The 261,342-nt window shown below is 47.7% G+C and overlaps 5 protein-coding genes, 1 long non-coding RNA gene and 2 other non-coding genes across 11 annotated transcripts; 1 reads left to right on the top strand and 7 right to left on the bottom strand.

Moving 5' to 3' along the window:
- Positions 1–375: 375 nt before the first annotated feature.
- On the bottom strand, positions 376–649 carry SPTSSA (serine palmitoyltransferase small subunit A). Its single transcript, XM_061419196.1, is given in 1 exon segment — positions 376–649. A coding segment is annotated over 1 exon segment (207 nt). The 5' UTR covers positions 647–649; the 3' UTR covers positions 376–439.
- A 7,557-nt stretch (positions 650–8,206) lies between these two features.
- On the bottom strand, positions 8,207–8,310 carry LOC133248969 (U6 spliceosomal RNA). Its single transcript, XR_009736794.1, has one exon. It is a non-coding gene; the product is annotated as a U6 spliceosomal RNA (small nuclear RNA).
- Positions 8,311–13,576: 5,266 nt separating this feature from the next.
- TXN2 (thioredoxin 2) lies at positions 13,577–23,825 on the bottom strand. The gene is made up of 4 exons (XM_061417358.1): positions 23,725–23,825; positions 22,650–22,909; positions 20,549–20,672; positions 13,577–14,401 (listed from the first exon to the last, which is right to left on the bottom strand). Exons 2-4 carry the CDS (start codon positions 22,907–22,909, stop codon positions 14,288–14,290), a joined length of 498 nt encoding a protein of 165 aa, XP_061273342.1. The 5' UTR covers positions 23,725–23,825; the 3' UTR covers positions 13,577–14,287.
- An 84-nt stretch (positions 23,826–23,909) lies between these two features.
- On the top strand, positions 23,910–27,190 carry LOC133247916 (uncharacterized). The gene is made up of 2 exons (XR_009736564.1): positions 23,910–24,058; positions 25,503–27,190. It is a non-coding gene; the product is annotated as an uncharacterized LOC133247916 (long non-coding RNA).
- A 1,800-nt stretch (positions 27,191–28,990) lies between these two features.
- On the bottom strand, positions 28,991–49,241 carry FOXRED2 (FAD dependent oxidoreductase domain containing 2). 3 transcript variants are annotated; one of them, XM_061417355.1, is made up of 9 exons: positions 49,144–49,241; positions 47,964–48,512; positions 45,757–46,008; positions 45,355–45,621; positions 44,855–45,021; positions 41,405–41,570; positions 39,783–40,024; positions 38,480–38,650; positions 28,991–31,142 (listed from the first exon to the last, which is right to left on the bottom strand). In XM_061417355.1, the coding sequence occupies exons 2-9, from the start codon at positions 48,509–48,511 to the stop codon at positions 31,105–31,107; spliced, it is 1,851 nt and encodes a 616-aa protein (XP_061273339.1). In that variant the 5' UTR covers position 48,512; positions 49,144–49,241; the 3' UTR covers positions 28,991–31,104. The 3 variants fall into 3 exon arrangements, with proteins under 3 accessions (XP_061273339.1, XP_061273337.1, XP_061273338.1); XM_061417353.1 differs by lacking the exon at positions 28,991–31,142 and adding an exon at positions 32,607–35,438; XM_061417354.1 differs by lacking the exons at positions 28,991–31,142; positions 49,144–49,241 and adding exons at positions 32,607–35,438; positions 49,008–49,074.
- Positions 49,242–55,335: 6,094 nt separating this feature from the next.
- Positions 55,336–69,580, bottom strand: EIF3D (eukaryotic translation initiation factor 3 subunit D). 2 transcript variants are annotated; one of them, XM_061417357.1, is made up of 15 exons: positions 69,457–69,580; positions 66,943–67,075; positions 66,626–66,671; positions 65,339–65,475; positions 64,014–64,099; positions 63,380–63,452; positions 62,475–62,587; positions 61,593–61,725; positions 61,044–61,191; positions 60,291–60,421; positions 59,058–59,143; positions 58,836–58,965; positions 56,468–56,610; positions 55,922–56,205; positions 55,336–55,481 (listed from the first exon to the last, which is right to left on the bottom strand). In XM_061417357.1, exons 2-15 carry the CDS (start codon positions 67,063–67,065, stop codon positions 55,468–55,470), a joined length of 1,647 nt encoding a protein of 548 aa, XP_061273341.1. In that variant the 5' UTR covers positions 67,066–67,075; positions 69,457–69,580; the 3' UTR covers positions 55,336–55,467. The 2 variants fall into 2 exon arrangements, with proteins under 2 accessions (XP_061273341.1, XP_061273340.1); XM_061417356.1 differs by having other exon boundaries at positions 62,475–62,584; positions 69,457–69,570.
- Positions 69,581–72,730: 3,150 nt separating this feature from the next.
- On the bottom strand, positions 72,731–72,802 carry TRNAE-UUC (transfer RNA glutamic acid (anticodon UUC)). The gene has a single exon. It is a non-coding gene; the product is annotated as a tRNA-Glu (tRNA).
- A 23,433-nt stretch (positions 72,803–96,235) lies between these two features.
- On the bottom strand, positions 96,236–221,170 carry CACNG2 (calcium voltage-gated channel auxiliary subunit gamma 2). The gene is made up of 4 exons (XM_061417360.1): positions 219,577–221,170; positions 119,988–120,071; positions 101,592–101,732; positions 96,236–100,259 (listed from the first exon to the last, which is right to left on the bottom strand). The coding sequence occupies exons 1-4, from the start codon at positions 219,785–219,787 to the stop codon at positions 99,724–99,726; spliced, it is 972 nt and encodes a 323-aa protein (XP_061273344.1). The 5' UTR covers positions 219,788–221,170; the 3' UTR covers positions 96,236–99,723.
- Positions 221,171–261,342: the final 40,172 nt, after the last annotated feature.

Raw genomic sequence — 261,342 nt, forward strand, 5'->3', positions numbered from 1 at the left:
TTTTTCTTACAAAAATTTGGTTAAGAGTAGAAATATCTCCAGGCAGATGTATATGCCACATCATAGCAAGAATGATGAAGCCCAGCTAATGACTTCGGTATTAGAAATAGAAGGTAATTAAAATGTAATCAAAGTTACATTAAGAAAAGCTTTCACTGAGTAATACTGAAACAGTCACAAAGGTTAAGAAAATACTGATATCAAAGTACAAATGACTACAATATTAAAATAGGCAAAAGCTACAAGAGCTTGCTTTAAAAATAAAAGACACAATGCATAAGTAAGAATTGTTTTCTTGTTCTACTCATGAATTTTGGTCTTTATATTCATAGGATTAGCTACATCTAGTAGAGTTTCTTATAACATCTGATGAAGTCTCATTCCAACTTCAGATGGTGACTCTTCCCTAAGGAACCTTTTGATTTCGGTTACATCCTGGTCACTGAACAGTTTTTAAGCAGTGCAGCATCGCTGTGATTTGCTGAGGCATGACTACATATCCTGTATGCAGTGCCATCCCCACAATGGGAACCAGCATGGAATTGAACACAGTCCGCTCCCAGGGCTCCAGCATGTAGAGAGCTGTGACCAGCAGCTACTGGTAGTAGAACCAGGACATTTGCTTCCAGGCCTGTGCCTCTGGCATTGCAGACAAATGTCAGTCTGTCCGGCCAGCCTCTCCCACAATATCTTCTTTTGCCTGAGCTGAAGATGATATTTAAGGTGATGCTTTTTGGCTATTTCAGGGAGTTAGTTTCGTGGGAATCTCCCATGTACACAGAAGATATATATTACTAAACGTTTGTTTTTCTCCTGTTAAGCTATCTTTTGTCAATATACTAGCCAAACAAACTAGGAAGAAAGAAATGAAAAATATTTCATCCCTACAGTGTCAACTCTCTCAAGCTTAGCACACAGGGCTGTTCCTTAGAAGCATCAACTATGTCCCACGGTTTCTTCCTAGAAAGTCTTTCCCTCGCACACATTCAGACATATGCTCATCCTGAAAAAAGTTACCTCTTAGTGTCCTTCCTGTGACTTCTCTGCTGATTACTTAATCTTTCTGAGCTGCAATTTCTTCATCTGCAAAATGCAGATAAAATAATGCCCACCTCACTATGTTATCATGTGTGAGTTAATGTCCGTACCACACTCAAGGCAGTGTGATGAACCAGGTTCACCTGACTGTGTTCTAAATATCCATACATGCACCCTGAGTTCCCTGAGGGCTGGGCTTTTCCTTCTCTGCCCATGGGTACCCTGTGTCTGGCACAGAGTAGCTGCTGATTTTTTGTACTTGGTGGTGAGTGAGTGAATTTCAGGTAGTGGAGAGAGGGGAGCAGGTGGTCCCTCACCAGAATGGCCACCACTCACAATGAGAAAATAGACTTCACTTATGCTGGGAGAGGGCTTCCCGGGTGGTGCTAGTGGTAAAGCCTGCAATGCGGGAGACATAAGAGATGCAGGTTCAATCCCTGGGTCAGGAAGATCCCCTGGAGGAGGGCATGCAACACACTCCAGTATTCTTGCCTGGAGAATCCCATGAACAGAGGAGCCTGACAGGCCAGAGTCCATAGGGTTGCAAAGAGTCGGACACATCTGAAGTGACTTTGCATGCATGTAGTTGCTGGGAGATAGTATATTCTAACTTTCCCTCCACAACCCATACCCTAAGATTCAGGGCACCCCAGGAAGGGCATAGGATAGTTATTGATCCCATGGTCCAGGTGAACCTCTGAGGCATGCGGAAGTGAAATGACACAGTGAGTGGCAGAGTTAAGACTGCTCCCCTTTCAGCACTCAAAATCCTGTGTCCCAGGGACACCCTTAAGTCTCAGGCAAACTAGAATGGTTGGTCACCCCAGATCAAGTTCCAAACCCTAGTCTCTGAGGACCCTCACCACTGCCCTCCCCTGGGCCCATGTCATTGTTCCCAAGTTTTTTAGTGAGTTTCCTGAACAGGAGACAATGCCCTCCTGTCCAGAGGGTCTGGGCAGGTTAAAAAAAAAAAAAATCATTATCCCTCTTACTCTTCCTTTCTTTTAAATAATTTTATTTATTTTTGGCTGTGCTGGGTCTTCATTCCTGCACGGGCTTTTCTCCAGTTTTGAGAGGGGGCTACTCTCTAGTGTGTGGGCTTCTCATCACAGTGGTTTTTCTCGTTGTGGAGCATGGGCTGTAGGGACCACAGGCTTCAGCAGTTGCCGCTCTCAGGCTCTAAAGTGCAGTATCGATAGTTGTGGTGCACAGGCTTAGTTGCTCTGTGGCATGTGGGATCCATCTGGATCAGGGATCGAATCTGTGTCTCCTGTGTTGGCAGGTGGCATCTTTACCACTGAGCCACCTGGGTAGGCCTCTTACTCTTTCTTACCCCAAAATCAGACTCAGAACACAATGCTGGGGCATGTACAGACTTGTATGTGCCTTCAACTTACTTTGACAGACTCATGGCCACTCTGGGGACTGGAAAAGGCAGCCAGCCCCGCCCTCTGCGCTCTCAGGCTGCTGGGGGTGATGGACGCATGCACACGTGGCATCGGTCTGGTGGCTGGCCAGCTGGGAAAGGGTTTCTGAAGAGCCACCTCCTGACCTGGCCCCTCCCCAGCTGCCCTTCGGCTCCCACCCCGTCTTCCTCCCCTCCCCCCACCCTCCCCCTCACTCGGCCTGGTTTCCTCCATTAACCAGGGAGTGAGAGCTGGTCTCTCTGAGGGCCTTTCTGCCCCAACCAAGGTCAATGACTCAGGGCCAGTGAGGTTCTGGGAAATGCAGCCTCCAGAGAAGAGGCATCAGAGGCCAAGTCCTCCCGAACACAGTGAGGGCATGGCCCCGGCCTCACGTGCAGACAGGCTCATCTTCCCAGGCCGCCCCAGCCCCTGCTGGCCTCATCCTCTGGGGCCACTGTCCTGGAGAGCTGTTCTCTGCTGGTTCCCCAGAGGCTCTGGGGCCAGCGCCAGGACAGGGAGAGCCTGGGCTGGCCCCACACAGCCTGTGTGCCTCCCCCTTGCTGAGGAGACACTCACTCTTGTGGGCCTGAGAGCTGCAGCCCTGACGTTGGCCTGGCTATGGCTGGGTGGTCAGAGCTAAGGGCTGAATGAACACCTACTCAGGTCCGCTAGGCAGCCAGTCCCTCACTTGCAGCCACCGTGAAGCCCCCCTCCTTCCCCCAGCCATGTAGTACTCAGCAATTCAAGCAAATGTGGGCATGGAAGGCAAAGCCTTTTGGAGGGGGAGATTGGACATGGAGAAGGCACCCCCCGGGGCACTAGTTCATGCTCCCCTCCCCTCTTATAGAAATACTCTCTCCCCATCAACCTCCCTATCAACGTCAGTCAAGAGCAGCCTCAAAACAGGGAGTGTGGGTTGGTTGGGGGATTTCCCTGGTGGCGCAGTGGTTAAGACTCTGCACTTCCAATGCAGGGGCTTGGGTTGGATCCCTGCTCGGAGAACTAAGATCCCACATGCTGCAACTAAGAGCCCAGCATAGTCAGATAAATAAATAAAACTTTTTTTGAAACACTGACAGTGAGAACCCAGAGCCAGCTCAGGACTCTCTTCTCTTGCTTGTTCACCCCAGGCAAGGCCCATACCCTCTCTGGTTTCTATCTCCCTCTCCTGGCCCAGCCTTGGTAGCTTCCTTCCTTTATTTCAGCGTCACAGGTTTGATAGGGACAGAATGAAAGAACAAAGAGGGTGGTTAAATAGTTAATCCCACTAGAGAATTATAAATAGAAAAATATGACAGACCCCTGTAAGTTAATGATTACTCAAGAAAGCAGGTTTGCTTAACCACAAAATCAAGCAGGCTTGCTTAACAACAAAAGCATGCAACAGAAGCACAGGACATGCCCCAGAACAATAAAACAGCGGTGACATGAGACCCACACCCTGCCCAGTGAGCTCAGGAAGTTAATGATTCCTAGGACATGCTCTCTACATGCATAAAAAACAACAATTTATGGATCTAGCTTGATCACACAGGGACCAAAAACTCCCCTGCTCAATCTGGAGGAGGAACTGATGATGGAAACATGATGTCTAGATTTTCTCCTCCGCCCCACTTTTTCTTTGATTATATAACTGTAGCCCACTAAGTTCTCTGGGTGTGGCATTTCTCACCTGCCCATTTGTAAATCTCACAAGCATCCTATTCTAATAACATCACTTCTTATTTACCACTTTTAAAGAACCTGCCTGCCAATGTGGGAGACATAAGAGACGTGGGTTTGATCCCTGAGTAGAGAAGATTCCCTGGAGGAGGAAATGGCAACCTACTCCAGTATTCTTGCCTAGAGAATTCCATGGACAGAGAAGCCTGGCGGGCTACAGTCCACAGGGATGCCGAGTCAGACACGACTGAAGTGACTTAGCATGCTTTTCTACCACTTTGTTCTCGCTGAATTCTCCTCCATGCTGACATAAAGGAGCTCTTTGTCCCCCTACCCCCAAAATGACACCAATAGGTTTTAGGTTCCCTGTGAGATGGAAATGATTAATGCAGGAAATAACATGAGAGTACTTAATACATCCATCTCAAAAGGGGGAGTACTCGAAAGGCCCAGGAACAGAGAGAGGTGCCCAAAGTCATAGGGGAAGTGGCAGAGGTGTTGAGGTTCAGCCAAGCCCCCTATGTGAGGAGAGAGCATGCATGCATGCTAAGTCGCTTCAGTCATGTCTGACTCATGCAACCCTATGGACTATAGCCCACCAGGCTCTTCTGTCCATGGAATTCTCCAAGCAAGAATACTGGAATGGGTTGCCATGCCCTTCTCCAGGAGATTTTCCTGACCCAGGGATTGAACCGGCATATCTCATGTATCTTGCATTGGCAGGTGGGTTCTTTACCCCTGAAAGTGAAAGTTGCTCAGTCATGTCTGACTCTTTGCGACCCAATGGACTATACAGTCCATGGAATTCTCCAGGCCTGAATACTGGAGTGGGTAGCCTTTCCCTTCTCCAAGGGATCTTCCCAATCCAAGGATCGAACCCAGGCCTCCCTCATTACAGGCAGATTCTTTACCAGCTGAGCCATAAGGTGTAATGAGGTCTGGGAGGTGGGATAAGGATGAGGACAAGACCAGGCATGAGGCGAGGCGTGGAACAAACCCCTGGTAGGTTACATGCTCCAGTCATTCCTTTGCTCATTCATCTTGGCAGAGTCCTCGTCTGTTCTTGGCCCCATGGAAGTCAGTTCAGGAAGAGCTGAGCTAGGAGCAGCTAGGAGCTAGGAGTGGCTTAAAGAGGGCTTTGATCTTCAGAACTGTTTTCTCAAAGCCTAGACCAGGATCTTCTGCATCTGAATTACGAGAGCTTTAAAAACGCACATCCCAGGTCCCATCCCAGACCCATGACCATCAGCAGATCTTTATAAAAATGGTTAAAAATAAATAAATAAAAAATGGTTAAGACTCTGTGATCCCAAAGCAGGGGGCAAGCGTTCGATCCCTAAGATCTTATATGCAGCACAGCTCAGCCAAAAAAAAAGAACAAACAACTTTGTTACTTTGGACTTGGGAAGTGTCAGAAATGCCAGAATTTGGGGGGCCTGGAGCTTTCTAAGACAAAAGTGGCAGGGACTACATGGTGGCTGAGGTGGGGCAGGTCTGATGGCATTCCTGCATCTCAGTCTCCCCTCCCCCAAAGTAGGTGGGTGGTGCAGGTGCTTGGCTTCAGCTCAAGTTTCAGGCCCAGGAACACTTCTCTGAGGCGCTCAATCATCATAAAATACTCCCTTTGACCTGGGAGTCACACGTCTATAAAATCCTGAAGAAGAAATAAGCTCTGTGTCTGAACTTGTTCATTCCGGCCTTGTAATAATGGATAAAAAAAGTTAAGTAAAAAGTACCTAAATGTTGGACAGTGAGGGAAAAGTTAAGGGTATGATCCTAGCTGAGCCGACCCCCAGTCCAGGACATCCTGAAGGGTGGTCATGGGGATGCAGAGAGCCACTGCTGTGGGGTGGTGGGAAGACTAGAAGCAGGGAGACCGGGACCCTGGGGGGTCAGACTATCTGGTTCATATCCTGTCTCTGCCCCTTCCCAGCTGTGTGACTTGAGGCTTTCACTAAAGTGCTCTGAGCTTCGGTTTTCTCATCCATAAACTAGATGTCACAATAGGACCTACCTGCTAGGGTTATGTGTGTATTGAAGGAGTTAATATACAGAGTATCTAAACAAGCAGTGCCTGGAACCCCTGTGTTAGCCACTATTGTTACACTCGGTAACAGGCTGTTATGGCCTAATCTGTGTCTCCTCAAATTCATCTGTTGAAGCCCTAATCCCCCAGCACCCCAGAATGTGGTAAAAATGTAGCATAGAAAAAAAAAAGAATGTCACTGTATTTGGAGATGTGGCCTTTACAGAGGTTGTTGTTCATTTGCTCAGTTGTGTTTAATTCTTTGTGACTGCATGGTCTGCAGCATGCCAGGCTTCCCTGTCCATCACCAACTCCCGGAGCTTGCTTAAATTCATGTCCATCGAGTCAGTGATGCCATCCAACTGTCAGGCGAGTGTATGCTCCTCGGTTCTGTCTCATCACAACAAAGATTTGGAGTGATGGACATTAAAGCCCTCAGCACATCACAGCTCTCAGCTCTCGAACAGACCGTGTTATAGCTCTTAGACAAATCAGTGTTACAGCTCTGTGTTACAGCTCTATTTTATTTAGAAAATAGCAGGAAAATCCATCCTCGAGGCGTGAGGGCGTGCTGACCCAAAGACGTGAAGACAAGGGAGTGGGGGAGCGCCCCAGCACGTGGGTTTCAGGGCAAGGAGAGAGAAAGAGCTCATGCATGGGGGTGTGAGAGAGAGAGAGAGACCCCGGCCCTTTGGCTCCTCTTTTTATATGTCTTTTCCTTCCCCTGGGCCTGCCCTATGTAAATTGGGCTATCCAGGAGTGTTGTTTGTTCTACCTGAGGTCCTCACTCCGGTCCTCGGACCTATCTTTGTTCTATTTTCGGTGGCTTTTCCCTTCCTTATCTTTTAGCCACCATCATTCTGGACTCCTGTTTCCTATTTTAACTACCTAACACAACCATCTCATTCTCTGTCATCCCCTTCTCCTCCTGCCCTCAATCTTTCCTAGTATCAGGGTCTTTTCCAATGAGTCTGCTCTTCACTCCAGGTGGCCAAAAGGCAAAAAGAGATGCTGCTGCTGCTAAGTCGCTTCAGTCGTGTCCAACTCTGCGACCCCGTAGACGGCAGCCCACCAGGCTGTGCCATCCCTGGGATTCTCCAGGCGAGAACACTGGAATGGGTTGCCATTTCCTTCTCCGATGTGTGAAACTGAAGTTGCTCAGTCGTGTCTGACTCTTTGCAGCCCCATGGACTGCAGCCTACCAAGCTCCTCCATCCATGGGATTTTCCAGGCAAGAGTACTGGAGTGGGTTGCCATTGCCTTCTCCGAAAAAGAGATAACAGAGGTAATTAAGTTAAAATGAACTTTATTCGATCATTTTTGATGATCATTTAAATGTTCCACTTTAATCATTTAAGAATGATCATTTAAATGACCCAATATGACTGGTAACCTCGTATGAATATAAAATTTGGGAGACTTCCCTGGAGGTCCAGTGCAATGCAAGGGCCGTGGTTTCAATCCCTGGTTTGAGGGACTGAGCTTACTTCAACAGCACAAATATTTTTTAATTTGGCTGCACTAGGTCTTTGTTGCTAGGCATGGCCTTGCTCTAGCTGTGGCACGTGGGGGCTTCTCTTCCTTGTGGCTTCTCGTTGCGCTGGCTTCTCTCGTGGAGCAAGAAACAGGCACGCGGCTTCAGTAGTTGTGGTGCATGTGGGCATGGCTACTCCCAGGCGTGTGGGTTCTTCTTGGACCAGGGATCAAACCCGTGTCCCCTGCATTGGCAGGAATATTCTTTTTTTTTTTTAATTCATTCATTTTTTAATCGAAGGATAATTGCTTTACAGAATTTTGTGGGTTTTTGTCAGGCTGCAACATGAATCAGCCATAGGTATACATATATCACCTCCCTTTTGAACTTCCCTCCATCTCCCTCCCCATTCCACCCCTCCAGGTTGACACAGAGCCCCTGTGTGGGTTTCCTGAGCCATACAGCAAATTATTTTACATATGGTTATGTACGTTTCCATGTTATTCTTTTCATACATCTCACCCTCTCCTCCCCTCTCCTCAGGCAGGAATATTCTTAATTACTGGACCACCAGGGAAGTCCTAGAAACTTTTTTCTTTCCAAAATGTGGAACACTTTACAAATTTGCATGTCTTGCTTGCACAGGGGCTATGCTAATCCCTGTATCATTCCAGTTTTAGTATATGTGCTGCTGAAGTGAGCACCCTACACACTTTTAACACGGTGCTTACCACGTAATGGCGCTGTGCTCCAACATTACATATATTATCTCATGTCAATCTCTCAACCATAAGGAAGTTATATACTATCTTCCCATTTCAGAGATGAGGAAAAATGAGGATTGACTAGTGAGGGGGATGGCTTTCACTGGAACCAGGTCTTTCTGACTGTGAGGGCCTATTCAAAGCCTAGCTCCATCCCCCTTGGTGGTGCCCCACTCAGCCTCTGGCATCCCCGCCTTCCTCCTGGGACAGAGAAGTCATGTTATTTTTCCATATTTTGCACATGCTGCTCCTTCTGCCTGAAATGCTCTTCCCAGTACCTGCCTCTGACTCTTATCCAATTCTCCCAAACAAAACCCCTCTATGTATTACCCAGCCCTGCAGACTTGCTCCTTATCAGGGCTTCCACTCTTTCTGTGCTTTATCATTATGATGGTGTTTGTTACTTGTTGCTACTCCGGCATTTATACTTTACATTGTATCCATGTGCTTGCTGTAGGATTCTTGAGGGCCAAGGTTCTATCTTTCTCTGCTTTGACTCCTAATTCCTAGCATCAGGCAGCCCAGAGAGGCATCCAGATACACCAGCTGGCTGAGGTTAGGGGGTGAAGCCACTGTGTTGGGACTAGAGAGAATACTGCAGCTTCAGGAGTAGTTCCTAAGCAAAGGACTCCTCTGCCTCCTGCCTGGGGCCAGGGTTGTAAAGGCAGATGAAGGAGAGAGGCCCCAAATCCCCACTCTTGACATGAGAACAGGGATGCTGTGACTCCCCTGGGGATCGGAGAGTGGCCAAGGGGGAGGCTGAGGGGTTGGGGTCCGGCCCCCCACACTCTCATTTCATTCCCTCGTTCCTGGGCACACCACACATCTCTTTGGGCCTCAGTTTCCTCGTATGTGATACGGGAACAATGGTTGCTACCTCAGGTGGGTGTTGGGAGGGTTAGATGTGGGTGGTGCACCTGGCAACGTGGGACACAAAGGGATCCATGCCAAACTGCCTGCCGGCGGGTGGTTGAGGCAGGCAGCCGGCCAGAGACAGACAGCTACACGCCTGTGGTCAGCCAGGAAGCCGGCCAAAGGTGGGGACCCAACTAGCAGCTGTGTAGCAACGGCGTCCTGGCTCACACCCATTGGTGGCTGTGTGGATGGCTGGCTTAGAGGCTGAGCGAGAGGCTGGGTCAGAAGTGGCTCGGAGGCATGGAGACCAGGGGACCAGACTCAGGGTGAATTCCAGTGGGCATTCTCCAAGGGTGAGGTCACCACCAGGAAGGGGGTGGTGGCTGGGGTTAGAGCCAGGACACAGAGCCAAAGGTAAGGCCCACTGCCTGGCACAGTAACAGGCCCCTCCCATGGTGAGGTGCTGGGGTCCTTATTTCTATCTCGGGAAGCCTGGTGTTTCCTGTTTAACATGTAGCTTAGAGTTGGGGGAAGCTGGGGGAGGGGAAGAAGCAAAGCAAAGGACACTTCTTGAGCACCCGCAAGCGGGTCCAGCATGTTTAATCCACATTTCGTGGTGATTAGTTTTAAGCCCAGTTTGAAGATGGTGCAATCAAGGCTCAGAATGGTGGAAAACTTCCCCCAAAGTGAAAGCGGTATAACTAATGGGTGAGAACCCAGAGACTTTGGAATCAAGCATATCTGAGTTCAGACTTGAGCTCCAACACCTGTTCATGCAGAGTTACTAAAGCTCCCTGAGCCTGTTTCCTCATCCGTGAAATGGCAATAATGATAGTCAGTACCTCACTGTGAGGGCTCAGTGAGATGACGCATGTGACATCTAGCCTTCAGGGAGGGCTAGCCACCATTGTCCCTGTTTTGCTGCTGTGACAACTGAGCCTGAGGCTGGTGAGGCCATGTGTGCCCCATTAGTGGAAGGCGAATTCAGGACCTGAACCCAGATCTGATTCTTTCTTCCCGACTTACACCATGGTGCAGTGGCTGGTGGCGGCTTCCAAAAAGCTGGGGAGGGAAGGCTCCCAGATTTCCGGCTGAGCCATGTAAGCCAGGCTGGGGACCGGGGTTTGGGGTCACGCCTGCACCCGGTGTTCCAGGCAGCAGAGAGGAACTGCGACAGCGTGCCTGGAAGCCCTGCTCATTCACGGCATCCTGCCCCTCTGCTGATATTGTTCTCTGGACCCTTCCAACCCATGGCTTGCACATTAGGGTTTCCGGTAGCCTGGCCAAATTACCTTCACTTACCGGAGAAGCCCTCCCCAGGCGGCTGGGGCAGGGGCTCAGCTGCCCTTGGCCCTTCCCCCAGGCGGAGCGTGCTCAGGCAGGCACAGGGAAAGCCCCAACAACATCACCTTGACCAGCAGGTTCTGACCCTGCAGACTGCCTTTCTCAGAGACACTGCCGACCTGCTTGCTCCCTGCTCCTGGAGCCCAGTGAAGAAAAGGCCGTGATTCATTTCTATTTTAGGGTTGGCTAAAGTCAAGGCACTTGGCTTCGGACCCCAACCATCACAAACACTCTGTAACCTGGGCAAGCCTTCCCCCTCGCTGTGCCCTTCTGAGGGTCTGGATGATACTCTAGGACTCCTCACACTCTGACATTGTAACACTTTTACACTTAGGGTGGATTTTCTAGCTCCAAGTCACCCTTTGAGGAACTGCTTCATTTTGTACTGCTTTCGGTAAAAATAAAGATTTTGCTTAAGACAAAAATAAACAATCTGCTTGCCAATGCAGGAGAAGTGGGTTTGATTCTTGGGTCAGGAAGATGCCTTGGAGGAGGAAATGGCAACCCACTCCAGTATTCTCACGTAGAGAATCCCATGGACAGAGGAGCCTGGTGGGTTACAGTCCACGGGTTGCAAAGAGTTGGATACGATTTAGTGACTTAACAACAAACTGGGACTTCCCTGGTAGTCCAGTGGCTAAAACTCTGTGTGCCCAGTGAAGGGGGCCTCGGGTTTGATCCCTGGTCAGGGAACTAGATGCCACATGCCACAAGTAAAGATCCCATGTGCCACAACTAAAGTCAAGAAAATAAATATTAAAGAACAAACAAACAAACAAAAACAACAACAAACTTAAAGTGTAAGCTTCTTGAGGCTGTGGTCACTTTCCCTCCCATGTTTAGAAGGCACCCACCATAGTGGCCACCCTTCATTCATCCAGGTGCTTCTAAGACCTGCTAAGGCTCTTTGGTGCTTAGCAATCCTGTTGGAAACAGGGTCTTGGCCTTTCCACTGATGTCACTTGGCACTCCGTCTCCTCATCTGTGTAATGGGAAGAAGTGGCTGGCAGGGGAGTGGTGGGGTCACAGCAGAGAACATAAGCTCTACAAACTCAAACTTCCATCTCCGCCTCCAGATCAACTGGGTAAACTTGGTATTAGGAGTAGAGGTGCAGAAGCCACATCCCAGGACGTCTCAGGGCTGAGAGGGTTTTGCAGGTGTCTGTGCTGCAGAGGGGTCAGGGGTGTCCCTGTGGCTGCCAGGCCCCGCAGCTGCATTCTCATAACCCCTCTTTCACCGGCCCAGGAACACAAGGCACCCAGAAGGCAACAACAGTGGGGCAGGGGATGCAGAGCCAGCAGCGTCCCGGTGAGATCAGCACCGTGAAATTAGTCAGACGGGATCACCCTGAGATCTTGTGTGCACAGCCAGTGACTCACACCACCAACAGCCTCACAGGCAGAGATGCCAACCTGGGAGGCAGCTGCTCCAGCTCACCTCACCCCGCAGCACACCTTTTAAGGACAGGGAGCTCCGGGCAGCGCAGGGGCCCTGCCTCCGCCCTGAGGCCTTTGCCAGCCCAGCTCCACACCTACTCGGGTTGGGCAGAGGGGCCAGCCCCCTACCTGGGTTCAAATCTGCCGTTGTCACTTTTTAGATATGACCTTGGGCAAGTCAATTTCCCCAAACCGGTTCCTTCACTTGTAATATGGAAATACTTGCCTCACAAGAGAGGAATTAAATGAGGTCATGCACAGAGAAAGTGCTTGGCGAAGGGCACCTTTTAAGGAGTGGCAGTGGAGGCCAGTGGCAAGGGAAGGGCTCAGGCTCAGGCATCAGGGTGCTCAGCTCTGAACTTGAGCCCCAGCCCTTACTTGCTGGGCATTTTTGAGTTACTCAGCTCTGCATCAGTGCCTCTCGTATAAAGATTGCTGATGCTACCAGCTTTGTCAGCCTCTTGTGGGGTTAGGATCACGTACTCCATTTTATAAGGTGAGGGGGGCACTGCAGGAGCAGAGCCAGCCCAGGTGTCTGGGGGTTGTGTCCTGGACAAGTTCCCAAGCTCCCTCCATGGGTCTGGTATGTGAATGGGAGCAGTGATGAGAATGCCCGACTTGCGGGGCTGCTGTGGGGGAGGTACTGAGAACAGTGCCTGGCACCCAAGAAGCATCCCTCAACACCGCCTGTTCTCATTCATCTTACACACAGCTCTTGGCCTTTCTCCACAAATGCCAGTTGCTGGTTTACTTCCTTTTTACATGCCTGTGACAGATTCCAGGCCGGCGGCCTTCCCAAGGCCACAGGCCTTGCTGCTGAGCTAGCCCTGCCCTCTGGTGCCCATCACAGACTTCTCAAGGCAGCCCTGGGGCTGACCGCTCAAAGACGCTGCAGTAAGTCAGGCAGTTCCAACAGGGACACTAAGAACACCGAGTGCACGCAGCACCCTAGGGCCAAGGGGAAGGACACCCTGCAGCCTGGTATCCATAGCGTGGGTCTCTCAGCTGGCAAGTGAGCCAAAGGGTGGCTTGGCCACAGGAGAAAAAGCGATGGGCTTTGCTGGCTGGAAACCTGGTTTGCCTGGCACCCTCCTCCGTGGGCCAAGGGAAGCCTGGGAACAAGAATGGGCGGAGAGCCTGGTCTCAAAGCCTCTTGAGTTCCTGCCTACACACAGGAAGGACAGCCCGCCTCCTGATGGGCTGGGATGGGCATGGGGCCGGCCAGGTTTCCCAGAGTGTGTACACAGGAGTGAGTACCCGGTTAGCAGAGGTGGCCCCTGGGGATCAGTGACAAGAGCCCAGGCTTCAGAGGCAACCAGCTCTGGGCAGAAGCGTGGGCTCTGCACCCTGAGAGCCTCCATGTCCTCACCTGCATAATGGGGACCACAAACTCCCTTCTGCCTGACGTGTGTGTAAAGCCGTCCCCGAAAGAGTGGCCACCACTGACAACAGCAGTCACAGGAATGGCTGGTCAAGGGCAAGAGGGTGGTGGGGGTCGGAGGGGGAAAACAGCAGCAGCCTGGGAAGGGGTCACAAGTGCTCCCAGAGCCCAGACAGAGTGGAAGCTGGCGACAGTGCAAACCCTAGCTTTATTGGTCCGGTTTTTTCACAGTGAAGCCTCAGAGAACCAAAGGGCCAGCTAATGGTGAGGGAGTAGTGTCTTGAGCTTTCCAGAGTCAAGGGTCTACAGGACGCCCATAGCCCAACACATGTCCGCTGCCCTGGCGCCTGGGAGCAAAGAGGGAGGGGTGTCTCTGGGGGGATGGGTGTGGGCCCAGGGCCTGTTCTTCACCATGGGAGGTGGAAGGGATCACATAAAGTTCTTTATTACAGACCTACAAAAAATGAGAGAATTACATGTATTACTCTCACTTGTCTGGGTTTCTTTTTTCCTTGTCTTTTCACAAAACAGCAGCAAGAAAGAAAAATGCAGGAGGCAGGTGAGCCAGGCCCCGGGATTCAGATCAGAAGGGAGCAGGGAGGCAGGACGAAGCTGCTACTGCAGGTTGGCCCTGGGCTCTGTCCCAGCATCCCGGGAGCAGGGCCTCAAGCCCGTTTTTCAGTAGCCCTGTTCCTCGGTGGCCACCCTGGAGGGCAGCAGGTCAGGAGCACTTGGGGCTCCTATGTTTGGAGGCCTGGTCTCCAAAGCACAGGCCCACAGGGGCCAGACAGAGGAAGGCGGCGGGAGGGGCCAGCACAGAAGGGTGGTGAGTTCTACTGGGGTCACCCCGGGACCTCGGGGCCCCGGCAGGCAGGGGCAGTCAGGATGCTTCCCTGCTTGTCAGCCAATCAGTTTCTTCAGGAAAGCCTCTAGCTGGTCTTCATCCTTGATCCCCACAAACTTGTCCACCACATCCCCATTCTTCATAGCCAGTACGGTGGGCACAGCTGACACCTGGGTGGAGAGGACAAAGGAGGTCAAGTCACTCACAAGTGAGCTCTTCTCCACATTAGCTCCAAGCTCTGGGGAGCGGGCTGCTGGCTCAGGCCTTGAAGTGACTGCCCAGAGCCACAGGCGGGGCCCCCTCCCTTTGCGCAGGGGGACTTCAGGGCCTGGAGGTCCACCCGCTGGAGCAGCTTTTCCACTGTAGGCTCCCAGCTGTACCCTTCCTCCACCAACCACATGACTGACTCACTGTCCCAGTGGTTTGGCTGGAATGACAGGAGAGATTAAAATAACCCATGCAGCTGCAGGCCCAGGCTGGGGGTGGGGAGGAGCTGAGGGGCAGCCTGGCACTCTTTAGCTGGGGGCCTTGGCCAGGTCACACCACCTTTGGAACCTTGGTGCCCTCTCCTGTGAAATGAGGATGAGTCTCGTTGGTGAAGCTTTAGGACAGAAATTAGAGGTTTGTATATAAGGCTGAGTGGTCAGGAGCTCAGGCTCTGGGGCTGGTTGATCGAATCTTGACCCATTTGGGGCGAGCCACTCCATCACTCTGAGTCTCGTGCTTTCACCAGGAAATGGAGATACTACCGGGACTTCAATTAGCGGGTACGAGGGCTGCATGGGGTAATCTAGGCAAAATCTCAGCACAGTGCCCTGCCCTGAGCACACAGGGAGCACCCCACAAATGAAGGCTACAGTGGGCACATCACAAAAGTCGAACCTAGGGCCGCGAGCAAGCTCCTCTGGCTCCCTGTAATGATGGTTAACGGGGTCCAGAAATTCACTGACTCACACTGGGAGTGTGGGAGGTGGGGCTCAGCCTTGAGAGCTGATGTTTATTTATTAGAGGGCTGGACATTCCTGGCCTGTGAAGCGTTTTCTGAAGCTCCCCCAGGGGACCTGTACAGATTACATGGTACATAAATGAGGCTGAAGACCTGCTCTGGCATGGCGCATTTTCTGCTGCCTGGGCGCCCCGCCTGGTATCTGTGGGCATTTGATGAAAAAAAACCATATAAACAGAACAAGATAAACACAGACTTTTCTTACATACAAGTTAACTACAAAGTAACAACAGTGATTTCTAAAACATACCATGTTTTCACATATTCCAAGTGCGGTCCTGCTGGTGAGTCACTTGGGAGGCCAGACTTAAGATTCAGAATGTTCTAACTGCGCACACGGCAGTTACACAACAGAAGTGCAGGCCCGACCAGTCACATCTCGGGTGCCCCACGCACTGACTGTGGCAGGCTGTGCATCCCTCTCCTAAGAGGCTTTGCATGACCTAGCCTTCAGGCCCCTTCAAGGACTGTCCTGGGGCTGCTGTGGGCAGCAACTGACACACTTCCCAGAGGCAGTGTGCAGACAGACCCACTGGCGGTGCTGGGCTGGCCATGTGTGCCCTGTCATGGTCCCACCACCGGCTCCTGTCCTTGTCACTCCTGCCCCTGGCGTGGGTGACAGCAGGAAGCACAAGGATCCACCACGTGGCTGCTGGCTTCTGGGTCCAGAAGGCGCCCTCAGGATGCAGTCCCTGGAAGTGCCCCCGAGCCTGCACGTGGTCTCTTGCGCCCTCTAGTGGTCTGTGGAGGCAGTGGCCTCACACCTGGCAACTCTCCACTGAGCCCCAGAGGCTCAGGCACTAACTGCTCCACTTTACTTGCTGGACCTCACCTATCCTGTGCTTCTTTAACTAAGATGAAACTGTATCTCAATGTCTGAGGAGAGGTCTGATTGTTTTTACAGGTCTTCCCTCTAAGCAGGACCCTATGCTCACTGAGGTGGCTTGGAGTAGACTGTTTTCCTCCTGAATTCTAGATGATCCCCTGTATAATAATCGCATTAGTGTAAACTCATGTACATGGTTACACATGCAGACAGTGCTGTAGCTGGGTGTACAGCAGACATGCTGCGGCTGCATTTTCATGACAACCAAGGTCTAGTCATTACTTATCAAGGGAGTTCTTTGAGGTCTGAGCCTAGACACACAGACAGACACACACAGAGCCAAGCTCCTGCCAGAGCAGGATCTCCCAGGACACTGCAGGGATACCTGAGCTATGACTGGACTCTCCTCATCCCCGAGGAGGAGGAGGTGGCTTTGCTGACCCTGAGTTCGGCTCACAAATCTGGAGGGGCTGGTGCTTGTAAAGACTGCCTTAAATGGAAGTGCACAGGGCCTTGGCACATTCTTCTGGAATGGTGATGTGAGTTTCAGGGGATTGTGGTAGAGCAAGAATTCAACTTCCCTCTCCATTCTGGCGCCACTGAGGCAGGCGAGGGGCCAGAGAAGGAATGAAAGGATGCACTAAAATGTGCTGCCTTCCTCCTGACCAGGAAGCCACGTGGAGGTGGCCCAGGCTTGGCTAAAGACCCCAGGAACCCAGGAGAGGTAACGCCTGTGTGTGTCTCCACCCCGCCCACACCGCCACTGTGCTTGGCGCCCTGCCTTGTCCTCTCCTGTCTCAGCCCAGTTTCCTCTATTTGTGAACTGCTAAGGACCTCCTGGCGGAGAAGGCAATGGCACCCTACTCCAGTACTCTTGCCTGGAAAACCCCATGGGCGGAGAAGCCTGATAGGCTGCAGTCCACGGGGTCTCACAGAGTCGGACACAACTGAAGCGACTTAGCAGCAGCAGCAGCAGCAAGGACCTCCTGCAGACAGCCGCAGCACTTGCTATTGATAAGTCGCTAAGTTACTATGTATTACTTCAGAAGTACTATGTATTACTTCAGTAATGCTGAAATACTATGATTCAATGAACTGTCTGTGAGGTTATGGTGGCAGTGGTGGTTTAGTTGCTAAGTTGTGTCCAACTCTTGTGACCCCGTGGACTGTAGCCTGCCAGGCTCCTCTGCCCATGGGATTCTCCAGGCAAGAATACTGGAGTGGGCTGCCATTTCCTTCTCCACTGTGAGGTTATATGGACCATTAAAAAAATTTCAAACAAAAAACCCAAACAATGTACCCCAAATGTTGGCAGTGATTTGTTTGGATAGTAAGATTACTGCTATTTGGTTGTTCTGAAAATGCTGTTTAAAGGGCATTCTCTGTAAGATGAGATAAATAATGAAACTCCACGTGTGAGGTGAATATCAGAAGCCCCAGAGAACAGCATTAAGGGTCAAGGTCCACACCCCGAGCCACTCTTTCTCTGCAGAGTCTGAACAATCGGGGGAATGCCCAGCCAGAGAACCTGAGGAGCTGGGGAAGAAGAGGGCCCTTCACTTGGCCAACTCAGGGCAGTGTGTGTGTGTGGCGGGGGGAGGCACACCCCAAGGCCCTGGGCGACTTTCCCTCCTCTCTCCTTTGGGAGATGGTGAAATTTTAGGGTGGATAGTTAATGGAAACATAGAGTGTGGTGGCAGGGGAGAGGAATTTGTGCAAGAAGGAGACACACCCTGGGAGTGTGTGCTGGGCTCGAGAGTGGCAGAAGAGTTTGGGGAGAAGCCCCTAATTCCCTGAATATGACTTAAAGCAGCTTCTCCAAGTTCATTCACCATTTGGAAAAGGCCTTCAGGCCTTGGAGGAAGCTGTCCCAGGAGGAACTATGGATCCCTTAGCTGAGACGTCCTCAGACTCTCTTCCAAAACACCAGGTGTGAAGGAAGGAAGGACGGGGGTAGGGGAGGGGTCAGGAAGAATCACTGAGGGAGCTTCCTAAGCCAACAATGACCTGGCAACTGGTCAGCTCAGGACCTGGCAAGACCAAAATGCTGTGTCCAGGTGACAGGGCCCAGCAGCCTTGAGGTCCCTCTGTATGACCCATGTACTCTCTGGACGGTGGACAGAGAAGACCCTACAAGAGGACCCCTCCCCTGCCACACACTTTCCAGGCTTAACCACAGGATTTCAGGGCCAGGCTTAACCACAGGATTACCAGGAACGCAGACTCCCAGCAATGCTGGCAAGGTGGTCCTGGGAATTCTCATCACCTGTGTGACCACAGCTGGAGGAACTGGGTTATCCCTTGTAACTTTATAGTTACCACAGCTCCTGGGGCACTGGATGTCAGTGCTTGGGATGTGTCAGCCTAAGTTCTATTGGCTGAGACCAAAGCTGTGGTATCAGGAGGGAGGGAGCCTAAGACACGTGAAGTCTGTCTGTCCTCCTGGGGTGGCCAGAAGCTCCAGCCCTGAACTCACACTGGAAGGCCACACCCACTCCCACAGCTCCCGTGGGTCTCTGGGGAAGGATGGACAAGCAATGAAAGCTGGGGGCCCCTAAATGGCCAGACCAGTGCCTCCCTGACTGAACGATCAGTGGGAAAGCTGAGCCCTGTAAGCCGTTCTGGTCACCCAGTGCTGTGGGCAGTCTTACTGGGGTATCATCCCCCCAACCACCTGCAGTCATCATCCGTGGCTTTGCCTGCCCAGCATCTCTTGCCCTTGCCTCTGGTCAGGGCAGCCCGGCTTTCCTTGAGGGACCACTCCCAGCCCCAGGTCCAGGTCTGGGGCAGCCAGCCTATTCTCACCCTGCCCCCACCCATTCCTGCCACAGGGACTGTGGAGGACAGGCACCTCTACTTCATCTGGTCTCAAGGCAATCAAACATGGACTTCTAAAGTCTGAGAAAGGGAGAGGCCACCTCTTTCATCACTACTACCAAGAAAGAGTGAAGGTTCACTATGGCCAGATCCAGATATTTCAAGAGAACCAGAAATATGGATTTTCACATGAAATCTTCTTTGTTTTAAATACTAGCATCCAGCCCATTACTAAAAAAAAACCAAACAAACCACTTTGAGGGCCAGACCAGCCAGCCCAATCAAGTCGCTGAGCCAGATGTGACCCACAGGCCACCAGGTATGTGACCTTGGCTCTGTAATGACTGTCTTCAGCATGGCTATTCAGGCTCCTCCCAATGTGGCCGAAGTCAGCCTTCCCAGCCTCCTGTTTGCTCACTCCTTGCTCAGCCCTTCACCCTGGCCAACCAGCCACAATGGACCACTCCCTGTTCTCCAAAGACAGGTCTCCATGGCCCAGAGGATGCCTTACATCCACATATTTCCTGCTCCTCTTCCTCTGGCCCACTCTGCACCAGGCATGCAGGCCCTGATGTTCTCTGAGCAAATGTGTGAGACCCTGACCTTATGGTCTTTGTAAAAGATATCTGCTCTGCCAGAATCCACCTCCAAAGAGCTGCATTGCTCATTCTTTACTCCTTCCAGGTCTCTGCTCAGATGATGCTTTTCAGTGAGGCCTTCCCTACCCAACCCTTTAAAAAAAGGAAACCCTCCCTGCCCTAGGCCCAGCACTCCCACCTGCTCTTCTTGATTTCTTTTTTCCCAGGACACTTATTATCTGAAACAAGGAACAGTGACCTGTGGCCCACAAGTCTAACCCGCCACCTGGAATTTTGTAAATGAAGTTTTCTGGCACATGGCCGTGCCCATTCATTTAGATTCTATGGTTACCCTTGAGCTACCAGACAGGTCAGCATTTGCAACAGAGACCAGTGTCCTACAAAGCCTCAAACAGGTACCATCTTGTCCTTTAGAGAACAAGTTTGTGGATGCCCAATCTAAAACACTAGCACTCAGGCTCCACGAAGGCAGGGACTCTGTCAGTTCTGTTCACTGCTGCATCCTCAGCCCCGAGTCACAGCCCTGGCATTGAAGGCACTCTGGATACATGTCTGCTGAAGAAATGGACAAGTCAATCAAACACGGGAGAGCAGCTTATGTCTTCGTGTCTGTGTGCTCTTGGCCCTGCCTTCTTCTCTGTGCATTCTTCACGGCTCCGCTCAGAGGGTCCCTCTAATGTGACATGTTCCTTGTCCCCTCTACCTCCCTCCCTGTTCCCCTTGGAACAAGGAGCTCATCTTGTTTGTGCCAGAATCATGTACGCCTGGCACACTGCAGGGACAGATGGATGAATCCATGAATGAGGGTGGGCCATCAACTTCCTGAGACTCAGAGAAAAACCCAGTGTTTGGGGTCATACATCCCAGTTCCTAAAGGTATTGAAGAGACAGGAGGCTCAGAGGGTTAATGGAGTCACAGCTGCAAAGTGCTCTAAACCCCCGAGAGCTCTAGAAAGAATCAGGACAGCCCCTTACTGACTCCCTGCTGGTCCCTAAGACATTTCCAGCTACCCCGTGACCCCAAGCACCCTCACCAGTTGCCCTGTAGCAATCCCCTGCCGATCCATACCTCATACTCTAGGGCGAGGTCTGTGTGGTCATCGATATCCACTTTGGCCATCACCACCTTTCCATGCTGCTTGGCCACCACCTTCTCTAACCGGGGCCCCAGGATCTTGCAGGGACCACACCATCTTGGAAGGGGAGAAAGAAGCATCCCATCACAGAAGTGCTCGCCCAACGATCTATAGTCCTCTAGGACCTTCCCTCATCCTGTGTCTTTCTGCTGGACCCTCTCCCCTTGTCACCTCTCCCTACAGTGTGTGAATATTAACCTGCGATGCTGACAGGCTGGTTAATTACAGGAGACTCTGCAACTAGGGAATTTTCACAGGTCCTGGATTTCTAATAACACGGGCCTCATCCTAAGACTCTTAGAAAGGGTATTTCTTAGAAATGGGATTTGAAGTTAAAACATTTAGGTTCAAAGACACGCTTCCTCACCAATCAGCCGATTATTCTGAAGCCTCAGTCTCCTCATGTGAAAGAGACTGTGGCTGTCAAAGCTCTGATGATAAATTAACTAAGATGACGTGGATAAATGTGTTTTGTAAGCTGTGGAGTTACTTCAAACACCTCACAGCCTCAGAACTAAGGGAGCAGAAACCAGTGGCTATGGAGTTTCATGACATGCCAGTCACGGCACCAGGACCTCCTCAGTTTTTACTACTCAAAACCCTCAACCCAGCAAAGAAAAAAAAAAAATCTTCCTAAGAAACTGAGGCCCATACAAGTTCCCAGAACTGTGCAAGGTCTGGGACTGCATCCAAGACTGTGTTCCAAGGGTCCTCTTTGAGGCCTGGGTTACTCTGTGATACCTGAGGCCCTGGGTCAACTGCCATGACTGCACTGGACACAGATGTTGCCCTCCAAGTGGTAAGCCTAGGCTGTTATCCCTAAGTATGTGGCACTAAGGACAGTGGCTGGCACTCAGTGAACAAACTCACCCCTTGCTTTCTTGGTGGGGAAGAAGATGAGGCATCAGCCAACTCTTTATGCATCTTGGAAGCCCTCTCTGGTGTGCTCACCAGACCAGGATGGCAGGATAGCTCTGCCTTCCATGAATCCTTGGTTGGTGACTCCCATTTTATTCTTAGCCTTTAAAACCCTTCGCATTCAGAGATTCCAACAAATGAACTCACAACACCTAAAAACGCAGTCTGCAAGACTTTATCTCCTACCACAAATGAAGACAAGAAGCAACAAGGCCATCACATGGTCTGCCCAAGGTAACATGGTGAGTCAGAGAAAGAATAGGAACGAAAGCAAAAGAATCTGTCAGTGGTTTGCCCAGAAGGCCTTCCAACTTTTAACTCAGGCTACACTGGTTCCTTTCAGGCTGCCCTACTCTGAGGGGTTTGTCCAGTAGTTTTGGAGTCAGGCATCAAGCCAGGTCTCAAAGGTCTAGAAATGAAGAAGGCTAGGCCAACCACCAGAAGACCATAGGCACTTAAATATCCCTAAAACAAACTCATACAGCATTGGAAAGAAACTCTCTGCCCATGGCCTGCAAGTGTGGGCACCACTGCAATGGCACTGAAAACTTTTTGCCAGCCCTTTCCAGTCTGGATGGCAAGAGTTAGTTAAAATAAAACTAACCCTCTGCAGGGATCTGTATACGTTTGGTATACACCAAAGGTCAGATGATGCTAGAGGCATGTTTTTCCTGATTTGGTTCAAGCTGAAAATGACCTGAGCCTTTTGGGTAGTGAGATACAGAATATAAGTGCTTCCAAGCACTAATCATAGTGAGTTGTTGTTTTTTTTAAGTTATTTTTAATTGAAAGATAACTGTTTAACAATATTGCATTGATTTGTGTCATACATCAATATGAATCAGCCATAGACATACAGAGTTTACAAGACTGTTTACTAGTCTGTCTCCTATCAAACTGCATGTAATCTTTGAGAGAAGGGACTGGGTCTCCTCAACCTTTGCAATGAGTCTACGTATGTTGTTGTTGTTCATTCACTTAGTTGTATCTGACTTTTTGTGACCTCGAGTCAATGTATGAGAAGTATCAAATGGAGTACTGAGACACAGAAGCCTCTCAATAAACAAATACCTGAATAAGTGATACCCCAGTCTTCCGCGAACCCCCAGGACTCACTGTGCATGGAAATCCACAACCACTGGTGTCTCACTATTGACAACTCGGTCTTGAAAATCAGGTCCATCCTGGATGTTAAAGGTTGTTGAACAGACTCTGGTGGTGTATATAGACCGGGCTTGGCTGGGTGTTACTGTCAGGTAACCAGGACTGTACTGTGGGGTCTGCAGGGCCCTGGAGGCGACGGGTGCCCACCGACTCTGAGAGGGCTTCCCGGAGATTATGGAGGTCAGGAACCTCCTCAGAAGTCGCTGAGCCATCTGTGAGGGGAAGAGGCAGGGACAGTGGGGGCAGTCAACACATCAAGAAATAATAATAATAAAAAGGTATGTGGGAGTACCGTGGTGGTGGTGGTGGGGGTGGGGTTCAAGATGCAGGACCAGAAGTAAAACGCCGGAAAATAATACATAAGATTTCTGGAGTAGAGGTGAGTAAAGAATGAGAATCAAAGGGAAGGAATCAATAACCATCATAGGTTAAAAAAAAAAAAAAACAAAACAGTACAAGAAAACTGGGTCGACAACCAACGAATCAAGATATTATGGAATTACAATAGAAGAGGAGGAACCAATATTTACAGAGCATCCGCTAACAGTCAGGTATCTTACATACATTAGTAACATATACATATCAACCTTGCAAAGGTTTCAATAACGCTATCACTCAAAAGGATTCCGAGGCTCAGGTAAATTGTGACATGCCCAAAATACATTATTAAATAAGAGTCAACAACAGAACCCAAGGCGGTCTGAGAAATTCTTACTCTATCGATTACTCTTCTTAAAAGTGTTTAATGGAAAATTAAAGACAAAGAGAGCGTTGTCAAAGGATCAGGAAAGAGGAACCACAACAATTCAGGGAGCAACGAAGAGGCATGGGGGCAGGAGTGTGGGGGAACTAAAAAGGAGGGACATGTGTGTAGAAGGAACTGGGGAACTGGACGCCAGCAGGGACCCCGGCTCCTCGGAAAGCAGGTTCCCCCCTCCAGGGTCTCCGCCCGCCGGCCCGCACAGGAAAACGCCCGCAGTGTGCCTCAGCCGCAACACCACCTCGAGCCACCCCAAGGGCCTCCTACCTCCCTGCAGCGAGAGCAGAGGGATGCACAGCGGGTCCCTCCGCACCGGTCAAGGGCACTTCTGTTGTCACTTCCTGAGGGGGCGAGCCTTTACTGTCACTTCCGGGGACAGGCAACCTAGAGCACGTCTTTCCGCAACGCGAGGGAAGACGGGGGCGGAGCCTCAGTTGAAAACCGGAAGAAAAGGACTCCTGGAGGAAGAAACCGGAAGTGGGGCCGTTATTTAGGGGAGAGACCGGAAGGGGCGTGTCTTCAGAGGAGGAACCGGAAGAGGCAGGCAGGCCGAAGAGGAGGAGCCGGAAGAGGAAGGGAAGGAGGAGCGGGCGTCCGCAAGGTACTGGCTGTAGAGAAGGGCGGGAGGTGTGGTTCCGGAGTTTGCAAACTCTTGCCCTATCGGCCGTACAACATCGACCACTCCTTTGTCTCATTGCCTCGGTGCTTCTTTGGAGCCAAAGAGGGCGGTTTGTGGCTCTTGTCTGTCACAAGCGATTGTATAACCTCAGGGTTTGGGGCAAGTCACCCTGCCCCTGGGGGCTTCAGTTTCCCAATATGTGACATGAAAGGCTATACTTATTCTCCCCCCAGGACCCTCAAGCTCGTCTCTTTGGAGTGCTGGGGAACTGGGCCCAGACTAGATACCAGATGGCGATGTTACTTGGAGGGCTTGCCTTTGAGGCCCCACGTAAAGTGTGATGACCTGTGAACCTGCTTGGGCCTGGGTCTTGCTTGCACATCTGTTGTCACTGTCATGGACAACAGGGGTTTAGGCACGTGTGTCCCAGGCTGGTGTCACAGTCACCCCATGTCTCTCCTGTACCCTGTACCTTACCTTATAACCTGTTCTGTGAATACATCAGTGCCTTTTCCTTCCTCCTTGCCTTTGCTTAATTTGAATTTTTTTTTCCTCTGTCCATTTGGTAGAATACCTACTCATCACCTCTTATTTGAGCAACATTTCTTGCCTCCGTCTCCCTGGTGCTTTGTCCAGAACTTTGACACGTTGCACAGTGTCTGTCTTCCACGAGATCATGTGCTTCCTGAGAGTAGGGATTTGTAGCTTTTACACATTTCCATAGGCCCAGCACCAACCTGATATAGTGCCTGACTCACAGAGAATGTGCCATAGATGCTTATTAAAGTGCATATCTTTTGATATCCCAGAGAATGGTTCACAGTCTGAGTGGTTATATGACTTGCCCAAGGTCGTGAAGCAGGTAAATTGGCAGAGCCCCATCTCTCACACCTCCATTTCAATCTACACTCCAGCCAGTGGGAATTATTATTTCATAGTTTGCTTAAATCTCTCTTGTATGCTTGTGCTCTGTAGTTGCTACTCCCAATGACTGGAAGGCTTTTCTCTCTACTGTCCATCTGAGGAAATGCTGCCAGCTACCAGATTAGGCATCATCTCTGGGGACACATACCTGATGCTCTTCGAGTGGGGTTAAATTGCCTCCACTGGGCTTCCACAGCCCCTGTGCATCTATCAATCAGTCACACACTCAGTGCTCGAGTTCGCTACTGTTTACTCCTCACTCACTATGCTGTCAACACCTGGTGGTCTCTGTCTCTCCGTTGCTTACTTTGGAATACAGCTGTGTGTTGTTGTGCACGTGTGCTCAGTCGTGTCCGACTTTTGCGACCCCGTGGACTAGAACCCGCCAGTCATCTCCATCTATGGAATTTTCCCGGCAAGAATACTGGAGTGGGTTGCCATTATATCCTCTAGGGGAATCTTCCTGACCCAGGGATTGAACCTGCCTTTCCTGCCTTGGCAGGTGGATTCTTTACCACTGAGCCACTTGGGAATCCCTGGAAGGCAACTGTGCTCACCGCTATACCACCAACATGCTGATTTTGGGGCTTGGATCATCATAGTGGGTGCTCAGTGAGTATGTGTTCCAAGAACAAAGAACAGGGACCCAAATCATACCTTTGACTCCAGATCCTATTTTCCCTACCACATTGCATGGGCTAGTTGTGCCTTTCCAAAGTCATTGCCATGTTTTCCTCCAGTTCATTTTGGCCACATCATGCTGTTATTTGTTCTCTGTCCAACTGGCAGGTTCACTGGCTCACTCCCCAGGCAGGCAGGGCCACAGCCACAGCTGTTCAGGGACCTTCCTCTGGGATAGGGTGATGACCTCCTTGGAACAGGTCTACATTCCCTGGTCAGCCTTCCACTAAATAGAGTCTCTTGTCTGTTGTGGGCAGAAGACCAGGGACGGGCATGGGCAGGCATGGTCTCCTCCACCTTGTCTGAGCTCTTGTTTTTGCCTCTGCCTCCACCTAGGACTGGAGCCAACAGTGATGATCTGTAGCGGGACCCCAGACCCCCTGCCTCGCCTGAGGTCAGCGTCCGTTGGTGCAGCTGTTGCTGTTAATGCCAGATGCCATCTGGCAGGGGCGCTCCCATCCTGACTGTTTTCATTTCTGTTTTTCTGTATCTTCAGTGCTTTATCTTCCAGGGCCTCTTTGTTCAGTCGCTAAGTCACGTCCAACTCTTTGTGACGCCGTGGATTGCAGCTCACCAGGCTTCCCTCTCCTTCTAATTAACCCTGTTTAGCATTTCCACAGCATTTTCTAGAAGGTCAATTTCCCTGATTAATCCACATCCTGAATTCCAAAGGAGGACCAATCCTGTTTATCCTCACTCCATAGTCACTGCACCTCCATTGACCTCAGGCTTCTCTGCTGAGAAATGGGAAGAAGGAGGCCTTCCTCCTAGAGGGCTGTGAGGTTGCAAGAAGGATGGAGCGCAGGGTCTGGCACGTTGTTAGTGCCTGATGATGAAGGTGTCTTCTTCCACCTGCAGGGTGAGAACCTGGGAGAGGGTGGCACTCACAGTGGGCTGCAGAGGGGCTGGAGAGGGGCTTCCCAGCCCTGTGGGGGGTCCACCTGCTCAGCCAGAGCTGACCTGTCCTGGCTCTGGTTCAGTTACGAGGCAGGCTCAGGGCTCAGATGTGAGGGGAGGAGAAGGAAGCTAGGACTGGCAGTCTGAGCTAGAGTACAGCTTCTGCCCTCTTACTTACGTACTGCAGGGTTTTTCAACCTGTGGTATGTGAGCCACCTGTGGGTTTGAGAATTCAATTTAGTGGGTTGTGAAAGTCGCTCAATCGTGTCCGACTCTTTGCGACCCCATGGACTATACAGTCCACGGAATTCTCCAGGCCAGAATACTGGAGTGGGTAGCTGTTCCCTTCTCCAGGGGATCTTCCCAGCCCAGGGATAGAACCCAGTCTCCCATATTGCACATGGATTCTTTACCATCTGAGCCACCAGGGAAGTGGGTTGTGATCAGCTTTTAAAAAAACAATCGTGGGACTTCGCTGGAGGTCCAGTGGTTAAGACTCCTCACTTCCACTGCAGGGGGTGCAGGTTCAGCCCCTGGTCTGGGAACTAAGATCTCATATGCTATGTGGCACAGCCAAAAAATAATAAAAGAAAATCAGACTTTTTCAGAGTACATTGCATATTTTAAGTATTATTTTGTGAAATATTTCTTGGTGTTATGTCGACATATCTTTGTGTCCTAGGTTGTGATAAAGAATGTATTTCTTACTGTGGATCATGGTCAAAGGGTTTGAAAGCTACCGATCTATTGAAGAGTTACCAAACATCTGACACTGTTCTGAACACCCTTTATGTATTAATTCATTTACCCTACAACCCTGTAAGGTTGTTACTGTTACAGCCCTTGTCTTAGAGATAGAGAAAATGAGTCACATAGAGGTTAGGTATCTTGTCCAGAATCATCCATATAGTAGGAGGTGGAAGCTTAAAGGTGATGTACTTCCCCTAGCAAGGATTTAATTTAACCTGAGACATTTAATTTAACCTCTTCCCCACCCACCCCTAGGACCAGCCAGCCAATCTAGGGCACCAGAGGGCAGTGTCAGGCTCAAACCCTTGCAGCTGGTGGTGAGGCAGGTGGGCAGCAGCAGTTTTCAGCTGTGGCTCTAAGGAGAGGCGCCCACACGGTGGCAGTATGGTCTCGCAGCCTCCCCTAGGGCTGGCCACCATCGCGGGATCACAGCTACCTCAAGTCTTCAGGGGACAAGGCCGTGGTACAGGTGCCTCTCGGAGACCATGTGTTTGGGGATTTCATGGCTGGAGGGAGGTACCTTAAAATAAAACACAAAGACAGAGATGGTGGGTCACAGTCTAAATTGATAGTGAGTTTCTCTTCAGGAGGTGTTGCTCCTGGAGTATCTTTGCTTTTTGTCTTTTGTGTGTTTTTTAAAGCACTGTTGCAGAACAATTAGAATTGTGACTTATGTTTTGCAATTCAGGAAGCTGGTTTCATGTGATTCATGTTCTGTCACGTTTCCAACAATTACACAATGTCCCCTCACCCCTTTCTGAATATGAAGACGAGCCTGAAACAGTGACAGTACCCTTAACTCCTAGACTGGCAGGAGCGCCCTCCTGGGACGGTAGGTCTGGAGTGTCATGGCTGTGATGTGGTGGTGGGGGTGGTATGTGTTATTACCTCCCTTGCCCACCCCGTGTCCTCAGGAGACACATACAGGCTGGGCACCAGGGCTCATTCTAGATTCCACTCGCTGTTGAGGTGAGGCTCCTCACGTGTTCCTGTCTGGTCAGGTCTGGTGGCTCAGATTCTGTCCGGCAGGGCAAAACCTGCAGCTGTGAGATGCTGTGGAAGGGTCGCAAATGAGGACCTTTCTTGGCCAAATGCTTCCTTCACCCTGTGGCGCATTCCTCTTCCCGGTCTTCAAACAGGAGCAGCCATAGGGTAGAAAAATAAGCCCGAGGCCCCAATTTGAACGACATCCTTCTTCACCAGCTCTGCCCATGACCGACTGCCTGACCTTGAGCACTTTGGTCAACCCTTCTGGCATCGTTCCTTATCTGTATGAAGTTCTAACAATGCTTACTCCACAGAAAGGTTAAGAACTTTCATAATAAGGAAATAATGGCCAGCACATCTGTGTCCTTAACAGATGACTTCCAAATGTTCTAGCACTTTTCATATTTCAACTCATTTTATCCTCACAGTAAGCAGAATACTGTTATTAGTCTCCTTTTACAGCAAAATACTGTTACAGTTGCATTTTGTATTTTATAGGAGAGAAACTGAGGTCCTGAAAGGATAAATAACTTACCCTAGATCATGAATCAAGCAAAGGGTAGGGCTGGGACTCACCCAGGCAGACTGGCCCCAGGAGGTGTGTGCGTAGCCCTCTAGTTCTACTATGTATTTCATATTATCTTTAAATAAAACATAGTCTGTAAATACTCTTTGAAGAGGTAGGCTTTATTGTAAATAGTCTTTTTTTTTTTTTTTTTTTGTAGCACTGTGTAGCTTGTGGGAAATTAGTTCCCCCACCAGGGATCAAACCGGGGCCCCTGGCAATAAAAGCACTGAGTCCTAACCTCTGGATTGCCAGGGAAGACCCCCAGACCTCACATCTTGATAGGAGTTGTATAAGTTTTATTATTATTGTTAATTTTATTTTTTGCTGTACCACATGGCATGTGGGAACTTAGTTCCCAACTAGGAATTGAACCCCCACCCCTGCAGTGGAAACTTGGAACCTTAACCACTGGACTGCTAGGGAAGTCCTGTTGTAGAATTTTTGGCCATCTTTATTCTACCGCAGCGTCTCACAGCAGAGGCTTCAGGGTGCCTCTTCTCCTGGTAGACTGAGTTATTTTACACTTAAACATGGCTAGGGTTAAGGGGCTCATCTCATACATTTTTGTAGTTGCTCTATTTCTAACCTACTGCTGTCACTACAGTCGTGTCCGACTCTGTGCGACCCCATAGACGGCAGCCCACCAGGCTCCCCTGTCCTTGGGATTCTCCAGGCAAGAACACTGGAATGGGTTGCCATATCCTTCTCCAATGCGTGAAAGTGAAAAGTGAAAGGGAAGTTGCTCAGTTGTGTCCAACTCTTAGTGACCCCATGGACTGCAGCCTACCAGGCTCCTCTGTCCGTGGGATTTTCCAGGCAAGAGTACTGGAGTGGGGTGCCATTGCCTTCTCCGTTCTAACCTACAATGATGGCTTATAACACACTGAACGTTTTGATACTACGTTGCCATTTTTTTCTGTTGGTGGCACTCTTCTGTATTTAATTAATTTATATGATTTGGAATTTGAGAGACTGGTCTGAGATGGAATATTTCAAAGAGATTGAAAAAACCGGTGACAGACTTTTGAAGGATTTTGCAGTTGGCACTAAACTTGGGACTTTCTCCAGAAGAGCAGGCAAATCAGTCTTATTCATGTAGATGTAGGAGTGAGACAGTCTGTTGGTCCTTTCTTCCCTGCTTAAATACATCTGTTGCATGCCATTTTTTATTTTGGGGTTGATGGATCAGTCGTGTGATGTCCTTGGATTAAATACTTGGGCTAAAGCATCTCATATATCTGCCCATCGACTTACTTTGTAGCAGATTTACGTTCCGTCTGGGATGCCAGACTGAAGTCAATGCTTTTTTTAAAGCCCACAGCCTGACAAAAAGCTTTCCCCAGTCAGCATTTTTACCATATTTAAAAAATATAAGCATCTGTAGGGAAATGATGCAGACTTTGGTTGCTTTTCTAGGGAAGAATCCAACATGGCTTTTGGGGCTGATGTTGTAACTGATGAGAGAACCGAGGATCCTGAGGCTGAAGCCTCATCAGGGCTGATGCTCTGGACTCCAGAGCCGTCCTCTTCTCTTGAGTCATCCCACCCTACTTGCATCGCAAGATGTCTGGTTTGGTGGAGTGGATTCATACTCTACTTGAGGATACTTTTGTAGAATCAACATTTCGACACTTCTCTTCATCCTATGGGCACACTTTCCTAGGTTTGGTAACTGTTTGGTCTCTTGACTTCTTATAACCCAGTGTCCATATGAAGGAATCTCATAGGGACAGTAATAAGGAGATGGTTGCTTTAATGGTTTAATATTTAGAGGATGGCTCAGAGGAGGTGGATTTTTGAAACACCACATCACTGACTTGCTATGTAATGGGTTTCTGCCTCAGGTTCCTCATCTGTAAAATGGGAAGAGTGATATCTAGTACCTCTTAGGGTTGTGGTGATAATTAATATAGCAAGCTATTTCATGCATGTGTTACTTGTCTATTGCTGTATAACAAATAACCCCCCAAATTCAGCATCTCAAAACAAACATTATCTTGAAGTTTCTGTGGATCAGCAAACAGGAAGCAGCTGCCTGATTCTGGCTGGGTGGTTCTGGCTCAGGGTCTCTCATGAGGCTGTGTGTGAGTTGCTGGCCAGAGCTGCAGTCATCCAAAGGTAGGACTGGGATACAGTGTGCTTCCAGGCTCACTCATATGGCTGTGGGCAGAGCTTGGTTCCTTGCCACATGGGCTGCTCCACATTGGATGTCCCTTCACATTCAGTATGACAGGTGGCCTCTCTCAGAGCGAGGGACTCCTAGAGAGAGACAGAAAGCACAGTTTTTGGTAGATGAAGGCCATAGTCTTTTTTATACCCTAATCTTGAAAATGACATCTTGTCACTTCTGCTGTATTTTATTTGCTAGAAATGAATCACTAAGTCCACCCACACCCAACAGGAGGGGGTGAGGCTCCACCTCTCTGGGGGATAAGTATCTAATAATTTGTGGACATACCTTTAAAATCACCACACCAGTTCTGGGCATATAGTAAATACTCAGTGAATGATTAGGTGTTATGCTGAGCTTAGCAGACAAATTCATTTCTTGGTGAGTTGATTTCCAGGAAGGCTTTAGGGACACCCCACTTTTATCATGCAAAAGGAATTTGGGGCTCATATTAACCTTGAGATTACATTCATTTTCTTGTCATTTGGGGGGGAAGATTCTTCCAGAGGCTGGTGGTGTCCAGCTGGGTCTATCAGTCCAAAGAGTCTAGGAGAGGCGCACACGTCACTTAAAGTCCCCTTCTCTAGACCGAGCACATTTTCTCCCCCGACACCTGATGCAGTGTCTTCTCAACTGGGGCCAGCAGATGGCACCAGTGGCACCACCTGGACGGGGGGGCAGAGCCCATGCCCTGCGGAGGGCTCCCAGCCCCTCCTGCCCCCAGCAACTCTACAGTCCAAAAACAGAGATGGTTTTTTAAAATAAATGAGTTTATTTCACCATGGAGTATAAACCCAAATTTGGGCAAAAGAGGAAAAAGGAAAAAAAAATCTCTGCAAACCTAAAACCTCCTCAGTTTCCCTTGTATATGGTTTTCTATTTTTATATCGTTACAAGCAGTTGGAACTACACTTTTGTATCCTGATCCTTTTCACTTGACTTTGTCACACATGTACTTGTATCGATATTATGTAGTCTTTTACCACTTTTTAGAGTTTTTGAGGGCTGTTCAATATTCATGGGCTGAATGTACCATAGTTTATGTAACTATTCTCCATTTTTCTCATTTCATTCTGTTCTTAATGTAAAAGATAATTTGCTTATTATTTATTTTATGTATGTTGTTTTCTGCCATAATTATTTTTGCCCATGCTTTTTGCCTTTTAATATTTATCATTTTCTTTAAAAATAGGTATATTAGCAGGATGGTTGTACCTAGAAATGTTAAACCTTTTCCCCTGGGGAATTACTCTGTTGCTTCTAAACTTGGAAAGTCCTTTCTTTTATTATAGTACCTCCTCTTCACCTCTAGTTTCTATATGGCTTTGAAAAATTAATCTGAAATTAATGTTGAAGTATAATATGAAATAGGGGTCTAAATGAGATTGATTTTCTTCCCCAAGTTAGTAACCCATTGGTCCAACATCATTTTTATTTACTTATTTAATTTTGGCCATGCCCAGGGCATGCGGGATCTTAGTTCCCTGAGCAGGGATTTAACCTGTACCCCCTGCATTGGGAACTTAGTCTTAACCACCAGACCACCAGGAAAGTTCCAGTCCAACATCATTTATTGCACAATCCTGTACAATCTTTTCCACTGATTTGTGATTCCCTTTAAAAAACATCTCCATCTTAGAACAGGCTCTGCTTCTGGCCTATTGTTTCATTGATTTGTCTGTTTTGCATGTGTAACTTTATAATATTTTCAAAAAGAATGAATGGATGAAGTCAGGCCTTAGCTAGGAGAGGGGCTTGATCTGGCTGGAAACAACAAGATCTGCTAGAGGGCTGTCTAAACTTGACAAGGAAAGAAACTGAGGCAATGAAGGACACATGAGTCCATACAACACAATAGGAAGATAGCAGACAGCAAAGATGCCATGCCTAAGGCAGTGGGCGCTCAGGGGCCAGGATTTACAAAACACGTCCCGGGGGCCGGGGAGGGTAGGTTGCTAGAAGCAAGCAAGATGTAGACAGGACTCCAGCCAATGCAGCAGTGATCTTCACAGGAAAAAGTAGTTCTCTGAAGCCAACTATTAATTTACAGGAAAAATACCAGGGAATGTGTGTCTCATTGGCTGAGTAAGAGCTGAACCACGTCTTATTAAACACAAATAAGGCTGGTGATATTTTGATGGAATTAAGAACTTGGCACATGACGGGAAGAGCAACAGATGTCACGTACTTAGGTGTCAGTCAACTATTCGTTACAGCACCTCGAACCAGGGGCTCAGCCAGCCTTTAGTAACTGGGTAGGTGAGATGTGTGTAACAGGATTTGATAATATGGGTACGGCTGCTAAGTCGCTTCAGTCGTGTCCGACTCTTGTGTGACCCCATAGACGGCAGCCCACCAGGCTCCCCTGTCCCTGGGATTTTCCAGGCAAGAACACTGGAGTGGGTTGCCATTTCCTTCTCCAATGCAGGAAAGTGAAAAGTAAAAGTAAAGTTGCTCAGTCGTGTCCAACTCTTAGCGACCCCATCGACTGCAGCCTACCAGGCTCCTCCGTCCATGGGATTTGCCAGGCAAGAGTACTGGAGTGGGGTGCCATTGCCTTCTCCAAATATGGGTACAGTCCTAATTAAATAATTTATTTTCATACTAGTCTTAACCACTGGACCACTAGGGAAATCCCAAAAGATTTATTTTTTAAAAAAAGTTTAGGAAAAGGAAGGGTGGACTAATGGGACCCAATTTTGGTTACCTGTAAACAGTGTGAAATACAGCAAATTCCACAGCCTGGGATTAGGGAGAGACCCTTCACTGAGAAGTTTCAGCTCTCTGCAAACTATGCCAAGTCTTGCCACGGGGTAAACACATCCTCCCTGACAGGCTCAGGCTTTTGGAGTCTCACTGTTGTGACTGCAAATACCTGGAGCACAGACAGCAGTGCCAGGGGTAAGGGATTTTGGACCTGGCCGTCATGAAGAAGCTGTTCCAAGTAAAGGGCAGCGGATCCGGAAAGCTTGTGTCCCTACCATTCTAAGTGGACACATGAAGGACTTACTGGTAAGAACCAGTGAGAAAGCTATCACCTGTGATCCCGGGCTTTTGAGGAAACCACCATGATTATTTTCTGTACAAATGCTTTCCCATGGCTTACTCATCAATGGGACTCAAATACCTGATGAGAGGGTAAGAAGGGACAGGTTCCTGGTGAGGAGGGACAATAAAAAAGCCAGAACAGCTCAGGGAATCAGAAACTACATTCATCATAGTTATCTTACAAACTCATTTATAAATGATTTCTTGCCCATGCTAAGCTGGGTTCTGTATGGAACAGTGGGGTGAATCACCTCCAAGAGAATCCCCACTGATAGCCAGCATGGCGACCATTTCACAAAACCTGATCTGGCAGGGCAGAGGCGAGGAGGCGCTGTTTGGAATGCCAAAGGGCAGGGGAGTGGGATGAGAGAGAGAACAGAGGGGGAAGGCAAGTCAGGGAGGGTGGTCCTGGGGAGAGAGCAGCTTGGCAGAGACCCGCCTAAATAATACAGCCTGCAGGGAGCTGTCCTCTCTCTGCCCTCATTGGGATTTTGAAAGCAGAGATGGGGGCGGAGAGGCAGTATGGTGAAGGAGGGCCGGCCTTAGGGCTTCCCAGACTCCTGGCTGGGACCCCGGAGATCACCTGACCTTTCTCAGCTGGTGTTTTCATCAGGGGGTAATGGCCCCACCTGCCCTACTTGGTGGAGGACCTTAGAGCCTTTGTCTTAAAGTGCCTGCTACAACCCGTATGAAGATGAGGGTGGATTGCACTTGTGAAACGCTCCACGGGTGGGTGGAATCCAGGGGCCTCAGAAGAGGAACACTGGGCACTTGACGGGGACAGAGCTGAGGCCAGCCTGGTGTTCGTGATATCTGGCTTGCAGACAAGTCTGGCGTGGAAGGCGGCTCCCTTCCATTTGGCAGATGATGCTGTCCCTGGACCCCTCTTCCCAGAAATCCCTGAACCAAACAGGAGGGGAGACCACCGTGTGGCCGCCCTCAGCCCATCTGTGTCCTCTGTGTGGCTTTGGTGCGGTCACCGCGATGATCTGAGGGGGGTCTTTGGCAATCACGTGGGAGCACGAAACTGCGGGGAAGAGGAAGGCTGACTGTGAGCCTAGTGGGAGCAGCCGCCCATCAGAGCTCCTCCTTGTTGCTGTTGAAAGGTGAGACCGGAGGCCCTGGAGCCAGAGGGTGCCCTCCTGGCCCGTGGTCGCCAGGCCGCTGGTCACTGGCCCCCTGGTGCTGGCCCATGGTGGCAGAGTCCCACAGGAGCCCGCTCTCCACGCCGTGCTGACGGAGGCTCTCAGTTCCCACAAGCCCCTGCGTTCTCAGGTAGCCCTGCTGGCAAAAGGGCGGGAGCTTCTGGTGTGTTAGGGCGAACAGGAAACAGGACTCTGCACAGAAGTAAAAGGAGATGGGCTGAGAGCTGTGGAGACAGGTGCAAGGGGAGGGGCTGCTGATGCCCTCGTGGCCTCACTGCTTCCCTCCAGCCTCTGAGCCCAAGGGCCGACTGTTCTGGGTATCTCATGTCTGACCTGGGTAGCCGTGGACCCCATCCCTCCCTGAAGTTGTAAGACTAGGAGCCGCCTTGACATTATGGGGAAAAAAAAGTTCCAAAGGAAAGCAAACCAAAGAGATGGCCCAGCTCCCAGAGATGGGGGCCTGCATGCTGCTGTGGGTGGCGCCACTGGCAGGGGCGGGGGGATCTCACCCACTCAGGAGCAGCTCCTCGGCCTTCTCTTCCGGGAGCCACCCTGGGGGGCTGGGATCTACTGAAACCCGAGTGCCTAGAGCGTGTGCTCTGTGACAGGCGAAGCTCCCACAATGAGAAGCCCACGCACAGCAAAGAAGACCCAGTGCAGCCAAAAATAAAATAAAAAAAATTTTTTTAATTAAAAAAAAAGCAAAGGATTAAGCAGATGTGGGCTCAGGCTTCTGAGGGCTTTAGAGACAGGATGGGAAGATGGCGTGTCAGAGAACCATCCTGACCTCCTGTCTCAGTAAACAGGCACATTATAAAGGGTGCTATAAGGCTCACATGAGTGATCAGGCTGGGAGTGCTACAGGAAAATATTTCCCACCTTATCTCTGACTTCCAGTACAGAGGGCCCTTGGCAGAATGGGCCACAACCACCCTCTCTGAGTAGGGAAGACAGCAGATGTGGGAGAGGATGGAGGGGTTGCAGTGAGGCAGCCTTTTGGCAAGCACCCCCTACTATGACATACGTCACCCCTTCTGCAGGGCCAAGGCGCAGAGAAGCCCAGCAGATCTGGGGCCAGAACTAGCAGCTGCACATCTGCTAAAGGGAGGGAGGGGAAGCCCACCTCTGCCAGCTAGCCCTTTGGGGGAGGAGTCTTGCATGTTCAAGGCAGTGATACTTGGTGGCTTGTACTGTTGAGTATATCTAGGAGGTAGGAGCCAGGAGGCTCAAAGGGCCTGTGGTGATGGACTGGTGGGAGCCATGACTCAGGGCTGGAATACACCCCCTAAAAGGTTCCAGCATCTCTATGCTCCTGAAACCTCAGGAAATAAGTAGGCATTTGGCACCTTCAATGCACAATTTCCTATGGAAGCATACAGTCAGAGCTGATGTCTGCAGGATACTGGTACTTCAAAGCTGCTTTAGCTCTGCTCTCTGAAGTACCCCTGCTGGAGCGTCTACATACATTTAGACTGTTGACTTCAAGTACTGTTTTCAGCCATCTCCCTTGGTACATACATTTTTTATTTCAAGGTGAGCTGAAGGATTCTTGCTCTCTGACCTGTAGGCCAAGGACTGACTATCTCTAACCTGGTCTGATACGAATAGTGCCTGATATGCAGCCACTGTTTCAACAGATATTTGCTGAACAGAAAAAAGAAATGGCTATCCTAGTAATTCGGAGAGTTAAAAAGTAAAAAATTAACTTTTTAAAGTTAAAAAAATTCTGGCTTGTTTCAGTCAGTTCTGCCTCTGAATCATGAGACTTCTCTTCCCAAGTCCCTCTTTGGGTTCGGCTATCAGAGCTGTCTTCCAATTCACCAATTTTCCCTTCATCTATGTCTAATGTGCTACTAACCCTGACACTGAGTTCTAATTACAAGTTGATACTTTTATTTCCAGAGGTTCTACTTGGACCTTTCTCAAAATTGCCCATTCAATATCCTTCCATTCTGTTTTTAGTAACCCCTTTTTTACTTATTCACAGAATCTATACATACTTTACATCTTCTCTCTGACCACTCCAATTCATACAGTCCCTGTAGGTTTGATCCAACAGTGTTGTTTCTGTTGACACTCCCGCATGGTCATTTGAGTTCTTACGTGTTAGTGATTTCTGCTTGGGAGTTCATCTTCCAGAGAACTTTATCTGTGGGAATTCTTTGAGGTCTGGCTTTAAAGTCTATTTCCTCACAGAAGACTTGCAATGATGCCTGTGATTTCTGCATCAAGATGACAGTGTGAACTTTGGCCCCAAACTCATATGAATGAGGCTTAGTGGATGGAAATTCTCAAAGGAGGTTTTTCCCCCTGCACTCTACACAGAGCGAAAAATCCTGCATCTCCTGTCTCTCCTGGGAGTGCTTTCTGGCTCCTAGCTTACCCACTGAGACCCTGGCTTTATTTGAGGTTTTCTGTACCGACCTCTTAGGGCTTCCCAGGTGGTATTAGTGGTAAAGAACCTGCCTGCCAATGCAGGAGACACAGGAGACGCGGGTTTGATACCTGGGTTGGGAAGATCCCCTGGAGAAGGAAATGGCAGCTCACTCCAGTATTCCTGCCTGGAAAATCCCATGGACAGAGGAGCCTGGCGGGCTATAGTTCATGGGTCGTAGAAGAATCAGACACAAGTGAGCAACTAAGTACACACATACGGACCTCCTACCCTGCTCCAGCCTCGCCTTGCCATCCCCAAGTGCTGGTCAGTTACGCAGGCTCTAGACCCCTGATGACCAGCAGACATCACCACCTCCGGTGTGTGTGCATGCTTTTCTTAGTGTCTGGCTTCTGGGGGGTTCCCTTATTTTCCTGTAAGTTCTTTAAAGAAGACGTTTTACTCAGTGTCTGCATGCATGCATGCTAAGTTGCTTCAGCCCTGTCCAATTCTTTGCGACCCCATGGATTACAACCCGCCAGGCTCTTCTGTCCATGGAGTTTTCCAGGCAAGAATATGGGAGTGGGTTGCCATTTCCTCCTCCAGGAGCTCTTCCAGACCCAGGGACCGAACCTGCGTCTCTTATGTCTCCTGCGTAGGCAGGTGGGCTCTTTACCACTAGTGCTACCTGGGAAGCGCTAGTGTCTGCAGGTGTGCTGTACTGGGAGGGGTCATAGGAGACAGACGTCTCAGGTGCGGGTTTCCAGACGTGCGTCCTAAAGTTCCACAGGGCGCTGGTCTACCTGGTCTTCTTCACCTTCCAGCTCAGTCTCTCTGTCCTCCTGGGAACCTAACTTACCTGCATAGAAGCTTCGCAGGTCGGTATCCAAACAGTTCTCCAGGAAGCGCCTCAGGGGCAGAATGTGTCCCACCGGGGCCGTCCAGTCCGTCAGGAAATCTTCCACGACGTGGTGGAGGGCTGAGGGCCTCGGAAGCGGCCAGCCTGCCGGGCGGAACCTCACCTCCTGCTCTGTGGGGAGGAGAGGGCACCACTTCAGAGCGAGTGCACGGCTTCCCAGAGCTGCAGCCCGGTGCTGCCCCCCCCATCCTCTTCTGCTTGACCTTCCTGACACCCCTCTGGTCAGCTGGTTCAAGCTGTCCTTCCAAATGTCTGAAAGGCTGATGTGAAGGAGAGGGACTAGGCCAGACTCACTCCTGTGGTGTCAGGGGGAGGAACTAAGACCAGTCACTTGAACTTGGTTTGCTTCTAAGACTTCCACGGACTGAGATCTGTTGCGGCTGCTTTGAAACTGGTCTTTCTGTGAGTAGGCTCTGGGTCCTGTCTCCAAGGGGTCTTAGGGCCCCTCTAGTCCAGTTTCCTATCTGGTGGGGTGCCCCTCTGTGTGTCCCCATCACAGGCACCAAGCCATGACCATTCCTGTACCAGGAAACTGTGAGGGGCCTGTCCCAGCCTCGGCAGCTTTCAGGATGAGCTGCTGCTTATGAGTGTGAACCTGGGTTCCTGTCACTTCTACCCGCTAACACTTCCTCTGCCCTCTGGTACAACCCCTAATTTTAGATCATCCTCTTCCAGGTGATATCCCTTCAAGTTTGGAGGCAGGATTTGTGTTCCCCAGGTAGGCCATCTGTCCATAACTACTCTGTACAGGGCACCATGCTGGCATTCTGTGTTATCTCATCCATTCTCCTCTTACATGGAGGGTATCGCTGCCACCCCATTTCACACACGAGCAAGCTGAGGCTCAGAGGGGTCAAGTAATGGTGCAAGGTCACACAGCGAGGGAAGGACGACCCTGGGAACACTGCCCAGCCCTCCTGCTCCCTTCCTGTGCTAATCTGCTCCTGTCCCTTTGCTGTTCCCCCTAGAGTCAGTCTCCAGACCACCTTCCATCCCCCGTCTCACTCCAAGGTCAGCCTTCTCTGGACACAGTGACAACACTGTCCCTCTTACTACTGGAGGCAATCACGGCACTCCATGTGTGGCCTGCTGTGGGTCAGAATCTGGGGACGGCATTGATCATTCATAGACCGCTTGCTCCACTGAGACTCTGGGCAGGGCCCCTGGTGTTCCCCCTTTCATCAGCTGAGGGTACCGCATGAAGGCGTAATGGTGTTGGCGTCTGAGGGGGGCCCCGGCTCACCGGTGGGGAGGTGCCTGTAGTAGTAGATGACAGGATGGAGGAAGTTGGACAGCCAGGCGTCTTCCATGTGCCCCACAGAGCGGTCAGAAAAGAAGACGTCCTTGTCGGGCCCAGAGTAGTTCCGGCCATACTCCATGTTGATGACGAAGAGGCCGTGCCTCGCCCTCTTTCCTGTGATTGTCTCCAGCTGTGCCAGCATCTGCATGGGGAACTCCTCCAGATACTCAAAGGTGGTGGCATTCCTGGGGACAGGGGCACACAACTGGGGTGAGACCCTGGGTGCTTCAGCAGAGGTGACAGGAGCGTGTGTGCTGTGCACGCACCACCTCTCCTTCCTAGAAGCGGCCATCAAACAGCATACAGACTGATGAGATCCGAGCATCTCACCTGAATACTACTAGAGCCTAGACTTACAGGTGTCAGAAAGCCGGGAGGAACCTGAATGGGTGTCCAGGGAAAGGGTGAGACAGGCTGAGACCAGTGACAGAGAAGCCCTACGAGGGAGTGAAGGCCTCTGAGTGCTCCAGAGACAGGAAGGAGGCTGGTGGGGCCCCAGTGGAGCCGACAGTGAGGGGCAGGAGAGGTCAGCAGGGGCAGGTCAAGGAGGGCCATGTGTGCCACGATGGGAAAGTCTCCTGGCCCAGGAAGTGGGGTTGAGGGCCTTCAGAGGGTACTGAAAAGGGTGAATTCCAAGTGACTCAAGTTTTAAAAGAATCATTCCAGCCACCGTGTTGAGAGCAGACCATGGGGGCCAAGGCGAGAGGCTGCTGTATCAGTGCAGGAGGGGGATGCTTTTGGTGTCCAGACCAAGGTGGCAGTGGTGGGGCTACTGAGAGGCAGGCAGGTTCTAAACACAGTTTGAAGGTAGAGTGGACAGGATCTAAGAATGGTGTGAGTGGTGAATGGGTGTGAGAGAGACAGGAGTCAAGCGTGATGAGGGAGGTTCTGCTCTAAGCACCTCTGAGTTTCCTGCATGTCCCTCAACCTGGTGTGCTGCTGCACCCACTGGCTCTGGACCAGGCTGTTCCTTCTGTGGCTTCTCACCTGCCACCTGTCCTTTCAGACCACACACTCCCCCGCCCCCACCCCCAGCTCTGCTCCCTTCCCTGCTCCTGAAGGTTTCCTTCTAAGGGAGTGACCTCTGTGATCTGTTGCTTATCACTTCTTTGATAAGGAGCTGGCTGGCCCAGGGAGCTCTTAAATCCCCACAGGTGGTCATCTGTCATCGCTGCAGGCCACTGCTTATGTGTTTAGTGCCAGATGCTTTCCATCAGTTATCTTTACTCCTTCCTACAGCCCTGCAAGGTCAATGTTATTAGCTCTATTTTGCAGATGAAAGAAAGGCTCAGAGAGGATAACCTGTCCCAGATCACACTGGTAGAAAGTGGCAAAGCTGTCGTCATACCCATGTCTGTCAATCCGTCTGTCAGCAGAGCTCATGATGTTGATTTTCCCCAGAAGAGCCCAGTCCCCTCCCTCTCTGCCACCCCAGTCCCCAGCCTTCTCCATCTTAGGAAGGAACCACTGGGCTGTTCCACACATGCAACAGGAAAAGAAGAGCAAGACAGAGTAGGGGGGTAAGCTGGTGGGGATGGGGGCAGGAGACGGGGAGGACGACTCACTCCTTCAGCAGGACCACGTCGGCCAGAACACTGAACATCTGGTAGAGCCCAGAGGCCTCGTTGATGCGCCGGATGATGGCACTGGCCAGGTGTGTGATGGGGTGCTCGGTGGAGGGCCAGGCCACGCCGTGGTGGCGCTGCTCCAGCAGCCGGTGGACGGCACGCACTGAAACGGCCAGAGGGAGAATGGCAAGCTGCCTTTAAAATGTTACCTTTCACCTCTGGGAGGACGCAGAGTCCCCATCAGCTCTGATTCGGGACACACTCGTGTGCATGGCTCTGAGAAGATGTGTGTTCAGAGCTTTAGAGGAGGGTTGTACAGGTTTTCTGAGAAGGGCTGGAGGGGAAGTGTTTCTGGCTTAACGGTGTCTGTCGGGTGACTCAGTTCTCCTCTGGTGGGACAGCAACCAGAGAGGACCGTGAAATGAATGGGTGTGGCTAGATTTGGTCCCCAGGCCTGAGACTGCCTGTTTCTGCTTTAGGCCACCTGCATGTAAAAGTCCTGCCACTGCACATGAGACACGTCCACACCAGACCCAGAGCCTTTCTCTGCAACCTCTCGTCTCCCCATAGCCCCCATGTCTGTCAGAGACTCCCAGATGGAGAACCTCTGATGGCTTCCTCTCCTTCACAGCCAAAACCCAATCTCAGTTCTACTTTGAGATACTTTGTATATTTCTGGAAGGATAGAGAAGAAACAGTTATCTCCAACAACAGGGAACATTTTCTGTGGACCTGGGGCTGCCCTTACACAGCTGTGACACTGAGCCACCCCACACAGCTGCCTGCCTCCTCGAAATGAATCAGCACAACACCCAAGTCTAATAATGGCAAAGACACAGACAATTCACGTGACAAGAGACTCGGTCTGCCAACGGTCCCAGGAAAGGATGTTCAGGCTCATGAGACAGACAGACAGAAACCTGGTTCTCTGGAGGAAACAAGGTTAGGCTGAGTTTTGTGAAAGGCTGAGGAATTACATGGCTAGGGGAGTGGGGCAGGTGGCCAGACAAAAGGAGCACAGGTGCAAAGACATAAAACCTTGAGAGAAATGGGCGCATTCTGAAAAGGAGGCAAGGGCAGGCTGGGCAGCCGAGCTGGTGCTCTCCTGTATGAAGCTCTGGACACCATACCGAGGAACTGGCTGGGGAGCCCCTGTTTTTTGTTCGGACATGTTGTTCAAACAACAGTGTTTTGGTGGGTATCAGAGTGGCTGGATGGGAAGCCAGAGAGACCAGTGGCAGGAAGACCAGTCAGGAGAGACAAAGAGGCCCTGAGTCAGGCAAGCGAGGCTGGGATGGAGTGACGGGGGAAGGGAGGGGCAGGGCTCCCAGCAGGCCCTACCTTCCGCAGCTACCATCTCTCGTCTTCTGTGGCTTTCCTCTGCTTTGCTGTTTTCTACTTGCCTCCCTTGGGACCTGTTTCTCAGCTGAATGATGAGCAAGGTCGGGCAGGATATACCGTGTACAGCTGCACTGCCCCTCCCCCTAGGCGGGTCCTCAGCCAGGAATAGTGACCACAGGTCTCAGTGGCCTGTCCACCCAGAACTGTTTCGCATTTGCCTGAAACTCAGTGGTGAGCTGGGAGCCTTTGAGTCAGACAGGTGTGGATTCAGATGCCACCGCTGCTTTCTGTTGGCTGGGCGACTTTGGATAAGTGACTTACGTTCTCTGTGCCCCCATTTCCTTCTATGAAAAAGGGAACTGAAATAACAAGATCTGTCTTATGGGGTTGTTGGAAGGATTGAGAATGTGAGATAGGTGGGGTTTCCCAGATGGGTCAGTGATAAAGCATCCACCTGCCAATGTAGGAGGCGTGGGTTTGATCCCTGGTCTGGGAAGATCCCACATGCCTCGGAACAACTAATCACATGTGCCATAACTATTGAGCCTGTGCTCTAGAGCCCAGGAGCCACAACTACTAAAGCCCAGGCACCCTAGAGTCCATGCTCTGCAACAAGACAAGCCACCACAATGAGAAGACACACACGGCAACTAGAGGAGTAGTCCGTGCTTGCTGCACCTAGAGAAAAGCCCACGCAGCAACGAAGACCCAGCACGGTCAAAAAAAAAAAAAGAAGAAAGTGATCTGGAGAAAGATCAAGGGACGGGGGAGGCAAGAGAGAAGGGGCAGGACCTGCCAGGACAGCGGGTACAGGGAGGGTGGCGTGTATAGGAATGTGAGGAGGGTTTCCTGCTGGGGACACAGCTGGAGAGGGAGACTCTTCCTATTCCGTGTGAGTGTGTCTGTGTGTGTGCAGTCTGCAAATATTTTGGTAAACAGACAGCGAACACTCTCTCCTTGGTTTTCTTCCCTGACAGCACACATGGGGTATAAAATATATCATCTGGAAATCAACAGCAAAACATGATTATCTTTCCATGCCAAACTGGAAGGAGAGTGAAATGCAGAAACTAGCATCAAGGCAAGTGAGGCATCAAATTAGATGCAGAAACATCAGGAAGAAGGACCCTTATGGTGTTTTTATGGTCAAATTAACTGGCCTGTGTAACACTAGTCATGCAATAAAGCACCCATCCAATGGGCTACCCAGAGTGTAGAAAACTGGCACCGTTGGTACCGAGAGTTTTAAAAAAAGAGCTGAGATAATCTAAGTGCCATTTTTAATGAAATTTGTTGGTATCCAAAGAGTTTATGTGTACACAACGCTTTTCAGGTGCACTGCCTCCAGGAATTACCTTATTTAGTCCTTACTATGGCCCCACGGAGAAGAGAGTTCACCTCATTTACCTCTCTGATGTCAGGGGAGGGCCGACAGGCTTAGGGAGCCTCACAGTCTGAGACCACCCAGCCGTTCCCCGAGGTGAGCTGTCCCCAGGCTCAGCATTACTGCCAGTGTAGGTACGTCACCCACACAGGGCTGACGCATGGAGCATGCACCCCCAGGTTACACCTTATCTGGGACTTCTCTAGACCAGCGGGCCCCAACCTTTTTGGCACCAGGGACTGGTTTCATGGAAGACAACTTTTCTACAGACTGGAGGGGGGAAGGGGATGGTTTGGGGACGATTCTTATAAGGAGCACACAACCTAGATCCCTCGCACTCACAGTTCACAGTAGGGTTTGCACTCCTATGAGAATCTAATGCCGCCACTGATCCCACAGAAGGAGGAGCTCAGGCAGCACTGTGAGTGATGGAGAGCTCCTATAAATATACATGAAGTTTTGCTCGCTCACCTCCTGCTGTGCGGCCTGGTTCCTAATAGGCCACAGAATGGTACTGGGCCATAGCTCAGGGGTTGGGAACCCCTGCTCTAGACATATCCTCAGACCATGAAAACCCACTGCTGTCTGCCCCAGATGGGAATTTATGACAATCACTGCTGATAAGCAATCCCTTTAAGAGTGCTCTAAGGGAATAAGGCATGTGTTTGCAGACCCTAGGGATGGTTCTTTCTGGGGACAGCGGCCCTCTCTGCCAGGCTCACCTGTGTATCGGAATCCATGGATGAAACCCCCAGCAGATTTCCGGTAATCCACTGAGTGGCTGGCAGTCCCCAGGATGAAGAGGCCCCGGCTCCCTTTGGATTCATAGCTGGCTCTGACCAGGGGGTATTTCTCGCTGAGTTCACTCCCTGAAGAGAGTCGGAGTGACCTGTGAGTGGAGAGGGTTGTGAATTAAAATCACTGCTGTGTATGAAACACTTTTTACAGGCCTGGCACTGAGCTAATTTAAACCACACCCCAACCCTAGAAGGCAGGTATGATCATGTCCATTGAACAGACAGAATAACTGACCTTCAGGGTCAAGATGTGGTGGGGCAGGGACACAGCCAGGACTCAAGCCTGACTGGAGCCTGGGCTCTGGGTCCCCGTGTGACCTGACAGGAAGATCCGTTCAGGCCCTTCGGTGTCTCCTTGTCCACCCGGGGCCTGAACCCGAGGGCTTTGCTGAGAGATCTAGTTCCTCCCCTCCATCTGGACTCACTTGCTGAAAATGGAGAAGTCAAACTTCCAGCCCAGGCAGCGGATGACCCGGTCATAGGCCACGCGCATGGCAAAGTTGTCATTGTTGTCCTGGGGGAGGGGGATGGCGTCGGAACTCTGGTTGAAGAACTCCTCCATGAAGAGCTTCAGAGTGATGTGAAACTTGCCCTTGTGGTCTTTCACGATGGCCAAGTCTGTCAGGTCGGACTCGAGCAACCCGTCCAGGGACTTAAGCTGATAGGTGTCCAGCAGGCCATTGTTGATGGCCCTGGGGGCCCAAGTGAATGTCAGGAGAGACAGAGAAGTGTCTGTGCTAGGTGAAGGAGACTCAGGGGCAGGGGTGCTTAGTCGGGGTGGGGGGGGGAGGGGTGGGGCAGGGCAGCACACACACCTCCCAGCATACCTGAGGTCTCCGACGTAGTGGGTGGCCCAGGAGAGCCGGACCCGGGAGCGGCTCAGCATATGGATAAAGTTGGTGACACTGAAGATGTTCTCTGCTGTCTCAAAGGCCGAGTTCCCCCGGCCTAGGATCAGCACATTCTGACCCTCGAAGTCCTTGGGATCCACAGACACGGACTCATACCCATCCACATATTCGGAGCCAGGGAAGTCCACCTGGTTGGGGACCGACAAGCCGGTGGCCACAAGAAGGACGCTGCAGGTGGGGGACAGAGGGAGGATGGCTTATCCTCTCAGCTATGAGACCACTAAGTAAAAAAATCCCTCTTTGGGCCTGCCGCCTGGCTCGCCGGCCCCACCCAGACTGCTAGGTCCTAAAGGAAAGCAGGTCATTCATTCCTTTACCTACTTCCTGACCTGGCCCAGTGTATCTGACACTTTACCTCAGCCCCCTCACTGAAATGATCCTTTGGGTATAGTTTGTTTTCACCTTTCTGGGATTATACCAAACGTGAGAATCAGTTTTAATTTCTGACTCTAGAGAGGGTGACACCATGAGAAACTGAATAATTCACTTAATTTTGAACACAGCAGCCATAGCCATACCAAGTACCACCTTCATCATGAAAATGAAACCAGACACTCTGCTTTCCCCTTTCTTACTTCCCTGATAGATGCAGAATCTGCTGAGCAGAGATTCTGTACGAGTCCCTATACTAAGTACTTTCTGACTCATCTCACTGCTCAGAGCAGGTCTGCGTCGGTGTTATTTGGCCTGTGTTACAGGTGAAGACTGCTGGCTCCAAGTGAGCCCATGGACTCCATAGCTCCTCAGATAGCAGAGCTAGAATCTGACCAAAGCCCAGCCTAATTTCAGAGTCCTGCTCTTTCTGCTGATGGGGATTATAATCTTGTGGTGGGCAAGCCAGGAGCTGGACCCTGCGGCCTGCAGAGGAAAGAGTGGATAACAAGATAGTTTCAAAGACAGGAACAGGTGGTCTGGAGAAAAGGCTTGGGCAGCCCCCATCCCCCCTTGTTTTCTGAGCTGTCCACTGGCTTACATCTGACTCCCCTATACTGTAGCACTTCTAAGTCCTAAGATGCGAGGGTCCAAACTGACCCCGCTCCCTAGGCTGTAACAAGCAAGGAATAAGGCTGGGCCTCAGGCAAAAGGCTTGAGAAGATGAACTGTGATGGAGCACCTGCCTGGGGCCAGGTGCTAGGCTGACAACCAGGAAGGGGGAGTCAGTCTGGTGGGGCGTTAAGAACACAGGCTTCAGAGTCAGAAAGACAAGTGCAGTCAAGTGGCAGCTGCTACTTATTAGCCGTGTGACAGAATACCAGTTACTTAGCTTCTCTGAGCCTCAGTTTGTCATTCATAAAATGGGGATCAGTGAACCTCCTTCATAGGGTCCTTGTGAGGATTAAACAAACACAGTAGAATGTGTAACTCTGAGTTGGAGTTGTCTACACAATATTAAGCTTTCTCCCAAGCCAAAGCAAGCTAAAGCTGAATGCTAGCAGCCCTGCCTGTTGTGCCTGGCTCTCATTCAGTTCTGAAATCCTACCGAGCCCAGCTAACACTTACTGGACACTTGCCAGCATTTCTCAGAATGAATTTTGGGGAATGCAAGTTCTAGGAGATGCGCTACAAAAAGGGGTTGTAGGTGCATAAGCTCAGATAATGCTGAATATTTTACCCAATGTTGGAGCCCTTCAGTGAATGTGAAAATATTTAAGACTGAAAAATCCTGGAGGAAAGAAATGGTCAGAATTTTCAAATATCTTTGGGCACACACATTTCTAGGAAACACCTGGGAAATGATGGATGAACTGAACCTCTGTGTACTGGATTTCAGTGGGAACAAAGATGGGGAGGGGGCTTTCCAGTTGGCTCAGTCCATAAAGAATGTGCCTGCAATGCAGAAGACCCAGGTTTGATCCCTGGGTTCGGAATATCCCCTGGAGAAGGAAATGGCAACCCAGTACAGTATTCTTGCCTGGAGAATCCCATGGACAGAGGAGCCTGGTGGGCTACAGTCCATGGGTTCCCAAGAGTTGGACATGACTTAGCGACTAAATCACCACCAAAGATGGGCTGAAATGCCCTTTTCCTCCCATTTCTCCCACACCTATGGGCCAACCAATGGGTTTTCTTCCTCCCAGAAAGCCCCAGCTTCAGCAGGTGAGCTCTGCAGCCAGGTTCCTTACCTACACTGGTATGCCTGGCCCCGGTGGTCGGTCAGGATGAAGTAATGGCCATTCCAGGCCCCGCGATCCTTGTTCACAGTGACGTGGGCAATGGTTGTGTTATACAGCACGTGAAGCCCCAGCCGCTCTGCAAAGTCGCTCAGGTAGCGCACCATGTCGTTGGCGTCGGGATAGTAAGCGTCCGAGTAGTGTCTGAAGAGCAGCCGGGGGTCGTGGCTGAGCAGAGAGTTCCAGTCGTGACGCAGGTTGAACTCGGCATTGGTCTTGCCGGTGTACCGCTTGTTGATGCTGATGAGCTTGCGGTGCCGGGGGTAGCGCGTGAAGAAGCTGCCCGGCACTGGGGCGCGTTCGAATACCATGTAGTCTCTGCCTGCCCTTTGCAGGAAGTAGGCCATCTGCAAGCCCGCGGGCCCGGCGCCCAGGACGCAGTAGTCCCGATGCACGGGCGCCCAGGCCTGGGCAGGGCGCAGGTAGAGAGCCAGGTGCAGGGCGATGGTCAGGAGCAGCCCCGGGGCGCCCCACAGCGGGGCGGCGGTGGAGAGGCCCATCCTACGGCAGACCAAAGGGGTGAGGCCTCGGACCAAGCTAGGCCCCTCGAGGCTGGGGGACGGGAGCCAGGAACTGGGGGCCTAGAGAGAGGCAAGGGCTTCCCCGAGCGCTCACTGCGATTTAGGGCGCAGCCAGAACCCAAAGACCTCTGACCTCAACTGCCCAGACTGCATCGTTTCTAGCTCGGATCTGGGCTCCCTCCAGGAGTCCCGAACCCCTCCATCTTCCTCACGACCTTACTTCCCAGGGGCGCCGGACTCCTTATTGCCATGGTAATAAAAGGGTGGGTATCTTCCCTAATTTCCCCTAATTTCTGGGGTGCCCAACACCCTCCTAGGGCTTCCCGAGGCCAGACGCTTGAGAGTCACGTCTTTTGGCCTCGCCCCCGCGCTCCCGGCTCCAGCCTGGAGGAGGACTGGGCTGCACGGTCCTGTCCCCCTCCCGCGCCCGGCGCCCTGGCCTCTTCGGTCACGTGACAGGGATGCCCCGGCACACCTGCCGCGGAGCCGCGCGAGGCCACTCTCCTGCAGACGCGCGGCATCCGGGAGCCGCTCCCCACGCGTGCGCTGTGCCCACGCCCGCAGCTCCCGCCTCCCCGCCCGCCGGCCCACCGCGCGCACAGAGCTCGAACCTCCCAGCCGCTCCGGAGACAGCCCGCAGCCGAGTCAGGCCGCAATCGGCCGGCCCGCGCCTCCGCGGCGGCCCCGCCTCTCCCGCCCGGCCAATGGCAGGGGGCAGGGTCACGTGGCGAGGCGCGACACGGCGGGCGGGGCTGGCCAGGGCTGGGCGCCAGGGTGCCAGCGAGCGAAGCGCACGTGCTGTGCCGCCGGCCCGCACCCGCAGGGAGGGTGGTGGCAGGGTTGAAGATCGAATCTGGCAAGGGCGCGGAGCTCTTTAAAACTGTATATTTATGCTTGTAAGGCAGGCACGGGAGCAGATGACTTTGGGAGATAAGCCCCCGTGACACTTCATTAATGTGGGAAAGGAGTAGTTGGCTACCCAGTACTTTGAAACTGGAAACCAAGTTGGTGAAACCAGGACCAGTAAGGCAACTAAGGAGTTTTCGCTACAATGATTCAGTCTATCCTTCACTAAGTAACAAACAGGACTGACTTGATCTTCCATCAGAAGAGGGGGGCTCCACTCTAGTACTCTTGCCTGGAAAATCCCATGGACAGAGGAGCCTGGTAGGCTGCAGTCCATGGGGTCGCTAAGAGTCGGACACGACTAAGCGTCTTCACTTTCACTTTTCACTTTCATGCATTGGAGAAGGAAATGACAACCCACTCCATTGTTCTTGCCTGGAGAATCCCAGGGACCGCGGAGCCTGGTGGGCTGCCCTCTATGGGGTCGCGCAGAGTTGGACACGACTGAAGCGACTTAGCAGCAGCAGCAGCAGCAGCAGCAGGGGCTGTTTCCTATATAATGTAGCTGACTAGCCAAATGGCACTCAGAGGGGGTTTGCTTAATTAAGATCATAGAGTTGAGAACTGGAGTGTGGAATTAACACCCCCCCCCCCCACCATTTATACTCCAAATCATGAGCTCTTTCCAAACTTTTTATTAATTTATGAAGCCCGTTTTATGTGCTTGATATCAATTAACAATTAATTGCCTATCTAAGGAAGAAATGGAGAACTTTAATTGAGCCAACCTAAAGCTGGGAGAAATATCAATAACCTCAGATATGCAGATGACACCACCCTTATGGCAGACAGTGAAGAGGAACTAAAAAGCCTCTTGATGAAAGTGAAAGAGGAGAATGAAAAAGTTGGCTTAAAGCTCAACATCCAGAAAACGAAGATCATGGCATCTGGTCCCATCACTTCATGGGAAATAGATGGGGAAACAATGGAAACTGTGTTAGACTTTATCTTTTTGGGCTTCAAATCACTGCAGATGGTGACTGCAGCCATGAAATTAAAAGACGCTTACTCCTTGGAAGAAAAGTTATGACCAACCTAGATAGCATATTGAAAAGCAGAGACATTACTTTGCCAACAAAGGTCTGTCTAGTCAAGGCTATGGTTTTTCCAGTGGTCATGTATGGATGTGAGAGTAGGACTGTGAAGAAGGCTGAGTGCCAAAGAATTGATGCTTTTGAACTGTGGTGTTGGAGAAGACTCTTGAGAGTCCCTTGGACTGCAAGGAGATCCAACTAGTCCATTCTAAAGGAGATCAGCCCTGGGTGTTCTTTGGAAGGAATGATGCTAAAGCTGAAACTCCAGTACTTTGGCTACCTCATTCGAAGAGTTGACTCATTGGAAAAGACTCTGATGCTGGGAGGGATTGGGGGTAGGAGGAGAAGGGGACGACAGAGGATGAGATGGCTGGGTGGCATCACTGACTCGATGAACGTGAGTTTGAGTGAACTCCGGGAGTTGACGATGGACAGGGAGGCCTGGCGTGCTGTGATTCATGGGGTCACAAAGAGTTGGACATGACTGAGTGACTGAACTGAACTGAAAGCTGGCTTAAAACTTAACATTCAAAAAACTAAGATCATGGCATCTGGTCCCATCACTTCATGGTAAATAGATGGGGAAACAATGGAAACAGTGACAGACTTTATTTTCTTGGGCTCCAAAGTTACCACAGACGGTGACTGCAGCCATGAAATTAAAAGACGCTTGCTCCTTGGAAGAAAAGCTATGACAAATGTAGACAGCATGTTAAAAAACAGAGACATCACTTTGCTGACAAAGGTCCATACAGTCAAACTATGGTTTTTCATGTATGGATGAGAGTTAGACCATAAAGAAGGCTGAGTGCCTTTTGAATTGTGGTGCTGGAGAAGACTCTTGAGAGTCCCCTGAACAGCAAGGAGATCGAACCAGTCCATCCTATGGGAAATCAACCCTGAATACTCATTGCAAGGACTGAAGCTGAAGCTACACTACTTTGGCCACCTGATGGGAAGAGCTGACTCATTGGAAAAGACCCTGGTGCTGGGAAGGATTGAGAGCAGGAGGAGAAGGGGGAGATAGAGGATCAGATGGTTAGGTGGCATCATCGACTCAATGGACATGAGTTTGAGCAAACTCAGGGAGACCATGAAGGACAGGGAAACCTGGTGTGCTGCACTCCATGGGATTGCAGAGAGTCGGACAAGACTGGGTGACTGAACAGCAACAAAGGACTGTAATCTAGGAGACAGTCTTTCAGACAGCTCTGGGGACTGTAACGAAGGGGTGGGGGAGGGAGGCCAGTTTTATCTGTGATTTTGATGAAGAGACATATGCAATCAAGCCCACGGCTTGGTAGAAGGTTGTTGCTCTTTAGGAGGAATTAAGCGACTTAGCAGCAACAGCTTAATGGTTTTAGTTCTTAAGTATGGGGAGATGCAAGAAACTGGGTTCAGGAATTTTTCTCTTGTAAATATCTGTCTGAAGGCCAGTCCTACCAGTTTTCCTAGAGCACAAAAGTGCCTTGTCGAAATTCTCATCCAGAATTCCTCTCATGGTATATGTAGGTCATCAAGTGGCTAATGACTTGATTCTTGTAGAACTGGGTGGGAGGCTATATTCCTTATTTTACAGTCCCTTCCCTTTCAGTCTTAATTTTGACCAAGGTTTAATAGGTATTCTGTGACTGATATAGCCCATGGTGATAGGAATGCTCATTCCCAGACCAGGCAAGGAATCATTGATAGGCCATTCAGTGTGTTATTACTGGACTGGGCTGTTAGTAGTAGCCAAAAGCCTCTGGAACTCCTGTCTTACTGGCCTGTTATGGTTCAGGTAATGATTCCCTCTAGTTTCTTCCCATTATCTAGAGTCAGACTGTTACTATCATTGACCTTGTAGAACTGTGTATTTGTTGTGGTCACCTAGTCATTATTTTTATTGGAGGCTCTGTCACACATCTGGTTGTGCAAGAAACAATAGTCTTAAAGACTTCTTTGGTAGTCCACTGGTTAAGAATCTGCCTTCCAATGCAGGGGACATGGGTTCCATCTCTGGTCGGGGAACTAAGATCCCATATACCTTGGGGCAACCAAGCCTGTGAGCCACAACTACTGAGCCTGTGTGCTCAGGAGCCCAAGCACCACAACTCGGGAGAAGCCCACAGGCTGCAACAAACAGCTTGCGTGCCACAACTAAGACCACCAGCAACTCAAAAAAAAAAAAAAAAAAAGTCTTGTAAAATAGGCAGAACATGTGAAATATAGCTGCTGCTGCTGCTGCTAAGTCGCTTCAGTCGTGTCCGACTCTGTGCGACCCCATAGACAGCAGCCCACCAGGCTCCCCCGTCCCTGGGATTCTCCAGGCAAGAACACTGGAATGGGTTGCCATTGCCTTCTCCAATGCATGAAAGTGAAAAGTGAAAGTGGAGTCGCTCAGTCGTGTCCGACTCTGTGCGACCCCATAGACAGCAGCCCACCAGGCTCCTCCGTCCATGGGAGTTTCCAGGCAAGAGTACTGGAGTGGGGTGCCATCGCCTTCTCCAAAATATAGCTAGCAACATTCTTTCCTAAGGAAGTATTTAAGCCGAGAGCTTTCATTAGGTGCAGCCCAGTAACTCCCCAGGTCATCTGACCAGTCCTTTCTGCCCCCATTACTGTCTTTAAGGGAAATGGCACATTGGCATTGTACATAAAGTTCAACAAAGATGTCTGCATGAACAAAGCAAGTGGTGGGTCATTGTGACCCCTTACAGGACTGAGAAATGAATGTTATCTCCTAAGGAGTTCCATGACTGGCACCAGAAGAAAAATTGAACTTTAGGGTTGAACAGGTTATTTCTGCCATTGAGGACTTGTGGTTAATGCATAACATGGAAACACAATGCACACTAAAGGGGAGGGAGGAGGTTTTAACCTTCCTTGTCTTGCCTTAAAATGGAAATTTTTATCTTATCATTGGTAATATTGTAAACAAAGGGGCCTATGACAGAGCAGTGTAGACACTTAAGCCCAAATCCACTGCTCATGCTCAGCAACTGTGGCTGAAGTGGAGGCAATATAGAGGATGACTGGGTGACCCTGCACCCCATTCAAGTGAACTGGATGACCGGGGCTGGCTTTCCCGAGGTGAAATGTGAATCCTGAATGAGATTTACCTGCACAGAACACAGTGCATCTATGAATAAAGTAAGAAATTCAAGAGCTGTTAAGCAGTCCTGTGAGATGGGGCTGAGGGTTCCAGTGGGAAGGCAGCCATGGTGAGTTTGGAAAAACACTGGTTTTCCAGCTTTTCATCACTGAAACTTCTCTAGAAAGTCTTTCTTGAGCTCTCAGACCTAAGTACACCCTTAGGAATGCCATTTATCTATTTTTTTCTAGGCTGTTATTAGCATCAGAGAAAAGCTCCTGTTAGAGCAGAGATGAATCTTAATCATTATAGTGACCTCAGGGCTTCCATCAGTATCTGACATAGAGGAGGCCCTTAGTAATTTGATGAATAAACACTGAAAGCAGACAAAAGTACCTAACCAAAAATGAAGCTAGGGAGGTCAACTTCTTAGTAGTTACGATGATCATGAGAATGGGTGTGGACAAATAATTACTTAAAACTGCTGGTCTTATCTTGTACTGGGAAATTAGGCCTGATAAGGTATGGCAGGGCCTTCAGACTAGGCTGAGCCTGCACTGTAGAATGCTTCCGTTTTGAGGCAGGGCTATTTACAGCCATCAAGTTGGTGGAAGTAGAGGACAGATGAAAGACATGAAACAGGTGGAGGTTGCTGTTAAGATGTTTTTGGGCCACTTGTTCCAGATAATTCTGCTGGGTTCAGCTTGGGGAGTACCAGCCTGACCTTGAAACCCCACACTTGTCACACTATAATGTGAATTTTCTAAGACTCCACCTACACCGAACTCCCCAAGAAGCAGACGTTAATACGGTTTTCCTAGTAACTTGGACAATGAAGTCCAATACATTTTTGCTTGCTTTCTGAGGCTCAATCATTTTGATCAAAATTGTTAAATTTAGGACGGCTACCCAAAAGTGGAGCCAGTTTTCTCATCTGTATAATGGCATCACTTCCACCAGCATCACAGTTCTGTGTCAGGATGAGATATTTGTTTATGACACCATGCTTTGAGGGTGCCGGCTTGAGATCACATCACTAGCCCATGCCAAGTGAGAGTGAAAGTTGCTCAGTTGTGTCTGACTCTTTGCGAACCCATGGACTATACAGTCTGTGGAATTCTTTAGGCCAGAATACTGGAGTGGGTAACCTTTCCCTTCTCCAGATCTTCCCAACCCAGGGATCAAATCCAGGTCTCCCGTACCGCAGGTGGATTCTTTACCAGCTGAGGCACAAGGGAAGCCCAAGAATACTGGAGTGGGTAGCCAATCTCTTCTCTAGGGGATCTTCCCGACCCAGGAATCGAACTGGGGTCTCCTGCATTGCAGGTGGATTCTTTACGAACTGGGCTATCAGGGAAGTTTATACAAACCATTACAATCAACACCCTGTGGAACATCCACCAGGATGTTCTGAAGCGGTCTCCTTCACAGCAGCGACCTCACCTCAAGCTTCAAAGACTGCCCTGCTTCATCTTTACAGTGATGTGTGTCTCAGGGCGGCAGCTGGGTCTGGCATGTAGCCAGCTTGTGCTTGTGAAACGGACTTCCTATGGGGACCTCACAATGGACCTCACTCCCTGGGAAAGGATAATTTCAAGGGGTTCCAAGAACAAAAAACCCAAGGGCATTCACCTTCTAGCAGGAATGTAAAACCACTAATGCTGAGAACAAAGGAGGGAACCCAGATTATGAACTCTAGAGAGACTCTGCTGCGTCTCACCCTCCCTCTCTGAAGGGCTACTCGGAGAAGGAAGAAGGGCTGTCGGTCATAACGTAGGCACAGATGAAGGTAAGGGACTAAACAGAATTTATTTCAATGGCCTAGCTTCAGAGAGCAAGAATCAGACACACATCCCACTAGGTATTCAGGGTCCTCCAGGCTCGAAGCAATCACAGATGCCAGTTCCACATCACCGTCTGGTTTAGGCTTCTTCCTCTGAAAGATACAAAGGTTACATCAAACTGGTGAACTGCTTATGATTTTCAACACTTTCACTCAGATGTGAAACCATTCAGAACCTCAGAGGACTACCAGGTATTTCCTTCAGTCACCAACCGGTGAAGCAGGTGAGAGAACGATTTAAGGCCTAGCATGAACCTGGAGCATCATTCCTCCCTGGGACCGCTGGCTAGTATCAGGGACTTCTAGACCTTCCTCTAGACATTTCTTTCCTGCCCTAACTCTCCTCGCCAACCCTATCATGTGCTCTAAAGGCTCTGGAAATGGCTCCTGGAACTAGACTGAATGCCATACCAAGTGAAGCCTCAGGGAATTCCTGGAGTTTTCCACTGAGGTTAGAGGACTGAGGCTGCAGCGCTTGAGCCCCAACCAGCCCACAGCTCACGCCAGACTTCTGAGGGAAGCTTGCTACACACCTTCTTCTTCCTCTTCCTCCTCCTCCTCCTCCTCGTCGTCCTCATCGGAGCTGAAGGTGCCGTCGGGCAGGCTGTAGACACGGATGACCTGCTTGTTGGGGTCCTTGAGGATGAGGTACTTGCCCTCCTCCAGCTTCATGCAGATGTCGATGACGCAGCGCAGGATGCCCCAGGCATTCTCCACGCTCAGGTTGATCTGACTGGCGAACTCATTGGGTTTGAACTGCTGGGTACCCAGGATGACATGGCGCGAGGAGTCTTTCACGTGGTACCGGGACACGTAACTACCAGGGGAAGGAGTGTTAGGGTGGGGCACGCCGGCACAGACCATGTGGCACGGGACACGCAACTGGGGGGTGTCGGGTGGCAGTGTTAGGGTGGAGACCGCTGGCACAGAGGCACAGCTGTGCCTGGGGTTGAGTTATCAGTTAAATGGCAGCCTCGTGCTTGTCCCAAGAAAAGGGAGAAAAGGGCAGCCTTGTTCTCCTAACCCGAAGACCCCTCCTTTCCGAAGATGAGCTCCCGGCTCCTGGGCAGGAATCTCACCCAAGCTTGAGGTACTCGGATCCGGCCAGTAAAGCACAGCAGGTCCAGCGGGCCAACTTGTAGCTGTTGTTTTTCAGCTCGGTGGCAATGACAGCCCCTCGCTGAGAATCAAGCTTCTGTCGCCAGTCAACGCCGTTACAGTGCTGTGGGAGGAGGGCCCCAGTTACAGGTGCCAAGGCACCATGCTGCCTGTGGACTACTGGCCCCTCTGGTAGAGAAGAAGGTCCCTAGTGGGCTTAACCAGGGAGGGGAAAGCCCACAGGTGGAGCAGAAGGAAGACATCATCCATCCCTCTCTTGCACAGCCTGCCACACAGCTGGTGCTTAACAAACTGTAACTCCTCTCTTTACAAGGTCTCAACCAGACCAGGACACATACGCACACATGTTAGAAACAAGTGCCATACAAATGTTTATCACATGTGGTGTGGAGAGAAAGAGTTTCACAAGGGAGTGTGACAGCTCACCCGTGGAGAATACTGGCAGAAGCTGGAGTTAGGGGGATCTGAGAGGGACAGGGAAGAGACAGACTGGTTTAGTGTGGAAGCCCGCAGAGGGAGGGGAGGTCAGGTAGGTCTGACCTGATGGAGAGGGAGTTAGGGAGGTCAGTTAAGAGACAAATGCAAAATAACAGGCGTTATGAGTAGGGTCCTGAACTAGGGTGATGTCAGTGAAACCCAGGGCTGGGCAAGTAGACAGCCTGAGCCTGACAGCAGAATTCAAGGGTGCAGAGGAGGAGGAGGAGGAGGAGATGTTTGAGGCTCTGAGCCTAAGAGAGCAGGAGAAATGACACTGATGGACAGTCAAGCCAGAGGGAATGACAAATGAAGACACTGGAATGACAAAGTGTTTTAGAAAAAACAACCACCAAAAAATTCCAAAACAAAAACAACGATAGACCAGGAGTCAGAAGAGATTTCAGGAATCATTTCTGGAGTTCAAGGAAGAGGCCTGGGGTTAGGCTTAAATCTAAGATGGTCCCTGGTGGCCCTGCTCTTGCTGCATCTGCTATCCCAGAGTCTGGGGGAACCCTGAGCATAACTACCCAGGATCATGCTGCTACTGCTGCTGCTGCTGCTAAGTCACTTCAGTCGTGTCTGACTGTGCGACCCCATAGAGGGCAGCCCACCAGGCTCCCCCGTCCCTGGGATTCTCCAGGCAAGAACACTGGAGTGGGTTGCCATTGCCTTCTCCAATGCAGGAAAGTGAAAAGTAAAAGTGAAGTCGCTCAGTCGTGTCTGACTCTTAGCGACCTCATGGACTGCAGCCCACCAGGCTCCTCCGTCCATGGGATTTTCCAGGCCAGAGTACTGGAGTGGGGTGCCATTGCCTTCTCCATGCTACCTTGTGTCTAAAGAGATTCTGCAGATGGAATCAAGGTCCCTTAAGATAGGCAGACCATCTGAGTGGACCACACACAGTATACAGAAGTGAATGTGGCAAAAGAGTTGCATAAGGGACTGACCCTAAGAGAAGGTGCCACTGGGGGTTAAAAAGGAGGGAAACAGCAAAGGAAATGTGAAGGCAGCTGAGAAGCGTGCAGGACCAGATTATGGCAGCAGCAGAGGGCGCCGTCACACAGGACGATGTTCCTGGGGGGCTGTGGTCAGAGGCTAAGAGCAGGCCACTGGTTCAGAGCTGAGTTTGCAGCAAACCTTCTAGGGTGCTTTCAGCAGGTGACAGAAGCTAAAGAACACCTGAGGAGTGAAACCTGGTGCCCGGAATGCTAATCCTTAGGCTCTAACGCAGGCAGAGCACAATGGCCCCTGACCTCCATCTCACTGGACCCTCATTAACACAGGCCTGGCCTTGCTGTCCTCCTACCAAGACTCTTTTATTCTACACACCAGTGACCAGGAGCATGGCCACACATTTTACATTCAGGTGTGTAGGCCAGGTACTTTCAGAAAGGATGACAGCCCCATCCTGGCACACTAGCCTGGGAGAACGGAAAGAGAAGGAAAAACGAAGGATGCATATTTCTTTCAAGATGCCCCTCCTGAAAAGCCAAACCTGGGATGATCTGAGTTCAGTAAGAGACAAAGTTGAAAAAAGGGTGCCAAAAGGTTGAAAACCAGGTAGGGGCTGCCGTAAGTGAAACAACAGGTCCAAAAGGAGAGCTGCCAGCCCAGCTCACAAGGAGAGACTGAAATCACACTTGCAGAGGGCAGAAGCCAACGGGAGGCCGGAACGGACAGAGACAGAAAACACAAAGGCAAGGTAGTCACCCGCACACACGATCTCTTCCTCAAAGTGGAACTAAGTAGGGGGAAAATTCAGAAGACAGAAAACCTCTGTAAGCAAGGCAAGGGGAAGAGAGACACAGGCTGCAGGCGCCAGCCCGGGACACGGTGTCCCGCGTGCCTCACCCTGGAGTCCCACTCGTTGAGGGTCTTGATGTTGATGAAGGACACCTCCCCGTTGGCTCCAGTCATGACGCCATCGTGCTCACAGCGGACGATGAGGTCGATGTCGTCCCCGAGCTTCCACCGGCGGTAACTGCAAGGAAGAAGGAGCGCCTCTGGTCACCTGAGGCCCTGGGTCCAGATGCACCACCCACATAGGGCGGGGGCACTAGGGAGGAGGCATACCGGTATGCCACAGAGGCAATCTCGTTCTTATCCATGTCGTCCTCCACAAATGGGTTGGGGTTGGGGAAGTTGTATCTTTCCTTCCCCTGTAAAAATGACACAGGTGTCATGAGACAGCGCCAACCCGTTGCCAAGGCAATCAGCCATACCCGGCACCTCTCCTTTGTCACAGCCCTGCCTGGGTCCCTAGAGCTCGATGGGGCTCTGGGCACACTTCCGAGCCCAAGCGAGCACCCCGTGGGTCACAACAGAGGTAACAGCTCACGTTCACCCTATGCTCATGTTTGTGAAACACGAGCTTCTAGTCTCTTATTTAACTAGCAACAGCGCCCCCTCCTGTTATGTCTTCCTCCAAGGTACACACAGTCATTTGTCACAACATGTACGTATCCTGAGCTTACCATCTTTCCTCCTCCTTTGTGTGTTAGTCGCTCAGTCGTGTCCGACTCTTTGCGACCTCACGAACTGCAGCCTGTCAGGCTCTTCTATCCATGGGATTCTTCAGGCAAGAATATTGGAGTGGATTGTTGTTCCCTTCTCCAGAGGATGTTCCCGACCCGGGGATCCAACCCAGGTCTCCTGCATTGCAGGCAGATTCTTTACCATCTGAGCTACAGGGAAGATCTTTCCCCCTCCATTATAAAGTTTTCTAAGGGCAGGCACTTAGGCTGGCCGGTTGTTGTATCTCCAGCTCCTAAGAAATGCAGCTGTATCTGTGCACAAGGGTGTCTTGGTCATATATTTCAAGGAATCTTCACAATGTATCTATATGAGACAAATATTATTCAAGTATTCTAATTTTACAGAGGAGATTCCTTGGTGGCTAGGGGGTAAAGAATCTGTCTGTAGTGCAGGAGATGTGGGTTCCATCCCTGGGTCGGGAAGATCCCTGGGAGAAGGAAATGGCAACCCACTCCAGTATTCTTGCCTGGGAAATCCCAAGGACAGATGAGCCTGGTAGGCTATAGTCCATGTGGTCTTAAAGAGTCAGACATAACTTAGCAACTAAACAGTTTCAGAGAAGAAACATGACTGGCACCACAAAGCTAAAAGTGGTGAATCTAGGGCTCAAAGTCAGGCCTTCTGACCTCTAACCTCAAGCTGAGATCTCCTCTGTGACAAGCAGGGACCCCCGTCTGTCCTGTCTAATCCCACAACCCAGAGCTGACGACCCAGTACATGCTCAGTAGGCAGCAACTGGGGTTGATGAACTGAGTGCTCCCAGGACCTTACCATCCTCAAGCACTGCTGGGAGAAGTTGTGGTTGATGTAGGTTGCTTCCATGGCCAGGTTGCGGGGTGAGTTGAAGGAGTTACCTTCATCTTGAGGGGGTTCGTTGGCTGTCTCACTCACTGTCAGAAGGTCTGCAAAATCGGCAGCATGGTCACCCACCCATGAAACAGTCACCAAAGAGGCGTAGGGCCCCTTAGGGAGATGTGGTGATTCAAACGACATAGGCCCTTCCTCTAGAGGACCGCCATCTGCTAACCTGGGTCTTCTGAGGGCGGCTGGGTGGGGCGGGTTTCTGGATAACCTGAGATACTAACATTACATTCTGTCACAACCACACCTATTTTTGAGTGACCTGGTTTTCATTCAACGTGTGTGTGTACATACACATGTGTATGGTACATGTGCATTTTTTCCTTCATAAATATGCTGAAGTAAAAAGGGCATCAGTCCAAAGAAAAAGGTCAAGTACATACTAAAGGGGGTATGGACAGATGACAGAGGTCAGGAAGATGCTACTCAAATGGGTGGAAACACGGTGTTGGGGTGCCGCGAGGACTCAGATGCTGCTGCCTGACAGGGGTACTGCAGTGACAGCCCCTTCCTCTATCTCTGAGGAGGCTGAGGGGGATTCTGACATGGCTGTTGGTGTTCGTGGGGAGACAGAACACCTTCTACCCATTCTCTGTACCTGGGAATGGCTTTGGACCAACAAGGACACTCAGAGCCTGTGTTGTTCCTAGACAGGCTTCTCACCAAAGTCAGAGTTGTCCCTCTTGTCAAAGAAGAGCTTGGATCCGACCCTCTGGACAACGATGTCCCAGGAATACACAGAGCGGGTGCAGCTCATCAGTGTGGCCAGAATGGCGTCGGTGGCAAACACATTGCCCTGAGTCTTCGCCAGCTGCAAGGAGGACAGCAGAGAGATGGGGCTACTTTGGGGCTCACCTGCCCATTCACAGGAGGTGAAGGACTTGTCTGCAAGGAGCCCTCACACCTATACCTACACCTCTGCTTGTCTGAGCCAGGCTGCAGCAAGCCAGCCAGCAAATTTGTATCCTGGGTCCAAGGAACTGCAGTTTCCTGACCACCTGTTACACCCCAACACTTACGGTCCGGTCAGCAGAGTGCCTTCATTTTCACCTAATCCTAAATTGATTCACATGAGTCTTATCTACAGGGGCATCTGAGGCCTGGTTGGTTCATACACCCCCCCACCCCCTCGCCACATCTCTGCTCTCTCTGAGGCCTCAGCGGTGGTATTGCAGTGCTCCCCTCAGGTGGGCACGGGGCAGGGGTGCCCACCTTCCGGATGACGGGGTCGTCCGTGGTGGTGACGGTGTGGAAGATACGCTTGATGCTCCGAAGCGGCTTCTCGCTCCGCGTGGTGATGCGGTCAAAGGCCTTGTCGTAATACTCCAGGGCCCCACAGCACTCGCTGAGGGGAGAGCACACAACACACGCTAAGTCAAGGGGAGCAAGACTACCTACTTCTTCTCTGTTACACCATGGAATCCAAAATCTTATCCAAGTCTAACACGAGAGATGAAAACAGTCTCTGACTGGACTCTCAGAGCTCATGCAGGGCCTGCCCCCTCAGGTCCTGAAGTGGCTCCACCCAACAGTGACCACAAGTGATTTGGCTCAGGACACCACTCCCCGCCCCACTTTAGAGACAGGGAGAGGAGCAGTGACAGAGCCCTCAGCAGGAGGCTGCCTCCTGGCTGATGCTCCAGCTCCCGCTAAGTTACGTCCACCCACTGGCCTTCTGAGATAAGGAGTTCTTTGAAACATCAGGAAAAGCGTCACTTCTCTTGAAGAACTGCAATCTTTCTCTTTCTGCCCAAAAAGCTAAAGAACCCAACCTTCTCTTTTGCTTAGGATTTCAGGAAGCTGAAAGAAATCTAGAGTTTTAATAATAGGAAATTTCTTTCTGCTTTCTCCCAACAAGAATCCTATAATTTAATTTTTCTTTTGCTCACAATGCCAGGAAGTTGAAAGAGAACTGAAGTTTTAGCTTCAGTAAACTTCTTTCTGCTTTTCCTGCCACAGGCATTTTTTTTTTTTTAAGCTCGTCCGCTAATCTTAGGCAATGTTTTTGGAAATGCTAGGGCTCAGGCCAACAGTCATCACCAACATTCACACACATTAAGAGCATGATGGAGAGTAGGAAAAGATGCCACCTACATGTCCTGGGGCTCTGACACTTCCAAGTACCGCATCTTCATCAGCTGAGGGAAGTCCATCTCCTCCTTCACCTCCCAGTCACTGCGGACTTCCACCGAAGAGTCTCGGGGCTTCTGTCAGGAAAAACCGTTGGAGGGGGAAAATGACAGCCAGCGCGAAACATAAGCAAAAGGCAGGTAACAGTATGAAGGGCTTGTATTCAATAAATGTATCCAGAACAGTCATACGACAGGCTGGCTGTTTTCTAACAGCTCCTCTGCATTTCTCCCATGTCATTACCTGGTTATTCTTGCTGCTACAGCAAGCACTGAGTCCAGCAAATGTAACTCCCACAACTGCACCTTTACTCTGGCTTACACATGTCTTCTACTTGCACAACGTCCACATAAACACTTTTAGAGGAATGTCCACGGTGGCACCATGCACAATACCCTCAAGTAAAAACCCTGATGTCTATCAATGGTGAACAGACAGACAAAACGTGGTCTATCCATGTAATGGAACATGGCAATAGAGAGGGATGAAGTGCTGACATGGGCCACCACATGGATGAACCTTGCAAACATGATGCTTGGTGACAGGAGTCAGTCACAAAAGATCATTCTGCTCTGGTTCCATTTATATGAAATGTCCAGGAGAGATTAATCCAGAGACAGAACACAGAGAAGGGGCGGTCTAGGGCCGAGGAAAACGGCTGACCGGAACAGGGCTTTTTGTAGTGATGAAAACATTCTGACACAGACCACAGTAATGGCTGCAGGACTCCGTGCATAAACTATGAACCACTGAGTTCATCTTAAATGGGTGAATTGTATAGTACGAGAAGTAAAAACCTCAATAATGCTGTTATAAAACCAACCAAAAAAATCAAATTCCTGGACAGAATTCTGATACAGATATACTACCTGTGATTTTTGGTCCCATTTCTGCCTCACTCCAAATTGTTTCTGGAATTTTTTCTGCAGTCGTATGCGTTCTCTGGAAAGATAGGAAAACTGCTTTCAGTACAGATTTTTAAGGAAAGTAGAGGCTTAAGAAAAAACAAAAACCAAGACGAAAACAGCACACACTAGACATGCTAGGAGAGGCATATTGCCCCCAATATGCCAGTGTATACCAGTATATGACCAGTATATACCACTCCACCTCTAGAGGCTGTCCTCTGGCAGCCTCAGTTCGGGCAGGCTACTGTCCTACACAGCTCCAGGGACTCACAGGACCCGGTGTGAATGGGCCCCGGGAGCTGCACCACAGAAGCCCTGCGTCTAGGTGAAGCTCTGGGGTCACTTCCTGTCTGCCTTTGTTTCTGTGTCAGTCAGTGCTCACAACCAGTGCAAGCAGTTTCCTGTCCATGGTCTCTGCCATGACCAGCTCTTGGAAGACGACACCAGGGCTGAAATAGTGGCTTAACTGGCTTTGGGGAGGCTTTTTGGTTTTTCGTAATACTGGGGAAGAAGATGACTATTCTGCTCTGGCTTCCTGACAGCAGTGTGGTCAGTCCTGGAAAAATAACTTATTCCAACAGGATGGGCAACTCACCTCTCCTTCTGCTTGGCACTCTTGGGCAGGGTCTGCAGGTTGAACTGCAACATGTTCCGTCGATCTTTGTCTCTGCGGAGATTTCGCTAGGAATCAGGAAAAAACATCATGTTAAAATCTTGGGACATTCAGCTGATAATTGGTGGTGCCTAATGGGATGCTGTTAGAGTGAGTTTAGGATGCAGCAGCCCAGTTGCACATTTCACTCTGTGCTTTTACAGGATCAACACCTGGGGTTTTTAGGTTGAGTAAGCACAGGCCTACCTCCCAGATACCTTGGGTCTGGTCCCAGACCACCACAATAGAGTCAGTATTGTAATGAGGCAGGTCACACAATGTTTTGCTTTCCCAGTGCCTATAATTTATGCTACAAATACTATACACTATACTGTAGTCTACTAATGTGCAACACTGTTATGTCTTAAACAATGTATATATCTTCATTAGAAAGAAACTTTATTGCTAAAAATGTTAACCACCTTCAGCGATTAGTAACACCACTGATCACAAATATGATAATAATAAAAAAGTCTGAAATATTGCTATGACAGAGACATGAAGTGCACAAATGCTGTTGAAAAAATAGAACTGAAAGACTCGCTCGATGCAGGGCTGTCACAAACCTTCAATTTGTTTAAAAAAAAAAAAAAAAAGCAGTTATCTGGTTTTTTGTACTGAAGCACAATAAAAATGTTTGTACCTTGAATTAGCTTAGACTCATATCCATGCTTTTACTGAGGCAGGTTCACTGGCTCTTATTAGAGTTGCTGAGTTTGCCTCTTTATGTGAGAAGATGCAGCCCAACTGGATCATCTACTCAGTAAATCCTGGACACAGCAATTATTCGAGGCAACAGACACTGACGCACATGGTTATCCAGCACAGCCATCCTTAGCACAGATGTCCTAGCTACTGGTCAACAGACAGCTGAACTGTTTAAAGGCATTCCTGGACATGGTACCCGTTTACTTTAGCACAGTTTGTCACTAAAGAGCTACTTGGATTCACTCAGCTGTGCTGAGTCGTATCTACCTCCTTGTGACTCTATGGACTGCAGCCTGCCAGGCTCCCGTGATACTAGAGCGGGTTCCATTTCCCACTCCAGGGGATCTTCCTGACCCAGGGATTGAACCTGTGTTTCTTGCATCTCCTGCTTGGCAGGTGAATTCTTTACTACTGGGAGACCTGGGAAGCCCATTAATATATTATGGGATTCATTAGGATACCCATAGTAACATGCTTTCCCCTCATCAGTACTCACATGGTACCATTTTTAGCACCAGGTGACAGCCCCAAGATGGTCAGACTGCTGGCTCTTGACTTACCTGTGCGAATCGCATTCGATTCCGCTGGTAGGCGGTCTTCTGTGTGCGCGCTGTGTCCACCAGCTGGAAACTAGTTTCATCCTCCTCGTGGAAGTAAGCATACTGACTTCCACCTCCAAACTGAGAGGAGTACTTATCTGCAGGCAAAGGTGACAGTATGTAACACTACCCACAAACTTTTTAAGTACATAGTAATCTAAAGCCTGATATTTACAGTGTGGTCTCAGGAGCCACCCCATCGACTGGCAGCATTTTAGATGTACAGACTCACAGCTCCACCCTAGATCCACTGAGTAAGAACCATCCTTTTAATAAGATCCCCAGCAGATTATGGAGAAGGCAATGGCAACCCACTCCAGTACTCTTGCCTGGAAAATCCCATGGACGGAGGAGCCTGGTAGGCTGCAGTCCATGGGGTCGCTAAGAGTCGGACACAACTGAGCGACTTCACTTTCACTTTTCACGTTCATGCACTGGAGAAAGAAATGGCAACCCACTCCAGTGTTCTTGCCTGGAGAATCCCAGGGACGGCAGAGCCTGGTGGGCTGCTGTCTGTGGGGTCGCACGGAGTTGGACACGACTGAAGTGATTTAGCAGTAGCAGCAGCCAGCAGATTAATACGCACATTCAAGTTTAAAAAGCTCTGATCCAAAGAACTTTCTAAGTCAAGACAGAGTCTGAGGAATTCAAGACAAGCCCATTTTGCACTCTGCCTTCTTCTGTAAGAACAGGAGTTACAGTTTACTCTCTCAGGAGAGGCAAGCAGGCGGTTACACACGTCATCACTGTCACCAGCTGGCGCCCAAGGCAGACGTGGCTAATGGGCTAGGACTGGCTTTCTGGCTGACCTCAGACTTCAGATCGTCTTTGACTCAGTATTCCAGAGAGCCATTCCTAGCTCTCTTGACTAGTACAGAGGAAAAAACTAACTTCTATTAGGATCCTAAAACCAGGAGTTTTAAAACTGGGATCCACTCACTGGCCTTACAGGCTCAGTAAATCCCAAGTAATGAAATACAAAATGGGAATATGTTCACCAGATTTGTAAAAGGGGCCATGGCTCCCCAAAGTAGGGGGAAAAACCTACTATAATATGCTGAACAGTCTAACTTTTGAGGCTATTTACAAAAAATGGATTGTCTCCACAGTCCATAATAGGCCCCTAAAAATTATGAATTATCACCATTTCGTTCCCATCCTAGAATGCTTTCAGGTGGAGGTTACTAGAAACACGAACAATCCACCGAGGGCCTGACCTGGGTAGGCAGGCAGGCGGAGAACACTTACTCGTGTATCTCTTGTCTTGGTATGTGGCCCCCGTCCAGTCTGCAACCTAGTGAGCACAACAAGGGAAGGCAGAGAGCACACGTCAACCAGGCAAGTTTCTGTTGACCCAGAAACCCCCTCCTCCCAAGTGAGGACACGGTGTCACAAAGTGTTAGAAAGACTGGCTCAGGATAGCTTTGTAAGAGCCCAGCTCTCCTATGACTACTGGAAGTAGCCAGAGCTTATAACCATTATCCTTTTGAGAGAATAAAATTAAAATGAACTTGGAGCATCAGCTGCAGCTTTAAGAGATTCAGACCCTGCTGACAGGCAAGCACCTTTCCGAGCCGATCTCCTTTGCTGAACGGCTGGTAGGGCATATCCCGAAACTGCTCCGGAACTGCACAGGGACCCCAGCCTGAGGGGTTGTCCTGGATCACAGGCGTCATGAACTTTGCCATCTTTTAAAACCTTAAAAATACAAATAACAAAGTAACTCCATGAAGAAAAGCCTCAAAAAAACAACAACAACAAAAAAAAAACCAAAAAAACACAAGTCTTCCATTTGAGGTAAGCTAATACATGAATGATAAAGGTAAAAAAGCAAAACACAAAACAGAAGCCTCAACTGTTGAGCTGCTCTCCACTTAACATCTTCCTGTAAATAATACTGTGAATACTTAAAACTCAGACGACTGCTAACCAGATTTATGTATCATATCTCACTGTTTTTTTTTTTTTACTGTACTATCTCTGAAATGAACCTGCACCTTCTAATTGATGAGGTGTCATGTCGTATCTGGCAACTTTTCTTTCTTAGTGTTACATGAAGAAATTGTGCTTCTTGAATTCAGTGATGTCTTACAGATTTGATGAAATGTAATTAACTTTTTTTTGAGTTTAATAACCAAGTTCCAGTTCTCATTCACACCTTCAACAGACATAGGATATTTAATTCCCCTAAACCTCAGTCTCTTTACCTGAAAAAATAATAAGATCCTTGTTTTATTCCCCTCAGAGGATCACTGTGAAAACCGTATATATTAGTTAACATATGTGGAAATAGTTCCATTGTAAAATGCAAGACACTTACTACTCAGTCTTACAAAAATACATTTACACACAGTGCCGAGAAAAAACAAGGGTCCATGAATATATCCTGAAATGCAACCTTCCTTTGTTGTTCTTCCAATTTTCTGTTGTCAGTGCAAATTCTTATGCAGGGCATAAGAGTCAGGCAGAAAGTCCAGCAGAAGGTTGAGGAGGCCACCTGAATGAAGCCTTATGTCATGAAAGTGGCTGAACACAGCCAATGTTCATAAACATTATGAGTACCAGGCGTGTCGTTAGTGCTTTCCACACATTAATTCATTAACTCCTCTCAACAATCTCCTCCCAAGTTAGGGCCAGTATTAGCCCCATTTTCCAGATAAGAAAACTGAGGCACAGAGATATCAAGAAATCGCCTAAAATCACAACACTAATGGATGAAAATCTGAACCCTGGGAAACTGGCTTCAGAGTACACACTTTGTGTAACAAAGTGTGTACACACTTTGTGTAACACCAGTACTCCTCTCAGGAAGAGTAAAAACCAGGGGCTCCAGACAGGTATCTGCCAAACAATTCCTACCCAAAACTCATGCATTTATCATCCATTCTAATCCCCTGAAAATGCCCAGAAGCTGAGTTCCCAGGGTAAAATTCACCACACAAATATTTCCAGAGTCTGGGGAGCAAAGAGCAAAGGATACTAAATTTATGAAACTCTCTTCATTTTCCCATGATGGGGAGAGTTCCTAGAGGTGACACTTGCGTGATCCAAAAGGGCATGAACCTGGAAGCCCCATCCTCCCACCTGAACTTAAATTACAGTACAGGAAGCAGACTGAGGGAGAGTGTGGTGGCCTCAAAACAATACACCCTTATATATTACCAGGGTCCTACAACATGTCAGATGCAACACCACTAAACCCCTAGGCCCCCATTTCAGATATAAAACTACACAGTTCAGCCAAATCAAGCAGCTGATCTCATCATTTCAAGATAGACTTGGTTTCTAGGGTCCTCTGTCTTAAATGTAACACTCTTCCCATTATTTTACAGCTGGACAGCAGCCTGAAAAGATCCTGGGTTTCAGATCATATCAATAACACAATAAGATATCTCCAAACACACTTTAAAAGCGGTGGAAGGGTTTCAACGCGTAAAATAAAATGTAGGCAGAGCACAATGTAACCAATAGGGGAAACTAAATCTTTCAGTTGAAACGGAGTGACAGCTGTACTGGCTACACATACAGGATGAGGCGGCACCAACAGGACAGTCATAGGGAGAGCCTTGTGGCTGGCAGGCCATGTACTGGGCACGTTGTCGCAGCCACTGCAGATCGTTTGCCAATTCCTGGGGGGTTAGTATCAAATCAGAGATCAACCAACTACATCCCAGCCTTCCAATTCATAAGCAAGGAAAAGAAACATTTAGACCGAACTCCTCAGAGCAGGGCCGAACATCGCTCAGGTTGGCACACCCAATAGCCCTCTCTAGAAGCTCAGGGAACCGTGGGGCACTTTAAAAGACCCTGAGACTCAGCGGGGTTAATGGCACGTTCACATCAGAACAGACCGTCGGTGGCCGCTAAGCGGACTCCAGGGAAAGAGACCTCAACCACAGGTTCTGCCCCGCACTGGGTCGGACCTGGGGGGGCCGAAGGCGGATTCCTGCCCCGCCCAACGCAGGAACAGAAAGGCAGGAGTGGGCGTACGGAAGTCTCTTCCGGTAGGCCCCCGAAGGCCAGGCGCAGCCCAACTCTGCTCTGGAGGTCCGCGGAAGCGTATGGAATACGCTGCTTACCTGTAACGGCCGTAACCGGCCCCGATGGTGAGAGATAGTCTAGGCCGGATACCGCGCCACTGCCTGAGCTCCGGGGAACCGGGAAAGGAAGAAAGATGCGCGCGCAGCGGCCGGTACCGTAAACACGACCGACGGTGTCGTAAACTGCTTCTTGGCTTCCTTCCGGTTCGACGGCGGAGCGCAGGAGTCGTAAAGCGAAGGCATATCCGGAAGTTCGTCACTGTTCTTTTCGCGGTGTTCTTATTTAGCCTTCGAGGCTGATAGACACCGGAGGATGTTTACAGTTACGTCATGGGGCATCCGGCGACACTCCGAGAGTTTCAAGTTCCATGAAACGTGGCGGCCTTGGAGTTGGAGTTGGAAGCGGAGACTGGCTGATGTCCCACAATGCCGTGCGGGCCGCTCTGGCCACTCTGTATCCCGCAATGACCCGCGGTTCCTGCCTTCTTTAAAAGAGCGTGTGTTTCGAGTTTCACCGTTAGGGGGAGTTCGAGTCTTTCAGGCAGGTTTTTGTGGCTACTCACTGAGCCTTCAGCGGTTTCGGAAACAGACCAGGAGGTGCAAAGTCACCTGAGTAGATCAGACTACTAGTTTTGGGGGTCGCTGCCAGTGTTCAAACCATAGCTCCGCAGTTCTCAGACTTTCTTGTTTGACAAAGATTCCTGGAGTGCTAATTTGAAAAATGAAGATTCCGGGTCCTCTTCCATAGACTGTTATACCAGCGTGGCTTAGCTGGAGCCCAGAAACCTGCATTTTAATTGGTTGTGATTCTGAAGTGGCGACTCAGGAACCACCTTCCTACGATGGCAACTGTGCTGTCTTTTTGGAAACAGCCTACGGAGTTTGTCCTGCAGCACGCCAGGCCTCCCTGTCCATCACCAACTCCCGGAGTTCACTCAAACTCATGTCCATCTAGTCGGTGATGCCATCCAGCAATCTCATCCTCTGTCGTCCCCTTCTCCTCCTGCCCCCAATTCCTCCCAGGATCAGAGTTTTTTCCAATGAGTCAACTCTTCACATGAGGTGGCCAAAGTACTGGAGTTTCAGCTTTAGCATCATTTCTTCCAAAGAACACCCAGGACTGATCTCCTTTAGAATGGACTAGTTGGATCTCCTTGCAGTCCAAGGGATTCTCAAGAGTCTTCTCCAACACCACAGTTCACAAGCATCAATTCTTCGGCACTCAGCTTTCTTCAGAGTCCAACTCGCACATCCATACATGACCACAGGAAAAACCATAGCCTTGACTAGACAGACCTTTGTTGGCAAAGTAATGTCTCTGCTTTTGAATATGCTGTCTAGGTTGGTCATAACTTTACTTCCAAGGAGTAAGCGTCTTTTAATTTCATGGCTGTAATCACCATCTGCAGTGATTTTGGAGCCCCCCCCCCCCCCCAAATAAAGTCTGACACTGTTTCCACTGTTTGCCCATCTATTTGCCATGAAGTGATGGCACCAGATACCATGATCTTCGTTTTCTGAATGTTGAGCTTTAAGCCAACTTTTTCACTCTCCACTTTCACTTTCATAAGAGGCTTTTTAGTTCCTCTTCACTTTCTGCCATAAGGGTGGTGCCATCTGCATATCTGAGGTTATTGATATTTCTCGCGGCAATCTTGATTCCAGTTTGTGCTTCTTCCAGCCCAGCGTTTCTCATGATGTACTCTGCATAGAAGTTAAATAAGCAGGGTGGCAATATACAGCCTTGACGTCCTCCTTTTCCTATTTGGAACCAGTCTGTTGTTCCATGTCCAGTTCTAACTGTTGCTTCCTGACCTGCATATAGGTTTCTCAAGAGGCAGATCAGGTGGTCTGGTATTCCCATCTCTTTCAGAATTTTCCACAGTTTATTGTGATCCACACAGTCAAAGGCTTTGGCATAGTCAATAAAGCAGAAATAGATATTTTTCTGGAACTCTTGCTTTTTCTATGATCCAGCGAATGTTGGCAATTTGATCTCTGGTTCTTCTGCCTTTTCTAAAACCAGCTTGAACATCTGGAAGTTCACGGTTCACGTATTGGGGAATTTCAAAACATCTGAAAGAATCTGAGCACGAGATTTGTGTTCAAACCTCAAGATTCTTTACTACCTGGTCTCCTAGGCTTCCTTTTCAGTCTCTTGGCCTGTCTCCTTTATTGGAAAATGTACTTGCTGTTAGAGCTGATATTTATTCTTGGCTCTGCCACTTTGGCAGTGTAGCCTTCACATCTCTGGGCCTCAGTTTCTTTATTTGTAAATTGAAGATGAGAAAAGGAGGTGCTGTGAGGGTAAAATATATGTATGTGAAAATAGGAATTCCACTTACCAGTTGGACAAACTCGGGCTTGTTAATTGATCTCTTTGAAATCTTATTCATGTATAAAATGAAAATGTTAACAGCAGCATCTGTTTCTATAAATTCTCTTCTAATCCACTCATCCAGTTTCCCTAATTTTTGTTCACGGTACCCAGTGGATGATGCTTATTGAAAAACCTTGTAGTCATCATTGGTAGTTCCTTTTCCCACCGCATTCAATCCTTCAGCAAGTCCTCTTTATTCTTTTAGAATACATTTTGAGGGAATCTGCAGGTAGCCCTGTGGTTAGGACTCTGCACTTCCATTGCAGGGGGCGTGGGTTTGATCCCTGGTCAGAGAACTAAGATCCTGCAACCTCACAGCATGGCCAGAAACGAAACAAAAAATGAACCATGGTAAATGCCACCACTTGCCCTCACCATCTTCAGCCTCATGCTTGGGCCCCCAGCGTCCACTTGTGTTCCTCTAGGGTTCTTTCTTTGTGTGGTGATCAAAGCAATCTATTCACAACCTTCTAGTAGCTTCCCATTATATACTTGGAATAAAATATGAAAGTCTTCCTATGACCTATCTGGTCCTAGCTTTCTATCATCTTTATATCCTGCCATTTTATATTCACTCTTCTCTAGCTCCAGAGAAGGCACTGGCGACCCACTCCAGTACTCTTGCCTGGAAAATCCCTTGGATGGAGGAGCCTGGTAGGCTACAGTCCATGGGGTCGCTAAGAGTCGGACACAACTGAGCGACTTCTCTTTCACTTTTCACTTGCATGCATTGGAGAAGGAAATAGCAACCCACTCCAGTGTTCTTGCTTGGAGAATCCCAGGGATGGGGGAGCCTGGTGGGCTGCTGTCTATGTGGTTGCACAGAGTCGGACACGACTGATGTGACTTAGCAGTAGCAGCAGCAGTAGCTGCTCTTGCTCACATGCTGTTTTTTTTTTTTTTTTCAATCATGCTGCATGACTTGCAGGATAGTTCCTTGACCAGGGATCGAACCTGGGCCCCAGCAGTGAAAGTGCTGAGTCTTAACCACTGGACCACCAGGGAGCCCCAATCATGCTTTCTTTTTTTTTTTTTTTTAATGCCACAGGGCTGTGGAAAGAATTAAATGAGTTAATTTAAGTGCTTGGAATAGTACCAGGCACGTGGCAAGCGAGAGAGTGAATGAGGACAGGGCAAGGCTACCCAGAGGGGTGGTTGGTTGTGGACACAGGCAGTGAAGATGTAGGGGAGATGTATTCCCGGCACCAGAGAACAGCAGGCAGCAAGGTCTCAAGCAGGAAGAAGCCTGGGTGTGACCCAGAAAAAGGAAGTTTCCATTTAGAAATGTGCAGGCCATGGAACAGAGTATGGGATTTTATCCTCAGGATAAAAGTAAGCTACTGAGGGATTTTAAAATGGGGAGGGAAGGAGGGAGGTCATGACCTGATTTAATGTAAAGGAGGGTCATCCCTACTGCCTGTGGAGACTCAAGAGTTGGGTAGGCAGAAAGAGGCAGCAAAGGTGTCCACTGGGGGAGGAATTTAGATAGGATCTCCCACCTAAGCCCAGGGACCCAGTATTGAGAATAAGACAGACTCTCCAAATTCTTCTCCATCTGGGGTGGGCAGGGACATCACGGCCAAAATGGAAAAGATGATTAAACTCTGACACAAAAGCGAGATTGCAGCAGATGGCCTGTGGGCCCACAGGAAAAAAAAAAAAAAGAAGAGGAAAACAAAAGACATGATCCAAGCAATCCAGCAAAAGTTAGATCTCCCCTTATAGTGTAGCACATATTACAACTTACTATTGATATTCAGTACACTGACATTAATTGAATCCTTATTTATGTGCCCGGGGTAATGTGCTGAATTCATTTTCTCATTTAATTTTCACAAAACCCCTATCCACTCATTCAACAATTCCCCAAATATGGATCACCAGTCACTGTTCTAGGTAGGACAGCAAAGCCTCTGCTTCCCAGAGCTGACACTCTAGAAGCAGAGACAGAGCTTAGACAAGGAAGCAAAAATATTTCAGCACATGATGACAATTATGAAGAAATGAAGCAGAGGAAGAGGTGAGGAGGGACGGAGGAAGATGCAGCCGTTTTAGAAGTGATGATTAGAGATGATCTCACTGGGGAGATAACTCTTGAGCAGACACAAGGATGCTGGGACCAGGCCAGCTGTGGGTCAATATGGACTCATGTGTGGAGCACCTGAGGGGGTGAGGGAAGGGCCTGTGTTCTCAGTTGCTAGAACAGTGTCTGACATACAGCAGGTGACCAGTAAGCATTTGTTGACTAATCAGTGTATAAAAAGATCAAAATTAGTATGAGATCATTTATTCAGCTTGCATTGTAAGAGCCACCACTTTGCAGCAGGACCCTGTATTTATAACAATCCATTGTAAGATTCTTCAAAGAATGTCTCTTCTAGATGAGTGAGTGACTGCAAAAGTATTTTCTAAACTAAAAAGTGGAGATCCATAGTAGGCCTGCTGGCCTCTCCATATTCATACCCTGATGTCATGTCTAGAAGCAGGAGGCACCATTATTACTCTTTTCTCCTTGGCCTTTTGTGCTGTTCTGTCCCTTTCAGATAAGACAAATGCCTTGTCTAATAGGAACCTCCAATGTTTTAAAAAGGGAACTAGCATCTATTGAGTACTTATTATATGCCAGGCAATGTGCTAGTGTTTAAAACAATCATCTCTTATGCTTTCTAAGTGTTCTTTGAGACATTCATGCAGGTGGGGAGAAACAGGCTCTGGGCAATTGGGTGTTTGGCTCCGTGAGCAAATGACTGCCCCAAAATTTGAGAGCAATTTTGTGTCCTTATGAACTCCCATCCCGGGAGGGAGGTTCAAGAGGGAGTGGACATATGTACATCTCCGGCTGATTCATGTTGATGTTTGGCAGAAACCATCAAAATTCTGTAAAGCAATTTCCTTTAGTTAAAAAATTGATTAAAAGAAAACCCTTCCATCCTTTACAGGATGGTGCAGAAAGCCTTCCCTGAGGTTTGGGTTTTCTTTTTCTCCTTCCTCCCATGTCTCTTGCCTCTGGTCTCTCTGATTGATTCAGACACTTCCTGTCCTGGATACCAGCAGCAGTTCCAGGATTTCTCCATGGGAAGGTAATAGAGACAGCAATATGGTGGAAAGGAGGGGGAACCCTGGGCTTGTCTTAAAGCTGTGTTTGTGGAGTAGATACCCTGCTTTCATTGGGGTTGTATGTTTATTGGGTGAAAGGAACATCTGTAGTATACTCTGAGAACTTGGCCAAATGTGGGTGACCATATCATTTACCATCTAACTTAGGGCCCTTTGGGGAGAGAAAGGGGTTGTTATCAATACTTATGCCAGGCAAAAGCCGTAAACTGGAACTGTTCCTTGCAAATTAGAAGGTAGGATCACCGTAGGGGAAAGGGAAATAAAATTGGCCTCTGTTCTGGTTACCTGCTGCTGTGGAACACATCTATCCAAAATTTGGTGGTTTATGGCAACAATCCTTTTATATTCTCTATTCGCTTCTGTGGGTCAGGAGTTGAGGAAGGGCTTGGCTGGGTGGTTCTGGTCTTGGGTGTCTCAGACAGGTGGTTAGAGGTGCGGGGAGCTGGCTAGACAATTCCCTTTTTCTTTCTCTCCATTTAGTCTCAGGGTCTCTCTGTGTGGTGAGTTCACATGGAGAGTTTGGGTTTCCTCAGGACATGGTGGCTTCAGGCCAGTCAGACTAGTCACAGGGGGCTTAAGACTGCCAGAGCACGCATTCTGACTAATAAGCTGGGAGCTGCATGGCCTTCTATGATCCAGCCTCAGAAGTTGTGTGTGTGTGTGTGTGTGTGTGTGTGTGTGTGTGTATGTTTGCTCAGTTGTGTCCGATTCTGCAACCTCATGGACTGTAGCCCTCCGTATCCTCAGGAGGAGAAATTCTCCAGGCAAGAATATTGGAGTGGGTTACCGTTTCCTTCTCCAGATGATCCTTTCTGACCCAGGGATTGAACCCAGGTCTCCTGCATTGTAGGCAGATGCTTTACCCTCTGAGCTACTAGGGAAGCCCCTAAGTTACGTAAGTAACTTCTGAAGCCTCAGAAGTTACGTAGCACCAGTTCCATCCCTCCCTTGGTTCCCAGTGAGTCCCAAGCCTGTCCAGAGTCAAGGCACAAGATTCTAGAAGAGCATGTGGAGATGCTATTGTGATCATCATGGGAGCAGAAAATCTGCCGCAGATGTCAGCTGACCTTTTCTAAGAGTCACTAGTTGGTTGTCTGCAAACATGTGGCTGATGAATTGGGGACACATCAAATTCCAGACAGTGTCTGAACAAGTCTGGCTGAGGGGAGGCCTGGAATGTGGCCATGGTTTATCATGGGAAACTGATCACAGGGAATGGAGATGTAGAAGGGGAAGGGTCTAGGAGCCAGAGCTGGTGGTGTCCAGGGGGCTAAAGTGTCACCCCCATTTCCTGGGCCAGAATGCCCCCTCAAGTTGCCTCTGCTGATAGATGCTTCTTCAGAAAAATGCTGTCTCTTGTTCTGACTCTCTCCCATCATGATCGTAAATCCTCACAGAGCTTTTACTGCAGGAAAGTAAGTGCTGGTCAGGCCAACAAAAGCACCGGGTCCTGCCGGCGGCTGTATTTCTTGTGCTTTCTATTAAATAGACAGATCATCTGTTTATGCATCAGCCCTGCTTTGTTAGCACACTTACCCTGAACTGCGATGGGCTCACCAAGGCCTCCTTTGGGGACCTGCCAGTGTGGCCAGCCCCATTCCAGTGCAGCAACCTTGTGTGCCTTCCAGGAACCAACACAGGAATTACCATCCCGTTTTACAGATGGGAAAACAGAAATATAGTCAAGAGGAATGTCTTGCCCAAGGTCAGCCAGCTGGGAAAGGTGCAATTGGAATGCACTCAGGATTGCCTGAAACCAGGCTGGCATCTCATACAGTTCCCAGGTCCAGATAAGCTCTGAAAACCACAAGCTTTCTCATGAAGTTGAGGATAGCATCTGATGGCAAACCTGATACGAATTGGATATGTTGTTATTTACTTTTTAAAGAGTTTTTGTTTTTGATGTGGACCATTTAAAAAGTCTTTTATTGAATCTGCTGCAATATTGTTTCTGTTTTTTATGTTTTGGTTTTTTGGCCTCCAGGCATATGGGATCTCAGCTCCTGGACCAAGGATAAAACCCACATCCCCTGCATTGGAAGGTGAGGTTTTAACCACTGGACCACCAGGGAAGTCCCTGGACGTGAAGTTATTTATAGGCATTCATATCCCACTTAGTATGAATATGTAAACATTTTGCTGTATAGGAATAATGAGTTTATGAAGGGTTTATGGGATTCTGCCCCAGAACTTGCTGGGCATATTGTGTAACATATGGTAGTCTCACCATATAAACCTTTCTGAAGTCCACAGAATTCTGTTAACAAGCACATTGAGCCCCAGGTGTTTCAGGTCAGGAACTATGAACTTGTACCACACTTTTTGGTCTCAGAGATACAGAAGGCACTACCCCCAATTTACAGATGAGAAAGACTGAGGGTGGGGGAAGTGGTACCCAAGGCAGATTCCGTGAAATTGCAGCATTTTTATCATCCTGTAGGGGTGTGCTGGGGGGAAGGGAAGCCTTTGAATCACCAGCCCACCTCAGCCTCCTAAGAGCCTTGTCGCCCCAGCAAAATTTTAAAAATAGAAAACCTGGAAGGATTAAAGCATCCCAAAGGATGTTTCAGGTCCACTGGAAGAAAGGGAGGTTCGCTATAGGTTCTGTTGGCTGGCATTCAAATTTATTTATTTTTTAAAAATCTCAGCTGGATGTACACTCACCCATCACAGGATCAGTTCTCAGAATAGAGAGGTGCCTGTTGACTCGCCCACCCCACTTCCTGCCAGTGCGGGCATATCTCCAAGTGCTGAGCCATCCACTTCTCTGCTGTGGCCTGAGATATATCAGGATTTGCAGCCCTGGTGACGGGAGACAAAATAGACTCCCATTTCCTTTGGAACCATTTAGCTACTTGAGAGAGTGCTTGACTGTTTCAATGAGATGATCAAGAACCAGGCTTCTCCTGGCTCCTCTCTGCCCTATACATTTTCCCTTGTTGGGAACTGGGATTTGGTGTTCTGGGAAAAGAGATAAACACCAGTTCTGGCTTGATCTACCTGTGTAGTGTTGGATAGCATCCCTCTGCGAAGCTAAGGTTTGGTTTCTGCAGTGCTTGCGTTGTTTTCTGTGCCACTTGTTGTGGTTCCCACTGTCCTTAAAACTGGAAACCATGCCTGGCAGCTTCCCAGAGAGCATTATCAGGGCTATGTAACTGCAAGAGATATTTAATGAAGGTGGGGGGTCTCATGGGGCAAGAGGGTATCACAGCAACACAGGCATTGGTGGAGATAGACTGCCTGAATTTGAATCCTAGGTTATTGCTAGCCACATGACCTTGGGCAAGTCATGGGATTATCTGAGCCTCAGCGTCCTCATCTGTAGAAAGGACAGAATCATAGTAAGTAGGTCATGAGAATTAAGTCAGATAACATGGAAAGTGCTTAAACAGTGCCCAGCATGCAGTAAACACTTAATCTATGTTGGCTGGACTGGCATAGTCACCAGAAACCAGCAGGGGTTTGACTGGGCAAGTACTTTCAACATTTCAAAAGCAATAGCTTGTCACTGGTAGCGATCCAGGTCCTGAGCTGGTCACTCAGAGTTCAGTGACCTAGCCTTCCTCTCAAGTGGCCCAAAGTCTAGTGAGGAAGTAAGTGGGACTGCTTCAGGGGCTACATTGCCTATGAAATGCTTAACAAAATGGGTTTTGAACCAACATTTATAAAGCAGATTTCAGCTAAGAAGCTGGTGCTGAGTAGGGGCTGCCCCCAGACCAGGGATTCTCTGCTTTGCCACACTCCTTACTATTCTCCATTGCATCATATCTGACCTACTTCCTGTTCATGTGTGTTTGTTGCCTGCCCCCCGTGGGAATTTGCAGATAAATTACAGTGCAAGGCTGTGAGTGTTGTGGGAGTAGGATGAGCAATAACTCAGCCTTGGGCAGTCAGGAAGAGTTTCCCAGGGGAGGCAAAGTCACAGCTGCTTTTCTCTGAAAGCTGCGGAAGCTGCCAAACACCCTCATCTTTATGGTTCAAGGACAGGCATAGCAGACACAGGCAGAGCCGGCAGGGATCTCTGACATAAAGCCACCAAAGCTAAGTGGCCTGTTTGAGGTCATTCAGCCAGCAGATGGCACAACTAGGGCTAGAATCAGGACTGCCAACCAAAAATAGTTGTGGGCCTTGACAGTCAGGTGAATTTGTACTCTGGCGTCTTGAACTGGAGGCCTATCTCTGCCACTTACTTGCAATATGACCTTGACTAAGTTGTTTCATCTCCTTAAACCTCGGTTTCTTCATCTGTAAAAAGGGCTAAGGATTCTGACCTCAAAGGAGCATCCTGAGGGCCAAATAATGAGAAACTGAATAGGGAGACAGTTGTAAAGTCAAGAGGACTCTTGACATGTGAGGGTCATCACGATTATTGCAAATTAGCCACCATCCCCCCTACAGGTCTGCCACCATCTGTTCGGCAGAGACCTTGAAGGGGACCCATCCCCTATCTGCCTTGTCCAGTTCCTTGTGGCAGCATGCATGGCCTTCTTCCAGCTGTAGACCTAGGATGGGAGTCTTTTGGAATTCTCGGACCTTGAATGTGAGCAGGACTCTGGGTGCAGAGCTCCAGGGCTCCCCTCTTCCAGGAGCTGCCAAAGTCTTAGGAGGTACTGAGCTAGAGATGGGAATGAAGCAGAATTTCGTGGGGAAAAGAGGAGAAATGTCAATAATTCCTTAATTTTCTTTAAGACTGCTAGCTGGGGGAACCTTGAAATTGCTGGTCAGTGGCTGAAACTATTAGGAGAGAACAGCACTAACGACCTCGATTTGGGGGTCACCTTGTGCTGAGTTCAAATCTTGGCTTTTCTCCATACTAGTTGAGTGTGTCTTTTGGCAAAACTGCAAGCTTTCCCAAACCTCAGTGTTCTCACCTGCAAAATGGGATTCTTTTTATTTATTTTCATTGAAGTATGGTTGATATAGTGTGTTAATTACTGCTGTACAGCAAAGTGATTCAGTTATAGACACACAAATATATACATATACATTCTTTTAAAAATATCATAAGACATTGAATATAGTTCTCTATACAAGAAAGACAAGTAGGGCCTTATTGTCTATCCATTCCATATATAAAAGCTGGCATCTGCTAATCCCGGCCTCCAACTCCGTCCCTCCTCCAGCCCCCTCCTCCTTGGCAACCACTCATCTGTTCTCTACGTTGGGGAGTCTGCTGCTGCTGCTGCTTCATAGATAGGTTCATCTGTGTCATTTTAATGTCTTGGATTCCACATGTAAGTGATATCATATGGTATTGTCTTTCTCTTTCTGAGTCACTTCACTTAGTATGATCATCTCTAGTTGCATCCCCAAATGGGATTCTTAGAAGTAGCTATTTTATAGAGTTATGTGGAAGTTAAATGAGATTGTATGGTAAAGGGTTAAGCACAGTGAGAAGTTCAATAAACTGCCAGTTGTTAGATCATTAGCAATAGTCATAACCATCTATCATACTTGTACAGGATTTTACCACTTATGAACTAGTTGTGCTTTTCTTTCTTATCCCATCTGACCTTCCCAAGAACTCTTTGAGCTGGCCTGCGCAAGGATTATGATCTCACTGTACAGATGAGAAAACTGGAACCCAGAGACGGCAGCAGTCTGCTGAAGGTCACACAGCTTGTGAGTGGCAGAGCCAAATTCAAGTCTTCTCAGATGGAAGATGGTTAGTGTTCACTGGGCCAGGCCAGCCCGCCTGCAAATGTGACTAGGCTTGTCCCAACGACCTCTTCATAGAGAAATAGTCCAGTGTTGCTTCAGACTCTCGTCGCCCCTGTTTATTGTACTCTGAGCCTATACCACTTCCGGGGATGAAGAAATTTCTCTTTGTTCTGTGGCGTCAGACTGACTTTTCCTTGTATTTGTCCTAACTCAACCTCCAGGGGTCCCGTTTCAGCCTGATCCCCGCGGACCACCAGGAAGTCCATGTGTTCTGAATTCTGGCCACAGGATGGCGCTCCTCCCCAAGGCATGAAAAGTCCTGCCCAGCTCTTGGATTGCATTTCAATGCATCAGCTATTAATTAAACACCTACTGTGTGCAAGTCACTGTGGCTGCTAAGGAGAGAGCTTCAGTTTGGTACTGGAGACGCGGGTTCGCTCCCTGGGCTGGGAAGATCCTCTGAAGGAAGAAATGGCAACCTACTCCAGTATTCTTCTCTGGGAAATGCCAGGAACAGAGGAACCTGGCAGGCCATAATCCACGGAGTTGCAAAGAATCAGACACAGATGAACGACTGAGCATGAGTACAGATTTTCAGAGTTCACCGAGCAGTTGACATACGTTGCATTTGCCGAATAATCCTGTTGTATTGGATGAGGTGGCCTCTCCACCCCTCAGTTTGGGGAGGAAACTGAGGCACAGAGAGGTGGCAGGGCTGGCATAAAGGCACAGGGTAGCACATGGCAGGCACTTGATGAATCATAGGTGGCAGGTTGAATGGGGTGGACCAGGCATTCTTCTCTTCCTTGCCATCATTTGTCTGGGAAGGCAGGGACTATCTTATCTGCCTTTCTTTCCCCTCTCCTAGGACTTTGCCTGGTCAAGGGCTTCAGCACACCTCTGGGGCAGGGAGAGGAGAGGCAGGGGGCTCCTGCAGGCCACTCAGCCTCCTTGAAGCTGCAGTGCCGAACAGCCGGCCAACTGCAGCTCCCAGGCCAGGCCTGGAAGGCTCTCTGGATGCTCTCAGGCTGAGAGATGCAGCCTCTAGGCTGGAGCTGGTAGAAGAGACTGCAAAGAGAGGTCACTGCATCCACCACGAGCCATGGGCAGGATGTGAGTGACTCACCATAATTGGGTCCCTGAAGCTGCCAGGTGGCCGAGGGGACAGGAATGGCTCATTCATTCATTCATTCATTTATCCATTCAACAAACATTTCCTAAGATCCTGCTAAACATTAGGGATACAGAAAATTTATCATACATTTAAAAAGAAAAACACGGCCCCTGTCCTCTTGGAACTTTAAGGGCAGCAGCCTAGACAGAGGGTAGAAAATGAACAATACAAATTGATAGGTGCTGCTCAGAGGTCCAAGTGCCATGGGTGGGGGGTGGTGACTGAGTCCACCAGGGGCAGGGGGACAAGCTACATAGAGCGGGGATTCTTTTGCAGGATCTGGAAGGATGAGATGAGTCTGTAGATTATCAGGCAGAGGGAGTGCGGAGGTGGAGGGAAGGCAAGAATCAGGGGTGATAGCGCATGGGAGCAAGAACTGTCAAAGACCAGTGAGCATTTTTTAACTTATCATTTTAATTATTTTTGATCTATTTCTAGAAATTGGAGTATAGTTGCTTTACAATGTTGTGCTGGCTTCTGCTGTATAATGTGAATCAGCTATTTGTATACATAGATCCCCTCCCTCTTGAACCTCCCTTCCACCCCCCTCATCTCACGCCTCTAGGTCATCACAGAGCTGAGCTGAGCTCCCTGTGCTGTACAGCAGGCTCCCTCTAGGCATCTATTTTACATCGACCACTGCATTTGAGGATGGGTAAGAGGTGCGCCCAGAGAGAGACCATGAAACCCATCCTGAGGACAGTGAACTGTGTCTCGTCGCTGTCAGGGAACATTTCAAGGCTTTTAACCATCATGCCAAGAGCTGTGCTGAACTCTGGGATCCAAAATGCAGCATTGTGGTTCCCAACTTTGAGGAGCTCAGAGTTTCAGGGAATTCCCTGGCGATCCAGCTGGGGGCCTTGGTTTGATTCCTGGTTGGTAAACGAGGATCCTGAGGGTCCTGTGGCAAAGTCAAAAAAAATAAAGAGTTTCATGGAGAAGGTGGACAAAAAGAAGACCTTCACTCATGTTTCCTGAGTCCTGCCTGCTTGCTGTGCATGGTGCTAGGTGCTTCCTGAGCACTGGTTTATCACCTACCTTGCAAGACAGATATTATCATCTCTCCCATTTAATAGGTGAGTAAACCGAGGCTTGGAGTGCTTAAGTACAGTTGTCCAAGGTCAGGGGGCTAGTCATGGTGGAGTCATGGTTTGTCTTTTTGGCCTTTGAATGGTTACCTTTACTAAAGTTAATTCATTCGTGTTATATGGTTTATGCATATGGTTCAAAACTCAAAAGATGCTCAGTGAAGTTGGTCTCACTTACATCCTTGCTTCCGGTTCTCCCTCCCCAGAGATGACCACTCTTACTAGTTTCTGATGTTTTCTTCTAGAGATGTTCTATCCAGACTCAAGCATGAAAGGTAAGAAAAGACAAGTGCAGGTGAATCACCAGCGTGGGCTTGGGAATAGCCTGCAGGGGATTGAATCCTTTTTCGTCTGAGCTTGAAGAGCATTCCCAATAATTATAGTTTGAGCAGGGGGCAGGAGGGCGGGCAGGGATGGCAGTGTGTGTGTGTGTGTGATGGTGCAGGGCTGGAATTGAGGGGAGGATGTGGTGATGGCACAGAGATGAGGGAGGGAGGACCCGCTGGGGCTGAAGAGAGACTGAATAGGGGTCAAGGAGGGGAAGAGAGGCTGTGGAGGGGTGGTCACAAGGGCTGGATGTGCACTGAGAGGGACAGAGGTGGCCCTGGGGCCAGGACGGTCCCCATGTGAGGCCTCGGGTGGACTCCTGAACAGTTCCAGCCCATCAAGTCACACACCAGAGTTGAGACGCTGGCAATGGGCTGCCTGGGAGGCCCTGGGCTCTGGAGCCTGGGAGGCCTGGCCTGAGTGGCCCACAGGGGACTCTGGGCAAATCCTTTCTCTCCCCAGGAGTCAGTGCCAGTCAGCACTTCACAGAAGTTTGTTGCCCCCGCTGTTCTCCACCATGGAGGGAAAGGCGGGGTCAGGGATGGGGAATGGAAAGGTTTGGGAGAAGCTCAGCCTGGGATGGGGCTTCCCTCATAGCTCGGTTGGTAAAGAATCCGCCTGCAATGTGGGAGACCCTGGCTCGATTCCTGGGTCAGGAAGATCCACTGGAGAAGGGATAGGCTACCTCTCCAGTATTCTTGGGCTTCCCTTGTGGCTCAGCTGGTAAAGAATCCACCTGCAGTGTGCGAGACCTGGGTTCGATCCCTGGGTTGGGAAGATCCCCTGGAGAAGGGAAAGGCTACCCACTCCAGTATTCTGGCCTGGAGAATTCCATGGAAGTCCATGGGGTCCCAAAGAGTTGGACACGACTGAGCAACCTTCACTTTTACTTTCAGGCTGGGATGTGCTGGAGGCTCAGGACCCTTTCCTGGAGGTTTCCAGGCTGCACCTGAATGAGTGTCCCCCATGCCCAGAGCAGGGGATAGGGTAGGGTAGGAAGCCAGCATATAGAGAGAATGTTACATGTTATACGAATATGCATGTAATATGTTAATAACATATAGCACATGTGGACACTAATCCTGTTTGATCGTCACCTCTCCTGTTTGGGAGCCCCATCTAGTCGGGCATGGAGCCTTGTGACCCAGCGCTTGGAATCTCTGGTAACTTCCTGGCTTTCTGTTAGAACAAGATGTTCCAGACTCATCTTGTGCTGTCCCTTCCCCAGTCCTGGCATCAGCCTTTTCTCCAAGGAGCCTGGTTCCCTCTTTGAGAAGGGCTGTTTGGAGGTTTTGGTCCTGGGTGGTGGCCAGATAGAGGGAAGTGATGATCTCGGGGAGAGTCCTTGATCTGGGCAGAGCCCCTTAGCTCTTATGACTCTGGACGAGTCCCTCTCCTTCCCTCGTGCAGGGAGAGTAGTTTAGAGGACCAGTTCAATCCTTTCCAGACTCAACTGAGGCCGAGAACGAGATGTGGGAAACGTTCACACTGTGTGCCCCTGGGCTGCTGCAGTACACAGCGGAAGCCCACGGACCTGGATTCAGGCCGCAGCTCTGCTGCCAGGTGTCTGGGTGACTCTGGGTGTGTTACTTAACCTCTTTGAACCTCAGGGTCCTCGTCTGTGACATGGGGATAAGAGCACTTACCTGGCACGGCATCCACAGGGATTATGAGAGACGACATGTGTAGGTTCTGACATCTCTCACCTACAGCAGGTGCTCGGTGCGTGTAGATTCCTTTTTTCCTCCCTCTTTAATCATGTGGCTTCAGCACCCCAGGAAGTGGATGGTTTGGGAGAGGGGAAGAGAGGAAACTAGGGAGGAAGAAGAGGTGGGAAATAGCAGTTCAGGGACAAATAAAGAGGAGGGAAGGTTAACTCAAGATGGGGAAGATGATTCATTGTCAAATTTGACCCACACAGAAGGCTCTCGTTGCTTGGGGGAGATGGAGAACCTCCTGTTGCTGGAGGTAAGCAAATAGAAGCTGAGAGGCCGTGGGTCACAGAAAGGATCCTGTGAGGGCTCCTGCACTGGCCAGGAGGCTGGCTCATCCACTCAGCAAACTTTTGGAGAGGGCTGAGCTTGTCTGGCCCTATGATGGGATGGGGAGTCCCCAGGTGAATGGGACAGCACCCCTGGCCCAGTCCAGGGAATGAGCCAGTCTCGAAGGTCCCTTCGACTCTGCGGTTCAGTCCTTTAGAGTGTCTAGGCCTTGTAGGGAGCTGGCTGTGGATTTCCAGCGTGTGCCTTTTGGTATTGATCCACTGGAGCTAGGCTGTTGGGGCGGGGAGAGGACGCTGCAGTGTTGGTGCGGAGGACACGCTGTAATCTGTCAGTGTCACCCTGGCCGCAGCTGGCCGGGGAGCCGTCCTGCTGTTAACTCCTCACTGTCCTGCCGCCGCGGAGCACACAGCTCGCACAGCCACCTCCCAGGTGCCTCCTTCTCGTCCTGGAGGAGGGCAATGTGGGTGTGTGTTCTTCTTCTGTTTCTCCCTGGCATGATCCCTCTGCCCCAGTCACAAAGATTCATTCAGTGTTTCCAAGACATTCCTGGGACATTCCTACCTCAGTTACCAGCTGTCCCTACCAGCTATGGTCACTGAATTTTCTTTCACCCACCCATCCATTCATCTATCTATCTATCATTTTAGTATCTAAAAATCTGACAATTTTTCCATTTCTTGAAACAACTCTCCATCTATCAACCCATTCAATCATCCATCTGTCCACCTATCCATTAATCTATCTATCTATCCATCCTTCTAGCTACCACCCACCCTCCATCCACTCACCTTTGCAATTCACTTCAGTCCAGTTCAGCTCGACTCAGTTCAATTCATTCTGCCTTTATTCGATTTATAAGATTCCTAGGTTTCGCCATGTGCCAAGCAAGTGAAATGTGAGTCATGTCTCTGTTGTCAAGGAGCCCAGGCAAGAGTCTTCACCCTTCATGGCCAGTTTTGAGTCTCACTTCCGTTAACCCTTTGCCAGTCCCCTGAGCAGAAGCAGTTGACGCTAAAGGGCTGGTCTGTGGTAGAAAGTTTAGTCTGGTTTTCACAAGCTCCACAGACCAGCACTAAGGCAAGGGGAGAGGCAGAGTGTGGGCAGGAAGTGAGAGGGAGGTGAGCCAGTGGGGCCGGGATTATCATGGAGGGAGGGGCTTCCATTCAGCCCTGAGCACTCCAGTAGTGAGTGAGTGAGTGTGTGTTGGGGGATGGAGGTAAGGAGAAGAGGGCAAGGTGATCGCAGCTGGAAAAGTAAATGGTGAACATGGGAGCTCTGGAGCCAACAGACTGCTGGGCTTATGGTCTGGGCTCTACCTATTCCCGCTGTGTGACCTTGGGCACACACCTTAGTCTCTCTGAGCTTCATCGTCCTCGTTTGTAAAATGGAGATAATAATAGGATCCATCTCATCATGAAGCTCTTATCATTAGCACGGAAAATACTTCAGTGAATGCCTGGCACCAAGGGAAAGCTCCACAGACTCTGGCTATGATGATTTTTCTTCTTTGCTGAGTACCAGCTGTCTTGACCCTGTGCTAGGAGCTTTCACATTCAGTGTCTTCTCAGAGCATTCTAGTCACTATTATGTAGAGATTATTGAACCCATTTTGCAGATGAGGAAATGAAGGCTTGTTATTATTAATTAAAAACAATTGCCTGTGTTGTAGTGGCATGTGGGCTCTTTCTTGCAGCACATGGCCTCTCCAGTTGTGACACGTGGGCTCTGTGAATGTGAGATCTTAGTTCCCCAACCAGGGATCAAACGCGAGTTCCCTACACTGCAAGGTGGATTCTTTTTGTTTGTTTGTTTTTAAACTTTTTACTTTGCATTGGGCTGAGCACTGAAGAACTGATGCTTTCGAATTGTGGTGCTGTAGAAGACTCTTGAGAGTCCCTTGGACTGCAAGATCAAATCAGTCAATCCTAAAGGAAATCAATCCTGAATATTCATTGGAAGAACTGATGCTGAAGCTGAAGCTCCAATACCTTGGCCACCTGATGCAAAGAGCCAACTCATTGGAAAAGACCCTGATGCTGGGAAAGATTGAAGGCAGGAAGAAAAGGGAGTGACAGAGGTTGAGATGGTTGGATGACATCACTGATTCATTGGACATGAGTTTGAGCAAACTTTGGGAGATGGTGAAGGACAGGGAAGCCTGGTGTGCTGCAGTCATGGGGTTGCAAAGAGTTGGACACAACTTAGCCAATGAACAATAGCAACATAGCGGATTAATAATCTTGTGATGGTTTCAGGTGAACAGTGAAGAGACTCAACCATACATATACATGTATCCATTCTCCCCCAAACTGCCCTCCCATCCAGGCTGTGCAAGGTGGCTTCTTAACCACTGGACCTCTAGGAAAGTCCTGGGAGGCTGTCTCTTGTTCACATCACACAGCTGGTGAAGGATGGAGCTCGGCTTCAAGTATAGGCATTTCTAAAGGAGATCAAATCAGTCAATCCTAAAGGGAATCAGTCCTGAATATTCACTGGAAGGACTGATGCTGAAGCTGAAGCTCCAATACTATGGTCACCTGATGCGAAGAACTGACTCATTGGAAGAGACCCTGGTGCTGGGAAAGATTGAAGGCAGAAGGAAAAGGGGGAGACAGAGGATGAGATGGTTTGATGGCATCACCAACTTGATGGACATGGGTCTGAGCAAGCTCCGGGAGTTGCTGATGGACAGGAGGCCTGGTGTGCTGCAGTCCATGGGGTCACAAAGAGTCAAACATGACTGAGTGACTAAACTGAACTCTACTCACCATGCTCTCCTTCCTGCCCTTTCTGCTGCCTTCCAAGGGGTGCATGCTCTGAGATGCAAGGATTGGAAGACTTTCATCTCAGTTTCTGTGTGGAGCATCTTTTGACCTTCTGTGCTTTTAGCCTAGAGTTGTTGCTTATTGTCTCATGTGTGTTTTCTCTCTTTTCCAGACAGTATGAGAGCAATTTTTCTTCTCTATAGCAACTGAAGTGTTGACTTTGACTATGAAAATGACAGAATTTGTGATGTTTCCCTTTTCGCCTTGCTTGCCAGGAAGCTTGAACTTTTGTCATATGGCTTCCTTCTCCTTTGTATGGGTTGGATCTCTACCTTTAACATTCTTTTTTCTTTTTGTTCTTTTGGCTGCACTGTATGGTATCCGAGATCTTAGTTCCCAAAGGGATCAAACCCATGCTTCCTGTAGTGGAAGTACGAAGTCTTAACCACTGGACAGCCAGGGAAGTTCCTAACATCCTTTTTTTTTTTTTTTAATGGATCTTTTGGTGTAAGGTCTTCCGCTCTTGGGAAGAGCTTTATAAATAGATGTTAATTGAATGGAAAAGGGCAAATTGCAAATCACAAGTAAATAATTCAAATGAAACTGTGAACTTCAGGAAAGGGACTTGTTTTACTTATATTTGTCCCTCCCACTGTGTCTAGCAATGGCTCTGGCTCAGTGAATCTTGCATGGAAAGCTCAGTTCAAAGACTGCCCCTGGAATAAAATTTAAAACTCTGCTCCATGAGGACTGACCCCTGCCCCCCTCTTCCACCTCCTCCTTGTCCCTTGCTCACCTGGGATAACAATTGGATCATCTTTTAGATCTGCTTACAGGCGAAGTTCTTTCCTGCCTCAAGACACGAGGCTTTGCACATGCTTTTTTCCTCTGCCCAGAACTTCTCCCTCTCTCCCATCCTCTGTTTTCCTGGCCCTCCCTCTTTACCCTTGAAATTTCAGCTGCAAGTCAGTGTCTCAGAGAGATTTGTGATTATTATTTGATTCTTAACTTGCTAATTTTTCCTCTTCCCCGTTGGAACATGAGTTGCAGGAGGCTAAAACTGTCTTTTTTGATCACTTCTACCCCCAGCATAGTGCATAGTACAGCCTGTGAGAGGGGCTGAATGAATGAGTAAATGAAAAACATCAGAGAGTCCTGCAGTGTTCCTGAGAACTGGGCTGGCCAGAGCCAGGAAGAAGGTGGTTATGGCTCAGCCTCAGCGCCCAAGGGATGTCCTTACTCAGAACTGTGAAGCCTCTCTAGGCATCATCCTTGCACCCCAGACCCCAGGCCCTTGCCAGGGAGAATTGCCCCCTCCCTTCTTCTTGCTCTTCTGTGCCCTGTGCAGCCCTCTGGGAAGTTTCCTGTGACTCTGCGTGCGTTTGTGTGCGTTTGCGTGTGTAGGTGATGGAGGTGCGGCAGAGCAGTGGGTGCCAATGAGGACTCTGGACTCAGAGACCCCTATGTTCGAACCCCGGCTCTGCCACATCCTAAGTACACCTTGGAGTCATGGCTTTGTTTCTTGAGTTCACTTAAATAGGAAGTGCTCCATAGTTGTTGTCATGCACCAGACATTGTTCTAATGCCTCCCTTCCTCCTTTTTTAATTTTTTTTTTAACAAAACAAAATGTTTTTATTTGATCCACAAGAGCCTGAGTCTGGACACCAGTGGAGAATCACTCTACAGGGTTGGTACTGACAATTGATGAAATCAGCTCTGTTTCAGAAGAACTGCTGTGTGTACAGGTTTAAAAATACAGCTCAGAGTAAAAGGAGGAACATAGAGGGGGCCCAAGGATTCCTCCTGGACTCTGCTCCTCCCAGCAGAGGTCAGGTGGTACTGAGGACAAATCACTTCACCAAACGCAGGGCTGGGCCCGGGCCCACCTGACCTGCTGCCCCAACCTCGGCCCGGGGCATGGCTTCCATCCTGACTGGCACTCCAGGAATTGCATAGTGTTGCGCCTCGCCCCTGCTCGAGCCCTTGGTGGCCAGGCACCTGCCTCCTGGGACACTGCTGGAACACCAGGGACCCCTGCTTGCCTCAAGAGGGCTTGGAGGGAGATGGGATCTCGGGGAAGACTGGGAAAAAGGCTTTTGACCTCATGCCCCACAACGGGGGGGGGTGGTTCCTGCTCACCCCAGGGTCCTGGCCTGACCCCACAAAGGGGTGGCCTCTGCTGTTATCCTGGGTTCCTGACCTCTCACCCCCCAAAACTCAGGGGGCACAGTTCTGGCTTCTAAACCACTCAGATTTGGTTTTGTGAATGGAGCACTTGGCTGCAGGAGGCCTCAGGCCCAAGAGTAAAGCAGCCACAGTGTGGCCATTAGAAGTTAAGCCAGAACTCAGGGTGGGCTGGTCGGAGGCTCTGGCACACAGCCCCTCTAATACTCTTTTTTCATTAACTCCATGTAACAACCTTATGCGTTGGGTTCCATTATTATTGTTTCCCTTTTGCAGATTAGGAAACAGGCATAGAGACCTTGCCCAAAGCTGTGCTGGCAATAAGTGGCCTGAGCCCGGATGGGACCCTGGCAGTGTGACTCCAGAGCTCATCCTCTTAAACGCCAGAACTTTCTGCCTCTCTGAGCCTCAGTTTCCACGTCTGTAAAGGGGGTGATAACACTTGCTTCTTGTCGTTGTTCAGTCACTCAGTCATGTCCAACTCTCTGTGACCCCATGGACTGTAGCACACCACGCTTCCCTGTCCTTCACCATCTCCTGGAGTTTGCTTAAACTCATGTCCATTGAGTCAGTGATGCCATCCAACCATCTCATCCTCTGTCATTGCCTTCTCCTCCTGCCTTCAATCTTTCCCAGCATCAGGGTCTTTTCTAATGTGTCGGCTCCTCACATCAGGTGGCCAAAGTATTGTTAAGCTGTAATAAAATGTGATTTGCTAGTGCCTGGCCCAGTGTTGTTGTTGTTTAGTTGCTAAGTTGTGTCTAACTTTTTTGTGACCCCCTTGGACTGTCGCCCACCAGGTTTCTCTGTCCATGGAATTTCCCAGGCAAGAATACTGGAGTGGATTGTCATTTCATTCTCCAAGGGATCCTCCTGAAACAGGGATTGAACCCACATCTCCTGTATCGCAGGCGGGTTCTTTGCCACTGAGCCATCAGGAAAACCCACCTGGCACCTTGTAGGCTCCCCCAAGTTCCAGTTTGCTGTGGCAAGACAGACAATCAGGAGGCTGGCCAAAGAGGGCATCAAAGGCTTTTCTGTGATGGCACTGGAGAGGCATTGAAGGTTTTAAGTGAGAGAGGAACATAAAGAAACACGTTTAGCCTGTGAGATCCTGAACTGTGTAAGCATCAGGATAGGCCATCCCAGACTTCTGACTTGAATGGAATGGGAAGAGCCATTCTCCTTTTCCCCCTCATGCCAGACATTCTTGTTCTTGTTGGGCTCATTGAAGAGGGCTGCCTCAGAAAGCCCATCTGAGGGCCTCTTTCCTTCTCTGGTTTGAGCAGTCGAGGTGGAGAGAGGTGCCTGGGGCGATCTTCCCATTTGCTTCTCATTTCCTTTGGGGTCCTTTTCATAGCCGTGTGGGTGAGGTGAGCCAGACTGGTAACTCGGCTGGAGATGAAGGAAGGAGAGAAAGCGAGGGAGAGATAGGGAAGGAGAGCCAGAGAAAGAGAGAAGATGAGAGGGAGGTCAAAAGAGAGAGAGATTGACAGAGAAAGAGAGAAGAGGAAAGCTGGGCTTATTGCTTCAGGGATGGGTCCTCCTGGTGACAGAAAGGGGCCATCTCACCTAGTAGGGTGTTCCCTGGTTCCAACTGATGCTCTGAGCCTGTGCACACACTCCCATACACATATGCTCCATGAGTCCCTACAGGGGTGGGCTCCTGTGACGTCATATACCTCCATGCTTCCCTGTGCCTGTAGATGCACAGGTGGGGCTACGAGTGTGTGAAGCTTAGGTCTGTAGAGAAGTGTGTGCAGTGGGCAGCACGTCTCACTGGAGCGCCAGCTACTCTGTGTGCCCGCCCCGTGTTAGCTCACCCCCCTTGCCACGCCTTGGTGCAAGCCTCTCTTTTCCTGTCCATGATCCTGTCTCTCCTGAGTGCTTCCCACAGGGGAGTCTGTGTCTTGGTCGTGTCTGCACACTTGAGACCAAGGCCAAGACCTGCCAGGGCAGGTGTGGTTAAGAAAAGGCGGCAGACTAAATGGATATGTTTGTGTGAGTGGATCTAATTCCATAAGTGTGAGTGTTTGTTTGTGCGCTCGTGTGTGCTCATACAGGCCTGCACATAAGAATATGTACATGCACACATGCTCATAGGCACGTGCACTGTCAGGGCTATGAATGTGCCTCAGAGGCGTGCTTGAGTGAACTTATAAACACACATCATGGCTACAGCTTTATGCAGTGGTACGGTGATGTTTGACAATCAGCTCTCTATTTTAAAAAGTTGCCTGGTCTGTATTGATAGCATCTGCCCATTTCTGTGCTGTAAATACTTCCAGCACAGCCAATCTCAGGGTGCCAGTGTGGTGTCAGTGAATGCAGAGCAGAGAGGAGATGCACATGGTGGGTTTGCCTGAGCCTGTAGGAGGTAGCCCTGGCATACACTGGGAATTTCCGTCTGTGACAGCGTGAGGGGGAGGGAAAGGAAGGGCCCAGTTCCTCCAGCCTGGACTGGGAGGAGTCCCTTCAAGCTGGCTCACAGACAACTTCTTTCCAGAGCCTGTGTGCCCGGGAGTGGGGCAGTCTTTGGCTACCAGGCAGCTTTCTCAGCATCGGCTTGGAAGCCGGTCCAAACTGCTGCTCCTTGTGATGTAGGGCTAGACACTCGCGGAGACAGCAGCTTTCTCTCACCCCTGCAGACACTCTCAGGGCTTTTGGAGTTTGGTGAGCTCAGCACTTCTCCAGGGAGGGTTCTCTAAGCTTGGAGTATGAGTGGAGAAGGGAGAAAAAAAGCTTCAAGCATCCATCAGAAGGGGTGGCTGGGATGACTTCCCTACGGGTCCAGTGGTTAAGACTCTGAGCTCCCAATGCGGGGGACACAAGTTCGATCCCTGCTTGGGGAACTGAGATCCTGCGTGCTGCAGGATGTGACCTAAAAAACAAATAAATACCCTTAAAAAAAAATAAAACAGGAACTGTTGGCTGGGGATGTCAGAAGTCAGGTTCTAGGGCAGGCAGCCGGCTTGAAGCCAATTCACTCTGCAGGTCTGGTTTGGAAATTGCTTGCTTTCTCTGGACTCTAAAACGCCTTTCCTCCCCACCAGGGGATAGGTCTTCTGATCTATATGGCCTCTTACCTGCCCCCCACCTCCCTGCCCTGCCCGGATTCAGAGCCCTTGTATTGGACCATGAGATCTTATTCACAAGCCGGAGAGAGGCTGAGCTGCCCCGAGACCTGGGCGTGAGGGGTGCGGGGCGTTAGGGGACCTTGCTCTGGCCCTCCTCCACCCCACCCCTCCCATGGTGGGGAAGAGTCCACAGACCAAGGCCATGTGCTCACCCTGAGCCCGCACCTCTCTTGTAGCCCTCTTTCTCTGGTGCCTGCTTTTTAGAATTTCTATCCAAAGTCTCCAGAGTCAGCTTCCATGGTTGGCCAACATCTGTCTTGAGGTAAAACTGGCCTGAGCAGTGCCCAAGGAGTCGATGTTTCAGGCGACTGTAGCTGGAACTTGGATGGGCAGGCTGGGGTAGGCACCCCCTTAGAGGCCCCGGGCATGCTAAGTGGAGCTGGAGATTGGAAGGGAAGGGAGTGGGGCAGGCAGTGGGCTCAGACCCAGGGTGGGCTTGCCCTGTACCACTTTGGGGAGCAGAATTCAGAGGAGGTTTAGAATTCTAAATTCAAACTTTGTATTTTAGGTCATTGTGAAGATTGACTTGTCAGAATAGAAGGATAGAACATATTTTAAAGTTAGTCAGATTTGTAGCTGTTAAACATTTTGACTGACAGTATGGAGGCCATTTGTACTCCTGCCCTGGGACCAGTGAATGTCAGGGGTGAGCTTGGAGGAGGAGATGCTTGAGATGGGTGGGAAGCTTGGCAGCCAGGCCCAAGTGGAGTCATGAGTCTTGACCAATTCTTAAGGGGAGTTTTCCGGGGCCCCAGGTTATGGGGCTGCCTTTCTCTTAAGTCTGTGTGACTCAGAGGACCTCTGCATGCCATCTCTTTTCTCTTGAGCCTTAAGAAGAGCTGTACAATGACTAAGCTTCCTCCCTTGCATCTCAGACAGTGTCTTGCCTCTCAGAGACCCTACCTCCTGAAGCTCATGAAGAAGTCCTGGTCTGTGTCCAAACTGGGGATTTGATGTCTGGAACTCTCCCTGGTCCTCATCACTGTTTGTTGTTATAATGGTTTCTTTTTCTTTTATTTTTTGGTCACGCTGCATGTCATGCAGGATCTTAGTTCTCCAATCAGAGATTGAATCCAAGTCTCCTGCACCGGGAGTGCAGAGTCTTAGCCACTGGACTGCCAGGGAAGATCCTGTTACAGCTGTCTCTAGGTTGACCTGGTGACCCCTCATAGATCACCCTTCTGGCTCTTCACATGAAAATATTAAGATGACCAGGCTAGTGAATCCCAGCCATTATAATGAAAGAGACCACCATTTTTTTTTCTGGTCTGCCACTGTAGATGTTAGTAGGACAGAATGAAGCTTTTTTCTCCTTTTGGAGCAATGTATCATAATGTTTCATTTTAAACAAGTTTTGGTCAGCTTTTTTTTTTTCCTGTTTTTCATGGCATTTATTATTTTTCTGAGTCAAGGATAATAATTCAGTAAGGGTGGTGGTAGAAAGGTGGGCACAGGAAACCCCTGTAAGGAGGGGGAGGGGAAGAAGCATTTTACAATTTGCCAACAGAAGAGGACTTTTTTGGTCTGTGTTTAAAATCTTGGTTTGATTTTGAAATAACTTCTTTTCATCCTATTCCACACGACAGTCTTTTTAAAGTCCAAATGAACTAAAATGAAATGTATTTAATGCATTTGGAGAAGTGCTTACATCCTTCCTTCAAATAATTGACCCTGGCAGTTTAACTAGAATAGAGCCAGACGCTGGTGGACTAGTTTTTGAGCTGCCTTCAAACGGGGCCTTTCTCTAATGTCAAGGGTCAAATTTTCCCGTTAGGTTAGCCTTGGTAGGCCAAACATTTTGTTGCTGTTGTTGTTTAGTTATTGAGTTGTGACCAACTCTTTGTGACCCCATAGACTGTAGCCCGCCAGACTCTTCTGTCCCTTCTTGCCTATTCCAGGCAAGAATACTAGAGTAGGTTGCCATTTCCTTCTCCAGGGGATCTTCCTGACAGAGGGATCGAAGCCACGTCTCCTGCTCTGGCAGGTAGATTTTTATTGCTAAGCCACCTGGGAAGCCCCAGGCTGAATGTTTGTGTCCCTCGCAAAATGTATGTATTTAAACCCTAACCCACGACATGATGGTATTGGGGGCAGGGCTTGGGAAAGATAATGAGGCTTAGATTAGGTCATAAGGGTGGGGCCCACATGATGTGATTAGTGTCCTTATCATAAAAGAAGACCAGAGGCTGGCTGTGCTGTGTGAGGACAGTGAGAATGTGGCCGTCCGCAAGCAGGAAGATTGTTTTCATCAGGAATCGAATCTGCTGACACTTTGATTTTAGACATTCTGGACTCCAGAACAGTGAGAGATAGCCATCCCGTTTATGGTACTTCGTTATACCAGCCTGAGAAGACTAAGACACATCTCGTCTTGCGTTTCACATTTGGAGAGTCCCAGGTCCCCCTGCTAGACCTTCCCTACTTGTCTCCCAATCCACAGTCCCCTCTGAAGAGCACCCCTGTACAGCGGACCCTCTAAGTACACTGGCAGGGTCATGCCCATTCCAGGCTGCACACTTTCACTGGGAAAATTGAAACCCTGGAGTGATGTTGGGATGTTGATGGAGGCTGATTTATTCTAAAGCTGAAAACTCAAGGATGTTATGTTCACGGCCTTCAAATATCTGAGGGACTATTGTGCTGCAAAGGGAAGAGATTCATTCATTGCTGCTGGTCAATGGAAGAGGTGGGTTGAAATGCATGTGGGGAGGAGACTTTTACCAATGAGCATGGGCTGGGGCTGCCTATGAAGTAGGTGGGCCTCCTGTTGCTGGAGGTGTGTAAATATCAGTAAAGGATATTTAGGAGGAATCGCATGACCTGGGGAGTAGGGCTATTCTACTGTGTGGCTTCTAAGCCTCCTCTTCCTCAACTCAGGTCTGAGAATCTGAGTTCTCAGATTTCAGCTTTAGAATGATCTTAAATGGGATGCTAGGAGCTGGGAAAGCAATGAAAGAAATCCACTGACATGAGGACCAAGCTATAAAAAAAAATCTTTATTTCATGTACCAGGATTTTTTTTTTCTTTTTTCAGTTTTCAGCTTTTTAAAATTTTTTTCTGTTAACAGTCTGAAAAAAAAAAAGGACCCACCAAGAAAATAAAATGGAGGTTGGTTTCTTGAACTGGTTTGAGCTGGACATGAGCAATTGTCCACCCTGGCAAGTGGCGCCTTCACGGTCCTGAACCCAGCTCCTTCCCTCCAGGCCCCCTAGCCCTTTCACCCTATACCTGCATGGCCTTCTTCAAGGGGACCCAGGCCCCAGGCCTCATGGCCCAGGAAAAAGTGCTGATTGCCATCCCAGACACTCTGCCAGGACTCAGAGAACTGGGGTCAAGTTTCCTCTTTGGACAGTGCCCACTTGTTGTTTTCTTGGGGCTTCTCCCTTATCTCTCCTACTTGATCCTTTCAGGTTTGGAATCTGGGGGGGCAGTGGGCAAGGCTGAGGTGGGAAGGGAGCGATTATGACTTCTGCTCAGACTGAGAAATACTGGGTGGCCCCCACCCCTGGCTTTGGCTGCCATAACTCTGTCCTGGAGCCCCCGTGGCCTCCAGGGAACTTCCAGGTTGGCGGGCAGATATTCTGTCTTGTGGCTCAGGCTGGGTTTAGGGTTCCAGCTGCTACTGATCTGAGAAAAGAGCTTTCCTTCCCCAGACAAAGGATGGGAAGGGCAGCTGGGAGTGGGCAAGCCCCTGAAGCTTTTCCAGCCATTCCCCCAACCCCCCAGAGCTCAATTTAAGAGAAGGCCAGGCCAATGTCCAGAAAGAGACGAACCAAGCCATGCTGATGGGGGCAGGAGGGGCCCCTGCCTTCAGCACAGTAACTGGCAGGCTGGGCTGAAATTCAAGCTTGGGAAAGCGATTGGTTTTCTTTCCTTCTGAATGGGCCTTGCTGCTCTGGGGAGAAAGGGGAGCAACATGGGACACCCTCAAACTTTAGTCTGTAGTCTAAGGTTAGCTTTGGGGTTGTTCCTCACGCTGGGACCAACTGTGTAAAGCTCTGCTCTCCATCTCTCAGCCTTCACCTGTCCCAGCAAACCTCAGGGGAAACTCCTTTCCCCTGACCCCCAAACACTATGGGGGAAGCCTGGTGGCTGATCTTCCTCCAAGGAAGTCCCCTCTGCTCTCTGTGACCGGATTATGGAAGTCAAGAAAGAGGACACAAAACAAAGAGTGGCTTTGGGGCCCTCTGGGACCTTTCCCTCTCTGTCTGAACGGCAGAATACATTTGCTCACGTGTGTATTTTTGCTTTGACATTGGATGTAGGGGCAGGGGGTTGGGAGCACAGTGAGGAGGCATATGGTGCGTGCGTGTGTGTGTGTGTGTGGCTGAGCATCTGAGTGGCTGACTGATGATTTGGGAATGTCTGGGGGCTGGATGGCAGCCATTCTGGTCATCCCTTGGCATCCTCCTCTGGGCAGGTGGCAGATCTTAAGAGTCATGGACACCAAGCATGAGAATGTGCCTTCAGAGCTCATCTGGGCCAATCCACATGTTTATACAGGGAGAAACTGAGGCCCAGGGAAGCCTCAAAGCCGGGGATTCCAGAATCCAGAGCGGGATTCCAGACTAGTGCCCTTTCCATGCATGCAAACTGTGTGAGTGTGTGTTGTGTGTGTGTGTGTGCATGTGGTGTGGTGAAAGGGTGTGCATGAACAAAAAGGCCAGTATGGAGCTGTGTCGTCAATGGCTTTGGAGGGCATGAGCCAGTCTTCTCTGAATCCTGCTACTGGCTGGGGAACTGGATGGAAGGGTTTGGACTGAGTGTGTGTCCCCATGAGTGATTCCACTGCTGGGCTTCGAGGACTGTGAGAGTGTGTGTGTGTGAGTGTGGGAATGGGTGTGCTATCTCCCTTGTGTGGAGCAGATTCTCAATGATGGTTCTCTCTCTTTCATATGAGCAGCACTTTCCCGGAGGAAGGAAAGACATCTTTTGTCACAGCCCCTGTGGCTCCCTGGGGCCTCTCCCTTTCCCCTCCTGCTTGAAGCCCAGCTCTCATCTCTCACAACAGCTTGTTGGTTTTTTAAAATGGATTTGTATGTTTGTTTTCTGTTTTCTCTTTACAAGTTCCCTGCTAAATTTTAAGTCCCCCACCCCACCCCATTTTTTTTTGTTTGTTTTCACAGTTTAAAGCTGGAAAAGAATTAAAAGAAAAATACTATCTGATTTTCTTGCAAGTAAATCCACTTATTATATATTTACATTTATTTATAGTCTGTGGTTTTTTTATTAAAAAAAAATCACCACTTGTTTTTCCTTTTTCTTTTGTAAAAAGAAACCTTTTTGCAGTGTCATTGTTGGACCCGCTGGGCCCTGAGGGGGCTTCAGCGAGTCCAAGGACCCCCAAAGGGTCAGTGAGCCCCCTTCCCAAGGGGTTGGGGGCCGATGAGTCTGGGGGTCCGCCATCGCCCCAGGGTCATCGCATGGCCCTGAGGTGAGGGGTGAGGAGGGAGAGATGCTTTATATCCCCCCGGGGGGTGGGCATCTCCTGCCCACAAGGACAGGAGCTTGGGGTGGTGACCCCAAGAGGCTCACCCTGAGGATTCCGGGGTTTTCCGGGCATCTCAGCAAGCCACTAGCAGCCATCCCCTCTCCTTCCCTTCCCTCAAGGCCTAGGAAGTCATCACAGTGGGTTAAGGACCATAAGGACTGGGAACCCCAGGGCTGGACAAGCCCCAGATGCACCCCCCTCCAGGCACCTTTCGGACAGGAGGGACCAAGGACTCTTGGGTCACCTGGAGGCCTACAATTGCCCCATCAATGCTGGGTGGAGCCGGCTCGCAAGCCACCGAGCTTGCCCAGCGTTCCTGGGGCACCCATCCTGAGGCTCCAGGGACCTGGCAGTGACCAAGAGGCTAACCTGGCCCCGGGGCCCCTGAGTCTCCACCTCCCCCACTCTCCCAGGGAGGCGGAGCCCGCTTGGGGTTAAAGGGAACAGAAAAGTAACTCTCCCTGCGTTAAAAAAAAAAAAAAAGTAACATAAACCCCTGATAAATGCAAAGAACGTTTCCCTTCCTTTCTGCTCCTTCTCATTTTTTTTTTTTTGCTTTAATATTATCTTGGTTCCCTTGTATGTTTTCATTTAAATTAGTTTTTATTAAATGTTAAAATAATGGTACATGGGAAATCATGCATTTTCATTTAGATTTATTTTCTATTTTTAATTTTTATCCTCTCGCTTTTTTTTAAAGTTTGTTTTTCCTTCCCTCGTTTATATTTTTGCACATTTATTGTTTTGCCTTTGTTCCTCTTATATGTTGTTCTTTTTTTTTTTAATTTACTTGTTATGTTTTTCTCTTTTTTTGTTGTTTTTTTGTTTTTGTTTTTTTGCTTGCCTTTTGAAAGGTTTGTCCCCCCTGGTATGGTTTGGTGTCCCCGCCCCCCACCCTCCCTTCACCCCCCGGCCCATCCCGCGGGCCGCGCCCCTCCTCCCGGCTCTGGGCGGCGCCGGCGAGGCCCCCGTGGGCTTCATACAGGGGTGGTCCTGCGGTTGGCTGTGTTGGAGTGGAGAGAGTCTTTGTTCTCCTTCTGGATACAGTTGTGAACTTGGAGGAAGCTGTTATCCCTGTCGGAGTTGTAGGTGGCGGTGGGCGTGGTAGCGGCCTTCAGGGGGTCCCTGCTGAGGGTGTACATGGAGATCTCCGTGGACGGCAAGGTGTTGAAGCCCTTGATGCCCACGGGGGAGGCGTCCCTGGAGTGTGAGGGCTCGGTGGAGCGCGAGCTGGAGCGGCTGCGGCGCTGGTAGCGGTAGCGGTAACTGGGGATGCGGGTGATGGCGGAGGCCTGGAGGTAGTCCGTGGCGCGGGCTGTGGCCCGCAGCTGTTTGTGCCGGTCGATAAACATGTGCACGGCCAGCACCCCGACCATCTCGGCGATGATGAAGGACAGGGCCCCGAAGTAGAAGGACCAGCCGTAGGAGTAACTATTCTTTTTGGAGTCGCTCTTGGAGGGGTCTCCGGCATTGGCAGATATGTACACTATAATGCCAATGATGTTACTCAGACCTGCGGGCGGGATGGGTGTGGAGAGGAGGCAGGGTGGAGGGGAAAGCAGAAATAATGATGGTTAGTATCCAAGGAGGATGCCAGGCCCTGGGCAGGGTGGCGGTAGGCGGACACCTGGATGTGCTTTCCCTGGTCCAGCCGTTTTTGTGGAGAATGGATGGGCTGATATAGGGGGAAGTTGCAAGCATCACCTTACTATCCTATCATTCTGTTTGGAGAGAGCCAGAAAGGGAAGAGCTAACAGAATCACAGATACGGGAAGAAGGGAGAGAACAACGGGGCATTCTACAATATACTGAGTAATAATAATATTAGTTATTGAGCATTTACTACCTGCTTTCACAGCTGAGTGCTTTGCAAAGGGTTTGCAGATGAGAAAACAGATTGCAGAGAGGCTAAGTAAGTTGCTTAAGGCTGCATTGGGATTTGAAGCTGCTGTAGCAGGGGGTTAGGGCTTCCCTGGTGGCTCAGTTTTAAAGAATCTGCCTGCCAATGCCTGCCACTGCAGTTCAATCCCTGGGTCAGGAAGATCCCTTGGAGAAGGAAATGGCAACCCATTCCAGTATTCTTGCCTGGACCTGATGGGCTACAGTCCATAGGGTATGAAAGAGTCGGACACAACTTAGAGTCTAAATAAGAACCACAGGCAAGGGGTTAAGTCTGGTTCCTGGAGCCAGACTGCCTATATGCAAAGCCTTTGGCAAGGTAACCATCATCTGAGTCTCCATATCTGTGAAGTGGATATAATAATAGTGCTTGCTTCTTTTAGGTTGGGGGAAGATTAATACACATGAATACGTATGAGTTACTACTACATGTGAGTTAATACACATGAAAGCTGTTAAGAGTCTGCATGTGGTAAGTGCTGCTTAAACGTTAGTTGTCGTTATTAAATGGCTTATGCTACAACCCATGTTCTTCTGGCATCTGAAGCCAGTGTGACTTGTCACGTAGCTGTGCTGAGAAATGTGGTTTTGAATGCCTGCCTGCTCCCACCTGGGTAGGACAGGGAGGGAAGCGGGTGATGAGGATAGACCCAGCACTGGGAGTGGGGCCTTCTCTCAGGAGGTGGGGGAAAGGTGAGTCACTGGGCTAAAGGTCAGGTGTGGGGGCAATCCCGGTGGACTCAGTGGAGGGCTCAGGCCTGGCTATGGCGCGGGAGCCCAGCACAGCCTGCCTTCTGTGCGACTTGGCCTGTTGGAAGGTCCAGAAATCCCTCTCCTCTCTCCCCTCCTTTCTCTGCCAGGCCCCTCCAGTCACCAGGCCCCGCAACCTCAGCCTCCTCCCTGCTGGTGGGCCTGGCCTCGGGCCGCCTGGCGCAGCAGCTCTTACCTGCAGACACGAAGAAGATGCCGGCACTCAGGATGATGTTGTGTCGAGTCTTATAGAACTCGCTGGCTGCGATGCAGAGTCCACCCATGAAGAGCAGAATCACACTCAGGATCGGGAAGATGCTCGAGGCCCTCACAGCCCCTGGAGAACACAGTGGGTGGGGAAAGAGAATGCCATGGCTGTGAGATGAGAGGTGGTGTGTCAGAGGGAGGAGAGGGAGGAGCTCACGGGAGTGGGGGCTGGGTGAGTTTTATGGACACAGGACCAGAGTGGAGGTTGCTTAGCAATACTAGGGAGGGAGAGAGAGGGAGCATGCCACCGCTCAATTCACAGGGGCTCCCCACTTCTTCAAGGATCAAACCCCAGCACTTCATGAGACTCACATGGCCCTGTGAGACTTGGTCTCTCCCCAGCCCCACCTTCCCTTCTGTCCAGCCACAACAAACTTCCCATGACATATTATTGCACGTTTCTGACTTTTGCCTTACTGAGCTTTCTTCCTAGAATGTCTTTCTTGCTCTTTTTCACTCAGCCAACTTCTATTCATCCATCAAAGCCCAGCTCAAAGTCCCCTCCTCCATGATGCCTTTCCTGATTTCTTTAGGCAGACTTATTAGCTTTCTCCTCGGCACTTTGGGGCACTTGGGGCACAGAGAAAGGCAGTGTGTCATAGTGGTTAGAGCTGGGTGGTTGGACTCTGGCTTTAGCATTTATTAGCTGTAAAAGTTTGGGTAAGTCATCTCATCTCTTCATGCCTCAATTTCCTTACCTGTAAAATGGGTGTGGTGATAGTTCTTGCCTCTTAACATTATTGTGAGGACTAAATGAGTTAATTCTGATAATGTACTTAAGATAGGTCTCTGAAGCCATATAGTAAACACTTGTTCAGATAGTTATTATAGTAAATAGTTGTTTATATATATGCATCCACCATAGGTCATGGGATCCCATGAGAGACAGGATTGTAGTTGTTTTTTTTTTTTTTAGTTCTCTCTCTTCATTCATTCTGTCCTCAATACCTAATTCAAAGCCAGAGATACAGAAAGCCCCTGATACAAGCTCGCCTTGTGAATCAATGTGGAGAGGTGGTCCGGAAAGAGGAAGAAACTGACACATTGCAAAGAAAACAGAAGAGAATAAAAGCAAAAGCAAATTTAAAAAACCTCTCAAGACAAGAAGGAAGGATGAACAAACAGGCAGGAGAAGAAAAGAATATTTTTGTGAATATTTTACCCCAGCATGGAGGAGGATGAGAGAGAGGCACAGATGGCTGGGGCAGGGGAAGGAAGGTGGTTGGAGGTATATGAGGGGGACTGTGTCTGAAAGATGCCCCAGAGGTGTGGAGTCTTTGGCAGTGTGTCTGGAAACTAAAATATTTGTTTTCTATCCAGATTCAAATGGCAGAGAGTGACCTCAGGATCTCCAACTCCATGTCCCGGCCTGTGTGGACCAGGCAGGACGCAGAGGTATCTGGTGGCTATTATAAGGAAAACGATGTCTTCCTGACATGTTGGGGTGGCTTGAATGGCAACCTAGGAAGTTAAGTCCTTTTAGACTGAGAACCCTTTAGCTCGGTCCAGAGGGTGGTTGGGGTGTATGCTTTGGAGGGGAAGTGCCTGCCCTACTGGCCCATCCCTGTTCCTTCTGGTGGCAGCATGACCACAAAGGATCTGTGAAGAAGATAATTTTTCTATATAGAACTTTAGGAATTTTTCTAAGGAAGAGTTTTAGGCCATTTACTGTGACATGTGATATAAAACCCTTCTTTCCCTGGTGGATCTTCAGTCTACACTGCTCATGATGCTATTGAATGAATGGATTATTTTGGGGGGACTTGAAGAAGGGTGGAGTTCTGTATTGCAAGCTGGAGGCACCTGAGCTGCTCATTTTGAAGCAGGGGCAAGAGGGTGAGGGGCAGCTGGGTTACTCTGCAATCCAGTAGCCCTCTCCCCCGGCGGGCAAGGACTGGGCTACCTCCTCTCCAAACCTGAGTGGACGCTTTCTTCCTGCAGGTCTTTTCTGAGATGATATCTCTATCCCCAATTGGATTGACACATCCCACCCCCACCATACAGGAATGCATGGCCAGATGCGCCCATTCACAGCTAATTGGAGGCCCATCTCCATAAGTGCATGAGAATGGCGAGAGTATATCGAAGACCCAGCTCACAAAAGGTAGGATGGATTAAACAACCACACCGCGTTGCGTCTGACATACACGGTACAATTTAATCCTCATAATACCTCTGCAGGGTGTATTTTTTGCCCCAATTTATAGATGAGAAAACTGAATTTCAGAGAAGTGATGTAGCTTGCTCAAAACCACCCAGTTAGTAAGTCAGGATTCAAGCCCAGATCAGTCCAACTTTTGGATACCCTGGACTCTTCCTCTGGGGTTTTTAAAGAGCCCAGGAAGCACCCTGCAGGGTTCAGAGATCTGGGTTCTGGTCCCAGCTCTGCCCCTCCTTGCTGTGTGGCTGAGGCAGGTACGTTGCCCCCTCTGGTTTCTCCATGTTTAACATGGGTGTGGACCATTAGATGATTTCTAATGCTTTTCCTTATCTGTGTGGATATGATTTCTGACCAGCTGGAAATGGGGACGACAGTATAAAGAAAGTTAGAGAGGTTGGGGTGACTTCCAAGGGGCAGCAGCGGCTGCTCAGATGAGCAGGATGGAGGAAGATCTCTGGCCTTCTCTCTGCAAGGAAGCAGGCTCTTCCTGCCCGCAGTGTGCTGCATTTGGCAGGCTAGGTCTGCATCCTCAGAGCTCATGCCTCACGGCAGCCCTGGGCCTGACGTTTCCGGTTCAGCCAGTCTGCTGTGGGAGCCTGGATGCCCCAACTCCGTTTTTCTGCCAGCAGAGAGAGCACCAGCTGTGAAGGGAGATGAGATGCTGTGTGTGTCTGCATGCACGTGTGTGCACGCGTGTGTGTATGTGTGTGTGAACTGGGTTAGGGGAGTGGGCCGGCTGGAAGGAGACGTTTGCTATGTTGCAGCCAATGTGGAGAAAACAGGACCACTTCACAAGGTAACAAAAAAGCAAGCAGGCAACAAACAGAAGCCTCTTTACTCCAGCAGAGCCAGCTCAGACACCAGCCTCCCTTGGAAGAGGCCTCTTTACACAGAAAAAAGGTGATGGGGCAGCTGGGAAACAGTACCAGCCTAGGAAGGCTGAGGTCCTCAAGACATAGATCCAGGCTGGTACAAAGCTGGTTTCGAGCTGGCAGGGACCCCCACACTGAAACAGTCTTCTGAAGGAGGTCATTCTGGCTGGGCAGTGTCACAGAGGGATTTTGAAGTTAGCACACCTAAATTCAGAGCCTGGCTTTGCCACTTAATAACTGTGATCTTGGGCAAGGGTCTTTACCTCTCTAGAGCCTCAGTTTCCTTGTCCTGTAAACGGGAAGAGTCATAATAATCTCCTGTTCATAGGAGTGTTGTAAGGCCTTGCTGCTCAAATGGCAGTCGAGTACCAGCAGTGAGGGCATCATGAGAGGAGCTTAGCAGAAATGCAGATTCTCAGGCCTCACCCCATCTAGTTAAACTGTACTGAATTAGAGTCTGCATTTTGGATAAACAACAGGGTCTTACTGTAGAGCACAGGGATCTATATCTGATACCCTGTGACAAACCATAATGGAAAAGAATATGGGGAATTCTCTAGTTCTCGAGAGGTTAAGACTCAAGTGCTCTCACTGCCAGTGCCCAGGTTTGATCCCTGGTTGTCAGACTAAGATCCCGTAAGATGTACAGCATGGCCAAAAAAGAGAAAAGGACATGAAAAAGCATATATATATATATAACTGAGTCACTTTGCTGTACAGAAATAACAGTGTTTTAAATAAACTATACTTCAATAAAAATACATAAGAAAAGAATCCACATTTTAACAATATCTTTGTAACAAGACTAGTATGTGCCTGAATGTTTGAGACGTGCTATTGCAAGAACTAAATTGGATAATAACTGTTTTGTTTCTGATACTGGGAGGGCAGTAAAGGATAGTGATTTTTGTTATTTTTAATGTCCTTTTTCTTTCATGCCAGACACAGTTTCCTTATGAATTATCCTGACTTCCTACTAACCTGTTACGGTATTAATAGTAATAGCATTACTCAGTTCAGTTCAGTCACTCGGTCGTGTCTGACTCTTTGCGACCCCATGGACTGCAGCATGCCAGGCCTCCCTGTCCATCACCAACTCACGGAGTCCACCCAAACCCATGTCCATCAAGTCGGTGATGCCATCCAACCATCTCATCCTCTGTCGTCCCCTTCTCCTCCTGCCCTCAATCTTTCCCAGCATCAGGGTCTTTTCAAATGAGTCAGCTCTTTGCACCAGGTGGCCAAAATATTGGAGTTTCAGCTTCAATGTCAGTCCTTCCAATGAACACCCAGGACTGATCTCTTTTAGGATGGACTGGTTGGATTTCCTTGCAGTCCAAGGGACTCACGAGTCTTCTCTAACACCACAGTTCAAAAGCATCAATTCTTCGGCGCTCAGCTTTCTTTATAGTCAAACTCTTACATCCATACATGACCACTGGAAAAACCATAGCCTTGACTAGACTGACCTTTGTTGGCAAAGTAATGTCTCTGCTTTTGAATATGCTCTCTAGGTTGGTCATAACTTTACTTCCAAGGAGTAAGCGTCTTTTAATTTCATGGCTGCAATCACCATCTGCAGCAATCTTGGAGTCCAGAAAAATAAAGTCAGCCACTGTTTCCACTGTTTCCCCATCTATTTCCCATGAAGTGATGGGACTGGATGCTATGATCTTAGTTTTCTGAATGTTGAGCTTTAAGCCAACTTTTTCACTCTCTTCTTTCACTTTCATCAAGAGGCTCTTTAGTTCTTCACTTTCTGCCATAAGGGTGGTGTCATCTGCATATCTGAGGTTATTGATATTTCTCCCGGCAATCTTGATTCCAGCTTGTGCTTCTTCCAGCCCAGCGTTTCTCATGATGTACTCTGCATATAAGTTAGATAAGCAGGGTGACAATATACAGCCTTGATGTCCTCCTTTTCCTATTTGGAACCAGTCTGTTGTTCCATGTCCAGTTTTAACTGTTGCTTCCTGACCTGCATACAGGTTTCTCAAGATGCAGGTCAGGTGGCCTGGTATTCCCATCTCTTTCAGCATTTTCCACGGTTTATTGTGGTCCACACAGTCAAAGGCTTTGGCATAGTCAATAAAGCAGAAACAGATGTTTTTGTGGAACTCTCTTGCTTTTCCAATGATCCAGTATATGTTGGCAATTTGATCTCTGGTTCTTCTGCCTTTTCTAAAACCAGCTTGAACATCTGGAAGTTCATGGTTCACATACTGTTGAAGCCTGGCTTGGAGAATTTTAAGCATTACTTTACTAGCGTGTGAGATGAGTGCAAGTGTGCACTGTGGCTGCAACGGCGCACGAGCGTGGGGGCTGTGAAGGTGCACGAGCATGACTGAGAGGCTCTACCCCAGGCCCGAGGTCAGGGGCGGTGGCCGAGAGGAGCTGACCACATCAAAGGTAAGGAGCAGAGGCTGTGGTTTGCTGGAGCAGCCGTGAAGAGAGACCCCATGTCCAAGGTAAGAGAAACCCAAGTAAGATGGTAGGCACTGAGAGAGGGGATCAGAGGGCAGACAGACTGAAACTACAATCACAGACAACTAGCCAATCTGATCACACAGACCACAGCCTTGTCTAACTCAATGAAACTAAGCCATGCCATGTGGGGCCACCCAAGATGGCTGGGTCGTGGTGGAGAGGTCTGACAGAATGTGGTCCACTGGAGAAGGGAATGGCAAACCACTTCAGTATTCTTGCCTTGAGAACTCCATGAACAGTATGAAAAGGCAAAAAGATAGGACACTGAAAGATGAACTCCTCAGGTTGGTAGGTGCCCAATATGCTACTGGAGATCAGTGGAGAAATAACTCCAGAAAGAATGAAGGGATGGAGCCAAAGCAAAAACAACACCCAGTTGTGAATAGGACTAGTGATGGAAACAGAGTCTGATGCTGTAAAGAGCAATATTGCAGAGGAACCTGGAATGTCAGGTCCATGAATCAAGGCAAACTGGAAGTGGTCAAACGGGAGATGACAAGAGTGAACATCGACATTCTAGGAGTCAGTGAACTAAGATGGACTGGAATGGGTGAATTTAACTCAGATGACCATTATATCTAGTACTGTGGGCAGGAATCCCTTAGAAGAAATGGAGTGGTCATCATAGTCAACAAAAGAGTCCGAAATGCAGTACTTGGATGCAACCTCAAAAACTACAATGATCTCTGTTCGTTTCCAAGGCAAACCATTCAACATCATGGTAATCCAAGTCTATGCTCTGACCAGTAATGCTGAAGAAGCTGAAGTTGTACAGTTCTATGAATACCTACAAGACCTTCTAGAACTAACACCCAAAAAAGATGTCCTTTTCATTATACGGGACTGGAATGCAAAAGTAGGAAGTCAAGAAACACCTCGAGTAACAGGCAAATTTGGCTTTGGAATACAGAATGAAGCAGGGCAAAGGCTAATAGAGTTCTGCCAAGAGAACACACTGGTCATAGCAAACACCCTCTTCCAACAACACAAGAGAAGACTCTACACATGGACATCACCAGATGGTCAACATCAAATTCGCATTGATTATATTCTTTGTAGCCAAAGATGGAGAAGCTCTATACAGTCAACAAAAACAAGACCGGGAGCTGACTGTGGCTCAGATCATGAACTCCTTATTGCAAAATTCAGACCAAAATTGAAGAAAGTGGAGAAAACCACTAGACCATTCAGGTATGACCTAAATCAAATCCCTTATGACTATACAGTGGAAGTGAGAAATAGATTTAAGGGACTAGATCTGATAGACAGAGTGCGTGATGTACTATGGATGGAAGTATGTGACACTGTACAGGAGACAGGAATCAAGACCATCCCCAAGAAAAACAAATGCAAAAAAGGAAAATGGCTGTCTGAGGAGGCCTTACAAATAGCTGTGAAAAGAAGAGAAGCAAAAAGCAAAGGAGAAAAGGAAAGATATAAGCATCTAAATGCAATATTGTAAAGTAATTAACCTCCAATTAAAATAAATAAATTTATATTAAAAAATGTAATCCAGAAAAGAAACCAAAGAAGAATAAAATTTTTATTACTTTAATTTTTCTAATATGAAACATAAATGTTCTCTGAGATTAAAAAAAAAAAAAAGAAAGATATAAGCATCTGAATGCAGAGTTCCAAAGAATAGCCAGGAGAGATAAAGCCTTCCTCAGTGATCAACGCAAAGAAATAGAGGAAAACAATAGAATGGGAAAGACTAGAGATCTCTTCAAGAAAATTAGAGATACCAAGGGAACAATTTATGCAAAGATGGGCTCAATAAAGGACAGAAATGGTAGGGACCTAACAGAAGCAGAAGATATTAAGAAGAGGTGGCAAGAATACACAGAACTGTACAAAAAAAGGTCTTCATGACCCAGATAGTCACAATGGTGTGATCACTCACCTAGAGACAGACATCCTGGAATGTGAAGTCAAGTGGGCCTTAGAAAGCATCACTATGAACAAAGCTAGTGGAGGTGATAGAATTCCAGTTGAGCTATTTCAAATCCTAAAAGATGATGCTGTGAAAGTGCTGCACTCAGTTTGCCAGCAAATTTGGAAAACTCAGCAGTGGCCACAGGACTGGAAAAGGTCAGTTTTCATTCCAGTCCCAAAGAAAGGCAATGCCAAAGAATAGCATTACTATTAATACTAAAACTTATCATGAGGATAAGAGAATATCTTATTTATTCAATGCACAGGTATTTATTGATCTACAAGTAAGCGTATGAAACTGCACAACACCATTTCTGGGTTTCTTCCTACATGCCAGGCCCCACTAAGTACTTCCCATGGGTGAACCCACTTAAACCTTCTACCAACCCCATGACGGTATGAGTCTTGGTTGCATATTACAAATAATCTCCAGGAATTGGCAACATATTTCGGTAAAGGGACACATAGTCAAGGTTTCTGGCTTTGCAGCCGTAAGGTCCCTGCTGCAACTACTCAACTCTGCCCTTGTAGCATGAGAATAGCCATCAGCAATGAGTGTGGATGTGTTCCAATAAAACTTTATTTAGAAAAATGGTGGGCCAGATTTGGTCTGCCTATTACAATTTGGCCCACATAGTGCCCTGTACTAGGGAAAAGCTGTGTGGTCCAGAGTGGAGGGATGTTTTTCTTTTGACTATGTGGCCGTCACCATGCTTGGTTCCAGGCTGAGCATAGAAGGTTTATGGGTGCAAAATCAGGCCTGGTCCATGCCTTCATTGAGTTTAAGTTCTCATGAAGGACATATGGCACAGATGAACATGTAATTAACAATTAGGATGAAGTGCTATGCCAGAAAATTACCCATATGGCACCATGAAGGCAAGTGGTAGGCTAACGTACTGCAAGGAGATCAAACCAGTCAGTCCTCAAGGAAATCAGCCCTTCATTGGAAGGGCTGATGCTGAAGCCGAAACTCCAATACTTTGGCCACCTGATATGAAGAACTGACTCCTTGGAAAAGACCCTGATGCTGGGAAAGATTGAAGGCAGGAGGAGAAGGGGACAACAGAGGATGAGATGGTTGGATGGCATCACTGACTCAATGGACAAGAGTTTGAGCAAGCTCTGGGCATTGGTGATGGACAGGGAAGCCTGGCATGCTGCAGTCCATGGGGTTGCAGAGAGTCGGACACGACTGAGCTGAACTGAGTGTCATCTGTAGATGGCTGATGCTGACTGAAGGATCAGTGTGTGCTGGGGACACACACACTGAGGATCTGTGTGAACCCTTAGTTCTCATTTACAACTCCATAATTACTCCCATCACACACAGACTAAAACTGAGGCACAGAGAGATTAAGCCTTTTGTTCAAGCCCACTCAGGGAGGAAATGGAGGAGCTGGGTTTGTGAACCTAGGGAGTCTGACTCTAGGCTGTGCACCAAACCACTGCACCCCGGCTCTCAGAGCATCCTCATGGCTCACATGGGCATTGGAGAGGGCTTTCCTGAGATTGATGGACAAGGGGAAGCTAAGTGGGCAGAATAGAGGCAGGGCGTTCTAGGGAGAGGATGCAACATGAGCAAGGGCTGGAAGACGCATGGCTCGTCTGGGAACTTGAAGGGGCTGGTCACAGAGACCTAGAGCGGGGCCTTGGGGAGCTCTAAGGGAGTTGAAGCAACCGGGCCCAGGCCACCCGGGGACTCACAGGTAGCCTTTAAAGGTCTTAAAGCTAGCAGGGCCATCACAATCTGATTTGGATTTTAATTAAAAATATTTTTTTTGGCTACACCCAGGGCATGTGGGATCCTACTTCCCCAACCAGAGATCGAACCTGTGCCCCCAGCATTGGGAGCACAGAGTCTTAATCATTGGACCACTAGGGAAGTCCTGATTTGCATTTTCAGAAGCAAATGAATTAAGAAGGGGTCCAGGGTTGCTATAGGGCATCAGGAGGAGGACTGTTTCTCACCACATAAGTGATAGTGGTGCTTGGACCAGGGCAGATGCAAAGAGTCTAGCAGGGGAGGGTGCATTTGAGGGGTGTTTAGGAGGTGAAGTAAAGCTTGGTGATGAATGGATATGTGTGGAGAAGAGGGTGGCGTTAAGGATAACTTCTGGGTCTCGAGTTTGCTGGCTGGTTAGATAAAACCACTTATGGGGCTTGGAGAGGATCAAGGGGTAAGGAGGGAAATCAAGGTTTGTTTGGGACACATGAAGGCTGAGGTGCTCTGGGGACATGCATGGGGAGCATGGAGCGGGGAGATGGATGTGTAAGACTGGGGCACAGAGGCTCAGTGTAGGCTGAAGCTGTAAATGGGGAGTCAGACTCCGAGGTGAGCACAGCAGAGCTTGAGCATGGAAGAGTAGGGGGTTTACCTTGAGGCTTGGGGAGCCCCAGTATTTAGTGACTGGCTTGGGAAGACCTTGGGCCAATCTCTTGGTGTTGCTGAGGCCTCCACTTCCTTGTCTGTAAAATGGGACTGAAAACTGGAAATCTGTCTACCTTATAGGGTGCCTGCTAAGTCACTTCAGTAATGTCCGACTCTGTGTGACCCTATGGACTGTAGCCCACCAGGCTCCGTCTATGGAATTTTCCAGGCAAGAATACTGGGTGGGTTGCCATTTCCTCTTTCAGGGGATCTTCCCAACCCAGGGATCGAACCCTCCTCTCTTACATCTCCTGCAGTGGCAGATGGGTTCTTTACCACTAGCACCACCTGGGAAGCCCCACCTTACAGGGTGACAGTAATTAAATCGGAAGAAGACTGTGGAAGCTTTTGAAAATACAGAGCCTTAGGTAAACTAGGAACAGTGTATTATTGTTTTCTATGCTAGTGATGAAAATGAAGAGTGTCATAAGCACCCAGAAGGGAATATCATCTAGCCTTTGGGAGCAGGTAGGCTCAGCCATAAATCCCTCACTCACCCTTTCTTTGGCCACGTTCTGTAGACAGATCATCTCCAATCTAGTGCCCTGTGAGCCCAGCACCCATGGTGTCCTGTGGTGGGCACAGCTGGAGGACAAGTAGATGGCTGCACTCGGGGATCCTGCTTCCACACTCAGTCTGGCAGAGGAGGAGGGGAGTGGTGTATAGGGTGGAGGGAGGTGGGCGGACCTCTGCCTAGTGCCCACTCTTTGCCTGGCTTGTCCTGAGGCCTGATTGTGGGTTTTCCCTTCTCTGGGTCTCAGGTCTGGCTCTGATTAGGTGGGACCAGATGACTTGTAAGGTTTCATCCATCCCTGGTGGTCCTGTGCCCCGCAGACCTCCATCAGAGACCATTCAGCCAGGCTGGCCAGGTGCTGGTCATGCCTTTCATCAAAATAGTCATCATGATCAGGTATAGGGGAAGCCGGGGCTCCTTATTTTCTTGGCATGGTGTTAAACTCTTTATGCCTGTTATTCCCTTTGGAATTTGATGTGTTCTAACAGGACACAGATGTGCTGGGTTGGGTGGAGCTTCTGGGCTCTGGGGCATCTCTCTCCATCTCCTCCTGCATGCTGTGCTGGATGAGGAGCCAGTGACTGTGAAAGGGGATGAGCTGCTGTAAATGCAGGTGAGAGTGAGCGTGAGAGAGTGAGTGTGTGAGAAAGAGTGACAGGAGAGAGGAGGAGAGGAGGGAAGAGGCAGGGGGAGGGAGGGATGGAGGGAAAGCCACTCAGAGCGGTGGTTAGGAGCGTGGGCTCCTGATGTGGGCTGCTTGGGGTCCCATCCTGCACTCCCCTGGTCTCCCACTGGCGGTGTGGCCTCTCTGTCTCACTTTTCTCATCTGTGTAATGGAGACACCAACGGTACCTACTTCTTAGGGTTGTTGTGAGATGAATGAGGGTAACGTGTGGTGTGTCAGGCCAAGTGTTCCATGAAAGTTTGCTCTATCTACTGACATAGGAAAGGAATTTCAGACCCCAGCGAGCTTCCTCTGGGAGGGCCACCTGTGCAGGTGGTGGAGGCTTTCTGACTTTCTGTGGTCTCTGGGGTCGGTGATTGGCTCAGGAGAGATGGCCTGAGCCATCCCATGTTGCCCCCACCCCACGAGGCTCAGTGGCCCCCTCTGCTGCAGGACACACCCAGCTCCCAGGGCCACAATAAGGGGCAATGAGTCAACGCGTCTGAAGAAATGAGAACCGTGTCTGGTACCCACAAGCCCCAGGAAATGTTAGTTCTTACATGGCAGAGAGTATTATTGCTGTTTCTCAGGGGCCTGGGGTTACCTAGACTGATGTTTATTAAAGTACAGGTCGTGAAGTCAGTGTGGTGAGGGTGGCATTGGGTACTTTAATAAATGAACCAGGACAGAACAGAAGCTATCCCCATGGGCGGAGGGTGCGAGGCGGAGGTGCTGATCATGAAGCATTCACTCTGGCTGCCTGGATGTGAGTTAGTAGGGGCTCTAACTTAGATATTCCTGACTGCAGGATGTGGTCACCCCACCACAGTGACCTCTGAAAGGGACGTCCCTCATGACAAGTTTGCTGAAAAGGGCTGCAGTTCCCGGGCAGTGGACAGGAACATGTGGCCTGGATAACCAGGGAGGCAGGTGGTGTCCCAGGGCTCCCAGGTGGTTCAGATGGTAAAGAATCTGCCTGCAATGCAGGAGACCCAGCTTCGATCCCTGGGTCAGGAAGATCCCCTGGAGGAGGAAATGGCAACCCACTCCAGTATTCTTGCCTGGAGAATCCCATGGACAGAGGAGTCTGGCAGGCTGCTACAGTCCATGGGGAGGCAAAAGAGTCACTTCACAGCTGAAGTGACTTAGCAGGCACCCTTTATGGTAGACGGTGTTCTGATTTTCAGTCCCATTTTACAGACAAGAAAGTGGAGAATCCCATGGACAAAGGAGACTGACAGGCTATAGTCGATGGGGTCACAAAGAGTCAGACATGACTGAGTGACTGAACACACAGGTGGTGTCCCAGGAATTGTACTGGGCTGGGGCTGGTCACTGTCCCTCTCTGGGCCTCAGTGTCTTCCTCTTCTGTAAAATGGGAGAGTGGGGCTGGTGACCCTCACAGCATGTCTACTTTCAGCATTTCTGGAGATGGAAGGCTGTCTCCTGGAACTTTGAAGCTCTAGGGGGCAAGGAGGGGCAGTGCACTTCCCTCAGCACTCCCCTGGGGTAGCTGGGGAGCCCAAACAAAGCACCGCCCTAACCCTTGTCTCATGGTATCCTCAGAATTGCCCCTCACCCTCACCTGGACTGGTATACATTGAGGTTCAGAGAAGGTGAGTATCTGGTCCAAGGTCACAGAGCAGAGCTCACCTTAAATTCAGGCCCTTTCATTCCAAGTCCCAAGCTCAAGCCTTGACACCTGGTATCCCCCACAACGACGTGCCCTCCACCCCCCGCCCCCTGGTCCTCAGGGCCTGCTGGGACTGGCAGAGGGACATGGAGAAGGGGGAACAGGGGAGAGCATGGGCTTTTCTGAGGCTGGGATGGGTGGCTTTGGCTCAGCTGGAGCCCCTCCAGCCTCATTCTGGGAAGAGGAGGAATGTGTTAGGCAGCTCTAGGGAGAGTGGTTCCTTGTATATTTATTCAGCAAATCTCTCCCGGGCCTGACTGAGGGCAGGCCCTGCACTGGGCGGGGTGGGTGGGAGCAAACTCTATTTGCAGCTACTCCCTTCAGTGTCCTCAAGCTGTTTCAGCATCCAGTGGGAAAGAAGACTGTAACAGAGTGGTCACCTTCCTGCAACCCAGCCTCCTCCACATCCCCAGCCTCAGAGGAGGGCTGCACTGTCCACCATTTCCCAGACGGGACACCTAGATGTCACCTGAGTCTTCTCTCTCTCACCTCCCCACTCCACCCCGATGCAGGATGCCAGTAATTCCTGCTGGCTCCAGAACTAGTCCCCCTTCTCATCCACCTCCCTCACCTCCTCCCTGATCCAAGCCCCATGTATTTCAAGCCTAGGTCATGGCTGTCATTTCTTACTGGTCTCCCTGTTCCTGCTGAGACCCCGGAGTCAGTTCTCCAGGAGAAGCGGAACAGTGCCATTAGCCTGGACCTCAGTCCTTTCCGCTCAGAACCTTTTCACGGTCTCATCTCAGAGTGAAGCTGAGGCCCCCAAGCCCTAGTCTGGCTTCCCATCCACAGCTCACACCCTCAGCCTCATTGTGTGGCCACCTCCCATCTCCTGGACACAACACACACACACTCACACTCACACACACACACCATGAAGAGACCCATGTGCACACAAGCAGACTCACGCATACACACAGGCACTTATATTCAAACTGACAGATGCTCAGATGCACAGACACGCAGGCATCAAAAGACACAGCACACAGCACACACTCATGCCCCTGGGCACAAGACAGACACGTGGACACACCAACACACAGTAAGAGTCACAGGAAGTCACACCTGGTCACCACCACCTCTTCTTCACCAGCTTGAGGTAAGCAGCTTTGGCAAGAAGAGAGAGGGCTAATATTTTAAGGACAACTGGACTATATGATGATCTACTTTTACCTAGTTTGTTTCACTTTTTCTATTTCATATTCAGTGCTCCCATTTCATTTAGTTTGTGTTTTCCAATTTCTCCATCTCTTCAGTTTTTTTTTTTGATGTTCTTTCTCAAGCCTTTATCAAGCATAGTAGAAAAACTTTTGTATACATATATATAAATATAATATATATATATTTTAGAAAATGTATGAATTTTTGCCTATCTAAAAAATTTATGACATTTTGATCCCACTTGTTTGACTTATGTATGAATAGAATGCTAGATTTCTAATTAAAAAATAGATATGTAACAAACAAAAAAGGTTTACTGTATAGTACAGGGAACTATAGTTGATATCTTATAATAACCTATAATGGAAAATAATTTCAAAAATAATATATGTGTATATGTATAACTGAATCACTTTGTTGTGCACCTGAACTAGACTTCAATAAAATATATATATATATATATATATATTTAAAAAAGAAGAAGAGAGAGGGCTAAGGAGGTGCCACACAGCAGACCCAGCTGACAGCCCCATGGAGCTGCTTGGAAAAAACAGACTGGTTACCATGACTTTGTGGGTAAGTTAGTGATAGGTGGGCAAGGCCTGTATTAGCCGCACCTTTGTGGGGCCCAGAAGTCCAATGACTCAGGGTGATGACTGGGACCAGTTAAGTCTGTCCCTCCTTGGACTCTGTGGCTGTGGAGAAGCTGGGGATCCCGTTGAATACCCACGGAGACTGGGCAGTAAAAGCATTCATTCATTCACTCATTCATTTGTCCCATCAGGTATTAATTCGGTGCTTTCCTTCTGCCCCGTCCTTCAAGTGGTGTTGAACTTGCCTGAAGCTTGGTCTGCTGGCTTGAAAACAAGTGAGTCCCACTTTTTCTGCCAGTCCAGGAGATGAGCTCTGTGCCCCTGGCCAGTCATGCCCTCCTGGCATCCTCCGCCTCCCTCTCTGCTCCAGATCCTCCATCCAACTGGTGGATCAAGGATGGCGGGGGTTACCCAGGCCACCTCACCGGCCACTCATCCTCAGCTCCTTCCCTGGGGCTCCTCCTCTGCCTGGCCTCCGAACCCTGGGGCTCAGATCCTGACCTCTTCTTTCTCTGCACCACCTTCTTGGTGCTGTCATCAAGTCTCATGGTGCTAAATATCGTCCCCATTCTGACCTCTCTCAGACTCCTGACTCCGGCCAGGTCCCACCCTGTGAGTCTCAGACTCCATGTCACCTCCCCAGGGAGTCCGTGGGCCTCTTTTACTTATTGTGGCCGATACTGAGCATCCATCCTTCCCCATCCCAACCTGCTCCCTCCATGGGCACAAACCTTGGAGTCATCCTTTATCCTTTCCTGTCCCTGGAAATCCACATGCAACCTTTCAGAAGATCCTATATGCAGACCCTTGGGAATATTTTGAGGCTCTGACCCCTTCCCACCTCCTTCACTGCCACCACCTGCGTTCAAGCTGCTGTCATCTCTTGTCTAGATGATTGATCATAACAGGCTCCTTGTTTTTTGCTTGTTTTCTCCATCAGGGTGTAACTTTCATGAAGGCGCTAACTTTCTTTATTTTGTCCACACTGAGTCCCCATACCATCAACAGTGCCCTATACATAGTGGTAGTGAATATCTCCTGAGCGAATGAATGAATGGATGAATGCTTCTAGAGTCCAAGTCTCTGCATTGGTGCCACCTTCTCTAGGGAACACTTTGTAATGATGGCCTCCGGGCTGGGTTAGGCACCAGGCTTCCTCAGCACCCCGGATCACATTCTTTCCCTGCTTGAGGCATCTAGGTTAGGTTCTTGGGCCTGTCAACCCACGTAGTAGATGAGCTGAAGGTTTAACAGACCAGAAGGGGGCGGGGGGTTGGGGGGGGCGGGGTAAGTTGACTCAGGCCCCACCCACCCAAATGCAGCCCCGCCCATCTCCCTGGACCAAAAGCCCATCTTCAGGAGAAGCTCCGCCCACCTTCCTGGGCACCGGCTCTGCCCACCACACTAGGGCAGGCAATCTTTCTAGAAGAATGACTTCTGTCTTCTAGTTTCTCTAACCAGTCAGGTTACAGGTTGACAGAGAATGATGGGAATTCACATCTTCCAGCTTTAAATAATTACTTTTGTTGTCTAACCCCAGACTAGCATATTACAGATCAGAGGTCAACAAACTGCCAAATGAGGCCTGTTGCCTATTTTTGCAAGTGAAGTTAAGTTGCACGGGAGCAAACACAGCCATGCTCAGTTGCTTCCGGGTTTGCTTTTGTGCTACAAGGTCAAGGTTGAGTAGTTGAGACAGAAACTTTATGGCCCACAAAGCTTGGAATGTCTCTTTTCAGAAAAGGTTTGCCAATTTGTTATAGATGCTTAAAAAATATTTTTGGATTAAGTCAACTCAAGTCAGACTCCCAGAAACCTGTGCTGCTAATTTGCATTCAAGTCTTCTGTCTAGAGACACCAAAATGAACCAAACACTAAACAATTCTTTCTTTAAAATTCAGGAAATGAAGGTATAGAGTAGGTAGGAATAGCTGCTGAAGAATCCTGCCTTTCCTTTCAAAATAGTGTTTATTGGGCACCTTCTATCTTCCAGGAACTGTTCTTGGTAGAATAATGAATGAGACAAGGGTCCTGCCCCAACACTGGGCATCTGACTGATAAAGTATCGCCCCCTCACTGGGCTCAGCCAGTGTGGCTTTGTGCGCAGACCCCCACGTGGCTCCCCTTTCCATCTTCTCTCTTGGGGGCGTCTCTGCAGGCCCCTGCCTCCCAAGTCCTGCTGTTTCTCTGAGGGTCCACCTACTAGGCTGTGCTCTGCCTGCAGCCACGGACGGTGCCTCATTCATTCCTCTGGAACTCTCCAGCACTCAGTGCAGACTCTGACATACAGAAGGTGCTCAATTTGTTTCTATGCCCTCGCCAGGCTCCTTTGAGAGCCCTATACCAGGTAATAGGGGTTTCCCTGGTGGCTCAGATGGTAAAGAATCTGCCTGCAATGAGAGAGACCCAGATTCAATCCCCGGGTTGGGAAGACCCCTGGAGGAGGGCATGGCAACCCACTCCAGTATTCTTGCCTGGAGAATCCCGTGGACACAGGAGCCTGGTGGGCTATGGTTGATGGAGTGGTTGATGGGGTCGAAAAGAATTGGCCAAGACTGAGCAACTGACACTTTCACTTTCAGACCTCATAATGCTGAGGAAGAACAAACGATCCTTCAGGAATTCCATCTGAGAGCAGTGTCTGCAGGAATTCATAAAGGGAAAGGACGAGCCTAGTAAGATATTGCCCCTTCTTCTTTAAAAAGAGACCTATGAGTGATCTGATGTCCCCTTCCTTTTTCTTGCCGCCTGGCTGGCTTCATGTTCCACGGGCTTTGAAATGAAACCCAGATTTCAGGCTGACCTGAGAGTTGGGTTTGATGCGAGGAGTAATTATTGAAAGTGACAGGGGTGATCCATATAATAAAATGCTTTCTACATTTTTCATAGAAATGATCCAATACTAACCACTGCTGTGGGGGATGGGAGGGAGGCTTTGGCTGGGGAAGGGCACTTGGGAGCAGAGCGGGTAGAGGGGGGCAGGGAGGGGTGCTCCTGGGAGGAGAGCAAACTGCTTTCAGAAGTGCTGTCTGAGAGCTTCGTACAGAGCTTTCAGCTACTTCTGCTGGGGTGGCTTTGCGGTCCCATGCATTAAGGACCCTCAGCCTCTCTTCTGGAAATCCTTTTCTCCTGGAACATTTTACCTTGTTAGTTTTCTCTGCTTCTTGAGAGATTTTCTTTGGGTCTCAAAATGCTTTCTCTTGATACTATGTCTCAGGTGGATTTAAGATCACAGCTATTACATCAGGATTTAACTTTGACTTGATTTGTGGGGAAAGAAAAAAAAAAATCTCATTGTTTCAGTAGAAGTTCCAGTCTGGCACTGCCTGGTGAGTCTCCTCATTGGATTGTTCAAGAAATATCTACGGAGTACTTTCTATGTGCCGGGCACTGGGCTGGGAATATAATGATGAATGAGATAGGTAGAGTTCTATCAGAGTTCTAGTGGAATTGGCAACACTGTCAGGGAGCTGGTTGCTCAAACAGACATGGACCCAACAGCATGATAAAGATGCTAGGCTCTGGGAACCCCTTCAGGGGCATAGAGGACTTCTTGGAGGAGGTGTTGTTTCACCGGAAACCTGGAAAATGTGTAGGATCTTGCCAACAAAGAGGGGAGGAAGGGCGTTGCGGGTAGAGGGAAATAGCACACCTGAAGGTTTGGCCATGGAAAGGGGGGAAGACAGAAGGCTCAGCTTTTTCCTGCCCTCTGCAGTGACAGAGACCTCTAGATAGTTCTGGCCTTGGGCGCTTAAAGGATGGAAGGGCAAGACCCATCACCAGGAGAGAGATAAAAAAAATTGCATCCACTCACGGAGGAAATATTCTGCTGTGTCAGCTTCATAATCTGCATCCTCTGGGAAGTGATCGATTTGCTTGCAGAGACCTTTGAAGTTCCCTGGAAAACAAGGGAAGAAAGTGCTTGTGAGACATCCAAATCTCCAGGGACTCAGTGCCCACTGGCCTCTTCCTGACTTCTTGTTCTTCTGAAGCTGGCTCAGTCCTCTCCCTCACTTCCCCCCTCCCCCCTCAAGGAAGGTATCGCTTTGTCTGTTTGGACATCTGCCCAGTGAATCAAAACACACACACCCGCGGTGCTGCAGAGAGGATCTAAGGCTTAAGACTTCAAAACCCAGCCTGCCATCTCTGCATCGAGGCTTCTGAGGATTAGCTGAGGCTTGGCGGGCGGTGGAGGTTTGAATCTGGGCTGGGGACTGCCACGGAGGAGACTGGTGAATACCAGCGTGCCTGCCTCTGTGCCCCAGCTCGGCTGGGAGTCACCTCGTGTTTTACATGCGAGAAAGTTGATCGCTTTCCAAAGAGGGCAGACCCCAGACCGAGGCTGACAAACATTCCCACAGCCCTTTAGATGAGTTTGCAAAGCATTTTCCCATCTGCAATTGCATGGAAGTCACTATATGGAGCCTATGAAAGTTCTGCAATACTCCTAGGGTTGAACACCCCACCCAGGCCTGGGTCACTGGCCAGACTTGTGGAGTATGACTCAACCTGTGAGAGGAGTAATAGCATCTTCATTTTATAAATGAAGAAACTGAGGCTCAGGGAGACTGGATACAAGTGTGCTTATATAACTATTTTAGGTATTTCAAGCTAATACAGTATATAGGTAATTCTGTACTACATATTACAGAGAAGATGGTTGATCCTTACCCTACAAACCTCCCTTAACTGTCTCTGTGCCAATTCAAATAACTGAATAAGTCCTCATGGCCAGGAAATGATGGAATCTGGGCTCAAACAAAGACCTTTTGGTTTTAAAACTTTCCTTGGTGATTGCTGAGAAGGTGAGAGCCAGCTCAGATGAGAACCCCTAGCCCAGTGTCTAGCAGATCCCCAGCAGTGATCCCTAAATGAATGAGTGAACTACTGAATGCAATCTTCATAAACACTTATGTGGAGAATAGAATTTACAAGCATGGCTGCTTCATGACAACAGAGACTTTTGTCTGTTTCATTCACCATTGTGTCCCGAGCACCAGCACAGGCACGATGGATGTTGCCTGACTTTCTCTGAATGACTGGACACTCGAAACTGTGCAGGGAGATACGGCGACAGTGGGTGAGAGGCAGGTTCTGCAGCTGGCCTGCCTGGGTTTCGTTCAGCCTCACGGAGATGCCTCAGCTTCCTCATCAGAAAGCAGAGATCATAGCGATTCTTCCTTTGTCGATTGTTGTGGGGATGACATGAGCTAACACGTCTAAAGCGCTCAGAGCAGTGCCTGGCACATTAGTAAATGTGCTGAGGGTATTGAGTGAGAGAGAAATGAACCTTGCTACATTTAGCCCCTGACATTCAGGATTTTCCTGTGATAGAAGATAATGCCACCTAATTAATACAGTCCTTAATATGTGTGAACAATTTATTTTCTTGTAAGATCCTGAGCCTTGTAGCCCATAAAGTAGGTTTTATTATGCACCATAGGTATTATTTAGGAATATTAAGTCATTATTACACATATACACAGCCGGATATATCATACAGCTGGATATACAGAATGTGCTCAGTTGCTCAGTCATGTCTGACTCTTTGCAACCCCACGGACTGCAGCCCATCAGGCTCCTCTGTCCACAGGGATTCTCCAGGCAAGAACACTGGAGTGGGTTGCCATGCCTCCTCCAGGGGGTTTTCCCAACCCAGAGATCGAACCCAGGTCTCCTGCATTGTGGGCGGTACAGGTATGCTTATATAATTGTGTTTCTAGCTATTATAATATGTATAGGTAACACTGGGGATCCTAGGTGGTGCTAGTGGTAAAGAACCCGCCTGCCAAGGCAGGAGACAAAGGAGACATGGGTTCAATCCCTGGGTCAGGAAGATCCCCTAGAGGAGGGCATGACAACCCCCTCCAACATTCTTGCCTGGAGCATCCCATGGACAGAGGATTGTGGCGGGCTACAATAGGATTGCAGAGTTGGACATGACTGACGCGACTTAGCATGCATGCATAGGTAGTTCTGTACTACATATAACAGAGAAGATGGTTGATCCTTACTTTACAACCCTCACCTCCCCTTAACTGTATCTCTGCCAAATTCACTTCCTTTCCCAACTTCTGCAAGAAGAGAGATTCCCCAGAGCATATGAGGACTCCAGGTAGACAGAATTTGGCTCAGAATGCTCCCAGTGGGGCAGGTATCTTCTCTGTGTGTGCTGGACCATGTCTTGTCTTGCTTAGCACCCTCCCCACCCCATACCTTGCTGTCTCCCCCTCCTCTGTGGTCATGAACATGTGCCCACCCTGCTCTCAGCATCTTGATGCATTAACCAGAGGCTTCCCCTACCTCTCCTGACTTATCCCCCATCCAACCACAGACTCTTTTTTCCTGAGAAGAGTCTTCATTTCTGCTTCTAAGAGGATAACATTTACCTCCCCATTGGTAAAATTACAAATCACTGTATTTGAAAACCACTTTGCAAAGCACTTTCCTTTTCTCTCAGTTCAGTCTGACAAGTATTTCGTCAGCACCAACTTGGTGCCAGGCATCTTTATAAGGAATCTGTGCAGGAGGTGAGGCGCTGAGAATGGTACTGAAGTGCCCCATGGCTCCTGACAAATTGGGGACTGTACTCAACCCCCAACCACAGGTGGTGCCTCCGCGTCTCTCTTTTAAGGGCCCCACCCTTCAGGCTTGGACCTCTAGTGCAGCTGCTCCCCACGCACCCTGGCCCCAGCCCCTGCCTCCATCATCTTTGGACCACTGGATCCCAGCACAGGGCCTTGCACAAGAGAAGGGCTCCAGAGATGTTTGTAGAGAGGCTGTGTCAAAGTATCAACAGCCCAGACCTCTCCTGTGAGGTCCAGACCTGGGGATCCAACTGCCTATTTGATGTCTCTTGGTGGATGTTTTAAAAGCATTGTACACTCAGCAGGTCCAAACCGGAACTCATGATCTATCCCTCAAGCCTGGTCTTCTGGAGGCAACAATTAGGTCAGCCAAGGCCTCTCTGTTGCTGCCTCATGCAAGCCTGAGCCCAGCCATCATTGCCAACATTTCTGCCTCTTCCCTGCAGGCTCCATCCATCACGACATCCTGTCTGTATCGGCTCTCAGAATCTTTCAAACCCATCGATTTTTTTTCCCCAACAAGAGCAATACCCACTGCCAGGCCACCCTCCTTGCTTCCCTAGATGACTGTGGTAGCCTCCCCACTGGCCATTTTGTACTCACTCTTATCCATCTTTACAGAATGATCATAGTGAAGCTTTGACAATGCAGATCTGTTCAAGCCATCTTCAGTTTGAAGTGCTCAACAGCTTCTTGATGTTCTTAGGGAAAATTTCAACATCTTTAACAGGGCCCAACCGCCGTCTGGTCTAACCTCTGTCTCATCGCACCTGCAGTCCCAGCTCCCTTCCCGCCATGCTCCCTCCTTCTATGGGGCCTTTGCATATGCTGGTCTAGCCTCCTGTGCCCCCACCGTCTCCTTTGTTGTCCCTCCCTCGATGTCTCTATGTCCTCCCGCACTGTGCTAGTGTGGGATCTACCACTCCTCTGGCTGCTCTGTGGTCAGGGGAGGGCTCAAGGCATGAGTGATGCCGGTGGGAATGTTCTAGCGGAGAGGGAATGCTTGATAACCCGGGGAGGGGTGGGACAATACAGGAGCACTGTGAGGGGGAGGAGGCCTGGGACACAAGTGCAAGGCCAGCCTCACGTGGATGCTGGTCCATCCATGGCACTGTGGGGAGCGGGCAGTGTGGAGGCAGATGCAGGCGATGGGTGGGCATGGTGGAAGCTTGTGACACTTCTCTTCTGGTTGCTTCTACTTTCTGAATGAAATGGGAAACAGAATTGTCAACTGAGAGGAAAGGGAGGAAGGAAGTGAAAATTTTCTCCATGAGAGTGAAGAAGGAATGGGCTAGGCTTGAGACATGAAGTATATGTGTTGGTGGCCTGACAGTTCCTCCTGAGGTTCTGTGCTTTTTTCTGAACACATTTAGGATATGGGGCAGTCCAGCTGGAGGGTTGCCTTTAACCAGGATGAAGGTCTGTGAGATGAATGCAAGAAGGGGAGGCAGAAAGGGAGTAGATTATTGCCAGGAGCCAGCATGAGGAGCTCTGCCCATGGCAAAGGTCATGAGGAAGGAGGCTCGACATCAACACAGGGGGAACAATAGGGCTGATGACCCCAATTGTTCCAGATTATGAAGACGGATCAGACTGTAAGCTGGTAAAGGGACCAGTGAAAAGAAGGTGGGATCAGTGCATTGAAAGCATAAGGTGAGGGTCAAGGAATTGCTGGTGGGGGTGAGGGGGTGGGGAGATGCTCTGGGGAGTAAGCTGGAAGGGTGGGGCGAGGGAGTCAGAGAGGCTGAGATTGTGGAAGGGCATGGTTGTTGGTAACTTCAGGGTGAAGGATAAGACCATGAACTGGGTGGCTCGGGTCAGGTGGAGGTTGGGAAGCCATTGAAAATATTTAGCAAAGCTCAGACAAATTATTTAGGTTGGTGCAAAAGTAACTGCAGTTTGTTGGACTTTGTTGTTTCATTTGTGGTGCTAGTGGTAAAAAGCCTGCCTGCCAGTGCAGAAGACTTAAGAGATGTGGGTTCAATCCCTGGGATGGGAAGATTACCTGGATAAGGAAATGCCAACCCACTCCAGTATTCTTGCCTAGATAATCCCATGGATAGGGGAGCCTGGCGGACTATAGTCCATAGTGTCACAAACAGTTGGGCATGACTGTGTGTGACTTAGCACGCACACATGCCTATATCATTTTAATGCACATTTCTTGCTTTTTTTTTTTTTTGCTAATGACTTATTACTTGCTGTTTATTTTATATTTATTTTAGACCAGGGAAGTGATGTTAGACAAAAAGAAAATTTGAGTGATTATCTTATTTGAGTTCAAATTGGGTTGTAAAGCAGTGGAGACAACTTGCAAGATCAACAACACATTAGGCCCAGGAACTGATAACAAATGTACAGTGCAGTGGTGATAAAGAAGTTTTTCAGGGGAGATTAGAGCCTGGAAGATGAGTGCAGTGGCCAGCCATTGGAAGTTGACAATGACCAAATGAGAGCATCGTCAAAGCTGATCCTCTTACAACTATAAGAGAAGTTGCTGGAGAGCTCAGCACTGACCATTCTATGGTTGTTCAGCATTTGAAATGAATTGGGAAGGTGGGTGCCTCATGAGCTGATTGTAAATAAAAAAAATCATCTTCTCTTATTCTATGCAACAACAATGCACCGTTTCTATATTGGATTGTGATGTGCAATGAAAAGTGGATTTCATACAATGATCAGTGACAACCAGCTCAGTGATTGGATGGAGAAAAAGCTCCAAGTACTTCCTAAAGTTAAACTTGTACCAAAAAAAGGTCATGGTCACTGTTTGGTGGTTTGCTGCCTGTGTCATCTACTACAGTTTTCTGAGTCCTGATGACATGATTACATCTGAGAAGTATGCTCAGCAAATCCATAAGATGCACTGAAAACTTCAGCATCTACAGCTGGCATTGATCAACAGAAAGAGCCCAGTTCTTCACACAATGCCCGATCACACATCACACAACCAAGCTGTCAAAAGTTGAATGATCTGGGCTACAAGTTTTGCTTCTTTCTCTATATTCACCTGACCTCTCACAAACTGACTGCCACTTCTTCAAGCATCTCAGCTTTTTGAAGTGAAAATGCTCCCACAACCAGCAGGAGGCAGAAACTGCTTTCCAGAAGTCGGTCGAATCCCGAAGCATGGATTTTTATGCTACAGGAATAAACAAACTTATTTCTCATTGGCAAAAATGTGCTGATTTTAATGGTTCCTATTTTGATTATAAAGATGTGCTTGAGCCTAGTTAAAATGATTTAAAATTCACAGTCTAAAACTGCAATTACTTTTTCACCAAACTATAATATACAAGATAATACTAGCCTATAATATACAAGATAAAACCAAATAACTTCTATATAAAGACAAAACTAAATGTTCACTTTTATTTCCTATATACATCAAATACATATTATAAAACTGCTTACCAAGTTAAACATTGACGTGCAAATGATTCATCCAATTATTCTAATAGGCCCCAAATCAATGGTTGGTTTTTAGAAATTAATGGTGTGATCTTTTGATGATGAGTCTTTTACAAGCTAAATGATGGCCCTGTCTGCATGGAGATTTGACACAGGGAACCACACCAGATGCTTCTCGCCCTTCTCTGTTAGAGTAAGAGTCATTCTGTCTCAGTGTAGAGAGTTTTCTACTAACCTCTGAGGGACAGAAAACTAAGATCATGGCATCTGGTCCCATCATTTCATGGCAAACAGATGGAGAAACAATGGAAACAGTGACAGACTTTATTTTCTTGGGCTCCAAAATGACTGCAGGTGGTGACTGCAGCCATGAAATTAAAAGACGCTTGCTCCTTGGAAGAAAAGCTATGAACAACCTAGACAACATATTAAAAAGCAGAGACATTACTTTGCCAACTAGTTCCATCTAGTCCAAGCTATGGTTTTTCCAGTAGTCATGTATGGATGTGAGAGTTAGACTGTAAAGAAAGCTGAGCTCTGAAGAATTGATGCTTTTGAACTGTGGTGTTGGAGAAGACTCTTAAGAGTCCCTTAGATAGCAAGGAGATCAAGCCAGTCCATCCTAAAGGAAATCAGTCCTGAATATTCATTGGAAGGACTGATGCTGAAGCTGAAGCTCCAATACTTTGGTCATCTGATGCGAAGAACTAACTCACTGGAAGAGACCCTGATGCTGGGAAAGATTGAAGGCAGGAAGAGAAGGGGATTATAGAGGATGAGATGGTTGGATGTCATCACCGACTCAATGGACATGAGTTTGAGCAAACTCCAGGAGTTGGTGATGGACAGGGAGACCTGGCGTGCTACAGTCCATGGGGTTACAAAGAGTCAGACATGACTGAGTGACTGAACTGAACTGAACTGAGAGACAGAAGATTAGTGGTGAGGAATGACTGAGGTAAACTGGGATCCAGGCTGTAGTGGGATTGATCCCAGTGGTCTCTGAGGTTGATGGTGATGATGAGGCTGTGAGCATTGGTTGGAGCATAGGGGTCTCCAGGAGCACTGGGGGCTCTGTGGCCTAGGACTCAGTCTGACTGACTAAGGCGGTGCTTAGGCTCATGAAGCAGTACCCTGGTGGTACCACACTGTTATTGGTAGAATTTAAGTTTGGTAGAACATCTATGTCTGCAGACATTACTACTAATAGTGAAGAGGGGTATCATCTTGTTTTCTGGATGCCAGCCTTGAGTTCTGGTGTATTTCTTTCTGGTTGGTGGCCATCAAGTCCAGGGATTGATTCAGCTTCAGGCACAGATAGATCCAAGTGCTCAAATATCTGGTGTCTCTCACCATCTCTGTTCATCTTTCCTCTCTCCTCAGGGTAGACATTAAGGGATGACTAAGTGCCTGGCTCTGGGGTGGTGGAGGGAAACCTGACCTGATCCTTGCCTTTCAGGGATGCATAGTTTTGGGGGGAAAATAGATAGCACAGAATTTACTAGAATGTAATATCTCACATCCTATATTAGAGAGATATAAGGCATCCGATCCCATTACTTCATGATGAATAGATAGGGAAACAATGGAAACAGTGAGAGACTTTATTTTCTTGGGCTCCAAAATGACTGCAGATGGTGACTGCAACCATGAAATTAAAAAACGCTTGCTCCTTGGAAGAAAAGCTATGACAAACCTAGATAGCATATTAAAAAGCAGAGACATCACTTTGCCGACAAAGATCCCTCTAGTCAAAGCTGTGGCTTTTCCAGTAGTTATGTATGGATGTGAGAGTTGGACCATAAAGAAAGCTGAGCTCTGAAGAATTGATGCTTTTGAACTGTGGTGTGGGAGAAGACTCTTGAGAGTCCCTTGGACTGCAAGGAGAGCAAATCAGTCAATCTGGAAGGAAATTAACTCTGAATATTCATTGGAAGAACTGATGCTGAAGCTCCAATACTTTGGCCACCTGATGGGAAGAGCAGACTCATTGGAAAAGACCCTGATGCTGGGAAAGATTGAAGGCAGGAGGAGAAGGCAGGGACAACAGAGGATGAGATGGTTGGATGGCAACACTAGTTCAATGTACATGAGTTTGAGCAAATGCCAGGAGACAGTGAAGCACAGGCAAATCTGGTGTGCTGGAGTCCATGGGGTCACAAAGGGTCAGACACGACTGAATGACTGAACAATAGCAACAAGGCCTTATGGGCTTCCCTGGTGGCTCAGTGGTAAAGAACCCGTCTGCCAATGCAGAAGATGTGAGTTTGATCCCTGAGTGGGGAAGATACCCTGGAGGAGGAAATGGCAACCCAAGTATTCTTGCCTGGAAAATTCCACTGACAGAGAAGCCTGGTGGGCCATAGTCTCTGGAGTCACAAAGGAGTTGGACATGACTTAGTGACTAAACAACAACAGTAAGAACACAAAGCCTTATGGGATCATAGTTGTTCAGCTAACGTGTATGTTGCACAGACTGTATGCCATGTTCTGTGTGATCTGCTGAGGACACAGAGGAAAAAAATCGACTTTCTGTCCCCACAGAGCTTGCCATCTATGGGAGACAGGGAGGAGGTGCTGTGGGGTAGCAGGATGTGTGTTCTGACGAAGCAGGGTGTGTCTGAGAACACACAGAGGATTGGAGATTCAGATGTGGGCGTGCGTGAGTGTTGACACAGGCTTCCTGACTCAGAAGGTGGAGGAGTCAGCCAGGTGAAGCAGGTAGGTAAGGGTGTGTGTGTGTGTGTGTGTGTGTTGGGGCATGTAAGGAAGCAGTGGAGGGTGAGAAGGGATTCTAGGAAGAGGCAAGTCAGGGAAGAGCAAGGTCAGGGGAGTGCTGGGCACACAGGAAGGGGCAGAGTGTCTCAGGGCGCCAGGCCAGTCCTCCAGGGCAGAGCTGGGGGTAAGAGGGAAATCTGGAGGCAGCATTGTGCTGGGGCTGGCTTACATCTTGGGAGCTGATTGTTAGTGTCTCTTCATAACTCACATGAGGAGCTTGAAATCAGCCACAGTGCAAGTGTTTGCACCACGGACATTGGAAAACACTACAAATCAAGGTCCTGTATCCCTGCACAGAGAGCCAGCTGGTAAACATTTACCAGCAAACCCCCAGATGCAGGGCAGTCTCATATGAGGGGTTGGCTGGTGCAAAGACATGACATCTTCATGGGAGTGGAGATTTACAGAAAGATTGATCCCAACAAGTAGGTTGGATGGGTGAGGGTGAGGGCAGGAGATGGCTGGGGAGTAGGCAGGGATCTGATCCTGCTGGGCTTGTGGTCCAGGCTGAAGTGAGGAGGGGGCATCTCAGCGCCCACTCCCCCCACAAGCACTGGCTTTGAGCTTCTGGAGGATGAGGAGATGGGGGAGATTCTTCCACCATGAGGGCTTCTCAGGTGGTCCTAGTGGTAAAGAATCCACTTGCCAATGCAGGAGACATAAGAGACTTGGAGTTTGATCCCTGGCTTGGGAGGATCCCCTGGAGGAAGGTAGGGCAACCCACTCCAGTATTCTTGTCTGAAGAATCCCATGGACAGAGAAACCAGGTGGGCTACAGTCCATGGGGTCGCAAAGAGTAGGACACGACTGAAGCAACTTAGCACACACACACTCCCACCATGAACTGTAAAGGATTTTTCTGCCAAGGGGACCAACAACTGTGAAATCTCTACTGAACCTCCACTCCAGAAGGGCCAACGATGTCGCGCCAACCCCAGAGCCCAGAGACCTCAAGCCAAGCCTTGGAGGGAAGGCCAAGGGCTGAGTCTTAGACTGCCACAGCTCCACCTCCAGGAATTCCCCGCTTCAGTCTGAGAATTTCAGCTTGCAGGTATTAAGTAGTTTAAAAGGAGGTTTCATCAGCTTTGTAAAAAGCACATTAATATCTCACAACACCAACTGCTGTCTCATTTCTTTGAGATACAATAACCTCTTCATAAACCTGGTCATTAAGGGTTGAACAAGCGCTGTTTTATTTTTCCACATATTCAGGAGAGGCTGAAAGAGTAGCTCAGAACCTGGAGGCCACGCTGAGGGAGCTGGCTGACGCACGGGTAGGAAGTCAGTGAAGTAATTTTTTAAGTAAAGCAAATGAAGGGTTTGGTGGGAGCTGCCGGCGCTGTGTTTTAAACCTTTTCTGCTCCTGGCTTTTTGCTGTGCTGGGAGGGCCCTCCCTGATGGCAGGGATTAACGAGACCCTGGGGCGGGTGGGTGAGGCCGGCCTCGCCCACCTCTCTGGGAACCTCAGCCCCCAAGCAGTGCTGGCACTGGCGGCTGCTGGAAGGTTTGAAAAAAAACTCTCTCCCCATTCATTCATTCATTCATTGAATTGTTTTCAATGGCTGCTGCATGCTAGGTCTTGTGCAGGCGTTGGCTGGGGTTAGAGTGGAGTAAGAAGACTGCCCTGCCTGCCTGCTTTCCTGAATCCGTCTCCAGGTGTGCCCTGAGAGCCCACCTTTCGGAAGTCCTGGGTAAAGCACTGTGCACTTTTGCACACATCTCTGGGAGGAAGAAAAAGTGAAAGTATTAGTTGCTCAGTCGTGTTCGACTCTTTGCGACCCCAGGGACTGCAACCTGCCAGGCTCCCCTGTCCATGGGATTCTTCAGGCAAAAATACTGAAGTGGGTTGCCTTTCCCTTCTCCAGGGGCTTTTCCTGACCCAGGAATGGAACCTGGGTCTCTTGCATTGTAGGCGGATTCTTTACCATCTGAGCCATCAGAGACTATCCTGTCTTGATTCTTGTCAGCTGCTTCTTTAGTTCTTTCAGTGTGATATGGGGAAGAGACTGGACCCCAGATTCAGAGAGTCCCAGCCTCAAAGCCCAGCTCTGCTAGCTATCAGCTATGCCGCCCTGACCAAGTCATGTCACCTCTCTGTGCCTATTTCCTTCTTTGTAAAAAGGAAATTCTTGCCCTGTGGGGTGTAATTCTGAGGACTCAATGAGAAAGCCCCTTGTACAGTCCCTAACTCAGAGCAGCACTCAACCAATGTAATCCTTCCTTCTCTCTCTTCTTCAAATGACACCTCTTTCAAGAAGCCTTTCTTGATTGCCCTTAGTTGGAAAGACTCTTTTTCTCCTCTATGCCCCTCTGAAGTGCGACTAGGTTTTAATGGGCATAGGAGTCACTAGGGGATCATGTTAAACCAGTTGCTGACTCGGTGGGTCTGGAGAAGACCCTGAAACTTGGTATTTCTTGCAAGCTCAAAGGCAGTGTTGTGATTCAGGGTCCCTGGTGGACTATATTTTGGGTTGATTTTGAATACTTTGTATCTGCTTTAATCATATTTTGTGCTCTGGTATCATTGTTCAGGGAAAAAATGGCTTCAAATCTGTAAGTTCCTCAAGGGCAGAATTTCCTTGATTCTAAGAACTTCCATGCACATTTCAGTGAAATTGGGATGTGTCTTACAATTGATGGGTTCATTTACTGCTGTGTGTCTCTCTTTCCCCGAAGAATCATTATTACATTGATGGTGTGTCTTACAATTAATGATAATAGCTACACAACAAGTGTTTATTGAACGAATGGACAAATAAACAAATGAATCTGTGTGCATGTGTCTATGTGCGCGGAGAGTATTCTATACATTTCCATTCTCCTGAACAGATGAACATTATGCCAACTATTAGAATCCCTGGAGCACCAGGATCTTTTGTAGCTCTCTTATTAAAAGCCTATTTGAGGGACTTCCCTGGTGGTCCAGAGGCTAAGACTCCATGCTTCCCAATGCAGAGTGCCTGGGTTTGATCCCTGGTTGGGTAATTAGATCCCACCTGAAACAATGAGTATCGAAGATCGATCCCATGTGCTACAACTAAGACTTGGCACAGCCAAATAAATAAATAAATATTTTAAAAGCCTATTTGACAGTCTCAAAGTATGTGTATATCCTAAACCCCAGCAATTTCCCTTAGAAATTTGCCTTGGGAAGCCCTTGCCTGTATACATAAGGAGGTGTATATGAGAATGTTCCTAACAGCAGTGCTTGAAACAACACAACCCTGGGAACAACTTGCATTTTTCTCATCAGAAGAATGATAATAACTTGGAGCATATTAATATAATGAGATATGACTCAGCAATGAATGGGAGTAGATTACAGCTACACTTGTCAACACCGGTGAATTCCACACACATGATACTGTGCAGCACACACACAAAAACAGACTCACAGGCATAGAACACAAACTTAAGGTTACCAAAGGGGAAGGGGGCAGGGATAAATCAGGAGTTTGGGATTAAAATATACACACTACTGTATAGAAAATGGATTACCAACAAGGACCTACTATGTAGCATAAGGAACTATATGCAATATCTTATAATAACCTATAGTGGAAGAGAATGTAAAAAAGAGTGTGTATGTGTATATATATATATATATATACACACACACACACACACACATACATATAAATATATAACTGAATTACTTTGTTGTATATCTGAAATGGGCACAACATTGTAAGTCAACTATATTTCAACAAAAATTTTAAAAATACTGAACACAGAAATCAAGCCATGGATAAATACATATGGTATGATTCCATTTACACAAAGTTAAACATGTACAACTGGACAATAGATTTTTAAGGACATGGGTTCAATCCCTGCTCCAGGAAAATCCCACATGCCACATGGCAACTAAATCCAGGCATCACAGGTATTGAGCCAGCGTGCTAGAGCCCCTGAACTGCAACTGCTGAAGCCTGTGTGCCTAGAGCATGTGCTCCAAGCAAGAGTAGCCACCAGAGTAAGAAGCCTGAGCACCACAAAGAAGAGTAGCCTGCACTCGCTGCAAGTAGAGAAAGCCTGAGTGCAGCAACGAAGACCCAGCACGGCCATACATAGATAAATAATGAAAAAGGAAAGACAAAGGAAACATGTGGTTGTGGTGAAACTGTAAAGTCAAGCAAGCAGTGATAAACACAGAATTCAAGAGGGTGTCGACCAGACCCGAGGGAGAAGGGGTAAGGGAGGGGACAGGTCAGCTTCAGTGTGCTGGGATGCTCCATTTCTTAACCTGGTGGTCAGTTCACAGGTCTTCATTCTATTGCTGTTCTCTGTGCCTCACTATGGCAGAGACTACTGGCTGTTTCCTAATGTCCCATCTTTTCCATCTTCCCATGTTTTGCTTGGACAGGTGGCTTCCCAGAATATAGACTTTAGTTACCAGCTGCTCTTGAAGCTAGAGGTGACCGTGTGACCAATCTCTGACCAATGGGATGGAAGTGGAAGTGGAGGGAGCGACATCCTTCAAGGGATGGCATGTGCCTTTCTCAGCCCCTTCCTCTGGGCACATGGAATAGAGAGCTCCAGTTGCCATCTTGGACTGTGATGCAACCTTGAGGATGGAGAGCTGCATGATGGAAGAATCAAAGACATCTGGGCCATGCCATCAATGGAGAGTCTTATCTCCCGGACATCATATCTCCAAAGTTGGGTGATGAGAGAGAAATAAGCTATCTTTTTTAGCTAAAAAACAACCCTTGTTGCCAAACCTAATTGTAATCAGTGTAATCATGCATGTTAAAATAGTCTTTTATATGTATTTAGTATTAGATACTTTTTAAAGAACCCTGCGGAGAAGACAATGGCATCCCACTCCAGTACTCTTGCCTGGAAAATCCCACGGATGGAGGAGCCTGGTAGGCTGCAGTCCATGGGGTCGCTGAAAGTCAGATACGACTGAGCGACTTCACTTTCACTTTTCACTTTCATGCATTGGAGAAGGAAATGGCAATCCACTCCAGTGTTCTTGCCTGGAGAATCCCAGGGACGGGGGAGCCTGGAGGGCTGCCGTATATGGGGTCGCACAGAGTCGGACACGACTGAAGTGACTTAGCTTAGCTTAAAGAAACCTGACGCTGGGAAAGATTGAAGGCAGAAGGAGAAGGGGATGACAGGATGAGATGGGGATGACAGAGGATGAGACGGTTGGATGGTATCACCAACTCGATGGACATGAGTTTGAACAGGCTCTGGGAATTGGTGATGCACAGGGAAGCCTGGCGTGCTGCAGTCCATGGGGTCGAAAAGGGTTGAACACGACTGAGCAGCTGGACTGAAAGAACACTTAGTGCTTGTGTCGAGCAGGTTCTCACTAAGTATCTACAGAATAATTGAGCAAAAGGATGAATTAGAAATTGTCTCAGTCTTCTTCACAACCTCTTTGTTCAGGATAAACTTTTCTCCAGTTCAGTGCCGGCTGTGGCCATGACTAAGGGAAGACATGGGCAGGGGCATTGCTGAGAATTGGGGTGCAAGTCAGCCTTAGACAAGGGAGCCAGGAAGGAGGTGAAGAGAGTGGGTTTGACCTCACACAGGAGGAGTGAATGGATCCTGGTGGAGATAAGTGAACCAGGATCCTCAATGCTTAGAGACTGTGGACAGGCCCCCAAGGTGGTGGTCAGGGCCCTACACTGGGAGCTCTGTGTGTCGCAGGCAGGGGTACTCTTTCTGGTGGATTATGTGGACCTGACCAAGAATGAGAACTTGGGAGGATCTAGGTTCTGAACTTCAATGCCCCTTCATCATAACCTTGTATCTCTGGCCCCCTCACTCCACAGTGTTGACGCTGGAGCAGGCTCCCAGGGACAGGAAAACGTCATGCCCTCAAGTACCACCATGTGATTGAAAGCCCTGCGCAATGAGGTTAAGGACCCTCCACAGAGGTAACGAGTCAACCTAAAATGTACTTCATAAAGCAGGCCTTTATGTTTGAGTGTTGTCAAAAGCCGTGAAACCATCCTCAAAAACAATTCTTAGTTCAGCTCCTGCTGCTAGAGAGGCAGGGAGGGTCAGTGGTTAGTCTCAGAGTCTGGAAGTGGGAAACCTGGGTTCGTAGCCCAGTTGTACCACAAAGCCCCTCTGAACCTCAGTCTTTTCATCTGTAACGTGGGGAGACAGTACACCTATCTCACTGGGGCTGTGAGAATTGCATAAAACCCTACACTGAGAGGGTTTAGCACAGTGTCTGGCACACAGTAGGTTCTCAAAAAGTGTCAGGTGCTACTGTCTGGGGCCCATGCTGGGGGTGCAGATGGATCACCCAGTCCCTGCTCTCAAGAAGCTGCGGGACTAGTTGGGGAGAGTAGTGGTTACTTTCCGTGTCAGGATTGCTCCCAGGGGGAGGCAGGCCTAGGGAGGATGGGAAGCTGATAGGCATAGACCCTCTGGAACAGGATTGATCAAATGGCTCTGTCAACCCCAGGAGTGGGCAGGCAATGAATAAGCACTGTTGTGTGCCAACAGCTCTACATTCATCTCGAGAGCCTGGCGGCGCAGTGGAAAGATGGCCGGGCTGCTTGGTGAGACAGCGGGTGCTTGCACCGTCTTTCTGCCGTGTCTTAACCACGTGATCTTGGGCAAGTCACTGACTTCAGGATTCATTCAGGGCTTCAGCCAGTCCTCATTTCTACTGAATGCCCATTAATTGTAGTGATTGAGCTGGGCACCGTGGTAGAGAGGGGGTCAGTACAGAGTACAGTACAGAGGGGGTCCCTCTATTATTTTCTCCACTTTAGAGGTGTGGAAATAGAGGCACCGAGGGATGAAGACATGCACTGAAGGATTCACAGTGTGAGCCAAATAGCGGGGATTTGACCCCAGGCAGTGGGGCCAAAGAGTGGATACTTTCAAACTGTGGTGCTGGAGAAGACTCTTGAGAGTCCCTTGGACTGCAAGGAGATCAAACCAGTCAATGCTAAAGGAAGTCAACCCTGAATATTCACTGGAAGGACGGATGCTGAAGTTGAAACTCCAATACTTTGGCCACCTTATGCAAAGAGCTGATTCATTGGAAAAGACCATGATGCTGAGAAAGATTGAGGGCAGGAGGAGAAGGGGGCGACAGAAGATGAGATGATTGGACGGCATCACTGACTCAATGGACATGAGTTTGAGCAAACTTTAGGAGATGGTGAAGGACAGGGAAGCCTGGTGTGCTGCAGTCCATGGGGTTGTAAAGAGTCAGACACGACTGAATGACTGAACAACAGTGGGGTTCTGGTGAACCACTAAGTGATACTGTTACTGCAGAGGACAAGATGGTGGAGGGTGCATCATTTCATCTGAGTGGTGGTGAGTTGTCAGGAAGGCTTCCTGGAAGAAGCTCCATCTCAGATGAGCCACGAGGGATAAGTAGAAATTGTCAGTTGAATGGAAGGGCAGGGAGGTGCTGGGGGGAAGAGAAAAGGTTAACCAAAGAAAGAAGATGGGATCCTGCCACCAAGAGTTTTGGTCTGTCTGAAGGACAGATGGTCGGGCTGGATATAAGCATGTGTGTGTGTAACCAGTCTTGAGAGATAGTAGTTGTGGTTAGATTATTCAGGACCTAATAAGCCATTAGAAGTATAAACTTAGAGCAGTGGAGAGCAACCAAGGATTTTTTAAGCAGGTGGTTGATGTGGCCAGACTTGTGATTTAGGATGATAGTCCTGGTGGCTGCATGGGGCGTGGACTGGAGAGACAAGCCTGGAAGCCATGAGCCCAGTCCAAGCCACCAGCATCTCTTGCCTGGACCATTGCAACAGGAGTAGTCCAGGTGAGAGATGGAGGTGGCTCAGGCAGGGTGGGGACAGTGACGATGGAGAGACCTGCGTGTGTATGAAGTCAGCTGAGATTTATTTATCTGTAATATGGGGAAATGGGCCAGTCCTGTTTCCCTGAGGGTGTGATTGAATAGATGAAATGAGATAAAATTGAGAGCTAATAAACTCACTTGGTAAGCTGCAGAGCCCTGTGCAGGGGTGCAGGCTGTTTAGCCCAGGCAGCCACTGGGGATGAGACGGGGCCAGATACAACTCTCCCTCCAGATATGCTTCCTACTCTCTGGACAAACTGCTGCTCTAACATTCATTAGTTGTGCCTCCTTGGGTTAGTCACTTCCCCTTCTCTAAGCTTCTATCTTCTTCAGTCAGTCAGTCAGTTCAGTCGCTCAGTCGTGCCCGACTCTTTGGGACCCCATGAATTGCAGCACGCCAGGCCTCCCTGTCCATCACCAACTCCTGGAGATCACTCAAACTCATATCTTCTCCTTATGTTGTTGCAAATATGAATAAAATAATATGCAGAGTACTTGACATTGTGCCACCAAGGAAGTGCTAGGAAATAAAAATCTTTACAGGGCTAGCGTCTCTTGCACTACTCTGTGTACACAGATCATGGGGCCTGGCTGCCAGGAGGTGTCCCACAGGCACTGTCACTTGAGGGACCCTCATTCCTGCCAGCATCTCAGGAAGTCACCGACATATTGTCTAGATGCCTCCAAGGAACGAGAAGACGTCAATGGCCTTTCCTGCTTTGCAGAATCTGCCTTAAATTTTTGACCACCAATTTCCCTGAGTCCGCTTTGGTTCATTTTCATCTGCTTAAGTACATTCAATTTCATGGCAGAGATCCTGTCCAAAGTGGTTAAATGCCACCCAAGCCACTGACCCACAAGGATGGACATGTTTCATGGGATGAGGATCTGTATACCTGGAAATGCTTATCTAACTTCATTCTTGTTTCCAAGCCAAACACAAAACTCGGAAATCTTGTCTTCCATTGCCTACAGCACAAAGGGCGGATATCTTTAGGACCAGATTCCCACCCATGCCCAGTTGGAACCAGAGCTTCCCACCTTATCTGCTTTGACTCTTGTCTCCCAGCTATGCTGGACTCAGAAAAGCATATGGGGACTGCCCTGGTGGTCCAGTGGCTAAGACTCTGTGCTCCCAGTGCAGGGGGCCTGGGTTCCATCCCTGGTCAAGGAACTAGATCCCATTTGGTGTAACTATCAGTAAGATCCGGCACAGCCAAATAAATAAACAAATTAAAAAAGAAAAGCATCTGCCCCTTCTTCTTTCCTCCTCATTACTTACAATTTCCCTCCTCACAGAATCAAACTCTCCTCTCTTCCCTGTCTGAAACAATGTCTGTTTTACTCCAGAGGGTAACAGTATACAGGTAGGACCAGGACTAAGATCAAGTGCCTAGGGTCCAAATTTCAGGATGTGCTCACCTTCAGGGTGGTGCAGGTTCAGGGAGCGTCTTCTTCAGTTTTTCAGCTTGCCCTTAGCCTGGCCCAATAAAGGGGAGATGTCAGATCGGTACCTGGGTGGGTGTTATGTTTTCAGAACTGCTTCCCAAGGTAGTGAGCTCCTTGTCATTGGAGAGGTTCAAGCAGAAGGTGGTCAGCTGCCTCTTAGGGTTGTTGAAGGGGGCACTTGTGTATTAGCTGGGAGGTGGAGTAGGCGCTTCTGAGGTCTTCCATCTTTTGGAAGTTAGGATTTATGGAGCCCTCCCTGATCCCACAGCTTAGGGCTGTCTATCCTTCTTTTCAACTCTGCGTTTACCTCCAAGATCACTCATCTGGCAATTAACCACAGGCTGCCTCGTGACAGCTCTTGTATTGCTGTCTTTTCATTTCAAATTTCACGAGTGTATGTGTCATTTTCTGAATAGCGTTGCACACGCACTGAGGACGAGGATTAACTGCACACTTTCCGTTCTCTCTCAGTGGATATGAGAGCCTCTCTAATGTTTATTTAAAATCCCCTCTGTGCCGATACTTTATATCTCACCTAATTCAATGATCACATCAACCCCTTGGGTAGATCTTATTAATGAGCCTATTCTATAGATGAGAAACTGGAGGCTTGCTGAGTTATTAGTAATATTAGTTTATTAATTAATATTCAGATTTGGATATTAGCTACTGTTTAAAATGGAAATGCAAGACTGAAGGTATCAGACTGTTTGGGTGTGGAGCTTTGGGCAAATTGCCTAAGGGCTTTGTGCCTCTGTCTCCTCACCTTAAAATGGGATAATAACATCATTGATTTCACAGGTTCTTATGAAAGTTGAATAAGTGAACATACACATAAAACTCTTAGAATAGTGCATTTCCTGAGCTTTCCACGCACATTACCTGTTATTATTATTGTCATCGTTATTCATAATAACAGGAAAGAGAATGAGTAGAATGTGAGTCTTAGTATTTCCAGATGCATGCATAGATCTGGACCAGTCATCCAGATAGGAAGACAGGCCAGTCACCGACAGCGCTGGTGAATTTTCTCAGAATTGTCCCTCTCCCCAGGAGAGAATCCTGCCAGGAGCCATTTGTAGACATAGAGATGTGGGTCTCTCATGAGTCTAACTGACAAGATTCACTGCCACAGAACTCGCTCACCTTTGGGGAAACTTCAAAAAAGCATTTTCAAAACTACAAAGCTGAGGGCGAGTCTTGGTCTTCATTCATTCATTAATTGATTGATTAAAAACATGTTGTCAGGTTTCTGTGAGCTAGGCACTCTGCTAGCAGATGAGGATGGAAAAATCAGAATCTTTGCTGTGAAGCCTTCGTAGTCTGGGGGATTGGTGGACCGGCCCCACAAAGCCAGGCTGTGCTCAAAGAGGAGTTGAGAGACAGCCAGGCTGCCTTCTGCCTCTTCACTACAATCCCAGAGAGGGAAGGGGTTCTTGAGGGACAAGGAAAATTACTGCGAGGAATTGCAGCTGATCCACACAGCTCAGCGAGGAGGGAGATCAGGAGGGAGGTGGAGATGGTTGTACCAGTTGCCAGGTGTGAGCTGAAGAAATGGAGCAAGTTTTTGGGGGGACCACCAAAACCTCTGTCCCCCTCCCCCCAGCTGAACACGAACAGACTCTGGAAAGACCTGCCCTGCCTGCCAGTGCCTCTGACCACAGTTGGCTGCTAAAGGAGCACTTTTATTGCTGTTGGGAAGGCAAACGCTGTTTGCCTTTCTGTCACTTAAAACAATGTGGTGTTGTGACACTCTGGAATCTGAAGATAAATGTTTAATAAAAGGATTCAATTTGATATAATGTCAAAACTTAATTAGAGCCACAGTGCACAGAGGGCTTTGCAGGGCCTTTAATTAGGACCCATTTCAGGGTCTGGTCTGATAAATCTCCGGCACTATGGAGGGGCTGCATGGGCTGCAATGGCTCCTCTGAGCCTGAGGCCTGCTGTCTGCAGATTCTAGTTCAAGGGCACTGCTTTCTGCAGCTCTAGGAGAGCTAATGTAGGGTCTTAGCTCACTCAGTGGGTGGAAATCTACATCTTCTAGGGTTGGGGTTGGAATGCATAACCATAGAATGATGCAAAGGATCCCTAACCTGTGTGAACCTCAAGGCTGTAACCCCAAGTCAAGTGAGGAGTCCTTAAACAGGGGAGCTGCCTTCAAATCCACTTGGCCCCTGACCCTAGGGGCAGAGAAGGTCGAAGCTGCTGGACACTGGTTGACAATCATGTTTTTGATCCTAGCCAGGGCTCACATTTTGCAGATACGTACTGATACAGCTGGGCTTCCCAGGTGGTGCTAGTGGTATAGAACCCACCTGCCAATTCAGGAGACGTAAGAGATGTGGGTTAGATCCCTAGGTCAGGAAGATCCCCTGGAGGAGGGCATGGTGACCCATTCCTGTACTCTTGCTGGGAGAATCCCGTGGACAGAGGAGCCTGCTGGGCTATAGTCCATAGGGTTGCAAAGAGTCAGACACGACTGAGCGACTTAGCATGCACACACTGATACAGCTATACTTGTGGTCTCACTTCATGTCAAATAGATGGAAAAACAGTGGAAACAGTGGCTGACTTTGTTTTTCTGGGCTCCAAAATCACTTCAGATGGTGATTGCAGCCATGAAATTAAAAGACGCTTACTCCTTGAAAGGAAAGTTATGATCAACCTAGACAGCATATTAAAAAGCAGAGACATTACTTTGCCAGCAAAGGTCCATCTAGTCAAGGCTATGGCTTCCCTGGTGGCTCAGAGGTTAAAGCATCTGCCTCCAATGTGGGAGACCTGGGTTCGATCCCTGGGTCGGGAAGATCCCCTGGAGAAGGAAATGGTAGCCCACTCCAGTATTCTTGCCTGGAGAATCCCATGGACAGAGGAGCGTGGCAGGCTACAGTCCACGGGGTCGCAAAGAGTCAGACACGACTGGACTTCACTTCACTTCATGGTTTTCCCAGTAGTCATATATGAATGTGAGAGTTGGACTATAAAGAAAACTGAGCACAGAATAATTGATGCTTTTGAACTGTGGTGTTGGAGAAGACTCTTGAGAGTCCCTTGGACTGCAAGGAGATCCAACCAGTCCATCCTAAAGGAGATCAGTCCTGCGTGTTCACTGGAGGGACTGATGTTGAAGCTGAAACTCCAATACTTTGGCTACCTGATGCGAAGAGCTGACTCATTTGGAAAAAACCCTGATGCTGGGAAAGACTGAGGGCAGGAGGAGAAGGGGACGACAGAGGATGAGATAGTTGGATGGCATCACTGACTCAATGGACATGGGTTTGGGTGGACTCCGGGAGTTGGTGATGGACAGGGAAGCCTGGTGTGCTGTGATTCATGGGGTCACAAAGAGTCGGACATGACTGAGCGACTGAACTGAACTGAATGTGAGTTAGTAACGTGAACACTGTCTGCTGCTGCTGCTAAGTCACTTCAGTCATGTCCGACTCTGTGCGACCCCATAGATGGCAGCCCACCAGGCTCCCCAGTTCCTGAGATTCTCCAGGCAAGAACACTGGAGTGGGTTGCCATTTCCTTCTCCAATGCATGAAAGTGAAAGTGGAAGTGATGTCGCTCAGTCGTGTCTGACTCTTAGTGACCCCATGGACTGCAGCCCACCAGGCTCCTCCATCCATGTGATTTTCCAGGCAAAAGTACTGGAGTGGGGTGCCATTGCCTTCCCGAAATGCTGTCTAAGCACTCCCAACTCCCCCTTTCTCCACTGCCATGGCCACATTGGCCCGTCCTTCAGGATCTCCTGTACTGCTCCTGCAACCAGCTACTAAAGTGTGGGAGCCTGACGCAGGGTGTCCAAGATGCTGTTCCAGCACCATAGTCGGTAGCCATGCAACATGCTGCCCCTCCCTCCAATTCTAGCCTTAAAAGTGGCAGCAGTCCTGGTGGCAAGAGGTTATAGACCTAGTAGTAGGAGATTCAGAGTCAGACCTCAGTGAATTCTGTCGCTTCTGCACTGCCAGCTATGAGCTGTGTTAGCACTCTGAGCCTCTTCTGTGAAGGGGGTTAATAACACCTACATCAAAACATTGTTGTAAAAAATCAAAGAATGTAAACAATGTGGGTGGGTGTGATGGTTAGCACTTTAGATTCATACTCCAGCAATCTAAGTTCAAGTATCAATGGGATGTTTTTAAAGGATATAGAGTGTAGAGTATAATATCTGGAGCAGATTGTCTAGGTTCAAATCTCAGCTCTGCCACTTACTAACCATGATGACCTTGGGCAAGAAATGTTACCTTTCAGTGAATTTCCTTATCTGGTAAATGATTTTATGAATATCTGTGGAATTGTTAGAAGTATAAATAAGCTAATAGACTGAGGAGAACATCTAGTGCAGAGTAGGAACTCAGTAAATGTTACTATATTATTATCATGTAAATACACGGCACAGAATGGGTGCTGAATAAATGGTAGCAGCTTACAACCACTTTTGAAAATGGTCTTTATTAGTATACTTCATCATATTTATCAATGGTTTATCCTGGTTTTGGTCCTCCAAACCTCACAACTTTTAAGAGAAGGGAAGGCCACCTCATGGTGATGCTTCTTTTCTCATCCTTTCCAACTGGTCTGCATCTGCCTGTTTATTTGGCTTGTGATATAATCAGCACAAGCATGCAGGCTGAAAGAATGCCCTCCCCCATGTCTCCCCAGTCTTCATTTCCCCAAATGTACCATGTCCATTATCCTTCAGGCTATGCTGCAACTTAGTGGGCATCCAATAAATTTCAGATCAATGAATACTGAAGGAATTCAGATCAAGGAAGTTTTTCATCCTAAACTTGGGAGAGGATTTTTTTTCTCAAGCTTTTTATTTTGCACTTGGGTATGGCTGATTAACAATATTGTGATAGTTTCAGGTGGGCAACAAAAGGACTCAACCCTACATAAACATGTATCCATTTGCCCCCAAATTCCCCTCCCATCTAGGCTGCCACATAACTCTGAGCAGAGTCCCATGTGCTATGCACTAGGTTCTTGTTGGTTACCCATTTAATATACAGCAGGGTGTACCTGTCCATTCCAAACTCCCTAACTATCCTTTCCCTTCATCCTTCCCCCTGGCAACTATACGTTGGTTCTCTAAGTCTGTGAGTCTCTTTCTGTTTTGTAAGTTCATTTGTATCATTTCTGTTTAGGTTCCACATATCACAGATGTCATATGATACTTCTTCTCTGACTTACTTCACCCAAGATGACAATCTCTGGGTCCATCCATGTTTGCTGCAAATGGCATTATTTCATGAGAGATGAAGTTTTTAACCTGTGGTTTACTGATGGCAGACATTTCATCAGCTAGAAATGCATGAATATTGTGATTTCCAAAGTGTGTTTTGCTGTTGCCAGCCCAAGAGATGCTAGTAAGGGATACACCATGATGGTTCCATTAAGCTGGAGCAATTCTGGGCTAAATGAGGTTAAATAGGTTTCTTTACTGTAGGGCTTTTCTGAGCCTTTACTATGCTAATTGCATTGTCAGACTCACCTGTGGGAACACAGTGCACAACCTTTCCAAAAATTGTGTGTGTGTTTCATCTCGGGTGCAGATTCTTTGCATTGTCCTTTGGGAAACACTGCACTAAATTAATCTTGTATTTTACACCTGTACTTTTATGCAGAGCAGAGGGTAATGAAAAAAGTAGAGTACAAAGGTTTCCAACACCTTTTTTTTTCCTTAAGCACTAGCGTGGGAGGAATTTTTACACATGTCCCTACACTACCCACCTGCCTCCACTGTGCCCTGTTGGCATCATTTGAGCCAGCTGAGTGCTCCTGTCCCCTGATACATCCTCTTCCCTTCATGCCTCAGACCCCAGAGTTGCCTGGTTTTCTTCCTGCTCATCTTCAGACTCGTTTGCAAGCTCCTTTTCCGCTGATTATCTCATTCATTTGGTGTCCTTGGGGCTCTCCCCTTGACCCTCTTCTCTTTTCATTCTATGTAAGTTCTTATAAGAATCTCATTTCACAGCTTCAATTTTCATCTGCATACTGATGATCCATGAATCTCTATGTCTAACCCAAAACTGTCTTTTTACCTCTGACTTAATGGTGCACTGGCTTCTCCCCTCTGACAAGCATCCCACAGATATCTACACATCAACTTGAACCCTCTTCTCAGAGGCTCTCTATGGATAAACCATGCCCTTCATCCAGCTGTTTTCCCAAGCTGCAAATATCAGTCATCCTTGATTTCTACCTCTCCACCCTCACTCTCACCTAATTGCCAATTCTTTAAAACATCTTGAATCGTTCATATCTCAGTCCAGACCACTCCTGACTTTTGTGCATTATCACAGCACCCTCCACCTTGCTCACATCCAACCACTTCCAATCTACTCTCCACTCTGTAGCCACTGTGATTTGCAAAGGTGAAATCTGGGCTTTCCCTTCTCTGCTTGAAGACCTTCAGCTCCCTATTCCTACAGGATGGGTCTTTTTGTCAAGGCCTCCCTAATTCAGCACAGTCTGACTGCCTCTTAAATCTCTAGCCTCACCTCTCTCCAGGAGCCATAGCCCAGCCACCCTGAGCTGCCCTGCCTCCTGTGAGCCACTCCTTGTCCTGCTCCTATCTTGAACTTCCCCAAATCCTTTCTGCATCCCTTCTCTTCCCTACAATTCCCTCTTCTCTGCCCTATCTCCATGCCTCCTATCGGTGCTTCAGCTCTCAATTTACTCATCAATTCCTCTAGGAAGGTTTCCTTGAAGTCTGCTCCTCCTTACACACCACCCCAGAGAATGGACTGACCCCTCTTTCCTTTCCTACAGCCTTCCATGCTCATCCATTTGGTAGCATTTCCCACACCATCTTGACACGCTGCTTTGGCCTATTTCCTTGCCTCTTAAAAAGCTGCTGTGCTTACCCTCATGTCCTTAGGTGAAAGGTTGCCTGCCCACCTTCCTGAATCCCCAGATATGCCCACGCACCATGTCAGCTCTCCCCAGGGAGCCAGCAGGGTATTGAGAATAACAGGTAGTGGAGACTGTGAAGCCACAATCAATTTTGCTGAGTTAGTGGAGCCAGTGAAAGGCTTGTGGAGAAGAGATTGCAACTATTGACTCAAATGAGGTTTGGGGATTTTCTGTGGTTTGCAACAATCCATTTGCCCATTACCAGTTGTGATGTGGAATTGGCAGCACTGACATATGGCCTGGGTCTACTGCAAGGGAGGGAGCGGGCTCTGGTGCCTGGGGGCAGAACTGATTTCTCCATTCCCAACTTCTCTTGTGCCTTCTCTTATTCCTGGATCAATGCCAGATTGGCAGCAAGGGTCTTTGTTGCCAGGCACTGTGATTTGGTTTACTTCCTGTCTCCCTCATTAAATGATGCCCACCCTTGGAGCAGGTATTGCAGAGGTTTTATTCACCATATATTCCCAGTGCACAGCAAGGGCCTTGGCTTATACCAGGTGTTCTGTGGAATGAATGAATTGAATGAATGTGTTCACAGCCATAAGTGCATGGAAGTTCACGGCTTTTGGAAGTGAACACATCTGGTGTGAATCTTGGTTTTATCACTCACAACTCATTTGAGGCCCAGTTTCCTCATCCAAAAAAAGGTGTGTAATCATATCTACCTCATAGGCTCATTATGAAGGTAAAAGGAAGAAATCTGTGCAGAATCCCTATCTCTGTTATCTAGTAGGTGTTCCACAGAACATCCATCTCCCATCCCTCTTCAGTTCAAAAAGCAATGTGTGTGGTGGGAAGGAGCTGGGCGTGGGAATCAGATAAGGATTGAACTCTGTGTTCCTCGCATCTCTGAGCCTGTTTGTTCACCTGTAAAATGGATTAATAGCTTCTGCTTTTGAGGCTTTCTGAGAAGATTCATCCAGATAATTTATGTTTAACACCTGCCCCATTCTAGAGTCTAGTAACTCAGTTAGTCATCGATCTAAAACTCAGAAGCCCAACATTTGCCAAGAGTATAAACGTGACTTGCAGAGTCCACCTGATCATAGTAGCTGACAAATTAACACATGCTGAGCGACTGCTTCTGATTTTATGTGGCTACAGGGATTCGATCTCTGGGTCAGGAAGATCCCCTGGAGTAGGAAATGACAACCCACTCTGGTATCATCCAGTATCCTGGAAAATTCCATGGACAGAGGAGCCTGGCGGGCTAAAGTCCCTGGGGTCACAGAGAGTCGGACATGACCGAGCACACCCGCACACACACTCCATCCTAGGCAGAGAGGGAGGGCAGAAGGGAGGGGTGGATGCTGAAGTCTGAGCTGTGTGCTGGTGACACCTGGTGGTTTTTGAATGGGCTCCAGGACTTGGGTCCGGGACACTGCCAGCCTCTCCTCTGTGACTTTGCTCCCTTGGGTCTTGGAAGCACTGACCTCCCCTTTCTTCCCAAAGAGGAGCCTGCTGCCATATGGCCGTGACTTCAGCTGGCCTGGAACCTGGGTGGAACCCGGGGGAAAGCAGCCAAGCGTGCCTGCAGGGGCCCCTCCGAGGCAGCTGCTCTCCTGCCCACATCCTAGGCTGGAGGCTGCCCCGATCTGCTGCCAGGTCTCTCTCTGCCCTCACATGAGTGACTGGCTTTCCCCTTCCTGGGCAGACAGGTGGCGGCTATATGTGCTTGGTTCCCCTCCACCTCTCTGCCATTCTGCTGGCCTCTGATGCGTGCCTGGCCCTGCTCCTGACGAGCCAGAAAGAGTGAAGTGGGCGTGAAAAAGCAAGGGGTGTCTCTGAGAGTGGATGTGGCTGCTCACCCAGAACTAGCCTCCAGTTTTGAAAGAAGGAGAGAAACAACAGAATGGCATGCAGAGAGAACTTAGAGAAAAGGGATGGAAATTCGCTTCTAGTGAGTGCCTACTACACACCTGGCACTTTCCATAAAAGATCTTTTAAAAGTCTTGCAACCAAACATTCGGAAATCAGAAAGATTGGTAAGGGATTGCCCAAGATTACACTGAAGCCATGGGCCAGAACCAAGATTTAAACCCAGTCCTGTCCAACTCCCAGCTCTATGCTCAACCCACTGCATCATGATTTCTCAAACTTGAGTAGTGTTTAGGGGGGTATTAAGTGAATATAATTCTTTAAAAAAATTATTGTTTATTTTAAATTGATTTTTATTGGTGTATAGTTGCTTTTACAAGGTTGTGTTAGTTTCTGCTGCACAGCAAAGTGAATCAGCTTTATTTTTACATGCATCCCCTCTTTTGTAGATTTCCTTCCCATTTAGGTAACCACGGAGTACTGAGTAGAGTTCCCTGTGTTATACAGTAGGTTCTCATTAGTTGTCTATTTTGTACACAGTATCAATAGTGTATATATGTTAATCCCAATCTCCTAATTCATCCTCCTCCCTTTCCCCCTTGGTGTCTATACATTTGTTCTCTATGTCTGTGTCAAATGAATATAACTCTTATGGCTCTGTAGGTTGACAGATTTTTAAAAATTCTGATGTTTAAAATGTAAAACGAATGTCTTATGCTCACAGCATATGAGCTTATTGCTCTTATACAATTATAAACCATAAACAAAATTACCAAGGAAGTACAGAAGGGCAGTATTAATCGAATTCAAATGAACAACATTGATTTAATGTGAAGAGTGATGTTGTTTTCCTGGAGCCTCTTTTGAGTTCATTATGCTTTGGCCAATACATGCCAAGTGATTACTCTGTTTATCTACCAATGTTTTCACTTTGAATTATCTCAAGACCCTCACAGATAAATACCACTACTAACTAAAAAGGAAGATACATATGAATATGTATGCAAACATATAAATATATACATTGATTATAACTATCTGAATTACTTGGGTGTACAGCCAAGTAATGCTGTGTTAGTTTCTGCTGTACAGCAAAGTGAATCAGCTATATGTTTACATACATCCCCTCTTTTTTTAGGTTTCCTTCCCATTTAGGTAACCGCGGAGTACTGAGTAGAATTAGCTTCAGTAAACCTGAAACTAACACAGCATTGTAAGTTAACTATACTTAAAAAAAAGACCCTGCCAACATGTCATTTGACCTCAGTTTACAGGAGCCTGTCATCCACTTTTGCTTCTTTGTTTTCTCCTTAGCCTGTGACAATTAAGGCAGTAAATTCCTTGCTGAATGCTACTACTTTTGTGATGTAAAATTAAATTTATCAAATATTTTAAGAGGTGAAAGTGGTGTTCTACAAGTCTGACTTCCCACTGCCACCAACCACAGCAAGAGAGAAGTTCAATCTTTGTCGTGTAAAAGATTGCAACCCAAGGGCCGATTGTTGTCACTTGAAAGTGGGACATACCTGCCACCTCAGTGGCAGTTGGACATGTTTATCAACCTGTTAAAAGTTAAACGCTGTCACTTGGGGGTGGTTGCTCTGTGTGAACACAAAGGCAAGCTCCAGCACTGAATGGTGTTCAAAGATCCGTATAAGCCAGTTATGCATAAGTGGATTTTAAAAGATTATCATCAACTAGAAAATGCATACGCATGTGGCCACACACACACACATACACACACACATACACAGAGCATGGACCGTGAGCCCAGGCAATACTACACTCTGGGGAATCGTCCCTTGCCCTCTGTGACTGTCCTCAGATTAGATGAGCAAAGACAAGCGATGGGACAGTCACCTTTCAGCACAAATCTTCCAAATCTGTTTGCAGAAAGCAAGTGGCTCAGAGAAGCATTCTCTTACTGGCAGGAAAACTTAAGGCAGGTGGTCCTCTGGGAGGCAATTGAATGACTCTCAGCCAAGTGACGGCACAACTCTCGCTGCAAAGCGAGGCTTATAGTATGGGAAGAAGTGTGTTCCCACGGATGCCCTCGGAGGGAAAAGATACTGAAGTTTTTTTCCCTTTTCCTTCAGTTGCTACCTACAAAATCTCTTCTGGTTTCTTCTGCCCGTTCCTTTGTTCTATGATGTGGTGGACTGTTTGAAAGTAATATAGACTTAGGAGGGAGGCATCTCGGATCTGAATGCCAGCAACATCGTTTCCTGGCTGTATGACCTTGGGCAAGTTACTTAACCTCTCTGTGCCTCTTTCTGCTCATCTGTAAAATGGTGCCGTTGGTACTGTGTGGCCACCTACAGGGTTTGTTATGGAACTCATATGAGGCATTATATTAAATACTCAGTGTTTGGTCTTGTATCGTTGAGTCCATGAGCCAGTGCAGGATCACATTGCATCATTCACCACCTTGCACCTGGCCAGAGGCCAGTAAGAGCTCCAGAAAGGAGGAATATGGTATTTGCTATTCCAGTCCTTATCCTTCAAGAAGGCTGAATTGGGTTGCACCTCCTCTAGGAAGTTTTCCCTACTTCCAGAAGCTGAGAGAGAGAGAGAGGGAGAGATGTCTTCATCAAGTCCACTCCTGGCTGCTGGATTTGCCACCAAGTCTGTGCTTGTTTGTTCCGGTCATAAATTTTATCTTTAAGACTTTTCTAAAAAAAAAAATGTTTTTATTTTTCACTGGGTCTTCATTGCTGCACAGGCTTTTCTCCAGTTGTGGTGAGTGGGGGCTTCCCTTAGTTTCTCGGGGTTCTCATTGCGATGGTTCTCTGGTTGCAGAGCACAGGCTCTATGGTGCCTTGGCTTCGGTAGTTGTGGCTCCCAGTCTCTAGAGCACAGGTGCAATAGTTATGGCGCTTGGCCTTCGTTGCTCCACAGCATGTAGGATCTTCCTGGTCCAAGGACTGAACCCACGTCTCCTGCACTGGCAGGCAGATTCCTTACCACTAAGGCACCAGGGAAGCCCTATCTTTAAGAGTCTCACATCTTATGAGGTAGGAGCAATTTTAGGGCAAAGATGACTTTTTTGGACTAAACTCAATGAGGAATACTGATATGGCATAGGTACTGAAATCATTCTTGAAATAGACAAAGGGGAAGTAAGAAGAGAATTAATTCTATCACTAGTGCCCCATGTCCTTTTTAATGAAAATGTCGAAGATTAAGTAGAGTTTGTGCAGGCATGTGCACGTATGCACACACCTCCTGCCCCACAGGAGCTTCCCCTTTTTGCTCCATGCACAGTGGGTGTTAGGACACATGCCTGTCCCTCTGCTTTTCCCGCAGCGCAGCTGCATTTATCTCCTGGGACAGTGTCTTCTTCAACCAGGCATCACAGAAACAAAAAGATACTGGCAAATAATAGATGCTCAGTAACTATTTCTTGAATGGAGTTGAATTAAAGAGACAACTGGTACTCTAGCCATTTAAGACAAACTTGCAGGTTTGCGAGGCAAGCTACACTGTTTTCTATCCTGTTAAATATGCATGTTGGTTCATGTATTTGCCAACGACAACAGCAATTAAACAGCGGGTGACATTTACTGAGGACTCACTATCTGCTGCTCACTCTTACTTTATGCCTGTGATCTCATTTAACCTTCCAAACAATGATTACAAAGCAGGCTCTACTACCATTCCCTGTTTGGAAGCTGGGAAACTGATACATAGAGAAGTGAAGTGACCTGCCCACGGTTGCTTAACTAATGGATGGAGGCGGGGATTCAGAGCTTGCCGGCTGGCTCAGCCTATGTTTCCTGAATCCCTGCTATGCACTGGGTACACTCTAGGCATGGTACTAATCACACCATCAGTGGCTCTCCTTTGTGTGTCCCAGAATGTCCTGGAGGGCTTGTCAACATACAGGGTGCTGTACCCCAGTCCCAGAGTTTCTGATTGAGTGAGTTTGGGATGAAGGCAGAAAATCTCAGATGCTGGTGGCCTGTCCCTAACGAGGAAAAGCACTGTTAGCAATGTATAGAGATACAAGCTATAGAACTGGGCTGGGGCCAAAAAAATGCCCAGTGAGAACAGAAATTCATCTCTGGAACTCAAGTGGGGAGAATGAACAATTTGTAGACCCTTCTTATGTGCCAGCCCTGCTCTGACACTAAGCTACTTCAAAGGCAAGGCATCTTCCTTATTCAGTCTTTACAATGTGGAGAAGTCACAGAGGCATGAATTTGGAGAAGGTTTTGAAGTGGTAAGTGATATAGCATTTGGCATTTGTATGCTGGGGCTGGACCAACTCAGTAAAAATCACAGCTGTGCCCTTCCTGGTCGAGTCATTTTGGGCAGATGACGTAACCACCTTGTGCTCAGTCTCCAGTCTGAGAAATGGGGTTCTAGGAGGACCTACCTTACAGGGTTCACCGTGAGAGTCAAGTGACTTAGAATGGCAGTGCCTGGTCCAGAGTTTGTCACTGACTTTGCTAATTGTTAGTTAGTACAGAAAGACTGAAAGAGTGAGGCTCCAGCCACAGAAAGGGTATTGGACTGAGAGTTAGGGGAGTTGCTTAAAAACACATGGGAAGAACTTCCCTGCTGGTCCAGTGGTTAAGAATCCGCCTGCGAATGCAGGGGATGCGGGTTTGATCTCTGATCTGGGAAGATCACACACGCCGCTGGGCAACTAAGCCCATGCACCACAACTACCGAGCCTGCGCTCTGGAACCTCTGAGCCACAACTACTGAGCTCGCCAGCCTAGAGCCTGTGCTCCACAGCAAGAGAAGCCACCCCAGTGAGAAGCCTGCACATTGCACCAAAGAGTAGCTACTGCTTTCTGCAACTAGAGAAAGCCTGTGTGCAACAAAAAACCAGCGCATAAACAAAAATCCCCAGAAAACAAAACAAACTAACCAACTAAACATGGCAACAATAATTTGATGATAATCATGGATAATACAGTATATTTGTATTTCTTATTGAGATATTTGTAGTCCAGACATAAGCAAAATGGTTTACAGCAAAATTTCACTGAGTCCTCCTGGTAATCCCAGTTATTACCTCTATTTTCAGGAGGAAGAGACCGAGGCTCTACCTGACCTCGTCAACATGCTGTGTGGTCTTGGGCGAGTTGCCTGGCCTCTCTGGCCTCTGGCAGGGGGGCGGGGGGTGGCCTCAATGGTCTCTAAGGGCTGTGCTGCTCCTGCCGGGTGACTCCTCAGCCTGTATCATTAAGACACATCAGTTCTTACAGCTTTGTGATCCCCAGAGCTGGGAGCTCCTCTCCCTCAAGCTTCAGGCATCAAAAGTTCCCTAGAATTCCTGATTTGGAATTCAAGACACCTCATGAATCATTCCCAAACCATGTAGTACTTTTGACTGCTGGGCATCTGTGTGGGAGGTGGCATGATGGCCAAGGTGAAGCTGTGAAACAGGCAGAAGTTTCTGGCACCTTCTCAGCCCACTCAGTGGTGGGAGCAATGACCCTTCTTACCCACTTGCTGGGTAACACACGCATTCCTGTAGGCTCTCTCAGCCTGTGTAGAGAGCCTATAAGGGAGGGGCATGGAAAGGTTTCCTTCTTTAGATGAGAAAACTGGCCCAGGGAAGTCAAGCTGCTCATCCAAAGCCACTCAGAATGAGGATCAGAGCCAGGACTTGAACTCAGGCTTGTCTGTGTCCGAAGCCCATGTTAGTGACTACCACCCTAAACCGTCCCTCCGTGTTTATTTCTTCCTCTTTCTCCTGATTTCTAGTTGTCCCTTCACTGTGCCGGTCCCTCTCTGAATTTGCTCTTAGTGTCCCAGGAAAGATCTGATAAGCACCTGCAAGGTACTAAGAAGCAGCAAAGACACTCAACCCCCAGACTGATTTGGTAGCTCTGGTTTGAGTTGCTCTCCTGACCATGGACCCCAGGGCCAGATGATCATTGGGGTCCCTTCTGGATCTAACATTCTTTGAAGTGAGGTCCTGCAACTCCATTAGACTTTGCACAATCCCAGATGTGGGAACTGTAGCACATTTCAAAAATTAAACTCAAACTTGTTCTTTATATAGAGGAAAAAACACTAGCTATTCAGTCTGAAAACTCACTCTGACTCCCCCAGCAACTCACTGTGTACGACCTTGGGCAAGTCACTCCCCGTCTCTGGGCCTCATTTTAAATGAAGTTTGGATGAGATGATTCTTCTTGGCTCTATAATTTGGAGATCACATCCTGCCTTCCAGTTGCTTGTATACCTGCCCACCCCCATGCTGGAGGACAGGGTCCCCCCAGGAGGACACCAGTGCCCCTTCTCTGCCTTGGGCAGTGTTTCCAGGGGCCAGACAGTGCTACTCACAAATTCTGTGTTCAGTCAGTACTGTAGAACGAATGAGTGGTGCTTCAGTGTATCTAGTAGGCTGTTCCACTCTGCACATGGTAGCATATTACATCCAGATAATCACCCACGATAGCAGCTAATCTGGGTTCTCAAAAAGGAACTGTATTCTGTTTTGTCTGACTTGATAAAATAGCTCAGCTTCGGAGACATTGTGTTTATCTTTAACTACAGTTGAAAAAAATAATTTCTAGTAAAACCTTCTGAAAGTAATTTGACAATCTGGGGTTTTCTACCTCTAGTCATTTTTCTTGGAGAAAAGCAAACAATGAAAACAAATGCTCCTCAGTTACAGGCAATGCTGCTTGGGAATTTAAAGTCACAGACAGGAAAAATGTAGCAGAGTGAGCACACTGTCTTAAAATCTGGTTATATATTTTCATTGACATCTTTAAAATCCGTGTCACTTGCAGACCAACGAAAAGCTCCAAATTCTAATGCTATTTCTCATCTTGACTTGTTTTAGCCTCTGAACCAGTCGCGTGAATGCGCCGCCCCAGTTTGCTCTTTAGGCAAAGGATGTCAGCACCGACCCACTTCCTTCTCATGCCGCTGCTTCTTTCTCTTCTCTCTCTCTACATTTTTGGCTTTATAAAGACTCATCCAATCCATATCATTCTTCCTCGCTTCCCCTCCTCCTTCCTTCCTCTTTCTCCTCCTTTACCTCTCTTCCTCTTTCTTACTATTCAACTGGATAAAATGTCAGGGCTTTGTTGATTTGTTCTGTTCTTTATCAATAAAGATAATATTTATGGAAGAGCTTTGTGGATTTCATGGCAAAGGCAAGCTGAGAACCTCAGCCAATCGAGAGAGAGTTTTCTTAAGAGTCAAGTCATATTTTGCTTCTAAAACCTGATTCCCAGCCCTTTGTGAGAGTTCCAGCTCCAATGTTAAAACACATCCCTTTGGGATTTCCCTGGTGATTCAGTGGCTAAGACTCTGAGCTCCCAACACAGGGGCCCAAGTTCGATCCCTGGTCAGGAAACTAGATCCCACATGCCCCAACTAAAGATCCTGCATGTTGCATCTAAGACCTGGCACAGCCAAGTAAAATAATAAAAATAAATATTAAATTTTAAAAAAGGTATCTGGTTTTCCAAGCAGAAAAATCCTGACTGATTAGGAGCTCTAGCTAAGGTGATCTTGGGCTCAGCCTTGGCTAGAGGAAGGATGGACAAGTTTAGAGTAAAACTAAGGCCCAAGAGATGATCAGTGAACCTATGATGAGGGCATTTATTTGCTGCAAGCTTTTGTCAGAGGTTTTTAAAATTAAGTATGGTGGACTTGGGGCTTCCCTGGTGGCTCAGATGATTAAAAATCTGCCTGCAATGTGAGAGACCTGGGTTTGATCCACGGGTTGGGATGATCTCCTGGAGAAGGGAATGGCTACTCATTCCAGAATTCTTGCCTGGAGAATTTCATGGACAGAGGTGCCTGGTGAGCTATCGTCCATGGGGTTACAAATAGTCGGACACGACTGAGTGACTAACAATTTCACTTTCATAGTGGATTTAATATGTTGTTAATTTCTGCTGCACAGCAAAGTGGTTCAGTTATACATATTCATACATTCTTTTTTATATTCTTTTCCATTATGGTTTATCACAGGATATTGAATATAGTTCCTGTGCTATACAGTAGGACCTGGTTTATCCATCCTGTACATATCAGTTTGTATCTGCTAACCCCAAACTCCAGCTTCATCCATCTTCCACACCCTTCTCCTTGGCAACTCCAAGTCTGTTCTCTGTGTCTCTGAATCTGTTTTGTAGATAAACTCATTTGTGTCATATTTTAGATTTCACACAGAAGTGATAACATATGATATATGTCTTTCTCTGACTTACTGCACTTAGTTTGATAAAGAGATTGCATCATTAAATTGTGGCATAATCTTCCAAACTAGATATCCTTATCCTCACTTTGCAGATGAGGGAACTGAGGTTCAGAGAGGTTAAGTGGCTTGATTAGGGCCATACAGACAGGAAGTGACACAGCCCTCTGACATCAAAAGCCTATTTCCATCAAAGTTTGTCTTCTTTCTGCTGAGCAATACTGGCTCCTGGCATCAGGCTCCAGATGAGTGGATTGGAGCCATGGTCTTATCCCTCGGATAAGACGGAGGGATCAAGTGAAGCCCCTTACTCCCACTCCTGCCTGTCCGAATCCCGGAGGGGTGGGAGAGAGGGAGGAGGGAGAGGGAGAGGGCTTGAGGTTGTGTGTCTGAAAAATGAGAGGTGAAATGGGGCTCCTGGCTGTGTGTTTGTGGAGAGAGAGAGAGAATGAGGATGAGAGAACCAGGGTAAATATACAATTAAGTGGTGTTTATTTCCAAAATGAAAATAACATTATGGTTTACTTCCGATTTTAAAAGCAAGGCATGCTTGTGGTAACAGATTTAGTCTGTACAGAAAGGAATAAAAAAGAATGTGAAAACAGCCTATTATCCCCTAATCTAGAGATAATTGTGACCCACAGCTGGACTTTGAATTCTACAATAAGGTTTAGCTACCTCAAACTCACTTTGGTCTTGCCTATTGGCAAGTTGCCATGGAGACCTCCAGAAAACAGTTAACAACAGTAATTCTGATTTTCAAATTTTGGATTCACTTGTCACTTTGAGGTAGCTGGGTTGTTGTCACCTGATAACTTCTTTGGGCTTATTTTCTCTAAGATGAATTATAAAGCTAGCAAAAGAAAATGAGCCCATTAAACGTCATGTTTTCGAAGATGAAGGAGATGGAAAAAGTTTTGTTACGATATTAAGAAAAAAAAGAACATAGAATTATGTATCCAATGTGATCTGAGTCTTGATTAAGATATATATTTACAATAGAGAACAAACTAGTGGTTACCAGTGGGGAGAGGGGAGTGGGAGCAGTAAGATAGGAGTAAGGAATCAAGAAGTACAAACTACTACATATATTAAAAAAGCTATAGTGATGTACTGTATAACACAAAGAATATAGACAACATGTCATCATAACCATAATGGAATATAACCTTCAAAAACTGTGAAGCAGTATGTTGTACACCCGAAACTTACATAATACTGTACATCAGCTATACCACAATAAAAAAGCTATATATTTCATTCACAGAAAAAAAGACATAGAAATTTAGTGCTTTTCCTAAAATGTTATCTATGTTTATTCTGGGTGAATTATTTTAACTGTCTTTCTTTATGTTTTTCTGTATTTGCTAAAGTTTTATAATGAGCATGTTCTGCTTAGACAGTCAAAGAATAATACTTGCTATTTTTTAAAAAGATAGATGTTTGGGACTAAGATATTTTTGAGATACTTGGTGACTAGCTTGTGCAGTCACTGCTAGGATTAAGCAATTTCCTGCTGACCTTAATCAACATTCTAGTCTGGATGGATGTTGGGAGTGGGTGGCAGGAGTAATGGGCAAAGGGGGTGTTCATTTGAGTTTCCTTTCCTACAAATGCCTTAAAAACTGCACTGTCGCTTATGAGTGGTAACATCAGTTAAAATGACCAAGCAAAAGTTTCTCCCTGTAGGAACCCCGAAAGTCTTCATTTATTGATAGGGTTCTGCTTTCCCATTGAAAACTGATGGCTTTGCCCATGAACATCTGCCAGAGATAAAACAAAAGGGACAGGTAGGAAAAATGGCTTGTAATTTTGGCTCTGTGGATGTGTGTCATCTAGTAAATTTCCTCAGCTTGGTGTTTCTGGTGTGAAACTGTCAAGAACTCCCTTGAAAGCTCCCTCTGTTTGGGTCCACTGGCAGAGAGACTGGGAGCCCCAGTCCCTCCTGGGTAGAGCTGATATGCCTCTCCAGCCTCCCACTGCTCTGTCCTTTCCAAATGAGTGGTAAAGACAACAATAAAAACCAAGAATCCTTGAATCTCGGGAGAGAGTGGAGAGGTGAAAGAAAGTCTGTTTTATGGTACACCTTCAATAAAAAAAGATTTACAGGTAAGTCATTTTCTCTTCTTTCTAGGTGTTAGATTGAGAAGATCCAGTAAACTAAACCCCAGAGAGAGCTTGGTCTAAATAAAAAATTCCCACAGCTGTCAAAACAAATAGCAACCGATCAGAAATACAACATCAAGGGAGACTCCAGTTCCCAAATAACTCAGAGAAGTGTTGGCCTGTTACAGCAAGAGTAAAGACTTAAAGGGACATTGGGAGGGGATTTAGAATGCTATCCTCCTCCTCCAAATCTCAAACTTGGAGGCTGATTGAGAGAAATGAGTTATACGGGTCTAAGTTCATCTCTTAAGGAATAATCAAAGCCCTAACCATTAGTGAAGAATACTTTCTTTTCTTCATTTACTAGACCGTCACTGAGTGCCTTCTCTGAAATGGCTGTGAGTTGGGTGATGGAGATGCAGAATGGAGGGAAATAGATTCATCCCCAAGGAGCTTGTAGCACTGAGGGAGGAGCTATAGCTATAATTCAGGGTGTTACATATAGTGCTAGAGGGAAATGCTGGTTACTATTGTGGGAGATAGAAGAAAGGCAACTCTGTGTGTGTGTGTATGTGTGTGCATGTGTACAAGCTGATGATTGGCAGATTTGAGTTTCAAGGATGTGAAGGAATTAGGCAGGTAAAGGGGGCCCAAGGATAAGACTGTAAGTCAGATAGAATATCCATGTGTTCATTCATTCATTCAGCACATATATTGAGCTCTTACTGCGTTCCAGGCACTGTCCCAAGAACTAAGTGAAAAAGACAGATGATGTCTCTGCCTTCAGAGAGTTGACCTTCTAGGGGAATAGATAATGAATAAGTAAGCAAACAAATCTACAAAGAAGAGGCTTTCAACTACTGATGTGCTGTGGAGAATGAAAGTATAATGTGACCTGAGAGTGTGGTAGGCATGTAGGGGGCCACACCCTGAGTCAGCAGTGCAAAGACCTGAGGAAGAGCACTCCAGGTGGAGAATACCGCAAGTGTTAGGGTTTGGGGATGAGAACAAGCTTGGTGTCTTCAAGGATCAGAAGAAAGGGCTGTGAGTGAGAGGGGTAGCGGAGGCAGGTGATGTGGTCAAGGTAAGCAGGATGCAGATCACAGAATGCCTGTAGGTTGTGGTGAAGACCTTAAGAATTGTTTGTAAAGAATGAGAGTGGGTAAGTAGACCACTTGCTCAGCTACTGGTGGCCTGGGCCAAGGCAGTAGCTGTGGACATAGACAGAAGATGATAGTTTGAGATTACATTCTGGAGGTAGAATCAACATTATCTATGGAAGCACGAGTTGTGATGGAAGAAGGAAAGAGAGGAATCAAGGATAACTCCTAAGAGTTTTGTCCAAGCAGCAAGTAGATGGTAGCCATTTATAGAGGTGGGGGAGAGAAACTTGGTGTTATTTGGGTTTTGGTGGGGGTGGTTGGCAAGCATTTGAGGATCTATATGGATGGTTCAGTGTAACATAAACCCCAGTTTATAGAAAGGGACAAATGATAGCTGGAGGGGCAGGGTTTGGTCATGGAGGATCCTATTGGCCCCATGAGAGAGTCAGATTAACACTGAAGCCTCGTGTGTCGATGAAGGGTTTACAAAGTAGGGCAACACTATCTGGTTTCATCTTTTGAGAGATGTGCTTCCAAAGCAGATGTCTGTTTGGAAGGATGTGGCAGAAGCAGAGAGACCACTTAAGATGCTGTTGTAACAGCCCATGCAGAGTTGATAGCCTGAAGAAAGATGGACTGAATAGAAGTGGGCAGATTCTTGAGCTATTAGGTGGGTAGAAGATGCAGGATGTAGAGATTTGTTACATGTGAGATGAAGGAGAGGGTGAGCGCTTATTTTCTAGGTTTCTCAGTTCATGGATGGTGTTTCCATTCCCTGCAGTGCAGTGTAGAGCATGGGGAAGGTTGAGAAGGAGGAGAGTGGTTATGGACTCCAGTGTAATGGATACCATGTTCTGCTCCCCAGGTATCAGCCCTTCCCTCCTCCTTCACTGAACACTGATTTTGTTCACAGTTGCCTTCCTCCCCTTCATCCATATAGTCATGTCCTTCAGGGGAAGCTGATCACACCCCCAGCTCCAGGGAATGGTTCATGTGTCTGGGCAGGTAACCCATCACTGGCTAATGATTAACATGAGAGCAGTCATATGACTAACTTGGACCACTGAGATAGGAGAAGAGGTTTTTTGGGTGCTTCTGGGAAAGCAATTTCCTTGTTTTTACCCAAGAGCACCTGAAAATAACCCTCTTGATTTCTCTGGGTGTTGTCCTTTGAGGATGTGTAGCCCTAAATGCAGTCCATGGGGTCACAAAGAGTTGGACACTTACTGAGCGACTTCACTGTCACTTTTCCCTTTCATGCATTGGAGAAGAAAATGGCAACCCACTCCAGTATTCTTGTCTGGAGAATCCCAGGGACGGTGGAGCCTGGTGGGCTGACGTCTACGGGGTTGCACAGAGTCTGACACGACTAAAGCGACTTAGCAGCAGCAGCAGCAGTAGCCCTAAATCACTGTAGCTGTCTCACTACCATCCTGAGGATATTGAGAGAAACAGGCAAACAGGCTGGAACCACCTAGTTATGTGAGAAGCCCATTTCCATATTGTGAAGCCAATTGGATTTTCTCTTACTTGCAGCTCAAAGCATCTAAACTGATAGAAGGGCCAGTGGGACCCCCTGGTGGAGATCTCCAGCAGGCACATGGACTTTCTGTCTAGGCCTGGAGATCAGGCTGTGATGTGAGATGGACAAAGTACCCCGCTGCTCCCACTGTTCTGAGAGTTGTTATTAATAGAACTGCTTTTCTATTCAAATAAGATTTTTTAAAAAAAACCAAGGAGGTGGAGTAATGAAGGGAAGAATGTACTTGAAGAACACGTTCCATGGTGTGGTGGTGTACAGGGATGGATTATGGAAGCTCTTTAATTAAAAATCTAAAGGAGAGAAGCTAATCATTGAAATGATTCAGACAGTGTTCAGAGAGAAGCTGAATGACCTATTTTCTGCGATTTTTAGAAGTGGGAATTCATTTGGTATTGGTTGCCCCTGATGACCTCTAAGAGACGTAGCTAGCCGAGAGGACAAAGGATGGGCACTTTTGGAATCTGGCATACATGAAGGCCAAGTCCAGTTTCCACACTTTGGAGCTGTAGTGTCTCCCCAAGTCTCTTTTGTAAAACAGAGGGGAAAGTGGTCCTATGAGTGAAACTGGGGAGCTTAGAAAAATCCTGTACTGTGCCCAGAAAATGGTAAGGGTGAGAAAGGGAGGGAGGAAAGGCGGGAAAGAGAGAGGAAGCACTAGAGCGTCTTTCTTCCATTCTCTCTCCATCTCTCCACCTTCAGGTTTTCCTCTTCAGCACCTCTGCTTGTCACATTTGATGGCTAGGTCTCTGTCCTACCTTCCTTGACCGATCAGTGGCATTTGATCTGCACTCTCTCCTTGAACTTCTTCACTTGCCTTCAGGCACCCTCTTGTTTGGCTGTCTTCCTAACTCACTGGCTACTCCTTCTCAGGCTCTTTGTTGGTTCTTCCTATCGTCCCCAAATGAACCGTGGAATGCTTGAAGTCTCCTTACCCCAACGCAAGTAGAGAGTTCAACATCCTCTTCATGGTCTATATAGCTTTACCCAATCTCTCCCCTTCCCCAATCTTCTCTGCCACCTCTCCTACCACTCTCCCAGGTCACCTGGTCTCCTTACTGTTGCTGGAAAATGCCAAGTACACTCTCCCTTCAAGCTTCTTCACTTACTATGCCCTCTTCCTAGAGTCTCACTATCTCACTTCTTTCAGGTCTTTCTTCAAAATGTCATCATTTCTGAGACACCATCATTAGCCACTCTGTATAATCCAACGACTCCCCACCTTATCAGTTTGCATTCTCTCTCCTTAATCTATCTTCATAGCTCTTAGCACCACTCAATGCATTATGTGTTTATCTGTGCGTTTCCCCCATTAGAATGTCAGCCCCAAGAGGACAGAGATGTTGTTTTACCACAGATCTATCTCCAGCTTCTGTAACTGTATTTGGCACAAAGTCAGCTCTCAGTAGATATTTATTGAATGAATATATTCATTGAGGGTTATGGCTACTGTTACTACTAATGTCATTATTTTCCCCAGCTTTAAGATACTATGGTTTATACCTGTAAAGCAAGAGGGAAACTTCCCAAGATCCCTTTCAGCTTCCCTACCCCAGGATCTGTAGCACAGTGGATATTCTGTAAATTGCTTACATGGGAACAGATACAAACAGAATTACTATGCTAAATTACTGATACTAAAGAGCCTCAGATCACCATACTCCTGGATGTCCTAGACTTCCTAAAAAGCCATCCTGAGCAATATGGTTAGACAGCCATTTAGACACGTCTGTTTTGACCTATGGTGAATGTCAAATGAAACAAAAACATTCTGACATTTTAAGAGCTTTAATTTACTCATGATAAAAGCCATAGCATCTGAATATGTCAAGTTTATAAGGCAGAGACTTTGGAAGAGGAATACGTGCCTACCTAATGTGAGGGCATGTCAATGAGTTGATTGACTCGTTGAAGGAGAACACTGGTAAGATGTTTGGAAGTAAAAGAGGTTGCATCTGCAAGATACACCTGAAACTTGGATTTAATGTGAATCTGTCACACTCATTGCAATTTGAGGTTGGGTTATATGTGAAATCAAAAATTGCTAAGGTGAGTCAAATACATGCATCTCAGAGACCCTGGAAGTACAGAACACAATGATTGTTGTCAGTCAGTGGGATGTGGTGGAAAAAGCATAAACTTAGGAGTTATACAGGCTGGAGTTGGAGACCTAGCTCTCCTGGGCATCATCAGATAAGTTACTTAACATCTCTGGACTTTAACTTCTTTCAGCTTGGCAGAGACTGCAATGATCACCCAAACCTGCTTTCCCTGTAGTCTAGTACTCAATCTCACAGCATTTCTCAGCCCTCCTTTCAGTTAGGCATGGCCCCGTGACTGTGTTCTGGCCAGTAAAATGTGATGAAAGTGATGTGTGTCACTTCCATTCCTAGACCATTAGAACCTCTCCTGGGCCATCTTCCATGCCCCTTCCCCTTCTGGTTTGAGGCAGAGGAACCTGGTCCCGTGTGCTGAAGATGGTGGACCCACAGGTGGAAAGGCATGTGTCCCTCAATCAGTGCTTGGAGGAAAGCTGCCTTTTTTGGACTTTAAGTGTGAAAAAAACAAATGCAAGTGAGAAATAGACTTCCATGTACTAAGCCACTGGAATTTGAGTATTTAGTTGATATATCAGATATCATTACCCTAATACCTTTGTAGATATGAAGATAAAGATTTTTGGGGGGAGGGTTAATATATATTTAATTGAAAACTCTCAGAATATCTTCGTATGTAGTTGTTTAATTGCTAAGTTGTGTCCAACTCTTTGAGACACCATGGAATGCAGCACACCAGGCTTCCCTGTCCTTCACTATCTCCCAGAGTTTGCTCAAACTCATGATGGGATTGGTCTGATGTGCCAGACCCCACTACTCTGTCAAATGATGCCATCCAACCATCTCATCCTCTGTCACCCCCTTCTCCTTCTGCCTTCAATCTTTCCCAGCATCAGGGTCTTTTCCAATGAGTTGGCTATTGGCATCAGGCAGCCAAAGTATTAGAGCTTCAGCATCAGTCCTTCTGATAAATATTCAGTGTTGATTCCCATTAGGATTGGCTGGTTTGACCTCCTTGCTGTCCTAGGGACTCTTGAGTCCTCTCCAACAACACAATTTGAAAGCATCAGTTCTTCAGTGCTCAGCCTTCTTTATGGTCCAACTCTCACATCTGTACATGACTCCTAGAAAAACCATAGCTTTGACTATATGGACCTTTGTTGGCAAAGTGATGTCTCTGCTTTTTAATATGCTGTTTAGACTGGTTATAGTTTTCCTTCCATGGAAAAATTTCATGGCTGCATGAAATTGGTATGTAGCAAGGGTTTAATAGATATTGGTTCTTACTATCCTCTGTTAGTTAATCTACAATAGTCACTACATGTCGACCCTGAGATGGTTTTGCTAGACCCCAAGGAGATATCAAGAAATGTAAATATAGTTCCAGGTCTCTAGTTACAGAAAATTATAATGTGGAAGACAATTACCCTTCAGGTGGACCTGTATCCTAAAATGTCAAGCCTCTGAAGGACAAGAATGGACAGAGTGTCTCTAGGATGATCATTAGAATTCAGAGGAAGAAGGTACTTTTGGTTGGGCTAGGTAGGGAAGACAATAAATCATCAATATTGGAAGAAAGCAGTTATGTAGGCCGCCACAAATAGTGGGCAATCAAAGAAGAATTTCTGTTTCATTTTGGACACATGATATTTTTATTCTCTTAGCAGTTATCCATTGCTAACCATGTTAGCAATGAAAGCTATTTAGAAAATTAACCCAGAAAGTGGAAAAAGTGATAAATTAGGACACGGATGCTCATTACTAGGACATTTATAATGCCAAATGATCAGAAATAACACAAATGTTCAATATGGGGAGAATGCTTAAGTAAATCACAGTATACTCTTCAGAAGTAATCTGTCTCCAGGATCCCATCAAAGTTCACAGTTTAAATTACCACCTGCACAGAATGACTCCTACATTGTGACTTTGGCCCTGACTTCTCCAAACTCCACTCCCTATCTCTCACTACCTACAGGATGTCTTTATTTGGTTGTCTCAAAGACATCTCATACTCAGTGTTCCCAAACCTGAGCTTATGATTCACACTCCTTCTCCATCCCTCCAAGCTGCCTTCTTCCAGCATCTCTTGCCTCACTATCTCCTGTTGTGAGAGTCAGGACTCTGGGAATCATCCTGGATCTTTCTCTCTTTCATCTCCAAATCCAATCTATTAGGTCCTAACTATCTTTAAAATCCATGCTCGCCTCTTCATCTCTGCTGTTGCCTCCTTGGTCTAAACCACCATCTCCTTCCATCTAGACTGTGGCTTAGCTTTTCATCTGCAACCCAGGTTCCTTTCCAATCTTCAAGATCACATCTCATAATTTCACTCCTGCTGTTCCTCACCCCCCAAAACTCCACAATGACTGTCAAGTTCTTCACATGGCCCACGGAATACCTCACTGTCTGAGCCTTGCCTGTCTCTTCATCCTCATCTCTTTCTACTCTTCTCACCTCCTTCTCTGCAATCCTGCTATAGGATACAGCGTAGCTGTACTTTCTGTTCAGAATTCACTTTTCAAACCCACTCCTCCGCCTCCAAATGCACTCTTGCAGGTCATGTCTACATATCTTCCAGATCTCATAGACTCAGTCACTTCAAAAATGCTGTACATGGTTCTGCATCTAGTTCAGGTTCCTTTGGGACCTGCTATGTACCCGGGCTGCCCGGGTGGTGCAGTGGTAAAGAATCTGCCTGCTAAGGCAGGGGATGCAGGCAACACGGGTTCAATCCCTGGGTAAGGACAATCCTCTGGAGAAAGAAATGGCAACCCACTGCAGTCTTCTTGCCTAAAAAATTCCATGGACAGAGGAACCTGGCAGGCTACTGTCCATGGGGTCACAAAGAGTTTGACATGACTGAGCACCATCACCACTACATAGCTTATACAGATGGGGAAAAGGAAAAGGTGGCTTGGGGAGTTCTGGATGGTGAGGAGCCAGATGCTAAAAAACACTTATTGCTGATAATACAGAGTGGATATCCTACCTTTATACAACTCAGTGTCAAGCCATAGAGCAGAATTCTGATATTGAATTTGAATCAGGGCGAGTCACTTAAGCCAAAAATATTTATGATGTGCCAGACCCCACACTACTCTATGCTATATCCCCTACTCTTGTGTAACTTACCACTTATTTAACACATTTCAAAAACCTGGATTTCAGGAAAGCAAATTCGTATTCAGGGAACTCTTGTGAATGTGTTTTATTTCCTTGAGAAAGACATTTAATTTTCTGGGTCTCTGTTGCAATAACAATGCTTGATGACTGCCTTGTGGTGACTGGGGCTGGCATTCATGCTGTTAAAATCCTTGGGCATCTTCAGGCCTTGAACGTGATGCTGAGGACAAGTGGGGCTTTGAATCTGAGCAGTTGAAAGTGTGGCTTTCCCAAGACCTTTCCTTGATGCCTTCCCCCTCCCCCTGCCCCCACCAGAGGACTTGTGTTACTAAAGCAGAGAGCTGAGCAGGTTCTGGCTGGCAAGGACCCAGGGATTAATGTCCAGGGTGCTAACATCATAATTGGGCCACCACTGAAGGTGGCAACATCTGCTGTTTGAGGCTCTGATGCCAGAACCCCCGTTGCACCCCCTGGCTGGCCAGGACCTCTGTCTAGGGAGGCAGCTTGGGTGGCCTTAGGGCTGCACTTAGCACATGTTCGATAGCTACTGACAGGTGTTGAAAAGCTCTCATTAGGGCCAAGAAATTGACTTGTGTCCTGGGCTTCTCTGGAAAACAATGAGGACCCATGGGAAAGGCTTTGTGCCTGAAGGAGCCCAGGGACCGGTAATTGAGTTACTGTTAAGGCGATGAGAGGCTGTGGTCATGACAAGTATTAGTGGCACGAGGCTGGCAGGCCAATGCAAGGCCATCCTGCATTTTCTCTTTGGCATGGAGTATATGGGGATTCATTCCTTCCTTAAACATGTTTAGCAGGGCAGTAAAGCTCAATAATCAATGAAGGCAGTTGGGAAGTCAGACTTCCAAAGTCTGGAGGTGGCAAATGGGATGCTTATTTGTTGGGGGAGGGTCACTACATTCTTCATGGTTACATGTCTCATTTAATGACAGTATTCCTGGGATGCTGGTCCTCTTATCCTCATTTTCTTTCTAACTCTCCGCCTCCCCTCACTTTTTCCTGGATGACTCTTACTCAGCCTTAAGTACTTTTTACTCAGAGAATGTTCTAACTACAGCCCTCCCATTTGTACCCCCATACTCTCTCTTTATCAATTTGCAAATATTTTTTTTCCTTTGTGATATCATTGGCTGTTAGCTTGTTTTTTGTCTTTCTCCTCCTTTATTTTATGGGCAACTCAAGGTTAGGGACCTGGATGGTTCCGTTCCCCACAATCTCATCAGCCCAGTGTGCAGTGGATTTCCAATAAGCACTTTTCAAATTTGTCAAATGAATCAATGGTTCTCAAAAACTGTTGGCATTGTCTCTGACAATGTAAATGCATATGAGCATATTTATAGGTGCCAGTTCATTGTAACTCTGTTTTCATCCATTTATTCATACGTGCGTCATCTCCATTAGTATTTACTTGGTACCAACTGGGTGCTGAGGATGCAAAAGTAAATGAGAAAAAGTGCCAGCCCTTCAGTAACTCAGTTGGGGGTGGACTGCTGTAGATGTGGAAACATGGGCAGTCAAAGGGCTGAGTCAAGTTTGGAGTGAAGTCTGAGTCAAGTCTCCAGGTTTGGATCACTGATCCTTTAGCTCCTTGATTGTGTGACCTTGGGCAAGTGACTGCATATCTTTGAACCCTGAGCATCTTGTTGTACAATGGAGATAATCATATGCATCTTGCAGGGCTGTTTTGATACTAAATTGAATGAGATAAATATGTAGAAGCAAAGCTAAATACAGAGAAAATGTTGTTATTATTGTTTGTTTTTTATTACTTGGATAGGGCATAAAGAGGAGTTAGGTCAATTCTACCTAAAGCGGGGTGATTAAGGAAGCTCTTATAAATGAGTTAATGTCCTTGAGGAAAGGTAGATAAAGAAGGAAAGGTTTTTTGGAGTGAGAGCAAAGAAGGACTTCTTGGGGGATCTGGGATTGTGGTATTGTGAGAATTAGCATTTCTCCATTTCTCCCTCTCCCTGAAGGGCACATGCCACTCTCTCTTTTTCCCAGAATTTGTTCTGCTTGTCTTTTGGGTATCCCCCACTCACCCGTCCATTCCTCCTCCCTGGCTCTCACCCTGTTCCCATCTTTGTCCTCCCCACATTAGCCTGTACCTCATTATCCCTCTTCTCTTAAAACTGGGAAGAAAGATGAGTTGGAAATATCTCTGTCATCCATCAAATAAAACTGAGAGTTGGCAGCTGTGGTTTTATTAATGACTACTCAATTCTTCTCTCCCAACATCTGGAAGATATGTGCCGCAGGATGGACAAGCCAGTGATACATGAGGAGAGATTTATCAGCAACTTGGAGATGGATGGAGACCTTGAGGCCATCTCATCCAGCATTCACCCTGGACAGGAAGCTCCTGGCAGCATTTCTGAGGAAGGGCATTCAACCCCTGCCTGGACACTTTCCAATGACCCCCAAGCCCATGTCAGTGGAAGTCAGCTCAAATGTGTATCACTAGTGTGAATTTTGGAGAAGGAAATGGCAACCCACTCCAGTGTTCTTGCCTGGAGAATCCCAGGGACGGGGGAGCCTGGTAGGCTGCCATCCATGGGGTCGCACAGAGTCGGACACGACTGAAGTGACTTAGCAGCAGCAGCAGCAGTGTGAATTTTAGTCTCCAAGTCCAAATTTCAGTACAAAAGTACTTGAAAGTCAATATCTCTTCGAGGAAGAAATAGTATGATGTTCAAGAGTAAGGATTCTGGGAACCAGGCTGCCAAGGTTCACATCCATACCCTATCACCTTGAATCAGTTAACATAGCTTAGTCTCTGTTTCCTCATCTGTAAAATGGGAATGATAATTGTTCCTCTGTGCAAGCTGCTGTGAGGAATACTTGCAGTAACAAGGGATGCACAGAGAACACTGCTGAGTACATCATAATAGCCTGATAAGTGTTAACTATTATTACTGTCTCTTTTTTGTTGCTTTTGTTCAGTCACTCAGTCATGTCTGACTCTTTGCGACACCCATGAACAGCAGCATGCCAGGCTTCCTTGTCCTTCACTATCTCTCAGAGTGTGCTCAGACTCATGTCCATTGAGTTGGTGGTGACATCCAACCACCTCATTCTCTGTTACCCCCTTCTCCTCCTGCCTTCAATCTTTCCTGGCATCAGGGTTTTGGTGGAACCCTTTTAAAGCAAGGGCTAGAGTGAGATTATAAGGGCCCAGAAGAATCCCCAGCTTCCCCAAATCCTTCTTCTTCCTGTTCTATATTGAGTAAAATGTCTTCACCAAGAATCATTGCCTTTCATCACCTGGTAACAGAGAAGTTTGTGAGAGACTAAAGGGAGTCAAACCTTTGCAGCCGGGCAGCCCATAGGACTTGGTTTGGCTACCTATTAACCAACTGGCCACAAGTAATTACCTATATTTCTATACTTCCATCTCCTTACCTGCAGGAATGGGAACCAAAAGCCACACATCAGATGACAAGTTCTGCCTGATTAGCATCACCTCCCTGGTTCATTCCTGTCCAGGCTGCCTTCATTTCTTTCCTTGGTTACTGCAACTTCATCCTGATGGGGCCTCTGGTTACTGCAACTCCATCCTAAGTGGTCTCTGTTTCTATGCTTGTTCCCATATAGGCTGTGTTCCACCCAGCAGCCAGAGCAGCCTTCTGAAAACCCAAGAGAATTAATGTCGTCCCTTTCCTTGGACCCTCCAAGGGCTTTCAACATCTTTCAGGTGAAATCCTCATTCTAGTCCACAAGCACCTCCATGTCTGGCATCCACTTCTTTCCACTTTTCCATCATGCTTCCCTTCATTTCCCCCATATTCAATCTGCTCTCTCCACTTGCCTCCATTTGGACATGTGGAGAATCTCAGTGTCTTTGGACTTGCCATTTCCTCAACCCAGAAGCTGTTTGGCCCAGGTACCAACATGGCTCATTCACTCATCTCCTTTGAGGACTCTGCTCAATTGTCAGCTCCTCTAAGAGGCCTTCCAGGGCCACCCTATCTCATTTAGCATTTCCTTTAGCAAGGAGAGATAACAAAGCCCTCCTAAGTGATCAGTGCAAAGAAATAGAGGAAAACAATAGAATGGGAAAGACTAGAGATTTCGTCAAGAAAATTAGAGATACCAAGGGAACATTTCATGCAAAGATGGGCTCAATAAAGGACAGAAATAGTATGGATCTAACAGAAGCAGAAGATATTAAGAAGAGGTGGCAAGAATACACAGAAGAACTATATAAAAAAGATCTTCATGACCCAGATAACCATGATGGTGTGATCACTCATCCAGAGATAGACACCCTGGAATGCAAAGTCAAGTGGGCCTTAGGGAGCATCACTATGAACAAAGCTAGTGGAGGTGATGGAATTCCAGTTGAGCTATTTCAAATTCTAAAAGATGATGCTGTGAAAGTGCTGCACTCAATATGTCAGTAAATTTGAAAACCTCAGCAGTGACCACAGGACTGGAAGAGGTCAGTTTTCATTCCAATCCCAAAGAAAAGCAATGCCAAAGAATGTTCAAACTACTGCACAATTGCACTCATCTCACATGCTAGCAAAATAATGCTCAAAATTCTCCAAGTGAGGCTTCAACAGTATGTGAACTGAGAACTCCCAGATGTTCGAGATGGATTTAGAAAAGGCAGAGAAATCAGAGATTAAATTGCCAACATCTGTTGGATCATCGAAAAAGCAAGAGTTCCAGAAAAACATCTACTTCTGCTTCATTGACTACGCTAAAGCCTTTGACTGTGTGGATCACAATAAACTGTGGAAAATTCTGAAAGAGATGGGAATACCAGACCACCTGATCTGCCTCTTGAGAAATCTGTATGCAGGTCAAGAAGCAACAGCTAGAACTGGATATGGAACAACAGACTGCTTCCAAATTGGGAAAGGAGTATGTCAAGGCTGTATATTGTCACCCTGCTTATTTAACTTCTATGCAGAGTACATCATGTGAAATGCAAGGCTGGATGAAGCACAAGATGGAATCAAGACTGCAGGGAGAAATATCGATAACCCCAGATACCCAGATGACACCAACCATACGACAGAAAGTGAAGAGGAACTAATGAACCTCTGGATGAAAGTGAAAGAGGAGAGTGAAAAAGTTGGCTTAAAGCTCAACATTAAAAAAACTAAGATCATGGCATCCGGTCCCATCACTTCATGGCAAATAGATGGGGAAACAATGGAAGCAGTGACAGACCTATTTTGTTGGACTCCAAAATCACTGCAGATGGTGACTGCAGCCATGAAATTAAAAGACACTTGCTCCTTGGAAGAAAAGCTATGACACAGTTAGATAGCATATTAAAAAGCAGAGACATTACTTTACTGACAAAGGTCTATCTAGTCAAAGCCATGTTTTTTCCAGTACCCATGTATGAATGTGAGAATTGGACTATAAAGAAAGTTGAGCACTGAAGAATTAATGCTTTTGAACTGTGGTGTTGGAGAAGACTGTTGAGAGTCCCTTGGACAGCAAGGAGATCAAACCAGCCAACCCGAAAGAAATCAGTCCTAAATTTTTATGCTGAAGCTGAAGCTCCAGTACTTTGGTCATCTGATGCGAAGGACTGACTCATTGGAAAAGATCTTGATGCTGGGAAAGATTGAAGGCAGGAGTAGAAGGGGACAACAGGGGAGGAGGTGATTGGATGGCATCACCAATTCGATGGAGATGAACTTGAGCAAGCTCTGGGAGTTGATAATGGATAGGGAAGCCTGGCTTGCTGCAGTCCATGGGGTCACAAAGAGTCAAACATGACTGAGCAACTCAACTGAACTGAACTTGTGTCAACATTCTCTACTCTTTATTTTTCTGCCTAACACCTATCATCCTCTGACAAATGTTTGTGCATTCATTATTTTATTGCTTCTTCCTTCCCATTAGGGTGCAGAGCTCATGGGGAAAGGCTGTGACTTTTCAATCTCTGCTGGATCTCCAGTAATCAGTCATGTGCCTGGCTTGGTGTAGATAGTCTATAAGTATTTTTTGAATGAGTGATTGCATAATATTCAACCAAAAATAACATTGTTTGTGGAAAGGTGCCTGGTCCATTGTAGGTGCTGTGATAAATGAGAGTTCTTAATTCCCTTCTTTATCAAAATAGAAAGAACATTAAAAAAACAAATACCCATGGGAGGGGCAGCACACTGATTTAAATTCACAGGGGATTCCTGCAAAAGGGAGGCCTGAGTTAAGAGGGCAAAGGAAGGCAAGCCAGGGGCTCTGCAGACCAACTTCACTCGCTAAGCAATTTTGCCTCCGGCCTGCTCTGTTTATGTCTGTGTGTACGATGATCCTCCAGGCAATTGAATTGCATTACCCTTTTCATTCTAATAATATGAACAGAATTCAGATGTGGTATTTGATGATGTCTCGTGTATTGAACGACTTCAGGACTGCCTGGCACATTGCAGCAAATTACTGTCAACTTGAGGGCCGCTGTGCCTCTACCAAACTGCCAATATTTCCGTGAATAATCCTGGTCATTTACAGTGATGCCTCAAAAATGAATTTTTATTTCATTGGCTTAATCTTTGGAGTTATCAGAAATGTGTGTTTATTCCCAGCAAGACTTCAAATGTGAGATTCTTATAACAAGACAAGAACTGGAAGATTTCCTGAAGGAGGAGAAAGAGGAGCCATCCCCTGCCTGGTTGGAATTGCTGTGTGTACAATACCTGCTGAGAGAGAGAAGAGGGTAGACTGGATTCCTTCCAGAAATCAGAAGGGAAGCTGATTTCAACTTGGAAGGGTGTTAATATCTTAAGACCAAGGCCGACAGACCAAGGGGAGGAAGTGGAAGTGAGAGGGAAGTGTGTGAGCATTTTCCCCAGTCCTTACTGTTGAAATCAAATGCCTGGACATGTGCCACATCCAGCAGTTCCCAGCCCCAGCACACTGCTTTTAGTCACTCAGTCGGATCTGACTCTTTGCAACCCCATGGGCTGATGGACTGTAGTCCACCAGGCTCCTCTGTCCATGGTATTCTCAGAGCAAGAATACTGCAGTGGGTTGCCATTTCCTCCTCCAGGGGATGTTCCCAGCCCAGGGATTGAACCTGCATCTTCTGCTTGGCAGTGGATTCTTTGTCACTGAGCCACCTGGGAAGCCCCACCCCAGCTCAAAGTAAGCACTCACGAAACATCCCTCAAGTTGGAGTTGAATTTAGCTGGTGAGGGTTTGGAGGCTGTGTTAGCTGCTATGATGTAGATGGGGATTTGGCCATGTCTCTCCCCTCCCAGCTCCCACCCCTGCCATACATTCATGTTGCCTAATAATCTGTTCCAAATAGAAGCAGCATTGAAGCCATTGGCTATGTCACAAGGAAGGATCCAGCCCTTCCCAGGGGAATCTCCCCGTCACAGACACGGCACATCTCCGCCCACACACTGGGTCTCTGAGTCAGAAGGGCATGTTTTTGCTGCGACTAATTTTACTACTGTTGTTTCTATTGCTTTGGTTAAATCTTGTTAGCTTTTGAGGGGAGGGGCCTGTTCCAGCTGAAATCTCAATATTAGTTATCTTGATAAAGAGGAATTTCCATAACCAGCCTCCAACTCTGCTTCCTCATTTAATGTCCTTATACAACCGGGGAAAGACAGACTGTACCATGAATAGCATCATCACTAAAACATCTCCTGCAGCTTGTCTGTCTGGCAAGGGCTTGTGAAATCATGGATGATTAGTGAAGTTGTACCAGCTAGCTAACCCAGCACCACTGCAAAGCTATTGGGTTAGTGATTGTAGTAAATCCAAGTAAAAGGATTGTTCTCAGCATTAATTATGCACAAATGTGATTGCCTTGTACTGTTCTAGTATAGCAACTCACAAAACAGGCAAAACTCGTTGCTCACTTGGGCTAATAGTCAAATGATTCACATCTATCTATCCATCTCATGCCGTGACCTGAAATGACACAGACGATAAAATTGCAAAAAGAATCAGGATAAAAGGATAGGTCAGTCAGAAGGCAATTTCAGCACCAGAGGAGAAGAAAAGAAATGTCAATTGGTGGCTCATAAAGTCCTAAAAAGTTGTCCGTGCTAAGTGGGAACTTTGGCTCAACGTTCTCTGACAGCCAGGATGGAGAGGAAAAGTATGTCAGTGACATGAATCTCATTGTGCAGAAAGGGACATTGCTGCTTTCCCTATTTCTTCTCAAAATAAATTCCGTTATCTAATCAGGTTACCTTATTTAAGCCTTAGAACAATCTTGTGTGACAGTGACCACCATTGGCCCCATTCTACAGTTGTGAAAACTGGGGCTTAAAAAAGTTACGGATCTTGCCAGAAATCACAACTGGAGAGTGGCAGGGCTGAAATGAATTTTTGGGCAGCCTAAATTCAGAGCCTGTGCTCTTAACCATATATTTCACTGCCTTTCCTGCAGGGTAACCTAGAAGAGTATATAAAAGGTTCTTTGGGCAAAAGCCCAACTGTCCGGGGAGATAGTCTCCTGCCAGGGATTGGGGATGAAAAATAAAGAGGAGAGAAGTAAATCCATGTGCAGTGGGAGAATTGGATGTTAAGTATGAAATTCATCAGCTTTTAAGCTCAAAACATCCCAATAGTCCATGAATGGGAAAATCAGAAATCTCAGGTCCCAGGGTCAGAATGACCTGGGTTAAACTGGCCTGGCAATCTTGTGGTCTTAAAATGATGATCTTAGTAAGAGAAAAGAGTTCAAACAAACAAACAAACAAAACAAAACAAAAACCCATTAGCTTGTCTCCTGCCTGTACTCAGGCTCACCCTATTATCACGGAACCTTGTCAGATTTCATGAGCTGTTGTATGGGAGGGGAAATAGTTGGAAGGTTCTCTCCAAGGTTCTGAAGCAAGCTGAGCTTATTTTTCTTTTTTCTCATGTTGGCTTCTTTCCTGAATCACTATGCCTGGTAACCAGATGAGTGATTGGGGTAGGGATGGGGAGTGGGGAGAGAAACACTTTTTTGAAAAAAGATACAACTTGCATGACCAAGTTGAGAAAATGTGTCTGTTTGCAAGAATTCAAGTTTACTTCCAGTGATACCAAACTTGAGAGGTAGTATAGAGTAAAGCAGAGGTCCCCAATCCCTGGGCCACAGACTGGTACCAATCCATGGCCTGTTAAGAACCAGGACACTGGGGAAGAGAGTGGTGGGCGAGTGAGTCAAGTTTCATCTGTATTTACAGCTGCTCCCCATTGCTCGCATTACTGCCTGAGGTCTGCCTTCTTTCAGATCAGTGGTGGCATTAGGTTCTCACAGGAGCTCGAGTCCTACTGTGAACTGTGCATGCAAGGTTGTGCGCTCTTTATGAAAATCAACCTGAAATCATCCCACACCACCCCTCCAACCCTGGTCTGAGGAAACATTGTCTTCCATGAAACCAATGTGATTGTGCTAAGTCACTTTAGTCATACCTGACTCGTTGTGATCTGACTGTTTGTGAACTGTAGCCCATCAGGCTCCTCTGTCCATGGGATTCTCCAGGCAAGAATACTGGAGTGGGTTGCCACGCCCTTTTCCAGGAGGATCTTCCCTACTGAGGGATTGAACTCAAGTCTCGTATGTTTCATGCACTGGCAGGCAGGTTCTTTACCACTAGCACCACCTGGGAAGCTCCCATGAAACCAGACCTGGTGCTAAAAAGGTTGGAGACTGCTGGAGTAAAGGCAGTCCCCACAGAACCAGACTATGTTGGCTCAATTATTCGCATGCTGAGTGACTCGGCAAATTCCTTAAACCTCTATGCCTCAGTTTTCTCACCTGTAAAATGGTAACAACAACAACAATCCCCCAAAGAATTGCTCTGAGGATGAAATGAGTTATAAGTTACTAAGCACTTAGAACAGTGCCTGGCAAATAAAAAGTCCTATATATGTGTTTGTTAAGAAAGTTTGTTGCATTCCTTAAGGCACAATTGCTTGGTAATGGGGTCATCTCTGGGATGATAAACCTGGCCGAGTTACTTCCTGCCAAGAAGTAAATCTAGCCTTCGGGGATGCAGCATTGGCAGATAACACAGAAAACAGTATCTTGCTCTCATCCCTCTTATCACATTTACACGACAAGACAAAAAACATGCACCAAATCCAATTTTATGTCGCCTCTTGGAATTCTGACTCCAATAATTTTCTAAAATGTTGAATTCTGTTTGCTACAGAATTTTTAAACAACAGCTGTTCATCCACCCCAGAGGTGACAGCGAGTCAGTGTTGGGGGTTGTTCAATGTGAACCCACATCTCTTGGCTCCCTCATAGGGATGTTAGGGGGTCTAATTAATTACTGTTTGCAAAATACTGAGGAATACTCTAGTGAAAGTTGCTATAGAAATGCAAGATGCCGTGTTATTATTCCATGTACTTGTAATTGTTTTCAAAGTTTACTTATTGGGTAGGGAAAGAGGGAGATTATATTTCTTCCTTGATGGGAGTGATAAGATTTTGTCAATCGGCATTTATGAATGTTAAATCGCTTTATGGAGATGTTGCATCTCTCGAGCTACAGGAATCTCATAATGGGAGAAATACACAAAGCATTTCTTCTTTCACTTTCACACCCCCAACCCTTATTCAACTCCTATTTTCACAGTAAAACAAATGTGAAAGGAAACATTATAAGAAGCAACCATGTGTATCCAAACCTAAGAGGCCCAAATACATATTTCTACATAAAATTTCCTGTATAATCAGTTTTTTTTCAATAGAACACTACTCCCATTAATTTATGGTTAAGTTTGAGCAACATTAGATTGAAAAAAATAAAGCAGAAACAAATATAATCTCCAACAATTAATATTATATGTTGGATTTTTCATCCTGAAAAGAATAAAATATGTTAACTTGGGCTTGATTTTGTGGAAAAAAAAAAGTGTGAAATGACTAATAGCAAGTTTTACATCTCAGGTAAAGCTTTCCATGGTTATATGTGCTTTTTTCTTTATTATCTATTTCCCTCTGTTTTATGGGGATATATCTATTTTATAGGTACAGTTGGCCACTGTTAGATGGAACTTATTCATTTACTTTAAGGAATCTGTTTCCTTACTCAAGTTTGAGATAATTACATCAATTCTGGCATGCTGAAAAAAGAAAATTCACTGGAAGTAAAATTTAGCCCTACACAGGGTAAGAACACAAGATCTTGTCTGGGAGCTGTTCAAGTGGCGATGAAACCTGAATCAGAAAAGAATTCTATTATTGCTGATATTAGCAGTTCCTCAGCCAAGTTTATCCATAGCTTTACAAAAATTGATTTGCAATCAGTTATATTTGCTTTTAAAACTCCCATAAAATTTCAGAGGCCAATTTTAGTCTGGAAAGTGGAGCAAATAATTACCTCTTTTTTATGAATAAAATGTAAAACTCATATCTGGAATAATGAAAATTTTCTTATTATTCCACACTTTGAGCCCCAGACAAACCACTGTCCTCCTAGATATTCTAGTGTTGGGATTTTTAAATTCCATTTGGGATTCTAACCAGTTTTCCCTACATCAGGTTCCTCTGTCCTTCACTATCTCCCAGAGTTTGCCCAAGTTCATGTCTACTGAGTCAGTGATGCTATCTAACCATCTAATCCTTTGCCACCCTCTTCTCCTTTTGCCTTCAATCTTTCCCAGCATCAGGGTTTGGTCTTTAATTGTCTCAACTTGCTCTCCTGCCCCAGGACCTTTGCAGATGCTGTTACTTCTGCCTGAAACATTCTTTTCTTCCTTACCTTTCACCTAATTACCATATCAACCCTTAAAGCTCAGCTTTCCCCAGGCCAACAAAACCTCTGGTTACACACTGTCTTAACTCCCAGTACATTTCCTTCACAACACTTAGCACAGTTTGTAGGGGTGTGTGTGTGTGTGTGTGTGTGTGTGTGTGTGTGTCTAAGCTTCACGACAGTAGGAACTGGTTCAGTCTTTTGGTCCTCACTCTATCCTCAGAGCTCAGGCTCCCCTGGAGCAAAGTAGGGGTTTACAATATTTTTGTTGAATGAATAAACGAATAACTCTGGGATAAATTTGAGATCTTTATCTAACAAAGCAAGAGCCAGAGGAGAAATCTATACACTCAAAAGCCTATTTTCCAATTGCCAGGCAGGTGTGCATTACCCAGGTAACAGCATCTCTACTATTAGTGAGTCCTTGGTATCAACCTGAGAAATGATGCAATTCTTTTCCCAGTGTAAGTTTAGCCCTTTATATAATTTCCCAGTATAAGTTTAGCCCTTAATATAATTTCATTAAGTTATGGCAAGTGTCCAGGATGCCATAATGAAATGCAAACAAAAAATTTGAAAAGACCGTATGATTTCCAAATCAAGCAACAGAAAAATATAATACCATACAATCAAACAATGATGATTTTTTTATCAATGAAATAGATAACAAAGAATCCACTGGTATAGTGTGTCCTTGAAACCCATAGCTCTGTGTTGTTGTTAGTTGCTAAGTCATGTCTGATTCTTTTTGACCCCATGGACTCTAGCTCTCCAGGCTCTTCCATGAATGGGTTTTCCCAGGCAAGAATACTGGAGAGGATTGACATTTCCTCCTCTAGGGGATCTTCCTGACTCAGGGATAGAACCTGTTCCTTCTGCATTCACAGTCAGATTCTTTACCACTGAGCCACTGGGAAGCCCATAGCTCTGGGTAACATGAAATAAATGACTCTCTTTCGCCAGGCTCCTGCTGGCATCTCTAGCTTGTCTTGTCATCCACTGTTCACATCTTATATTCTAGCATAGCCTGTTCAGAGGTCCCAAACAAGTCCACACTGGGAACACATTGTTCCCTCTGCCTCAAATCATCTACACTTTTCCTTCCTCTTCTTTACCCTTCAATCTCCAGGATCCCCTGGGTGAACATCCTTTTTATCATTTTCTACCCAAGTAACACCTTAAAACATTTCCATATCCAGCTGAAGTTTCAGTTTCCCCTTTGCTATCTCAGTAACTGGCTCCATCTCCCCTGTGTTTTCTCAAGATGGACCTCTGGGAATCATCTTTACCTCTTTCTTCTCTCTCCAGAAGCAGTCATATATCATCCACTAGCTAATCTTGTCCCAAATCTGTCCCTTTTCTCCAATTCCATAGTCTTCACTGTTACCCCCATCATCTCTGCAGAGGTTTCCCCTTGGGTCTTCTCGCCTCCACCCCACCTCTCCATTCTTCCCTCCACAGTCAGTGTGTCTTCTGAAAGTAAATTAGATGGTACTTGAAACTCTTACGTGGTTTCTGATTTCACCTAGAAAAATATTCAAATTCCCCTCCAGGACCTCCCAAGCCCTACGTGTGTTGGTTCTTGTCTTTCTCATTTTATTATGGTCACCATCTTGGGACCTTTCCATCTGGACATCCTCACATCAGGGGTCACAAACTTGACATGTCCTCAACTGAGCTCCCGATCCACTCCAACTGCCCATCTGTTCCTCCCTCAGCTTCCCACCTCTCAGGAAACAGCAGCTCCATCCCTCCAGTTGCTCAGGCCAGTGTTGGGCCCTTGTAAATATGTTTCTTATAAATGATTCAGGGAAAGAAGAGACTATGCATTGGTCAGTCTGCCAGTGATACTAAGTTGGCCCCCAAACAGATTCATCCTTGACTCCTATCTTCCTTCCTAAACCTCAACAGTCCCTAACAATTCCTGTGAGCCTTGCCTTCCATACATAGCCAGAATCCAACCACTTCTCATCACCCCTTCCCAACCACCCCAACCCAAGCCACATTCTCACTCACCTGAACTGTTGCAATGATCTCCTGAGTGGTTTTCCTACTTGTACTCTGGCCCCTGGGGTCTGTTCCCCACCCAACAACCAGATCATGACCTTTCTCTATTCGAAATTCTCCAATGGCTTCCAATGTGCTCAGAACAAAAGTCAAAGAAAGTCTTTTCAATCTGTCCCTGCAGCCTCCCTGTCCACTTCAACTCCAGGAACACTGGTCTAACCACTTTTCAGATGCACTGAGCACCTCCTTTTTCCTCCTTCCATGCAAGGCTATGGTCTAGATACCACTGTGGCTCTTCCCTTCACTTCTTCCCTTGGCATCCCCAGGTCAAACTGCAGCCCCTCTGCCCACCCTCCCTGGCCCCCTTCTTTGTTGAATTCTTCCTCATAGCACTTACTTCCATCTGACCTACATTTGGCTTTTTGATTTGTGTATGGACTATCTGTCTTCAGTACAACAAGGGCCCTTCATGAGGGTGAGGACTTGTGCTTGCTCTATCCACTCTGTCCACCTGGCATGGTGCCTGACACAAAGCAGTGCCTGACTGTGTCTGTGAAATAAATGCCAAGCGCTCTCCCAGGCGATGGGTGGTCGCTTCCATGTGGCACGTGCCTTGGTTTCTGATGTTTGCTATAATCCTGCAGAGATGATTGTGTATATGAGTGGAATGCCTGTGGCTTAATTATTGAGGATGAATGTTTCATTCTTGCCTTTTTGCTTTCTTCTGGAAAGGCCAAGCAGCTCTGAGCATGGAAGGAGAGCTGAGCAAAAGGAAACCCAGGCTTCCATGTCTGCAGTTCAGTAGGAGATGAAGACCAGTGAAGGTGATGTTTTGTGGTTAGACTCAGTGGTATACAAGAAAAGAGACACTGGCCCTGGAAGACACACATAGCTCACATGTCAAGGACAGAGAAGCTTGGCGTAGGCTCAGGAAGCCTCTGCCTGCAGGGAGGAGAAGGGGTATGAAGTCTGCTCTAGAAATCAGGTTGGGGGACCCTGAGGCTGGAATCACCTCTACTTGGATGAGGAGTGTAGTAGATCCCTGGATAGAGATTCTGTTTCCTAAATTGGATGGGCCTGGACACTGGGTTTATACTCTGCCTATAATTTTTTTACATGTATAAAGTTTTTATTTTTATAAATCTTAAAACTTTTTTTTTTTTTCCACTGGATGTGGTAAAAATGGCCTGTGAACAGGCAGGGCTGTCATGAAGAAGGAGGTCCTGAGGTTTGTGTGTTTCCTCTGCCACAACCCAGGGAGTAGAAACTTCTGAGTCCAGCATATAAAAGCTGACACAGAGAGCTCCAGGACCCTAGAGAACCAGGCAGGTGGCACAATCATGGCATGGTTTTGGTGCCTGACGGCACAAAGCTATCCTCCAGTCCTTGCCCACTTCCAACTGCTCTGCGTGCAGAGGGCCAGAGAAGTTTGGTGAGACAGCAGGCCGGCAGGGACTTTTTGTTTCAGAGGATGAATCTGTAGACTTGTCATTTCTAGAGGGCTGTCCGGCTCATTCTTCTGGATTGTCATAGGTAAGTGTATGACCACGGAGTATTACAGCAGGTACCGGTTTGCAGCAGGGCTGTCAGCAAGGTTTGTGGGAATCCCGAAGTTGTTCGAATGGATACAGGGGCAACGAATATGAACAAAGTCCTCATAAAGCCACGTGAGGGAAGAAAAAATGGCTGGGGAACTTGAGGTGGGCAGGGTAAAGGGAAAACAGTCTCAGCTGGATTGGGAGAAAGGCAGGCCCTGGGCTATGAATTTCAAACCAGGACAAGAAGCAACATCAGGGCAGAAGCTTCCCTTGACATTAAGGGAACGTGCTGCCTGACCAGAAAGGATAAGGGAGGGATCTTTGGCATCACGGGACAGACTGCTGGACACTGTTAAGGGACGTGGGAGAGGGAAGATGAGAAGAAAGAAGCACACAGTACATACTAACAATTTCACACATGAGAGCACTTAAAAGTCCTGTACTCAGTACTCAGTAGGGGGTGGGGGCCGTGTGTTGGACTCTGTGGCCCCATGGACTGTAGCCCACCAAGGTCCTCTGGTGGATGATCCTGGGACATCCCCTGTCTTTCCACGGCACAAGCTCTGACCCCAGATCAGAGACAAGCTGGGTGAAGCCATGAGGGAGTGGGTAGGGAATGGGGGCCATGTGTGGCTGGGAGCCCACCTACAGTGGAGATGCTGAAGGCATTTCTCAGGGACTGGAAGAGGAGTGGGGGAGGGGGAGGTAACATGGCTGAAGCCTCTCCACCCTGAACATCATGTTACCTGATTCAGGAGCCTTCCTTCCTAGAGGGCTCTCCTGGCTCTGCCTTACAGGTGGGGAAACTGAGGCTCAGAGGGTAAAGTAACTTGCCTGAGATCGCTCAGCTAGTAAGAGTACATATGTTTTTCAAACTCCAAACCCGTGTTCTTTCCTGTGAATCAGGCTGGGGGACAGCAAGCAGATCAGCTGGGTCGGGGAAGGATGGAACTGAAGAAGCAGAACCTGGGGTTATTCTCAGGGAGGGAGTGGTGAGGGGACAACTCTGGTGTACTGGGGTGGGCTTTGCTTTCATGATCAGATGGACCCGTGTTCAAATCACCCCTGTGTCAGCTGCTGGAATCTAGCAGGTAAAGGGAGCAGCTGGAATAGCCCAACTCTCCTGCTGCTGCTCCCTTAGGCTGCCACCCCAAGAGGAGGCCCCCACAGATCCTCTAGCCTTCGGAGGCCTGAGTTTGCAGTCCCCCAGAAGAGGCTGACTCATTTACTGTGGCTCCCTGCCACTGGAGCTGCAGGACAGTGGCCCAGTGGCCCCGGTACCTCCTAGCTTGGTCTGACCGCTCAGCCTCCTCTGGGTGACAGACCGGGACAATTGCATCACGACTCTGATCCTGGTACCTGCAGAAGCCTCAGCCTCCCAGGTCTCCTCTCATCACCCAGCACACACCTGTACCACTTGATCATATGTGATCATATATTAACGTGTCACTCTCCCTCATTAGACTGTGAGCTCTTGCTGGGTTGGAATGCACCTGAGTTGTTTGTCCCCAGTGCCCATGACAGGACCTGGCTCAACGTAGGGGCTGCTCAGCAAGTATTTGCTGAATTCCCTTCTGAATCGAACAGGAAACCCTCCCATCCTTGCGTGGGGACGATCCCAGTGGAGACAGCATTCCCCGACCACCCAGTCTGTGAGCTGTGCTCACCCCAGGGGATGCAGCACTCCATGCAGAGCACGCATCAGCATCCGCCACATTTCAGCGTTGTTTTCCTTCTGATGCTTTCAATTGCTGGTTTTATTCCAGCCCATTCTCACTTTCTGTCTTGGAAAATCACAAGGAAACTCCACGCTGCTCCTGGAATTCTTGCCAACACGATTCAAACAGACTCGAGCACATGGCCTCGAGTTCCCGCACAAACAAAGACATTGCCACTTCCAGCTCTGTGGCCTCCCTCCCTCTGCCAGCCTGGGCCCCCTCCCCACCCCCGCCACCTTGCCCCGAAGAGAGGTGGTGGCCTGTGTGCCCAGCTGGCCCAGTTTTCACCCACATGGTGCCCCATGGTGGGTACACTCAGGGTTGGAAGGTGCAGGCTGTGAAATAAACATGGACGTGAGTTGCCCAGTGGGAATATCCCCATCAATCACAATGTGTCCTGATTCCACATCCTGATTCCCACTCGTGCCCCCTGAGGCCTCTTTCTAGCTTCTCATTCACCGTGTGGCTTGGAACAAATAACCTACTCTCTTCGTGTCTCTATTTCCTCATCTGGAAAATGGAGATGTCATAGCACAAGATGGTTATGAAGACCGAATGAGATATGGCTAGCATGATGGTAGGATGGTGCCAAAAAATTACTTTACTTGACCAAAAGGAAAGCATGGAAATGTAATGGATATTTATAATGCAATGGGGTCATGCATCACTGTAAATATAAAATAAACTGTCGATTCAAAAAATGTATAACATTTATTTATTTTTGATATAACATTAATGCATGTTTATTGATAAAAATGGGAAATACTGAAAAGCATAAAGAAATAAAATTTGTCAACTTTTAACCCAGGGAGAATCACTATTGATATTTGCTTTCTATCTTATAGTCTTTAAAATGTATGCATATTTATGGTTTATATACTTTACAACAATACTGTATGTTCTATATTGTAAGCTGCTTTTTACCCCCATTTATGTAGATCCTATTCTTCATATTCTTAAATGTTAAGTACATGATTTTAAATGATTATTATTCCATTTTTTCATTTTTTAAATAAAACTATAGGGAATGTCCTCATACTCTCCTCCTCACAAAGAGATCTGGTGACATCACTCACTGTGCTGGGTGGGCAGTGAGCTTTCAGGAACTGTTGGCTGAGATGCCTGTATCTGCATCAGCACGTGTTCTCTGAACTCAGGCCTTCATAGGGAACTATCTTCCTCAGTCCTAAGCCCCGTGACTGTGCAATCAATCACCCTCGTGCTTGGACCTTCCCAGGTGCACAGTTGGAAAACAAAGTTGGATGAAGTCTCCAGAGTTAAGGAATGACACGAGAGGCTGGGCTAGAATGTGGACCGGATGCATTCCTGGCCTAGGCATGGCTCTCTCCTGTCCTTCCATTAAATTGGGAAAGAATAATTTCAATGCTGGGCTTCTGAGAACATATTTCAGAGGGAAACACATTGCCTACTCAGTTGGAAATTACAAGATGAAGCAGGAAAAGTGTAGTGTTGATATCACCCCTCTGCACCTCTGAGCTGAATGACCTGGGACAGGGGACTCAACTTCTCTAATGCCTACATCCTCATCTGTGAATTGGGTTGAAAACTGCACCTACATCAAGGGAGTCAGAGGGATTTGGCGTGGTCTTTTGTGTCAGGGGCTTAGAAAGTGGCTGAGGGGAACTTAAAATTGAATTCTGTTCCTAAGAGTAGCTGCCTAAACTAGTGATATGGCTGCCTTAACCAGTGATGCAACTGCCTTAACTAGAAATGCTACTGCTTTAATCAGTGATACAGCTACCTTAACCAGTGATGCTGATGCCTTAACCAGTGATGCTCTCATCTTGACATTCCAGAATTCTCCTACGTGAAGGGTGATGGCATCCCCAGGGGAAGGCAGAGCTGTTTTGGAACTAACTCCATTTCATGCCCTCAGATGAAAGGGACACCAAACTGAAGGCCCCTGGGTCTGGAGGACCTAGTCCAGAACTTATCAGAGGATGAAACTTCTGTGCTTGGACTCAAAGTGGTTTGATGGGCTTGGACCTTGGAGTGACTCAATTTGAAGAGTTTCTGCCCTCATTCCCTGTGGAGCCTCATGCAAGACCCTTAACTTTTCCAAGCTTCAGTTTCTTTGTCTGGAAAATGGGCATAACAATATTTCTCCAGGAGGTATCTTTGTGAGACATCACATAGAGATGGAGTAGTTATGGAATGAATCCCACAGTAGTTATGGAATGAATCCTGAACACTCGTGATGCATTTCTAGAATAATCATAGTTTTTCTAAAAAGCAGATCTCAATTAAGTATCCCTGGTTCCCAACCTCCTCGCTGGTTTAAGACAAGTTCTCATGAGGAGGGTAAGCCCTGTAAGGGGCTTATTCCAGTGCCTGGCACAGAGGAAGTGCTCAGAAAACATAGACCAGCCATTCCCTTTTTCTAAGGGATCTTTCTGACCCAGGGGTCGAACCCGGGTCTCCAGCATTGCAGGCAGATTCTTTACTGTCTGAGCCACCAGGGAAGCCCATGGAGTTGACAGGTGGATTTCTCCCTCGTGCGTGAGACCTTAGACAATTCTGCTCTCTGTGGACCCAGTCTATTCTGAGGGTCCTGAGCCCAAAGTTCTTTGTTTTATGCCAAGGGGTATGTTGGGCGAACCCTGCTTTCCCCAAAGTCAGAGAAATTGGAGTTCTAATGACTGCTGCACGCATAAGCAAGAAATGAAATGACAAAGTGGTACGAAAGTTACAGTGCTCCGAATACCCATCTTCTCCAGGCATCCTGAGTTTTTCCTTTTTAGAGCAAAACCCTGCAATATTAATAAACGACAGAGAGAAGGCTAGAAAAATGACTCTTTCCCTTTGACATGGTGAAGATCACAGGGACTAGAGGGACCTTTAATCTTTATTAATGTGTCACAAGGGAGCCTCTCCCGCAAGCTGTGGGAAGCAGACATCCAAAGAGTTTGCATCACTCACAGTCCTCAGCATCCCTGGGTGCTTTAGATGACTGTCTGATACTGTTCAGAGTCTAGCAGGGCCACGTCACGGGGACCTGCTGTGTCCTGGGCAAGAACAAGGCGGCTCTAACCCAGCTCCCATCTGTGGGGGGCTGGAAGACAGGAGAAATTCAGGACATGGGTCTTGGTCACATGGGCCTGCTTCTAACCAATGCCCCGAAGAGGCTCAGAAGGAACCAGGCTGTCACTTGCAGGGGCAAGCACAGAACATGCCCAGAAGGGGTCACACCTGAGTTAAGTATGGAGCATACCCTCGTCTCCACCCACAGCTCTGCTCCTCACTGCCTGACTAAAAGCTCCTTCCCACGCCTCCTTCCCTATGGCTGGACATGGCATGAGGGTGGCCAAAAAAATAACTTGATATCACATGGACCTCATTCTACTGACTTAGTGAGCCTGGAATTGCAAGGTAGTTTCAGGAGAGCATACATTTGCAAGCTCCGTCACTTCCATGCTCAGTTGTGTCCAACTCTTTGTGACCCTGTGGACTGTAGCCCACAAAACTCCTCTGCCCATGGGATTTTTCAGGCAAGAATAGTGGAATGAGTTGCCATGCCCTCCTCCAGGCGATCTTGAAAAGGTTTACAATAAGGACTCAAGAGCCAGGAATGTGGCAAGGTCACTTCTCTCCTCCTAATCCCTCTACACACATACCGAGAAATGGAGAGGTATATTTTGACATTCATTCATTTTAAATGCTTATTAATTACCCACTCAGCACTCGACACTGTTTTGCGCACTGGGGATCCAGCAATGGACAGGATCGCCAAGGTTCTTTTTGCCCTAGAACTTAAACTCATTCCAGTGTTCTAGAGGGAGAGTCTCTCCAGGAGCCAGAACTTCACAGGGTTAATCTCATGAAAGCCACATTACCATGCAAAAGAGGTGGAGGCCACCTGAACCCCCACTTTCTGAGCAAAGGTTCTAAGTTCAGGGAGGTCAGCCTGTTCAAGCTTGTAGACCTGGAATCTGATTCTAGATTCCAGACACCTTTTCTTTCTACTCGTTGCTCAAAGCCGACTAAGAAAGCTGAGCTGAGAGGGACGATGCCATCCGGGAGGCAGAACGCGGCTGAAGTGTGCTCAAATAAGGCATCCCCTAATTCGATTATGTTTGCAAGACTGCAATGTAATAAAACAGAGTTCTCTCATAAGCATCAACTCCTCATGTGTACAGAACAAGAAAGCAAAATTAAGATCAGAATTTCCAGGGAGAAAAGCATGTGTTGGAGGTTGAAATGTACAGAGAAAAGACCCAGAAGAAATAGATTCCTGATTATACCTCTCAGCTCTGATGAGAGGATGCAGGTGACTTGAGAGGCTGGCACCCCATGAAAAGCCAGGCTGGTGCCCGGAGGGAAGTCCCCCTGGAAGCACACCAGGATGGAACAGAGGGGCTGATGGGGAGAAAATTGTTAAAAGGCAGGAGAGTGGGTGGAGGCAAGCAATAATGGGGATCTGGGTGACCTGCTGGATTTATTTCAAACACCTCCTTGACTCAGTCTAAGCCGCCTCCAGATGTTCTGCAAGTGTCCACCTTCACAGGTAGGCAGAGTGGTTTTTCTAGCAACAGTAGAGAGGGGTAATGAGCATGTGGCTCCTGGAGCTAAGTTGCCTAGTTCGGAAGCCCAGTGTGTCCCTTCCGATGATGTGTGACCCTGGACAGACTACTTGCCCACTCTGGACTCTCATTTCCTCATCTCTAAGTGAGGGCTGAAATAGTGCCAGACTCATGGTTGTCATGAAGCCTGAATGAACCACGAAACACTTAGAACAGTGCCTGGCATGCAGGAGATGCTCAATTAACGTGAGGAGCTCTCATTGCTTTAAATCTGTGTATAGCAGACCCTTTCCAGAGACCTTGGGTGGAAGTTCTTGGTTGTCCTCAGAGAAAACCCTGGCATTTGAGGGATTTTGCAATCTGGCCTTTGCTGGCCCATGTAGTTCTCTGTATCACATCCTCGCTGTCCATCCCTGCTTTCCTACTGGACTCAATGACCAATAGCTCCTGCCAACACCTTGCTTTTTCACTCTTTGGGCTTTACTGGTACTTCTTCCTCTGCAAGGATCCCTTAACCCTGGCCATATACAATACAGAATGAGTTTTAAGACGCAGCATCCTCTGGAGAAGGGCATGGCAACCCACTTCAGTATTCTTGCCTGGAGAATTCCATGGACAGAGGAGCCTGGTGTGCTATAGTCCATGGGGTGGCAAAGAGTCAGACATGACTGAGCAACTAATATTAACACTCCACCTTGGAGAGAACTTTCTGAACCTTTCGCCCACCCTGAAATTCACTGCTGTCTCTATTGTGCCTGTACTAAGCCCTCCCAAGGTTCTGGCCTGTCCCCCCATGATTGCATTCACATGACTGCACCCACCACTCAACAGTTAGGGCCCAGGCTCTGCTGATTCTGAACTCCTTGTTCTGCCTAGTGCTTAGCACCATGCTTTAGTCAGCGGCTGCTGAATGGATTTAGCCATTAAAAAAGGAGAGGGTGAGGGCCAGAAGGGCCTCCGTGACCTGCTATTATTATAAAGTAGGCACATGTTTAGTGACGGGGAAATGTTGAGTCCGCACAGAACCTTGAAAAGCTGTTCAGATTATTTCCCTGGTTGAAACCCTTTGAGACGAATGAGCTGGGGGAGGGAGGGAGGCCTGCCTTTGCCTGCACATCGCCTCTGGAACCCAGAGGAATAAAGCGAGGGTTCGTGTTTCTCCTTCGAGAAATTAGGTCACTGGGTGTTGTTAAGTGTGCCTTACAGAGCTATGCTAATCAGTTCTCCTCTGGCCTAAATATCTGGTAATTATCTTGGTTTTTTGCTTTGCCAGACTCGGCTTCCTAAAACAGTTCATCCACGCTGTTACTTCTCAAGAACTTCAAGGAGGAAACTGGGTTGTACCACCAAACAGCCAGTGCCCCAGCTCCTGCCTGGTGCCGGGGGTCTGTTCTAAGTAGCCCTGGGGCTCTTCTGATCTCTGCACAATCTAGGAGGCAGGTGATATCATTATCTCCAGTTTACAGGCGGGGCACCTAGGCTCACTGATTCGGGGCCATTGGCACCTCTGCGTGGCTCTCAGACCACCCCCTCCTTCCCCATCCTTGTTTCCCAGGCCCTACCCTGACTCCTTGTCCTGGTCAGGCAGGGCACGTGGCTTCTTCCCAGGCACAAGACCCGGCTCCAGGGTTATGGTGATCCAGGTTCCTGCCTCCCTATGCTCTTGCCCGCCCCCCACCCCTGCCCCCATGCCTGCCCGTTTCCGGTCTGTACCCCCGATGCAGCCTCCAAGACGTTGTCTAGACTCTGCCTGAAAATTTTCTCTATACTCCCCTTGCCCTTGGGGTCCAAATCACCTGCTTTAATGTTCGGTGGCCCACGGGTGTATGCATAAGCATGCACGTGTGCTTGTTTGTAGGATCACTTTCTTTTCATATGAGTTTATAAAGTATAAGAATGTAGGGGTCAAATTTCTCTCTGCCTCTTAGCCTCAACAGAACATAGATCTAACAGAACATTAATCTTACTCCTTATAGATCTCATTCATTAAAAATAAAAAAACAAGGGACTTCTCTGGTGGTCCAGTGGTTCAGAATCCACCTTCCAATTTCTAGTGCAGGGTATATGGGTTTGATCCTTGCTTAGGGAACTAAGATCCCACTTGCCAGAGGGCAGCTAAGCCCTTGAATCACAACTACTGAGCCCTCAAGCCACAGCGAGAGAAATCTGCGTGCCTCAGTGAAAGATCCCTCATGCTGCAACTAAGATCCAACACAGCCAAATAAATAAATACTAAAAATATCAACAGCAAACATTTATTAAACACCTACTATATACCAGACACCACAACCAGCATTGTTGGGCTGGGCTAGACTCTAATTGACTATTGATGAATGAGCAAATGTGAAAAGAGAATTAAGAAAAATCTAATATATTAGTGCCAATGCATTTGTTGCAACCCAAACCTTCACAATCCCAAATTTTACCTAACACACCAAAGGATACAGTCAGTCAGTCACAAATAAAATTAAATATGAAATAGAAATATAGATTATACAGCTTAGCATTTTCTGATTAGTTGGCTTGTTAGGAGGGATCTATTCTTAAGCTTGTATCTTTATAACGGGACAGTCTTGCTGGGCTATGAGGCAAAGAATAATTATCATACTAGCCATTTAACTGAACTTTTAAAATAGGCTTTACATACAATGTGTTTAATGTCCAGAACACTCTCCCAAGGCAGGTCTTCTCCAACCCATCACTCTGAAAGGGGAATTGAGGCTCGCGTGAGTTTACACCATTTGCCCAAGCGGCAGGGAAGCCAGATTGCAGGCTAGGCCCCAAATCTATATTCTTTATTGGTTTCTATCTCTCAACTTCTGAAGTTCTAAAATTATAGGGCTAGAGAGATATTTTGACCTTGTAGTCATACATTTTCTGTAAGGCCAGAAATAAATAAGTGAAAATTAATCTGACAATCTCTAAGCAGATTGAAAAATACCCCTCTGTTCCCCTCGGAGTCAACCCCCATAATTGTTCCACTCATTGGCAGCTGATTCATTTAAATAACTCACAGCCTTTCATGAGGCCTATCGCTTGGAGTTGGCGTTTGCTTGATGAGGGTTCTGACTGATGGGAGATTGCTGGCTGATGTGTTTCAGAGACAGACACTAACTGTCACCTTCCCCAGCATCTTAAGGCAAATCTCTCTTAAGATCTCACCCTTCTGTAAAACAAATTTTGGATATTCTGGGATATATGTGTATTCTCAGTCTTCCTGTGACCAAGGGAGAGGGTGGACCATGTTTCCTGGGACACCTGAAGACATCTGTGTTCTAAGTTACAGATCTGGCTGGAGCTGTGGATTGTAAGGGTCTGCGTGGAGCCCCTGCCTCCCTGTCCTCAAGGACAGGGCTCCTGTCACCTTTCCAGGCCCACTGGGACTCAGATCTCCTGCTACTAAGGAGAGAGACTCTAGTTCCTCCCAGCCGCTTGCTGAGGATAGAAAATTCTACTAGTGGGCAAAGTGGCCAGGCGTTTTGAAGATAAGAGAAAAGAGGTATATTTCTGGAGATAAGAAGTTAAGGATGGGAAGAGGGGCTAGGAGGGAGTAAGATGGTGGTGACCTCAGCAGACAGGAATGAAGAAGGGCTCTGGGGAATGATGGGAAGAAAGCTTCTGCTGCTGCCATTCAGTTACTCCAGTTGTGTCCAACTCTTCTGTGCCCTGTGGGCTGTAGCCCGTCAGGTTCCTTTGTCCATGGGATTCTCCAGGCAAGAATACTGGGGTGGGCTGCCATTTTCTCCTCCAGGGGATCTTCCTGACTCAGGGATTGAATTTGCGTCTTCTGCTTGGAAGGCAGATTCTTTACTACCGGGCTTCCTGGAAAACCCGGAAGAAAGAAACACACCCAATTCTCAGAAAGGGAGAATTCCCTCAGACCTAAGAGTTGGACCATAAAGGAGGCTGAGTGCAGAAGAATTGAAGCTTTCCAGCTGTGGTGCTGAAGTAGACTCTTGAGAGCCCCTTGGACAGCAAGGAGATCAAACCAGTCAATCCTAAAGGAAATCAACCCTGAATACTCATTGGAAGGACTGATGCTGAAGCTGAAGCTCCAGTACTTTGGCCACCTGATGCGAAGAGCTGACTCATTGGAAAAGACCCTGACGCTGGGAAAGATTTAAGGTGGAAGGATAAGAGGGTGACAGAAGATGAGATGGTTGGATGGTATCACTGATTCAATGGACATGAACTTGGGCAAACTCTGGGAGATGGTGAGGGACAGGGAAGCCTGGTGTGCTGCAGTCCATGGGGTTGCAGAGTCAGACACAACTTGGCGACTGAACAACAACAACAAGGTAAGAAATACAAGGTGACAACAGGCCGTGAAGCTACACCTGTTGAAAAGGAAGCGTGGAAGGGAAACCAGAAAGGGGCACCACATGGGACCACCTTCTGCATAGGGCGGGAGGGGGCTGAGGGTTCTTCCACAGGTTGGCTTCAGCCAGGCTTTGTGCAGATTGTGGCTACTCGAATTAGATGGATCTTAAGATGTTGGATTCCCCAGCTTGTTGGGCTGACCTTGAACCTGGAAGCAATTTCAGCTTTCAGGATCAGTCCTCCTTTCCCAGACTCTCTGCTTCCCATGTCCTCACCATCATTGTACATTACTGGATTCCCTACAGCAGGGCCCCGCCCCAGACCCACTGAACCTGAATCTGTGTTTGAACCCAACCCCGCAATAACTCAGATACAGCGAAGTCTGAGAGGCAAACTTGAGGACTGTAAGCTTGATGTGTGGGCGCAGAGTGACGTCTACCATGCTGACTGTTCTGGTCCCGAAGCATAAGGCTGGATATGCAAAGGGACCTTAAGAGATGTGCATTGAAGGCCTGAGCTCATGAATCTCTGCAGAAGCAAGGATGACGGGGGTGGTGAAGGGGATGTAGGGAAGAGAAGAAGGGGATCAATCAATTTGAGTACGCTGCAAGGATTAGGAGAGGAGAGAGAAGGCCAGAAGCCAGATTCTCTGAACTCTAATAAAATCAGAACTATTGGTAAAACTTTTATGTGGACGGTAGCCTGTCTATGAGAAAGCCATCCTGCAGGACACACATATTGATCTCTCTTACAAATTCTTAAATGTTGCAAAAACCTGTCTCCGTGGAAGGGTCATTCCCCTGGAAAGAACAGCCCAGAGCAGAGTAGGCAGATGGAAAGGCAGGAGTAGGGGAGAGAAGAGAGGTTTGGGTCTCAAGTCCGGGGAGAGGGCAGATGGGGGAGACTGTCTTTTTGCCACACTGTTGCTGAAAAGACTGGAGAAAGGTGAGAGTAGGTAGCAGAAGAAGGGCATGGCCTTCATCCAGAGGTTCCAGGCTCTGACGGCACATGAGTGGTACACCTTACAGCTTACAGAATTTTTGCCTATATCCTCTCTGCTTTTCATTTTCAGGAGATGAAAACACTCAGGCAAGTGAGACAGGTGGCAGCATTCAGAGACACGTTCAGAAGGTGGACATGCTCAGGAGTAGGAGGGACAGGGTGACCTGGTAACAGGCAGGGTCCCACGTGAGTTCCCAGACTGCACCTGGTTGCTGGTGGGTCCTGGGGCTTGGGGCAGCTGCTGGCCATCCCTCCGTCAGGATCAAGTAGAAGAGAGGCTGGTGGTGCCCATGTTTGGCTGAGTCAGCCCTGGTGATGGAAAAGATGGCCTGATTGGTTCCCCAGTTAGCAAATAGCAAATGTCGCGGATAGCAAATGTTGGTCTTGGCTCATGGTGTCGAGTGGTGGGCTTGGGCCCGGCTGTGTTCCCGGGTCCATCACTTGTGAGTGGGGGGAGGGGCAACTGTGGAAAACCAGCTTCATCTCTTGCAGCTCCTGCTTCCTCAGTGTAAACCTGTCATACACTCATTCGTTCCATTTAATTCTTAAACCATGCCTGTGATGAAACCTTAGTGCAGGACACAGAAAGAGCTGGATTGCACCATGCTCTGACCTGCTGCGTTGTGCTACAGGGGAGAGGGGACCACAGAGGCCCCAAGTGGGCCCTCTGGAGCCAGACCTGAATCCCAGCTCCCTGCTAATTGGCTGTGTGACCTTGAGCAAGTTACTTCATCTCTCTGAGCCTTAGTTTCCTCATCTCTAAAACAAGTTTAATTAAATAGGCATCTCAAAAAGTTGTTCTGAGGATTAAAATGAGGTGCCATAAGTAAGTCCTTTAGAATTGTGCCTGGAATTAGTGCTCAATAAATTCTCACTCATTATTCATAGGCTTGGTGGGAGGATGGGATAGATTTATGAGATGGGTGATCAAATTTAATAGCCCTTTCCCCTCTCCTCCTTCTCAGACCCTAAAAGTCACCTCTGGTCAGATTCTGAAGCCAGGCAGGAGGGAATTTCATCCCATGACACACACACTCCACTTTTTTATATTGACTCTTTTCAAAGAGCTGGGAGTACTTCCAAGATGGTGAATCTCACTGTATGGATAATGGTAGTAGGAATTACATCCCATCAAACAACCACAGGACCTGCAAGGCTACCTTAAATTTCTGGTATCACCCTGCCAGGGGCAGACACAGCTGTCACAGTGGTGTCAGGGCTCTAAAGTGCCCAGCTTACGGCTCCCTCATGGCTGTGCCGCCCTCCCGCCTTCAACCTGTTCCTGTGTTGTTATAGCATCCTGTTCCTCTCTCCCTGTAGGGAGATATTTGAGAAAGAGATAGAGGGAAGCTGAGAAAGGCTGGTTTTAATAGTCTGGTACTACCATCAACAACAGTGACTATCAACAATAATAGCAGGGTGATAGGAGCAGCCCCTGCTCTTATGGGGAAGTGCGCCATCGGCAAGATCAAGCTGAGTCTTCACAATGACCCTAAGAGGTCGGCGTGGCCACACCCCTAATTTTAGGAGTCAAAGGGGTGAAAGAGCTTTGTGTCCACAGGGCTGGGCTCAGCAGTCGCACTCGGCGTCTGGGACACCAGGCCACCATGTATCTCCACTCCTTTGTCCCATGCTAGCTCTTGGGAAGGCCAGACAGAATATTTGCCGCCCCTTATGCATTTTCACAGAGTTGCTCTTGACCTCCTTTTACGATAACTGTCTTGGCTGCAGCAGATTCTTCTCTGGTGGCTACCATGGCCCTCTCTTTAGAAGAGCACCTGCCACCTGTAACTAATACAAATGACTGCTACTTATTAGTCCCTACTATGTGACAGACATACATCCTGGTTCAGGATCTCAGGAAGCGGCAACCGCACTCATTTTGCAAATGAGAAATGTGAGGGGCAGCAAGGCTAAAACACTGGCCTAAGGTCACCAGCTGGCCCCTCTTTTAAGTCATTTGATTCTCAGATCCACTTTGTGGAGGCCAGGTCTTAGAGCTTTGTGTTGACATCTGAAATGTTAAGTGGATCTACTGCCTCTGTTTTGCAGAGGAAGAAATGGAGACTTGGAGTGGTGAAGAGCCTCGATCAAGATCATCACCCTCAGAAGTAGAAGACACAGGCCGCCTCTAGCCCAGACTCTCTGCCCTCACCTCCAGTGCCACCTCTTCTATCCCACTGCTGGGAACATCTGCTGGGCCAGCCTGGGTGAGCGCCCTGGAAAGATGGCAGGGACCTCATTTCCCTCCACGGCCTGTTGGGAGACTTGTCTCTCTTTCCGCTTCTTGTAATATAAAGTGTATGTGTGTGTGTGTGTGTGTGCATGCACACACGTGTGTATTTAAAAAATCTTCTGTCAGCACCATATTCATCTGAAATTGCAGCAGGAATAATACTTCAGTGTCCTCTTTACTTTCCCTGGTTCTAACAATCTTACAGTATCAAACAGCCTCCGCTTCAGAGCAAAAATAATAATGAATGACTTAAAATAACTCTGCTGAAGAAACTGAAGGTTTGATTTGAATTGCAGAGGGAATGACTCCCTTTTAGTTCTCCTTTTTCTTCATTTCCTGGCAAAGGCTTTCAGAATATACTAGATCCTTCTACATCCAAAGATTCTGAGAGTCAAGAAAAACCAGAGTCAAATTATTTGACCTAAAAGTGTGTATGTTAGGTATCTACTCTGGTAATTCCAAAATACCACCAATGTCACCTTAAGAATAGGAAGGTGATAGGAAGGAATTGATGTTTTAGTCTCTCTTTGAGGCTTTCTCTGGTCCATGGGGAATGATGTGGTCTCCCCACCACTGTACTGCCTACACGAGCATCTTCCTCTGCAATGGGTCAGAGTGGTCCATATGCCACAGAAGCCTATTACAAGCTTATCCCATTAATCACTGTGATCCGTATCAATAGAAGGGAATTCTCAGAAGAAGCTGAAATGCAGATTTAACCAATGTGGCCTTGAGCAGATTCATTATAACTCCTTGCATAGGTCCCCAGGGGACATGGCAGGTCACGGGTATACTGTGCGCTTCCGTAGAAACCCTGCTTAACCCCCATGGGTATAAATGAAGCTGAAATGATCAGAGAAATATACACTGGTGTATGCTAGCCCTGTGGCTCTGTTCAATCATAATAAAGTTCTGTGGATTTAATCAATTTTCTCTGTAGAGTGTCACAGCGGATAGAGCTGTGAATTGCACATTCTGTTTTGGCTTTGAGAATAGTTCTATTCAACCAAGTAGCCAATGGGAGCACAGTTAATTAATAAAAGTACATTCCTTTTCAGTACAATTTTGAGTATTGCTGTGATTTGACTGCCCCATGACTGCATAGATTTGAACAATGGCCAGTTTGAAGGCCACTCGAATGAACTTATTACTCAGCTCTTATTTATTAAATGTATTTTGAGGCTCCGAGTCATGGGGTGATCATACAATGATGCCAGTGGTTGGGAAAAAGAGAATTGCTGTTGAGTCTGTTGAGTGAAAACCCAAAGGGAAGATGGCTGCTCACTGGGCTTACGTCCTGGGTAAAATGAGGCCACATGAAGTTATGGAACTGCTGCCTTCCCAAATGCCAATCTGGGTTGGCTTGCAAAGTGCTGAAGAATGAGTTGTTACACCTTGTCTTGGAGGAGACTCAAGACACTCAGTTTGGGGTTGGAGTAGGAAAGCCTTACTTTGTCTAGTGTTACTTGAAGGAAGTCAATGGAACTGAGAGGCAATGAGTGTAACTCAGAGAAGTTCAAGACTTAACCCCTATGTAGGTCCAACCTGCTTCTTCATGCCCCTTCCCCTCGGGTCCTGGAGAATCAGCCCGTTCTCCATATCACCTTCCACTACCCTCTCTCCACACACATTCACACTTGACCCAATTCCCCCTTCTATCCAAAGACTCGACCCAATTCTTGAGCCTTCTCCCCCACAGTTCTGACCCAATTTGCTCATCATTTCCACAAAGACGTGACCCAATTTGCCTCCATCCTTCCCCATGCACATGCGATAACATTCCCCCCATATCTCCCCACACTACAGATCTGACCTAATTTCTACCTCCATGCTAGTCATTCACACCTGTTCCCCACCCGCCACCCCAATGGACTGAAGCCAGACCCATTACCTTCTCCTCCTGCACATGGGTCATCAGCCCCTTCTCTAAAAATACTGAAGACACAAGCTCAGTTCTGCACAGCAACCTTTTCTCTCCCCAGGTACCCTCACAGGGATGTGATGTGACCCGATCTCCCACTTCTCAAACCTTACTCAGGTCACCTATTTCCTTGCACCTCCTCTTCCCAAGGACATGTGGTCATTGCACTGCCGGGATATCCAGCCCTCTGACACAGCCGATGTCCCCAGTGAAAGTTTGTAGCACAACCCAGAGTCGGCAATTACTGCGGCACCTGGCATGGCCAGAGGAAATTACACAGCTGCCTGTGCCTTAATCTGATATTCAGTCATTAGGTTATTTTTAAAGAAATCATTCTGTTGACAGCGTATCTGTCAGCATTTTCAATTTTCTTTTTTGCAAAACTATGATGGGTGAATAGTTCCGGTCAAGTGGGGCGGACTGACAGTCAGGGGCTAAAGGCCTTTGTAGGAAAATGTGGAAAAGAGCAAATAAATGCATCAGCCACCGAATACTCCCTTCGCTATGTCAGTAGAACTCCTTAAGAGGTTACGGGAGATGGCTCTCTGTGGACTCCTCGTTCTCAGCTGCTACCTAATTAAAAAGTAAATATGTGTCAATTATCGCAAATGATTTTTACTTATCCACTGGAACCAGACCACAATCATTTATGCATTTTATAAAAGCTACTAAGCAGCTATCAGGTGACAAGGGCATTTTGTACTATCAATTTTGGGCACTAATTTGGATGAATAACCTTGGGGTAGCAGCGATTGGTTGAGGGAAGACCGGAGAGGGCTTTTGCAGCATTGCCCTAGTTTCCGTAACTGTCTGATTATCCTTGTCTAACTGTCCACTTACATTTGATGGAGGAAGCCCACTGCACTCCTTTTTCTCTGGACTTGGTGGAGATGGGATGACACTCAGAGTGGAACTAAGATTAGAAACAGCTATTATTTTGAAAAATCTAGCATCTTCTTGTGAACAGTTTTTTCTTCTAAAATGAAGCAGTGCAAGTTGAAAGGCTTTGGGTACTGTGAAGAATGTTCCAAATGTTAGCCATTGTTATGATGTCAATCCCTATTACCATCACCATCATCACCACCAGCTCCATAACCACCAGTTTCCTGACAATTACAATCATGTTTGTCATCACCACCACCAGCACCACCAGCACCACCACCATTTCACCACCACCTTCGTTGTTACTACAGCCATCACCACCACCGTATGTGAACAACCGATCCTCATCTTTATCCCTTAAATTCTTTTCTCCTGGCAACCTCCTTACTTATGAATTTATCCTTACAAAGAATAAGAGTCAAAAATAAAAAGCATCATTCCTATCTTTACTATTTTATTTTATGAATTTTTATCTTTCTTCATGAGTTAGTTAGAAGCTCAAAACCTTCCTCTATTTATCTATCTAATTATCTATCTGTCTATCATCTATCTATCTTATTTTCGTTCTACTTTTGGTTGTATTTCTGAGACTCTTTGCTTTTCCTTTTCTTCATTTCTCCACCACCATTTGCAGTTGGTTTAGCTCTCAGAGCCTAAAGTAATTGCTGCAGCGGCTGAGACTATAGAAAATGCCTCACAACACCCTAGTAGAGATACCAGACTGTTCCTATTTGAAAACACCATGGTGAAGAGCAACTAAATTACTTTATCTTTATGTGGGAGAAAGAGTACAACTCTATTCAGAAAAAAGGTTTCTAAAATGAAAGAAGACAGTAAATCCAAATCTTTGATCAGCTCCTGCTGCTTTAGCCCTGTTATGAGCACATTGGTGACATCGTGAGAATGCTTGTTGAACTGAATTTGAGTGTCAGCTTTCAGACAGGAAAGGAATTAAATCCATGGTCCCTTGGGTCACCTTTATTCTCAGTCTTTCAGGCCCTATCCTTAATCTCTCCCACCTCTTTTTGTCTTATCAAAATTCATGATCTAGCTGAAGTAAAATTGACCATTAATATTTGGAATCCATTGGGTGGACTAGGGTTTAAATCCCAAGTCCACCAACAATTAGCCAGAAAAAAATGGTGTGACTTCTTTTAGTATTAGTTTTCTCGTCTGTGCAATGGTAAATCACACCATACAGGAAATGTTGTGGAAATGGAATGAAATATGGTCTATACAGTAGCTCCCAGTGTGTTCAACGCGTGGGAGGTGTGTGCTTGGTACGTGTACATTTCATGAGAAATATCACTTCCTCTTCTCCCTATGGCGTCCATTTCTGGTACAGCAAAAGGATGCCTGGGTTACATGTCCTTGGGAATCAGCTCTCCCTCTACAATCAGTTTATCTCCACAATGCTCAGCCATTAGGAGAATTTGATAATTGGTTTAGGAAGGACAAGTGACATAGGCAGACCATGAGGCTAAATTCCCGAGTGAATTTGCTGCCCTTTTACTCAGTGCAGGAGCCCTGTGAGACAGCCTGTCTCCATGGATGGGGATGGTTCCCACAGCTTGGTGGTACTCAGAGAAGGAAGCCCCATGCTGGAGTGAAGAGGGCAAAAGAGAAGTTCTGAACCTGACTCTCACCTCTGCACCTGGTAGCTTTGTGATTGTGAACAAGGTATTAATCTCTCAGCTCCCAAGTTTCCTCACTGGCTTCATAGGGATCTTAAGAAAGACTCTGCATGTTGTTCTGAGGATAAAATAAAAACATTTGGCACACAACAGGGTGCTTAATAGATGCTGTTTTTCTACTTTTCCTTCCTTCTCTGCCCTCTTTTTTTTGAAGATTTCCTTTTTTATCTATTTCCTCTTCTTCTGAGGTTCTGTGGTACAGATTTTGAGAAATGCTGGCTACTCATGGGTCGCTTATATAGAACCTGCAGTCATTAAGAGAATGGGCACTGAAAAAATCCAGTAAGTGATAAATGTTTGATCACCTAAACAAGCACAGCACAATTATTGGGGATAATTATTAAACTGTGAGATCAAATGAAACCAAAATAATACTAATTGTATTCAAAGTCAGTGGACAGATTCACTCTCTAATTTGTTTGAAAACACTACCCTAGTTTACTATTGATGCTCAATCATGCAATTATTAAAAAGAAGACCTCCAAACTGACAACACTAATAATGGTGATACATCTTCCCAGTACGGAGGGCTCTCACTTCATTTTAATTGAAGGGAGGCTATGGAAGTGTTTTCCCTTATTTTTTAAAAAAAAATCTTCCTTTTTTTTTCTCAGACCATCTGTCTGGCTATTAAAATCCCATCAGCTTCATTGCGAGAACGCTTACTTCCCCCACGCCTGCCATCCCAAAGGGGGCTCTCAGAGCCAATGAGTTCATGATGGCCCAGGCCCCTCCAAAGGGAAGGCCTGCTGCTCCCTAGTCCTCCTTTGAGGCATCCTTCCTTCCTTTCCTGGGCTGTCCATTCTTCGCTGCACAGACCCTGTGATTCATTTCCAGTTCCCCACGTTAATACCCAGAAATTAGTTTATATCTCTAATAACGTGTTGATTCGTTTGACTGTTTAAGAAATGTCTCTTCTCAGCAGTCGAGGCTCTAACGAGACAGTGCTGGATCTTCACAATAAACAGGCTTGGGGTGAAATTCATGGCTTCCAGTTCAGAGTATGCTTTGCAGATGAGGGATGTGAAGCCCATAAAACACAGTGATGAAGTCAGGACCAAAGATATGGAAGAAAATAGTCATGTCTCTCTGCTCTGACCCAACACCTGGATTCCTAACCTTTGAGACTCTTGGGCTTGCGTGTTGCCTTATTTCAAACCTTTCCTATATTTCCCCAAGTCCTTCTGCCATTACAGTCATGGGAGATAGTTTGTACTATTATTAAAAGGCTCTTTTTTCTTCCCCACTCCCGACCACCTCTGCCCTGGGGTATAATCATTACTGAGAAATCTCACAGTACTTCATACCAGGGGCAAATCCTTCTATGTTCGAAAAACTATCTAGCACAGAAAAAGAAATCCCTTCCCCTTTGGTAGATGCAGAGGAAATAGCTAATTGTGTTCATTCTGGTGGTCTTAGTTGTAGTGTTACAGTGTTAGTTGCTCAGTCACGTCTGATTCTTTGTGACCCCATGGACTGTAGCCTGCCAGGCTCCTCTGTCCATGGGATTCTCCAGGCAAGAATACTGGAGTGGTCTCGGGAAGTGGCATCTCCTGAAAACCCTGCAGGAAGATCAAGAGAAAACCCTCCAGCTCAAACCAGCATGTCCACTGGGGAGGCACACTCAAGATCTCTCTTTCCTTGGGCCATTGTTCACACCATTGTCCTTTCAAGATGGAAGAATCGGTCAAATTGCAGCCAAGAACTGAGGGTTGCTGATGCTTCAGAAACAGCTCTTGTAGTCCAAGTAGTTTCTGTGGATTGGCCCCTGACCTTCACTTCACTTTTCATCCCACTGCCCGTTTATCATCTAAAGAAGTAAACTGATGAGTAATGGGGATGGAGGGACACCAGTCTCTCCATCTCTTTCAAACACGGTGGATGGTTTATTAGTCACAATGGTGCTTCTGCAAAGTGAATGCTGGGCTTTTGTGCTATCGAGATGGATTTATATTTCATTGGTGTAAGGATGAAGGTTTAAATGAATTTAAGCAGAGTATTATCAATGTGTGTCAAAATTTTAACCAGTGTATTTAACCAGTGATTCCTTAGATATTATTGCTTATGATGAGGCTAAAATGGGATCAGTTTAAAGATATGTGTTTGATTCATAACAATGTAGGTAGTCCCTGGGTATGGCAAAAATAATACAGATAGTACCCCCAGTGCTGAAGGATGAGAAATCTCGGTTTAAAACAACATCCACCATCTTTGGAGTCCCTGTTCTGTGTGCAAATCCTTTATACAGATTATTTGCATTTTTACAACACATTTCTTGATGAGCATTGTTACTCCTGTTGCAGACAAGAAACAGTGATTTAGTGAGATTAAGCATCCTGCCTGGGGATGCAGAGCTAGTTGGAATTCAAACCCAGACCTTTCTTATGTCCAAACAGAGCCCTTTCTGCTGGATCCTGCTGCCCAGTCAACTGGGGAAGAAACTAGGGCAGAGAGTGGTTGGGTTCTAGGGAAAATCTATGGTCCTAGGCTGCTCCGACCTATGGTCCTGTCGTCTGCTCCGACCTATGGTCCTGTCGTCTGGCCTGTAATTTTAGCCCGAGTCCTGGCCACAGGCTCTATGGCTTCATCGCTCAGTCCACAAGAATTTACTCCCCTGCCTGGCAGCTCCCTTCTGTCTCCAGGTCTGCATTGAGTGATCCTTCCAACAGTGTTTCTGGGGCTGCGAGGGGTGTCTGTTTCTGCCTGGGAGGGGTAGGCTCTTCCCCACTTTCTGCTGCTGCTCCTTTTCCCTCTACCCAACTGCCATGGTCTCTGTGGCCTTTGTTTCCAACTGCTCCGAGAGGGGACGGCAGCCCCAGTGCCCAGGCAGCCTCGGCGCATCCCTTCCAAGTTCTCACCCCTCCCCCCTGCTAACCTGGTTATGCCGAGCTTCTGCCTCCGTCATCCTTCCCACGCCTGTCTCCTGCTCTCCCGGGGCTTGGAAAAGCCATTGGCTCAGGCATGGGTGGGGGTGGGTTTCTTTCGCTCTGCATCCCTCTTTCCCTCGCCCCAGCCCTCCCTCCCATCCATTCTGCCTCTGGCCACATCTCTGTAACCCTGGCACCAGGTACAGTGGCAGCGGAGGCCCGTTGGGAAGCCTGAAAGGCACAGCGCTATGGGACTGGAGAGGAAGCCCTTTGAAACAGAACTTCCGGGCCAGGTTCTCTGGTTCTCCTGTGAACTCCATCCTGCCGGGAGGGATTCTCTATTCCAGGACTGAGGCTGGGAGAGCCGCCTGTTCTCTGAGCCGCTGCTTCCACAGCCAGCCAAGACTCAAACCGATTTCTTTCTCCCTCTTTCCCTTCCTCCATTTGTCCTTTCTTCCTTTCCTCTTCTTCCTTCTCTCCCTGAAAAATTTTGCTGAGAGCCCACCAATGCCAGACATTGCCTTAGCGGCTTCATTCCGACTAATCGACCAACTCCTCATTTCTTTTTCCTTTTTGATGTAGACCATTTTTTTTTTTAAGTCTTTTTTTTTTTTTTTTTTAAAAGATTAAGGCACCTCGGCGAGCTTGTCGTAGCCTCTCCAAGTCCAACAACTTTATTGCTACGCTCGTTCCGGCCTACGGCTTCAAAGGAAACAGAACCAAAACAAGCACCTAAAGTCATTTTTGAATTTACCACAATATTGCTTCAGTTTTATGTTTTGGTTCCTTGACTGCAAGGTATCTGGGATCCTAGGTCCCCGACCAAGGATTGAACCCACATACCCCATACTGGAAGGCAAAGTCTCCACCACTGGACAGCCAGGGAAATCCCCAACCCCAATCACTTCTTATCCAAGTGCCCACCACATGCCAGGCACCACGCCAGGCAAGGTGCACAGAGGCAAACCCGACACTGGTCTCAAGACCCTTACTGCCTGTTTCGAGGGACCAAGATTTGAAAACAAAGTACAAGAGAGAACCAAATCTTGTCTGTCTGAACTGGCCGGGGTGGCACGGGCCTGACAGTGGAGCTCTTCTGGTGTTTACAGCCCGTGGAAAAAGTTAAGAGTTGCCACATGTCTCCTGGCTTTGACCAGCCCCCGTCCCTCATTTCACTGTTCAAAAAGAAAACTCTGAAATACCAGGACAATAGAAGCGGTTTCCTGCCACAATCCACCACAGATATAAAGCTCCATCTCTAAGTAGATGTCTCCCTGTCATAGAGAAAATCCTGAAAAGGAAAAAAGCCCTCCACGTCTCAGTGCTATCTGAGGCCTCTCTTCGGCCAAATCCTACCGCCCTTTCACGTGACTTTGTGGATAGATAGAGAAGCCCACAGCTTATCCAAGGATACAATCAGGTATGTAAGCTGGGAGAAAGGAGGATAAAGAGACCCAGGAATGCGGTCGGATGGGCCTTGTAAAGGCAGAGTTTCATCTGCTCTAAAGCATCGGCAGCAGACTGTGTGGTCCAGAGGGGAATGTTTGGTGCAGAGGATAGCAAAGTCCCTTCAGTTCCATAAGCATAACTCAGCTCCTACCATGTGCCTAGCTCTGTGCTAGGTGCGTGTGTGCTAAGTCGCTTCAGCTGTGTTCGATTCTTTGGAACACTATGGGCCATAGCCCATGAGGCTCCTTTGTCCGTGGGATTTTCCTGGCCAGAACACTGGAGTGGGTTGCCATGCCCTCCTCCAGAGAATCTTACCGACCCAGGGATCAAACTTGCATCTCTGATGTCTCCTGCATTGGCAGGCAGGCTCTTTACCATTGGTGCCACCAGGTGCTTGAGGCTAAATGCTGGACCAGGACTGGGCGGTGTGGGTCTTAGTCCCAGCACTGTTGCTAGTTGGCTCCATTGCACCAGGTCCCTTCCCTCTCTGGGCTTCAGATGCTTGGGTCATGAGGTGAGGGTCTGGACTGGGTGAGCTCCCTGGATATACCGCTAATTGCCTTCCTTCTTTCCTTTTTTTTTTTGGTGGTAACAGAACCTCTCATTTTTCAACAGGCATGTGGCCACCTGAAATAAACATTTATTTTCCAAGCTTTTTTATAGTTAACATGTAGTCACATGACAAACTTCTGGCCAATAATACCAAAGCCAAAATGTTGTGTGATATGTTCCAGGAAACCTCTTGATGAGTCATGTAACAGGAGACTTCTGTCATTATATCTTGATGTCATCCTCCACCTTGATGCCTGGAATGTGGAGGCAGTGGCTGGATCTCTGGCAGCCACACTGGACTGTGGGGTCAAAGGCCATACTTTGGATGGTGGGGCAGGGAGCTGGTAGGAGCCTGCATTGCTAACCCGTTTGTGGAGCCTCCAGACCAGCCTTGTATTTCATATCTCCAGACTGGTTTCCTTGAGAGAGAATGAACTTTTGGTCTTATTTAAGGCACTGTTAATTTTCTTTTCCTGTTGCTGTAGTCAAATCCAATCTTTCTTGATACAAGCTCTAAAATTCCTTCCAGGGACTTTGCTGGTGGAGCAGTGGATAGGAATCTGCCTGCCAATGCAGGGAAAATGGGTTCAGTCTCTGGTCTGAGAAGATTCCACATGCTCGTGTGTGACAACTACTGAGCCCGTGCTCTAGAGCCCACAAGCAGCTACTACTGAGCCGGTATGCTGCAAATACTGAAGCCTAGGCGCCTGGAGACTGTGCACTGCAATGAGAGAAGCTGCCAAAATGGAAGCCCGTGCACTGCAATGAAGAGTAGCTCCCCAGAGCAGTAGTGAAGATCCAACACAACCAAAAATAGATAAAATAAAGAGCAAGTAAAATTCTTTCCAGGGGAGCCATTCTGAGCTTGTGATACTAGGGGACTTCTTTAAGCACCCACTCCCTGTGCTAGGCAGAATAATGACTTGCCAAAGATGTCCACATCCCAGTTCCTCTAACCTGTGAATATGTTTCATATATTATGACAAAGGGCAGTCAAAGTTGCAGATGGAATTAAGGTTGCTAATCAGCAGACCTTAATAGAGAGATTATTCTGGATTATTCAGGCCTGGGCAATGTAATTGCAAATATCCTTAGAAGTGGAGGAGGGAGGCAGAAGAAAGAGCATCAGAGGGTTGCAACATGAGAAAGACTATGTGATGCTGCTGGCTTTGAAGATGCAGGAAGGGGCCACTGGCCAAGGAATGTGGACAGTTTCTAGAAGCTGGAAAAGGCAGGGAAACAGATTTTTCCCTTACAGAAGGAACACAGCCCTGCTGACACCTTGATTTTAGTCCAGGGAGACCAATTTCAGACTTTAGACCTACAGAATCACAACACAAGTTTGTGTCATGTTAAGCCACTAGGTTTGTGGTCGTTTGTTATAGGAGCAATAGGAAATGAATGCACTTACTCTGGTTTCTTACTGGCAAAGGAAGATCACATGGCACCCATATTATAGAGTGCTGTGTAGCTTATGGAAGGTGACATCTGAGTGATCCTTAGGACAGGACCCACCACACAGGAGGCTCTCAAACAACATTATCTCACAAGGAAAATCATCCCTTCCTCTGACACTGCCATACAATCTTCTTTAGCCATTAATGACAATCCTACCTGAAACATACTGATATGAAGTGCTCAGGGCTGAGCTAAGAGCTTCACCAACTCCAGGCAGTCTGAATTGACTCAGTGCCTGATAGGAAGGTTGTCATCCACCTTTCAGAGGTGAGGACACAGGCCCAGTTGGCCAGTGGCAGAAGTAGGATTTAGCCCATGTTCACCAGAGCCCCCTGGAGAAGGGAAAGGCTACCCACTCCAGTATTCTGGCCTAGAGAATTCCATGGACTATAGTCCACGGGGTCGAAAAGAGTCAGACATGACTGAGTGACTTTCACTTTCACCAGACCCCACTGGCCGTGCTCCAAAGCTGTGCTTCTTAAAGTGTGGCATCAGAGACTTGCCTAGGATCTAGAAACACAGGCTTAGCTCCCACCTGGACCCCTGCATCAGGATCTGTGTTTCATTAAGATCTGTGGTGATCAAGGTTCACATCAGAGTTTGAGGAGTGCTGCTCTAGACCCAGTAGTATAGCAGTCCCCAAACATTTTGGCACCAGGACCAGTTTTGTGGAAAGCAATTTTTCCATGGACCAGGGTTGGGGAGGATGGTTTGTGTGCATTACATTTATTGTGGACTTTATTTTATTATTGTTACATCAGCTCCACCTCAGATGATCAGGCATTAGATCCTAGAGTTTGGGGACTCCTGCAGTAGTGCTCTATTCTCTCCTTGACCTTACTCTTTGGGAGGCAGCCTCAGGTGATTTCATTTCCTTCATCTGCCTTGTGCCTTTCTCTTCTGTTCTACTTGGCCAACTCCTATTCATCCTCCAAAACCCACTGCAGAGGGCACTTCCTTAGGATCCCTTCCAGATCTCGACAAATAGAGTTGTTCTTATGTCTGGCCCTCACATAGGCCTTTCTAGTGCCTGAGCTCACTGGTAATGGTCTCAATACCGGCTTATCTCTTCTGATCTCCAGAGAAGGGGTATGATTTCTATCATCCAACCAACCCTAACTAAGCACCTACTAGGTGCTGGGTGCTGATCTTATTCCTGGGGTTATGGCAGAAAATAGGACAGAAAAAGATCCTGGCTTCACAAAGCTTACATTCTAGTTGGGAAAGAAGTAACATACACTGTAGACAAATTCAGAAAACATGAAGAAAGGGAGACTAGGAAGTGGATGGATGCTGTCAGCCAGGGGGAATCCGGGCAGACCACTCTCCATAGAAGCTGACTTGTTTCTGTGCCCCACAGATTAGCACAGAGCCTGACATGCCCAGCACTCAAAAACTGTCAGAAAGGATCAGATCTGAGCATTCTCCCAGATCAAACTGTACGTCTTTAAGTTCATGTCCCTTCCCAGCAACTGCTAGACCATCTTTTTCATACCAAGAAACTTGTGACATTCCTCCCTTCCCTACAAAGTCTTCTGAGCTAAAAATTTAAAGCAGAGAATCTCCCATCCTCCAGCAATGCCCCCACCACCCCTCTCTCCTCAGCCAGCGTGGACCACGGGACTGTCTCCCCAGCGCCTGCCATTTAGTTATTGAATAAAGCACACCACGTGGTTGGTACACGGGGTGCATTTCCCGAACTGGGGTCAAGGTCAGAAAATGTCAGCCTCTGAAACAGAAACTCCAAGGGTGGTGTGAACTGGGTGAGCATCTCTTTTTTTAAGCAACAACTTCTTCTAGAGATGCTGAGTAAAGGGAAGTAGATGAGGCTCGCCTTCCATCTGAGTTTTATCAGCAAGCCCTGCTCGGGAATGTTGGGTGTTTATGCATTTATTTCCAGATGCATGGCTTTATTCACTCTGTTAGCTGCTATACCCAGCCTAGGCTGGTGGTGTTTTGTATACATTTTTGGAAGACAAAGACTCCGCCTGTAATTTCCCATTGGCAGAGAGGAGCCTTTACAAACTCGGATGCCTACAGAGGCCAGAGGAGGGCCAAAGCAGCCCAGTAGCCTCAGAAGATACTTGGGAGCAGCAGGGACTTTGGGGAACCGCAGAGGACCTGCCGCATCTGAAGAGACATCAGCTGCCCTGCTCCTGTTGTTTGTTGCCAAGCAGGAAGGGGGCCCAGGGTTACAAAACTCTGTCTTTGTTTTCCTCAAGGGAGGCCAAAGACAGGTTTTTGTTTTTGTTTTTATAGGAAAAGTCTTGATTTGTAGAACATTTTGAGGGCCAAACACAACTCACTTGCAGGTCACTCTTTGCAACTGTTGGTATCATTAATAATAAACACCCTAGTGATAACAGCATCTGGGGTTTATTGAGTGTTTACTATGTGCCAGCAGCCTGTTAAGCACTTTGCATGGAGCATCTTACTAAAATTTCACAACCAGCCCAAGCGTGAGATACAATTTTCCCCACTTAGACATGAGAAACTGACCTTGAGAAGGGACATTCCTTGTTCAAGGTCACACAGAACTGGTAAATGACAAGGTTGGGATTTGAACCCAGGCTGTCAGATGCCAGAACTGGCACAAACTCCAGGCCTGGTTACAATATAATGCTGATCATGTTCATTATGATGATGCTAGGGGGAATCTGAGATTCAACACATAACAAAATCGAGCACCTACCATGTGCCAGGCCCTGGAAGCACAGGTGTGGAATCAGTCTACCCAAAATTAAAGGTATCACCTTCTTCCTGGGGCAAATGTCTCCTGTTCGCCCCATCTCAGTGAAGGTCACTCACTGTCACACTTTACTCAACGCAAGTGACAGTCCTGAGTCCTATGGATCCTCTGATGTCTGTTCCCTTGCTCGCCAGCCCCCCTGCCCACCCCTGCCCTCCCCATCCGAGGTCACCCGTGTCATCACTTGCTGGGCTGTGCAGCCTTCTCCTTTTGGACTCCCTGTTCCATCCTCCTCTTCTTCCCATTTTTACATCACACAACTTCCTGAGCCATCCTCCTAAAATGCACATCTAATTATATCATTCCCTTGGGAAAATTCTCCTCTTAGACCTCTTTGCAAGTGAACCATCCCTTTATGATGTGGTCTCTGTCTAAAGTCAAACCTCAGTATTAATACCTTCCCCTACCTCCCCTCCCACACTTGTTCCTCCAGCAATAGTAGAATCTTCGTGTGGTCCCCCAAACACCCCATGCTCTCTCACATCTCTTCCTGAAACAATCTCTCCACTCCTGGGTATTTCTTGCTTGGGTCCTCCAATCCCCCACTGGGGCATAAGCCCCTTGAAGGCAGGGGCGGTATCTGATCACTTTTGTAAACCCAGAGCGTAGGGGGTAACTGACACACAGCTGTGACTGAGTACATTTTGTTGAAGAAACGGACATGGGGACTCATGGTCTGGAGGTGGAGGCAGAAATGGAAACAGGCAACAGAAAAGATGGAAGATGCTGCATCGGAGACATGCAGAGATGCCTAAGAAGGAAAGAGGGAGGGAGTGTGAACCAGGTGGGAGCAAGGTGGGAGGTGGCAGAACTAAGCCCTGAAGGAAGACAAGTGGGATGTGGTTGGAAATGGCCCTCTAGGCAGAAGGGTGGGGAGAAAGAATATATGTATGCCTTCACCTCTTCCCCCTCCATGAACTAGAAACGGGGTTGTATATGCATTTTGAGGCATCCTTCTGTACTCTAAACAGTGGGAAAACCTGGCAGGCCCTCCACTTCTCCCCACTCTGCCCCAGGTAATAAGCATATGCTAATTTAAGCTTCAAAGTTTTGAACACTTCATCATGCATGAATTACAAATAGCAATTTCTGCTTAGCCTTGTTTTCAACTTCTCAAAGTAATTTATTTACAGATTTGGGGGCCAGGGGAAAATTGTAAATATAATTAGTGTAATAGAAGGCTGTGCACAGGTTTTTGGATTGGACAGGTTTGGGTTGGAATCCCAGCTCTGCCACTTGCTGTGTGACCTTGGACAAGTCACTTAACTTCTCTGATTCTCTTAAGATGGAGATAGTGGATATCATAACATATATCTTCAGAATTGTGAAGATTAAGTAAGAGCAGCCCTGGGGAACATCTGAATAATGCTGAGCACACAGGAAGCATTGCAGGAATGATTAGTTAGTATTATTGTTGTTATTAGTGAGAAAATGATGCCAGGGAGTTGTTTTTCAGGATTACTTTCTTCTGCAAAATTGAGGAAGAAAGGTCTCAGCTTTAGGGAAAATTCAAGAAGGATAAAGAAAAGGACTTGTGCAGACAGAGATAACAGTTTGAGGGGAAAATGTGGCAGAAAAGCAGGAATGATCCTTTATGCCCGGAAAGTGAAAGAAGAAAGAATGGGGCAAAACTGAGATAAAGAAAGGTCCAGGGATCAACAACAGCTGGTCACCAGCGAGTTTTGCCCAATGGAAAGGCCGAGAGAGAGACTGGTGCTGGGGTGTGTACACTGCACAGCGGATGGTTGGCAGACAAGGTGCTGAGCCGTTCACTGAGGCCACGGCAAGAGTGCACCTGCGATCTCGCACCTAATCTGCAGCATTCTTGTTAGCAGCTGGAAGACTACCCAAGGTCAAGGAGGTTCAGGAAAGAGTGAATATTGTGTCCATAAGGAGAAGGGGGAGGCAGCTCTTCTGAGGCCAACTCAGGGCTGCTAAGTTGGTACCTCTGAGCCAGGCGATAAGCATATGAGGATTTGGATTGAGAGAAAAGGTGATTTTGGATTGAGCAAAGGTTCCCTCCTGTTCGCCCAAGAGGGAACAGGCTCGTGGTGGCTTGTCAGCTTCCGGAAGCTTTGTGGCATAGCTGTGGCCCCGAAGGTGCTCCAAGAGCATCCCAGGTTGCGGGGTGTGTGGGAATCCCCTGCCTGTTCTCAAGGGCCTTTCAGCCAAACCTCAGAGAGATGACTGTCAAGAGGAGGAGTCAAGAGGAGTTTCTAAAAGTCCATCTCCCTCCCCTGTGGCCTTCCCTGGTGGCACAGTGGTAAAGAATCTGCCTGCCAATGCAGGGACACAGGTTCGCTTCTTGGGTTGGGGAAGAGCCCCTGGAGTAGGACATGGCAACCCACTCCAGTATTCTTGCCTGGGAAATCCCATGGACAGAGGAACCTGGTGGGCTGCAATCCATGGGGTCACAAAGAATTGGAAGGACTGATTGTATGTGCATGCACACCATACACACACACACACACATATATACACAGCCTCCCCTGATGGGAGGTCCCTGAGGGTAGACACTATTGCCTTAATCATTTACTCAACATTTAGCTCCTAAACACTCTTTGTGCCAAGGCTGACACACCCCCTGCCCTCACATTGCTCACAGGCTTCTAGAGGGACACAGAGCCCTAAGCAAGTAAATGCTAAAAAGAAAAGTCAATGTTAAATTGTCGAAGAAGGGAATACAATCGGGTAACAGGATGGTAGGCTACCTTAGATGGGATGGTCAGGAAGACTCCCCTAGAGGGAGAAGGTGGTGTTGATCAGAGACTTTTTGCATCCCTGTAGCCCCAGGGCCCAGCCCAGTAAAAGCTTGTGCTGCTGCTGGGAAGGCAGGGCCTTGAAGCACCTTGATTGTATTCAATACATCATTTACAATCTTCTCTCTGTGCCCCTTTCTCTCTGTTCACTACAGCTAGCTTAGGGTGTGTCATCTGGACTCTGCCAAGACCTTCTGCTGTGCTTGCCCTTCTCAGTTAAATTTCACCAGCTCCGCTGGACTGGGATCCCATCCATTAGGGTCACAACGGCCAGCGATCTCACGAATGAGCAAAGCCACCTGTGACCATCCCTCGCTTACCATCTCTCTGGGTCCCCTTTCCTTACATGATGAAACATAAACTATTCCACAAGAGCCATTTCTGTCCCTGTGGGGTCCCATCTCCTCTGCCCACCCCCGCCCCCCACACTCCCCAGTCCCAGCTTTCTACGCTCCAGCCACACAGGACTGGCTGCTCAGGTGTCTGTGCTTCTGCACTTGCCGTTTCTTCTGTCTGAGGTACGCTTCCTCTCCCCAGCTAGCACATTCCCATGCATCCTTCCGAACCCCGGTCATCCCTGGATCCCCTTCTTCCCAGTCTCTGTGCTCCCAGAACGCTCTGAGCTTAGGCTTCATGCTGCTTCGTCATCATTGTCTGTTCACTGGTCTGTTTTCTCTTCTAGATTAGAAGTTCCTTGAGGGTAGATGGTGCTATTGCCTCTGTCCTAGCAGCTCACACAGTACCTGGCAAGGACTCAGGGAGCAGTTGTAGAGCAGAGATCAAGAATCACCCTTTTCCTTGTCAAAAAGTGTGCTCGTAAGACCACACACTTCTCCAAGCTGCTTCTTGAGTCACAGGACAGGCACTAAGGGCACTGGAGAAGTCCCTTGGGCTCTCCCAACACCTTGCCTGCATTTCTCTCTGCCAGCAAGGCAGCCATACCATCTTCCTTTGATTCCAAGGCACATATTTTAAATTTTAAGGTTTCTGAAATTAAAGTGTGTTTTCAACTGGTGTTATATTAGATCTGTTTTCCCCTGCCCTTAAAGCTGTTTAAGTAGTTAGGTCATTTTTTATAACCAATGGCATCAGAACTGGGAGATCAGAGCCCTTTATACCCCCAGGAAAAAGGACCAGGGTCCTGGCAAAGGCAGAGAGCTCACTGGCGATCCCACAAGGGCTGACATGCATTCCTTGGCCTTGGGGAGCACAGTTCGCATCTTTCTAGTCTCATTCCTATTTTCAAAAAGTCTGGAGGATTTAACTGAGCCTCATTCCAATTCCAGCTCAAATCCTCGATGATCCTAACTGATTGCTAGAGACGTCTCAGAGAAACTCAGGGAATCTCTCTGAGTTTGTGGGAGGGTGATAAGCTGAGGTGGCAGCAGGCTATGTCACATGTCTTGTGTGAAATGGAGTCATTTTATAAGATGCCTGTTCTTTGGGATTTCCTGATGGGACTTGCCCGTAGGCTCCTGAGGGGAGGAGGTGGGTCTTGTTCACTTCTGCCTCCCTGGGTCCACTGCAGGATTGGCACCTACCATCAACACCTCCACTAAGCATATTTTGAATTTCTTTGATTGGAGTTGAATCAGTCTATTTCTTCCCTTCTCTGGGCTGTCATAAGTTTTCAGGCCAAAGAGCCCACCACACTCAGATCTGGGTGGGATTGGGAAAGCGAAGAAAGTGAAAGTCGCTCAGTTGTGTCCAACTCTTGGCGACCCCATGGACTGAACAGTCCATGGGATTCTCCAGGCCAGAATACTGGAGTGGATAGCCGTTCCCTTCTCCAGGGGATTTTCCCAACCCAGGAATTGAACCCAAGTCCCACACATTGCAGACAGATTCTTTACCAGTTGAGCCACAAGGGAAGCCACACTGGGAAAAGCATGACAAAGAGAAGGGAATGGTGCTCAAAGCCTCACAACTTTAGGGCAGGCATCATCAGCTCCCTTAGATGGACGGGGTGAAGGAGGTACCGACAGAATTAACTAGCTCTAGGTCACACAGCTTTTAAACAAGAAGCCAGAAGTCAAAAGGCAAAAGTCTTTAACGAGACTAGTGAGGCTCCGCACTGTTGGGTCCTCCTTCTGCACCCCCCAACTCCATCCAGCACCATCACCACCCCCATCCCATGTCCATCTGCACCCTCCAGCCACCCTGGCCTCTGTCCAGGACTTGCCCCTTCTCTCCCTCACTGCTCTCTGTACTCCCTCACTGCTGCCCTCCAACCTGAAATGTTCCTTCCTCCTCTTTTCACCCAGTGATGCATCCTTCAGATAGCCATTTACATCTCACTTCCTCAGGGGAGCCTTCTCTGATTAGATCTATCTTCGTATCATAAACTCACAGTCTCATGTGACTCCCCTTGAGAGCACTATCATAGTTGTAAAATACATACATATAAGAGACACAGGTTCTATCCCTTGGTTGGGGAGATCCCCTGAAGGAAGGCATGACAATCCACTCCAGTATTCTTGCCTGGAGAATCTCATGGACAGAGGAGCCTGGTGGGCTACTGTTCATAGAGTTGCAAAGAGGCAGACACAGCTGAAGTGACTTAGCATACATGTGCATATGTATATATGTGTGTGTGTGTGTATACATATATATGTATGAATATATGTATATATATATATATATATATATTTGGGAGAGTCTTTGAAATAGCATCTGTCTCTTCCAGAAGGCTCTGAGGGCAATGACCCTGAAGGGAGCTGCTGCCCACCATGACCCCAACCCTTGACCCAGCACCTGGCAAGTTGCAGGGACTCATCAAAGATTTAACCAATAAAATAAATGAATGAAGGAATTGCTTAATTTGTCACTGAAAACTAACCTGGAAACTTAAAACACGTATTTCATCTGAATATGGGAGATTTTTTTTTAATATTCAAGTCTAAAAGTGACCATTGAATTCTGAACTATTTAACAATCTCCTGCATGATCAGTCTGAGTACATATAGCCTCCTCCCCCACTGACCTGAAAGCTAACACTCATGGGAAGCTCTCCCCGAGGACCTGTGTGACAAACGCTCTGGATGATGAACAGAGAGGAAAACGTGGCCAGTGTCTATTTAGAGGATTCCCCCACCCCCACCCCGCCCCAGCACTTCCTTCTCAGGCACTTTGTTTTTTATTATCTTTCTTTGTTATTGCCCCTTGTGTGTTGAAACTCTCTCCCACTCCTTCTCCTTCCCTCTCTCCCTCTTCTTTCTGTGTTGACTCTATTATTTATTTTCAGAATGTCAAAAAAAAAAAAAAAAAAAAGATGTTTCAGCCGCCATCGCCACTAGTGTCCAATTTAAAGAACCATCCTTTGATGATGGGAAGTGACCGCCCTTCCTCAATGCCCATCCTGTGGCAGGCGGTGGTTGCGTCTTCATTTGCCAGCTAAGATAGGTTGATGTCTCGTGCTATCATACTTGCTGTGGTTACAGCAAGAGGCAGAACAAAGATCCCTGCCCTCGTGGGGCTGACTGTCTAGTGGTGCAGATAGATAACAAGTAGTATGAGTAAAATTTCATAGTGTGCTAGAAGGTGGGACATAGTCTGTAAAAAAAGTAAAATAAAACAGAGCCAGCAGTACAATGTATGAGGTTGTTGACTGTAATTTTATACCAGGTGGTCAGGAAAGAAGGTGAGAGACATTTGCAGGCTTCATTCCAACCAGCTACCCTGTGGAAAGGGAAACTGAGGCTTGGAGAGGTAAAATGACTTGCTTCAAGTTGCACAGCTCAGAAGGCTGCAGCACTTGAAGTGAACCCAGGTCTGTGTGGCTGCAAAATTGTGTCAACTGCATCACACACCACAAAGCTGCCTCTGAAAACTTCCGTCACTTCAGGGAACATAAATCTGCTAGTTTCTGAAAAATGCTGGCCAACATAAAACCCATGGAGAGTTTACACTGAGACACTTCCAAAATAAAAGGGCGAAACCAAAGAAGCACGTGGTGGGTCCAGCCTGAAGTTCAGTGTTGCGTCTCCTTGGCCTCTTGGGAGTGAGGGGATTAGGACAGAGCTGTCACCTTGTAAGGTGTGGGCAGCCGGCAGGAGTAGCATGTCAGGGAGTCAGCAGGTCAGAATTCTGGTGTCCTGACATGCTTGGGTCGGGCGCTCAATGAGGATACTCAGTGGGATGCAGACAGAATAGAATCAGCTGCCGACAATGAATGTGAACATAAGGCCACAGAGGCCAGGATCCGTGCATAGAGCTCTCTGGAGTTTCCAGGATGAAAACAAGAGGCCTGGATTCAAGTTCTGGCTCTGCCTACGTGGTGCGGTGTTACACCTAGCACCTATGAAGTGAAGGCAGGAGGGCAGCGTGAATGGGTTGGGATTTGCAGAGCTGGTTCCTCAGTAAAGGAGTCAGACTTGTCTTACAAGGTGAGAAGGAATAGGAACGTGAGACCTGCCTCTATGAAAAACTGCCAGTCAGAAGCTAAGAGCTTGGGCAAAGTTCTTGAGGTCTAGGGAACTGGGTGGAGAAGTTTGATAAAAAATTTTGGGCAAGGTTTTGGGGAAGCTACATGGGGATGGTCTCTGATGCCTGCTCTCTGCTTGAAGTGTCTGTTCTGGTGAGTATTAGGATCAAACTAGGCTTTTGCATACCTTAAACAGAAAAGGGAAGAAAATCAATGGATTATTTTTTTCTTCCCTGTAGAGACTGAGTGTACTGACAATTTTTCTTTAGCTAATTAGTAGCTGGGCAACCCAGTGACTGACTCCTTTTGAATGTTCTTATTTTACAACAATGAATTCATGACTCATTATTATTCTTTTAAAAAAAGAAATCCCATGACCTATATGGGAAAAAATCTGAAGAAGACTGGATATCTGTGTATGTATAACTGAATCACTTTGCTGTATACCTGAAACTAATACAGCATTGTAAATCAACTACACTCCAATATGACATAAAAATTAAACAGAAAAGAAATTCTAGGAAGAGCAAACAAATCGTTCTGGTTTCCTCACCCCTTCCCCTCTCTTCCTCTCTCTCAGTAACTTGCCACACATGTCCTTATGATTTTTGAATTAATTTCAATAATTTTAAGAATTTCTGCATCAATCCATTGATACCTATTTTTACTGTACCGACTGTGTGCAAAGTACCTAGAAGGTCAAAATATCTTGGGAATTATGGAGTGATATGTACACAGTATGTAGGCCCATTAGTAACTTCTAAACTCAACTCTTCCACCCTTAAAGGCAAAAGTGTCCAAGAAAGGCAGCTGGCATTCCTAAAATAAAAGAGATATACTTTCCTTCTGTGGAACAAGAGAGCCGTGGCTGAACCCAGTGTGGGGCACTCGCCACCTTACAGGCCAAGCAAACGTTATGAAATTATGAACTTGGAAAAAATAGTTCAAGAAAACCCAGCGACTTCTTATGCAGAGAGAACAGAGAGAATGGGGATGTAGAATGGACGGCGGAGCCCCTGTGAGAAAGCAGCTTGAGGAGGAGAAGAGAAGAAGAAGAGAAGCTCAGAAATTCAGCAGAGGGAACCAAACAGTCTGGATGGAGAGAAAGATTACTGCTCTGCCTCAGCAAGGAAAAGGGTGAGAGAGGGAGTGGGAAGGAAGGGGGTGTTTCTGTTAGGACCACAGTGTACTGTTGCTAGCTCCTCCTCTGCAGGGCTGGGAATCCTCTGGGGAAGACATGGAGCCCAGACAGAGGGGAGAAATGTACAGGAGAGAACAAACACAAAGAGTGAATTTCTTGCTGCCCCTGGAGACGATGATTCCTTTTGGTGACAACAGAGGTTAATATCCACCGTGTGGCCCAGAGACAGCATGCTTGGAACAAGCTGTTTTAGTGTCCTGTTGTAGATTTTATTGAATTCTTCTCTGAAAGGGCCAATTCATCTCTCCATTTGGAGGCTCTTAAAGTAGCTTTCCTGAAAAGTTCAAGAACTTCTCCTATCACTCTCCATTTACATGGGATCCATGAGCAGACAGACCTGCCCCCAACACCCTCAAATCCCAGTAAGGACACTAGCCTGCCAAGGGTCTCAAGTTCACACACAGAGACACTCCTGCTGCTCACTCTGCAGAGGGAGAGAAGAAAGGCTGTGATTTCTTCTCGATTCCTCTCCCCCTCCTGCTGTGTCGGCCCCTAACAGGTGGTCCTGTCCCCTTCTCATGCCTCAACAGACGAATTCATTTCAAAAACAGTCATGGATGCAAGGAAATGTCTTCTGATTCTTATTTTCACCAAGAAGTGAACAGAAAAAAATCATCTCTGGGGACAAAAAGCCTTAACGTAAACCAGATAGCCAAAGAGACCAGAAGAAGACAGGAGGCGGTTTTTCACCTGGAGTCATTAGCAGCATCTTGGGGAGAAGACTAGAAATCTGTTCACAACTTTTTGGGTACAAGTAGGAAACATAACAAAGGGGTGATGTGAAATCTTTTCTGAAAGTACAGTTTCTCACCAAAAACAGAGGTTGGGAAAACCAGACAACTTGGTTTCCATAAAGGCTGATCCTATTTGGAATGTTCAAAACAGCAAGCACAGGAATGCCCCACAAGAACCATCTATGCCAACCTGCAGAAATAAGTGCACTTATAATCTTCGGAAATCAGTGCAGTTTTTGAGAATATGTATCTTTAACACCTTCAAACCACATCCTAAGTGGCCAAGGCCCAGCTTCCTAAGGGGAGGGGGTACAGCATCTCAGGCCTACGAAACCCCATATGGACAGAGGTTTTGGAAATTAAAGGCCAGGTTGAACTGGAGCCCTGAGTACCAACCCTTCCTGCCTGGGCTACAAGTGGAAAAGGAACAGCAATCCCCAAGGCAACTTGGCCCAGCCCCCGACCTGCCACTGTCTGGAGGCCTCAATCCTGGGGAGAAGAGCCAAACCCAGGGCTTCTGGGAGCATCACACAATCCTTGGGACATGTTGTAATACTAACCCTTTAAGGGATGATTCTGGGAGCGAGGTGGGGTTACAGCTTGGAGGGAAAGTTGAAGGGAGTGGGCAGCACATTTGGGGATGTGGACACCAAACAGATGGAATTTTAATGAAAATATTTAAGCCTTTTAACGCACAAGTTATCCCAAGCCACCTCTAGTCCTTTTCCCTTACAGGAATTAGAAAAATGTTTAAAAGATCATAGTATTAAGAATTTTCAAACAAAACCCTGATAAGAAAGTATATCTATTCCAAGTCACTAATGTCTGGGAATATTTCTTCTAAAACCATGTCCTGTCTTTAATCTCTTGGCTGTATATCTTCGTCCGTCTAACTAAAATCCAAGCAAGGCAAATTGCTTCTATGATCATGTTCCCTAAAGCAACCCTCATTCACTTTGCTTTTCTTCTCTTTTGGAATTAAAGTCTGCCATAAATGTTTAATTAAATGGAAGTCTTTCCACTGTTAATGACTAGCTGCATGAAAGGCTATTCATTTTTTAAAGGAGGGGTGTGTTTAAAACAGCGCCTATTAATTTCCCGATATTGATTCTCTGGCTGGGGAAGAGCATATAGTATTCAGCATAGAGCTCCTCTGCAGACTATGTTCAAGGCAGCGGTTTGGATTGAGAAAGGGCACCAAATGCAGTATGCGTCAAATAGACCATCGCTCAATGAAGTCACTTAGCTATTCAAAACATGTTCAGCCATCACTCAACGATTTGCACCAAGATTGTTGGGAGGGGGGCACGGAATTGGTGCTCTTTCCCCAGGCATAATCATTTCCCAAAGAGCTCAGTTTGGGTTAGACTCTGAGACCACATCAGTTCTCTCCCTCTTAGTCCATTTCCCTCTCTTCTCCCCTGTCTCCTGGCTTCAACTCCCTGCACCACCATCCCATGTTGAGCTTAACAAACAGTCCTGCAGTCCCCGCTTCCCAGCGCTGCTCAAACGGCCTCCGTATTGGTTCATATCAGAAGCAAAGCACATCAGCTTTTCTTTCCACCCAGAAACACGTATCTCTCTGTGTATGTCTTTCTATGGGTGGCTGTAGCTTATACACACAGACACAGATAGCCACTCACATGCAGCCCCTTATATTAAAGTCTGTTGCTAAATGCAGGTTGTATGACCTGCAGGAGTTTCCTGCCCCCCTCCCCATGTTTATTAATGTGTCTCAGAAGCACATGCTTTCATCCATACCCTGATCTCCCAGCTTATCCTCTGTGGGACCGCTTTGCCCACAGCACATACACGGGCACACATGTCCCAATGACCCTGCAAGATCAAGGTAAACAGCTGACACTCCTCCCCCCGCCCCACAGCTCCCTCTTGTCCCCTCACAACCTCCCCATGCTCTCGCCTCCCTCCCGGCCTCCCTGCACAATGTCTGATTCCCAAGCTGGCTGCAATGCTGACTCTACACGCTTCTGAATAACAGACATGTCACTCTGCGTGGAAGTGAATTGGTTCTCAGCCTAACCTGCAAGTGAATTGCTGTTTATTAGAACTTGGGTTTGTTTCCTGTGAGAGACGTATGTATTTTTAGACTTTGTAAATGTTAAAACACACATACACACTCAGCCAGTCGCCTCGAATGATATGTGTGGCTCATAGACGTTACGAAATGCTCTTGAACTCAGCTTGCGATCCTGGAATAATTAGGATTTACCAAATAAGGCTTCTTAGAAACAACAGATTTTTTCAAAAAAAAAAAAAAAAAAGGAGATTTGCAGATGATGATGTGTCTTAGACTTTTGGGGAGTAAGGGGAGGAGAAGGGGAAAGGAAGAACATTTTGGAATTCTTCATTACGAAAAGAGGAGCAATGTTGAGAGAGGCAATTGTTTTTTTATACCCTCATAGATGGGCATACTACATCAAAAGGCAAATCCTAATGATTCCAAAGCAGGTGGAGCACATTTGACTTTTTAAAAACAATCTCTTGTTGTTGTTTTCATCATATCATAGATTATTCCAATGAAGAAGGTTGAGGAAAGGGGGGTGGTGGAGGCTGGAGAGTTGAGTATGGTTTTTGCTTATTGATTTTCTTTCCTCTGAAACTCACCCAACCAGCCTTGATCTGTGGTGGAAGGAGTGAAGTAAGAAAATGGTGGAATGTAAAGGGGACTTATTTGGAGGCGGGTGGGGAAGGGGGAGTGAGAAGGGGAGGGGGTGGGGAGGGGGAGGAGATGGGAAATCAAATACCTTCTAGGCAGCAGGTTCTCCATAATCCAGAATGGGTCATAACTTCCTCGTTCTTTTTGCTGGTTTCATTCTCACTGACACTTTTGGTCTTGCAAACCCCTCTGGAGTAGAGCCAATAGTCGGTTCCCACAGCAATGGTCATCAGACTGAAGGCAGCGAAAGCACCAACCGTGGTTAAAAGCATTTGAACACCTCGATCAAACAGCCCCATAATTCTTCATTATATAAACACCCAACCGACTTCGGGTTCTCGGGAGAGTGTGTGTGAAGGTGCGAGTACTAAAGCAAAAAATAAAAATAATTCCACTACTAATATAATGGATATATGTGTGAACAGAGGATGTGGAGAGATATAAAAAAAGGGAGGTAAGAAAAGCTCACGGAAAAGAGTGTAAATTATAAAGATCACACGGGAAGAGAGGCTTGCCTTTTGAGATCAGAAACTGTTCCAGTTGCAGTGATTAAAAAAAAAAAAAAAAAAGGAAAAAATAAAAAGACACCCCCCACCCCCCCAAGTGAGATGCCTTAATCTCTTTTCCTAAAATTCTGGTCTCCAGTTTCCATATGTGATAGCTAATTTGGAGATGGCTTCCACAGTGAACCAGGGAACAGCCGCATTCTCAACACAATCTCTCATGGTCGGGACCTAGACAGTTAGAGATTGTAAAAGCCGAGATGCAACCTTCCGTCTTCGCTCTCGGCTCTGCGGCCTGCGCCATGAAAATCCTTTGCTTCGCCAGTTCTCTTCCTTGGGGGGTCTCGGGAGCTTTCGTTTCAGACCAGACTTCCCAGTATTCTGTAAGCCCTTGATCTCAGCTGAACAGGTGCGGGGGTCTCGCCTTCCATGGTTTTGCCCCGGCAGCGGCAGCGGCAGCAGCAGGGCGGGCAGGCGCGGCGGCGGCGGCGGCGGCGGCAGGACGAGCAGCGGCGGCGGTTATTGTTGTTGGTGGCGGTGGTAGTGTTGGCGAAGTGGGGGAGGGAGGGGGTTCCTCCCGGAGAATCGAGGCGGGTTTCCCTCCCCCTATCTGCAAAGCTCCTGGAAACTGGGGTGCCGGCGTCTTGCTGCAGGATGGGCCGCCCGCCTGCCCCCCCACCCCACTCCCGGCCGGCTCGGCCCCCGGAGGAGGCGCTCCCACCTACTGCATTACCGGGTGGTGCTGAACTGGACAGCTCCTTGCGCCGCCGGCTTCGCGCGCTCCCAGGCTCCCAGGGCGGCCCGCCAGGAGGGGGGCGCGGGCCGGAATCCTCCCTGCCCTCGGGGGCAGCAAGGCCGGGGCAGAGCGGGGGCTGCCTTTTCCTCTTTTCACCCCTCTCCCAAAATCCTGAAACGAGCGCTCTCCTGGGCTCCCGGAGCTTAGAGAAGGCGTAGCTAGAGATAGCTCTGCTCCCTCTCTCTCTCTCTCACACTCTCTCCCTTTCCCTCCCCCCTCGGTGTTTCTTCCAGCTCAGCCTCCTTCTCATTCCATCTCTACGTGCCCAGAGCTTCAAATACAATCCTCCCATCACAATCAGAGGGGCACAAAACTTCAACCAGCCGGTTCTTTGCCTGGAAGCCCTGAAAATATAACCTGGATGGGTAATTACAAACACGGTCTCTATGTGTTTTTTAAATCGTCGCTTGCACTTTGCCGTTTGGGGGATCTGTTTTGTTTTATTCGCTGTGTCGCCTTTTGGTCGTTTCTCTTTCTTCTCTGTCTCTTTCTGGCTAACAGGGGATGTGCAGTGCACTGTGTGTGTCTCTCTGTAGTTTTCTGTAGAAATCCTGGATCTTGCTCCTACAAGCAGACATTTTGGAAAGAATATTCATGGAAAAGGGTGCAAAAGGGTGACTGGCGGCTAGAGCTTGGGCAACGATTTTCATCTCAAGGATAAATATGTTTGCAGGGGAAATGGGTGAAATGTGAGTCCTTCTAAGTTTCCCGTGTCATTCGTAAGCTGGGTGGAAAGAGATAAAATCTCCCTGCTGTGAATACGGAAACACATTATAACTCTCCCCTTTTCCTCAGCAGAACTGTTATCTTGGGTTAATTACAGCATCATCTCTTGTTTCTATATGTGCAAGTTTTCCTTAATGTGACCCCTGGAAAAAGAAGCTCATCAGATTCCTGCTGGTAGTGATTATGTTTCTCTCTGATCAGTTTCCCTGTTAGGGGAGGGAAAGCACATGAGGCATGATGTAGATGCAGTTTTAATTTGTTGGGGGAGGAGTCTAGAGAGAGTTGTGCCTGCCTCTGATGGGTCAGTAGAATTAGAGATGTTTCCATTTCATAGCTCACCTGTTCTGTACTTTGTTTTCTGTTCTTCCGTTTTTGTCTGGAGATAATTTGCTTGACAATTTCTCAGTGATCTGGTGATTATCAAAGAGTATACAAAAGATGACTGAACTCAAAACAGACTTTCTTGGGTATTGTCTAATGTTTTTCCCTTTGCCCAGAATTGTTCTGCAGATATGGCCAGTACTGTAGAGGCGGGGGGCAGTATAGAAAAACTACCTGTTTCTCCATCCTCCATAAAATGTCCTTCTCTCACTCTCTCTTCCCTTCTCAGAAGGAAAGAACTCCTATGATGGGTAGTCACTGGGCTCCTGTCACCTTGAAGAGGGTCCTGGTGTCTGGAGAACAGGACCAAGATTTCAGCTACCTCTGCTAAGATACCTTTAGGGTATAGCCTGAACTACTTTTTCAAACTGAGGATTCTCCATTTGTTTTCTTGCCCTTTGGTTGGGGATGGCAGTTGGGATGGGAGAGGCACTGGTATGCTGACCTCACTCAGCTGGGATTCTAGCAAGTTCAGCCAGTGTGTTCAAGTGAGTGATTTCCTTGGCTCCCTTCCTTCAGGAAAAAGTGAGGGGCAAGTAGGAAATCCTCTTCAACAGGCTAGGCCTTTTGAGGGGAGCGGAGGGAGGTGTGGGTGTAGCCACAGGAACCTGAGAGGCTTGCTCTCACTTACGTCTCTCATCTTGGTTGCTTTTGACCTAAGAAGTCCCTTCAAACTGGAGATAGACCCCTCCTTCTTACCGCTCCCCCATTCTTTTCAGATCAAGCCTTGAATCTTTTGCTCAAACAGAATTAGTAACAGAGGCTCAAAAGCTTCTGTTTATCCACAGAAGGAGCTAACATCTTAGCCACTGACAGTGGCTGCAGCTTTAGAAACATTTGATTAATCTTCTAGCCAGATAATCATTGAGTCAGGAGGTGAAAGAGGGGACAGAACAGCTGTAGGTTGATGGTGTGGAGGGAACAGACACTTCTGGAGACAGAACACCCTGGGAGCAACGCTAGCCTCTGCTACTTGATAACTGCGTGATCCAAACAAGTCAGCTTCCTAGAACCTCAGTTTTAACATATGTGAAATGAGCACATTAAGTTGTTCCCAGTTACAGCTGCCACCCTGCTCAGATTCTACCATCCCATTTGTAACACTTTATTTAGTGCCTGTGTCAGCTCTCCTACTGCCTGTGCTGACCTGTGAACACTTTGAGGTCAATAGTTGTGTCTTGTTCCCCATCATATCTTTGGCATCTAGTGCAGGGCTTGATACTTAATAGATACTTGATAAATAAAGCCTAAGTGATACCAGTGAGTTTTAAATGGTGTACCTGATCATTAGTAGGCATTCAATAAATGTGGCTTGACTCTCATTTATCCTCCCCACCATTTACATCCAGATTGGTCTCCAGCTTCTTTTTCCATCTAACTCATGTACCACTCCCCTCCCGCTCCCCTTAACCTAGTTCTAGTTTGGAGGTCCCTTCTGCAGACAAGGCAAGGCTACCCAGGAAGAACTGGCTTGGTGCAAAGCCCGGTAGATGCTTTGGATCCACCAGGCACACACACTTAGCAGCTGCTGAATGGATGCTCTTAGGGGAACAGCTTTGTAAGCCTGCAGTTGGTGACTTGGTGAGGGCTTAGAGGAAATTAGCTGAAATGCCACAGGCCTATTTTGAGCTCCTTTTTTGATGGAGTGGAAATAACATGGGATTTGGGCACAGCAGACCTGGCCTTGAAGCACAAGGCTGCTATTTCCTCATTGTGTGACCTTGGGCAGACATTTAACCTCTCTGGAAATCTCTCTTCATCTCTCAAGGAGGACCACTGGCAGGGGCCTTACAGTGTGGTTGTTAGTGTTGTGTGTAAATAGCATGACCATAGCTAACATGCCAGGCACTGCTCTAAGCTGAGGTCCACAACAATCCTATGATAAAGGAACCATTTTACAGATGAGGAACCTGAGTCACATAACGGTTTAAGCATCTAGCCTGAGGTTGTGAGTGACAGTGAGTGAGTGGCAGAGCTGAAAGTCTAACCTAGTACCAGACAGGGGGCCTAGATCTTAACTTCTGTGTCTTGACTCAAGATATAAGCTTTCTGAATAAGGATATCACACCAAGGTTATTTGCTTCTCAACTACAGATTTGGCAAGGATTTAAGGGAGTAACTTCTAGGTGCCAGGTGTTTTCACACAATTTCTCACACTTGCAATTCCAACAACTCTGCAAATGCCTATCGCTCACTATCTTACCTTACAGGCGAGGAAACAGAAAGTCAGAGAGGTCATAAATCAAGTCCCAAAGTCACATATCAAATTAAGTGGAAGAGTAGAGATTTGAACATTTTGCACTGCTTCAAATTCTACTAGATCCAAGTCTCATAGTTATTCATTTGTTCATCTATTCATTCAACAAATCAAGTACCTACTATGTGTCAGGTATGTATAATAGATTTCCTGGACAAGTTGAGTAGGATAGACATTATCCCTCCCTCCAAGTGCCTATAGACAAGCAGAAGGAGCAGACAGGGGAGGAAGAGCCACACTGAAGGGAAGAGGAAGTTAGGTGAGGGATGCTGTGGGGCCATGGAGCAGGGAGACTAACCCAACCTAGCGGGTGCAGGACATCCTCCTGGGAGGACAGGATATTTAAATTGAGATTAACTCAAAGTCAGCTAGGCTGAGATGGGAGTGGGAGGGTGTGGGGGAGCTGAAAAGAGGAAGGGCATTCCAGACGGAGGAAACAGCATACGCCAAGGTGCAGAAGTGTGTGCAAGTGGGAAAAGAGGATTGGCTAGTTTTAGGGAAAAGATGCCGAGTGATTTAAAGACCATGATGGGGAATGTTTTAGGCTAAGAGCCTGTAGGACTTCCCTGGTGGCTCAGACGGTAAAGCGTCTTGCTTACAATGCGGGAGATCTGGGTTCGATCCCTGGGTGGGGAAGATCCTCTGGCGAAGGAACTGGCAACCCACTCCAGTACTCTTGCCTGGAAAATCCCATGGAGGGAGGAGCCTGGTAGGTTACAGTCCATGGGGTTGCAAAGAGTCCCATGGACTGAGCAACTTCAGTTTCACTTTCACTGGAGGCCATGGAAATTTGGCTGAAGCATAAGAAGCCACTCTGAGGAGGCTGGTGCGGTAGGAAGTGTGAGAAGCAAACCTGGAGGCAGGCAGACAGCAGGGCCACTATTGCTGGGATCCAAGCAAGAGATGATGGTGGCCTGGACCAGGAAGTGGCAATGGGGAAAAAAGAAATGAGGGTTTTGGGGGTGTTGGGGAGAAAACTGATGAATATTGGCGTACGCGACTGAGATGCGTTACTTTGAGGAAAAAGTAGGTTGGAGCTTGTGGGGGCTTCGGGGAGCAGGGGAGATTGAGAATTCTGCTTTGGTCACGTGCACAGTTTCGCTTCATACTACCGCCTCTTCACTCCTGCTCCCGTTCTATCTCTTCTCAGCATGTGAATGAATTAATCAGGAATGGAAATCATTCATTCAATTACATTCTACCCTCACTAGAATGAAGCCTCAGGAAGGCAGGAATTTCAGTCTGCTGGGTCTCCTTGTATTGATATTTCCAACACTTAGAACAGTGCCTAGCACAGAGCAGCCATCTTATAAAAACAAATTACTTCTTTTCACGTGCCTGCTCTGGCCAGGCAATGTGCTGAAGTGCTAGGGAGGCAGATGAGATGAGCGACTTCATCATCTGCCAAAACACCCAAATCAGGGAGACTGTCGAGCAGACAGCGAATTTCCAAGGCAATGTGACCGAGGCCCCGGAAGATCAAGGGTGTCTGGTACTCTCTCCTATGTGTGCTGACAGGTCCCGCACTTCTTCTCTTGGGCACTTCTCTCTGGGTTTGGAATTTCTGTTTAAGGATTGGCACATAGTGAGTTCACAGTATGTATTTGATTAATGAATGAACAAAAAGGAGACATGTGCTATGGGCTTCCCAGGTGGTGCTAGTGGTAAAGAACCCCCCTGCCAGTGCAGGAGACAAGAGACCCAGGATTGATCCCTAGGTCGGGAGGAACCCCTGGAGGAGGGCATGGCCACCCACTCCAGTATTCTTGCCTGGAGAATCCTGTGGAGAGAGGAGCCTCGCAGGCTACAGTCCATAGGGTTGCACAGAGTCGACACAACTGAAGCAACTTAGCAGGCATGTGCTGTGAAAGCCCAGGATGAGAAACCATTTATTTCTGTCTTGTTGGACTTCCCTGATGGCTCAAATGGTAAAGCGTCTGTCTACAATGCAGGAGACCCGGGTTCGATCCCTGGGTCAGGAAGATCCCCTGGAGAAGGAAATAGCAATCCACTCCAGTACTATTGCCTGGAAAATCCATGGACAGAGGAGCCTGGTAGGCTACAGTCCATGGGGTCACAAAGAGTCAGACACGACTGAGAGACTTCACTTTCACTTTTTAGTGTCCCAGAAGGCTTTGGTGACAAGCTCATGGTTGAAGGCCAAGAGAAAAGGTCACAGTTGGTCAAGGAATAGAGGAGAGTGTTACAAGCAGGGGAACAGGATGAGCAAGTGCAAAGATCTGAAGCAGGATCAGGAATCCCAAGGAGGCTGGGATGACTGATGGGGATGGACAGGGAGGCTGGGGTGAGTCCAGAGAGATGCTGTGCGTGGGGTGCTGAGCCATCTGTGGGAATCGCTGTCCTCACCTGGCAGGGGCAATGCGGTGGGAAGAGAATAGGCCATGGAGTCAGATGGACCTGGGTTTGGATCTCAACTTTTGCTGCGTGATCTTGTGACCTCGTGACCTCGGGTTGTTATTTAACCCCTTCCTCTGAGCTTCTTCATCTGTAAATGGGGTGATAGATGCCTCGTTTGTTCCCGCCTGGAGTCCTTTGCACTTGCTGCCCCCTCTGTTGGATGCTGTCCTCTCTGAAGGCTAGACCCCTATCTCATCATTCAGGTCTTAGCTGAAATATCACCCCCAGAGAGGCACTGCTGGTCACATAATTTAAAATGTCACTCTATATGACATTGACCTGCTTTGTTTTCATCACCATGCTTGTTACAACTTGACATTCTCTTGTTTATTATCTGAAATCTTTCCCCCACCCCCCCACCCTCCTGGGATGTCAGAGCACACATGTCTCATTCATTGCAGTATCCCCAGTGCCTAAAGGGCCTGGAATATTGTAGGTGCTCAGTGAATGGTTTTTGAATGAATGAATAAGGTTAGGGTCATGGGGTTTCCCTGGTGGCTCAGATGGTAAAGAATCTGCCTGCAGTTCAAAAGACTGGGATTTGATCCCTGGGTCAGGAAGATCCCCTGGAGAAGGAAATGGCAACCCGCTCCAGTACTCTTGCCTGGAAAGTCCCATGGACAGAGGACCCTGGTGGGCTGCATTCCATAGGGTGGCAAAGAGTTGGACACGACCGAATGACTAACACTTTCATGGGGATAAAATAAGATATAAGCATTTGGCAAATAGTAGGGGCAGGTCTCTGAAAGCCGCTGGCACTTGGCAGGTGGGGTGGGGTGAGGAGGCAGCTGGGAAAGGTGAAGGTGGCCCCTGAGATGCTGTGGGAGGACCGGGAGTGGACAGAGGGTGGGGCAGTACCAGAGTCAGACCTGCAGGCAGGCACTGGCCTCATTTCCCATGCTGCGCCTCCCAGGCCTCGTCTGCTCTCTTGACCCCACATCCAGCCCACCATGGACCACCAGAAGCTTCCAGTCCACCTAGCTATTTAGCTCCAGGTTGGAGCATCAGCAGCAGAGAGGCTCCTATGGGGCCATCAGGCTCTGGGACTGGGACGAAAGGAGATGCTAGAAGACGTGGCAGGTTTTACTCCTTGCAGAGCAGAGAGCAGCCAAGGAGGCCTCAGGGAGCCTCCAGCGTCTGCTGCCAGAGGGACTGGGAGAGTGGGGCAGAGCTGCATGGTGAGTTCTGAACCTGGTGAGAACCAGAAGCTGAAAATCCACGTGTAGAGGTGCACATGACAAGAATTCCCACAGAGAAGTAGCTTTCTCATGGAGACTCCAACCCCAGTTTGAGCTCTGAATCAGTCTGATGCTTCTTCCCCTACTCCCCACCTCTGGGGCTGGTGTAGGGTTTCACCAGGAGCTGAGCTACAGCAAGGAAAATCATGATAGGAAGTTGATAATGTCACAGAATAAAATAAAGAGGACACATGAGGATGCAGAGGAGAAGAAGGAAACAGAATGTTAAAGGCTTGGGGAGGGAGAAAAGGATTTCCAGTGGCTTTCAGGGGAGGAGGGATCCAGTGGTGGATGGAGAAGTTGAGACGAAGGCAGTGCATTTGGGTAAGTTTGAGAGGCGCCAGAGAATGGGTCTTGAATGTCTTATGTGACCAGGCTCAGCCACCTTACGGCCTCTCCTCACCTCACACTCTTCTTCCCTACTTCCCTCTCCTCCAACCAGGCTCCTAGGCCAGATTCCACGGCCCCACGCCTACCCCAGGGCCTTTGTATCATAATCCCTCTGCCTGGAATGCCCATCTCCTGGCAGCTGGTTCAGTCCTTTATTCCTGCAGGAGTCTGCTCAACTGACCACTGGATACAAAAGAGCCCACCTGCCCCTCCTCCATCATTCTCATTTCTTACCTGTTTAATTTCTCTCCTTAACCCTTTACAGCCCTCTTCCCCTGACATATGTATTTTCTTATTTATAGTGTACGGGTAGGGGGTTGGTTGCGTTGCTATTATATTCCCTGCCTCTCACATGGGGTCTGGCACATAGTAGGTGCTCGTTAAATAAGCATGGACTGTACAGTAAAACCCCTGGGTCAGGGACACGGAAGTTCATGCAGGCAAGAGGAAGAAGGAAATGGGGACCACTTGGCTGGGACATCTGGGGAGAGCTGGCTTGGAACTCCACACAAGGATGCTGACAATATCTTCAGAAGAAGATGCTGGAGGTTTCTCAGAAAAATAGGGTGGCATTTCAGAGGTTCCTGGACAACACGGAACCTAGAGAGGTAACAAATAGAAAAGAAAAGGGTGCCCATGTGGATTCCAGGGGATGGAGAAGGAGGCACTACTGAGGTGGCAGGGCTGAACCACAGCGGATCTGGTCCCAGCTCTGATGCCATAGCAGTGTGACTTTGGGCAAGTGACCAAACACTCCCAAGTCTCAGCTGCACTGTCTGGAAAATGGGGCAGCAGGCTAGCCTCAAGGTACTCTTCTGATCATGAAATGAAATAAAAAATACTTAGAGTGCCTCCTCCATAATATATTCAATAAATAAATGTTTATTTATTTAGTAAATAAATATTAGTGACATGCTGAGCACCTACTGAGTGTTATGTGCTTTGAATAAACTGCAAAATGAAAAAGATGTGGGCCCTGCTCAGAAGCAATCAGAGGAGTGAAGAAAGGCCTGCAAGTGGAGGGAGGCACTCAGGGCACCTCCAGGAGGGCAGGGAATGCCCCCTCCCCGGGTGTTGGGGAATTAAGCAAGGGCTTCCAGGAGGTGGTGACAGCTGAACTGGGTCTTGAAGGAGAAGCAGAAGACATGGATGGCCAGGAAGGGCTTTTTAGGCAGAGGGAACAGTAGAGCAGATGTGAACATTCCATCAACAGAAATTTGTTGAGCACCTATTATGTGTTAAGGCACCTCAGTGAATACAACCTGGTGCAGTCTCTGCCATCAGGATCACACATGCCCGAGAGGCAGACATCAAGTTATTGATTACACAATTGATTGCTTAATTGCAATCACAGTGCACTTCTGGGAGCTACAGGTAATTCTGTTTTGCTCAAGTGCCCAGAGGCGCTGGCAGAGATCAAGCTGGAAAGAGAGGTGGGCCAGGTCAGGGAGAACTCTGCACCAAGCACATTACCTACTGTGTGCCAAGCTCTGTGTAATGGATACAAAGATGAACAAAACCAAGTCTGTTATTGGCAGGAACCAAGGACTGAATGCGGAGTGATAGAGGCAAGTCCATGGGGTGACAGGAGCACAGCATGGAAAAGGAAGGCTGGGAAGTCTTCCTGGGGGAGGTGACCTTTGCCCCTTCAATTGAATAGCAGTCCCAAAGCTCACCATCCTGGCTTTAAAACTTCCCAACCTTGTAGGCTTAAAGGGGCATTAGTCACTTTCACCTATCAAAGTGAAAGTGTTAGTTGTTCAGTCATGTCTGACTCCGACTCTTTGTGACCCCCATGGACAAAAGCCCACCAGGCTCCTCTGTCCATGGGGATTCTCCAGGCAAGAATACTGGAGTGGGTTGCCATTCCCTTCTCCAGGGGATCTTCCTGACGCAGGGATCAAACCCAGATCTCCTGCATTGCAGACAAATTTGTCTGAACCACCAGGGAAGCCCATAGTCACACCTGAGGGTGGCTCCATAGCAAAGGATTCTGAGCCTGGCATCATTCCTTCTCTAGGTCTGTGATACAAGTGAAGAAGTTGGCATCATGTGGAGGTGTAGACCCAAAGACCAAAAGACCTGAATGTGAGGAGGACTGACAAGCTGGCCGTGGGGCCAAGGTCTCCAGGAATCCTGGCCCTAATCCTAACCCCTTCTTCCCAAGCCATGTGAGCTTGGGACAGGTTACTTACCACTCTGTGCCTCCATTTGCTCATCTATAAAATGGGTGTCATGGTGGCTGTTGAAGTCGTGAGGACTGAGTTGGGGGCAAGGAGTCTCTCCTTGTGTACATTTTCATTACGAGTGATTTGTTATGTTCTGCAAGAGCACCACCAATTCCGTAGGTGTGGCTGAACTGGTTCCTTACTGAAGTGATCAAAACAGCTGAAGGGGCTCTGTGGGCCCCTTGAGGGTGGGGGTGGGAGTAGGGGTATGGATGGGGTAGCCAGATTCTGAATGCCTACAGGATGGGGCCCAGCACGGTGCTCTGCTTTGGCCAGGCCTGATGAGGGCTCCCAGGTGACTCCATGGTAAAGAACACTCCTGCCCATGCAGGAACCACAGGAGACCTGGGTTCAATCCCTGGGTTGGGAAGATCCCCTGGAGGAGGAAATGGCAACCCATGCCAGTATTCTTGCCTGGAGAATCCTATGGACAGAGGAGCCTGGTGGGCTACAGTCCATGGGGTCACACAGAATCAGACACAACTGAATAGACTTAGCATACACGATGGGGGTGGAAGATGACTCTGTCTACTGACCCCGATTGGTTCTGCAGAGTGTCACGTTCTCCCAGAACATTCTCCTCTCCGACAAACCATGGGTGCCTAAGTGCCTACTGTGGGCCAGGTCCCCTTTCTCCCTTAAAACTGCAGAAACCTTGGGGAAACCGAAGTTTCGGGAGGTAAACATGCCAAGCCAGCCAGCAAATAGCTGATTCACGACTGGCACACAGCTCTGCCTATCTACACAGCCTCAGCTAGTAAGTAATCAGGATCCTAGGATGGGGAGGGGCTCTGCGGGTCAGCTGCCTCCTCCCTTTTGCTTGAGCCTCAGTGACAAGTAGGTGTTTACTAAGCTCTTTTCTCTGGTGTCTTCTGGGCTCACATCTAGGTGCACCCCTTCTGCTAAGTGGGTTCTATTTAGGAGTGAGCCAAATGGAAGGGGTAATGGAAAGAATATGGAGTCTGGAGTGAGAAGAATGGGTTAGACTCCCAGAGACCCTCGGAAAATGCTTTGCTCTAGGAGCCTCAATTCCTTCATCTGGTAAATGGGGAAACTAATACCAATGCCTTCAATAGAGTATGGGCTAATTCATATCGCACGCCCAAGACTGTGTGGTACATAAATGCTCAGGAAAGGTGTGAGATGGTAGCATCTCCCTGCTTCAAACCTGTAATGGAGTCTACACACAGTTTGTGAGTCCTGATGCCTGGTCCTCCAATCTCTTCCATTGTTTTCACCTACCCCACTCCTCTGTCCCTCTCTCCCCATCTCCGCATACTCGCTATTCCAACCACACTCCCCTTCTCTCTCTGGACAAGCCATGATCTTCATGTTATCCATTCTCCCACATTCTCCTTTGTCTTTCTACATGGATTCACCTGGAAATAATCAGCAAAAGGGCATAACTGGGATAAAGTAGTACATGTCAGCTCTCTTTCAGACCTTTCTTTTTTGCTTGTCTCCCTCCTCCCTACCTATGTAGATCACTCTCCCAGCCCCTTGATCCCCAGGTTAACAACTTGTGGATTTCTACATGTTCATACAATCATAAACAAAATGCATGCAGATAATATTCACAGGTAAACACACAGCCGTACCTACCCATATGCCTATTCCCAGACTGGGTTGGTCTAGTGGCTAAGATTCTGCGCTTCCAATGCAGGGGACCTGGGTTCGATTCCCAGTCAGGGAACTAGATCCCACACGCCACAACTAAGAGTTTGCATGCCGTAACTTAAGATGCCGCATGCCACAACCAAGACCTGGCACAGCCACATATGTAAATAAATAAAAGTCTGATGCAAAGAGATGATGGAGCAACATCCTCTACGTGATACTAGACCAGGGGTCTAAATGTGCAATGGTACAACTAGATGAATGGTTATTTTGTTTTAAAGCTAGCTGGTTGTGTAGGTTTCACTAATTAAACCATCACTCCCTTTTCCCAATTGCACGGAAATGCCTTCTCTTCCACATAATGGGTCCTCGTGGCTGCGTTGATCCAGTTCTGATCTCTGTCCTATTCCACTGGGCTGTGTGTTGCTTCCTCGCTGACAGCTTTTGGATTTGATTATAGAGGCCTTACTATGTTCTAATGATGATCTCTAAGAAGCCATATTCTTCCCCAATGTTCTTCTCCTTCATAGGATCTGGTTATTGCTGTGTCTTCATTCTTCTCCACCAACTTTGAAATAATTTTATTCAATGGTGTCGTCGTCAACACAGGATCTCAGCAACTTACTTGGAGTCAAGCTATTTCACTGGCGAACAGGAGATATTTGTTGAATGTTGTTGCTGATCTTTTCCTTCCCTAATGTGTCCTATTCATCCACCACCAGGACTAGAAGAGGTATTGGATAGTAATATTTAGTCCAAAAGTAGTTAACATGAAAATGTGTACAGAGTAGACAAACCTAACTAAATAGAGAAAGTTTCAGAGATACTGAGACACTTGGAAGGTTGTCAAATTTGAGATCCATGAAGCAAAGAGATGTCATTCCTATATTCAACACCTATTTCTTTTTCTTTTTTTAAAATATGTCTTTAATTTGGAGATAATTGCTTTACAATGTTGTATTGGTTTCTGCCATCAGTTCAGTTCAGTCACTTAGTCATGTTCAATCTTTGCAACCCCAAAGACTGCAGCACGTCAGGCTTCTCTGTCCATCACCAACTCCCAGAGCTTGCTCAAATTCCTGTCCATTGAGTCAGTGATGCCATCCAACCATCTCATCCTCTGTCATCCCTTTCTCTTCCTGCCTTCAATCTTTCCCAGCATCAGTTTTTTCCAATGAGTCAGTTCTTTGCATCAGGTGGCTATAGTACTGGAACTTCAGCTTCAGCATCAGTCCTTTCAGTGAATATTCAGGACTGATTTCCTATAGGATGGACTGGTTGGATCTGCTTTAAGTCTAAGGGACTCTTAAGAACCCCATGAACAGTATGAAAAGGTTTCTGCCATACAACAGAGTGAATCAGCTATAAGTATACATATGCCCTCTTATTCTTGTGACTCCCTCCCGCCCACCCACCTCACCCTCTAGGTCATCACGGAGCACTGAGCTGAGCTCCCTGCTATTTCTTGAACACCTACTGTATACCAGATCTTATTCTAGGTTTGGGGATATACTGGTGACCAAAGACAAGACACAAGTTTGATTTTTAGATTGTGACAATGGTATTGTGTTCATTATTTTTCAGTGTGATAGATACTGTCATTATCTCATTATGTCAAAATAAAGAGTCCTTGTCTTTTAAAGATGATACTGAAATATTTACAGATATAATGTCTAGAATTTGTTTCTAAGTAAGCTCAGAGTGGGAGAAATGGATGAAAATATAGATGAAACAAGATTGGCTGTGAATTGATAATTACAGAAGCTCGGTGATGGTTTAATAAGGATTTATTATGCTATTCTCTCTACTTTTATCTATATTTGAAATATTCCATAATAAAAATGCTTTAAAAATGCATTCAGAGCTTATTACGTTTCAGGCATTGTTCTAATTGCCTTTCATCTATTAATTCATCAAATCTTCAAAATAGCCCTGTCTTAGATCAGTTTGAGCTGCTATAACAAAATATCGTGAACTGGGTGGCTGAAATAACAGATACTTATTTCTCATAATTCAGGAGGCTGGGAAGTTTGAGATCAAGGTGCCAGCAGATTTGGTTTCTGGTGAGAAGCATCTTCCTCACAGATGGTCATCTTCTTGCTGTGTCCTCACCATACAGGGGGTGGGGGGGTCAAGATGGGGAGAAAGAGCCCTGATCTCTTCTTATTAGGATAGTAATTCCATCATGAGACTTCGCCAAATACTATCACATTGGGGGTTAGGGCTTCAACATATGAATTTGGGGGGAGCCACAATTCAGTCTATATTAAGCCTTATGAGGTAGATATTATCATCCAAGATGATAAAAATGTAGCCCCACAAGATTCAGTAATTTTCCCAGGATCATAGTAAGTGGTAGAGCCATCTGGTCCCATGGCCCTGCTCTCAAACTCTATGTCCTACTTTTACATCTTCTACATCTACTGTTCATTCCAATGAACCTTTAAATGAATATATATATATATATATATATATATAGTTATTTCATGTATCAGGAAGGGCTGTGAAAGTTATAAAATAAGACTGGGGAGAGAGAAAGACTGCTTGTGGAAGAAGGTGGGACTGAGGATGCGGAGGGTGGGGACTTTCTTCAGTGAGGATGAAGATGGGGAGGCTGTGTGGAGATCTGGGCCAGATATTCAAGCCATTGTGCTATGCTTAGTCACTCAGTCATGGCTGACTATTTGCTACCCCAAGGACTGTAGCCCGCCAGGCTCCCCTGTCAACAGGGATTCTCCAGGCAAGAATACTGGAGTGGGTTGCCATGCCCTCCTCCAGGGGATCTTCCCAACCCAGGGATCAAGCCCAGCTCTCCTGCATTGCAGGCAGATTCTTTACTGTCTGAGCCACCAGGGAAGCCTTACATTCAAGCAGAGGGACTGGAAAAAGCAAAGATCTGAGACCAAAATAGGAAAGTTGGTGGGGCTGGAGCCCAGCCCATGGGGACAAGGACTGGAAAAGCAAGTGGAGGACCAGATCTTACTGCAGACTGTAGTAAAACACTATTTATAGGTTCAAACAAAAGAGCTAAAATATCTCAGTAAGATCAAAATGATTTATTGGATTTATTAGCGCAGTGATCATTTAAATACATTTTCCTACATTTTGCAGTGCTAAATTCATCTATAACAGAAGGATAATTTAATTCCAAAGGCAAATTAACCGCTCTTTGCCTTCTCCCAAAGTCACCCACTTTTGATATTTTTTTGCATAACTTGATTCAATTTTTTCTGCTCTTGCCACATTTTCTCCAGCTCCTACACACTTTTTTGGATGGTTATAACGTTATTATCTTATTATTAGTTGCTAACTGGGGATAATTCACTTTTCCAATGGATCCATGCTGCTCATAAAATGCCAGATCAACAGGGAGCGTAGGAAGTAAGTGGTTAGTGACTTCTGATAGCTGGAGTAGACAGAAAACTATTTGCTTTCTGGGGAACAGGGTGGGAAGCAGGCATTGATGACCTCTGATAAGTTGAATTTACCTGTGGCCCAACAGTTCAAATGTCAGAAGAGCATCCATAAGGCAGATTCTGAGTACAGATGGTGATAACTGCTTGCATCAAACTCATATTGTGTGTACTTAATATTTTGCATGATCTCTGCTAGTTTGAATTTGCAGGTATCTGACAACAAGTTCAAAGGATTCTGTAGATAAAATGTCCCAAACACAATGTTTCCCTTGAAAAATGCTGGTGATACACACATTTGTAGTGAAGCCTTCACACACTGTGGGACTTCCCTGGTGGTGCGGTGGTGAAGAACCCATCTGCCAGTGGAGGAGATACAGGAGATATGGGTTCAATCCCTGGGTCAGGAAGATTCCCTGGAGAAGGAAATTGCAACTCACTCCAGTATTCTTGCCTGGAAAATTCCATGGACAGAGGAGCTTGGTGGGCTACAGTCTATGGGGTCGCAAAGAGTCAGACATAACTAAATGATTCAGCATGCAGCACTTCACACACTGCAATAAAGGGGAGGAGGGAAATGGACAAGGAGCCATCCACTAGGGATTCTGAGGCAATTTTTCTTGATGTTGGAGGAAAGTTTGTTGAATGAACTTCAGGGGGCATGAGGGAGGCAGATGGGAGTGGAAAAGTGGATTTTAAGAAATATTATGGCAAATGATGTGTCCCTTTTATAGTGTTTAAGAAACATAATTAAGTCATATTGAGTCATCTTGAGTTTTTGGTTGCTGGATTGATCCTTTGGCTCTAACACCTCTTTGTGACCTGGACCACCTCTGTCATGGTTTCAACAAGGCTGCCGCGCTCAGAGGAGTGGGTACTGGGGAAAGCTGCTCTGAAAAGATGGTGAATTGGCCAAAAATTTGTGGAAAGTTTATGCCAAACTATAAATTTAGACACTAGAATTTTTCTTTTGGTTTTAGGTCTTGGGCAAAAAAGTCAGAAAAAAGCAGTTCTAGATAGAGTCAAGAGACATACTTATTAGGCTTTGCTTTACGAGATGGCCCCTTCCTTCATTCAATATATGGTTGAGTGAGCAGTTCTGTCTATCTGCCAAGTCTGAGCTAGGTGCAGGTATTCATCTTTGTAGGTAATTCTATTCATCTTTGTAGGTAATTTTGAGCTGTGTGTATGTGTGTGTTTTGGCCATGCTATGGGGGATGTGGGATCTTAGTTCCCTGAAGAGGGATCAAGTGGAAGTGCCAAGTCTTAACCACTGGATTGCCAGGGAAGTCCCCGAACTGTGCATTGAAAGGTGGATAGGAGATTACAGACAGAGAAAAAGGGAAGGGAATGTTAGGCAAAAACATAGATCCTTAAAATGGCAAGGAGTCTTCCAAATGAAGAGAGCAGGTTAAGGACCTGAAGTCTAGGATATGTGTAGTTATGAAAAAAAAAAGTGATTAATTTCCCTACTGTTGGCATTAAGGATGTCTCCATTTTATTTATTTAATTTTTAGGTTTGAGTTTTTTCTTTTCTTTTTTTGTGTTGTTAATAATTTTCTACATCAACTTAGAAAAATGTTGTGTATAATAAGTGAGAGTGCACAGTAAAGTTTACAAACATTTAACATGAGTTCAAGGGAGTTCATTAGCCATTGTCTTATCTTTAAAAGCTTAAAATAACCTTAGAAAATCTCTAAAATCACAGTGATAGGAAACCAAAATAAATTAATTCTCAATGACTCAAAACAAGAAGGATGTCTGCATTTTAAATGATTATAATTAATGCTGAGGAGTCAATACTAAAAGAAATAAACCCTGAATAGTCACTGGAAGGATGGGTGCTGAAGCTGAAGCTGTAATACTTTGGCCACCTGATGCGAAGAGCTGACTCATGGGAAAAGACCCTGATGCTGGGAAAGATTGAAGGCAACCGGAGAAGGGGGTGGCAGAGGATGAGATGGTTAGATAGCATCACCAATTCAATGGACATGAACTTGAGCAAACTGCTGGGAGATAGTGGAGGGCAGAGGAACCTGGCATGCTGCAGTCCATGGGGTTGCAAAGAGTTAGACATGACTTAGCCGCTGAACAACAACAACAATGAACATCTTCATGCATAAATGGTTTCTGGGTTTTGTCTTAGGTAGATTCCTAGAAGTAAAAATCACAGTGAATTTCAGGGAGAGAGTAACCTGGTAGGCTCTGCCCTGTGTCTCTGGCCAAATCGCTGGTCCTTCTGGGTTTGTTTCCCCAGCTCTCAGAACATAGATCCCAGGTGCAAAAATGACTTTTCTACCCTTAATGTCAGACATCTAATGGCACACCATGAATGAATGCCACGTGAAAAAGATCCAGAGGGGAGGAGGTGGCAAAAAGCCTCTCACAGGGCCCTGGACCCAGCAGCAGGTGATCAGTGACTTCACCTGTGCCCGTCAGTCCATCCAACAAACATTCATACAAACACTTAGCATGTGCCTGGAACGATGTGTTCACTCTGCTCAGTAGTCTATTCCCATAGTTTACTTCCTCATAGTAAGTTCTGTGGAACTGCACGTTAACTAGAGTGCCAAATGAAAGTGACAACACGAGGGTTCAGTGGCAGATGAAGTTTGGGAACCTGTGTTAAAGGGCACTCAACAGGCTCCAAGGGCTGTGGGACTTTATGCTTTACCTGTGCCCATGTGCCTTGAGGATGCCCAAGAGAGTGACATGGAATTAGGCTGTCTAGTGTCATGTGACTGGACTCTTTCTGTTGAAGCATCCAGGGCTTTCTTAACCTCTCTCAAGTACGCATCTTCCTCTCCAGCCCACTGCCACCATCTGTTGTGGTCACTGTAGCCCTGTTCCTGTCTGCAGCCCAGCCCCAGGCACAGCAGAGTCAGGATTCCAAAACTCCTGTACTTCACTTGAGGTGTACACTGGTCCCCCAAGCCAAGATACAGGAAGCAGAGAGAACCTCATTCTCTAGGCTGTTCTGCAACACCAGGCAGAGGTTAAGGGGGCTTCCCTGGAGCCAGCCAGCTGCTCTGAGTCTGTCACCATGCCCTAGTTTTGTGACCTTGGCCAAGTTGTCTCACTCACCGGGTCTCAGTTTGCCCATCTGTCAAATGGAGAGGATGATGCCACTTCCTCTAGAGCAGTGTTGCTGTAGGAACAGAATGAGACAAAGCATATACAGTGTTTAGCAGGGCAAATGGTAATCATAATCATTATTATTACCTAATTTAATAACAACACTTACAGTAGGGGATCCAAGGGCCTCCAGAGACACTCCCTGGTATTTTTGACCTCGAAATTGAAATAGTTACATCACCCGGCTGTCTCACTCTCACAGGTTGGGTCCTTACTGGGAGCATTTTCTTGACATCATGAAAGGCAGAATGCAGTAGTATCCCAGGGTTTGCCAAAGCACTAATGTCTGACATGGGTATAGTACTTCACAGCATATGAAGTCCTTTATCCTACTCGGTACATATCTATCCCACACTCTCCTCTAGTGCTTTACAGCCTATGCATCGTGAAATGTCTGCTGGGGTTTGGGGATGCTGACCCTCGACTCATAGATGAGGATGTGGAAGCTGAGCAAGTCACACTTGGGCTCTGCGTCTGGGGTGGCCCTGGGGGGATTGTCTGATTCTGACTCTGCTCTAGTCCCCTGGGCTCTGCCTCCTTGCTCTCCCTCTGCGTCCTGCAGAAGATGGAGTCTTCCTGAATGAGACTCGGGAACGCTGCCACCGTTCAATGAGCTAGTGGTGAAATCGGAAACTCCAGGCTGGTAGCAGAGGGAAAAAAAGTCTACCTTTGATTCATGGACAGGAGAATCAGTGAATGGGGAAGACTCATTCTGCAGTAACCGGAGGAAATGTCTGAGTGGTACGTCCTTTGAGCAGAGTCCGTTTCAGAGAGAGCACGATCATGCTAGTGGAGAACTCCGCCCTCCTATTACCGTCTGGAACCAGACCAGGGAGGTGAGGGAGCGCTCCTGGGCTCAGAGCAGACAGATCTGAGCTCAGATCCCAGAGATGCTGTTGGAGCAACCCTGCTGATACTCACTGGGAAGTGGGGTATTTGTTATCACAGGGGTCCCCAGAACAGGGTGTCTAAACAGCTGGTAGGAGCCAGGCACAAAAGAGGGGCTTGCAAAATAAAAAAAACTGAAAGATTCTTTTATTAGGGTTGAATGGGCAGAATTTTGTTTCTTTAGGAGATGGGGGTAAAATCTGTCAGTTGCCTCCACTGATCTTGAATGAATGAATGAGTCGATTTCTACAGTATCAAATCTGATTTCTGGTTGGGAGTGAGAAACTGGAGTCCTGAAACTGTTTCTAAAGTTGGTAATTCACAGGTCTAACAGGTTACCATGCACCAGGGGCTTTCTTGAACAGTCTTTCATTTGCTTTTCATAAAGACTCATTGAGTTGGGCATTATGATCATGGCAGGTGAGGTCTCGGGGATCAGAGAGGGGCAGTGATTTTTCCCAGGTCACACAGCTTGTACGTGGCAAAACTAAGCCTCCAATCTGCATCTGCTTTCTCCAAGTCCCCAGTTCCTTCTCATGCTACACTTAATTTGGGAGGAAATGGAAAGGCCTGGGAATAGTGGAGGAATAATATTATATTATACTGCATATTGGAATAAAGAGAGGACTATTGTACTTTGGTTATAGAAGTTTCTTTAGACCTTTTAGACAAGTGAACTTCTCGGTAAACTTGCTTTGCGATATGAAAACAGCTAGACTGTAGCGAGAAAGCGTAATCACCAATTTTGTGGTCTACACTTCAGCTTCCCAAGTTCAGGGAGGCTTTGTCCGTGTACTGGGAGGATTGCAAGAAAGCTTCCCGGCCTGAAATGGAGTGATAGTAATGAATAAAGCTGGTTTGTGTGAGGAGCTTCGGCTTGCCACATAAGCAGAAAAGGTTGTACTCTTTATTTTTTTCTAATAACTGCTCCCACTGTGCTCTATTGAGCTTCATCTTTCTTGCTGGTTTCCTTCAGGAGACACTTCAGGCCCATTCCATAACTTTCCAATCACTTTGAATTATTAAAAAGAATAATTTAATTTTGGTTATTAAGACTCAATCTTGTTCATTTTAAACTGTCAATCTCATATGAAATTTGGTGCTTCCCCCTTGGGTCGTGTGTGTATGCGTATGTGTGTGTGTGTGCATGCCCATGCATGTGTTTGTGTGCCCGTGCATATGCATGTGTGTGTGTGCATTGTCTGAACATCACCTCATCTTGTGATTGCATGATTGCAAATGGAGAGTGGGCTGTGTCTGCTTGGGTGGCTCAGACCTGCTGCTCCCTCTGCAGACAACCCTGTGCCAGAGATGGTGAGTTTGTCACACACAGACTCACACACACACCATGATTTTGCCTATATTTCTTTTTTTTTCCCCATTTAAAGTATATATTTAATGATTTTTTAAAGGTAAATTCTTATTTTTTTATATGATATTGTACGTGTTTCAATGCCATTCTCCCAAATCATCCCCCCTCCCTCTCCCACAGAGTCCAAAAGACTGTTCTATACATCTGTGTCTCTTTTGCTGTCTCGCATACAGAGTTGTCGTTACCATCTTTCTAAATTCCATATATGTGTGTTAGTATACTGTATTGGTGTTTTTCTTTCTGGCTTACTTCACTCTGTATAATAGGCTCCAGTTTCATCCACCTCATTAGAACTGATTCAAATGTATTTCTGTCCAATGCACAGTAGCTCAGCTCCCTTTGTGAGGCTGGTACCCAAGGGCAGACTCTCTAGCGAGGAGGTGCTGGTCAGATGCAACCCGGGCTAAGACTTTCCCTCCTTGTCTCTGTTCTCCCTGGCAACCGGGGGTCTGTCTTAGAGCTCAGAATCTCAGGGCTCTGGATCATGGGAGTGGGTTAGCACATTGACTTGCCCACCCACTCTGATGTCCATTCAAGCCAACAGATACCTGAGAGTCTTTGCTGCACCCAGCGTTGGGCACTCTCCTCTCTGCCATCTCCTCTGTCCCTTTCTTCATGCACCTGGGGGCTGTCTAACCTGGAGGCACGAGATGTGTGGCAGGTTTGATGGCTCATAACAGTAAGAGGAGGAGACTTGCTTACCCAGGGAGGGGCAGGTGAATCAGTTTCAGGCACCTGCACTCAGCACTCCAAGCCCAGACTTCTCCCTCTCATCTCTCACTAGGAAATGCTACCCTACCAGGTTGGTGTCTCTTGCCGCTGGGACTATGGGAAGCCGCTGGGACTATGGGAAGTCTGAGCACTCCAAGAATCAGACTGTTTTTGAGACAGCCCTGGAGAATTTAGTCATATGTTCATTTGGAGCCCACCAGTAGGAGGAGAGGTGGGCTGGGGGGTCCCCAGACTCATGGTATCCTGTTACACACAGTCCTATTCATGGAGCACCCAGACTGAGGCAGGTACTCTCAGGTATTTGATTAAGCATTATCTGCTGATGCCGCTCACACCCCTCCCAGTGGGTTCATTATCCCCATTTTACAGGTGAGGTGACCAAGGCTCAAAACCAAAAGGGTTTGCCTGAACTGCCATTTGGGCAGCATATGGGAGAAGCGAGATTTGAATCCAGGTCTGCCCATCTTCAAAGCCCAGAAGGGGTAGGTGCTGGTTACTTAGAGTCACTCAGAATCAACTCCCCATTCTCTGGTCACAGCACACTTATTTCTTTGAGAGCAATATACTCTTTCCCACTGGGTACACTCTTTGGGGGCCCTATCAATTCAGATGCCCTCTGCCTTTATTCATTGGAAGGATTGATGCTGAAGCTCCAATACTTTGGCTACCTGATACGAAGAGCCAAAAGACCCTGATGCTGGGAAAGACTGAATGGAAAAGAAGGGGCAGCAGAGGATGAGATGCTTGGATGGCATTACCATCTCAACGGACGTGAGTTTGAGTAAACTCTGGGAGATAGTGAAGGACAGGGAAGCCTGGCATGCTGCAGTCCATGGGGTCACAAAGAGTCGGACATGACTGAGTGACTGAACAACAACAGCTGCCCTCCTTTAGATACACGACTCAAACTCAACTCTGTAGGATCCTCTGTCCAGATCTTGAGGCTAGAACAGAGGTGCAGTGACAAACAGCTTTCAGCCTTAAAAAAAAAAAAAAAAGCAGACAAACGATATAGAAGAGCTGGGTCTATTTATCCCAGTACTGGTCTGACGAGCTGTTGAGTAGCTCAGTCTTCCTGGGTGCTGAAACCTTTGCAGTTCCAGCCCTCTCTGGACCCTAGTTAACCTAACAGTTCAGCAATCTAGCCTTCCACTAAATCCCCTCCACTCTGCATTTTATTTGCTCCGTTCAACAGCAGTTGGTTTCCATTGCTTGCAATCAAATAATACTGTTTGATACCCTAAGTGTTGTGGTGTTAGGGGTCTGACTCTTTGCCTAATTGCCGTTGTGGTTTTAGTCGTTAAAGTGAAAGTGAAAGTGGAAGTCACATTTGTGTCCGACTCTTTGCAATCCCATGGACTATAGAGCCTGCCAGGCTCCTCTGTCCATGGGAATTCTCCAGGCAACAGTACTGGAGTGGATTGCCATGTCCTCCTCCAGGGGATCTTCCCAATCCAGGGACTGAACCTAGGTCTCCTGCATTGTAGGCAGATTCTTTACCATCTGAGCCACCAGGGAAGCCTAAGAATATTGGAGTGGGTAGCTGATCCCTTCTTCAGGGGATCTTCCTGACCCAGGAATTGAATTGAGGTCTCCTGCCTTGCAGGTAGATTCTTTACCAGCTGATGTACCATGGAAGCCTTTTAGTCGCTAAGTCATGTCCAACTCTTTTTGCGACCCTATGGACTGTAGCCTCACCAGACTCCTCTGTCCACGGGATTTCCCAGACAAGAATACTGGAGTGGGTTGCCATTTCCTTTACCAGGGGATCTTCCTGATCCAGGGATCGTACCTGCATCTCCTGTGTTGGCAGGCAGATTCTTTATCTCTGAGCCACCTGGAAAGCCCTCTTTGCCTGATTGAACCCCTCTATTTTCTGTGTCTCAATGAGGTCTGACTTATAAAGTGCTCAGGACGGGGCCTGGTGCAGGCTGTCACTCAGCAAATGCCCGTTGGCATTTTTATTACTGTTCTTCTCTCGGGTTCTGGTCTGTGTGAGGCCACGCCTGGCCCTCCCAGGCCTTGGGGCTGTTGGTGAGCTTCCCGCGGGCTCAGCTGACAGATCTTGGTTTGGTTCCTACCAGGCAGATGCTTGTGTCACATCAGATGACCGCTCACCACAGCTGGCATTAATGGACCGGGTTACGGCGAAGCAGTGGGTTCAGGTGGTTGGCAGGTGGGCATGTTGGTAGGAAGCTGGCTCTGCTGCTGTGTTCCAGGGGCCCCAGGCTGTGGACTGTCTTGTCCCCCAGTTCTGCTGGGGCAGACCCAGCTGAGAAGGCAGGGACTCACCCTTCTCCCCGTCACCAACATTATCCTCAGTGTGGTTATTAATAGCAGCGATTATTGCTGCTCTGAGCACCTACTATGTGCCAGACCCTTAATGAGAGGACAGTGCTAATCATAAAATTAATGGCAACATACATTGTCATAGTTACTCTTCCTAGAAACTCCTATGAGGAGGCGTATGCCCATATTGTAGATGAGTAAGTTGACGCTGAGGGATGTTGCTGGGGAGATGTGATGGTGCTTGATTCCCACCTGGGGTCTCTCCCTCAGCAGTGGTTTCTTCTGATTTCCTTTAAGGCAAAGGAAGTATTTCATCTGTCTATAGACAGCAGTTTAAGCTATATTAGAAATACACCTTTCTATTAATACAGTTTTGATTCCGTTTCTTGTTAAAAATCATCCTGACTCTGTGATACCAAGGGGGACTTCATTTCCTCCCTGGATCACATCTGAATCTTATGGGGACAAAGTGTTCTCCTCACCAATGCCCTCTATCTGTGGATGACGCCACCTCCAGTCGGAGCTGTCTCCTGCACTTTGGACCCTTCCTTCCCACAGGCTTATCTTCCCACTGGGCTACTTGGCCAACACCTCAAACTCCATACAGTAACCCTGGGTGTCCTCCATCCCCGACTCTGCCTCTCCTGCAGCTTCCTTCACCTTGATTCCTAATGTCTCCATCCTCTCATGCTCTGTCCATAAGCCCTGGAGTCACTGCTGGTCCAGCCTCTTAGACCCCACATCGAATCCATTAGGAAATCCTATATTCAGAATCGATCGCTTCTCTCTGCTTTCACCCTGGTTGAACCATCATCCTCTCCTGCTTGGATCATCCCATTAGCTTCCTGATTGATCTCCCTGTTCCCAGTGTGCCTCTATCTCCATCATCCCCAACACAGTAGCTGGAATGATTTCTTCGAAGACATAAGTTAGACTGTGTCATCTCTCTGCTCGAGCTTGGGTGGTGACTACCCATTTCACTCCAGGTAAAATCAAAGATTTGAAGTGGGCTCCAGGGCCAATGACCTCCCCTCCCATCTCACAGTCCCCGGCTGTCTTCCATACTCAGCCCTACGGGTAGGTTACTCCTGCCTTAAGGTCTTTGCACTGGCCACTTTTTCTTGCCCTGGATACACACATAGCTCACCCCGCATCTCCTTTGTATCTCTGCTGGACAGCCCCCTTTCTCCCTGGCCATACTCCATCGCATCACTCACATCTGCACCCCTAACTCCCAATCCTCCTCACCTTGTCCTACTTTTTCTTGGTTTCATTGCAAGTATTACCCTCTGACATCTTATACAATTTACTTCAGGTGAATTAGGATTGCCACTTAATGTCTGACTCCTGAGACCAGCAAGTTGACTCCTCCAGGGTGAAGCTTCTTGCCTGTTTGTTTCTGAAACACAGCTTAGCACAGACTGGCCCCTCTATGAATGAATCCGTGGTGTTCAGTTGCCCAGTCATGTCTGACTCTTTGTGACCCCATGGACTCCAGTACGCCAGGCTTCCCTGTCCCTCACCATCTCCTGAAGTTGGCCCAAGTTCATGTCCATTGCAGCAGTGATGCCATCCAGCCATCTCATTCTCTGATACACTCTTCTCCTGAGAGTCCCTTGGACAGCAAGGAGATCAAGCCAGTTAATCTTAAAGGAAACCAACTCTGAACCTTCATTGGAAAGACTGATCCTGAAGCTGAAGCTCCAGGATTTTTGTAACCTGATCTGAACAGCCAACTCATTGGAAAAGTTCCTGATGCTGGGAAAGATTGAGGATAGAAGGGAAAAATGAATCCCTATACCTTTCCTCTGATCCTTAACTTTCTCCCTGAAACTGGAGACTGGAGAGCATCAGTTCATTCTACTGGACAAGGTATTGTTAAAATCTCCAGGAAATAAGTGATCCTGCAGGGGAAATTGCTGATCTGGCTCATGCCTCCACTTCCAAGCTCATCTCAACTACTCTGGTTCTCATTTTTAGGCTCCTCCAATATCAAAGCCCTCGTAATTCTTCTGCTGTGTCATACCTCAGGGCCTTTGCACATATGGTGCCTCTTTCAGCCTGATGGACTCCTGGGTGTCATTCAAAGTCCTCGTTAGGTGTTGCCTCTTCCCTGAGGTCCTCTATTATCCTCCTACTCTCCTAAGTCCTAAGAGACTCCTTCCTTCTCCTGAATGACTTCTGTACCTCCAGTGCATTTCTCAAGGCTCATGTTTCATTGTCACCTGGGGTTATGGCCATTGCACGATCAAACTGTGTGCTCCTTGAGGGCAGAGGCTGAGCTCTTGGCCCTGTATCCCAAGCTGGCCCAGGGGCTGGCATGTGGTGGTGGCCCGGTCAGTGTTTGTTTGCTGCAAACGATGGAGCAAAACAAGCCAGATAAGGATAAAAACAGTTCTGAAGACCCTTTCAAGGTCACCAGCTGGCGAGGGATGAACAATGTCTTATTATTTGATCATTTATTTATACTCTACTTTCAAATAGGATTTGAGGCAGCCTGAGATGAAAGGCACAGATACAGCAAAAATGAAGCCTGCGTCTTAAACGACACCTCCATTTTCTCCAGCTGACTCTTGCTCACTGGCGTGTAAATGTGCCCCAGTTAAAGCATAAGACCACCCCCAAATCCCCTGCCAGTCTGTCTCCCTCGGCAGCTAGTGCTTTCAAGCCAGGCTTTCAATGATTGTCTCAGTTCAGATCCACTTCCTCATCCCTCCACTAACCTGCTCTCAGCCAGGACAGTGGCTACTTCTGTGTCACTAATTCCAACAAACACTTTCAAACCTCAATCCCTGGCCTCAGGGCAGCATGACCTTCTGATGCTTCTTCCTTCCTAAAACCTTTTGCTTCCCTTAGAAGTTTCCTTCTACCTCTGGGTTCCTCCCTCCCAACCTCCCTTGCAGGCGGCTCATCTCCTGCACATCCCATAAGCATCCGTGCTCCCCGGGATCCCCTCCCTGACCCCCTTTCTGTTCACCTACCCACTTTCCTTGACCAACTTTGACTCTGCAGCCTCTGATTGCAGTTGCTACTAGGATTAGTGAGGGGGGTTGTAACTCTAGAAACAGCCCCCCAAACTTCAGTGACTTAGCACAGAGAACATTTATGAAAATTTCTCTATTTTTAATTGAAAGATAATTGCTTTACAACACTGGTTGGATTTCTGCTGTACAGCAACGTGAATTAGCCATAGACGTTCATATGTTCCCTCCCTCTTGAATCTTCCTCCCACATCCCCCCGCTTTCCCACTCCTCTAGGTTATTACAGAGGCCCAGAAGAGAACATTTTTACTTGCACAGGGTCCATTCAGTAACTGGGGGAGGAGACCTCTGCTCGCTCTGGTCATCCAGGGACACAGGCTCCTTTCACCTGGCTGTCACTGACCCTGGCTCTGTGTTAGGGGTGGGGGGATGTTCTTCTGGACAGGGGTGGGGGTGGAGAGAGAGGGAGGGTGTCATGGATGAGGAGTATGAAGTAGAAAGCAGGGCGAGTCAAGTGGCTTTGAGCCCTTGACCTAGCCTGTAGCCTTAGACTCTGTTGTAAGGCTCCGTGTGTATGTGTGTGTGTGTGTGTGTGTGTGTGTTAGTTGCTTAGTCGTGTCTCACTGTGACCCCATGGACTGTAGCCTGCCAGGATCCTCTGTCCATGAAATTCTGCAAGCAAGAATACTGGAGTGGGTTGCCATTCCCTTCTCCAGGGGAGTGAGGCTCCACGGAAGCCTGGATTCATCATGTGATAATGAGGAAGTCACATTGGGTATGGACAGCTTCCTGCTCTCATATGCTCACATTTCTTGGGCCCAGGAAGGATCTGCCGGTTGGCTGCACTGGGCATGTGGATAGAAGGAGATGGGAATTGGGAATCTGCCATGGGTGTCTTGCTTCTGGAAGCTGTGCGGAGATATCCTGGCCAGAGGGCAGCTGTGTGACTGGCTCTTCCTCTATAAATTCATGGCCAGAGCATGGGGACTCACCCAGACGACTGACTCAGCCTTCTTGCCAGTGCTCAGAGCCTGTGCTGGGCATGCCGCGTGCCTGATTGTCAAATTCATCACCCACAGTCAATGGCGTGACAGTGGGCATATGCCACCAGCTCTTGAAGCTGGGTAGGCTGGACCCTCTGTCCTCTTCAAAGGGAAGGAGATCTGACAACCTGACAGTGATGGAGTCCCTACTGTGTGCCAGAGTTTCTCCTAAATACTTTATCTCCATTATCACTGAATTGTCATAAGAGCCCTGGAAGGAAGGGCAGGTCATCGTCCCCATCTCACAGATTAAATCAAGATTTAGGAAGACTTAGGAAGCTTAACATCTGAAAATAATGAGGAGGATGCCCACAGATGGCATATTTCTGAGGTCCCACAACTGATTTTTTTGAACTCTCATTTGGCATACATCTTTAACTCTTCTAGGACCATATGATAGAAAGGAAAGAGGTTTGGGTTGGGCCTGGAAATACATGAGCCTACAATCCAGAGTCTAACACTCACTAGATGAGTCATGTTATAGAACCATTTTAACCTCTTGAAGACTCAATTTTTTCATCTGTCAAATGGGCACAATCATGTTGATCTCCCAGGGACAAGTGAGAGAGATTTACACACTGTAAAGGTCTGAGTATTTTCTTTATTTAAGCTACTATCATTTCTTGCTTAGATGTTTCTTAGGGGTCTTCTGTTTGCTCTTACTCCTTCCTCTGTGGTATCTTCTCCGCACAGAAACCAGAGGGATTTTTTTTGAAATGGAAGTCAGTTCATGTCAAGTCCTTACTTAAAACTAGGTCCCCAGTCTGCTGTGTGACATGGCCTCGCCTGTGCCCCTAGGCCCCCCTTTTGCTGCTGCCCCTGCTTTAGCTTTCTCTCTTCAGGCCCCTGGCCATTTTTCAGTTCCTTCACCATCCTGTGCTCTTTCCTGCCTCTTTGCATATGCTCAGTCCTCAACCTGGAACATATTTTTCTCATGCTCTTCACTCAGGGCAATGAGCAGGGCAACACCTACCCCTCCTTGGGACTGCAACGCACACTTTCTCGGGATGCTCCTTTTTGCCTCCTCTCTAAATTAGGTCCCTTGGTTTTACTGTCTTGCAACACTCTGTTTTCTCCACCTTGCACAATCTGCTGTGGTGATTTCATGTGTGTATGAGGTTTGGTTTTTCTGGGAGTCTGTCTCCCTCTGAGAATGTCAGCTGTGTAAGGACAGGTACCCTGTCTGCTCTGCCCACCATCATATCCCTGGTTCCCTGCCCAGTGCCCAGCACACAACGGGCACTTGATGCAACAGTTCCAGTTAAACAAATGAAGATGTTTCCTGCCGTGTCCCCAGGCTGCCCGAATCCGCCCTTTCCAGGCCTGAGCTAGAAAGAGCCCAGGAGAAGCAATCTGCCCCTGAAGCAGTTGTCAACCAGGAGGAGTTCTAGAGCTCCTTTCAGATCTCTAATCTCACTTAGTTCAGCCCTCAGGACATTTAAACCTTGATTTCATCATCTGTGAAAAAGCAGGGTAACTTGGGCTGCCTCTTAGGCTGGAGGTGAGATGTGGCAAAGTTTGGAAGGACCTGGAAGAGTGAGGATATAAATGAAATGCTGCTTCTTCCCCTTTTACAAAAGTGCTTGATGGCTCTGGGGGTGACAGTTCTCCTACTGCACAGATGAGGATGCTGAGGACCAAAGAAGTTAAGCAGTTGGTCCAAGAGCACAGCAGCGGAGCTGGGCAGGAGATGGACGCTCTGTGTGTCGTGTGAAATCTGGCTGCTTCCTCCACCAGGCAGTCATCAGGGGCTGGTCCTCCTGTCTGAAGAGCTGGGCCCTAGAAGGCCCTCCTGTGCTCCCAGGACCCAAGAGGAAGCAGGAGGAGCCCCTTTGATTCCCAAAGAGCAACCCTCCTGTCTCCCTCTCATGCCATGGGTCCAGGTTCCCTTCTCGCAGCTTCCCGGAGACAGCACCATGGCCACCTCTGCAGAGCCGGTCCTAGATGACGAGGTTCTCTTCTTCCTGGGACCCCTGGGACACTGCTCAGCAACTGACCTATATTAATTGCAAGTGCTATTCGCTGTCTTGGTCCCCTCCCACCCAGCACGCGACCCCACCCTGCACAAACACCTCGATCCATCCAAGGACGTTGTAAAAATAAAATGATCACAACCTGGTCCTCTGGGAACCTCAGCTTTACAGCGTGTCCTGCTCCAAGGCGAACGGCATTTACAACCCAGTTTGAGGGAGAAAAAAAAGGAGAAAATGCAGGGAGGAGCTGGGAGGGGAAGAGAGGGAGACAGAGGTTCACACATTTGAAAGAGTGAGAGTGGATGAAATGAGAAAGATGGATGAGAAATGGGCAAGGAAAAGGAAAGAGGCCAAAACAGGGCAGAGAAGACAAATTAGCAAAAGAGATCCGGGGGAGGTAACAGGGTTAGAGGGACTAAAATGTGGAAAAAAACAAATGGAAGTCTTAGAAACAACAGTAAACGGATAGAACAAAGAAGAGAGAAAGTCCTGGAAGAAAGCTGGTGAAAGAGGAAGAATGGGGTGAAGGGGACAAAGAAATAAAAAGTGAATGACATAGACCACCTGGGAAATCGAATTGGCTGTTTGTTGAACATGGAAACAGAGAACACGAAACAGAACAAGAGTACACAAAACCTCAGGGCTGGAGAGTGGTTGACGAGAGGGGAAGCAGGTTTTCAGTTAGAGCACAATTGCATCCATGCTGATAGGGGTGAGGTAGGTGAGCTCTGTTCTATTTGGTTACAGGGGAGTTCAGTTCCTCTGTCTGGTGGTTCTACCATCCTGGAAGACAGGCTGGCAGACTAGGACCTGCTTTTGTGAATAAAGTTTTATTGGGACACAACCACACCCATTAGTTACATAGCTGCCATAGAGACTGGTTGGCCTACAAAACTTAAAATGCTTGTCCTCTAGTCTTCATGGAGAACGTTTGCTGATTCTTGCTCTGGGGTTCTGTAGGCCTATGATGAGAATGGGGAAGATTTGTGGGGAGATTTCAACAGGCTGGGCCTGGAAGTGCTGCACCTCGCCTTCTACTGGTGACAGTCACGTGACCCCTCCGAGTTGCAAGGAGGCTGGAAAATGTAGTCTTTCTGGTGCTCAGGAGGAAGATGAAGCAGGGTGGGTTTGGCACACAGCTTTGTGTCTCCTTTCCTTCTCGGCTTTGTTCCCTGCATGAATCTCTCTCCGTGGCCCCATTCTCCCATGAGACGATAAGTTCTCTGAGGGTGTGACAGCATCTGTGCATAGCACAGAATAGATGTTCTAGAGACCGTTAGTGAAGAAAGGAATGAACCTGTCTTTCTTGCATGCTCCCAGAGCTCTTTGTAAATACCTCTGATCTGGCACTGATGTCACTGTGTTTTACTCATCCTGCGCCTGTTTCCCCACTCAGATTCCTCTCTCTACTCCAGTTTATTTTCCAGCATCTCCTGTACAGGAACCCTGTGCTGGGCCCTGGACATGTCTCTGTGAACAAAACAGACCCAGCCTATGTCCTCAGGGAGCTTGCAGTTGAGTGGAAGAGACCAGAAATGAGCAGAGAGTCAGAGAATTACAATCATGCAACTAAATTTAAGGTGACACCATTATTAAATGCCCTGAAAGAAGAGGTGAAGTAGCTGCTCTGAGCACATCTCAGGGAGAGATTTGATATCATCCAGTGGTCAGGGAGGGCTTCCCTGAGGAGGTGACGTTTGGGCTGTAACCTGAGGCAAAGGCACACATAACCAGGTAGAAGAAGGATGAGCAGAGGAGTGTGCCAGGCAGGGGAAACAGCCTGGGCAAAGGCCCTGAGATCAGAGAGAGCTTTATGTCAGTCAAGACAAAACAAAATGACATTAGTATCACTATAGCTCAGACTCAGTACCCACTATGTGCCAGGCACAGTATTAAGCATTTTACATGTATTATGTCAGTTAGTTTGCACAACACCATGAGAGGGATATTCGCAAATTGCAGAAGCCATGAATGCCCTGCCCAGATAGCTTCTGCCTACCCCAGGGGACCCGTGAGGACAGTTCACATACTTGCTGGTAGCTTCTGCTGGCTGGATGTGCCAGAGTCTGCACTTCCCAGGACTGCCCTCACCAACAACTGATGGGAATTGGAGGATAAATATCCCCGCTCCTCTCCCTTGGCAGGCATTTCCGAGGCAGCTGGAGACTGACTCTCAGAGGCTCCCAGGCGACTCGGAGGGCCCATGCCACAGGGTACCCCCATCAGTGTGCACTTCCTCAGCATTGCTCCTCCTTCTCTCACTGCCTCCCCCACACCGTGTTTCTGAGTTCACCTCGAAAATAAGTACTTGCTCCTGAACATTTGTCTCCGTGGCTGTTTTTGGATTAACCAAAACTAAGACACTATTAAGTAGTCCATTTAATAGATGAAGAAACTGAGGCACAGAAGAGTTGCAAACACAGAACTGAAAGAAGGTCTTTGAAACTGAAACACAAAGCGTGGTGTGTGTGTCTGTGTGTGTGTGTGTGTCTGAAAGAAGGTCTTTGAAACTGAAACACAAAGTGTGGTGTGGTGTGTGTGTGTGTGTGTGTGTGTCTGAGATGGGATATGATGGGACAAGTGAGACAGGTGTGTAGGCTAGGATAGGGATTTGGGTCATTAACTTAGGGACATAGGAGGACTTCAAAGGGCTTTATGCAGATTGGTGACATGTTCTGATTGATGCACGGACTGTATCACCATGGTGCTGGAGGCCAATCAGGTTTAGAGGGGCTCCAGCGGATGCCGGGGCAAGGGTGGGGGCTCTGGTGGTCATTCTGGGGCACTGAGTTCTCTCATGGGTCTCTGGAGCTCTGGGGGACCCCTTGAAGGCCAGGGAGTATTGGGGCATCAGAGAGGGCTCTGTTGCCTACCCCTAGTCTGCAGCGTTTGTCTCAGGGGGAACAACACACTCGGTCTCAGCTCCACCCTCTGCGTTCCCTTTCCCACCCACTCAGGCCACAGAGTCACTCTTTTCCCCCACCCCCGGGACATCCATTGGGGAGGGTTGGGGCTGGAGCCTGGCACCCCTACAACCCAGCCAGGGCTGGCAGCTGCAGTGGAAAGGCCAGCCAGGCCTCCTGACTGGGCAGGCCCCGGAGGCCAGCACGTGGCCAGCCTGGTGCTGGCTGTTTCTGCCCCAGTGCCCTGTGCGGCCCGAGCCTGGCTGAGCAGATGGTGAGCGTGGTCTGAACGGGGTTGGAGGGTCTGCCGGTCCCATTTTGTTCATCTTTGCCTCCCCTGGGTCCCGCTGCCCTTGCTACTGTCTCAGAGAAGGCGACAAGCTTGGCTGGCCAGGGGCGCCGTACAGCAGGGTGAGGTGTGAGGCGACATGGGCCAGGCTCGCAGGAGCGCTGGGTGTGTGGGACGTGGATCCCGGGGGCTCTGGGGCAGCTGACACAGGACTGGAGGGTGGGAGGGTATCAGGAGAGACTGGGGGAGGGGTGCAGGGCACCCTAGGGGAGTGCCTGACCGCACAGGGAGGCCCTCACTGGGTGGCCTGTGGTGGCAGCAGGACCTCCCTCGGGGAGGTCAAGGGAACTCACATTTGAAGGCTTTCTGCGCGCCGGGTCCTGTCAATGTGACCTTGGGCTATTATCTATCCCCCCACCCCTACCACTTCATAATCCCTACCTCATCCTCCCTGGGGGGCCTTTCTCCAACTCCCAAAGCCCACAGTGTTTATTTTTATTTTTTTTAAGGTTTTATTTTGTATTGGGGAAGTGGGTGGCCATTCCCTTCTCCAGGAGATTGTCCTGATCCAGGGATCGAACCTGGGTCTCCTGAAGGCAGATTCTTTACCATCTGTGTCACCAGGGAAGCCTGTATTGGGGTATAGCTGATTAACAATCTGCAGTGTTTATTATGTGGATCAATTTCTCCAAGGCAGCTTCCCTGCTGGCTGTCCTCGAACATTCCTGCACACGGTGTCCTTCCTGGGTACTGCTTACACACCTGGCCTGCTTCTTAGTGACCAAAAGAGCACAGGTTCTAGGTGCGTTCCACTTTCTGACTGAACTTGAGTCATTGGCTTTACCTCTCTGAGCCTGTTTTCTCACCTGTAAAATAAGCCACGTGAGAAGACTCTTGACAGCAACTGCCTTGGACAGCAAGGAAATCAAACCAGTCAATCCCAAAGGAAATCAATCCTGAATACTCATCGGAAGGACTGATACTGAAGCTCCAATACTTTGACCACCTGATGCAAAGAACTGACTCATTGGAAAAGATCCTGATGCTGGGAAAGATTGAAGGCAGGAGGAGAAGGGGACGACAGAGGATAAGATGGTTGGACAGCATCATCAACTCAATGGGCATGAATTTGAGCAAGCTCCGGGAGACAATGAAGGACAGAGAAGCCTGGCATGCTGCAGTCCTTGGAGTCACAAAGAGTTGGGAATGACTGAGTGAACAACAACAAAAATAAGCCAAAACATGCCCACCTGAAGAGGTGGTGGTGAGGGTTAAGAGAGATGAAGAATAGGAGAGGCCAGGCACAGGGGAGGTGCTAGGGAGGGGCTCCTCTGCCTCCCCCACCCCAGGTTGACAGTGGGGCTGGGATGAGCATTTCACCTCCCTGGGCCTTGGTGTCCTCAGCCCTCAAATGGGCACACTCTGCCCACTGGGGGGCTACATGGTATGTAGGCTGCCTGTGGCTGTGCACTGCTCGGCTGTGGGGCAGGACATCCGGTTCCTGTATTATCTTTCCATCCATGCAGTGGGAGCTTCAGGCAGAGGAAGGTGCTTCTCCACCCTGCCCAATTATAGTCTGGGGGTCTTGGAACCTCTCCTGCTCCACATGGTTCTCTCTGTCTCTGTTTTTCATTCCCACTGGAGGCCTCTCTCAGGCCTGATTTTGCAGCCTGTAGATGGGCCTGGTGATGGGTCCATCCTGTGCAGAGCCCCAGGGCTGCCCAGGCCAAAAGGAAAGAGTGGGCACCCCTGCCTTAGCTCAAGGCCCATACCTGAACATCTGTTCCCCTATATCTGGTATCCTCCCACTCTCTTAGGGGTGAGAGTCCCCTCACGTGGAAACCTTGGGAGAGTGAGGGCCAAGAAGGAAGCTCTGCTGAGAAGGGCTAAGGGACTGGAACTGCTACTCCTCTCTGCCTCAGGACATTTGAACATGCTCCCGCTGGTTGACATGCAATTTCCCTGTTTCACACACAACTCCTACTCCTTCATATCTCTTCATATTTCAACAGAGGGTTTTTTGCCAGACAACCTTCTCCCCAATTTAAAATAAGCCTCCTTTGCAGTCTTGTTCAGAGGGCTCCAGTCTTTTCCTTCAAGCAGCTTTTACAACTTGTTTGTTAATTTGCTTAGTCTCTCTCTACCCTACTAGATCGTATGCTTCATGAGGTGAGCCTCATGTTTCCTGTTCAAACTTTTAAAAAAATGTGCATTTTTATTTAATTATTTGGCTACACAGGGTCTTAGCTGCAGCATGTGGGATCTTTGGTCGCAGCATGTGAACTCTTAGTTGTGGCATGTGGGATCTAGTTCCCTGACCAGGGATTGAACCCCAGCCCTCTGCATTGGGAGTCTTAGCCACTGGACCACAGGGAAGTCTTCCTGTTCAGCCTTGAAGATCCTGCACCTAAAACAGGGCTTGGCATGTGGTTGGTGCTCAAAAGACCAGGGCTGATCGAGATGCATCCACTCTGTGTCCAGAGTGTGTGTTGAGCCCTTCTTCTCTGCCTGCTGGACAAGCAGAGCCAAAGAAGTTAGAACAGTGAAGACTCTTAGGGATCATTAGTCCAATCTTGTCATTACAGAAGCTTCTGGGGCAAAGGCCCTCTCAGTGAGAGAAAGAGGTGGACTTGAACCTGGGTCTCCTGCTGCCTCATCCATTCTCTATCCACTATTCTCTGGGCCATGGCAAACCACTTCCCAGGGGTTATTTACAGGGGACCCAGGCTTCTCAGCCCCAGAGCTCCTTTGGATGAAGGGTGGAGGGCAGCAGACTCAACTTCTTGTGATGACTCAGGATGGGGACCTTGTGTGCATGCTAAGTCACTTCTGTTGTGTCTGACTCTTTGTGACCCCATGGACTGTATCCCTCCAGGCTCCTCTGTCCAGGGGATTTCCCAGGCAAAAATACTGGAGTGGGTTGTCATTTCCTTCTCCAGGAGATCTTCCCAACCCAGGGATCGAATTTGCATCTCTTATATCTCCTGCATTGGCAGGTGGATTCTTTACCACTAGTGTCACCGAATGGGGACCATGCAGCCACAATAACAGTAAAGCCTGAACAGGGATTGTCCCAACATGGGCTAAGCATTTCAGAAATTCCTTAGTAACCATTCAAGGGAGGTGATGTTATAGGGCCCGGAGCAGTGAAGTGACTTGCTCAAGGTTGTTCTGTGACAAGCAGCCTGAGTGGAGACCTGAACCCAGAGCCGTTTGACTCCAGAGCCTAGAATGCCGTGGGCAGGTGCCTGGCCCCGTGCTCTGCTTCTGGGAGTTGTTATCACCTTCTGCCTGTTAGAATAGGGAGCTGTTAGAACAGCTGAAGGGAGCTGGCTGGGAGGGACCCGAGCTTCCCCAAGGTGTATTCTGAGATTCACAGGTCCCCGAAAGCAGCTATGGATGTTCCTAGAAAGCTGCATTCAAAACCAAGGTCACAGGCCTATTGTGTCCTCCGTGGTGAAACTGGAAGATTGCCTCGTCCTCCTGGGTTGCCTTGTGTGAAGGTCGGGTGAGAAGAAACAGGTTTGAAGGGGACTTGGGGGGTCCTGGCACCAAGAGGGCCTCACAGGGCTGTCTCCCCGCCAGACCCTCCTCTTGGCTCCTGAGCCCTGGCACATTTGGGAAAGGGAGCTGCTGTTGGAGTCTGGGGTGAGGCATGGGGTAGACAAGGCTCACAGATTCTGAGAAGGCAGCCCAAGACCATGGAAAGAGGCCTGAGTGGAGGAAAGGCAGGTTCAAGACGTGATTCCTACCAGCCAGGAGTCATGTTACATTCATGTGAAGTTGGGTGCAAAGCATTCGCTTCACAGAGTGGGAACACAAAATAAGATGGTGATGTGTGTGAATTGTCGATATGTTATTCATAAAGCTGCTTCTCGATCTTTGCTTGAAAACATCCTTTGATACCAGCAAGAATCCACCATAGTCTGGATCCCACGTGCTGTTAATTTAAATACCATCTTGGGACTTCCCCGGTGGTTCAGTGGTTAAGCATCCTCAGCGGACACGGTTCAACCCCTGGCCAGGGAACTAAGAGGCCAAATGCCCTGGGGCAACTAAGCCAGTAGGTCACAGATGCAACAAAGTTCTCTTATGCCCAAACTAAGACCTCACACAGCCAATAAATAAGTAAATACTTTAAAAACTAGAAAAAATAAAATAAACACTATCTTACAAATGAAACAGCACCCCAGGAAGTTCTGAACCATGAACCTGCCGCAGTCCTGATGTTAGGATGCTCCATGCTGACAGTTGGAATAGCTTTGTCACTGGAGCTTGGCTAGCACTGACCCTTGAACCAGTCCTTCTTTGAGGGCGTGTACTCCATGTGGGAAGAGCACAGGCAAACAGGAAGGGGAGAGCAAAAGGCAAGCAGAGCATCATGACCTCTGCCTACAAAGCAAACCTCCAGTGTAACCCAGCCTGCAAGAGCCAGAAGCAGCCTGGTCTCCATTTTTGCACATAGAGCCAGGCCTCAAATGTGATCTTAATTTTAGTTCCTCTTCTCAAACCTGAAATAGATTGTAGGTTTTAAGCAACAGCAAAAAAGAAGGAGAAGCAGGGTAAGAGCCTACACTTCCTTGTCCTCCTCTGCCGTTAGCAAGGGCAAGAATAGAAAGTATTCCCCCTCCACCCTTTGGGGATGGAGATCCTTGGCCCAAACTGAATTCCATAACCTTCAGAACGGGGTCCCTGGATTGTGCGCACAGCGGATGGAGCTCTTTCTTGGGATTTTCGGAAAATAGACAAGCACAGCTGGGCTGCAGTTTTGCTTTTTTTCCTTTTCCTTTTTTTTTTTTTTTTTCTGCTTTCAGCGGTGGCAGCCTGTTCCTGATTTCTCTGGAAAGGCAGCTCCTAATTAGAATGGATCGAAGAGTCTTTGCTCCAGCTTTGTTCTCAGTCTCGATGGAATCGTTGCTTTAGGACTTAATCTGCTGAGTCACTGGTGGGCTGGGACCCTTGCCTGCCTCCGCTGCTCTCAGGAGCAGGCGGGCTAGTCCCCAGGGACCCCCAAGAGCACCGTCTGCTAGCTCTCACTCCAGCCCTCTCCTCCTTTCCCCCTTTTTCTCCCCACCTGCTTTCTCCCCCTTAATCTCCTTTCATTAACAACACAAGGCCTTCCAGGGTGCCAGTTCCTGCTGGTGGGAGTGTCAATTGGTACAATTTCTCTGGAGGGCAATTTGTCAAATGCTATTAAAAACCTTAAAAATAACGCATAGGCTTTGACCTGGAAAGTCCCCTTCTAGGAATTTGTCCTGTAGAAATAACTGGACAGGGGTCCACGAATATGTGCAAAAAGATGTGGCCCTCCGTGCTTTTCATGAGCGACAACTTGGAGACCTGGTCTCCAGCCACAGGGGGTCATTACAAAGGATCATGTGGTAACCAACTGGCAAAGAACCCTTTGGAGCTAATTGGAGAAATTTGAATCCTGACTGGGCATTAGGTGCTTGTGAGGAATGACCGTTAATTCTGTCAAGTGTGATAATGACCTAGAGATTGGTTTAGAGACACACAGCAGGAGGGTAGGTATTTGGTTTAAACTGTTACAGCAATAATAAGGGGCTTCCCTAGTGGTTCAGATGGTAAAGAATCTGCCCACAATGCAGGAGACCTGGGTTCGATCTCTGGGTCAGGAAGATCCCCTGGATAAGAGAATGGCTTGTAAGGGGGGATAAGGATGAAGCAATGGAGGCAAAATCTTACAGGTTCTGAATCTGGTGGATGGGTAGATGAGTGTCCATTACACTGTTCTCTTTATTTTTGTGTCTAACGTTTTCATGATTTAAAAAGAAATAAAATGATCACATAAAATTGTATTTTTTTGGCCTGAAATGATGTCCACAAGATATTTTTAAGCAAAAAGAGAAACATTTCAAATAGCATATACGGCATTATCACATTTCTGGTTTAAAAAAAAATGTATGTATTTTTATAAGCAAAGGGAAGAGGACGGAAGTACACACACCAGAATGTTAATGGTGGCTATTTCTGGATAGAAGGAGTTGGGAGTAATTTCCATTTTCTTCTTTATACTTTTTAGTAGTTTTGGACTTTTTTTTGCAGTAACCATACATTCCTTTTTTTTTTTTAACAAGTCTTTACTGAATTTGTTACAATATTGCTTCTGTTTTATGGTTTGGTTTTTTAGCTTCAAGGAATGTGGGATCTTAGCTCCCGGACCAGGGATCGAATGTGCATCCTCTGCATTGTAAGGTGAAGTCTTAACCACTGGATCACCAGGTAAGTTCCATACATTACTTTTATGCTCATAAAAAAGCCATTAAAGAAACTTTGGAAATCACCTGTACTTTTTTTATCATGCCTTGTAGAAGAAGGTTTACAGATCTTAATCTGCACACAATAATAGGTAAGGTTGATGCTATCATCCCCATTTGATAATAGGGAAACTAGCCAACAGACAGGGTGAGTGCCGTGCCTACAGACACACAGCAGCAATTCTAATTCCGCTCTTCTGAAACCAGTGCCCTTTCCACTAAACCGCAGATGCTTCTAGAGGACCCACGGCAGTATCCAATGTGCTTCCTGCCCCCTAGGAACCGACACTGTCTTTGTTCTCTTGGTCACTTGCCTCCATGCTCCATTCTGGAGGCACCCCGTCCACCCCTAGAACAGTTACATAATGGCTTTTTGTACAAAATAGTACAAAAATGCACTATTTTCCCCTTCACATCACAGGTAAAACTCAAACACTGGCTGTTCAATATTTTCTCCTAATGAGCCTTCCCAGTCCTCTTGCCTTTTTAGGATGGAAGTGAGCTCTCTGCTGCTGTCCTCTTCATATTTATCAGCTCTGTTTACTGGCAGAGCGGAAGAGTGAGCGGGCATCGTATACATAAATATCATAAAATCCACTGAGGGCTGGCAAGACTGAGTTCTTAATCCTGGCTCCATCACTAACTATTTGCAACCCAAAGAAGTCACTCTCTCTGCGTTTTCTCTGTCTCTAAAGTAAATAAAGGATAACACATTAAAAAAAAAATCAATTGGTGTTCTGAGGAAAAGGGGCGGGCATGGGGGAAGACAGCTCCAAGTTGGGCTGAAAATATGAAGTTTTTATTAATGCTGGAGGTAGATAAAGCCTTGTATCCATGTCTTCACCATCAGTTCTTGGCCAGAGTACTGGGACATCTCTGACCCAGTCTCCTTAAGAGTACTTCCTCTCCCACTCCCTCTTCCAGTTCCCCCAGGCTGATCTTTCTAAAGTGGAAATCCAGGTGACTCAACTGTGTTAAAAACCTTCCAGTTTCCCACTTCTGGGTCTGTGTATAAATGATCCATGCTCTTGCTCTGTCCTTCTCTCCAGCCTCTCACCTGCTGGGTGCCCCTCGCTCCTCACTCATGCTTCCCACACGATTCCACAAGGGGGACCCTGCTTCATGCCTCAGTGCCTTTGCATGTGTGCTTCCCTTTTTCCAGAATGCTCTTCCCTGGCTAGCATCGAGTGTTTCCCTGCAAGGTCCCTGGAAACACTTCTTGCCCATAAGTCTTGAGCTCCTTGAAAGCACAACCTCAGACATCCCCAGTACACAACCCAGGGCCCTGCACTGAGATGGATCCAGGGATCCAGGTGCAGAACCAAAGGCTTCTCTCTGCAGCTTCAGGATGCACAAAACTCCTCCAAGAGATTTGGGTTGGCATGATTCTCAGCTCCCCTCCTGGGCTCCACTAAATTTGTGCTGATTTTTATCTCTGTTTGGGACCGGAAATTTTAAATTTTCAATATATCATTTAAAAATACACATCCTGAGATTTCCCTAGTGATCCAGTGGTTAAGACTTCACGCTTCCATCTCATGGGGCAGGAGTTTGACCCCTGGTCAGGGAACTAACATCCCACAAGCCTCGGTGTAGCCAAAATGTGTTTTTTTTTTTTTTTTTTAAACAGAAGAAACCTAAAAAAAGACACATTTTAGCATCAGAATGCACATATTTTAGCTACAGCAGGTAGCCTCCTGCTCTCTGAGTCTCTTTGCAGAAGACCGTCTAACGAAGGCCATTTTCCTAACCATAGGAAACTACGGGCTGGTGCTCATGTGTCAGTGTCAGGGGGTGAACCACTGGGCGCAGGGACACCCCCTGGGGCTGCCTCCCATCCCATCCACATCTGAATCGGGAACCCGTCCATGGTGGGACCCCAACAAAGGACTGGGCAGGCAAAGTGCCTGAGAGCCCGTGTTGGAACTGGGGTCTATGTTTATAAATGATCACCCCAAAACACGACAGGCCCCGCTGTGTTTCCACCCTCCAGGCACCTGGGC

This window comes from Bos javanicus, chromosome 5 (genome assembly GCF_032452875.1).
Source record: "Bos javanicus breed banteng chromosome 5, ARS-OSU_banteng_1.0, whole genome shotgun sequence".
In the NCBI taxonomy this organism is placed as follows: domain Eukaryota; kingdom Metazoa; phylum Chordata; class Mammalia; order Artiodactyla; family Bovidae; genus Bos; species Bos javanicus.

Bases quoted from the DNA above. Each gene is read 5' to 3' on its own strand.
- TXN2 (XM_061417358.1), bottom strand. From the start codon at position 22,909: ATGGCTCAGCGACTTCTGAGGAGGTTCCTGACCTCCATAATCTCCGGG. The intron at 20,673-22,649 runs GTGAGTCCTGGG...TCCCCTTCCAAG, and splicing joins GTTGTGGATTTCCATGCACA to ATGGTGTGGTCCCTGCAAGA. The intron at 14,402-20,548 runs GTATGGATCGGC...CTCTCCACCCAG, and splicing joins ACCTCGCCCTAGAGTATGAG to GTGTCAGCTGTGCCCACCGT.
- FOXRED2 (XM_061417353.1), bottom strand. From the start codon at position 48,511: ATGGGCCTCTCCACCGCCGCCCCGCTGTGGGGCGCCCCGGGGCTGCTC. The intron at 45,622-45,756 runs GTATGCTGGGAG...TTGGGCCCCCAG, and splicing joins CACTACGTCGGAGACCTCAG to GGCCATCAACAATGGCCTGC. The intron at 40,025-41,404 runs GTGAGTCGTCCT...CCCTGTCCCCAG, and splicing joins GACGTGGTCCTGCTGAAGGA to GAATGCCACCACCTTTGAGT.
- EIF3D (XM_061417357.1), bottom strand. From the start codon at position 67,065: ATGGCAAAGTTCATGACGCCTGTGATCCAGGACAACCCCTCAGGCTGG. The intron at 64,100-65,338 runs GTAAGTCAAGAG...CCTGATTCCTAG, and splicing joins ATCGAATGCGATTCGCACAG to CGAAATCTCCGCAGAGACAA. The intron at 60,422-61,043 runs GTGAGAAGCCTG...CCGATTTTGCAG, and splicing joins GAGGGACAACTCTGACTTTG to ACCTTCTGACAGTGAGTGAG.
- CACNG2 (XM_061417360.1), bottom strand. From the start codon at position 219,787: ATGGGGCTGTTTGATCGAGGTGTTCAAATGCTTTTAACCACGGTTGGT. The intron at 120,072-219,576 runs GTATTTGATTTC...CTTGTTTTCCAG, and splicing joins GAGAACCTGCTGCCTAGAAG to GGAACTTCAAAGGTCTCTGC. The intron at 101,733-119,987 runs GTGAGTGGATGC...TGTGTTCTCCAG, and splicing joins CACAGCAGAATATTTCCTCC to GGGCTGTGAGGGCCTCGAGC.